We start from the raw sequence: 243,778 nt of genomic DNA on the forward strand, positions 1-243,778 counted from the left end.
GACACACAGGTAAACAAAGGGTACGCAACAGGTATTTGAGCCAAATTTGAGCTGGTCAAGTTAGATCAATCACACCAGTGACTGACCACATCCGTGAGAATTCCTGAAATGACACAGTGGCCTGGAGTCTATCCAGCCTCACTTGGGATATTTACCAAAGTACCTAAATTTAACATTGTCTCCTGGAGCTCCACCTACAGCCATTTATGAGAGAGCTACTCTGCATGCAGTTCTGGCTACCTACAGCCCTAAGGAAAACAGACTGAACAGGGAGTCTCAGTTATTGATCCCTGTCCCAAAAGGGAGTGCAGTCTGAAAAATTTCTGGGAGCTCAATTTCAAATCCTCCCATGAATACGTTAGTAGACACTGCTCTGCATGACCCCAGCTACTCAACTATTACAGCAGAGAGCTGTGATATGCAGACCCAGCTGCCGCTTCCTTGTCTCCACAGGGACCAGAAGGGTCATATCCTGGAACCATACAGAGTTTCCTACTGGACAGAAAGAGTAATAACTGGACTGTGCACTGGCTATGCCTATCAGCTACTCCTTATTACAGTTTGATGAGCCTTGACTAACTTTGGGTTCCTCACAAACTCACCTTCCTCAGGATATATCCCATGCACCTTCTTGAGAGCATAGACACCCCAGCCACCAAAAATAAAAATTTGAGATCCACTTCTGTCGGCTGATTTTTCCTAAACAAATTATGAATAACTCTTACTGACAATGGCCATTTAAGCCTGTTTCCAGAGTGATAACAGAGTTTCTTGAGCATATTGATCTATATTATATTGGATTGGAGTAAGAGAGTAAGTGGTTTTGCACTTTCTCTGTGTTTATGGAACAGAGCACAAAAGTATGTTATTACTGTCCAAAATTTTATAAATTCTTTATAAAAGAGTAACATCAATATATAGCAGGATACACTTGCCAAAGGCAACTTTGGGGGAGGGAGGGAAGGAGGGAGAGAAGGGCAAGATATTTATGGCATGCTTCCTGCATCTGGATTGCTGAACAGCAGAATTATATTCAAACTGCATTCAAGGGAAACTTATAATAAGAAGTACATATAGAAAGCAGAAATATTTCTACCAAACCTGGGAACAATGCTCATATATTTAGATATGTTTTTCTTTGCATGTATCAAATTCTCCAGGGACACGATTCAGCAAAATGCTTCAGCACAAGACTAGCTCTGTGCACTTTAATGGGGTTATTCATGTGCTTAAAGAGAAATACAAGCTTAAGTGCTGAACTTAAGAATTACAGATTTTAACAGCTTTAAAATTACAGTCTTCAAATAAAACATGAAAAAATATATTTTATAAAAATAGATCTTAGAAAAATATTCCCAACTCACCAGCAACTTTTCCCTATCAACTAAAATCTGCAGTTATCCTCACCTCATCCATTTCTAAAGAGAATCCTCACATCTGTCCCTTTGTTATACCCAGATAAATAACTAAAACAGAAATGTCCAAGACATCCTGATCTCTAGAGGAAGCACAGCAACTTTTTTTCAAAGTTCATCTGTTAACAATCCTAGAGGGAAAAAAAAGAGATTTGAAAAATATACCTAGAAAACTGTCAAGAAAGATAGTTTCTTGATCCAATAACTAAATCAAAGTGCATCTGCAAGAGGCTATCACTGTGATCCTGACTTATGGTCAGTAGCAGCAGCATCTTCCTGGCTTCTAGGAAGGACATGACATAAAAGACACAAGTCCAACAGATACATCACCCTAAGTGTGCTCTGGCAATGCTCCACCCCACCTAGATAGAAATCCTTGTAGGAAAATCTACCCATTTTTCTCATCTCATAGTCCCAGTTCTTTTGTCATGGATTCCATCCGATCAGAACCCAAGCAACACTATCTTCAAAAGAATCTGAAAACTCACAGCAAGAAATGCTTAACTCTGTTACTGTAGGCAAGTTCTTAGATTAACCATGTAGCTAAGCACCAAGAATGCTCCTGCTGATTATGATTTCATACGTACTCCTGAAGGCACGGGTATTTTTCTTTTCCCTCAACCAAAGGCATAGGATAAAAGTTTTGGTTGAAAAATATTTTTTACATTTCTCTAAAACGGAAGTAAAATCTTCCACAACTACCATCATAGTTTTTTTCTTTTCTGTCTCAGATACCACAATCGATTCTCTTGCAACACAACTGAAGTGCAGGAAATTTAGGTCTGTTTAGTATTAATGGTTTAAGAATAGAATTTCATCTCCCATCAGAAACATCTGTCAATCTGCACTATTCTTCTTCAGAGCCCTAAGAAACCTAGATTTTATTAGGTTTCAGGACAGACATTTAAAACAGAATATAAAAGGCAAAATACACTACCCCATCCCTTCAGTTCTTTTACTCTATGTGTAAATTCTGTTCATCAGCAGACACGACTTGGGTAGCTCCTTGTTCACAGTAAGATACCCTGCACTAGACCAAGAACATAAACATTGCAACAGAATAACTCTCTTCAGTTCTTTTCAATTTTCATTTTCCAATGAAGAGCAGTTTCTCCAGTCAATCTAAGGTCATTGGGAGTGAGTGCTTGGTAAACTCCTCATAGGCAGCCATTACAAGGGTCCACTGACCACACTGAAAACCATACACAGTGTTGTTACCAAAAGAACTGTTACAGCAGCGAGCAGTGATAGTGACTATATTCTTCCAGTGGGAAAAGGTTCTGCCACAGATAAGTTAGGCCTCAGAAACTATTTTTCAAAAAATTTAGAGTTGACTAGACCCGTGGGCAGAAATGCAGCACTTGTTTGCTCATGACATACATACAATGATGAGCTTGTTTTGAACACTTCCATCCCAACTCTGCTACCAGTGTATTATTTATAACTCCAGAGCATTTCCCAAGCCTTGCAGATGCCTGAAAATAAGGACGATGTAAGCATAGGCAAAGAGGCAATGCCAATTTAAATATTAATCTTTTCCTTGTTAACATAAAGCCTCTCCATGTTCAGTTTCTCAGTTAAACAGGAGGGAAAGTGGTTTACACAGCAGTGCTTTACTGAGATGGTATCTGATTGCACTTCATCTTCCAACACACAAAAGTGTGGCTTCCCAAGAGTTAATAAAAAGTGATGGTTAGAAATTACAAGAGCACTACTTCCAAAATGAACTTAAGATCAAGCACAAGAATTTCTAATTACCAAATTAAAAACCTGCATTGAGAGGTATTCACCTCTCAAGCATGAATGGGTGGAAAGCCATGATTATAGCTCTCATCCTTTAGCATAAGCATTTCTTACAGACCTACCTTGCAGTACTGCTTAGGAAGCTGATTATTCCTGCTTCCTTATCAAGAAATAGGGTGCCATAATGTTGGGTGTATGAGTAAAGGGATAATAGTACCATATGGAGGCAGAGGAGCTAAAATATTGACATTTCATTTTTTTCATCCGACTGGGGATCTGTCATTCTTTAGATTGTTGTAATATGTCAGAGAGAGAGAAAACTTTTTGCAATCACAAGTTTATATGAGTCAGGTTTGTACACCTAAAAGCACTCAGGGTTTGACCTTGTGTTTCTGAATTTTTAGGAGTCTCTATAGGACTCCAAAACAAAATTGTATTACATAAGTATATTGTATTATATTTGTATTATATATAAGCTGACAGACAGGGCTTATAATACTCTGGAGGACCTGGCTGATCTTCAGAAGCACATGCCATCCTCAAATAAAATAGAGAATTAAGTAAAAGATGGTCAGTCTTTGTAGTTAATATTCACAGCCTTTCTAGTTTCTAGCTGGGAGAACCACTGCTGACTTTTCATAACAATTTTCTCCCATCACATTAGAAGAAGCCACATACAACTTTTACTTGACAGTCCAGGTTAGGACAGTGCACATTAAGCTACAGGTCACAGTAGGGTGGCGCAACTGCAGAGAAATTCCACTGCATTTTTTCCAAGCCTGGCAGAATTATTCTACTGCTTTTGAAGGAGCATTTGAACACAGTCTTCTCCTTGTTGTTACCTACCATAATGAGCTAATTAAGAAAACAAGAAAGTCACAAATACAAGTCGCGTTCCTCTCCAGAAGAAGGATAATTGTTGCAGAAATAAGAAAATATTAGCATAATTCAATACTAATAATTCAAATGCCAGTAATTAATAGCCCAATAAAAATTGCCTAGGATTTCCACACAAATCTTACCATCTGCCTGCAATAAAAATCATGAAGTGTATCTGTTTCAAGTGGAAGTCAGATGAAGGAGATGTAGGTAGCACCTATTCAGCAAATTAAAGAACCTTGTAAGTCAAGATAATTGGGGTATTTTCTCTAAAAAGAGGCCCATCACCTTAGAAATTCCTGGATGTGTTCTCAGTATTAATAAATAGGATCCTCTCAAAAGTTGCGTGACTCCATAAATACATACAGTCTCCAAACATAATATTCAATATGTGACATTTTCTAAACAAGAACAGTATGTAACTAAAAGACCCTTGAGTAAAGTAAAAAAATGCCAGTAACCAGCAAAAAGATATCATGATGCACATTCCCTATCCAGCTTGCCCATATGGACTTGGAAACCTGCGGGAAGGGGTCAGGGACTGCCCTATGCCAGACACTAATGGTTCCAGGCAGCTTTACAATGGATCCACTGCAGGTCAAGGCTGAGCCCGACAGCCAAGTTGAAACATATCCAAGAAATACAAGAAGACATCAACTAGAGAGAGGAGGAGGAAGAGTTAGAAAAGAGTTAGAAACAAGAGAGGGAACACCAAGGTCCAAGGAGAAGGAAGGGGAAGAAGTCCTCCATGACAGATACCCCTGCAGCCCATGAAACACTATACCGTGCACTTGAAAGACTGAAACTACACTCACAAAAAACACCTCTCTCAAATTAAAGCTGGTAAGGTCTTTATGACATTGTGTTAGATGTGTCTGCTGGAGGACAGAGGATGAGAGCAAGCACGGAAGCTGCCACACAGTTTGGCTGCCAGTGCTGTCCTAGTGTGTCCACCCTTCCACCTCTACTCCTCCTTAACAGTGCCTATGTGAGACGGTAGGTCATGGGAGTGGAAAGGCTCTCAGGGTGAATCTTGAATACTGTACACAATGGTCTACACTTTAGGCATCTGTATAGGGAACAGTTGGAAGATTTGTCCAATCTCTCACCCTTATAATTTTGAATGTCAATAATTTGGCACAAAATCCATGGCACAAAGAAGCTAAAGCAACACTGAACAAAGTCCTTTGTGTAAAACCGAAGTGCATCTGTCCTAGCTCAGAAAGGAGAAATAGTGAGATTAGCATTATTATACCAGTGGATGGTATATATTTTGGGTGGCAATTTCGGATGATCTCAAGAAACACTGTCTCCATGTAAAAATTAAGCACAATATTAAACAAGGTGGAAGAAGGAAGAGGCCAGGGAGGCTGTATGCATGTGTCAGGGCAGTAGAGTTATTAAATCAGCATTTTTAAGGCAATTTTATAGCTTTGTGTTTAAGACAACTTCATGCAACCCCTACTCCCTCCCAAGTGTCTCTAAATGCAGAAATACAGAGAGCACAAGAGGAAAAACTAGGAAAAAAAAATTAGAGGACAGAATTCACACCAGAAAACAACACAGAGGCTTTTAAAAGTTATGACATGGCTTGTTACATTAAGGTTGTATTACTTGCTGATTGCCACATCAAAGAGGGCGAATGAAATGGTTGAATAACCTGTCCAATGCCTTGAACAGGCTTGGCTGCTTTGGCAGAAGAGCCTGTCCTCTGGTCCTGTTTTTACATCAACACTTCTGCTATAGTCAAATAAGAAAAGGATCTTCATTTTTGCATCAGTTTTATGTGGCTGCTTTCCTTTAGCAATTAGAAATTCATTTTAAAGAAATTAATTTGAAATACTAACTATGATTTTTACTTGTGGGAGCATGTATCAGTAATAAACTGGGAGGATGTATCAGTAAATGGCAGAGAGTATCAACAGGGATTACAGTGTTCTAAGATGTATAAAGTGGAACAAATATTTAAAAGAGGAAAGCATAAGAAGTGAGTTTAGCAGTAAGGATTAGATTAATTGCTGTGGGGTCCGTTTCCTCAGGACAGGATTTTAAACATTAAGATTCATTGTTTCAGAACACATATGATAAGGGAGGAAAAAAAAAAAAACTAATCCAGAAATTCGACTGGACAACAATAAATCTGGGATTCAGGCACTACAGCCATTTGCAAAAAGAGACTGCTGGGGTAAGAGCTGAACAGATTATATATCATAGAATATATGTTCAGTTCATATATGGACAGAAAGCAGTAAAAACCTCATCGTAACTTTACCTCAATACATCAGTTTTTCACTTCTGAAGCCTCTAATCATTTGATGCCACTGCAGAAGCCAAAAAAATTCAAGTCATATAAACTCAAAGTAGTCATTGCTGAGTTCTCCTCTTGACGATGATGGAGTCCTCACATCAGATCTACATGCAAGGATGGCTTGAAATTACACTATCCCAAAGCACATAAGCTCCTGTTTTGTATTGCATAGTGCATTTTGGTACAATTTATTCCACAACAATGTGACTTAAATTCTTTTGCAATTCTAATGCAGTTATTAATGCAGGAGTTGACCATAAAAATACCTACAAGTAGTCTAGAAAACAGCAAGGAGACAATTAGTCTGAATTGCTAGCAAGAGAAAAGCACTAGAAACAATCTTTTGTAAAGTTCTCTTTCCTCAAGGCTGTGCACATTTAGACTACAAACCCAATTATGGAAAAATACTGCGCAATACTTACAGTGAAATTTCCAGGTATGGGGAATTCTTTGCTGATATTTTACTACGCAATCTTTTTTTTAACCTACTGAATTAGTTAATGCACTGAAGTATTCCTTGATATTGCAGAAGAATTTTCCAACTTAACTTGCTCAAACTTATCAGCCAAACTAAAATCAGAAGAGTTAAGCTTTTATTAATTATGGCAACAGTTTACAATGTGCAAATAAAATCTTCTTCCCCTTCCCTTACATTCAATTGCTGCCAGAAACTACATGGAATGTTCTGGTGAGGAAGGCAATGAAGAAAAATTCAACTCAAGGATGATCAACATCCTATCAAGAAAACACTCCCACTGATTTCAACAGGCTTTAAACAACATAAAAATAATTTTGTTTCCTCTCTGCCCCTCTGTTCTTTGCTGTTTCCACACATCTTTTCCTGATGCTGTAACAGTAGCTGGTGTTACAGCAAACAGCAGACTGCCTCTTTCTTATACTCTGCTCTCCCCTCTCACTTCAACAAAGTTCACTTTAATTGCAACTAAGCAGTGAGAGATTTCATATACTTAAAATGAGTATAGCTTTCACTCCACTCCCTGGAGGTTGGCTTTACCCTCCAGCTGGTTCCCTGAGCATCTTTACTGTTCCAACAAAACATTTTAATAAGGCCCACTATTTGCACCTAGGTACCTAGCATCTACATGTTAAACATCACTCTTCAGATGGGCCATTTAGTGATGTCCCTGAAGAAAATGGCCTTTTTTAAAACTTAATTTTTGTTTTGTTGAGCATCCCCAAGGCCGTAGTTTCCATCTTACCACAAGAAATAAAATGAAAGTTTTGCAAAAACACTTGACTGCAGCATTTGCCAAGAACAACCAAATTCTGGTTAAGGTGCTTGCAAACACTACAGATGATAAAACATGTTTCAAGACAGGTACTTCAGAGGTCCAAAGGTTTTAAATGTTGCACAGCACTTACGTATGTGGTTGAGAAAATACACATGTAGAACGTCAAGTATGGCATTTTTTTTATTTATTTAAAGAAAGGCCCAGTGTGTGCCTCTCCCTCAGTTTTTTTAACAAGGGATGAAGATTTAGCAGGGCTGGCACCAGCCCAGCAGATGGAAAAGCCCCATTTTTTCACAAGAAGTAAAGGCAGGTTATGGTGGCAGAAAACTACATCAGGGTTGGCAAGGGAGAGCAAAAAGCAAGTCAGTGCATGCAGACTGGAGTGATTTTTACCACTGTACAGGTCATGCGAAAGGCAAATTAATCAGGCTAATTAAGACAGAAGAAGCAGAGGAGCGACGTCAACACATGTTTAAACTACCGGAAAGGAAGAGGAGGAATCACCAATAGAATGCTGTAAGATTTGAGTTTCTCCTGTTATAGAATTAAATGCCAAATGAAGGCCTTGTCTAAACACACCAGTTGTGCAATTTCTACTCAAATCAATTATAAACCTCATTATAGTTACACAGGTGCAAAACTCTTTGCAGACCATCTTGTATCACTGCTTAAGTGATTTACACATATCCACAAAGGGTCGCAGCTGCTGAATTAAACCCATTTTACAATTACAGTAAACTCATGTCATTTTTGTCTATATGAACGCTGATAGATGGTGATTTTTTTAAGTGTACTAAACTTCAGGTTCCCAAAGATAATTTCAGGCAATAGTGTTATGTTTTCTCTCATTTGAATATTTTTAAACAATGAACATCTGAGCACATAGCTGAAATGAAGCATCCTCCACCACATCAAATTATGCTTGACTGTGCTACTTTAATATTCTTCAGTTCCGGAAGTATTGTATCAATAATTTCTAAAGCCATCCTCAAAATATCTTAATACCAAGCTTAAAAACTTGTTCAGCTGCAGGAGCACAAAGCTGGAAAGACTGTTCAAGAGACTTGTTTATTCACTTCAAACCTGAACTGCTCTTCAAATAGCTTTCTAAACTAAGGTGTCTATTCTTGTTAAGAAACACTGCTGAATTGTTGCTAATGAACTTTGGTGAGAAATATGAACCCTGAGTTTGTACTTCTGATTAATAAATGATTTCCTGGATGTGTCCATGTGCAGTTTTTTCTGCAGAAATTTTGCTTGCCATTCTTTCAGCAGTACTGACACATGGTAGCTCTGTTGAGGAATGAAGAGCTCTCATTTGACATTTTCCTATATGCAGCTCCACAGCTTTCAAGATTTTCTTGTTTGTACAACCATAATATGAATTCTGCATTTGGCATTATCCCCTGAATAATTCCATTATTAAGGAAGCTTGGAAATGAAAGATTTTTTCTTTCCTTAAGGCATTTGGCCATTATTTTACATGCTCAGAATAGGAAACTGATTTTCTATACACAAAACTGTTCATAATCCCTATGCAAAGTCAAATCCTCAGTCACTAATGTGGACATTTTTGCAAGGTTTTGTGTTCAAAGAATGCACCACCACACACAGTGTAACAAATCAAACCAAATTACCTTGAAACAAATCAAAGACCATAAGAGAATGGGGAGGAAGTAAAAATAAAATAACATAAAATAAAATAAAATTTTAAAAAAGAGAGAAAGTCTTTCCCTATCAACCTATTAGTGCGGGTTGAATGCAGTTTCCAGCAGACACATTTTGCATCTCCTCTATAGAAATGTACTTTCCATTGCTCTCATGGCAGTATAGCACCAAACCCACTGAATCCTTCCATCTATCCATAGGAGTCTTTTAATTTCCATCTGTGTGCCTTTGTTTGATCAATTTTATCATAAGACTATTAAGCCTTATTTCAATTCAAACAATATATTTACAGAAATATTAATAAAAGCTTTTACTAGAACTGTGCTTTTGCTGCCACTGAATTTCATTGCCCAAGATCTGAGACATTCAAGAGTACAGCCTTTTGAACAGTTTGAAAATGAATAGGCAACAATATCATTTGTTACCAATGACAAAGAAACACTTTACCATTAGTCAGCATTCAAATAAATCACAAGTCTGGGCTTGTCTAAGCCAAAAAAAATTGTCTGATCTAACTCTGACAGTACAGTCAAAATGATATAACCTCCCTGTTGCAAGTAAAAGTTACAGCACTGAAGTTTAAAGTAAACACCATATAACCTTATCCACACCATGCTCTGCAATAATTTTGAAATAAATCAGATTCCAAATCAGGGGAAGTTAACATTGGTAGTAAATTATACATAAAAAAGAGCTCTGATATACACTTTTTTTTCCCCAGCTAATATGAATCATTGGTCCTTTTTGGCTCCTTAACATCTAGAAAAATGGTCGGGGAGGGAAGAAAATACAAAGGTATTCTCTCAGCGTACAACACTGCCATTTGAAACAGCTCCTCTGCTGCATCGTTAAGCCTGAACTGCTGTTATCAAAAAACAGGATGCCAACTGAGAGAATGGAAATTTAGAAGGGTAGACCAGGACTAAGCCTGTTGTAAAATCAGCCACTACCTTTTAGAAAACATTTGAGAGTTGCAAATTTCTGCTCGCGTTTGCTCTGTGTTCACAAGCCAATTAAAAAAAACCCTTCACTTGAAATGCCAGTAGGTCAGCTCATTAAAAAAGACTCACTGACAACACTAGAGAAGGGGAAAATGTCTAACTTAGTCTATCTTGAACATATTATTGGCCTATTTAAACAAGAATAAGAAAGAATACAGTATTTTTAAAAAGCAACAACAAACAAACCACAACCAACACAAAGAATAAATCCCCACCTAACAAAAACTTAGCCTTTTAAAAGCCAGATTCAGCAAAACTGAACCTCCAAATCTTCTGGAAGTTTTCCTAAGCCTCATTCTAAAAGTGTGTGTGAAATGAAGTCCTTCAGGAGCAACGGTGCATCAAAGCACTCAGATCAAACCATATACACACACCTGACGATACAGTTACTCTGCTTCAAACACAGCGACCAAGTCACAGCTGTTGGCTAATGCAGGGATTGAGGAAAATAGTTACATTCTCTGCAGATTGTTGAACAGAGCTTTCCACCAAAGGAGCAACTTCAATGGAGGGCTGCATACAGCTCAGGGGTCTACAGCAAAGGAGTGCCATGGACCTGTTGGAATGAGTCCAGAGGAGGGCCCCAGAAATCATCAGAGGGCTGGAGCACCTCTGCTATGGAGACAGGCTGAGAGAGTTGGGACTTTTCAGCCTGGAGAAGTCTCCAGGGAGACCTCAGAGCACCTTCCTGTACCTAAAGGGGCCCTAGAAGAGAGCTGGAGAGGGAGTTTTTACACAGGCAGGTAGTGACAGGACAAGAGGGAATTGCTTTAAACTGAGAAGGAGTATGTCTACACTGGATGTTAGGAAGAAATTCTTTACTGTGCGAGTGGTGAGCCACCGGAACAGGTTGCCCAGAGAAGTTGTGGATGCCCCATCCCTGGAAATGTTCAAGGCCAGGCTGGAAGGGGCTTTGAGTAACCTGGTCTAGTGGAAGATGCCTCTGTTCATAGAAAGGGGGTTGTAATTAGATGATCTTTAAGGTCCCTTCCAACCCAAAAGAGTCTATGATACTATAATAGAAAGGTTTCCACCATTAATAAAAAGAAACTCCTAAAAGACAAAAAAAAAAAAAAAAAAAAACTAAAAAACCAAAACAAAACAACCAACCAAACAAAAAAACCCCAACAAACCAGCCAATCCCACCCTCTTAAAAAAGCTAAGGTTTCCATTTGCTGATCTCTGTGCCTGATGGAGGTGGTGGAGTCATCATCCCTGGAGGTGTTTAAGGAAAGACTGGATGTGGTTCTTGGTGCCATGGTCGAATTGACATGGCGGCATTCGGCCACAGGTTGGACTCGATGACCTCAAAGGTCTCTTCCAACCTAACTGATGCACTGATGCTGTAAAAGAGCTCCCAGCTGAGGCAAGTGGCACACGCAAGGTTCTCCCTGACCTTGCCCCCAGATACCCCTTCCAACTGCATAAGGGCGAAGCTCTCCCACATCCTTCAGCGCAGCCAACGCAGTTTCCACCGGGACAAAGAAACATTCCTAACAAACGGAGTTACCAGCCACGCGCTCAGGAGCTCGCCGCGCCCCCGCAACGCGGACTACAACTCCCAAGAAACTCCGCGCCGCCCCAGAGCACGCCGGGAGCGGCACCACCCTCCGGCCCACACGTACCGCAGCGCTCTGGCACGGCGCCGGGGGGGGCACGTGACTCGCATGCCGCACTTCGATTGGCGCAAACCGCTGCCAGTCAACTGCCCCAACGGCTGGCAACGGGCGCGACGTTCCCCTGCGCGCGCTGCCGTGCGCTCCGATTGGCTACTCGGGGATGACCCCGCCCCTCGAAAATACCTGTCGCTCCGTGACAGGCCGTCACCGGAGTTCCTGTTAGGAGGGCGCTACCGGAGGGGATCGGTCCCTCCCCCTCTCCTTCTCCTGGGAGTCCCACCCTCCCCCCGTAGCTCCTCCCGCTCCGGAGGGGCGGCAATGTTAAACCGCCTCCTCGGGAGGAAGGGAGACGCGATCCGCCCCCTTCCCTCCCGCCTGGAGCCCGTCCGCAGCCGCCTCCCGGCAGAGCCCCCCTCCCCACTCCGGAACTGCCCCTCGGAGCCGCGCGCGCGCCTCGGGCCGTCTCGAGCCCCGCCCCTCCGGCTCCCTGGCTCCGCCCCCGTCCTGTTGATGGCCCCGCCCCCCGGGCTCGCGCGCGCCGCGCCGGGTCCCCCCCCGCCCCGGGGGACGGTGACGGCAGCGGTGGGAGGAGGAGGCAGCGGCAGAGCCCGGGCGCGCCAGGAGGCGGCGGGGAGTCAGCGAGGAGCGCCGAGCAAGAACGGGCGGGCTCCGCCCCGCCCCTTGCCGAGCCCCCCGCCCCCTGCCCTTCCTCCCTCCTCTCCTCCCCTCCTCCTCCCCGCACGCGCCGGGCGGAGGGAGAGGCTGCGAGGGAGCCTCGGGTACAACATGGCGGAGCACTCGGCCCCCGACCACAAGCACAGACCCGCCGCCAACTCCGCGGCGCCGCTCCACAGCCGCGCCGGGGCGGGCGGCGGCCTGTCAGGGGGCCTGTCGCAGCCGGCGGGCTGGCAGTCCCTGCTCTCCTTCACCATCCTCTTCCTGGCCTGGCTGGCTGGATTCAGCTCCCGGCTCTTCGCCGTCATCCGCTTCGAGAGCATCATCCACGAGTTCGACCCTTGGTCAGTCGGCGCCGCCGCCGGGCGGGACGGGGAGGCGGGAAAGCACCGCGCCATGAGCCGCGGCGGGGGAGACCCGCGGGTTCCCTCCGCCGTGGCCGCGGGGACGGCGGGAGGGCCCCGCCGCCTGCCCCTCGCTCCCCCACTCCGCGAAGTTGCGCCCCTGCCTGTTCCCCGGCGGGAGCCGGCAGCCGCGGCCGCCCCGGGAGCCTAGGAGGGAGGCAAGGAGAGAGGGAGGGAGGCGGTGCGGACGGGACACGCTGTGGCAGGTCGGAGGGAGCGTGAGGGGTCGCCACCGCGGCGCGGGAGAAGTGAAGTGCCGGGAGCGAGCGGCGGTGCTGGGCGCTGGGGTTGTCCCCCGCGCCGGAGACCTCGGGAATGGGGCGGGGGCAGTTCCCCCCGCATCCCTTGGAGTTGCGGCAGGACTCTCCGAGGGGCGCGGGGAAAGTTGTGGCGCTAGCAGGGAATCGGGAGTCGAGCAGGAATCGGGGGCTGGTAGGGAAACAGTTGTGCCGGGCGTGACCCGCGTCCCGGTCCGGATCCCGCTGTCGCGTCGCCGGTCCCGTGTGTGCGGTGCGGTTTCCCGAAGTGGTCTTTACTAGAGTCCTTGTCGGCCGGGGAGGGAGCAGGGTGCGGAATGCATTGCAGGAAGTAATCTTCATAAAAGTGACTTGAGGGATTACAGCGAAATGGGTGACATTGATTTACTGCCAGGTGTTTCGAAGCTGCGTTTCTTAGCCCAAGGACTTTTGCTGTTTCCCACACATCTTGATTTTTCCAAAGATTGCTTTCCCTCCTGTAGAAGCCGTCTGTTCTTCCCTGTTGGAGGGGACTGAAACCATTTTATGCATGAGATCAAGAACTGCTGCACTCGTTCTTTGCAGCAAGGCGAAGTGAAAGATGACAAGACTTGTGGGGCTGGATTTTTTTAATGCAAAAACGTGACAATTAATTTTTATACTACTGGTTACTTCATCCTGGGAATCCGTGAGGTTTTTAGAACTTTAAGTAGGGTAAACGGCAGATGACTTTAGAATAATGAATTGTCAGATTTTAATTTAAAATTTTATGTCTTGGATCCCACTCTTAATTGCACAAAGGAAGGAGATGCTTCGTTTTGAAATGCACGGTAGATGTTCTGTGTTAAGCTTCATCTGAAATTGTTGCTGAAATTGTACTTCTCTGCAAAGCATGCATTCCACTTTGATACTTTCAAAAGCACAACTTCCTCTTTTCTAGTTGGCTTTTCCCCCCTCACTTCTCTCCCCCCCCGCCCACAAATGTAATCCATTCACAAATCATGGCTCAGAATAGTGGATAGAGAACAAGGAATTGCTTTGTTTTTAAATGCTGTGTGAAGTAATAAACCTTTCTGATGCAAAAGCCAAGTATCTCAAAATATCTTCAAAATGTCAAGTAATTGCCCATGATTTAAGTGTTTTTCTGCAAACACAAATGAGTGGAAGAAGTACAAACTTGCAATTAATAAAGTTAAGAATGAGGAGGAGTGTAGTTTAAACACATCTGCAATGAGATTGTGAACCTGAGGTTGTATCCTGTGGAGTAGTTCTAATCTCAGTTTAAGCATAAAGGCTTTCCTTTATATTATGGAGGAAACTTTTAAGCATGCAACCTACATTTTTGTGCAAATTTTATCTGATTTTTATAATCAAGACTCATCCTTGTTGGATAAATGAAAATTTTACAGTGCTGAGTTGCGTAACTTATTATTAAGCCCTGAAGGACACTAAAATGGTGCTATGGGAGTTAAGTTCATAGTCATGATATGGCTGTAAAGATAAACTCCTGTTTAAAGCAATGTGTAGATTGATGCAAAGTCATCTTCCTGAGTACACTAACAGAAGGCATTGCTGCCTGTGCTGCTGGATGTACCCTTGTTAATTAGGAAATAGATGAAGTTGACAAAACTCATTGATTTTAATGCAGGTCTGTGAGAAGCAGTTGAAATGTCAAGAATCATGCCAGTGTCGTGTTGCTGCATGCCAGAAATGGTAGAGGAAAATGCACTTAAGTTAATTAGTAGGAAAGAGAACCTAAAATGGTAGAAACTGAGTGAAAACAAAGGGCTTTCTCTATTGCTGCAGCAAAAATGTTGGAAAGAGTAAAAAATGATGGTGCTCTCTCAAACAGTGTGGAATAGCTAGGTAGGAATGGTTTTTCATAGTTGCAAGGGTCTTACAAGTCTGAATGTAATATGATTCAGAAAAGGAAAGGAGCTTGTGAAAGAGACTAGTAACAGTGCACTGCTTTTAATCTTTTTTTTTAACCACTTCTTTAGCAGCTTCCCTTGGTAAACTGGAATTTTTTTTTTTTTTTCTTCAGGACAGTAGCTGTGGAGTTTGCTGTGGAACAGTTTGATATTTTTCTCAATTCTTTTGGCTTTTTCTGTCAAGCTTGCATAGGCTATCTTGCAGTGTGTTGATAAGTCAGTCACCTATTCTCTAGTATTTGTTTTGTGCTTCAGAGAGGAAGCTGAGGTATATCTGATAACATGATGAGCATTAGGCAAATCATTTATTCTTTTGAATGGAAAAATATTGTTGCCTCTAAGGTGTAGAAAGCTTTCCCATTTACTTTGGAATCCAGTTTACTACTATCAACATATGAAACCATCAAGGGTGGGAAGAAAGGCAGAATTGCTTTGGGTTTTCTACATATTAATTGAATCAAATACCTTTTTTTTCCTGATGTCTCTTTCAAGCTGCCTTTCTGACAGTAAAATTAGGTTTTGATTTGGGGTAGAAGGGAGATTTGCTCATTTTGTGAAATCAGCCACTGAGACTCACTTGTATTGGCATTTCTTCCAGAAGTGACCCAAATGTAGTACGATAGGCCCAGGTAGTAGAGAGAGAACAGTGTTTAGTTTTTGATCTCCATTGAAGTACAATGCCTGTGCAAGGTAAACCAAACTGGTATTTTGAGGTCACCATGCTGTCACTTAAGAACTTGTGACCTGTACATTATGAGTAGGGTTTTTTTCACACTGACTACCTGTTTTGTGCAGTATTTTCACTTTTTGGTTTATTTCTCATGTCATGTTTACTTTCCATACTTGAGCTGGTCCAGAGACTTTGAGATATACGTGTACTTCTTGGCAGCTTCTAAGTCAGGTGAGCTGATACATGAAGTCAGGCAGCACTGACATTAAGATGTGCCACTGGCAGGCCTCCAGCATTTAATTCCAGGATTTCATTGTAAGGCCAAGAACCTGAAACATAGATAGTGATGGTACATTGCAATGGACAGGTTTCATGTCCAACATTTGGTTCATGTGTTGGCTGGTTTGATGGCTGTGTGGACCAAGAGCTCCATTTTGGTGCTGTGTACAGACAAGTGCAGAGTGAAAGCTGTTCATGAAAGTACAACAGCAGGTTTAACTCTGTTGTTGAGTGAGAGCATTCTTACTGTCAGGTGTTGCCTTAAATACCAACATGGCTGCAGAACCAAGGCAACCAAAATCATGGAGCACTTGCACAGGGGCTAATTTCAATGCACTCATTTTCTAAAGTACAGCTCCAGCATGCCCATATGCTATTTCTTTTGGCTGCTTCCATCATATACATATATGCCTATGTATATATAAGTATATAAAATAATCTGTATGTGTGCATATGTATACATACAAGACAGATATATATATCTACCAAGACTGTTGCATTCTGATACTGCTACCAAGTGAAATGATAACAACTTTTGTTACATCAGTAGTCTTCAGGGAGTACTGTCAAAATAGTAGATTCATTCTGTTTGTACAGTTCTTACCATTAAGTCACACATGTGAGAACTGTATCTGAATCATTAATCATATTCCATAACATGAGATCAAACTTCTCTTTCCCCTGAGAATTTTAACATCTTGCTAAAAGCCAGATTAATATCAGTTACCTTACTGAAAGCTTTCTTAGGCTGGAATACCAAAGCTCGTATGTGTGAGCATGAAACCCTCTGTGTACCAATTTGCACGTGCAGGATGGTGCACCAGTGTAGGCTTTATTAGTTCCGTTTGCCTACCTTCTCCTGCCGGGAATGTTGTCTTCTACATCCGTGCCAGCTCTTGGTACTGAAGAGCCCTACCACAGTCTCATATACATCTTTGCCTCTTCCAAACCAGCAGCATTGATCGCTCAAACCATCTGCTTTTTACTGGCCATTAGCGGTGACCGTTGCTTACTGTACCTTGCTCTGAGGTAACATAATTGTCCTGGTAGCAAATATGGCTGGTAGGTATAACAGTGATACACTTCCTCATCACTGGTACCATCATCTAACGTTAGTGGGGTTTGGTGGCTGGGGATGAACGGGTGAAAATAAACCTAGGGTCAGTGCCATTGCTTGAGTTTCGAAGGTAGACAGGTTAAAGGAACTTGAGATTTTTATTTCAAGCACTGTCAAAAATGCAGGTTTTATTACGTTCAAATCATGTTTGCCAGATGGATTCTTGTGCTGTTATAAACTTGTTTCATTAATGAAATCATAATTTAGCATCTATAAGTGTGACATGAAAGCTTCCTTAAAATTCAAAATGTGACTGAAGTGAACATTAAAAGTGGTGTATGGAATTGATCGATCACTGGAGATTGTGGGTTTGTGTAGTTACCTGATCTGATAGCTGACTTCTGGAGTAGTTCTCCTCTGTCATCCACTGGGCAGTCCTGCTTTTTCTTCATGCTTGCTCTAAAGCAGTCATAGTAAGTTGATTCAATGAGGTAAATTGTTGAAATACGGCAACATTTTAGTTTCCTGAGCTAGTTTACCACCAGTTTTTATATTACAGTTTAGTCTCTTATTTTTGAGGAAGAATAGGGAATGTAAATAGTGACTGATGTTAGAGGATAAACTGGAGTTGAGTGACAGGGAAGGCATATACAAATAAATACAGAGCATGTTAAGACACTGGAGCAACAGGAGTGATGAAAGAAGAGGTGAATAAGAGCATGTTAAGCTGGTATTCATAAGGAGAGGGGGAAAAATTGTGTAAAGAGGATGATAGTGTCAATAATATCAATTAACAATACCCACCCAGGTAATTCATCTGGCCACTGCTTCCCTGCTGGTGCCTTTTGCTGGGCAAATAGACAGCAGACTGTGTAGTAAATGTGTTCTTGAGAGTTTACAGGCACTTTTGTCTCCAAACTGGATCTACCTTTCTAAAGCCTTTCAACTCACTACACAGTCCTATTCAAGTGAAGTGCATAAATGTGGATCTGTCTAGGAAACATTTCTCACTGACTTAAGGAATTTTCCCCAAAACAATTCCTTTTGTTTATAATCTTAGACAACTTCCAGACCTCAGGAAAGCATCTAATTCCAATTCAGTTTGAATATAATCACTTTGAATTAATTTTGAGATGTTGCAAATTTCATGAGATTCATATTAAAAACTTACTACACACTCTTCATTCACAGGTGCTTTGATTCTGTGAAGTGAAAATTACTCTATTTCTATTTTATTGAAATACATTTTTTAAGATTATATTTGCTGTTAACACTTGAATGTTTTTAATACTAATAATTTTAGCAGAATTTCAGGTAATTCAAACTCCTTTCTGCCATTTTATTATAGTAGGAAAAATATTCTAGCATAGAGTTCAGGTCTGATTCAGTGGTGCCTGTGTGTTTATGAAAGGAAAGGTTAGAGATTTTTTTTGTGACAGTAGTCTTCCAGACTTTGCCACCCCACCACCACCTTCCCTTTAATGAGGAGGATCCAAATCAGGCATCTTTTTTTTGATCACTTCTACTGCAGTATGACATGGGTTGAGAAGCTCTGTTAGCACAGGTTAGCCTGGCTTTTGGGGCTTCTCAGTTGTAAGGTACTGTTGACCTACTTGGAGGGAGCTGTTTTGAAGCCAAATAAATTTTTCTGTGAGGTTGATATGGTGGTAACAGTCAAGATGATGTGTACTTGACTGTACTGGACTTCTCTACTGCTTCTGAAATTGCAAAAATAGGTAAATATTAGACATGTAATGGAAGGAGGATAATTTGGAAAAAGACCATTGGACAGAGTTGAAGGCATAGCAGAAACTGCTTTGTGAGTGGGGAGACCTCAGGCTAGATTTGTTCAGTTGGAGTGATGAAGCTGAAAAGCAGTTCACTGTGTGGCCTCATAAAATAGCAGTCATGTAAGAATCAAATCCCTGCTCTGCATGTATTACTGTCTTCTACCATCTTACTTAGCAGGTAGTGCTTCTTTCCTCACTTGCACTACTTGTAATTGGGGTGAATGCCTAATCAGATTTCATGTGGGTTCAGTAATGGGGTTATGCATGATAGGTAGGAGGGGCAGTCTTCATAAAACATGTGCAGAATATGGTTGAGTACAGAGACTCCCTACAGACTTCTTTTGGAAAACGTATGAGGTGAGACAGAATGCTTGCAAAGTGTTGACCCTTTATTGATTTATGGATAGCAGAATGAAACATGAAAAGGAAAACATATCCAAATGTTTTATGTAGGCTGGGTCAGCTGAACCATCAAGTTTAGCTTTTAATGCCATGATTTTTTTTTTTAAATGGTCTTCAGCAAACACTCACAAACACTTGACTAACTAGAGCAAATGCTACAACGAAAATCCTTGAATGGACTTTTTTTTTTGGCTGATATCCTATTATTTGAACAGCTTAATATGTTTGGTTTTTAAAGCAGAAATTTGATTTGATTACATAGGGTTAGAGTGGTTTATGAAGGTTAGCTTTTGCTTCCTATCATAACTCTCTCTAATAGTCTCTAGTTTTGGCAGCCTGTAATCCTAATACTCATGTTTTTAAATCTGTCTCATGTTGAACTGGTGGGGAAAGGGGAGAATAAGAATTTTGGCCAGTATAGGTAGCAGGAAAATTCAAAATCCTGTAGGAACTAATAGATTTTAAATGGATTGAGGTTACACTGAGTTTAGGGAGGTGTCTCTGCTGTTCCACAAGAATCTCCTCTAATTTAGTCAGGTTATTTCCCATTTGATTTCTAACTGTGCATATGTTGCAGAGTTTCCTCTTGAATTTTTGAAAATTCCATTCTTGTGAGCCATTTGAGGTACATTTGTACTGACATTTAGGGCTGTTCCTCAGGGCTTTTTTCTACTTTTCTAAGAAAAGCCATTAAAGTTGCTACTTTTGGGGCCTGTGGAGCCTGCACCCTGTAGCAGGATGTGTAACAATGTTTTTATTATTATTAACTCCTTTAGCAAAACTTCTTGGAGCCATCAGTCTTACTACTTGCTTGGAGAACAAAGTGAACTTAGGACACGTATTGCTATAGTATGTCCAACACATAGACTTTATTTCCGGCCCCCTAGCTGAGCAGAGTTTGTGGTCTTCGTCTGAGCTGTTACTGGGAATCAAACTGAGATGTTTTTAATGTGGGTAGCTGCTAGGTCTGGGCTGGAGAGGTACTGTGAAATTGATCCTAATGCTGCACCACACCTTACATAAGTTGAAGCAGCCTGGGGAATGAATTTAAGGATATAGATACAAACAAAATAGATCAGCTTCTGTATTTCCCAACTTACTGCTACTTTCCTGGGGTAGAAGCTCCTTTGGCATATTAGAGAATGAAATGCTTCCTATCCTTCCAAAGTTCTTGCTATTATGTGAGGCAATATTCCTGTGCTTTAGAAAAAGAAATGGTCTGTTTTAAACAAGGAATAACTGAGTGTTTGTCCATGAGCGCTTTAAGAAGAAGGAACAATATTTAAAATGTCTGTCTGCTATGGGGGACCCAAGTCCAGTATCAAATGTTACTTTTTCAGAGCCCATCTAACATAAAAAGCTGTAAATGATAATTTCTTCTGGGTGTTACAATGCTTATCATATAATTTTCTGTGGCAGTCAGTTTTATGGGTTATATTAGTTTGTTAGGTAAAAGAGCATGTTCAGGTTCTCTTCAGATGATAATCCATGAAGAATTGCAAAACACCTTTTCAAAACTTCCCTCACTTAAACAAAATCCTTGGGTAACTACTTTGGAATGGAGGATGTGAGTTTGGCTTGCATATTGATTTTTGGTGGTGTTCTTAGTGGGATTGCTATTTTCTTCTAGACTGTTTTACACAGTATTATTTACATTTATTTAAAATAGTGGTTCACTGTATGTATGGGCACTCTGTATCCTGTTGGTTTAATTTGGATTTTACAGAAGGGAAAAATAACATGTAATGATGTAATTTTAAACTGTTCTAGCACACGTGGCTGGTCAGCCTACATTTTTTGAGCTCTTGGCTTTATTTTTTCGGTCTCTGAATTCTCTTTTTGCAATTATTATGTTACAAATGGTAGCCAACTTCTTTAAATTCAAGTAGTGTGATTTTACTTATTTTTATTCCTATCTTCACAATAGATTGAAATGTTAAGAAAGTCTAGGCATGGAAAGTACTTTTTTGAGGATGCAGCTGATTGAGAGGAACACGTTTAATAGAATATGTTGTGCTATAGCCAGAGGATTTGAAAATAGAGTGATGCAAAAGCAAAACCTAATAAAACAAGCCTTCCTTTCCTGGGTAGTTTTCTATGTTTATCCACCTTTTTATATATATGTATATATAGTCTATTGCATACATTGAATGTGCTTTCTCCTTATGCTAAACTTATCCCAAGCAGCATTTGGAAGTTCAGTTAAATAACTGAGAATTCCATAAATATTGTTTGAAACATTTATCTTGGAAAAAGGCGATTTAATCTTCATGGCTGAAATATTTGGTCATTTGGGTATTAACGGTCTTTAAAATGTCTTTAATTCTTTCTCTGGCAATAGACAAAATGCCTTGAAGTAGCAATTCTTCTAATTTAGAAATTCAGCAAAACAAAATTGGAACTTTGGCATTGTATCGATGGCAACAATAACAGTAAATGGACATCCCTTTGACTCACTGTTGTAGGAGAAAAGTCATGAAAGCCAATGCAGTGTTTGAGTTCTCCAAGAAGCTGTGTAATGCTACTGTGTTTTGACTGTTTTATCTTACTCAGGTGACTAGAATGATTCATCTATTGTCAGATGTCTGAAGTAACATTTGAAAAGCTATTGCATATGTCTCACAATTAATTTTACTCTGTAACAGTTTTAATCTTTCATTTGCCAAATAGAAAATGGATCTTGACACTGGAGAGACTACCTTAAACATTAGGAACAGTATCTTAATTTGTGATGTCTCAGGTCAGCTAGTAATGACAACTGTAATTATTCTCCTATGGCTAAACAGGAGCCAAGGAATTTTTTGTGCTTTAATTTTGTATTCCACCACTACTTCACCAATATGCTCCCCACCCTCCCACAGTAAAGCCCAGTTTTTGATTGGCACAAGATCGGATGATATGTTTTGTGTGAAATATGTCACGCTTGTAATTGTTCCATCACTGAATTTTATTTTCTGCCTTTTGCTTTTGTAAGTCAGCTTCAGGGTCCTTTTTTCCTTACGCTTCCATTGCGCTCTGGTTTCAACGAAACATTCTTAGATATGCAGATCATGGTTTTACTTTGTGAGAGTGTGTTCCACATGGTGCCATCTGCTGTCTTCTTTCAGGGCTACCTTCAAGAAGAGAAAGCCACAGAACAGCGCATTTGTGGAGAGAGAGTTGAGAGGTCTGGTGGGGATTGAAGCATGAAAAGTCCTGCAACAGACCAGTTTAATTCAAGTTTGGAGAGTAAGGAGAGAGAAGATTTAGGATTATGTGACCTAAGAGCTGTCCCTTGAGAACTTAGACCGAGTCCTTCCCAACAACTCTTACCCTGCAGGACACGAATTTTCAATCCCACCTGAATTGAAACTGAACCTCTTGCTTTAGTATCCTCCTTTCCCCACATTCATTTTATGTCACGGGAGAAAGCAGGGGAAGGATGTACTTTGATTTGGTGAAATGGCTTTAGAAATGAAACTTATCCTTTTACTGTTCTAAGGGGGGCTGTAGCTACCAAACTGTATATACCAGTGTAGCCAACTGAGGTGGTTTGCTTTTGAAAGGGCATGTCCCTGGACATAGGATAGAGGAGGCCATGGTGGGTGTAGTCTGTGAATATTTCTGTAAAAACATTTGTGACAACTTCAAAGCATATGCGTGTAATAGCAAGCCTAGCTCATCATAACACTGTTCCCCCACCTTCACATTTTAAGGTCACTTCTAAGCATTAATTGGATTTTACTAAAATGAGAGAGGAGCATGGTGAAATAGCTCAGTATCTATGGTACAGTAAGACTGAGCAATACTAGAAATTCTATCACATATTGAGAAAATAAACATGTAACTTCAATTCACATTGTACATGGCAGGAATTTAATATTAATTATAAATACTGTCTTAAATGCTAGCACTGCTGTCATCACAGTACACTTAATATTTAGCATTTCTGTGTAAATACCTAAAAGGCAAGTAATATTTTGTTATTACACTTGTGTTTCTTGTGCGTAGTCTTTAAAGGAACACTGGTAACCATTAAGTACAATTCTTAACAGGTTGAATTAATTTCAGTGAAAATTGAGGGTTTCTTCTTAGTTTAAACTTACTTAAAACAGTATGAAAGATATAAAAGTAGTTGATAACTGATTTTAAATTCTGCTTGCCATACATATTTGAGACTAAATCAGACACTCCAAGTGTCTGAATGCAAAATATGGTTAGAAAGATAAAGTCCACTGTATTGTGAGGAATGATGAAGGCCACTTTCTGCTTTCAGCTTCTTTGTTTATTTTATTGGTGACATTCTATTCCCACATTAATTTGCTCCAGTGTGAGGATATACAGTCACTTTGCAAACAGCTGGAAGTCTTTTTGCCCTTAGCTAGGGGCCATCATCCCTTCTGTTGGACTGTATTAATAGATCATGCGGATACTTTTAATCTGCTTCAGAATAAAATCAGTTAAAGTAGTTGAGGTCATAGAATAATATGGGTTGAAAAAGACCTCTTAGATCATTGAGTCCAACCGTTAACCCAGCACTAGCATGTCCCACCTCTTTTAAACACTTCAAGGGTGGGTGAGTCGACCACTTCTTGGGCAGCCCGTTCCAATGCTTAGCAACTCTATTAGTGAAGAAATTTTTCCAAAAACCTAATCTAAATCTCCTCTGGCGCAACTTGACGTTTCCTCTTGTTCTATTACTTGTAACCTGGGAGAAGAGGCTGAACCCCACCTACCCTAGCCCTAGAGGGCTACAGCCTCTTTTCAGGTGATTGCAGAAAGCGATAAGGTTCCCCATAGGCCTCTTTTTTTCCAGGCTGAACAACCCCAGCTCTTTCAGCTCCTCCTCATAGGATTTGTGCTCCAGGCTCTTTACCAGCTTTACTGTCCTTCTCTGGACTCACTCCAGCACCTCAGTGTTCTTTTTGCCCCAAAACTGAACACAGGATTTGAGGTGTGCCCTCACCAGTGGTGAGCACAGGGGGACAATCACTGCCCTGGTCCTGCTGGCCACATCATTGCTGATACAGGCCAGGATGCCATTGGCCTTCTTGGCCACACACTTGTTCACATTCAGCTGCTGTCAACCAGCACCCCCAGGTCCTTTTCCACCATTTAGCTTTCCAGCCACTCTTCTCCAAGCCTGCAGTGTTTAGGGGGGTTGTTGTGACCTGAGTCCAGGACCCACCCCTTCACCTTGTTGAACTTCATATAATTGGCCTTGGCCCATCATTCCCGTCTGTTCAGATCCCTCTGCAGAGCCTTCCTGCTATCCAGCAGATCAACACTCCTGCCCGACATCTGCAAACTGTCTGAGGGGGCACTCAATCCCCTCATCCGGATAATTGATAAAGGTATTAAACTGGCCCCAGCACCGATCCCTGAGGAACGCCACTTGTGACCAGTGGCCAACTGGATGCAACTCTATTCACCACCACTCTTCGGGCTTGGCCATCCAGACAGGATGTGCACCTGTCCAAGCCACGAGCAGCCAATTTCTCCAGAATGCTGTGGGAAATGGTGTCAAAGGCTGCAGTAAAGTCAACATAAACAATATCCACAGTCTTTCCCTTATCCACTAAGTGTATCACCTTGTCATAGGAGGAGATCAGGTTGGTGAAGAGGTACCTGCCTTTCATAAACCCATCCTGACTGGGCCTGCTGCCCTGGTTGTCTTGTATGTGCTGCATGATTGTGCTCAAGATGATCTGCTCCATAACCTTCCGTGGCACCAAGGTGAGTTTGACAGGCCTGGAGTTTCCTGGATCCTCCTTCACACCCATGTTGTAGGTGGGCATCACATTTGCTCGCTTCAGTCTATCGGGATTTCTCTGGTTAGTCAGGACTGCTGGGAAATGATTGAAAATGCTTGGTGAACACTTCTGCCAGCTCCCTTCAGTACCCTTGGGTGGTGGAGTGCACAGAGCTTTGCATGTGTTTGAGTGGTGCTATAGGTTGCTGACCATTTCCCCTTTGATTATGGGGGTTCGTTCTGCTCCTGATCCCAGTCTTCCACCTCAGGCAGCTGGATACCCAAACAACAGCTGGTCTTACTGTAAAAGACAGGCAAAGAGGCATTAGGCACCTCATCCTTTGTCACTGCTTCCTTCCACATCCAACAAAGGATAGAGGTTCTCTTTAGCCCTCCCTTTGTTGCTGATGTATTTATAGAAGCATTTTTTGTTGTCTGTTATGGCGTCTTTAGAGTGGTTTGCTTTTTAGCTGTGATTCAAGCTAATTTGTCCGATTTGCAGACAGCAGCGGATTAGAAGCGCTTCTGCACTCCTTTTAGCTAGCAAAGGTTAGTTGAAGGATAACTGCCACAGTTAAATCTGCATGTGTAATTCAGTACAAGGCATCCTAGAGTTGGGAATTTTTTTTTTCTCTTACCCTTTTGCACTTTGGGCTTTATTCATGCATTTTTCTTCTCAGCTTTATTTGTTTAGGGCGTAATTAGATCTGTCTCTAGGTTCCTGTAAACCCTGTGTTTATTGTTTGGTTTGTTCTGCAGGTAGTTCTATCTATATACATACATACCCACAGGTAAAAATTGATCGCTTCTGCAGTCCTTGTGACTGCAATGTTTGTGTCTATTTATGCCAGCTTACTGAAGGGTTAAGCAGAATTTGAGCAGACATACTTAAGTTAGATAAAATTAGGTTTTTAACCTGGTGTTAATTACGCGACAGAAATTGTTCAAGTTAGACTGTGTCTGTTCTGCTCTGATGGTGCTTTGTATTATCCACTCTGAAACAATTTTTATTTTCTCAGCAGTCATTGTATTAAAAAGTCAGTAAGTCGATATTGCAACAGATGGAGTTCAACAGGTGCACTGTGAGAGATCCAGATTCTTGTACTAAATATGATCTACCTACAGAGAGACCAGTGGAAAGAAAGTATAGTCAAAGAATTCAGGCAGGGGAGACCGACCTAAATGCAGGAGGAAGAATAGCAGGTGCATTAAGAAATGTACTAAACAGCAAATATATAAGGATTTTTGGATAAAAAGCTACGTTATTTTAACTTGCTAAACTGACTTAGACATGCAACCACAACACTGTAGATACTTTTAATTCCTATGTGCTGAAGAACCTTATGTTGCCTTAATTTGTACAGAGTGGTTCAATATCTAATGTCTGATTCTGGCTGGATTTACCCTTTGTCATGTTACACAGAAGTTCAAGTAACAGACTCTTGACTGTTGAGGGTTGTACAAAATAAAAGCTCTTCTATGGTGCTATAACAGTTTAAATGTTCTGCCAGAAATAAGATTGTCACTGCTTAAATATCATCTGTAACGTGGGGGATCTGGAGCCTTTCTAAGGGTCCTGTTTACTTTTTACTGTGTCTTGTATTTTACAGCGTAGAAGCAGTCTGCCAGGCCATCTTGCATCCACACTGATTACTTAAATTTCACTTAATGGGAAGTGAAGTTGGTTCAACTACATTTTGGTGTAGCTGGTACTTTCTCAATTGCCACTGCACTGTAGCATGTAGGTGACTTTATTATGTAACAGAGATGAAGGCTGTGCCACATACTCCCAAGTAGTTAAAATACAGTTAAAATACTTGCAATAAATAATAAATTTCCTTTATTGTACTCTGTATTTCAGACTATTACAAAAGTTAGTATTCTCTTCTGGGCACATATTAGATCTTGCTACAAGATAGCAGGTATTTTCGGGATCAGTTTAATAGGAGTCTGCTATAGTTGTTTAGATGTTACAGGTTGCTATTCCGTACTAGGAGACTGAAAAAAAGTGGCTTGGGAGCTAGTTGTCCTCTTTTGCCTCTGTTGCTTCTTGTGAAGCAGTCATGTTCACCTCACTGATTTTTAGTGTTTAATTTTTCACAGAAAGGATATTTTGCTCTTAAAATATATTGTTCAGCTAATGGCCTTTCAATTCCTTCCTGCCAAGCCGATCCTCGTTCCTTTAACTTAGAAGACCTTGGAGTTAAGCTGCCTCCATCATGTTAAAAACAAGTACAGCACAAATCTGATCTGTAAGAAACACCCTCTTGAACGTATTCTTGAATTCGGTGCAAAGCCTTCAGAGTTGCAGCATACAAGGTTTATTGTGCCATAGAGTAGTCCAAGAGCACTCAGAAAGAAGCAAACATAGCACTACAGGGGTTTTTGAGTTTGTGGTAGTTAATACTGTATTGAGCAGAGAATTGATGCCTCTCAAGAAGCCGATGCTGTCAAAAGATAGAGAACCTATACTGTCATCAATTTGGATGCCAGTTGCAGTGTAGTATCTGGGGTAAAGTGTATGTCCATAAAAAAGAAAACAAGCATTCAGTTTTTGCCTGTAGAAATATCAAATTATTCTTTTTCCATCTTAGCTTTGAAACCTCTTGGGAATTTTAACTGTCCCAAGAAAAATGTCATCATCACTTTCTTCTTAGGTCTAAAATGTTGTTACATGTTACGAATGGCAGAATTCACTGGCAAAGTATGCCTTTTAATATGGATAAAACCAATGCTTTTCATAATAATTTGCCTTGAGATATGGAGTAGTTCAAAAGCAAGACAGAGAAAAAGTAATGAAAAAGCCTAATAGACATCAGGGAAGTGTCTGAAGTTGTAGGCAGATATACACCCACTACAGTGGTGATAGGAAGCATATCGTGGTTTCAGATGGTGGTATATTGTGTGAAAAATACAAATTGTGATTATGGAGTGCTCTCAAAAGCTCAGTTTTTTAGCAAAAATAGTGGAGGTGCCCTGGGTTCTCTGAAGAAGCAGAGTGACTGTATGCTCCTTGTAGAATTTTACATCATTAAGCTACTGGCAGCATGCACTTCCCGATTTTAGCACTTGCGAAGCGTAACATCTTATTGCAGGGAGGGAGAATACCATGCCAAGTAGTGGCAGTAGGAATGCTGTAATCCTTCTTAAATACACTGGGGACATTCTGATATTCTTAATGGTAATTCTTAATGGATATTCTATAAACATTCTGGTATTCTTCAGGATTTCCATTGAGCTTAGTTGAATGTTGGCCCTGAAAAAATGGGTACCCTGCTGATTGTGTCACCCACCTTTTTTTCTGCCTTGGCTTTCTAATGGTTTACCCTTAGGGATTATTCTAAAGATACTACAAAATGGAGGAGTTTTGTTTCTCAGCTGGATTCCAGGAACAGAAATTTCTTCCTCCTTTGACTCAAAATTTCCATCATTTTTGAAGCTGAGTGGCCACATCACTGTAAAACTTCCTGCCATTTTGTTACATTATCATTCTTACTAATCTTAGTATAACAAGGGGGCCTTTCCCACATTTTTCTGAGTGGGTGGGTTTTTTCAGAGTTACGAAATCTGAAATCAGAAACAGGTCTATGACCAATTTTGAGCCTGAGGAAACTCAGAATGACAATACTGCTGCCAATTCTTTTATCAAACATTAGGCTTGTGATTGACAGTTGACTTGCAGGATCTGTATTTCTCTTTTCAAATGGCCCTACTTGCACCAAAACCCCTGCAGATCATTTGAGCTTCTCTAAATACAGAGCAGTCTCGGGAGCCATCACAAATACTTGGTACTATCTCAGAATGCTACGAGTAATTACATATCCCGATATCTTAATATAAAAACATAAAGACTGAACAATCAAAAATCGCATATTTAACCCTCTAAAACCATCAGAATTAAGATTATATTAAACTCCATATCAGTCAAAGCTTTTCTTTTTTCTTTCTGGTGGACTTGTCTTATTAATTATCTTTCAATCAAGTTTAGCAAGAACTGTGCAAGCCTGTTCTGTGTCTCTTGTGAAAAATGAAGTAGAGTTAATGTGCTCATGATTCCTTGCATGTTTGTTGTCCAGTGAGGTGCAGAAGCTTGAGTGTTCAAGGTGATAACAGCTTCCACGTAAAACCATGGTAGGTGCATATCCAGAGGAATTCCAGAATAAAAGATTTGTGGCTGTATAAGGACTTAAAATACATAAAAATGTGCTAATTAGGGACAATTCATGTAGTGTATGTTTGTATTAGAATTATAATAAAACCATTCCACTGACATGAATGTAAGTTAAGAAGAAAGGAGTGTGAGATTTTTCTGAAATAAAATTGCCTGGTTGTTCTTCCATTTTGCGGAGTTATGTCAGTTCTGGCTTGGGTAAACACAGGACCACCCTCTATCTTATGGGTTCTTACGCAGGTGGAGTATTCTTACCATGAGGTTTAACACCATAGGTTTGGGTTGTGGGCACTAGGAAAGACTCTTTACCTGTCATAAGTGCTTTTGACTATAGGTATTGCTGCTCCAAATTCTGATGGTGATTATTTGAAAATGGCTTAAATGTCCATACATACTTACCAAGGTTATAATTGCAACACAAGTAAAGATTTTCCTGATGAGGAAGACTTCCATAGTGCCTTGAATTAATTAGGTGATTGATGAGTGCTACACTTCCATTTTAAAAACCTTATGCAGAGCTCATTGTGCTAATTGCTTATTTGCAGATACAGAGCTCAGAATGAGACTTGCAGGATGTTGCACTTCTAGTGTAGTATGTGGGCAAGCAGGTGTTTTAAAATTTAATATGGATTACTGCATAGATGTTTCTTTGTTTCAATGGAAGTTACTTAAGTTTCTCATTAGATTTTCCATAGTGTTGCTGAATATATTCTTCCTTTGGATGCAAAGAATATGTCGGATATGGAGTCAATCTTCAACTATCTTTCTCAAGAATCTAGACTTGCCATCGCTAATTAGATGCTGTATGGCCGAATTGATTCTGTAATCTACATTTGCATTAAAAACTGACTCCTAGAATTACTCAGATAGCTTGTAATGTTCACAGTTTGTATCTTGTCATTTTTATGAGTGTGCAGATGTGAAAATTTTGTGCATCTGCAGCTGAAGACTTTTAGAGCACAGAAGCCTTTATAATTGAAGGCTTAGAAAATTTTCAACAGATTCTGTTTGTAAGGAGATTACATATTCTCAGATGGCTGTAAAGTGCTGGATAAAAAGTCTAGATGATGGGGCAATAATAGCATGAAATTGATTGGGGTTTAGACAGTCACCATTCCCACAAGAAGCAACACACTAATCTTGCACTCTGTTGGAATGGAGGGGTCAAATGAATTCCATCACCGTCAGTGTAATTTGCTTTAAGTGTTGTTTAGATCTGGATGAAGTAACTGTACATGTGCTCTTCTTTTCTATATGTTCTTATTTTCTCAGTAGGCTGAATTTTATTTTAATACTCACCTTAAATAGTACTTTGTCAAGGAAATACTAAACCTAGGAATGTCAAAGACGTCTCTTTATAAATATAGCAATAATTGTTGCTGTGAAGTGCTGGAGAATTCTGTAGCTCCTGGATAGAGAATGATTGCTGTGACTAGCATTAAGTAATCATCCTACAGTATTGCCTTGTGTCATCAAAAAGGCAGTTCATAGCAAGGAATAAAAATCAAACCTAAGCAGGAACAGATAGTTAAGATCATGTATTAACAGTGCATAATATATAAGTGAAAACTTTACAGGCTTTGCTTTGCAAGTTGCCTAGTTAAGCTTTCTAAATTAATGTTGATACTAAAAAAAAATATGCCTCTGTTTCAGTTATTCTGCTGTTGCTGCTTATACTCTGTTCTATGTTAAAATACGCTTTAAAAATGAGAACCATATCTTTATTAACTTATCGCCAGTTGTCTACTGAACCAGCTGTAATGTAGGTATCTGCAACAGTGCCACAAAATTAATGGTACCATACACAGAGCACTTAGGTGATCATTAGAGCATCCCCCCAAAGGTTCCAACTACAATACCAGCCTAGTTTCATGGTTGGGACTCTGAAACATACAAAGACTTAGGATTGTTTATTCCTTTAAAGCTTAACTTGGAGGATGAGACAGTTCAAACTACAGACCTGACAGAAAGAGGCAAGGAGAACAGCAGAGCATCACTTTTCCTCCTAGAATGTCAACTAAAATAAGAAGTCATCGTTTCCTGGTGTCAGGCCCTTAGCTGAATATTAGCAAGTGTGTATCTTCTTCGCAGCATGGACTGAGAACTTGAATATTTGTCTCAGTCGTTCTAGCTAAGTATTTAATTAACATGTACTTCACATAATTTTATTCTTTATTCTTCTCACGTCTGTTTCAAATCGACTTGCCTCAAGGGGGTGAAGGAGGATGAGAGGGAATCTTGGGAAGTGGGTAATCTGTTCTCATACCTCAAGATCAGATGGGTGTGAGGGTTGAGGGTGGCAGAAAAGAGATCCTTTGCTTCGCTCTGGTTCTGTCACCTGGTGCTGCATACTATTTAGTCAGTGCAACCAGCAGTGTACTTCAGTTCCAGTGTTTCCTTGGGTAAGGTGGAGTAGGTCAGAAGGAGGGCTGGATAGAAACCCTAAATATCACTTCTTGCTGCTGCTGCTGCAGCTGGAAGAACTGGGGCAAGCAGTGACCCCCAAACCTGAAATGCAACCCCTACCCAGCACTGGCTGTTCTTGCTTCTGTTATGATTCCTCCCTCAGCTGCAGCCCTTGAATCTCCCAGATGTGGGTGTAGGCAAAGGTCTCAGTTTTTCTAATATTTTCCAGGGCTGTTCTACAGCCCTGTGAAACCTACAGATAGTTGCAGATACTGTGATAGCATTTCAGTAGAAATACAATACCACTGTGCTGCATTTCAAGCACAGTATGAAAAGTACCAAGATAGTAAGAAGGTATGACTGCAGTTTGTGATGCTCGCTGTTTGTTAGCAGCTCTCTCCGTTCTAGCTGAAAGGGAAACAGTTTCACAAGGTTCAGGCTTATCCCTAGAGGAGAGCAGTGCTATGAAGGGCTAAGTGGTATCAGAGCATAATACTGGCATCATCATGATTGCCAGACTATACTTCTGTCTGGTGCACTGCCCATTGCTGCCAGTTTGTCCATGCCTGAAGCTGGCTCTGATATGCAACATCACAGCAACCTTTTCCTGATGTGTGCATATGTTTATGTTGACGTTTTAACTTATATTTGTTGGCAGGTTACCTAGTGGGAGGTGAAGTGGGCATTTTCTTTTTTTAAGTCGAAGCAAGGTGCTGAATTAAGCTTCTAAATTTGTTTGTTTTTTAGTTTTTGTATCTAGAAGGTTGTTTCTTGTTCTCACAGGTCTTCTCACAGTGAAAAATCAATGTACCTGTACTAGTGCCAGTAATTTCTGCTGTAAAGATATGCACAACTGTCACTGCATGCTTTCATTTGTGGCAAAAAAATCACTTTTTGAAAGAAGGGTTAATAGATTTGTGTCCGTCTAAGAGTATATAAGGAGGGAAGATTAAATTCTTACCTCTCAAGTGGTAGAAGTAAAATGCTGTTACCTTGCATTTCAATTTTGAGTGGTAATTCATTCTTATTAAAGGCTTAATGGGATGCTGCCAAATCACAAGACAGTTGTTCGCATCCTTCTGAAGTCAGTTACGAAGCTTTGCTGTTTGGAAACATGAGGAGAATGCCAATATGTATTCTTCTTGCCTATTTCATTTGTTAAACTGATCTTTTGATGCTGTAAAAGTAAACATTAGTCATACTTTTGTAGCCTCTGTGAGTTTGAGTCATCATTTAAAAATTCGAAAGTAATCCATGTTAGTAAACATCTTTCTTGTTCCCTTTCTAAAGTTCTAGGATAACAGTGTTGGCAGTTTTCAGTGATTTCAGTCCAGTCTGTAGCTGGATGGGTTCTGTGTGTCCTGTGCAATATGAAACTCCTGATAGGTTACATACCATACTGCAGGCACTTGGCACTAAACAAATTAACAACAGACCTTGCTATACTAAGATAAGAGGCTAATTTTGCAGGTACAGCATTTCATAAATCATGTTAGAGTTGACAGTTCAGAACTGGAGAATTAATTAATATTTAGAAATCTAGTCAAATGGGAATAGTTGTAGCCTTATTAAAAACCAATGTCACATTGCTGTTTGAATCAAAGATTTCTAGGTCAGAATGACTGATGTTCGTGTGAATTTTCTTACATAAACATGACTAATGACTTTTGAAAGTCCACAGTTTTATCAGTTAATGTATCCTATATAACTGCTTATTTAACAGATGTAAGAGACTGTTCTTGAAAGTACTTCACTTTGTTATTTACTTGTTTTTATTATCATTTGACTGATGCTGTGGTAGTTTAGTCATTTGAAACATGCAAATTTGTTGATGGATGAACATGAATTTCAGGTTTTTTTGTTCTTCTACTGTGTAGATGAAGAAATCTGCTCATGACCTCAGTGCGGCTGTATTTCAGATATTACTTGTACTGATTAAACAGTTAGGAGGTTGATGGGATTTGCAGTCTTAAATGACATTAGCTTAATTCTGTTGAAATGAAATAGTTCAAAGTAAACCTGTGATATTTTGGGATCCTAGAGATGCAAAAGAATTTTATTTAGTTTAAAAATCTTTGTTAGAAGGGATGCGTATTTCTGATACAAGGGGATATTTCCATAAAGTAGACAAAATGAAAAACACACAAGCTTTTCTAGGCTTGAATTCTAGCAGTGTCTTTGGAAGTCTTTCATGGTGGTTTGCCCATCTAACTTTTTGTCTGTTGTACTCCATTTACTTACCTGAACCTCTGCTTAGCTAATGAATAAAATCTTTAATACTTCTTTAACTAATGAATTTCACCTGGTTAACTGAATTTCAATTGGAATATGTGTTTAAAGGGTTGGCTTTGTGAATACTGCTTGTTTTAAAAGTTGTGTTCACCCAGGCTTTTCTCTACCTAAACTTTCTCTACAAAGCTTCATATTCTCAGTATTTGTAGCCTTTTTAGTTTGGCTTTTGAATGATCATTAAAGAGTTGCTGTTTTGGGATAACGTGCACTGTAGTTCTTCTCGCAGCCTGATACCTAATTTCAAGAATTAATGGACATTTTAATAGTTTAAAAATTTTGTTATCAGAAGTTTGAGATACTTTGGGCCAGGAAGGCGGAAGATGAATGCCTTAATAGCAGTCTGTTGATGTTTTTTAATGGTTTTTAGACAGTGTGGAAGACTGAACTGAAGGGGTGTGCATGGGAGACCCTTTGTTGTACTAGAAATTCTCTGCAGCAGAGAATGTACAAACTTTGAAGATTAAACTTCATCTGCAGAGGTTCTACATTGTGTAGATTCTTACTGATTGAAAGAAGGCTATTAGTTTGATAACGTGAACAAATAGACTGATTCCCGTTGCCTATTATTGCATGAGTCACCCATCAATTTTACATGAAGTAGGGCAGCAGCAAATGTGCCATGTAGCTGTCCTTGTCTCAGAGCGAGAGTCTTGCATTGACTGGATGTGATAGACTGTATTTGAAAACTAGTAGTTTTAGAAAGTTATTTTTAAAATAGCCAGAGTGTTTAGCAGAGTGAAAGAAAAGCTTTTAATGTTTACACACAAAAAAGAACCCACCAAAAACTGTAAACAATCATCTGTGTATATGCACTGGCTGTAGAAGTGAAGAAAATATAGTTGTTAGTAGCTGAGAACTTAGTAATTTACTTTAAAACTCTGCAGATATAGAGAGGGCCATTGTACTTACATAGTAAATGAGAGGCTAAAGTTCTTGATTTTTATCTTACCCTTCTGCTGTTTCTTTCTAGGTTTAACTATAGATCAACACATCATCTTGCATCTCATGGGTTTTATGAATTTTTAAATTGGTTTGATGAAAGAGCATGGTATCCACTAGGAAGAATAGTAGGTGGAACTGTAAGTATTGTAATAATAAATTTATTAAAATAAATTTAATAAATTTAATAAATTAAAAATAATTAAAGATTACTTTTCAGGAAGTTTTTTGAACTTTCAGTACAAATTTGACATTGATAAAAGAATCTTAATAAAATATGCTTTTATTTTCAAATTGCTGAAATTGCTGAAGAGGGAATATTGAGATGTTTTTAATTTTTATCTGCAGAAACTAAGTCAACATGCCTTAGTCTTTATCCAGTAGCATATTGTGACCAAGAAGTACAGAACTTCCCTACATATGAAATTCTAATAGTAACAAATAAGGGTATTATGACTCCTGTAATTCTGGTATACAAAACCAATAAAGGAAAAACATTTTTTTAAAAAATGAATTTTTTTTCAAAATTGTTACCTAAATCTCTTAAGCTACAAGTTTTAATCCAGTGATGTGTGCTGAGTAGACTTCATGTATGTATGGGAAAAAAGTTAGGACTTTCACTGGGAGAAGACCTTGTGAAATTAGATCACAAGGTATGAAGCATCAGGACTAGTTAAGATTGGTATCGGTGCAAGCTACCAGACAGGAAAGGTGTACAAAACAATGTTATCAAATCAGAATGCAAATATCATTCATTGGAATAGCTTTAGTAACACTAAGTAATGCAGCCGTGTGTTTCTTAATGTGTGAAGGCTCATTAAAGCTTTTTAATGATAGTATATAACACTTAAAGGCATTTACATGTTTTTTGTAACAGTTAGATAACCATTTTTTTTAGTATCTTAGAGATGCTGGAGACTTTTTTATGTAACATGTAGGTGCATGTTTTCCATACCTGTCTTACGCAAAATAAAACCTCTTGGAAAAAGAATTAAAATATATGCAGGGGAACATTCAGTCATCTGTTAATTTAATTTAGTACAATGCCCTTCTTAGTTTTTGAAAGAAACTAAGGCAGGTGAAGTACATTTTAATTTTTCTGGTATGTATTGATTTTTCTAATGTTGATAAATGTCGGAGGGTAGAATTCCTATTAAGAATATTCTGAAGTTCTCCAATGTTCTATGATGGGTTCAATAGATTTGTGTAAGTCTGTGCTACCTTTCTGGAGCACATCTTAATTTAATTTTACAGGACTTTATTTTAATCTTTCATATCCAAAGGTGTCTACTCATGTCTTGCAAATACATAGTATTCAATTGACTGACCATCAGCTTTTCAGCTTTAAAAAATTAAATCTTGTTGATGCACATTTTCTTTCCCTGTTGGTACCAAGAAGTGAAAGAATGGCATGGTATATTTTAAAGGAAAATGGCTTGGAGATTTTGGGTTTCTTCTTGAAGTATTAGACTTTTGGGGCTTGTTAAACTCGTAGCTGGCTTGAAATTCTCTTGCAAATTTTAGTTTCTGCTTCCATACCTTAATGACAAGTTCTTTTCATTGTATGATAAATGTCAAGCAAGATGGGATATTATCTGTATGCTGCTCTTTCATTTATGAAGTAGATTATATTTTATTGTTAGCATTTGGATAAAATTAAAAGAGCCTATGGTATTCAGTGGTGTTGTCAAAACATGATTAAAGGAGCACTAAAATAATTCTGTTAACTTATGCTAATACTCACTGCTTATATCAGCTTAAAAAATTATTGTTTCATTGCAAGTTATATGTAAACAAACCTACCATGATAGTTTTCTGTAATAACCTAGTGTTTTGGTTTGTCTTGTATCTTCGTGTAGGTATACCCAGGACTGATGGTGACAGCAGGCCTTATACATTGGATTTTAAATATGCTTAATGTGACAGTGCATATAAGAGACGTATGTGTGTTTCTAGCACCAGTTTTTAGCGGCCTTACAGCTATTTCTACTTTCCTGCTCACCAGAGAACTGTGGAACCAGGGAGCAGGGCTTTTAGCTGCCTGTTTTATTGCCATAGTTCCAGGTTACATATCCCGATCAGTAGCAGGATCGTTTGACAATGAAGGCATAGCTATTTTTGCACTGCAGTTCACATACTATTTATGGGTAAGTAATTGCTGAGTCTTTTGCTTTGGAAAGGTTTTTTGGTTCCTCCTCCAACCAAATGACTGATTTTTCTTAGAATCCATTGAATTCTTATTTTCCTCCCTCTCATCTTTCTTCCCCTTGGCTCTAGATTAGGCAAGTACTGAGAAGTCACATGATCTGAACAACTCCATAATCATGCTCTTTAGTTTGCTGTGTAAAAGCACTGTTCCACTGAAGTGTGTCCTATAGTAGTAATAAAAATGATGATGAGTCTATAAATCTAAAACAAACACAGGGATTGTTTTTCAGTTTTGAGGTATTAGTACTGTGTGCATCAAATTTTAGCCTCCTTATATAGCTGATGAAAAGCAGTAGACTAAAAAAGAAGTGCTTTGAATTGTCTTCTGGAAAAATTTTTGACTGTATGGAGGATCTGGGCTTTGACTTAAGTACCCAAATTAAATACTCAAAGCTGTCTACAGTCAGATATTAGTGTTACTTGTGTGCTTAAAGAAATAGTCTTATGTCTTTTAATTAGCCTGCTTGCAAAAGCAGCATGTCTGTCACTCCTTAATCTGTGTAGAGTTTCATCTGTAATGTAGTTTTACATGAAGGTGTTTAGGGAAGCTGGAGTTTTTCTGGGCTATTGAACCTACTTTGGAAATAACATAAATAGCCTAACTATATTGTTAATTCAGCACAGACACTGTAGGGTACTGTCCCTTGTGTATTCTGGAATGCCTGTACTTTTCATTTAGCGTGGCTCCACATAAGCACATTGTCACTACAGCTTTCTCCATAATTTTGTCAAAGAGTTCTGGTTTTCATAAGCAGATGCATATTCACGAATATTTTAGCTTTAGAATATTTCAAACTTGGGATATAGTTGATAGGAATATAATGGAAAGAGAATTCAATTTTTTCATGACCAAGTGACTGGTGTTACTTAAATGCAGTTTTTTATAATATGGTTTTAGAATAGCTGCAGCTGGAAAGGTGTACTGTGTTTGATAACAATGATTGAAACAACCTATGTTGTTACTTCAGAATAACTGAGATATCCTAGCAGTTATCTGTTCTCATGGAGTTCATGTTTAACTAAACTGCAGAGTGCAATAATGTTTGCATGAACTCTTATGGAATCAAATACATTATGTGGACAACTTCCTAGCTTTTCTTAATGTCTGTTCTTCATTCCTGTTTTTCCTCACCACAGTCACCCCCACCAGTTGCAGACAAATTCATGTTCCTGGGGCAATTTCTGGATCCTGCTAAACCTTTAGTAGTATCTGGATGCTCTCGTTAACCTTAAGTGAGTTTTTCAAAATTACAGAATAGCGCCTTTGTCTCTAATTGCAGATGAATTAAGGCATGGATGGTCTTCACTTAGCATTGTAAACTGCTCTAATATCTCAGAGAAAGTAGCACAGAGGCATTGCAACTACCTTTCTACAACAGATCATAAGGCAGAGTGTTGGGCTTTATGCCTTTGCTAGAGAAATAGATCTGACTTTTGTGTGTGAAAGAATTGCATTTGTGTTATGATTTTATGGACAACAGTTCAGAAGCATAAAATATAACTTGATGCGGGTTAAAGAAGTTCTCTTGACAATTGTTTTGGAATGAAACTTTTGAATATTGTCCAGGATTTGTCATTCATAATACTCGGTTATTTTTCCAGGTGAAGTCTGTGAAAACTGGGTCAGTCTTTTGGACAATCTGCTGCTGTCTATCCTACTTTTACATGGTAAGGCTTTTATATATATATATAATAGCTGAACTATTTGAGTAGGACTTACATAATCCATATGTTAATGAAGAGAAGAAGGATATTTTAATCTTTGTTGGAGCCATAATATAAAATTACTGCTTCGTATTGTTATTAAAACCTTAAATATATGACTAAACAACTTAACATGTAAGTGTCAAGTATTTGAATAAACATGATTAAAACAATTTTTGAAAAAAATTTGAAATACAGTAGTTTTACTTATAAGTTTTTCTCATACTGTGAATAGGTGCTCTGATTCAGTTGGATTTTTATTTTGGTACAGATAAATTAAAGTATAATTTTGATATTTGTGTCTGTGTGTCATTACTATAATGCAATAATAATCATATTACATTTTTATAACTTTGAAAGCTATTTCTATGGGTATAATTATGCCATAAAGTAAAGCTTAGCACCAGAACTGATGAATGATTACAGTGTCATAATAAATGATCATAAATTTTCATTCTTGATCTGTGAAAATGGAGGCTAGTGCAGAGATTTTCCTAAGGGCTAACAGAGGGGAGAAACAGCAGTAAAATTGAGGAGATAAAACTAGTAGAAAAATGAGGGGAATTGGTTTTCCCCCTTCTCTGTCTTCTGAAACCTTAGACTTGAAGAATTTTCCTCTTTGAATCAAACATCTTTTTTTTCCCCGGTAAACTTTTTGTGACTGTATGAAAAATAAATTATCCTTGAAATAGCCAGTGGTGAGACAGCCAGGCTAATTGCTTGGTGACAGTTAAGACTGAGGTCTCAAATACTGCTTTTCTACCATCAGGTAACTAGGTTTGCAAGAACAAGGAACTTCTGGATTGGTTTATGTGCCTTAAAGTACAAGGTTAATTCAAAGGTTGTCTGGTTGTTGTCTAATTTTCCTCTAGCTTTAATGTCCGTTTGGTTTCCTCGGAGACTTTTGCAGTTAATACAGGAAATAATAGCCCTTTGGTTGTCACCAAAGAGGCTAGGATAGCTATTTCTTTTTAAGAGTATATTTATTTCATTCCATTTCTCCTCCTTTTGCCACACTGCTAAATAGAGAGCCACTTCTTTATACGCAGCATTGTGGTTTATATAGTATTATAGTGAAAAGGTCCTGTAGCTTTGGTACATATTTAACTGCACAAAAGCTGCAAGTTTTTGAATTGTTATATTTATGTACCAGAGTATTTTTTTATATTGTGCCAATTTATTAGTAAGATTCTCTAAAAGTGCCTTCATAAGCATACAGATAACAAATTAAATACTTCCACACATTTACTGCTGAAAAATCACACAATAACAAGTTCTTACAATCTTGGTGTGTGGGATTGTATGAGAATATGTGATCTAGTGTATGTATGGTATCAGAACTTATGAATCAATGTCATCATGACAATCAGTGCTTGACTTTAAATGTGGGGGGGGGAGGGGTGGGCTGGTTTTTTCCTTTCAAGTGCTATCAGCTCATGAAAATTTCAGATTTGTCTGTAGGTTAGCTTCAGATCTCAGTGATTAGATGATAGAATTTTATTCCTTGTATCTACTTCATCCCACATAGGTGATGGCTTTCCCTATATTGTATTTCCCTTTTGGAAAGAATTTTGTTGAGTTGCCCATCTAGGTATTTTACTTAGGTAAATTTTTAGGACAAAGGATAATTGTACTATTTGTTATATTGTAATAATTCATCTTTCTCTGGTGGAATTAGTCATTTTCAGTGTAAGCTGGAAGTTAAATCACAATTTTGAGGTAGTAGGAGTCAGTCCTTAAATGGGAAGTTTGGGGAACAGCTTCTTGAAAGGCAGATGGATATTGCGTGAACTGACAAATCTTTCTTGATAACTAAATCTGCTTTATAATATATGCCTAACTCACTGTGGTAATTTGACTCGTAGCCTTCATTACATTCAATATAGAGAAGGTTGTTTTTTCCTTGGATTATATTTTTAGCCTTTATCTTATTTCATCAGCTTCTGCTTCATACAGCTTTTTATGACAAGGAGGTAAAATAAAAGGAAGTTTTAAATCGAAGCAATCCTGTAGGAGTAATAGCGTGTCTCCACTCTTTTTGCCAATCTACGAGAATGCCTCAGTCTTGTTTGAAAAGTTCCAAAGTGCATCTTTAGTATAATTTTCAGACCTTAGATTTGGTTTCATATTTTGATAGTTAGGGATGCAGGTCTCTGGTCCATGCAAACTGTTTGTGACCTGCTTCATTCAAACCTTTCCCTAGATGTGACAGTGTTCTAACTACATGTTTGAACTCTATTCTATCTTACTTGTCTTCATACAGTGTTTGCTTCCATTAAATAAACTTGCTTGTGTAAACCATGATACTCCATACTAGTAATTAGGTAATAAGATTTTGATAATCTGAAATGAGTTACTAGAAAACTTAGATTATTTTATTCTACTTGTTCCACATTGTCTGAATTGCTCACGTCAAATTTTGAAATGCTGGGTTTTGTAGTATTAGTGTCAAAAGACATAATACTTGGCCTCATGCTTTTTTTAGAATCTGTTCTATTGAACATAGTAATTTGGGTTTCTTTTTGGATTCTAGGGCTTCAAAAATATCTACATGAATCTAAACCCTAAAGTGCAATTAAAGTGAAAACCACATTAGCTACTGCACGCTAAAAATGAAGATCTGGGGTAGGCATGGTGCACATGGGAGAAGTCTAGACTGTAATTTGACAAGAGAACATGTTAAAATACAGATTGTCTAGTCAAAATGAGCCCTTCTAAATATGTTAGAAATTTAGATAACGCATTGTAATGATACCTCATTAAATCCTTACCTAAACCAGCAATCAGTGATCTGTTAATAACATTTGTAGTATTTCAGTTCTAAGTATACCATAACAGTCCTTCTCAACAGCTCGTTGCCACAGGTTTGCAATATCTATAATATTGTTGTATATCATTCCACAGTGCTCAGTCCTGCTTTCATGTGCATCCATACCCTTCCTTTTGTTTGTTTCCTTACATTGCAACCTGCGCTGGCTGTTCTGGTCCCGGAGTTCTGCTCCTGGAGGTGTACCTTGCTCCCTTTCTCCTCTCTGCCTGGAAATAGTATTCCCTGTCTCCAGCAAAAAGTGCAGAGCATGGTGCTAAGTTTGTCAAAATATTAGGTTTTGGATCCTACATGAGATCATAGAATATCCTGAGATGGAAGGGACCCATGAAGATCATCAAAGTCCAAGTCACGGTCCTACAGATCCTACTGCTGCCTTGTGTTGCAGCCTTCACTATTGGGAAAAGCCTCCAGCATCACATTCTTCTTTGGCAGTATGATCAGATTAACGTGGAAGGAGGAGATCCAGGAAGGGTAGCCTAGGAAATCCATCAGCCCATTTCAAACACTTTTAATATGTGCATTTTGTTGTGGTCTGTTTTTCTTTTATAATATATATTGAGTAGGATTTTGGTGGTAGTAGTAGTAGTTTTTGACTGCTCATGTAGATGGGCTTTGTGTTTTCTTGCTAGACCATCAAGTTGTCTAAATCCAGCATTGGCTGTCGTAAGAATTTGCAGATATTTTCAGATCTAATTTCCTGTTCTATTTGTTGTAGGTCTCTGCATGGGGTGGTTATGTTTTCATCATCAACCTTATTCCACTGCATGTGTTTGTTCTGTTGCTGATGCAGAGATACAGCAGGAGGGTCTACATTGGTAAGTTCTGTTCATTGCAAATTCATTCTCAAATACTTGAACATGAGATACAAAATTATTGTAGTGATGTGTTTTGTATCAAGCGAGTGTTAAGTAATTGCATATCAGATTTATTTGTCTTAATTTGGTTACTGAGTATAGTCAGTTATTTTCTACAACATGGAAATAAGGAGTTGAAACATAGTCACACTTCCAAAATTTCATATATGGTAGCTGCTAATTAATTTTCTCCTTTCTAGTGTGTGGGAAAGAAAAATGGGTGGTTTGATGTAAAAGAACCCTGTTAATATCTTTTAAATATGTATTACATGTGTGCCTTTAGTAATGTTTTATATTTTTGGTTTTTCCAGCTATGTAAAACAATTGGTGATTTTAAAAGTTGTACAGCAGATATTATGTAAACATATAGTAAAAGACGTAGGAAATTTTAAGCAGCCATGTAAGTTTTAGATCACTGAGACAAGGCGTGCACAGTAAGAGTCTGTCCACTCCATGGGAATCCTTAAAATTTTATTGGATTAATTGGTCAGCCTTCCTTTCAGTTTCAGGAATGTGTGAATAGGGATCCTAGGAGCCTAACTTTTAAATTGATTTTCTTACATTTAAATACTCTGTAATCTGTTTTTACAGACACTTTACCAATAAAATCAGTAAGCCATGATGTAGGTGTGTGAATGAAATAATTGGTAAGCAGTTCAGGTATTCAGAGATTTATAAGTTAGCTGGAACGTTTTTAATGTGAAGCCTTTGCAATAGGTAGTTGAAGAACATAATGTAAGCTGAAGCATAATCACAAGGCGTTTCTTATTTATAAATATATTTTCATTACTCATTTCAATACTGTTTTATCTTTGTATTTTTAATTATTTAATGCTTTTTTTAGTGCCTGCTAGAGAAATTACTTCATGTACCTATGTGTGAACCATTATATACCACAATAATTGCTAAATTTACTCAAGTTAAGTTTTGAATTTTTTTATCAAAACTATAAATATTGCTTCCATACTTTTTTGTTACTCTGAGAATTGAGAATTGGAAATTCATTAAAATTAAAAAAAGAGAGAAAGAAAAAGCTCTAGCCCATCTTTAATTTTTAATGTTAGTATTACTTAACTTCTTCATTAACTACTTCTTCCTCACTTAAGGGGAAAGTAATTTATCTTGTTTTGCTTTTAAAATTGTTTTATTGAATATTTTCATTTTCTGATTTCTATGAATTAGGCAAGAGAAAATTAAATCAACTACTTATGAAATCCTGAAGCAGTGTGGTAGCCAGAAACAGACTAAGTGCTCTTGCTTCTTCAGCTTTCAGTGAACTTGTCTTTGTACTCATGTGGAGAAAATAGTATTGCATGTTCATAGGAATTAAAGGGTTTGGCAGATGTTTGTTTTGCAAATAGCTACAGTGTTTTGAGATGTTATTGCCCTTGAGCAGTGAGGGATGTGTGCTGCCATGGAGTTGTCAGAATGAAAATGTGGTAACTGCTCTGCTGTTTCATTGCAACTGCTGTCTTAATTTAAGTTTTCATGGGAAGCCCTAGAGAAGTCTGTACCTCTCACATTACTATGTCATTTCTAGGTTTGTTTAACAGGATGTTTTTGTAACACAGGTAAGAATGTTCAAGCACTTCTGAGGGGGACTTCAAGTGTGCTTCGCCTCCAAATTATTCAGATAGGGAGAAGAGTTTACAAAAGCTCCTTGCAACAGGGAGAATAAGATATTTGGGGAGTTTCTGTGAGATGCAGTTGCTACTGTGCCTGCAGCAGTCTCATAATTCTTAAAAAACTACCCATGTGCAGCTAAAACTTTTGAAAAATATTGTCAGCTGACAATAGCTAGTAAAACTTATATTCTTTTTACTATTATGGAGAATTTTGGGGGTTTTAATCTCAAGATCAGTGGCTTAAATTTATTTTAAACTAGCATGAGCCATTTTATAAAGGCTGTGTTAAGTTTGATCCAACATAACATAAATGTATAGAACAGTATTTGGCAGAACCAAATTTTTAAAAATAGTAGTGGTTTCCTGGTATATATATTTTTATATGGGTGTTCATACACCAAGGAGAAGGTTAATGGGACATGATTGATGTATCTGGGAGTGTAATTTCAGAATCATGTAATGAGTAAAAATTTCCAGAATGTGAAGGTTTTGCCAATTTTAAAATATTTTAGGACTGGAAGGCAGATGACTTTATCAGCCAGATAGCTTCTGACCCATTAGGCATCAATAGTGATGATGCTACTTACATTTGAAAGCTCAAGCTGTGCTTTTATTTTTTCGTCTTGACAATGGCCAGTGCCTTTCATTCAGATCCTCTAGTTTAATCATTATGAACAAGTGCTTACAATTCCAGTGTATTAGCAGAGAGGGGAATAACCTCTTTATTCAGATACAGCAACCATTGATATTATTTTCTATTATTGTACTTGTAGTCTCTCTTTAGTTTCTCATATGATTTTACATTTGGAAGTGTATAGATTTGTCATGATTGCACACTTCAATTTTTTTTTCATACATTTTTTTCAGGTTCAGTATAATTATCAGAATATTTAATAAAACACTTGAGGATCTTCCAGAATTTAAAACTTAATTTCAATAATTGCTTGTTCTGTGTCTTGGGTTTTACCATTCAAATGGTGAACAGACATGTATTTATATCAACTACTTCAGTATTCTAAAATTTCAGATTGAGTGTTTATTTCTGGTGACTGTAATCCATTAATTGAAATTATGTGGCCAGTATACTCTCTGGAGAAGCTTTTCAGTAGGTCCTTCCTGTGTTTGTGTGGTGTATAGCAAATTAAATTCTTTGTAAGATGACTATGTCCACAATAGGTCAGAATGTTTTTGTTCTGGACTTGGTCAAAGTTAAAACAATAAGAACAGCATGCAGGAATCAAAATGACTTCTTGTTTTTGCAAAGACTATGCAAACTGTAGAATATAAAGGAGCATGAAAGTTTGTGATGATGTATCACCCTGATGTTTCTAAGTTCCTAGGAAAATTGTAGTATTGTGTAAATTGCCTTTTTTTAAAATCTTTTTAGTACCAGGCAATATGTAGCTTTTTGAAAGAAGTGGGAATAGAGGATTGGGGTGGGGGTGGGCAGTGCACATAGCAAGTGTAGCAGTTAAAAATGATGATTTACAGTGGCCTAACAAGTGTGAAATGTAGTGATTTATGCCAATCATTGAACTTCCACAGGATGGCAGTGTTGTAACAGTTGCTTGGTACAGTAAATGATTTATGTTGTAGTGAATTCTTCAAAAATTGAGCTTCCTTCAAGAAAAATGTATTTCAGTGGCTTAAGAGGGCATAGATCAGTAGCTAGGCCAAGCTGTGCAATACAGGTGCTTGAAATAATAAACCAAGTGCCTGGAAATACCATCCCTGTCACTTCTGACTGGTTTGGAACTCAGGCAGTGCACTGGGAGCATAATCCCTCAGCGAGACCACATAGGTGCTGTGGAAATGACACCACTTCTCAATGATGCACTCCCCAGAACTGATCTCATGGAGATTAGTAAGGGATTATAGGAGAACAGGGATGTCATCATAAGATCCAGGCTATAGCCTTAAAAATCTGAAATGTGGATTATTGCTGTTTGCCACTGAGGAACTTCATTTTGACTTGAAGTTGGCTGGTTACTTCAAATGTAATCAGCCTTATGGCTTTTCAGATTTAGTATTTCTATCTTCCCCTCCCATCTCTTCTTCACACTGTAATATTGAGGGCCAAAACCTCTTTCAAAATAATGTATATGAATGTTAATGCATATGCAATAAGAATTCATGTTATTAATACTAATGTTAATATTAATTATGCTCTTGACCTCTGTTTTCTGGGGGGATTATAAATCCCCAGAGTTGATACAGATCTATCAATAGATATGCTTAGTATTAATTGTTTATTCTATTGCTGTTCAGCGTCTTGCATTCCCTCTGCTCTTGTTAAAAAAAGAACAATGGTGCCTGTTTGCATTTTCTAAATAAGTAGCAGATTCTTAAATGTTTTGCTTTTTTGAGGTCTGGTCCCTTCAATTTCTCCTCATGAAGAAAGCTTCCCTTGTCACTTGTTATTTGAGAGCTCTTTACACATCCATGACTCTCAAAAACAACATGGGAAGAGAAAACTTTTTTCAAGCTGGAGAATCTTAGGTAAATGGCTTATTTTCCTAGGAGTAGAGAAAACAGTGCAATTAGAAAGAACAATAGTCTGCTACATCCACTAAAATTGGATGCAATAGACAGCTTTATTCCAGTCAAAGAAGAAAAAAGTAATTAGAATGGCTGAAATATTTAGCATAGTACAGTTCTGTTTTGGTGTCACTGCAGTTAGGGGAGAAGATGGACTTTGCTGTGGAGCCAATGCTTTTTCAAACTTGTATTAATTTTGTTCCCATCTTTTTCTTCCCCTCTCCTCACATATTTCTTTCCTAGCATATAGCACTTTCTACATTGTGGGGTTAATATTATCGATGCAGATACCTTTTGTGGGATTTCAGCCAATTAGAACAAGTGAACACATGGCAGCTGCAGGTAAGAAAATTAAACTTCTGCATCCAACAGCCTGCTTTAACACAGGAAAACCTCAAACTCTTGCGGCTTTGTTTCCTTGTGTTAAAAAGAACACAGGCTAACAAAGCAAATTGTTAAAGAAAGAGGTACAATTTAGTGTCTGTAGGGAAGTCTTCTTTCCAATTGACACATTATCCTCTTTTTGTGTGAGCTAATGGTGGTAAAATGCTTCCATAAGACTGGATCAGTTAGCATTCTGACAGGCACTTACTTTACACATGGATAATCTCTGCTGGTTTCCAATACAATGTTGCCGTCAAGCATTGTACAATTGAAACATTCCTTATTGGTAACACAGCTTTTAGTGAGCAATTTGGTTTCAGAGTTGATAGTCTTCTGTAATTTTTCAAAGCAGATTAAACTACTTAAATTACTAATCAGGAGGGTGGTTTTTAAATAACTGATTTCAGTCTTGTTTGGGTTTTTTTGATTACTTTAAATTGATTTTTCAGTAGTTGTTGGCAGTCAGACATCTTGATTTCTTGAAGCAGTAACCTCTGCTAACACTGAGTTTAATTGCATGTACTATCTGTGTGATATAGTTCAGTTTGTTAGCTTCCCCAGGTTTTTTCTTACTTTTAGTCACTTACCGAAATGTATTTGAGACAGTGATGGGACCATCATTAAAATTTAACTCAAAAATACTTTCAAAATGGAGACTTCTTTCCAACAAACTGAATGAACATAATGGAAAAAGAAAAAAATTACCAAGCCTTATTTGGATTCTGAAGAATTTTACATTTATTTAGTGAATAGAATTTTTGTCTTTCTCTAGGAGTTCAAAACTAGTGGATTTCATCGTGTACTTGAATTCTTTGTTAATTTGAAGAAAGACCATACACTTGTTTTGTTGTATTTCTCTGCCAGCTAGCATTGAATTTTCACTTTTGAAAGGATTCATCAGTGAATTGATCTGATTATATATCTTGAAATGAATAATAACTGAAATACCATGTCCAAGTTCTGGGTGTAATGTTAAACTCTGAACAGCGTTTTTGAGGGTGTCAGGTGCTTCACCAGTGAATTCTGATGTTTCAACACTAACTTTATATAATTCAGTTGACTTAATAGTTGTTGGCTTGGTTTTCTCTTTCATTAAGTCCTCCTGTGTTGTTCAGTAGCTTAGTTTCCATGTATTTCTATATTAGTATTGTGTGTTGCCTCAACTCTATCTCTTAATTTTTCACCGCATCTAGCTAGGTATGTTAATCTGTATTTTTGTCATAATCATTGCAATCTGGTTTTCAGGTGATTTTCTCCTTTAGAATATTTTCTCTCATTGGAAGCTTGTGTTTCTGCAAGAAAGTGTCATCCCTGTATTATGTATTAAAGATTATTTGTCAGAAAGTGATGTTATACTAGTTTCTGGATGTTAGGGTGTACCTTATGTTTATTTTTCCAATTCAAATATAGGCAAATATGCTGATTGCTTTAACAGCTGTTACTGCTTTTGAGCATTTAAACAAGAACTTTCCTCTTTCCATAGGTGTTTTTGCACTGCTGCAGGCTTATGCGTTTTTGCAGTATCTGAGAGACAGATTAACAAAGCAAGAATTTCAGACATTGTTCTTCTTGGGTGTCTCATTAGCTGCTGGTACTGTATTCCTGAGTGTCATCTATTTGACATACACAGGTAAATAAATGTGAAACTCATTTACCTTTAGAGCATGTAAGCCAGATGATCAACATTTGGTTTTGCCTAAAGTAGTTGTTTTAACGTTTTAGACTATTTAATAGCAGTTTTATTTTTGTTACTTATGATACCATTAGTCCAGAAGAATCCTTAGCAGCTCTGTTCAAAGTCTTCTAAAACATGATGGTTTGATTTGCTTTTCCATGCATATGAGCAAGTCCTTAGCAAAGTTTTCAGACTGGCATATCAAAACAAAAATTGGCTTCTAATCTCAGCATGCAGCCAAATATGTATTCTGTTGCAGTTCCTAGGAAGTGTTGATTTAATCTTCTGAATTCACTGATCGGTATCCCTGCTTCATCAGCTGGAACAGGCCTCGTTCCCTGAGCTTCTGATAGGCTGTGCGAATTGGGCTCCTGATCACCTCACAGCACTCTGATCTCTCTTGATTTTCTTAATAATCCTCCTTCAGCAGAGAGTGCCCACATCTGGACCTTGTATCGCAGGTGCAGCATCTGGAAGAATGGGGTTCAGATTTTGGACTGAAGTCCTGCCTGCCGCAGGGGATGTCAGCCACTCTTTTCAATGTAGCACAGTTCCTTTTGGCCTCTGGGATATTTTTACTTTTTATGAGCCACCAGTTGGACCCTGATCCACTGTGTACTACCTTGAGCTTGTCAGGACAGCCAGTTTTCAACCAGTCAAATAATGGACCATTTGTCGTGTCCATTCTCCTGCAGCAATAAATGAGAAATGAGGAAAATGGTTCAGAAAAACATTTATCGATATATTTCAGGAGGCTGTGCTCCGTGGTCTTTTCAGCAGCTCAGGTTACTGGCCTGCAGCTTCCTGCGTATAACTTCCTGCCTTGCCTAGAGGTGCAGCAGTAGCCAATTCCCAGGCATCAGGCACCCTTATCACCCAGGTGACGATGGTGGGTAGCTCTCATGTTAGCCAACTCTTCCAGCACCCTCAGGTGAATGGTGTCTACATCCAGAGAAGATCATAACCAGTAGTTCCCTGTGTGCTGACACCTCCTTCTCCATGTGCGTGCAGTGGATTGGGAGCAAGCTTTTCATCTGAGGACTGAAGGGAAAAATATGTCTCATACTAGAACATTAACCACAATATTTAAATGTCTAAATTAGACACTAAACTAAACCCTTCAGTCAGATTATACTAATTTTGCATGTAAGATAGATGGAAGACTTACTGAGTCATGCAAAAAAACTTGGGTAATAATAAAAGGATTTAACCTTCTCTTACTTCACCTTGTCTGTATCTGTCTTTAGGAGGAGCTGAAACACTTGCAAGGAAAGTGGAAATAAAAATTTAAGAATCATCTAATAACTTTTAGTAATAATTTTATCTTTCATCTAATAACTACGCTGTTTCTTTTCATCTTATCATATTCAAGTTACCTAAAAGCCTTGTTTTATAAAATAGTTTGTAAAGCTTATCAGCATGTCTAATAGCAGCTTTTATATTCCATGCCACGTGTAGATTCACCAGGAGAGAAATAAAAGGAAACCATAGTTTCATTTAGTGTTTGTGTTTTGGCTATAGAGTGTTCCCAGTTTCCTGCTCTGACATTTCAGAAAAATGAAATACCTTCTTATCAATTATGTTTTCTTTTTCTCATACTCCTTCACAGAATATAGTTTGCTATCTGTCATATTCTTTGAGAAATATTTAATATTGTATTGCTTTGACTTTTGGAAGTGTGCATGTCTTGATACTCAGATTGTACTTAACAAGTACAATGTGATCCTGTAAGTGTGTTTTAAACTAGCTTGCTTCATGGTTGGTAGATTTTATAGCCTGCCTAATGCAGTAGGTATGGTTCAAATATATTACAAGTTCAATGAAAATTTCTCTGGGTTTGTGTTATAACTGGAGGGAGTAGAAAAATTATTGCATTTAAAAACTTAGGCAGCAAAAAGGTTTTTCTTCCCCCTTCTCTTTTCAGGTTATATTGCTCCATGGAGTGGCAGATTTTATTCATTGTGGGACACTGGGTAAGTAAGGATATAAGATTTAGATATTGGTAGCATTTTACTGAAAACTAAGAACCACTTACCCTCCTCATCCCCAAATCCATTTAGTATTTCAGTCAAGGAGAATCAGTTATCTGAAGAAAGTATTTGTAGTTGCTGTTTCATGATCTTCACAACCATTTCACTAACTGGTCTATGAAATGTCTTGCTTCTTTGCAAGTCTTTGAATATGTAATGATATGTTTTTTTCTGTATGCGTATGTCAACATAAAACAACTGAAAGCTGTGCCGACACTTGAGTACACATTTAAAAATTACCAAGAGCCATAGAGTATTGTCACTGTGCAACATTGCACAAAATTACGAAATGTTGCACATATGATCTTGCATGTTGCCTTTATATTACATTCAAACATCTGTTTTGTGTATGTGGATGTCTACTCTGAAGATTCTGTTTTACTAATGTGTGTTTTCACAGGTAAAAATCTTGTTAATCTTTTGTTTTAGTTAACCTTTAAAAATACAATGTTGGATTCTTTAATTAGCCTAGAGAATAGGAATAAAATGGGAAGTATTTTTCTCAGATAAATATTTTAAGATGAAATTCAGTTGGTAGATTTTTTTTTTTTAAGATTAAGAGCAAGGATAGAAGAACTTCAAACTTTGTGCAGTTCAGGCTTTTTCAGGCTCCAAAACCCAGCTCATAGAGGATTCTGGCCCAGCTCTGTAATAAATGTAGCAGAACAGATGTCAGTAAAGAAGCCTCAGATTTACTTGAGGAATATATAGATGTTGTTCTTTGCCTGTCCATATATATATATATATATATATATATATATATATACATATATATATATATATGTGTATATATATATACACACACACACACATACACACACACACGTATATACAAAGCATTAAACTTTTGAGGGCTTGTCTACATTAGAAAAACATATTGTGTTAAAAGACACAGTTTTCAATGAGAACTAGATCTCAGTGGAGAAAAGGACATATGTTTGATACCTCACCATTCAATCATGGTAGCACCCTAGATTAGGTCCATATGTATTCTCGTCTGTAATAGAGAGCACACTTTTGTCCTTGCCTGCACTGAGTGTTTGACATGTTGTTTAGATTACATGTGTTTCCAAGTGTAGACAAGGCCTGATTTTTTTCAGCATCTGAAAGAATGTGGGTGCATCAGTAACTGATCTGGTATTTAATACTGTAACTTTCTTTACTAATTAAATGAAGGTATTCTGTGTAGAGTTTTTGAAATACATGTTGAAAATTTAGGACATTTACTGACATTGATGATTCTCTTCAAAAATGTAGTAAAGGTGCTTCCATAGCTGTGTATTTTCATTTTGGTGACTTTGGCTTCATATTTAGCCATAAACAAATAAAACATCTGTAGTTTTCCTTGTCTTAATTAGTATGGAAATAATCCTGTATATTGTTGTTTTGAATAACTATACACCAAATGCTTTGTAGATACAGTAAGGCCTGGGGACTTTTTTGGTATAACAGTTTCATCAGATTTTTTCTGATTAGAGCACTTGCCACTTAAAATTGAAATGCTTCCTTTGAAATGAATTTCAGAATTCCTAATGTTTACAAGTTTTAATAATTTTATCTTTTCAAAATAATTTGAACTGAATTTTTTTTAAAAAAGGTATGCGAAAATTCACATCCCGATCATTGCCTCTGTGTCTGAGCATCAGCCTACAACATGGGTTTCCTTCTTTTTTGATCTGCATATTCTCGTGTGTACTTTCCCAGCAGGGCTGTGGTTCTGTATCAAAAACATCAATGATGAAAGAGTCTTTGGTAAGAGAAAATATTTTAAAATAATTTTGAAAAATTTTGCCTTCAACTTTATTCTACTTTGGTTTTCTTTGCTCAAAGCTGATACATGGCATGTTCTAAAAAATGGTTTAAAAGTGATGTGTTTAAAGATGGTTATTAAGAGTTGCCTGCACTCAGCAGTATTTAAAACAGTTTATAAAAATGCAGAGGTTGGGGAAATGGTGATGGAGTGTAGTCCCAGGAGGTGGGATCCAGTCCTTTGCTGTGTTCAGTTCTGCAGCTGGAGTTTCATGTTCTGACATGGTACGGTTCCACTACAGGTCAGCCGGGAGAACAGCTCAGTGCAAAGGCAAGGTCCCACTCTAGGCGTCTGGCTCTCATCCCATCACAGATAATTCAAAATGTCTTTGCTTTCCAGGTTTTCTGCTATTTTAGTGAACAGAATCACTTGCTCTGGAACAAGTGCTAGATAAGGCACCAGCCAAAATGGAAGTGTGGAGTCTCCCTATGTCAGTGACAACAACTTTTTTTTTTGTACAAAGCTGTACTGTGAAAACCATCTTCTGAGTTTGAATGAGGCTTGTAAGGAGTTGTAACCCATATGGAGGAGTGAAGATCACTCAGGTCTTGGACTTTTACAGGGACAGAAGGCTCCAGGCTAATATAGCTGCCTCTTAGGCTACCTAAGAGGTGTGTGGGCAGTAGGAATGTTTACTCTGAGGTACTCTGTGCTATGTGCCTTACAATGAATGTTTGTCAAGACCAGTGGTGGGTAACTTGATTTCAGCCTCCTACTACTGCTGCACCTTCCATTTAACACAGCATAAAGAGACCTATGAGGGAGGATGGATACTGCCTCACCACAACATAGAAAATATTTACATGATGTAATCTGATAAATCAGTATCCCTTGACAATTTCTGTAGCAAATCTTTCACAAGAGGCTATTGTTAAAATGTAGCAGACAAGGAATCCACCACAAGGAAACATCTATTAGATGTTCCCAATCAGTGTATACAGGATCATTTGGGGTTTTCTTTTCTTTCCAAGGAATGTGTTTTCAATGTTCCATAGTATTCTGAAAATCTTGGTTTGTGTTTTGTGGAAGACAGAGTGGCGGTAATACTGTTCAGGAAAACTTCCTCCAGAATAGGGCTCACAATAGCATGTTATTCATCTGTATAGAATTGTAATGTAGACAAGCCCCCAATTTGTCCACAGACACCTCTAACTTAAATCAAAATTTAACATTTCCATGAAATTGTAACACTTCCTTTTGCAGTTCTAATAACTTGTTTAGTGTAGAACTGTTTGACTTTTTAAATCAAATTAAGTTACCTATTATTCCAGTAGTATTTTTGGTGTGTAATATTAAATATCACTAATAATGTATCTTCTGACACATTGTTAATGAATATTGAAAATGGGGTTGTGTTATTGTTAAAAGCTGTCAAGATGAATCAGGAAGGGTTTTAGGCTTCAAAGGGATAAACTTTAATTCAGCCATATGTCTGTAAATTAAAAAGCAATGAAATGCAAGACACACACTCAAGTCTTTATACACACAGATGCTCAACCCACTTCCAGAAGTAGTTTTATGGAGAGCATGTACGTGTGCAGTCAGAGTGAGTATTATTTTCTCAGTGTCACCATGAGATGTGTTTCCTTGCAGTTGCTCTGTATGCAATCAGTGCTGTTTACTTTGCTGGAGTGATGGTTCGCCTGATGCTCACTTTGACTCCAGTGGTCTGTATGCTGTCAGCAATTGCTTTCTCCAATGTCTTTGAGCGTTACTTGGGTGATGATATGAAGAGGGAAAATCCACCAATAGAGGACAGCAGTGATGAGGATGACAAAAGGAACCCTGGCAACCTGTACGATAAGGTGAGGGGAGGAAGCAAGAGTTAGAAAACTTGGGTTCCATTGTCAAGGATGATAGAAGTTGCCATAACAGATACATCTGTGTTTGTTTAGGCAGGCAAAGTGAGGAAGCATGTATCTGAGCAGGAAAAAACAGAAGAAGGGCTGGGTCCCAATATCAAAAACATTGTGACTATGCTGATGCTGATGTTGTTGATGATGTTTGCTGTTCACTGTACCTGGGTAACCAGCAATGCATACTCCAGCCCCAGTGTGGTTCTCGCCTCCTATAACCATGATGGGTAAGTAAGGTCTACAGTCTGAAGTGATTAAAGGGCAAAAGCCTTTTTACTGTCATTGCATTAGCAATTTGCTTTGCCTTCTTTAAATCACTCCTTATTATATAAAGGAATTGTGACCTGAATAAAAAAATCATTCATACTCTAATTTTCAAAAAGATAACATTTTCTGAAATATTTAATGAAGTATATAAAAATAATCCTACCCAAAGCCAATAAGGATGATGATTTAAAAAAAGCTTTGGAGTCAACTGGGAAAACTTGTTTAAGAATATATATTTGACTGGAAATGCATTTATCACATCTTCAAAAGCAGTCATGTCTTCAAAAGCAGTTCAGCTTCTGGACATTTCAGCTGTCGGAGGGTTCACACTTACGACTGCTGGTGACGAAATCCCTCAAAGGGAGCTGAACTCATAACAAAACCCTTATTTGTGAACCCAGGCTGTAGTGGGTTATCATGGTGCAGTTAATTTGTTGGTAGTATTTGTACTGATGCAAATAAAAGGAACTGTTTTCCAGCACTCGGAATATCCTGGATGACTTCAGAGAAGCCTATTACTGGCTCAGACAGAACACAGATGAGCACGCCAGAGTGATGTCCTGGTGGGATTATGGTTATCAGATAGCAGGAATGGCCAACCGGACAACCCTGGTTGATAACAACACTTGGAACAACAGCCACATCGCCTTGGTAAGGGTGGCCATTCTCTATGGAGCAGAAACACCAAAATGTTTACATTGCAGTCCAGCATGAAATTGCAGAGGTCTCTTAGACGGGGTGATTGATGTTAAGGAGAAATTGCATAGAGTAAGAAACACAAACATGAAGGAACATACTTTTTTTTATTTGTTAAAACTCAAGCATGGGGGTCGATTTTGCTTTGCAGTTTTCATTTTGTTTACTTCGGGCTTCCAAAACTTCACTTCCACTTCAGTTTCTCTTCTTTTCTTTGAGGGAGGATAGACAAAACCTAAGACTAACCGTTCCCTTGGGATTAGTGCTGTAACAGCTAGTACCACTGCTTTACTGGCCTATCAAAATAAGGATCCTTGCAGTTCAGCAGTGTCACTGCTGAGTGGATTTTTGAATAGCATGTGAAAACTGACCATGTGAATTGACAAATTTTCAGACATCTGGGAAATCGCAGAAAGTTATTATTTCTGACTAGCTGTGGAAGTGTAGCAGACTTAATGCAATTCTGTCATCTCAAATTTGCAGTTAGACAAGACATTCAATTTCTTTCACTTCTGAAGAGTAAGTTTAAGCTTTATGCGTGTGCTTAAGGCAAGGTGTTAGCATTGCCTGTGGTTACAGCGTACCACCTTGGGCAACTTGTGTTTATCATCAATCACATTTCTTCCCAGAGTGTTTTGCTACAAGGGCAGAATGGGGGAAGGGCTCAAGAAATTAGGATAGTTTCTTATGTTCTTTCTGTCTTGTGTCAGTAGTGAGTACAGCTGTTGTACTAGATCAACCAAAAAGCTGTGTACAAAGCCAACAAATGAACAAAGCTGTGCTTTGAGCAGAGTCCCAAAACAATGTGTATTGGGGGAAGGGGGGATTACGTCTGCACTTTTTACAGAGGAAGGAAACTCGCATTCAGCTGAAAGTAAGGTTGGGAAATTGTACTGATGGTAAGCTAATGGCAGTCAACAAGCATTGCCATGTACTCTGAGGCACTTCTGATTTGGGTGTTGACCTGACAGCATTGGTGTGTTGTAATGGACACTCAGCTCTGACAGCTCTGTGTGCATCCCTCTCCTGCAAGAGGTAGAAGTGCAGATGCTGCATCCAAACTCACAGCTTCTTGCAGGACAAGGTGCATCATGTGAATAGAGACTCTGGAAGTCATCTGTGTTGCATAAGCACAGTAACCACACACATTGCAGCAACTGGCAATGATGGCTTTCAATAAAGAATTCTCTCGAGTACGACTGCTGCATTGTCAAGTTCCGTTTTGGAATGAAGACTCCGTAAAGGGGGACCCAAGCAATAAATGTGTGTTGTGGCCAGTACCTGCACTTGTGCTTTAAACGAGGTGTGCCCTGGATATGTGTCCAGATGATTTCCTCCTGCACAGAGATGGAAATCTGGCAAATAACCTCATATTATTTGGGATAATGTCCAAGAAGCTGAGGTTCTTGGTCTTTTTGACAGCTTGCTCTGCCTAAGCTTAGTGCTCTGTAATTACATTCTTAGCTGAATGTTACCAATTCAGATGCAATATTATGTATATTGTAGTTACTGCCTTAGACTACAGCAATATGTTTCTATGCCTGAACTACAAGAGCTTCAAAAACAAAACTGCTGAACTGAATGCCAGTTGCTGACTGAATTCTTTAAGTGTTTGAAGTGACTAGGGTAGAAGAGGTGCTGGATACAGCTCTAAAAAGCTTTATTTTGACATTTTCTCTATGTTGATTTACCTTGAATTCAGTGTTAAGGGTGCCTGTGTGCTACTTAGTGCAATGCACAATGGCTGCTTCATTAATGAAGGACAGAGCTCAAGAAAAAGAAATCACCTTTCAAATAATTTTTACACTTTAGGCTGTGTATAAAGCTTTGAAAGTAATTTGTAATTAGGTATTTTCTGCAACACTTAAGTTTTTGGTAATACAGTTATGACTTGAAAACTATGGAGGTGCTACAAAAGGAAAACTCTTGTTGCTACATTTCATTCTCAAAACACTCCTTTCAACAGGCAGCACTCCTCTTACAGAGGAGAAAATATTTCAGTTTAGGTTGAGGTTTTGAGTTTCTAAATATTCACAATGGGTTTTCTTTAAGTAGAATGAAAATGTTGGCTTTTGTTGGTAAGCAGATATTAGAGACTCACAGAACCGCAGGCTGGAAGAGAACACAGTGAGTCAACTGGTCCAACCTCCCTGCTCAAGCAGGGCTATCCTAGAGCACGTCATAGGATTCCAGGGCTTTGGTCTGGCTGTATTGATCTGTGGAGCTGTTCAATAGGCAGCTATGCAGATATTTAAGATATTTTTGCAATGACACAGGTGGGAAAGGCAATGTCATCAAATGAGTCAGCAGCATACGAGATCATGAGAAGCCTGGATGTGGATTATGTTTTGATTATTTTTGGTGGTGTGATTGGCTACTCTGGTGATGATATTAATAAGTTCTTGTGGATGGTGAGAATAGCAGAGGGGGAACATCCCAAAGATATACGGGTAAGTGGAGCCTCTACTTCTTAATTTTTTCTAAAACCCTTTTATTTATGTTATCGCTTGTCAAGTAGTGGTCACTACAGTGGAGGGAAATCTCCACTGCTTATTGCTGTTTTATTTGAAAAATGTGCTGGGGTTGTTTTTCTAGAACATTAGGAGTGCTGTGGCCTGTAGCCCAGTCTCTTTCAATGTTTTTCATTCTGAAAGGTCAGTAACCTCAAGCTTCTCATGTGTTTGCATGATACCAAAAGTACAGGATTTTTTTAATAATTCTTATGTGCGTGTCTCTCTGTGCATCATCACGTGCTTGAAAAAGTGGAAGTGTTCAGACTTTTTAAATAGTCAGCATTACAAATTTCTTCAAACTGTGTAATAGTAGGAGACAAGTGAAAGTGTTAATATTGATTCATGTAGAGTTTAAGATGTTCAAACACCTCTGAGATTGCAGAAGTCTGTAGTAATATTTTCTTAAGCCTAACAAAAACTCCTAGATATTGAGCACAGGCTTAAAGGAGTAGCCTGTGTGCATACTTTCATGTTGTGCTTGAGATGAAAATGGCAAAATTTTTTTGTTTAAACACAGAGAACATATGAAGTTTAATAGTGACCCTGCAGATCTCGTATATTAACAATATAGTGCTTGTCACCCTTCTGAAGAATAGATGCCCAACTAACTTTTACAGTTCAGGATGACTTTTCCAGAACCACTTCCAGTGACATGACAAAACTTGTAGCAGCACAATAGTACAGATTTAGGAAAACTGATCCATTGGGGTCTGGGTTAGAAGCAGGTAGTTTGCAACTATTTCACCTTTAATGAGCACCATCTTTTTCATTTTAAGCTTTCCTTAAATCAGCTTTTAAACTGTGAAAGCCAGTTTCGATTCTTATGGGTCTTTTGGAGGAGAAGGGAATGAGAAATTCCCTTAAGTAAGATTTTAGTTTGCATTGACTCTTTGTATCTTCTTTTCTTTTTAAAGGAAAGTGATTACTTTACCCCTCAGGGAGAATTCCGGGTAGACAAGGCAGGTTCTCCAACTTTGCTGAACTGCCTCATGTATAAAATGTCCTATTACAGATTTGGAGAGATGCAGGTTAGTGCTACAACTTCTTCTGAATCTTAAATGTGAGAAAACGTTATTTTGATGTATTTTCTATCTGTCAGATTAAGCATTGCGTGTAGTAGCAGAATCTGCAGTAAGAATGAGCTTTACAAGTTAAAACACATCCAGTCATGGTCTGCTATTTATAACCTTTAGCATAAAGCATTTCTGCTGTTAACCTACACTTGTACTTCATTTTTTGGTGTCCTTCACATTGCCCCGATGAGTATCTTTATTGCACTGTGCTGTGTGCTCACTAAAGCATTAACTGTGACATTGTGGAGAGCTTTAGATTTGTTTGTTGTAATAGCAACACACAAGTGGAACTATTGACTGTTGAATGTCTGTCAGAAACTACATGATTTCCATCCAAGTCACGTCAGTGTATAAAACAACACTGCATTGTATAGTAAGGGCAGCAGTTGTCACTCTCCTTTGGGAGCATCAAGCACATGGATGGAGCTAAACCTGTTTGCTTTTTTCCTTTCCTTTTCTTCCTTTGTTGCCGCCACCAGGGGCCCATCCTTTTGTATTAGCACAAGAATCCTTTTTTCAGTGGATCTTACTTGTAACACAGCAGGGCCAAATTTAACTGATAATTGTGAACTACTTCTGGATTGTATGGAAAACCATGGAAGTGCAAATTATTGCAGTACAGACAAGAGCACAAGGGAGCAGCTCTGCTGAAAAGCCACTGCAGGCTGCTGCACCTCAGACTGTTCTTTGAGTTGTTTCTGAATGCAGACAAGATAGCTCTGCTGAGACATTAAGTACTGTCTCCTGCGACACCCGTCGGAGTAAAAATTAATTTGTCCCTTAGGATCTCAAAGTTTTTTCTGTGTAGTAGTAACCAATGCAAGAGAAATGTTGCCCTTTGACTTTGCCTCTACTGCCTTGTAGCATGAAGTTCCACAGTTTGCAGTGATTGGTGTTCTGGATTTTTGTCTCAAACTAACATGCAACTTTAATTTTTATAGCTGGATTTTCGGACACCACCAGGATTTGACCGTACACGCAATGCGGAGATAGGCAACAAAGACATTAAATTTAAACATCTGGAGGAAGCCTTTACCTCAGAGCACTGGCTTGTTAGAATATACAAGGTCAAACAACTAGACAACAGAGAGACATTGGATCATAAACCTAGAGTAACCAACATTGTACCGAAACAGAAGTATTTGTCAAAGAAGGTGGGTTCCCAGTGAAGTAACTGAAGGGGGTCAGGAGTTCATTTTTAACAGTGAATCACATAGCTGGTGAATTATATATTTCCACTAGCCAGAATGTTATGGATACTGTTCATGTTAGTGTCCAATATCAGACCTGCCTGCTGGTAATAATTGTTAATTTACTGTCAGCTTAACTTAAAAGCATGTGAAGACACAAGGCTAGATTTTTTTTTAGGCAGAATCTTAACTGGACATAGAGTGTGTCACTGGCTGTTACAACTCTTAAGTCTTCATGTAACTGGAAGTATAATAGCTAAAGTACATCAATTCATGTTTCAGTAACTATGGCTCACTAAGTAAATGTGGAAGTTGCTTTCTGACTTTGTTTGAAAGTAGTGATGCCTAGAAGTTTAAAAATGGCAATTTTGTATGAAATAAATTAAATATGAAACTTTTGTTGATGGAACTTTAGTGTCTGTCTGCTTACTGCCTGAAGTCATCTTCACGGTTCTAAAAGTGTTTGTTGTGCTGCCCTCCTTCAGCCTATTAAGAAAGGTGTGTTCCCAGGGGAGCTGGGGAGACTCTTAGCAGCCCTCTCTTTCACAACATCTGTTTTCTATATATTCAAATAGATGTTGCAAAAGGAACTCCAGAATCCTGTCTAACAAACTAAATTAGAATAGGCAGTAGACTTACACTGTGTCATGGAAATACAAGTATAGAACGTTCTCTGCAAGTAGAGAATGCTAAATGTAAAGATGCTTATTTCTGTTATTTGATGGAAGTACATAAAATAAGGCATTTGGTAGTTGCCACTGAAGCTAGACATATCTTGAAAGGAAATTATAAGCTTTATTGTGCCTATCATACAATTAACACTGCAAATTTTGATCTTAAGTGACAAGCAAGGCTGTATTTATCCATGATAGATGCACTGAGCCCACTCTAAGCCTTGGATGTGTATATTCTCTGTTTAAAGACCATAGAAGTTGATGCAGTTTCTGACCCCCCACCAACTGTTGCAGTACAAACAGGCTCTACTTCCCATTAAGAAATGAGAGAACCAGTGGAGAGCATGGGGCAAATGTCCAAGCTAGGATTTCTTAAATACATTCCGAGGGCTCCTTAGCAGCCACAGTTTTTCAGCAGTTGCTTCCTTACTATAAATTCAGTCCATCTGCTATCATGTTAGGAATGACATTGCTCAAGCTCAGAGATACAGTGTGTCTGAGTATTACATATTAGTTTGTATCTATCTCAATGTTGTTGGTATTATGTTGATTAAATACAATTTTTAGAAATAAGAATAGAGCCTGCTGCTAAGCACAGCAAAGTGCAGCAAGGGTGGGAGCTGCCTCCTGGCAGTTGTGTTGAATGTACAATTCTACCTGCCACAAACTATGTATGGTAATTTGAAGTTAATTTTACCTATGACCAACATTAAAGTTCTCCCCCCATTACTACCTTAAAGAAAATCTAAAACATGCTGATAAAGGAATGTGCAGGAAGTGCTAACTAAGCAGCCTACAGACCAACAGCAGAGTTTAGAAGACTAAAATGGGATTATTCAGGTTTTTTTCTTTTGAAAAATGCTGCTTTGAGCAAATATTTCTACCTAACTTTTAAGAGAATCAAATAGTGCAAAAGATGCAAGAAGGTATTTCCAAACAAAACTAACACAACAGTTGTGCTCTTTGGGCATATTAGAGTTTTATCATGTTGGTTAATTATTAATTCTGCTTCAGCAAGTGCTTTGAAAAGAATTCTCCAGCTCTGGTAGACAGGGCTTACAAAAGCACATCTTGTGCAAAAGAAAGTGCTGGGCAGGAATTAACAATCCCAATATAAAAAATAATAACTGGATAATGCCTAGTTGAGGGTTTAGCATTTAAGCTCTTTAAAATCAGTCTAAAGCTCAGGCACTGAAATGCACATCATTAAACCGCGGTCAAGACTAAATCATTAACTAATACCTGTTATTCTGTTTTTCTTTTTAGACCTCCAAAAGGAAGCGTGGCTACATTAAGAATAAACTAATTTTAAAGAAAGGCAAGAGACCCAACAGGAAGACAGTTTAAACACACTGTTCTGATTGCTAATACGAAGCAGTTGTCCTTGAGATAACCAGTCTTTGCCTTTAGCTCAAATCATGTTTCACAGCAACATGAGGGTACAGAACCATCATTGGTCCAGATTATTGTACAAAATTTTCAGGCAATGTCTGATTAAAAATATTGGCTTATTGAGAACAGCTGTTTTAGATTTGTAATGTGAAGCAAGACAGAGCTGCTATCCAAGTCTAGCAGCATTTTTTTTATTGGTACATATTATCCTTCAAATCTGTTGAGAATTTGGACTGACTTTACCAAAGAACCCTGTAATTTGGTCCTTGGCACATGCATACTTGTCAATCTGTTTTGGAGAACACTGTTCAGCTGAATAGCAGCAGTATGAAAACTGGAATGGTGACATCTGAAAATGACACTTTTTCAACGAGAAAGAGGTGGCAGAGCTCTCTCAAATTCAACTTTCAAAACAACTTACTCCCATGATTATTTTTCAATGGTTTCTTTCAATGTCCTTTTACTCCTGCTGCAGGCTGGTTTTGAGCTGGAGTGTAAGAAGCAAAGCTGCAGTTTTCACAAGAGGTGACAGGACAGATTAATTGGACAAGCTGCTTTTGTTCTACATAGGATTGCAGTATTGCTGCCTTACACTGTCATTTCACAAGGTAGACAAGGCAAATCTTGCACACCGTAGATACAAGGGCTAAATTTGTAACCTCCTGAAAGATCTGAAACGACAGTAATGAATGCTATAACATACAACTGAGCACCATGGTGCTTCAGAACAGAAATTAAACTATTTTAGGTGAATGTTTACATTGGTAAAACAAGTATAGCCTGGTTATCGGGGAAAAGAAGGTTGACAGGTATACAAAACCCCTTTTCTGTGGCTATCAGAGGTAGAAGATTTGCAAACCTCTTCACCCCTCACTGCCTTTCCGGCAAGGGTGGAAGTTTTTGTGGAAATCTGTTTCTCTGCATTTTTATTTAGAGTGCTTAAATCAATTGAAGAAATTCCTGCTCTAGTGCTATTTGCTTTGTCTGTCTTTTATACTGGTTTTGGTTTGGTTTTTTTTAAGTGGTGAAAACTGTCAGATTAAATGCACTAAAATATAAATGGAGATTGAACGTGTTCACTTTCCAGCTATAAGGAAACTTTATACAAACTTGAAATTTTTCTTTAATTACAATGGAAGGGTTTTTTTGCAGTTTGTTTTCCTGCCACAGGTTGTAACTTTTTATAGAAACAAAACTTGCATCAATAACTTGATGTAAATGCAGAATAGTATGTACCTTTCATGAAGAAAATGTAAATTTACAGTGTTCTGTGAGAATGTTACTGCTGACTTCTTTCCCAAGGTGTAGAATATTTTTTTGATTTATGAACTCATTTTTGACTCCAGTGGTTTATACAGACCAATACTACAGCTGCAGCATTTTCACAAAGGTAATTAAATCTGGATTTCTGGCCCCTGTCGTTTGGAGATTTCATTTTATTTTGTTGCTTTAAAGCTCAATGCAGACCAGTTGTCAACTGTAGGGGAAAATAAAGTTAATTCAAGTTTTGTGTTAAGGCTGTTGTGTCAGTTTTCTTGTGATTAACTCGATAACATCTTGCTTGGAGCCCTAGTCATAAATTACAAGACATAGAATTCTGTAATGCAAATCTCCTGACTTCACCAAGCTGCTGTAATGAAGCCACAGCATCTTCTTAACATCCCTCCAGCTTAAACTAAGCCAACTCTAGGGCCTCTGCTGTGATTAAATGAAGGTGGCTGTCATATTTCCAGGGAAGAGCAACCTTCCTTCCCAACCACACATGTTGCAGCAACTCCTTCCAGCATCTGGAGCTCCTCAAGCTGCTACAGCTGCTCACCCACCAGCAGAAGGGCTGATTGATTATGTGATGCATGATTTCTAGTGTCTTGCTGCTTCCAAGCCAATCTGCATCCTGACCACTGGTAAGAAATAAGGGATCTAACACTTGGAAGAACACCTGAAAGGCAGCAGGACAGATGCTGCCAGTCAGTCTGTGCTTGACAGTACCTCAGCTTTGTTTTCAAAAAGGAAATACAAGACTGCCTTCCCCTCTGTAGGTACCTTTGCAGTTGGACAGACTGTTTTCAGCCTTAGGTGACAGCGTTCTCTTTAACAGCAGAAATAACTGAATCTGAGGCATGTGAAATAAAAATAAGCCAACTGCAGGGATCCCAGCCACCCTGTGCCTAAAGCTGCCTACTACTTACCTGAGCTTTATTTTTTTTCTTAAATCTAACATGACTTCAAGGACTCTGCCAGTTAAAATGTTCTCCAGTTAAAATGAAATAAAAGTTGGAGTCACTGAGGCATCTACTTAGAAAAAGCAACATTACAAAGAAGAACTGGCATTGTCTCACCTTCCTTGGTTCCTCAGAAACCTGCACACCTGGATCCTAAAATCACACAGCTAATCTAACTCCTACCTCTTCTTTGGAAGACCTGAACAGCGCTTCTACCAGCATCTTCCATCTTCATCAAACATACCTCCCAGACTAGCTTCTTCCCTTCATTCCAGCCATCTTTTTGTTGTTCTACTGTGCCAAATTTTGAAGCATAATAGCCACAAAACAGAAAAAAAAAAAAAAAACAACACCACTACCACCAATAAAACAAAAAGCAAAACCACAGCAAGCAAACAAAACAAAAAAAAAAACTCATGAGCTAGGCTTAGGTCAGCAGTTGCTAAGGAACTAAAGCTGCAAGTGTCTAGAAGTCAGTACTGCATAGGTTCTGTATCTTAATCACTGCTGGTGGGAGCAGTGAGGCAGGCAGTGCTGTTGGTAATCCCAGAAGAAATATTTTGACTTGCAGAAGTAATTTCATAACAGCGAGAAAAGTCATTAATTACATATCTTGATAGATTTACTCTTGAAAAAGCAGCTGAATGTTTTGACAAAGCCCTTGGTACATACCAGTCTTACCATGAGTAAAAACTGAAATCATACCTGGCTGTGACTAAAACTCCCTCAGATCTTTAACCCAAGTGTATAAACTGCTCCAAGATGTGGCCTTGAAGCAATGCCACGGGAGGCAAGGAACAGGACTGGGTAGTGTTTCCTGCCCTATTTACAGGCAGTGTTGTTTTCCGTTGTGCATAAAAACAAAGTGTTCCAGCAAGATTGTTTCCAACACTGTGGATGAATGTTTAAAGAAAACCAGAAGGGCATTATCTAACACTTGAAAAATGCTGACCACGATCTCTTCCTCTATGAACATTTTTCCTCCTCATGCAAGTGTCCAAATGCTGCAATAATGCAGAGCTGCGTTTTAAAAGGTATTAAATCAAGAATCTCTGTTAGTCATAAAGATTAAATGAAATGGGATTTTCAGAAGCAAAGGGGACACCTTTACCTATTTCCTTTTTACTTGCCAAAATGAGGCAAATGTTCTCCAGCCTTTCCTAAAGTTCTGTTGCTGCCCAGCCCCATTTTCCCTCGGTAGAGCTGTCCAATTTAAACAAAAAACTTACCTCCAGAGTGTCTGGGAGAATAAGCAGGGCAGAAAAGCCCCACAACAAACCTGGCTTCAGCTGGCAAATCACTTCCATGGGACCCATGCAGGCAGCTCAGAGGTGCCCAGGTGTTGTACACAGCTCCTGGACAGTCAGGGACTGACACCACTGAACTAAGGCTTCCATGGAAAGAGAAAGGGCATCCCACTACTAAATGAAACAAATCTTTTATTCATGAGCATTCTCATTTTAAATTCACAAATTATGAAAGGAAGGCAAATCAGAAGAGACTGCCAGAGCATCTTTTAAATGATAAAGGTATAAATTTTCTTTCTGAGCATTTCTAATTTAAGAAAGAAAAAGGTTGCATAGGCTTTCTACAGGTGTGCACCAAAAAAAAAAAAAAGTGAAGTACATGGAAGTTTTTACATTACAATTCAGTGTACATCGGCTACTTGAAAAGGAAAGTATTTACTTGCAATTCCAAGACAGCTATTGGAATGACCTACAGAATAAGGCTTATGAATATTTACTTTTCAGTCCTGTAAAATATACTGAACACATACTATCAGAAAAATAAAATGACACTTGTGAATCTTGTTCTGGAATCTCACTGATGGGATCTTTTCTGAAAGGACTTTTACGTTTGTGTCTCCAAAGTTACTTCAGGAAAGAAGCAGTGGTAATGGCATCAGGGGATTCTTCATAGCATCAGAACAGAACTAAACATTGATCAGAGCACAAGTGGAATGTCCTCGGCATGCAGAAACAACCAACCATGCAGACAGAGAAATCTTCAATAAATTACAAGCAGAAAATTATTCAAATTTCTCCTTAAAAGAACAGCTACAGCATCTCTGTAGCCTCGACAGTCACACCATCCCAGCTGAAAGAGATCTACTCCTTCAGGGGCCCAGGCCTGCATGCCTGACACACAGAGGTTTGCAATGGCTATTTAGTGAGTGTCTTGTTCTTTGGTGTGTGAAAGAGTTCTGGGAGGACGTTCCATGTGTTTAAGTCAGCTTTTTCGATTGTTCTTTGTGATGATACTACAAACTGTAGGGAATACTTTTAGCTACTTATCAGACTAACCTCTAGAACAAGAGTGGGTCCGTTATAAAGTGAATTCTTGCAGATGATAAAGTACATGTGTTTCTGATGATACTTGGTAGCAGTTCAGTGATTACTACAACAGCATCATTTTGGTTTTGTTACAGAAAACTATTACATCAACTATTCCTAAAAAATAAGATTTTTTTTTTCCTCTTAAAAAAAAGTGTCAGTTACAAAACCAAGCTCATACAATCCACTTTTTTTAAAAAATAGGATTTAAATCATTTAGAACATGAATCTTTCTAATGTGCAAAAAAAGAAGACAAGAAGACTAAATAGCATTTAGGATGAAAAAGTAGCCACACCTTCATTAAATAGAGATCTGAAATTCAAATCCAAAGGAACAACTAATGGAATGTTTCCTTGTGCACACACCTCCTCTGCTCAGCCTTCCAAGCTGCTCAAGAGATTTTAGCATCTACCAAAAAAACAAAATGCAGGACGCACAAGGACAGATGTGAGCAGTGCTTTGACCTAGATATCTTCATGTAGTATCTATAAAGCATAAGTCAGTGTATTAACAAAGCAGACAAAAGGCACAAAATTACTCAGCTCTACAGACAGGCATCCATGCTACTGTGTGTTAGAAATGCAGTGGTTTCTTTACGGGGCACTGTGGAAAGAAGCACTGAGCACACTTTACATGTGCTTTTTGCTGCCACCTCTCTCAAAAACATCTTCACTTTCAGCAAATATAAACTAAAAAGCAACAAAGCCTTAACACACTTCTAGAATCCACTCTGCCAGTATCACAGTGGGTACCTTACAAAGCAAGATCAAGCTACAGGATTTTTAAATTTTTTTGTTTTTATGCTACAAAACAAATTGTATCCCATTTAATTTGTTTCATTCAAAAAGTTATTGTTTCAGTGGAATAATTTACTAAATCGTTACTTTTACATCAGAAAATCATACATCTGGGAAGGCTAGTTACATCATCTCTGCTCATCCAAAAGTTTTATCGGAAGCAATCCCATTTAGTGGAATATGTAAGCCAGAAGTGTTGGCATGACAGCAGCCAGAGAACATTACACAGCAAGATCAAAGTTACCAGAGCAGCTGGCTCAGGGGTGGTGACCAGAGACCGACTGAACAGCTGGAGCATGAACAGACAAAGCAGCAAGGACACAAGAGGTTAGTGTGAAGAACAATGTTCTGGAGAAGGTATTGCTACTTCTTACAGGGTGGCAGGAAATCACACTCATCAGTGACAGGAAACATGCCCTGAACTCAGCAACCCGGAGCGAGCACAGCTAGTGGATCATTCTTACGTCAAAGTGAGTTACTCGGTGACTGTTCAGACAGAACGACTGCCATTAAGAGACGCGTCACGTTTTAAGTGCAAAACATTTTTGGCAAAAGTGAAAAATAGAAAAACCTTAACCAGTACTAATAAAAAAGTATTTTCTTAAATACTAGCATAGGGCCTGATCCTGCAAGCACACAACTCAGGGAACCCCGGCCAAGTCCAGCCGGAGCTCTGTGCCCTAACACTTTAAGGAAAAGGTCTTTGAGTTGCTATTGGTGTTGGTACTGTTTACATGGAGTGTAAATAACACACAGAACACATGCACACCGTGTGTACTTAGGGACTTGTGCCTGTGTCTGTGGCTCTGCACACACAAAACGGCTCCTGAATAAACTCGAGCTCGTGGTTATTCTGAGATGCATCATTCACAGTACATAGCTTCACGTGGGGATCTTCTGGGATCAGGACCTATCCAAGGACATCCTGAAGTTACGTACTGTTATCATTTTAATGCCTTTCAGGTAAAGTTACGAGGCAACTGCTCTCTCCTGTCAATGGGTCTTCCAGAGAGGATTCACATACAGCCAACCATCGCCCTGCAAGAAAATTAAGCAGAGGTTACAAACAAGATTTATAAATATCGGATCTGTGTATGTCCACACAAAAGCTAAAATAAGACCAAGCAAGAAGGCATCCCTGTCACCTGAAAATTCTGTGTTTAATGAATTGACAAGTAATGTGAGTGGGAGGGGAAAAATTACAAGGGGGAAGAGAAGCAGAGGGAAGATGCAAATGATGCTGGTTTAAATAGCTGAACACTGGCTAACATAACAATTCCCTTCATCAGTCTCATTTCCCCTCCACCTTTCCTCCAAGAAAGGGCAAAGATGAACTTGGTAAAATCTGTTTCCTTTCACACAGATGAAACTCAAGACTGTGTTTAGGATGACAATGCTTACTTTACATTGGACAAATCTCCCTAGATTGTGCTCATTTTAGTATGCTAAGATTAATAGGGGATGTGAGAATGCAGCATTTGAAAAGGGCTGGATTTTACAGAAAAACACAACGCTTTATGTGCCTAACATTAGATACCAAAAATCCAGATCAAAATCAATCTAACTGAAGGAAAGTGAACAACATAGACATGGAAAAATCCACTGCTCTCATTCGAGAGCCAGACTCTGTCAAAAAGAATTTAAGCAATCAGTGGTACATAACAACAGTGGCCCACGACAAAATCCACAGACATTCACTCATCCCCTGTGCAGGAACTTGCTGAAAGGGTCTCTAAACCAAGAGACTCCGAGTACCTCTTTGGCAAAGTATTTGGGTTTCCAGGGAGTTGTGAGTGCCGTGCGCTGCCTCTCCTCTGCTCGCTGTCTCTCTTCCAGGCGGTGCTTGTGCTCCGTGGCAGCATCGATGTTCCCCTCCTTCAGAGAGTTGGTGACGTGCTGCCACAGGTGCCTGGCCAGGGAGAAGCACAAGAGAGAGTGAGAACAGCTTTGCCACAGCCCAGTGCTGCTGGACACCACTCTGGTGAGCAGCAGGCTGAGGCCATGCTATCCATGCTGGTTTTCCAAGTCCCACAGCTTGGGAATTATCACTCTCCTAGGATATTCATCAAGTTTGTAGACCAAATTTTCAGTTCACTCAGCTCCCAGTATTTGCCATGCAATTTTCTCAGCAGACTCTGTTTGTGTTTCTAACTCTTCACCACCTGAGTTTTCTTCTCAAAGCAGGTGGATTTATTTTTACCATTTCCAGTTCACATTCCTTACTGATGTTCCCCCACTCCCCAAATGACAGGCGTTTAATTCTGCATTTTTTTGCAGTTAAATTTTTGAATTAAAGGGAGTGTCAGCCAAAACCCAAGAGTGCATTGAACTGGGACTCTGACTGGTCCAATGAGGTCACTAACAGATGAACTGATTCGTGGGAGCCCCTCTAGGTGTGTGTTCTGTATTCCCAGTTACAATAATTACCACTACAGAGCTAAATATGTTTCTCACACAGCTGACCACACTCAGATGCAATGCCTTACATCAGCCTAGCAGAAACTTTGCCCAGAAAAGCACTGAGAAAAATCCTCATAGAATGGTTTGGGTTGGAAGAGACCTTAAAGATCCTCCCTGCCATGGGTAGGAACACCTCCCACTAACCCAGGTTGCTCAGAGCCCCATCCAACGCAGCCTTGAACACTGCCAGGGACAAGGCATCCACAGCTTCTGGGCACCCTGTTCCAGTGCCTCCCCACCCTCACAGTAAAGAATTTCTTCCTAATATCTAATCCAAAGTGCTCTCTGTCTGAAATCAACCACAGCTTTCACGTATGTCCAGGGGTATTTAAATGACTTTGTGTTTACAATCTGATAAACTGCAGATCCTGCAGAGGCACTGGATGGATGCAATTTGCTCACTAGTATCTAAAAAATACAATAAATACACTGAAGAGCTACTAGTTTTCTTATTTACTACAATCCTTATGTTCCACAATACACAAGAAAAATGAGTTTGTGGATAAGCAAGCAGTCTAGAAAGCAGACAAATTGTATCTGACCCTGCACAATGACTCAAGACACCCTTGTAAAATAAAAAGACATTTACAGATAATAAAATGTACTTTAACTCATATTTTTAAGTCCTCCAATAAAATGTTCCTAAATTCAATTAAAGTATTGATTTTTCTGAAGATAAGCATCAACAGTTATTGACAGTGAATACAGAATGGGTTTTTTTCTAATTTACGTAGTCAGTTAGGCAAATGATGTAGGTGCTGAGAACCTCAAAACTACCTGTATGTGTGTCTTTATATCTCCCAGTGCCTCACATTTTACATACTTTTATACAAATATATATTCTAAAATATATAAAACATGAAATACCTGTTTAAATTATAGGCAACATATTATATATATATATATATGCCAGTTTGAATTACTTGCAACAAATTGACTCATTTGCCTACCATGTTGCAATCACTCCAAAAAGCAGGTGAAAACACTACCATTTTCCAGACGCTCATTAGAACACAAACAGGCATTTTCCCTATCTACAAAATTTATGTACTCGTCACTACAGTGTAATTTATACTCCAAGGAACCAATACACAGCTCTATGTGCCCAGATTTCTGTGCTGTAGGAAGTGAGGCATTTTTGAACCACAGCACTGAGAACTGCAGTTGGCTTCCATGCTCTGTTACCACCCAAGGTTCAGAAGGAGAGTACTGCAAAGCCTGTGCCCTTACCTCGACTCCAGTGGCCCTTGGTTTGCTATGGGCCTGATCTTTTTCCTGATAACAGGCAGTTTGGTGGTGTCAATCACTTTGGTGTCTCCGTTGCTGTAAGTGAATTCCAGGGTCCCATTCCATTCTCCCTGTGCCTTGCACACAATGGTGTTCGTTGGATTGTGCTTCACTTCGGCTGTAACCCTGATTCAAGGGGCAAGGAAAAAAAGACCACAGAAATAACTGGTACCATTTATTATCAGTACACGAAAGCACTACCTTGCTAAGGGTACAAGCAGCTTTCTACCTCTACAAATCAATTATTCAAGCAAAGTAGTGATGCTGTCTCCAAAAAATACAGACTCATCCCAGGAAAGCTCTTCTAACACAGCAATAGCTTTGGGATGACATTCTAGTGAAGTACAGCAGTAAGCCAACTTAAAACTCTGATACTCCAACCCAGAGCCAAATGGTGACCTCAGCAGCCTGAAAAACAATCCCTGACATTCATGTGACATTTTCAATACATGACACTTTCACACCTGAACATAATGCTGTCAGAGACCCATGTCAAAGACTCGGGCTATCTTTGTTTTCTTCTTTAGCTCTGCAAGTTCACTTCTCAGCTGCTGAGAGGCAATGACTAAAGCCACCTCAGCAGTCAAAGAACTGAGTGAGCAAAACAGGCAGGTAGGACTGGAAAACCAAAATGCAGAGAGAAGTTTTGTGTGTATCTATGAGCATGCACAAGTGTGCTTTAGAAAGTAATCTGTAAACTCAATTAAGCTTTTTAATTACTAAAGTAATATAGCACAACTTCCCCAAATTTTCACTCAGCCTGATGGCGCCAATTTTTAATCCACAACTTTTAGAGAAAAACCCTGTCAAAACAGCCCCATGTGGACATGTGCCTGAACACAACATTGAAATGGGAAGAATAGTTACACCATCTGAAAACAGAGGTAACCATGCAAAAACACAGTCTCCTCTGAACAAGAAAGGGGTCTGATGTTAATGACTGGGACATCAACTTGATCATGGAAGCAAGACAGGAGGCTGTCTTGCACAGCACCTCTTTGCGCACTTGGTGAAGGGGAACCAAAGAAGGTAAATAACATTCCCACCATCTGGAATTTCAGTGCAGAGTTGGGAGTTCCCAGTAGGGAGCTACCGCTATGGGCAGGGACACTTTTGCTTCTCTCCTCTTTTCGGGAGCTCCACCTGGAACACCAGTTCATCTACAAGACTCACACAGAAGCAGCAGCTGGTATAGCAGAAATATTGCCTTTCCCACATGCATTTTTCTGATCCTGCACTTAACAGCAACTTCTACAAGCAACAAAGGCTGGAGAGATACACTCATTTTATTTTAATGAGAGAAATACATCCAATTTAGTTAAACAACATAATATGTATTGCTACAATAAACTGCCCTAAAGCTTTAAGTCATCTCCAGCACTAATAGGAAAAGAACTTCAGCTATCTGTCTATAGAATACTGCAACAGAAGAACTAAACAGATGCCCAAGAGTCCTTTCCCTGAAATCCAGCAGCAGGTAAAAGAGATTAAGACAGTAATTCCCATACCTGTGGACCTTCCCTCCATAGAAGGGCTTGGTGTGGAACGTGACTGTGGCAGAATAGCCTGTTCTGGCACAATTGATGTTGACTTTCCCTCCAAGCTCCACCCACGGGATGGTAAGGATTGAGCGAGCATAGGCACTGGGCAGGGTGAAGACATACTCTTCCTCATGTTCCAGCAAGTGAAGAACACCTACACAGGAAGAGGTGAAAGTGAGGTAATAAAAGGTTCACTGATAAGATCTGATGGTCACTGACCAATTACCACCATCAAAATGCACATCCACGGAGAGCACAATGTGCAGCTCTCCTTGAAGGAGGGCACTGTCTGCTAAGAAAGAAACTCTGCTCTCTGGAACAAGTTTCTTCCAACAAGCATTTTCAAAAGTACCCAATTTGACTGTGTAACCTGGGCTCCTGCATGGTACCAAACAACTTTTCAGAAAATCTGACTGGATTCCTTACTTTGTATTACTGTTAAAAGGTGGAAAAACATAAAATGCCCATGCAAAAACCCATACTGAAAATTCAGATGCTCCCTCAGTGTCGTATCATAATCTCCCTCCAGAAAAAATATGGGCATGGCCAAAGGACTCTTCACTTCTCCACTCAGTTAGAAACAGCCACATCCTCCACTAATTTCCTCTTGATGCCTTAGTTGGTAGGAGTGAAAGGCTCTGAGTCTCCATGGGTACAACTAGGAAACACAGCATCTAGAAATCTCCCATTAAATTTGCTCCTTAATTTCCAAATGCCTGGTTTCTCACACAGGCTCTGAAAAAACCTTGCATCATCAAAGAGGGGCCCAGCAGGGCCACTGCTCTACTACCACTGAGTCCAATGTCTCTACCAGGCAGCAAAAATTACTGATAATTCCATCTCATTCTGTAAAGGTTCCTCCACCCTCAGCAGTATGAGACTGTAACTAAAAACAACACACAACAGCAGCAGTTTTTCAACATTACTTGGAAGTTGCACAAAGAAAGTTGCTTTCCTGATCAAACCTTTGCAGCTTCCCCCTGGGGCTACAGATACAACTCTATCCCCATAAAAACTGTAGTTTGGTCTTCAGGATAACAGGACATAAGACCAGGAAAAGAGCACCATAAACCTTGCACGCAGAATTAGATCATGCCAAATGTCTGCAGTGTATTTTTTATCAGAGTTTTATAGTCTTTTGTGTCCCATTTACTAAATGCCTAAAGGCAAAAATGACAGCTTTGAAAATATTTTTTCACAACAGGGACTGAAAATAACCCATCACAGGAAGCATTCAGAACCCAGAAATATTTGAAAAAAAAAAAAAAGCAGGAAAGTTATTTTGACATAGTAATAGTATCTGTTTAGAAACAAGATGAGCTTGAGCCCATTTGCCTTCACCCTGGGGCAGGCAGGGGAAGAACACACTGTTAGTGGTATTGATTAATCTATCTGTTTAAGGGAATAATGACACTACTTTTTCAAAGTGATCTCAGATTTAATGATGAAAAAGCATTAAATAGGAACACAACACCACTGCTGCCAATATGAAAATATGCCTTTAATGCTGCATGAAAACACAAACTTAAAAACACACTCAAAATTTAAAAGCACAGAGCTGTAACAGAACCACGATCTTGAATTCTGGCTCAAGATAAGAAAACTAAAGGCAGGCACAGGAAGCTCTGCAATTTTACACTTCTGTCTTCTGAAACTATTTCACAGGAAAACATTGGCAAACCAGAACAGCTTCATGCAGTTGCTCTCAGAACTTCTGCAACCTCAGCCTGCCAGCAGTGACACAGCCAGCATCTCCACTCCAGCAAGTCTGACACAAGGAGCTGGGAGTGCAAAAGCACAGAGAAAAGTCATGTCTTTAAAAGGACTTTTAACCATTTCGTCTTGGCAAGTTACAAGTTCCCCGTGTCATGTGCTGAACCTTCACCAGCAGGGAAAGGCCAGGAGGACACAACTGGAACACACACACACATTTTGCCTCAAGCTTCCTCGGCTCCACACCTGCAGAGAAGTCCAAGCTGAACACACTGCAGGAATGCTGAACTACCCAACTCATCCTGGACATGCAGCCAGGAAGAACTTTTACTCAAAAAATGACTCTGGTTATCAAACTCATTAAATGGATGCTATACTAACATTAAGTTAATAAAGAACAATTGTAGAATCATAGAACAACCTGTGTTGAAAGGGACCTTAAAGACCAGCAAGTTCCAACCCCTCTGCCATAGGCAGGGACACCTTCCACTAGACCAGGCTGCTCAGAGCTCTATCCAGCCTGGCCTTGAACACTGCCGGGGATGGGGCATCCACAATTTCTCTGGGCAACCTGTTCCAGCGCCACACCACCCCCACAGTAAAGATTTTTTTACTAATACCTAACCTAAACCTACTCTCTTCCATTTTAAAGCCATTTCCCCTTTTCCTGTCGCTACATGCCCTTGTAAAAAGTCTCTCTCCATCTGCCATCCTCCTCTGACCATCACTGTATGTGCCCACGTGAGAGGAAACTGGTAAGATAAACACAATTTCCTTTTGGGTGAGTACAGGTTTGCTCTTGTCCCCCGATGGGATCAATAGCTTTTTTCTCCCTACTTGAGTGGGAGGGACTTGGAGCTGCAATGCTGCCAAGCACATTTAAAAAGGAGAGCAAACAGCAGCAGTGACCTTCAATGTAAATATTTAACCACTACAGCAGGTTAGATATTAAAAACTGAACCCGGCTCTCTTGGCAATATTTTTAGCACTTGGTAGAATATTTTCTGAATTCCTTGAACACCTGAATAAATACATTTTTTAATGAAATGCTATCTCACTCGAAGCATGACTCCAGCTCCATAATTATAGTCTAAAAGAGATTAAAGGGCAGATCTGAAATACCCACAACTTGGTAATACTTTTGGTATTAACCTGTTTTGCATTCCACCGTTTGCGGAGCCCACATGCAAAATCTCGTTTAAGTGAAGCACCACAAATATTGTGGCTGCACCACCACATCTGAACAGAGACCTGTGCTTCTTTAGGGGAGAGGAAGTCAAAAATTACACTGAGATTCAATATTTGTAACAGGTACCCCAATTTGAATTAACACCCTACCCTGCCAAGTGTCAATCTTGAGAAATTAAAAACCAATTAACTGAAAGCTAACACTTACTTTACAATTTAACATCTGCTTGAAAGTATCATTACATTGCAACTGATCTTTAAAAACAACTGCTGGAAAACACACAGACCATTTTTCTTCCCTTGCTTCCCTACTCTAAGGGATGATCCATGTTTAGTTTAAAAATGGCTATAAGTAAATACCCGTGAAAAGTTGTATTTTCCCATTTTAGTTTTTTCCTCTCACATTAAAGCATTCTTTCGAAAACTCCCAATTCCTTTAAAAAAAAAATCTGAAGTATTTATAGGCAACAATTACATATGGAAGAATGCACCAGACCAGTACTCTGGGAGGAACAGTGGATTTAGTAATCTAGTTTATTAGAAAAAAAGCTACACAGAAGGGTGAATTTTTTATAAACAAGTTCAGAATATTGAAATTCCTCCTTGAAATGTCCTCAACACCATTTACTCCTCCTTTTTACTACAGCAATATATTCAGAGTCACACCCCATCCACGACTCCTCAGCCTGCATTAAAGGAAGTGACAGTCCTGGCATATCGTTTGCCCAGTTTGACTCTTACATGTCCCTCACTGATGGTGCAGCTTTGTGAATTGATTTCCCAGTAATACATATTGACAAAAAACCCCAGAGGAGGCTCTGGATCAATAAGCTGCAGGAGAGGCATGTGGGATTTAATGCTTCCCACTGCCCGCACGGAGATCAATCTGAACAGCAAACGGCACGTGGGACACAGGGGGCCTAGGGCAGTTTCCTTGTTTAAGAAGCTCTTCACCCTGCCTGTGTTACTCCTAACACAGACAGAGGAGTAAGTTATGTGTGGGATGAGCCCCACACAGGTGTTGTGCATCACCAACTGCCCAGATCCGCACAGGAAAACAGGAGATGCCAGAACCGGGCTCTTATTATCTCAAACCTTCCAGCCAGCTGTGTTGCACTGCTCATTTTTCAAAGACTGGAGCCATTTGCTAAATTAAGTAATGAGTGCCATGCTACAGGAAAACTGTTCTAAAAACACTGGGCTAAAAAATATTAACACAAAAATGAGTACCTAGGGAAATATTTAGGTAGCTCTAATTGCATGGAGCAATCAAGCTTTGGGACTGGTAAATTGAAAAGTCACTAATTTCTCAGTACTAGAAATTATAGACCTGTACATCTGTTAATACCTCCACATACAGGTATTCTAACAGAAGGAAAAAAAAAAGAGAAGACAAAAACATTCCTTGCTTTCTTTTAAACTTACCCTAGAAAGAGCACTGAACCTTTTACCCACCCATCAAATCCCTTCAAGTTGATTTTCAATTTAGAAAAATAATTTTTGGAAGTCCACACCTCGCTACTTTTTAAAACATTTAAAATAGCAGAAGTGAAAACACCAGACATAACTAGCCACTTAACAATACAGAGCAATCCATTTAAATGCTCCCTACAAAATTAACCCATAAATCAAAGATGACACTTTTTGTTGGATTTTGCTGCTCTGGACCAAAATCCAAGAGCAGAAAAGGAACAGGCACAGCTGACACTGAGGTGTGCTCACCACAGCATCCTTACCCTATAACCAGTATCCGTTTGAAGATTCTATGGACCACATAAAAAAACATTAAATATTTACACTGGCTTTCCCATCCTTTGCAAATTTAAATCTTAATGTGATCCTATTCATTACAGCTTCATTTCCCCCCTCACTCTTTCATTAGTACATAATTAACACTAACCAGAATGAGGGGCTGCATATGAAACATAAGTTCTTTTATGCAAAATACTCTTTTCTATTCAGGGTGGCTTTCTCAAGAGGAAACTCAGTGCTGACTACTCTGAAGAATGGAGGTTTTGTTATACAGCAAAGAAAAAGTTGCAACATTTCATCAGCAAGCCAGATTTAGACCCCTCATAACCAGAGATAAAGAAAGGCTAGCACATAAAACAGCTCCTCACATGGATTCCCAGCAATGCTCTCCCATTTGTTCTGCATCTCTGCAACTGATTCTTACTTGGAATCAACAAACAAAAACCACCAACAGAAAAAAAAAATCTTAGTCACTTTGAGGTGCAACATACACAAAAAGTTACACCACTGAGATACTGAGCTGTACCCTTTGTGTGCCAAGACCATACCATCCTTAAATCCCCTAATTCTTTAAATTCCTTTATAAGCCTTTGTACTTCCATGACATTCTATGTCAGCTTCTAATAAAAAGCAACATGTTCTGTATATCTAAGGACTTTCTATAAAAATATGATTCAAAGCCCCCACGGACACATTACCATTACCATATTCCTTACACACCACAGCTCCAAAAATTCAGTACTACTTTATTTCTGCAAATAGACAACTGCAGTAGAAAAAGCTTCACTGAACTGTTGGAAGGACACACACAAAATTGCTCAGTAGAGAGCAACGTTTCAAAACGCACCACAGCTGCTTGTATTCAACATGAGGCCACAGTGAAGTTTCTGGTCATCATCACAGAATCATAACAACGGCCTGTGTTGGAAGGGACCTTAAAAATCATCTTGTTCCAAACCCTCTGCTGTGGGCAGGGACACTTTTCACTACACCAGGTTGCTCAGAGCCCCATCTGACCTGGCCTTGAAAACTTCCAGGGATGGGGCATCCACAGCTTCTCTGGGCAACCGGGTCAAACAGAGCTGTTCTGATGTATCTGACTTGAACAAGATGGTCACTCACTACCACTAAATTATCAAAAACATTACAGTTCTCTGATGCTCTGTTTGGAAGGATTCTTCTTCTCTCTTGTATATTGATACTAATCAATATACTGATTTAATCTGTAGTATAATGAAACTAATATTGAACCAACACCACGATTATTTAACACAAGTCTCCAAATGGACACAGGTATATCAGAGGTATCAAGAAAACTGTCTTTCAAGTAACATGATGCCACACATGTAAAATCAGTAAGGATTTTACAAAAAGCCAAAGGCCTCCCACATGTACGTAATTTAACTCCAGCAAGAGGCAAGAAAGGACTGAATGCTCATAATAAGGGGAAATCTAAAAAAATGCACAGTAGTAAAAAAACCCCACAACAATCAAAACCCAGAGATTTTGATGATCTATGAGATGTTACTTTGTCCCTCATCAAAAGCAGGATCACTGATACTTCATTCCCAAGAAACTCACTTAATCTGCTTTTAACAGTTTAAAGTAAGATTATACAACCTTACTAGCCAACCTTGGTGTGTGAAAGTTTCTCCAAGGAGCTAACTTTAGTTTCTACCTACCTTAAGTAGCTTCAGATGCCTTCTGACTAACAGCTCCTTTCCACAGCCTAACTCACTAACTCTGCCAGACTAATTCACCCCCAATGAAATGTTGCAACTCCAAAATGTCCCTAAACGCAAGGAAAAAATCTCCAAATTATATTTCACACTAAAAAATTGTTAGGCCCTGCATTACTGGGCATGTAAATATAGACTTAGGTTTCCCACACTTAGTCCAGCAGCTCCTTTTTTTCGGTTCAGCAATCTACTCCCTGGTACTCACGCTGACCTCAATCTACTACAGAATTTATACTTCTGCAGCACGTAAGAAAGAAGTATCTGCAGTAGATTCTAATTTTTCCACAGTTTGACAAATCCACACACCATCTTAATCAGGAAGACTTCCCTGGACCTAAAATAAATAAACAAAGAAATTAAAGAAAGTGCAGTTTCAAGTGGAGGCACTGCACTGCAAAGCCAGCATTTTAAACTGAGGCTGTCAGGCTTAAGCTGGCTGTTTTCAGATGATGGAAAAGCCTCAGTGGTACAACTTCTTGCTGCCATTGCCAGTCCTCAACAGGCAACAGAAATGCTTGGGCTGCACTGGAATGTCTCCATCACTTCCCAGAAATGCTGTCACCGTGAAGGTCCCTGCTTTTGCTCTGCTTACATGAACAAAAAATGAATGGTAACTATGAATGGGTGAACCCAGACCTCCTCCCAGGACGCCCATCATAAGGGCAGCAGAAAACCTTGGAATAAAAGAGTTTGCGACTGCAGATGTTCCCCAAAGCCTGCCTCCCCTCCTGGGATATCTTCAGGATCATGAAAAAAAGAAAGAGTATAGGGAAGAAATTATTCTCACAAGCACACATTAAACAATCCTTGGGGTGAGTAAGCAGTTAATTCTAAGACCCTTTCTCTCTCAAAACCAGGACACATCAGGACTTTGAAGTCTTAAATAATCCCCACAGTAGACACCCCCAATCCCAGGGAACTGTGTGCGCTAGCAGCAAAAGAAAGAAATTTCCCTACTCCTACATAATCATAAGTGACTTTGTGTTTAATTTTATTTCCATTAAATACTTCCCTTCACTGAGCAAAAGAGTACTAGAAATTAACATGTACCAGAAAAATGCAGAATGTTAAGCCAATGACTCAGGCTGGCAGTACTACAGGCAGGAGACAGACAGAAAGACCAATTTCCCTTCTGACACTCCCTTCCCAACTTCCTCAACTCTGTATTCAAAGAGAAACACCTAAGTCATAGGAAGAAGGAAACAGACGTGCTAAGATAGACTTTATCACAAGGACATCAAAACCAGCAGTAAGGAGGTTTCATATCTCTTCTACTAAAAAGGGAATATGTTGCCATCAGAGAAGGAGCTACTGTAGTCCTTTATGCTGGTCTTTAGTTTTAAATAGTGGAAATAGCAGAATACACCTGTATTTTTTCACCATCATTATTTTGTTGCTATTAATAAGCAAAACCAAATCACTGCATTTCCCACTCCACTTTTTCACTACCTTAAATATCATAGTATTTAACATAATGGTGACAAAAAGAAGCAAGCTGTCCTCATACTTCTGAGACTACAGTCTAAAAACTAGTTAAGGCAAAACACTAAAATCCATACATAGGATGTTACCCTCAAATGGCCACAGGGAGCAAATCGCTTTTTCTCACTGCATTGTGTCAGTGACAACACTGGTACAGGTGTGTTTATTAGTTCAGATAATCCATTAAGGATTTGTTATGATTCCCCATATTTCTGAACTCAAGTTGAGCCAATGACTTATCACAATGCAGATTGCATATATATGATACAGAAAACCAGGATTTATACCTCTATATGTGACTTTATAGAAAGCTTGTGAAAATACACTAACTTTGCAAACACTACAGAAATAATGTTTCTTTGCAGAAACTATGAAAAACAAATGTCAGGCTTATGTAAAAACGCAGTTTTCCTCATTGCTTTGTTCCAGTTGTGAACACCAAATCCCATATTACTTTAAAAGTGAACAACACAAACAAAAATATACTTACAGAATATACTATCATTTGTCATTTGTTATTGTACCTTAATTATATCTGAGCTCTGGCCATATATATTAACAGACTCTCATCAATATAAGCACACATTTATATATGCAATGTGCATTTCACATTGTCTGCACAGCAAAAGGTTATACGAACCCTACAGTTTTAATTTCAAACTTCACAAAAGCAAACAGTCATAAGGTTCAAATGAAAGGTCAGAGGGAGAGCAAGCAGGGAAACATTTGGATTTCCACTGACACCCAGAAATATTAGCTCAAAAAAAGCAGAATAAAAGCACATTTCTTACCTTCACCTACCATAGAAACACCTATTGACATGCCCATGAACTTGCTTTTCGTCCATACGTGAGCGTTCACACACATTTTCTTCTCTTTGCACTCACAGTAAAAGCAAGATACTGGTGGATGATGAGACACTTGCTCAGCTACAAACCTCAGCTTGTAGCACGTGGACTGGTCCTGGCCAAGCTCCTTGGCTGAGTCCTTAGAAACCGTGGAGGCACCGTTAGTTCTGAATGCTTTCACTTTATCTTTAGGCACATCCCACGAGCAATGAAACGTTTCACCAATTATAGGGTTATAGGGCTTCTTGGCAACTGCTCCCTTTCGGCCTTCGTGAAAAGCTGTTAGATAATACTCCACAAAGCAGATAATTCTTTCCTCGGGAGTGGCTCCAGCTGCAATTGACAAAAACAGGTCTGGATGGGCCATGAAATTTGCATACATCTCCAGCAGGGATCTTTTCTCCAAAATAAATGTTGGAAGCACTACCTGTATGCAAAGCAGACAAAGGCAGATATGATTTCCCTGTGATCACACTACGGGGGGGAAAGGAGGGAGAGAACAGTTAGGACAGCTATAATTCTGACCCTGCCAAATTTCCAGATAGCATATTTTTCTCCCATGCCACAACAATTTAATTTTCTTTGCAGTGTAAATAATGAGTGAAGGAAAAAGCAGTGGCCTTGATATCCATGCACGCTACTTCCTATGTCATTATGACTTTCAAGAGCAGCTCACAAAAGGATGGGCTGTTACACTCACATGGAAATCCACCTTTTCCTCTCCTCTCAGTTAACAAAACAGCCATTGTTTTCCTTGTTTACAGGACACAAAAACATACTTTGATATAAACTAATTTACATCAAAGATCAACAAACCAAACTAATCATAACCCTCAAAAATGGGAGTGGCACGCCCTCCCAAACCACTAGAAGATGAGTATTTTATATGAACATACATATCACCAACCTCTAAGTGGTGGAGAATGGAAGGGGGACATCTATCCCTTCTGTCAAACATCTGTGTTCCATATTTCACTCCTGGGCCCCTGACTACCCCTGTATAGTATACACGGATTAGATTCCTTCCAGCTTCTAACAAACCAACCCAAGGAGATCCAACCATAATCAAATCATAACCAAATCTCAGGTCTATTTCCAAGTATAAAACCATTCCAAGGACCCTTCCCAAGAGGCTACAGGCAAGAAAACACTCCCCATTTGCCCTAGAGTGTCATCCTTTGTCATGTCCCCCCACAACTCCCAAGTCAAATCCCACGCCATCCCTAAGATCTCCGGTCTCCCCCAAGCCCATGGCACATCCCCTCAGTTCTAGATGGTACCATGTTACGGTGGTGGGCCTCTGCATGGCTTTGCTTTATTTCACACAAGTTAAAATAAAAACTGCACAAACCATTATTTTCATATCCTGGGACTAGAGAGGCTCCTGTGGGCCCAGGAAAACCCTGGGGCTGAGCACTAGGCAGTCTGCCCTGGAGGGAGCCGGCCCCAAGTGATTTGGATACAGTCTCAAGTGCCTTCTCTAGCAGATGCTGCCAAAGTCACTCACTTCACAGTAACACTTTGTTAGAAGCTTCCAGTAAAACAGCCTGAAGGGCACTGCAAGACAAACAAGGGCTACAGACCATAATTTCTCTTCCTTCTTTCTCCCTCATGCTCCTCTCTTGTGCAGGACTGTCCCAGGGGAGCTCAAAGGTTGCTCTCGCATGACCAAAAGGAACTTCTGGCACACACAAATCTATCTTATGTGAATCCAAGTGGCTCAATGATGCCAGATGCAAACCAACAGCTGTCCTCTATTACAGCAATTCTTCTGCTTTCCTCTTTAATTCTTCATTGCATTTATTTTTTCCCTTTCCCAAAAGGGTTATTTACAGCAGGCAGGGAGCCACTATGTCACAAACACATTTGCTTTCCCCCTGCTGCCCCAGCTTGCTATTCTAACTGGGAACAAAGCACAGATCAGCCCTTTCGGGTCCCAGGGATAATGAAATAGAAGCTGTCAAACTTTTATTAATCATTCAGCCCTTCTCAAAGAGAACTTGTAAACATGAACAAGAATTCCAGTCACAGCAGCTCAAACAGAGCCTCTCCACAGCAAGTCACGGAACCTCCCTGCAAAAAGAGAGAACTGCTCTGTTTGGTAACTTATCTGCTTGTTTGCTCTCTCCTTCTGTATTTTATATTTACACACACATGGTCCTTTATAGGCTAATCATTTTTACAAGTTTAGATATAAATCAAGCAAAGCTCCATCTGGAATATTCCTCTGACTCTCCTCTCTAAGCCTTGAGAACTCCACATGGTTTCTGCTACCAACCTAGAGGCCCTGAATGATGGAGGACCTTAATTTTACACAGTGTGTCAGATTATTGAGTGCTTAAGGCAGCCTACAGTCCTTATGGTGGTGTAACAGTGATGGGCTGAGAAGACTGGTTTTCAAAAGTGAAATCAAAAATTTTGGGCGAAGTGGAAAGCCAGTAAATTTTCTTATTGTTAGCTCTTTAAATAATTCCATCTTACTTGCAGCATTCTCATTGTGACCAAATATTCATTATCCAATATAATCTTTAAAAAAATGCAATTCAGCAGTTGAGATCCTCAATTCGGGATCTCATTTTCATATAAATTGTACACTAAAAGATCAGGTTATCAGAGGGGAAAGTGACAGCAAAACATATTAAAAAATCTCTCATAACTTGTCTAGAAATACCAGCAGTGCCTATCGTGAGTTCACTGCAGAGACTTGAAAGGGCAAACTCATTTGAATAAACAGCACTCTGCATCTCGTTATGTTCAAGTGCCTGCCTCTAAACACAGTGACTTTTATTAGCACAAACAGAGGAGAAGAAAACTGCAGACCATACTTCAGATGATGCAGATTTTATGGTACAACACTGAGACTGCCGTGGTTTCATCCCACTGACGTGGTCATAGAGCCTTGGTATCTCCTCCTAGATGTGTGCTTTGCTTACAGCTTCACCAACACTGCCACTAAAGGAGATGTAACGAATCACTGGACTCTTATTATGGAGTTTCAAGAATCAATTAGAACTCTGAATAAGGCCTGAACTCCAGCTCAAGTGATCTTGCTTTAAAAGCCCAACTAAGCTAGAAACTACACCCTTAATTGTGGCAGGAAAGGATCCATTCAGTAACTTAATTGTTTCCACACAAGGAAGCAGAACTATGAAATAAAAATACTTGAGTTTCAAAGCTTACACAACTGCAGTATTAAAAAATATGCTTACAAAACACTGCCTTTTACTAAATAATCTCATAGCCTCAAAGTTTCAATATGCAACACCACCACACACTAACACAGCAAAAAAACAAACAAACAAACAAACAAAAAAAAACCAAACCCCATACAATCGATTTTTTTTTTAATTTGCCTTATCTTGATTTCTGCAGAAATAAGAAAAATAGAAATAAACAAATTTGGAAGTGTACAGCATTCTTCTTGCCAGCACTGGGCTGTCATGCACTTGTGCTAGCACTCTAGCTTTTAAAGAAATGAGGTTTTCAACTCTTCTGCAGCCAGACAGAATGAAGTGCCCAGAAAAATACACTTAGGACCTATGTTCTTTATACTGGCTTTGGACAGGACTATGAATTTTTTTTAATTGCATATGGAGTCAAAACTGACTAATTATTTCCTCTGAGAGAATGTCAGCATGACAACCAATTGGACAAAAGAAACTGTCTAGAATAAATACCAAGTTGCTGGAATCTGAAGCAAAAAGCCTCCTGACTGCATTCTAAAATGCTAGAACAATCTATTCTTATTCTTTCTCAGGCTTCAGATGAAAAGAAAGCAGTTTAAGAGGCATTCTTCCATTTTCATGGAGGTTAAAAAGAAAATACTGGCTCAAAACTTGATTATAACCTCCTAGGTTTGAATTCATTTAATTAGATCTGAATGCAACTGAGAAAAATGAGCACAACTCCTTAAGAACAGATATTTATCCCCACTACTACGTACTGTGAGGAAAAACATGGGTGTCAGCACCATTCCCTACTTTTTTCAGAAATCCAACCAAGGTACCTCATGTTGAGATACCCTTCTCTCCGAGGTGTAAAAGCTTTCTTTTCACTGTCATCGGTGTCATTGTGGAAATAAAACAAGCTATTTTCATGCCACTTATATTTTAAAATTACAAGGTAAAAGTATATTGGCAAGCAAAGTAAAAACTTATGACATCGTAAACACACCACAATGTTAATTTACAACAGGCTGACATTCTGCAGAATTACTGGCAGCCCTTTTACACAGAATGGCAACCCTTTATTTTTAGCACATATTAGAACTGTGTAAGGAAGGTGAGGGATTGCAGGGGAGTGATCACGCGTCTGTACAAACTGCTAACATTAACTACAATCCATTAAATGCCAATTGCCAGCAAAGGCTGTCAGTGGGTTTTGGCACTATTTTTCACTTTTTAAAAGTCTAAAGAACAAACAACTTAGAAATTTGGTTCTTTCTCCAGCAATTCTAGTTTTAAATGAGGTTGAAAGTCATATCCCAGTCTGAAGTATCAGTTCTGTACCACATGCTACTGCTGTGAACTGCTCCCCACCCAACTCTCTCTAGCAGCTGTTGAAGCCTATTTGGCCACCACAGAGTCTGCCCTGTTCTAGCAAATCCCCACACAGATTTGATACTTCACTGCAGGTGTCCTCCTGCACAATAATTTTTACTCTTTTAACTCCTCACTAAAAGGCACAGCAGTAGGACACATTCCAGAAGTGAAGCACCTCCACAACATTAAATGCGGCTATCTTCACTGTGGGAAACTGCTGTCAGCACAGCATGGCTGACATAAGGAAAGGCCATGGCTAACATAAGGGAAAGATGCTGTTTCCTCTGATATGGAATGTGAAGGTAATGCTCATGCATCCAGAACCCAAAGCCACCAAGGGCTCAGAAAAAGCTGTTTGTTCATGTGAGTATCATGCAGCAATCCATGGCTCATGGAATGAACCAAGGCACAGGAAAATGGAAATACGTAAAAGCATCCTCTCACATCAGCAACTACTATGCCACTTCCAGTAGAAGGTGATGAGCATCAAAGGTGCTCCAAAACCTTTCAGAGGAATAATGAAAAATGGGAAGAAGTGCAGCAAACAAACCCAGATTTACCGTCACATGTCAATGGCCCTAAGGGCCTCATGTCAGTAAGCAAAGTTGATAAAAAAAGCAGCCAGCTGTCCTGTATTTTTTTTTTTTAATCCTCAAAATGGGCAGAAAAGTGATGTGCACATGTGGCATGTCTCATTAATACTTATCATATGTGTATTCGTGCATCACAGACTATGGACAGATCTAACTCTGCCATATGCCTGTTTCTCTTCTCATTTCAACATTTACCATTATCTTCAGAAACTGTGCTCTAAGAACACTATGTAAGAAATAGGATATCATGTATGTATTTACCTTCATATTTTTCTTGTACACTTCTCTTATTCACAGGAATTTCTCTTATTCACATTAACTGTGTGTCTCTAGGTTTTGCCTACTCCACCATGACAAAAAGCTGACAGTGGAAATCAGGAAAGAAAAATCTTGTTCTTTTCCAAACACAAAATGTTTTGAAGACACAAGAACCATGGATAAGAAATCTTAGTCTAGTTTGAGTATTATAGACTCAAACAGCCTTAAAAAACCAACATAGAAAAGAGGAAGAGTTAAGAAAAAGCAAGAATGTAAGAAAAACAAAACCAAAAATGAACTGTATATAACCCCAGACATACTAAAAAGTGTCAGGTATAAATTATTCAAAATGAAATGATGAAACTTTTGTTCTATTTAGAATAAAAACATTAATTTCTGTGCAGCTACTCAGCAACAGAACACAGGATTGCTCAGTCTTAAAAATGTAATTATTTTAAAACTCTGTCAATTGTTCCAGAGGCAGCAGAAAAAAATTTATTGAGAAAAGCTTATTTTGTAAGAAAGTTACAGTTTTTGATTAATATGTAAGACCAAAAGAGAAGCAGATAAACTCCTCAGAATATCAAAATGCCCGTGAGAACAACTTCCTGCAAAGCTACTTCATGTGCCAGAGAAATTCTCTGGTCCTCCCAAACTTTGTATTATTTGTGGAGAGTGTCAGAATGAGCTCTTATTTGTGAAAAGTGGATTACAGTGCTTTTATTTGGGGGATTTTTAACTAGAAAACCATTGCAGAAGGAAAGGATATTCCATATATTAACAAAAATCTGCTTGATTATTTATTAAACCCCATGACAAGGTTTCTGGAATACAGACTATTCAAAAAGAAGCATTCCCTGTTTTCTTAACATCTACCTCATTTCCAAAACTCTAAGGGCTTACGGGAAAATTTCTCAGACACTGTAACTTCTTTGCTCATATCAGTTTGGATAAGCTCATGACAATACTGGTTCTAGGACTGGAAGAATGCACAGGTTAAACTGGTGAGCTGCTCAACACAGACAAGAACTGATTCACTGAAGACTGTAATTTCTTTACCATCATAGGTTTTTTTTTTGAAGCTGCCATGCAATTAAATTGAAACCAATCCACAAAGCAGTAATGTGAACATGTATGTCCTTCATCCATACAATTGCCATTACTGTTCCTCACACCCCCAGAGCACCATGAGATACTTGTGGGTTACATACACAACATATGGTTACTTTGAAAGATTTGCAAAAAAAATAAGCAAGAGTTTTGGAGGATTTTTCTTCTTTTTTCTTCCCCTCCCCCTCCATCTCTAAAATATTTAATGTGGTCACTTCATGTGAAAGCCTGCCTAGCAAGAGACAGCAGTCCACAGCTCTCTGGGACCACACTTCTATAAAGAGGAAAACTTCCCTGTCCACAGGGACAAAATGCACTCACAAGAACCAGGCGTGCACACACACACACAGAAAGATGAGAAGAAGAAACACTAATGAGCAAATATAAGAGAAATACCGTGTTCATACCCTGGTAAGGTCCATGCCAAGTTTGAGCTGAGAGATGAGATGGAGAATTACACTACGTTGATCATCCATGACTCCTAAATCCTCCTCTTCATTATCTTCAGTATCCGTCATTTCATCTTCAACTAGGATCAACTCAGAAGCTGAATGCTGAAATGAAAAGAAACGTCACCATCTGGACAAAAATATACAGAATAGGAATTTTTCCCCCACTGTATATGTTTAAAAATGGAGCTGTCTCAATGGAACTGAAGACAGCCTCTGTTAAAATCAAGAAAAGATACAAATTCAAAATAAATAAAAAATGCAGTGATGGGTTCATAAAGCATTTTGATCCTTTTCTCAGAATGAGAGTACTGAGTATGGGATGCTAATTTGCACATTCTCCTCTCATATTTATATTGCAGTGATGCCTGATAAAACTCACAGCATATTTAAGTAATAAGTCATCTTTTCATTAAATAGAAGTACACAGTTGAGAAGGAGTCTTCAAGTTTGTTTCACAAATCTCTCCAGCAAATATTCATGTCATACATAGATGCTGCATGACCCGATTTCACACAATTTTTTTTTTCCTTTCTCTATCCTATTTCAAAGTCAGATAGTTTGGAAAGTCAAGATATTAACTAAAGATAAAAAGATAACTATAATTAAAGAACACACCTCTGCAAAAAACCCAAAGACATTAGATTTTGGGAAATAGACCCAAGCCATAACTCTTTATGATTATTGCAACACTTCACCACCTCACAGCACAATGCCAGTGCTGCTGAGTTTCCAAAAATACAAGCTGAATATCAATAGACAGGCACCATGCCAGTCCCTTCAAGAGGAACTTTACAGCAAAAAGGATAATGACTTGTGATATTTTATTCTTCCTCAGGGTTTACAGTGTATTACTAACAATAATCCAAACAGGTGGTAGCTACTTTGTTCAATCCATTGAAACCACTCTGCAAGCCTTCCAGATATGCATTCAAGCAAGCTTTTTGTACTTCAAGGGTAAAAAAATTGGGTTATGTAGATGAAAAATTACAGCCCAGCATGTCATTATTGCCCAAAGATTCTGTGCTGTAAATGAGACAACACTCCCTGCAAAAGTTAGCATGCTTTCATGTTAAATTGCATTTCTGCAGAAACAGCTAGTTCATTACATAAAACAAGAAATTCTTCATCTCACTGTGGAAGCCTACGCAACTGAAAAGTTTCACTAAAACCAGCTGATATCCAGAATTAGGTTTCAAAGGAGTATTTCTGCATGATCACATTAGAGACCCCTCAGGTGAACTGCAGAAAGGGGAGTTTCTTTGAAATTCAGGTACTACAGAGGTTTCCAAGGTTTGAATAAAGTACTTTCTCTTTTTTTCTTAAATTACATAGATGTTTAGGTAGCTATTCCTAAAAGAATAGCTATTTGGTGAAACCCAAGGACATCAGCAAGACACTTTACAGTTGCTTTATTTAGAAAGTAGAATACGTAGATTACATAAAACAGGATCTGGTGAGCTGTAACCTCAACAGCTTGGAGCTTTTCAAAAGGACAAAACCACACTTTCTTCTTCCCACTCCCTCAGAAAATAAAAGGAGAGAATGATAAGCCCTTTTCTCCTAAAATGCACAGCATTATTATCCAACCAACGCTTCACTGACAAGTTCAATTAACATAAACCCTGACAACCTCACACAAAATTATCAGTCAGGGAGGCATAAAGCACCGAAGCCCAGCTCAGTTGTACAGGCTACGATTCTTTGGAGGGAGCACAGAAAGAGCAGTATCAGAACTTACAGGAGATGCTTCCACAGGAGGCTTCCCTTTGATCCAGCTTGACCTCATTGAGAGCACTGAGCTACAGAATAGGCTCTGCTGCTTCTGTTACTGCCATGAACCGAGCTTGCGGCAAACAAGCTCCAGCAGGAATTAAGAGCGCTACAAAAAAAGCAAGGGAACCTCCCCTCCTCACTCCCACCCCCTCTTTTTTTTTCCTTTTTTTTTTTTTTTTTCTTTTTTTTTTTTTTTTTTGCTATCTGAGGGCTTGGAGAGTGTGCACCGGATGGCAATCTGCTCCTTGCATTTCCAGTCACATGGCACTGAGATCAGTGAGCTTAACTGCACGCAGCTCCAACTGGGAAACGGTGCTGCTGTTCCCAGAGGACATCCTGATCGGCGCTCCTCCAGGAGGGAGGGGAAGGGGCACAAATGTGTGTGAGTGTGTACAAGCGTGAGACAGAGAGAGGACAGAAAGAGAACATGCTAGCAGGTAACGCCCTTTTACATGAACATATAACAGCTGCATAGCCTTAAGTTGTTAACAGCATCAGGAAACAAATTACCCATTACCAGTCTGCAGACTAAATCATACACTAAGAATTTTCTTTTTCTCCCAAAGATTGCGTGTTCACCCAGGGCCAAAAAATCCTTTCTTTCTTTCTTTCTTGATGAAATAGGTTTTCCTTGCCTCTTAATTGTTACTAACAAAATAGCAACCAACTCAGAATATTCTGTGAAACTGCGTCTCTGCTACCCTACAAAACATCCACGGTCAGAGCAAGCCACCCAATGGACACTTTGGGCGCTCAGGAAAGCAGCATTTGCATTGCTGTAAATGAAAGCCTTTCTGCTTATCAGGGAGGATGAGTACAATGTAACACTAGAATCAGTCGTGTTTAATAAGCACACTGTGCAGACTAAAATTTAATTAACTATCCCTATTCTAAGGACTTGTGCAAGGTCACCAAAAAAAACGCAACTCTGCTATTACAGTCATCAACATACTAGTGACCTTCAGTGAATGACATGCAGACAACCGCTCTTTTCTCACTTCCCAAGGAAAAGAATTTAAGGAAGCAGTTTACAATTTTTGTTACAGGAACTGAAGGACAGTCATCTTCAGCAAGCAATATCCTTTCTGTATTTCACTCTCTCCTCATTAGCTGTTCTAGGTAACTATTAAATAGCTGTTTAGGAGCACATAAACTAACTTTAACACATATTTCTGTAACTAACCCATATTTCTTTAACTAACACATATTTCTCTAACCAACCTGTAAGCACCACACAATGTGAGTGGACACACAGTCACAAAATACAAAGTTAGTATATCTTTAAAGTGTCATAGAAGTCCAGCCATCCTTTAATTCTTTTTCTTTCCATGAAAATAGCATGCAGTTTAGTAGTATCCAGTGTGTAAGCATTCAGCAGAATGCAAAAGATTATGTTGAGTGATTATCCTTTAACAGCAGCTTTTCTGAATTATCAGACACAAGACTTTTTTTTACCTCCTCCTGTAAAATGTAACTGCAAAACTGACCTAGGAAAGCAGCGACCTGCTCCACTCCTGTGTGGTCAGAGCATAATGTAAAAGCTATTGAGCTGTGCACTGCCCAGCCTGGGAACAAATACAGCTGTGCACAGCACAGCCTGGCTTACGTGCTGACCCTGAGAAATCCAATACTGAACCAGTTACAAACAACCACAAAAAAGGGGCGTATATTTAAAATCACTTTAATCAAAATCAGTTTCCAATACTGGGCTGAAGCACCAGCATTTTTCAGAAAAATCTGAAGAGAAAATAAAATATAACTTCTAAAAATCCCACAAAGAGATGCACTTCTAAGTTGAAATGCCAAAGACATGAAAATACACACCGGCAGAGAGCTATTTTAAACAGGTCACCTCATTAGAACTAGGATCGATTAATTTAGAGAGGTCATCTGCTGGGATACAAAACGGATGTTCTAGTCAGCAGTCTCCACCAGAAAACATGCTGATTCTTTTTTAACAGATGAAATCTGTAAGGGAAAGAAATTGCTTCTGAAGGAAACATTCTGCATTTTAAAAAAATGCCTTTAGGAAAAAGACACTTTGACGAGCCTGGGATAGAATCAGAGTCAAAAGCTACACTTCTGTGAAAGGGCAAATGTGCCTCCGTCCTTCTAAAGCTTCTTCCACAAGTTAATTTTTCAAATTAACTGCTGTGCTGGAAATTAACTGTTAGGTAATTAATACAGATACACAGCTCAGAGCTTCATTTTCCAACGTATTTCACAAACCATTTCATGCAACAACGCTGTCAAGAATGACCTGGGTCTCATCTTGTTTAATTTGTTGGAGGGGAAGAACGGAACATAGAGAATCACAGCCTCATTTAGGCTGGAACAGACCTCTTGAGGTCTTCTTGTCCCACACCCTGCTCAAGCAGGCACACGTAGAACCAGGTGCCCAGGACCATGTCCAGCTAAGTTTTGATTATCTCCAAGGATGGAGACTCCGCAACTTCTCTGGGCAACCCATGCCAGCGTTCAACTCTCTCTCCACGGCAAAAGTGCATTTTCTGATGTTCAGATTGACTTTCATGTGCCCACTGCCTCTTGTTCTGTCACTGGGCCTCGTACCACTGATCACAACCCTCTGGCCTGGATTGCTCAGGCTTAAATCCACCTCACTGCCCACTTACCTAATCCATACCCTGTCAGCTTGTCCGTAAGGATGTTAGGGAAGAAAGGGTCAAAAACCTTACCAACATTAAAGCAAACAACATCCACTGCTCTCTCCAAAAGCACCAAGCTAGTCACTTCGTTGTAGAGGGTTATCATGTTGGTTAAGCGTGATTTTCCCTTTGTAAATCCATTATGACTAGTCCTAATTTCCCTCTTGTCCTTTATATGTTTGGAGATACTTTCCAGGGTCAGTTGCTCCACCACCTTCCCAGGGACCAAGGAGAGGCTGACAAACCTGCAGCTCCCCAGATGCTACCAGAGCATCCAGAGATGTTCCTTCTTGCCCTTTTTAAAAAAATTAATGACATTCACTTTCCTCTAGTCTTCATGAACCTCTCCCAAACTCCATAACCTGTTAGAGACCCTGGAGCTATACATATATGCAGCTTAGGTGCTGCCTAACTTGTTCCCCTTCCACCAAGGGTCAGTCTCCCTCCAGACTTTCCCTCTGATCCCAAAAATCTGTTACCAGTAAAAGCCAAGGTAAAGAAGGCATAGCATAACTCAGTCTTTTCTCCACCACAGTAGTAAGCAGAGACCATGTATATCCTGACAGGGACGCACTGAGGACCTCATATTCTTCATATAATTACAAAAAAATACTCTAAGAACCTTCATTTAGGCATGAAAACATTTTTATGTACTATAAAGTGGACCGCAGTCAGGAGCAAGAGGATGAATCTTAGGAACTTTAAACATCCAGATAAAAATGTACCGTTCTGTAATATTCCAAGAGAAGTATTCTTTAAGTCCTTCTACATTAAAAAATGCAAAAGATTGAAAAAAGTGAAAAAAACCCCACTGTATAAAACATGTCTGCATCAAGAGAAAGAGAGAATATGTTAGAAGCAATATTAAACAGAATTAGCATTTTCAGACGAGACAAGGATTGTCATAGTTCCCACAGTCCTCTAATTATCATTGGTTCTAGTACTGCACATAAAAGTCAAAGGCCTCATTTTGATTTTCAGATTCTCTTCAATAATGACATAGGTTTGCAAGCATCATTTACACTTGCATTTGTGTAACTCAAGAGCTGGCAAGCAGGTTTTCCGTGGGTGTAAGATTAAATATAACTCTCTAAGGTCAGGGAGCTTTAGCACATTTACACTAATTTGAGAAATTGGCCCCACAAGATTTTCACCAGTTTCAATACTAAAGTTAGAATTCTTCTTGTAAAGCACATACAGTAAGAACACCCCAAAGTAGTAACATATAATGAGCTGTTAGTTTCTTGCAGGGCTTATCACTGCATCAGAAATGACAAAACTGCACTAACTTGCATGTTCCACTTGTCTTTTCTTCTTCCATTGGGCACAACACATTTAATTGCACTTACTAACCAGCTGTAGCATGCACCTGACAAAAAAGTACGCAAGCTCACTGCACCCATCCCTCATTAGTACTGATTTGAATCTCAAATGTAGCTTGTCCAGAAAGTTGTACTTATTAAAGCATTTTATATACGGACTAGCATATTGTTGTGCTGTTTTGGTGGGCTGACCTTGGCTAGGAGCCAGGTGCCCACCAAAACCACTCTTTCACTTCCCTTCTCGGCTGTACAAGAGAGAGAAAATACAATGTAGGGCTCATAGGTGGTTGAGTTAAGGACAGGGAGAAATCACTCACCCATTACCTCATGGCTAACACAGACTTGACTTAGGGAAATTAGTTCAATTTATTACCAATCAAATAAAAGCAGGGCAGTGAGAAAATAAAACCAAATCTTGAACATCATCCCCTCACCACTTCGTCCTAGTCTTAACTTTACTACCTTCTACCAGCTTCCCCACAGTGCTGCAGGGGAACAGGGAATGGGATTTGCAGTGAGTACTTCACAGCTTTTCTCAGGGCAACTCCAGTTCAGACTCTTCCCGGGCTCCAGCACAGACGCCCTCCTGTCAGGGACAGTCATCCATGAACTCTGCCAAAATGAGTCCTTCCCATGGGCTGCAGTTCTTCACAAACTGCTCTTCCATGGGTCCCTTCCACAGGGTACAGTCCTTCAGGTGCAGCCTGCTCCAGCATGGGTCCCCCAAAGGGTCACAAGCCCTGCAAGGAAACCATGCTCCAGCATGGACTCCTCTCTCCATGGATCCATACGTCCTACAAGGAGCCTATTCCACCATGAGCTTCCACAGGGTCATAGCCTTCTCTGGCATGGGGTCCTCTATGGGCTGCAGAGGGACAGCCTGACTCACCATGGGCTGCAGGAGAATGTCTGCTCCAGCAGCTGGACCATCTCCTGTCCTTGCTCTCTTTCCTCACTGACCTTGGTGTCTGCAGTTGCTTCTCTCACATTCTCACTCCTCTCTCTGCTATTGTTCTGCATGGCTCCCTTTTTTCTCCCTTCTTAAGTCTTTTATACCAGAGGCACCACAACCATCACTGATGGGCTCAGCCTCGGCCAGCAGCAGCTCCATCATGGAGCCAGGCTGGCACTGGTTCTGTCAAACACAGAGGAAGCTTCCAGTAGCTTCTCACAGAAACCGCCCCTGTAGCCCCCCCCGATACCAAAATCTTGCCACACAAACTCACTGTAAGCTTTGAAAGGAGGAACCATTCCCATATAGAAAACTAAAATTAACAGAAATTCTAGAAACTTTGTTTACTTCAACCTAAATCTTGAAATAAAACGAAGTCTGAAACACTGTGAGGACTGATTCCTGAAATCATCCTTATCCACTCACCACTTCTCTAACTTCCAAATGCATTGTTGTTTACAGATTATCAAACTTAATCTTAACTATAAGGCAATAAAACTTCTTAATATCCAACAAGCTCCTGTATCACTTTATATAAGCTTTTCTACTCTCAAAGAACAGTTCAAATAAAAAAAAAAAAAAATAGAAAATACTCTTCTCAACATTTACCACCACACAATGTAAGCAGAGGAAGGTGAAAAATGAGGTTGCAAAAGTGGTGGTGAAGTCAGGCCATTGCTTGAGCCCTGGCCTCCATCTTACCGCAGTCTTATTTATGCTTTGCATCAGGTGGCATCTGTGACCGATCACTGCAAAGAATGAGCAGATCAAAGATAAAACCTCAAACACACTGACATCCCATACGCCCACTGTAATCTTGGCACCTGGATACCAAAGTTACAGTGACTTTCAAAGAGACTTAAGGCTGCCCAGTGTTCAAGGTCTGGTGTTTTCAAAGCCACCTAACGAGCTCAGAAGCAAAGATCTTAAACGGAGAATTTAGAGAGCAAAACTTATTACTTGTGTACACCTTCATTTCATCCTGAAAAAGATTTCTTAAAGGCAGAAAAACAGACAGGCTCAGCATAGCTGCATTTTTCAAATTTACTCTGAGTATTTCATAGGAACTCTTTCCTCTAATGCAAAAAGTCTACCACCTCAAGGGGGAACCCACCCCTTTCAAACCCCAAAACACACACCCACAGTCACACTTCTCTCAGCATTCTGTCATTAGAGCTTAGCTCTAACAATGATGAACCAAAATTAAAGTTAACTTTTAAAGTATCGAAGCAAGAAATAGAGGATGAGAACCAAATGAGAAGGATTTTACAATGAAAAAGTGAACACCCCATAACTTACACACACCACCACCCTGGCAAGCAAGAATACCACTTGTTTTTTGTCATCTACATACAGAACTAATCAGCAAGACAGTTACTTTCTCCTTCATATAACAAAGGAAAAATGGCATAATAGGCAGATTTTCTATTTACCTTAAACTATGTATACTAAGAAAAATAATCCAGGCATATCTATCTGAATAGGTAAGTAACTGCTGTATCTGAGTTTGCGTTCTGACAGCGTGGGGTCAAAGCATCTATGTAACTGCAGATACATCATTCAGCACTAATAGGTCAAACCAGGTATTATTTGGTAGAAAAAGCTTACATCATGGAAGAATGTCTAGAGAGTGCCCAGAAATTAATTTCTTGCCAAATTTGTTATATGTGTTTGGCAATTCAAGTCTCCAGAGAAAATAAAATTCTTCTAACTTGGACCACCAATGATTAAAACATCTCTTTTTTGTGTGTACGGATAATTTGTATGTGTTTTGTGGTTTGTTGCTTGGGGTTGTTTTTCATTGAATATGCTAAACACACTTGATGTTCAGAAAATCTCTCCAGCTAGGGACAAGTGCAAGGATCAAAGTGTGGCAATGCAAGCAATCTGTCTATCACACAAGATCAATTGGATACAAGATGTAATAGCAGAGACATCTACTGAACCAAGAAATACCTATCCTTCTTCGGGAGATACCCCATCACTGCAAAGCAAGCAAGCAAAGCAGAAATGCATCTTGATATTAATACTGCATAGACAGGCTGACATGCAGACAATGCAAGCAAAAAAAATGATCACAAAACCTCTACCTGAGGTGACAAATAGGTCTGCAATCTTCTTCCTTCTCAACAAAAACAATCTGCCAGGCATCTGGAGACAAGCACATTATCCAGATACTCACCATTTAGAGAGCTTTACTAATGCCTTTTTGTTAATGTTTTGAAGGAGTATCTCTGGGAACAGAAGTCTTTTCATCAATAAAGAACAAGCTCAGAAAGCTTCCTTTTCCTACACTGCAGATGTGTTTCATTCTGACCTCTGACTATATTTAGGGCTGAACAGAACAATGTAGCAGTGATGAGGACCAGATAATACGAGATTTCAGAAGAAAAAGGACTGGTTTCTTGTTCAAACAATAGGAACAAACGCATGTAACATGAAACAAAGAGCATCTATGTTTACCTTGCAGTATAGCCTGTGCAAGCATTCAGAAAAAAATATTCAAAGCTAACTCTGAAAGTGATTATGCTTAAAAATAAAGAACCAATCAGTGACTAAACATCCTGTTATACAGAGATCCTCATCTGGATTACCTACAGCATTGTAATCGTGTACATATGCACCAAATAATGTTTGCTGGACAACTTTTTTCCCACATGCTCACGTTTTCTTCATAAGACAATTCCTCTTGCAAAAATCGATCTTTATAAACCTAAGGAAGTCAGTTCTGAAAACAGGCTAAAAAGCAGCTAATTGCCAAGCACAGACTCCATAGGGGAAGATTAAGTATCAGTACCAGCCCCCACATGCTTGTGAGCACCTTTCATGAAATGAGGGCTACTGAACTACAGGACCAAATCCTAAAATACAGGAGGACTTTGCAGTATTGCATAAATTCAGTAAGAAGTGGGAAAAAAATATATTTCATCACTGGCATCATCAGAAAGAAATAGTTACATGAGACTATAAAACAAAATGTGCAAGGAGAAAAGCCCCATGGACTTGTCCTAAATTAAAGCAAAAAAAAAACCTCGAAGGCTAGCATAAATCACAACCATAAGATAGAGAGTATCACACATCATAAACAATTTTAACAAAACCTATTCCTAATGCAATACAGATACTAGTGAAGAACAATTTCCTGAAACATATTCAGTTTTATTCTGTGAATTACATTCTTTAGAAGCAAGATGGCTTCAAACAGAGTATCTGACACTATCCAAAATAAGTGTACAAGCTTACAAAACCACAGAGCGCAGCAGGACAGATTCCAGTCACTGGCCAGGCAGCATTTCAGACACTACAAGGAGTCTGAAAGCCTCATGTTGATAACTTTTGGGGAGCTAAAGGCAAAAGACTGCACTGAGCTGCAGGTCAGTGCAGGGAAACGGGGGGAAAGGCTGGCAGAATGCTACACTTTAGACATCCCCCTGTATTACAAGGCATCCTCTCTAGAATGAGATCCTTGGGGAGAAACGAGAAAAAGAGGTTCTTCAGGCCTCATATTCCCATGAAGAGGGAGAGGACAAACACCTTCTGGTAAGGGTTCCAGAAGGCAGGTCCCTGTTAGCTGCTCACCAGACAGTACAGCACACTGAGTATGATGCCTTTCCTCATCAAACAACCCTTTGCTCCCATTGACAAAAGCCCTAGAGAAATGGCAAGATTTTGTGCAGAGAGGCTGTGGGACCTCCACTGTGGGAGGTGTCCAGGACTGGACTGGACAAGCTGACCTGATTAGCACTGCTTTCACAGTGCTGAGCTGCAGGACCTCCGGAGGTCCCTTTCAAGCCAGGATACTCTGCGATTCCATTATGATTCTGCCTGCAATGCCCAGTAACTGAAAAGTTAGGAATTAACAGAGCTGAAGTCATTTAGCAGCTGTAATTCTCTTTTATGTCGCTTTGTATGCTAGCTAAGCAAATTTATGGCAGAAAAATATGGCCACATTAGTCAATAATACACCACTCACATATGCAAAGAGGGCACAAAAAGATGGACAACTACAAATTTAACCATTACAATCATCTGTTCTTGCAATACCAATCTATATGTAAATCCAGTTCTCACAGTGCTATTTCTTGTATGCAGTATCACATGTCAGCATATTTTTAAGAGGACAGAAATGGTAAAGACATGTAAATACAAGCAGTATTAACAGTCTTGCCCCAGGACGACACATTTATTAAACCACCCTGACTCTTCCTGCAATTTCTTTGCTCATCCACTATACACATTCACATTGCTGATAAACACACAAAACTCAAAAAATCCCAAGCAAAAACCCTTAAGTATTTCAGAAGAAAACCAAATCATTATAAATCATACCAGGAGAACGTTCAATATGTGAAACAAATTAGGCCTAGAAGATTCTCTTCTTTTATATGTCTAACTCCTTGAGGCCAGTGGAACTCTCTGCTTGAAAAGCTTCTTAAGAATTGTTCAGTCTGATGAATCAATCGCTTGGTCCACCTCAGACTGAAGACTCTCTATAATGTGGAAGAGTTCTGCCTTTTTCACCTGCTTCTTCCAACTCCTCCTCTGAGACAAATTTTAGAATTAAATTCTGTTATCACAGCTGGGATTTGTTTCCACATTCTGGGCTTTTGAAATAAAGAACCACTACAGTTCATCACCACAAGCTGAAAACCCCGGGTTTTTTTTCTAGCAAGACCAGACAGAACAGCTGAAGCCAGTCTGGATGTTGTTTCACTAAGCAAGATAAAACAATGCCAACCTGAGACAAACTCTCCCTGGAGGAGAGTTCAGCTCAACTTAGTAAGGTCTAGGTAAGTAACTGAGAGCCTTAATGAGATGGATAAGATTTCTAATGGGCAGTATCACCAAACCCACATATCTACACATACTAAGAAATAAAACTGACAGCACAAAGCAAATTAACTGGCACATAACAAATCAGAAATCCTGAAATAAAATTAACGTTGACTTTAGAGTTCCTTTAGCAAGGGACAGAAGTTTTATACTGAATAGAGTATGCCATCGATCCACTTACGAGTTAATTTCTAAGCCTTATGGCAAGGAAACCCAAGTTCTTTATATTCCAATGATTAGTTTTCACTGACTTCCACTAGTAATTATGGAATTCCACATGAATCAGAACCTTGTGTTTATTCAAATTAGAAGCAGATTTGGTATTGAAGCTCTTTTTTTTTTTTTTTTTTTTATATGGCATATTACTCTCAATTACATAGATAGCAGCTGGAACACATGCATTTTGGAGGTGGAAGTGATTCAATAATATGCAGTGGGTTTGACTGGTGATAAAATTTTTATTAATTATTTGCATAAACAGTTTTACTAGAGGACTGTTTGCTGACACAGTAGCTATTCCAGAAAGTTAGCAAAAAAAACCAAATCAAAATTAGCTAGATTATCTTAGTCATTGTCAGTGCTGCTGTAGCAGGCTTAGGGTCATTTAATTCTACTTTTAGTCTAATTGTACATTTAATCCTTAAATATACATTCCCTTGATTATCCTTAAATATACCTTCAATTGATTACCTCAGATTTCATTTTTTAGATGGTCTGCATAGTGAATGGATTAACTGGTACCATCTTTGCCTAGAGATTAATTTAGCTAAATCATTACAGGCCATTCACTGTGCTCTTCAGCCTGAAAAGTACTTAATCGTGCAGAGGACAAAAAGCAGAGCACATTGAGAAATCCTGTAATGTCTATACTAAATAGTGAAAAGGGACTCTCTGTAATGCTGCAAACATTACTTGCCCATCCTGATCTGTTGTTCTTCCATTACTGCACTTGTGGCTAGAGCTCTCTATTCATGGCTAAGCTCATCTCCCAGCATCAATTATACACATTTCTGTCAAGTACAAAAAGGAATTAGGAAACACTAGAAACAAATTATACCAGGAAACAATCCACAGACCTGGGCACATCTGCTGAGACACAGATAAATAGAGGTAACATTGAAGTAGAAATAATTTCTTTTATCCAGCTTAGTTTCTAAAATTACATGAGCATTTTTAAATTATTTATTAGCATCTCTAATACACTCTGTAATAGCTCTAAAGTCCAAAATTCTGAAGTCATATTAGGATATATACTTACATACAGATAAAAAACAAATTACAGCTTGAAAGAAACTATCACCTGAAGAAATGAAAAAAAAAAAATACATAAACTTATAATATTAAGCAATTCAGTACCTCCTCTAAATAGAACAGTTCCCTCTTACAGTTGAAAACATCAAGGTTCAGATCATCCAGGGGACCAAAATATCTTTAATAACCTGGACTTGACTGCCCTTGCAATCACTATCACAATTAAAACCTGGTTTAGCAGTTAGATAATCAGAGCTAAAGGCTCAATCCTACAGAGCTCAAACTTCAATCCCATTAAAAAGACACTTCCATTTGGAGCATGCGTACAGCTGCTCATGCACACAGGCAAGGGAAAGCTAGGGACAGGAAAGCAGGGAGACTGCACAGAGACCAGATCCACAGGATGGGAAGAATCAGCTGGCATGGCATTTTAAGGCATAAAAATCACATGAAGAGGGCTATATTGCAGGTGTAGCTACAATTTTTAAATTAGAACAATTTTTAAAATAATTTTTAACTGAAGTATTAGATCCAAAGAAAATTATTCCTTCCCTTTCAGACCCCACATAAGAACAGCCTGTTACCATTTGTATTTGGCTGAATAATGTTTCGCTTCTACCAGAGAAGAAACTGCATTCCTGAAACCCTGACAGTGCAACAAACCAAAAAAAAGTTTTACTATAGTTACATGTGGCATCTAAATTCAGCTCCAGAATTTTCTACATCCCCCAAGAATGCTTAAGTATTCAAAGAAAATTGCATTAGATGGACCTTGTTATTCCAGAGATTCGTAAAGATCCACACTTCTTCATAAACATATAAAAACCAGTCACTGGTTTGTTAATGATCCCACTTAATGCACACCTGCAAAGTGTCTGAATGTTGTGCTGAGAATTAGCACAGTTATAACCAAACACACTGGCACAGTTATAACCAAACACACTCAGCCACTCAGTCACGTTGCCAGGAAACTGCTGCCACTGGCAGGCAGCTGTATGGGAAAGATTCCTCAGCAGTCACCCACACCCACCTCTGCCCCAACACAACATCTCTGTTTTCTTCTTAAAATCACTGCTGATCCACATACTTAAAACTATATTTTCCTTATAAATAACACTCTACAATATAAGCAGGTGAGTCTGCTGCTCCTCAAGGTTAGCCAGTTAATGGCATTTTCTATTTCAGACTAGAGGTCAATTCACAATTTGTTTGGTCAGTACATCTACTATATTACACTGAGAGTAAGCCAAAAAGCTCTCCCCCATTCCTTTGGGGTATAGTTTCTGACTAAGACATAGAGGTTATACCATAAAATTACAGTTTCTTTTAAATAAAAATCTAGACCCAGTCAAAGAAGAGATTGGAATTAATTTTGATAGTACTGATACAGGAATTAGCACTCTCATCTCATAACTTCTGTAAAAGCAAGGCTTATTTCTTCTGGCAGGTATATTTGGAAAGTTGAGCCCCATTAATACCCCGGTAGCTTCTTTAAGAAATGGAGATTATCTAGTGCCTAGTTGGGTTTTTTAAAAAGAAAATCATTAAGAGAAATAAGCTTCATTTGAATGACACTTGTGGATTCCTCTTTTCTTCTAAAAGAAGCTATCAGATAAATAAAAAAAGAAATCAGGGCATTCAGTGTCAACAAAATGTCAACTAATGACATCTAGAAGCATTTTCTCATTCTGTGCTGATATCATCACTGTTACTAACAAACAACAAACCACAAACAAGTGATGATTTGCATTTGCCTTTATATATTACTATACATACTAAGTAATTAGCACAGTCAGTGCTTTTATACCTTCGAAAATAAAGTGCTTACTCAGTGCCAGATCTAAGCTCTTGCCTTGGACACACAAGGCCACAATATATTTAAAAATATGACTACATCCTGCACAGAGAACTGTTAAATTGTGTCAAATCAAACATCTTTGATAACTATGGGCATGTCAGACATCGTCTCCTGGGTGCCTACCTGGCTCAGATAGCATTCTTACCAGGGTAACCTAAGTATCTCAAAAAAAGGTTCATCAAAATGATCAAAACTGAAAAATGTATCAGCTACATTTAAAGAAACACTTCAAATTCAGAGCCAACAGTATCAATCTCAGATAGCATCACACACGCAGACTCAGTGTAAGGGAAGATGCAGGTTTGTAAACAGCTTCCAGGAATGAATCCTGATTCAGGCAACTTCCTCAGGGCAAAACCAACTTTCTGCTCATTAAACTGTACTACTACATTACAAAAATTACCTGCCTGATTTCAGCTGCTTCTTGTTGCTCCACCAATCCACAAACTTCTATTTACTGTTTCTACCAAAAACACCACCTTGAGCTGACCTCTTTGTAACTTAAAAATCTTACTCCCTCTCTTCAACCTCTTTTTCTTCTTTTTTAGTGGCTAATGCCCCAGGGCCTCCAAATGCAGGCTCCTGATTTCAGGAAGACTGCCTACAAAGCACTGAGGATTCTGTACTATCAACAGTGCTACACTTCCTTGCATATATCCATCCCTTCTAGGGTACTTCCTTTTCAATAAATCATGAGTTCCACAAGCAAAGCAGTACCTCAAGCCACACATGCAACTCAATGTCTCTCATCAGCAAACAAACAGGAGGGGATTGGACTCATAAAAAAATTTGTCATTTAAAACATGTCATTAATGGCTCAACTCAACTGCAAAATGATACCTTAATGTGAGTAAAATCAGCTGCTGCTCTTTATGTTCTTGCTGCAAAGTTCATGATTGCACATCCCATTTGGCTTTAGTGGATAATAAAGAAGAAAAATCCCCAACAAAAACTAAAAAACTTTAATGAAACAGATTTCAGTGGTTCAATACATAGTAACTCCCAAAATATTCTTAAATAGCCTCTTGTCTTAAAAACACACTGGAAGAAGTACACTTGGCTTATCTGAAAAAAGGAATTACATTACTTCCTAATAAAAAGTAATTACAGTAAATTTAAACATTTTTGGTAAATGGACACCAGGAGTAACAGAAAACAAAATTCCTTTCTAAGGACAGAGGACCAAAGAAACATGTGAAAAAATTAAAAATCTGCTTTATCTGAGATTTGTTTTGAACTATGTACAATTGAACATACTACAAAAGAACTGGAAAAAACAGCTTTATTGATGTCTCCGGTCATTACATGTTTTATTAAAGGCGATGTAATTTAATTTAAGCCATTCCAATTGCCCAGAGCATTCACTTGTTTCTTCAGCTCTCTTGAAAACTTCTTCCCAGTTCTCCAGGTCTCACGTGTTCCAGGTGCCCTATAATCTCTAGGGTCTCAGGGTGAAGTGTTTTCCTGGTGGGCAGCACTGGTTACTGAAGCAGACAGTAGAAGCTGGAGAAGTTTGTCATGATGAGAGATTTTCAGTGCGTGAGATGTCTGATACGCAGCTGTGTGTCTCCTCAAAGAGTGGATGCTTCAGAACTGCCCTTTACCAAGTAAATGCCACAAAAGCACAAATCAGCTGGTTGATGCAGGATGATGTGGACAAGTTCTGCCCATTATCACTTAACAGGAAAAGGGATCAGGAAATAACATAGCTTTTCAACTCAAAGAATAGTCAGCTATACTCAAGAGATGCCCAAGAGCAAACAGCAACATGGAAGAACAAGTAGGAAGCAAGCAGTCTCCTGTCTATCTCAAACCAGAAAGAAAAATAAATAAATAGGGGTTTTTTTGCACCAGAAGATAGAAATGTGTATTGACAGTCTGTTGATTGCTTTTAAGATTAGAAAGAAATTGTACACTCGCCAAAGTTTGCTGACACAAGTACCCCAGAGAAGCAAAAGCACAGAACAATATCAACACATTTTTCAAGTTTTTGGAGTGCACTTTTGCATGAAACTTATCATTATCACAAGTAACTTCAAACAAAGAGTACACTATAAAGATAAAATACGATAATTAATCAGTGAAAGTATCCACCATCACACATGGTTTGCATCTCACCAACAACCTACAGGCACCAAGCAAGCTTACCTCAGTGTTTGGCTGTAGTGTCTGTGCATCCTGGGCTGCAGATGGAACTATTGCCCATGTAATGTTGGCACTAGCAGATGATAAGGAGCTGAGGGCACCATTTTTCAATTGTTCTGTGGAGTGTGACTTGGGCCCAGGCCATCCCAGGATACCTTCTGAAGCAGAAAATAGGTATCAGCTTACAAGAGAAAGATTACAGATTTCTTCCATTCACCTCATCATTCTACTGATCTAAATTAGATGTATCCCTTCTCTGCTTCCATGCACAGCTTTACTTGAGCAACAAATGATCTTGTACTTTCTGAACTATCTTATGCAGTATCTCAAATTATATCCCTGACTTTGGAAGCAAAAAACACCCTAAATAACCAAAGTAAGCATCTTATAGGCCAACTTATCAGTGGGTTTCTTAAGTCAATGAATGTTAGTTCTACCACCAGACTGTATAACCCTTACATATAATTCTATCTGGCATACCTTGGAAATTACACGAGTATTCTCTGCCCAGTATTTTCATAGTTATTAAGTTTTCCAAGTAAACCCTCTATTTCTTCTGCCTGAAATCAAAGTTTTAAGCCTAGCAGCTGAATTTTATCTCTGTCTGTACTACAAAAAGTTTTTTCTAGATTAAGTACTAAAATGCTGTACTGGTCCCAGGACCGCAGTTTAAAAGAGGTCTCATTAGAAAGATACACATTAAATATGAATCAACCAGAATCTGGCATCAGAACAACCCTTATTTCCGGGGGCACTTGATTTCCTGGGTGAGTCTATATTTAAGAATAATCAGCTAAGGCAAGTGCACACTTGTTCCTCCCTAACTACTCTAAAACACAGTCTCAACAGTCAAATCAGCAGCCCTCAGCACAGGACTTACACTTTCAGCTATTAATTACACGCTGCTATAAAATGTAGAGATATGGATAAGAAAATCACAGCACTTCAGTCATTACCACGATTTGTAAATGAATATACAATTAGTGCCACAGGGAGGATCTCCTCTCATCACTGAGAAGTTTTTAAGATGACGCAGAGCAACACAAAGCACATTAAAGAACATGCAATTTCTCCTCTCCGTATCACCAGGGTTACCAGAGATTGCCTCCTAAGTGAAGTAAATGGTTTGATCTGGAGAGGCTATGCTGTGTAGCGCTACATTAACGTTCCCATTATTAAAAAATGGGCCACAAATCCCATAGCTGAACTCTTACCAAATTCTAGAGACAAAACAGTTACAGAACATTCCCCTCATCTAAAATGGCACTAAGTTATGGAGACATGGCAGAAGTTCAGATCTACCTTGCTTAGGGTGTTTTTGTGGTGCCATCTTTTGCTGAAGAAAGCATGAGGAAAGCATAAGCAAATAGTTAAGCATAAAATTATTTTCAAAGAGTTGAGTAACCAACAGGGGAAAAAATTCCAGCTTTTTTTCATTTTTTAAAATGTCTATTTCATACAATTACACAAAATTCCCCTAGCCAAAGGAAGAACATGTCTGTGGCTCTGCTGTCAAATTATGCTTCTCACTCTTCATTATTCTGCAGTAACAGATCCCAATCTATTTTTCTGTTTTTCCCTGTCAAAAAAGCTGAATAATGGATTACTGCTGCTATTTTCCTATTACAGAGACACTAAAAAAAAAAAATTGAACTGACTTCTCTTTATGCCAATGTTCAAAAATATGTAATTCGATCATTTCCTTGGGCTATCCATTTTCTCTCTGCACGAACAATCTATTTGGCCTTCACTGTAAACAGGTTTGGTTTTTGGTTTTTTTTTTAAATCCAGTTTATGTAAATAAGCACAATAAAAAGCTCCCATGTGAAGAAATACCTCACTTCAGGGGAAATTTTTAAGTGTGAACATTTACCTCATCATCACAAACATATTTTTAAAAACACTACACTAGTTTTCCTCTTCAGTGCAAATACATTGTAAAAAGAGCTTTTCCTTTGTCTTTCTCTGCACATTTTAGAGTCTCTTAGAGAAATAGAAACTGTTAGAAGTAGGCAAGCATGTTTTCTCTCCTGTACTAAGGGCAATACTACCCTCACAAAACAACAAATATTGTCAGCTTAATCAAATTTTAAACAGATCTTAAAAACACATTATGACCTTGCCAACACCAACAGGATGCCAAGAGTTAAGGTCCAAATTATAATAAAGCACATGCATCTCCTCAACACTTCTGCATATGAGAAAAATTGTTTTGTTAAACTGTGCATCTGGAATTTGACTACTTTGCAGAAGAGAAACATGCAGGGAAAGACATTAAGTCATACAAGCACAGAAATATAAACAAATAAAAAGTCATCTCCCTGAACAAGTTGAGAAAAATTCACACCTAGTTTCAAAGTGCCATCAGGGAACCTGTGATGATCTTTACAAATCTTACTCTGAGATGTCAGCATTCTCATATCATCCCAAGGGACTTGCCATATATCTAATACAGCAGCTCACTTTTCAGGCAAAAGCAATGTCTGATGAGAGAACTCATTAGAAATTATCTTAAAAACAACAAAGACTAGAATAAAAATCTCCATGTAGAAAGTGAAAGGCCACAACAATATGGCTCCTACTTATCAGTTTTCTAAAAGTTTTCATCACAGTTTCTCACGATTTTTTTTTCCATTTTTTCAGTACACCCAAAATGTTCTCATCTGCACTAGTACAAATTATTTTTACCACAAAATAGTACAGGTACAGCTGTCGTCTGTGCCATATCTAATCCAGCTGTTTTACTGGAATTTACTCTCCACAGACTGAGCTGCTTTCTGTAAATAATTTGATCCTCTCTAACAGAGTTGCCATATTTGCCACTTTATGGGACTCAAAAACTTCTATCACTAGTTCAGTCCCTGTTCTTATAAATATTTAAGAAAACATATATAAAAACTAAACATAATATGAGAAACTTTATCTTCAGAGTTGGGTAAGAATAGGAAGAAATGGCTGTCATTGGTTTGGGCTTTTTTTTCTCTGTTCTCAGCCATAGCCAAAGACAGCTGACAGAACGGTAAATTCTAATCTATTTTGATACATTTCAGAGTTCTAAAGGAATTCTCCAGAAAGGCAGTCACAAATTATACAAAAGTATTCACAGCTACATAGCTACTTTACTACTTTAAGACTATGCAAAGCACTACGCTAATTAACACAAAGCATCTGTTTCTGCAGCAAACGATGCAAAGATTATAAAGAACGTACCAAATACACAACTAGTAAAATCAGCCAGATCTCTTCCACCTGCACAGTGTTGGTGCTGTAGCTCCAGGAGTGAAAACCCAAGTCTGATTCCTCTGAAAGTTCAGAGCATATGTATATACATAACAAGAGTTCTAATAGAAAATACCCAAAAATTAGCTTCTTTCCCCCTTCCTCTCAACACCAGTTTCCCCTGTGATGAACACACAGCCAGCAAGTACACCAAGGCACATGAGAATACCTGTACCTAAGCAAAGTACAGCATCCAGACACAACCTACTTATCCTTTCCCTATAGCAGTGTCACAGTTCACAAACATCTATTTCAGAGGGCACAAAAGGCTGTATCCCACACAAATGCCCTCAGGAGAAACGTCTTTCCCTTCTACAGGTGCACACAGTGGGCGAGGGGGAAGAGTTCTCTCCAAAGAGAAGGTTTACCAGGAGATTTTTCAGTTAAGCAATGCTGATAATTTTCTTTTGCTGGTTTTGATTTTCTGGGTACCTGATGTACTTTCAAACTCACTTTTTCATAATAATTGATTCATGAAATATGCTTAATATTTCACCTATCTCAATTTTGTAAGAAATGCATTCCTAATTTTAAGTCCTCTGGTCTTGGTTAGGAGACTACAAAAAAAAACCTACCTACATTTTTCCCTGGCATAGTCATAAACTAACACCTATTGATAACACTCTTATGACATATTTTCAGTATACTCTAACAAATATCCCTTTAACAATGCAATGGTAGGCCTTGAGGAGAAACCAATATTAGATCTGGATTCCTTCCCCTACCAGGGATGGATGCGACAGTTTTGTGTCTCTGCTGAATCCCTGCAGCACACTGAAACAGAAACAGCAAATGGCAGCTGCATCTCTGCCTTTCACATGAGACTGTCTTTGCTAGTGCTGTGTGGGGACTAGAAAATAATGCTATCTTCCAATCAAAGAAGAGCAGGTAAGGAATAACGTATCAGCCTTTAGATAGAACAGCAAATTGCTCTGGTTATTCTTGACAGAAGAAAGACTGGTGAGGGTGCAATTAAGGGAGAACTGACTTACTAAGCCAAATTTAGTAAAGTACACCAGTAACAAAGCATATGTACTCCCCTGTATTCTTTCCTCACCCTTCCCTGCCAACATGCATTTAAGCACAAACAAGGACTTACTTATCTGCTCATTTTTCTCTTTTGTCATCTCAGCTGCAAGAGAACTCCTAGCTGTCATTTGTCAACAAATTGAAAGCATCTAGATTTTGCCTTCCCTGTTCATTTATTTTCTCCAAAAAGGAGACAATAGAGAATAAAAAGCACAGCTATATCCCTTCCCCAACTCCAGAATCATCCCTGATCCGTTTACTTCCATGGGAGCCAAAATGAGCAGCTTTTGCTCATTAAAGTGAACTTCAGAAAATCCACAGTAAGGATGAGTTTGGCTTTTGTTTTTAAAAAGTCTTAAGAAAAATGAAACGTTTTACAGTTTGAAAGAGTGGACAAGGCAGAGACAAAAAAATATAGGAAGGAATTCCTATCAGGAAGATGCTTTATTCAGTAAATGAATGGCTAATGTGAAACACAGATTAAAAGAACGGATTGATCTGTGCAGGCTGCTACTCCAAGAGAGGATTCTGTCTGCCAAAACACTAAAATTAAAAAAAAACAGACCTAAAACACAACATACGCTGGTAGAGCTATATTAAAACAAACATTCAAGTTTGCTCTGTTCTCAGTCTGGGAGCGAAGAATGTTAACAATTGCAGTCAACAGACTCTGGAGATACCCTTCTGCCAAAGGCTTCAGAGCTGGAAAAAATAACACCAGAACTTCTAAAGTTAGAAATTAAGCTATAAGTTTCTTCGCCACATTTTTATTTTCAAAGGTACCTGCCCCTTGTCTGCATGCCAAATGAACTCAAGCTTGTCAGAAGGCACTTAATGCTGATCAGCAAATACTTCAGATGTACCTAAGTGGCGACATTGATAGCCAAAAAGAAAGGCCTTGACATTCTCCTCCATCTTACCAAAAAAATCATCATTCCCAAACCCAAAGAAGCTTGTAGAGATGCAATCCCTCATCCTCAACTCACACTATATGTAACCAACACTTTCAGCTAATAATACCCTTCTCCAGCATATTTTTCAATGAAAGAAAAAATATTACAAAGAATTTAGCCAATGATTAATGCACATACCTTTAATAATGACAGCTAGAAATTATTTTTGACATTATTTGACATTATTTTGACTCAAAAGTAGAAACACAGACAGGATTTTGCTTCACTGACTGTTCTTGTTCATTTACCTCCAATAAAGACAATCACACAAACCCTTCCATGAATCTTCAGAGCGGAAATAAAAAATGTATTGACTAGCCTTCAAGGCAAGACTGAAGACTTCAGTTTCATCTTCATGTCTGTTTGTAGGCTTGAGGTCTAAGACTGACAATTTGTGAGAAACATGAAATGGAGAAATCATGTCATCCTTAAACTATTCTATTAGAAAGCATGCCATAAAAATATTTTAAGTCATGACCTACATAATTGTAGAATCTGGACAAGATTCCACTAGAGTGAATGCCAAGCTGCTTGCTTTCTACTCTAACTACTGGAAAACAAAGCAACAAAAATATTTACATCAAAAGAAAGAAGACACTTTTTTTTTCTTGTTTAAAAACAATAAATGTCAGTAAATCAGTTTAAAATAGCTACTATTTAATTATAATCTTCATGAGAGCATTCCATAAGTACTAGGTCAGAAACTCTCAGCTACTTTTAAGTCCTTGCTTTAGAGGCAGTAAGACTGCAAGGCCTCCAGTGCACAGGGAAGTCAGCAAAACTTGCACAATTGGGTATAAAGACACCAAGGACACAAGGAAAGATACAGAGAAAGCATATTAAGTAGATTTTTATCTACTTTAAAGGCAGTCCTCACTCTTTATGACATAATAGTGAGAGGCTTGGATGCTGAAGGAAAGCAAACTCAAGGGTAGGTTCAAGTCACCCAAGCTAAGCAATTGAACATTTCTCACACTCCACACAAGGAAGACCATGTTGCCTGGATTGCTGGATTGCTTTCATGAACTGTAGGCCACAAGCAAGAAAATAAATTACCAAATTCCTGTCTTGTCTCCGTCTATGTGTTCTGCCCCACACTGCCCAGTAGCACAGCAGATAAGGAGACAGCACTGGGATGGAAGCACCTGGCAAGAAATTGCACAGGGCCATGACATCTCACAAGAAAGGTGTTTGAGAACTCCTATCACAGGAGCACATGGCTTCTAAACTAACAAGAGGCATTTTCACCTGACAGTGACAGTAAAGGTCATGTTCTACTGTACCTGCTGTGTATAAAATTTAAATAATTCACCTGGAGAACACAATCAAAATGAAAGAGATCATCTCTCAGAATGAGAGTTTGCTAGTGGATTACTTAAAGGCTTTAGTCTGAATAGGTATGAGCTTATGCAGCTTTGATGACTCTGAAACTCTACCGACTCAGCAGAAACGTTAAGTCTATCAAAGTACGCCTGGAAAAGATTAAGTGTGTAGGAAAATCAGTAATCAAGACTTGTAGGCCAGGTTCTTTCAGGCAACTGTATTGCATAATAAGGCCTAGGGAAAAAAAAAATTATTTCACAGACTTTCAGTCAGGGAGAAGAGACTAAATATTTCAGCAGCTTTTAGCTTCCTTCTTAGTTCTTTTTTTTCTTTACTTCCATACCACAGAATAAGCCCACGCACACACTGAAGAATTAACTGCTTGCATTCACGTTCTCACAGTTACACTAAAGATGCTGGTGTGAACCAGTGCTACAGAATTTTGATCCCTGAAAGGATTCTCGTGCAAGTTTACAGTCTTACAAAGAACAAACAAAAACACTTTTATTATTCAGTTTTTCATAGTCATGACTTTAAAAAAAAAAATTGGCGATTCCTTTTAAGAGATTACTAATGTTTTGCTTGCTTTTCTCTCTTCTTGTCCATAGATTCTCAAAAACCATTATCAAGTCAAAACACAGACACTGATTTAACATAGGATTACGTGGACACAGATTCAAGGACATGTACACCTCAAGTCATCTATCTCTTGACAGCTCACTTAGATCACATTGAGATGAAAAACAACCTTCAGGGACCTTGAAACTAGATAGTAACTTTTCTTTGAAGGATGCTTTTCATCTCTGTTTCAAACCATTCTTTCTGAAATAAAGTTATATCAAATAATTTAATTCAGTGCACTTTAACATTACTACTTAAGTTCAAGGGGGTTTTGCATTTTCAACAAGAAAACAGGAATTTTTTTAAAAATCATGTTCCTTTATGAAACCAATCAGAATCTGGATGTGGGAAAGCCAGCATGTACCACAGGACAGGTGTCAAAAGCTTTAATATTGTTTTTTCCAAGAACCACTTTCACATGATTTTCTTGCTTCTCAAGTAACCCTCTCATTTCTATTCTCCTCACAACGGGAATGCTTCAGAGGCTGTCCCACTGTGCCATCTCAGCAGCCTTGAGGGCATATCCTGCCCTGCAAGTAAGGACAGGTGGGGGGGATTGTTGTGGAAGCACCTGAAGAAAACACAAAAAGCCACCCCATATCCAGTTCTGCTGCTGCTGCTTCTCTCACATCTACTCTTGCCCTTGCGACTTGGCAGTGCAGTTTATGCATGGTAAAACACTCCACCCTTTCAGAAAGCTAAAGGTCCAACTTCCAACACTATGGACAGACCCAGAACTGGGTGAACTGGAAACACTGAGGTACGTGGGGTCTGAGAGGCTCATGCCCGCAGAGCTCAGTGCAGTATCACACTGACATTTTAGGCTCATAAAAACTTGCTGCAGATTTTCTATTTTTTTTTTTTTTTAAAGCATGGAGAACTCTTTCCAGACTCAAAGAAAACCACAGACTCAAATAAATCCACCTCAGCAGCATCCTTCCATGCAGAAAACTGGAAAAATTATTTTCACTCTAGCACTGCATAGTATTATTTTTATCAAACAAATCTGTATTGAGATTGAAATCTATTAAGAAAGAAAGGAGGGGGAGCACAACAAAACAACCAAGCTGGTTCAGCACCACCATTAAGAATGGAGGTTTATAGATACCTCTTCTCCATGCCGCATTTTTTTTTGTGTTGCTGTCTTCAGGACTGGATTTCTCTGAGAAGACTCAGGTCCACCTCTTTTCCTCCTCTCTTCTGATTGTAATACACTTCATGTCTTTTTTTAGGCAAAGAACTACAGTGCTTGAGGCTGCAGAAGCTCACAAACTGCTCATCCCAACTTGCCTCTCTAAGAAGGGTTAATTTTGCCTGCTTCAAATCATAACAACACCCCAAAGCACATGAACTAACACCCAAGGGAGCTCGTGCTCACCTGATGACAGTGTCCTGTTATGCTGTTGGCCCACTTGATGCATGCTTTGCTGTAGCAGACTCAGGCATTCTCCAAGGCAGCTCAGGGTGGCAGCAGAGGTAGCTTTTAAAAGTAGCAAGTCCTGATCCAAGGCAGTAAGGGGTCCAGAATTTGGGAGAGCTTCAATGGCTTGTACAAGATTCTTCTGTTGTCCTTCAGCTTGGCTCATGATCTGTAAAGGTTCAAAAACATCTGCTGTCATAGGAAATATCACTATGTAGCTGTGAAATTCTTATGGATTGAAATAGTGACTAAATGTGAAGAACTACCACAAATGGATGTTAATGTTCTGATCCAAACATACCATATACTCACCTACAAAAACGAAGGGCTTGAGACTACCAAAGTCCTGTAAAAATGTCAAGACTATGTTAGAGAAAATAGTCTCTTAAAATAGTAGGTTCACAGTAGGTTTAATAGTGACTCATAGTTTCTGAAAGTCTTTGTAAGGAAAAGCATGAAAATTCTACTTCCTTCTCTGTTATTAACTTAGGCTTAGATTTTCTTGCCTTTGTGATCTGAGACACTCAGAAGTTACACTGTCCTTCCTCCTTCCCTAAATAAAGTATCTAATCACAATTTAAGAACGGGCATTATCCATTTCTCAAGCATCACTAAGGAACTGTTTTTACAAAATGCAGTAATTTTTAAGTTTACAGACAGTAGCACAGGAAGCAACTTAGAGTACTTATTTCATATCCAATATGAACACCAGCTGTCAGGCAGACAGTTAACCTCTTTCTAGATTTGGGCCATCCAGATGAAGATAAAAGGGGTGCTTGTATAGCAGGTGAAAACAGTATTTGAGCAGGCTGCTCTTTAAGCAAATCGGCAAGCTTTCAAAATTCTAAAGCCAAAACAAAAAGGAGATGTTCAAAATTTCTCTCTCCATTCTTAAAGCCCGTAGGAAATGATATACCTAATGACAAGCCTCTTAGACTTACCTTGCAAAAAACTTACTGCAAAAACTTACAGGTTTACACTCGAGGTAGCCAAAGCTTTCAGAAAAATATATCTGAAAACATCATAATAAACAAAGATTCAAGCCCCACTTGTCCACGCTGCTCTCCTGTAAAAATGTATTATGAACTTCATGACTTTTTTATTTTCATTATTATATTTTCAAGTATTGTGAGCTTCCTGCAGCCTTCCTCCGCTACTGTGAATTGACTGATTGAAAAAATATGTTGAGTGCACTGAAAAGCTAGAAAGGAAACTGAACTCAGAGATGCAAATACCCATTCTTGCAAAAAAAGAGTAAAATCACACAAAAAGCTGTTGCTGCATCCCATAAATTTAGCCAAATGTCTTGCTGAAGGTTAACATGACATTTTAATAATCAACATTTAAAAGAGAGGCCAAAACTTCAGTAAAAGCCACAGACAATTTTAATTCCCTCTGACAGAGAACAAGACCTGTCAGAAGGTGACACAGACCCCTCCAATACGCAGCTTTAGGCAACCACAGAAATCTCAGGCAATGCTCGGCTTTCAGAAGTCACACACTGTGAACCTGAGCTCCACAGCACAGACAAGGTGGCTGCTTCAAAGGTAAACAAGAGCAGAAACACCACAGACACACTTATGCAAGTATTCCTCCTTCAGGGAAAGAGCACAAGGAGGCAAACTGAAGAAACAGCTAGGAGAAAAAAGATGACCATCTCCCTGGAAGACTAACCAATATAATTGTACGGAAAACTGCTTCTCTCCTTTTCCCACCCTGCATAAGAGTGTGAAATTGAAACCCTGACATTCTCATACTTCACAGTGACAGAAATGTTCTATTTTCATTTCCAAATGACTAGTTTTCCTACTTTTTTTTTTTTTTGGGTGGGAAAGAAGCTTACAATTCCAAGATTTGTTTCCATAAAAAATAAAATCAAAAATAAAACTCAAAGAACTTCAAACATTTCAATTTCCCCTCCCCCTTAATTAAGGGCAACTATACTCTTTTGCAGATAAGACAGGAGCATAAGATAAACTGATCAGGGATCTTAGAAGACATTTGAAAAATTAACTGAATGTTTGCAGCTATCACCCAGCCCAAAACTTTACAGACTTTTGTAGGCTGTATTCTTCCCAGATTAGGAGAAATTTCCATTAAAATCAATTATTTATTCTAGCTTTATCCACAACAAGGTGTTGGTCTGAGTCCTATTGCTTCCTAGCTGACCTAAGATAGCTTTAAAGCAGCCTTTTGATTCATCTTTTCCTTGCTACCTAGTTTCATGTTACAGTCGTGATACCAGTAGCTGTTCTACAAACCTGACACAGCAGAAGACATCTGGAACAGCAGCTTCTGTGTAGGACTCAAAGTATTAGGACTTGCTGAACACTTACTGCTCAAGCACTGATCAAAACCACACCGTTTAAGGTGCTGAATGACCAGAACAAAGATGAAGAACCTCTCCTATTCTAAAGTGACAGATCAACTCTATGGCATGACATATACTATTCAAATAACTTTTTTTACATGCTTGCCAATTTTTTTTAAAGACCTTGACAAAAGATTTCAGAAGAGCTGAAGTGTAGTTGTTCTACAGAGAGTAAATCAAGGAGGAGCTAACACAAAAACACCAAACCATACAAGATAAAATTCATTAAACACATTAACCCTTAACAGGAGAGCCACTAAGTCATGCAGTTATAGCATCATGCTCTTACTGGTGGATCTGGTTTTTGCTTTCTCCCAGGAGAGGCAAAATGCTTGACTTAAGAGCAGTCTAAGCTAGTTTCAAAATCAGAATGAAAAGCTTTGATTTTGAGAAAGGTAAGTTTTAACTTCCCTTTTCCAAAGTGAAATAACCTGCCTAATTTTGAATGACTTTGCCTTTACATGGGTTTATTTTAGCACCTTACAATTCTCCATCCTTCCCATTTGCAAATACAGACAGCTCAAAGTAGTAGTTCTTTACTTGTAACAACAACAAAGGCTATTTTTGCCCTATCTCCTCACCAAATCTCAACTCATTTCTCTTTCCACTCTTGTTTTGAATTTGACACCTCCTCTTCACCTATATATTCTTCTCATAATATCACAAAAAACCTGCACATTCTCAGAAATGCACTGAAACTTCAAAAATACAACTTTATAACAGATGTACAATAAAAAAACCTGAAAGTACCATCAGGACTACATGGATTAAAAGGAATTGTAAGTGTGACAATTTCTAGCATTAGTAGGCCTGCATTAACTTAACTGCCAAATGTTCAGTAAGAAGAAGCCTCGTCCTAGGAAGACACCAGTTCAAATGCATGGTTTGCTTCTTTCTCCATCTTCTGCCTGATGCAGGAGAACAAGCAGCTGACATGTGTTCCCTATTAACAGCTGCTCCTGAAGCTTGAAGGAGATTCAGACCTTTCAGCCTGTCAGAAATTCTCAGGTATTGCCTGTATTCTTGTGGTGGGTTGACTTTGGCTGGTCACCCAGTGCCCACCACTTCCCCTCCCTGGCTGAAAACCAAAAGGCTCATGGGTCAAGATAAGGACAGGGAGGTGACCCAATTACCATCACAGGTAAAACAGACTTGACTCAGGAAATTAGTTTAATTAGTACCAATCAGAGTAAAGTAACGAGAAAATAAAACCAAATCTTACTTTTCCCCCACCCCTCCCTTCCCAGGTTTAACTTCATTCCCAGTTTCACTACTTTCGCTCCTTCACCCCAGCAGCACAGGGGGACAGTTAGGAGGAGTTACAGCCTGTTCATGACACATTGTCTCTTCCACTCCATCCTCCTTGCTCTCTTCATCTGATCCAGCACAGGGTCACAAATCCTGTCAGCAAACCTGCTCTGGCAGGGGTTCCACCATGGGCTGCAGGTGCACCTCTGCTCACCATGGACCTCCATGGGCTGCAGAGGGACATCCTGCTTCACAACGGGCTGCAGGGAAATCCCTGCTCCAGTACCTGGAGCACCACCTTCCTCTCCTTCATCATCAGCCTTGGTGTCTGCAGTTGCTTCTCTCACATATTCTCACTCCTCTCTTCTCTGGCTGCTGTTGAACAGCAGTTTTTTCCCCCTTCTTAAATCTGTTATCACAGAGGCTCTGCCACCACGGCCGATGGGCTTGGGCTCGGCCAGCTTGCAGGTCCATCTTGGAGCCAGCTGGCCTTGGCTCTGTCGGACATGAGGAAGCTTCTGGCAGCTTCTCACAGAAGCTACATCTGTGGCCCTTCTCCAACAAAAACCTTGCCATGCAGAGCTAATACAATCATCCTGAATAACATTATACTCAAAGAAACCTGCCATCCAATGACCCCTCTCATGAATGTCAGAATGCAACAGGAAACATCTGTGATGTTTTCCTCTGTAGGTCCTCTCCTCCCTACCACTTGCTCCAATACAGACAATCCACAGCTTTTGCTGCTGCCGGCTTCCTCCTCTTCAGAACTGATCTTAACATCCTGTGTGATTGCTTTCCCTACTTAATCCCAGACACAGGAACTGCTAACTACTCCTTCACAGCTGGAACTGCACCTCCTGGATCTTCCTGTTGTGAACACATAGCCAAAACGATGTAAGACACAAACACTTATGTGATAAGAATCCAAACAAACAGTAAGTAGAAACGACTAATTCTCAGGGTTATCTCCGCAGTTATGTGGAAGATTAGCAAAAAAAGCCATGAGATACCCTAGGTTTCAAAGAAATTTATTTCAGACATAATAAGATGAAAGAACATTCTTTCATGCGGTAAATAAGCTAAAATTAGTTACTAAAAATTAATTTAGGAAATAATAATGAGAAATTGAAGTCCTATTTTCCATGCTAAAAGAAAAACATACAGGACTTCAGTATTTTGTTAGAATACCAGATGATACACTAATCTTTCCCACACAGAAAAACCATCCTACAAAACCTGAATTTATTTAACGCTTCCATTTGTTTCTAGAAAGAGAAAGGGATATATTCCAAATCATTAAGTATAACAACAAATAATCTTTATTTAAGATTTTTCCTCCCATCCTACAACAAAAATAAACAGAAACTTCAAAGGAAGAAAACTGAATAGCCACACCTGAATGTAAGAGCATATGATTGCTTCCTGACATCATTTTATTTTAAATACTTTTGTTATCCAGACTCCAGGACTAACAGGCATAAGTCTGTTTGTCTAGGACAGATGTGTATTATCAGAATATCTTTCTTTCTAGAATTATTGCTCCTACAGGATTTCACCCAATTAACACAGTGCCTCGCAACAACCTAAACCACACACCAGCTTTATGCCATCTGTAAAACTACTCAATCCACAGCTGCCGCAGGGGCACCTCCCAAGACAGTGACTTCAGGTTCCTCAAAGCAAAGGAAGAATGACATCAGCCATATTACCTCAGAGGGCAAGCAGACACTCTCCCTTTGTCACCCAGGCCATGTGGAGCTATCCAAGAAAATAAGTAGCATCACCAATCCTGTCTTTCTACATAATGATTTAAATACTTCAGATCATCCTACCCCTCTTTTAGAATATAAAACACAAGGGAGATTCTTCAGACTGCACCAGACACAATCTGGTACACATATGAGCAATTTCAATTTTAGCTTAAATTTAGTTTAGATGTTGTTTAAATGTAGTTTAAACAGTGTTGATCACACAATTGAGTCCTTTTATAGTCTGTATTAAGATATGCCTACCCATGCATGAGGAAAAATCCAAAACACTCCAGAGAAAAAAGAAAATGTTCTTTTAGTGCTGAAAACCCACAGGAATTCTGTATCATCAAGTTCCTCTGTGACATGCTAGAAATCATTCATGAAGGAAGCATTCTGCTCCATCAGTTAATAACTCTTTTTCTCTACGGTAGTAATCTCTGCGCACCATCACCAGCAGCACGTGGTCTGCAGACCTATCTGTAGGCAATTCCTCTGAAAGATTTAATGCAGTGATTTTTATTTTTCAATCCTTTCCATTATTGACTGCATGCAAGTTGAAAACCATTATTAAAAACATGGGGAAATAAACAACACAATAAAAAGTGCTTGTACGAAAAACAGAGCATCTGTAAAAGTAACTAGTTGTGTTGAAGAACCTTTAGACATTTAAATAATAAGAGAAATGCAACATGCATCACTTCCTTAAATCTGTAAGTCAAGCTGTCCTTGTGAGAAGTTTACTGCTTTTAAAGACTGGGAAATAGCCGGTTTTCTTCTTCACTATTTTTTGGCAGGATTTGGTTGGTTGGTGCTTCATTTGGGGTGGGTTTTCTTAATAAAGTGTAATATGAAAACACAGTCTCTCTCTCTCTGACACACACAAACACACACACAGACACTTTCTGGAAATACAAGTTTTTTGCTTTTTAGAAAATAGTACCAGAAAAATAACTTTCTAAGAAAACACTGGGAAAGGACAGGAGGTGAGACAAGCTTTTCAAACTACTCTAGAATAAGTCACAAGTGATACATGAGTCAGGACATTTAACCATTGTTAAACATGCATATTTCACAGGGGTTTGGATTTTTTTCTTTTATTTCATAGAAAACATGGATTTTCTTAAAAGTAAAAGCAGATGAAGAACAGGAAAGTCTGCACGCAAAAAATAAAAACCTTCTAAATCATTATAAACGTGATATATTGTGTTTCCACATGAACCTAATACAGCCATCAATTCTGACCTTGAGCAAGGATCCCTCTTGCTATCTTGACCTGTATTTCATCAACAACACAAATTGTCATATTGTAAAAATCAAAAGTTAAAACAGACAGCCAGTATAAGTAGAATATATGTGTATATGCATATGAGTATATATACACACATACATCTATCAGGAATATATCAAAATGTAAGATACTGATACCTGGAACTCTAATGTCACTAAAGCAATCACACCAGTCACTAACTGGAGACACTAGCTACCAATACAGCTCATATTCACAAATCCCATAGGATTTCCATTAAACCTGACCCCTTTCCACTATTTATTCTGAAAAAGAAAAGAGCATCAACACACATGCAGAAAGACTACTGTAAATACCGTTAACCATCACTTCAGAAAGTATACCTCACCAATCCAGATGTCTGACAAATGAAGGTAACTTCTACAAACGCAGTAAAAGTGATTTTTTTTTTTCCAAATTTAATGCTCTGTTGTTTTGAGTTAAGCATAACCACTGCAGAGGAAGTGAACTTTTGCCATGACTTAACTACTGGAAAAGAGTGCTCAGACTACTCAAGGCCACTTGTTGTGTGCATCTTACTACTTGACAAAAGAAATTTTCTGACGAGGATTTACAGACTTCACTCTTTTCTTCAGTGAAGTCACATAACAGATCTTTAAATGGGATTACAGCTATAGCATGCAAGCAAGGAAGACAAAATTACAGCTTAATTTATAACTAAGGTGAAATAAGTAAGAACAGAGCTTGCTGCTGGAAGTACTCCAATAGCTAACATAAATCTCTTATCAAGATGATTTTGCACTTCAGCTCTTAACGTGTCTAGTGTAGAAACACGCCCAAGACCAGATGACCACAGGTAACTTATCTGTACACTTTGCTTGCAATAAAACCTGACCTTCGGACCAAAAAGAACCTCCTTGAACTGTAAACAGGAAAGAATTCTACCCACAAAGCTTCAATCTGGGTTAAGACCCACAGCAGCCTCTGTGAACATTGCTATGTTAATGACAAAAAATGTTTTAAGGAAGGATCCTACAACACCAAGTGAGATACTCTGAAAATGTCTTGGAAAGATGAAACCAGATAATGACACCCGTATCAGCTGTCCTTTCCTGATTACTGCTTCCCTCCCATTACCGGGAATAAGCACGGAATTCTCCATTATCATCACCTCAGGACAGCAGCCAGCTTGACCTCAATTATTTTAATGAAGCAAACAATGAATGATAAAATTGGAATGACTTGTTATATAATAGTTATTAAGGCTTAGACACATACATCCTATCAACAAAGCTTCAAAGGAGCAAGTTAATTTTCATTTGGCACGTAATTTGCAGACAGAGACACAAAAAGTGATGGCATGAACAGAACTATCACCTCTGTCAGTCAGGATGGAAGCTAATCACCAGGGCACATTTCTTCTTCAGTCCTTGCCTCTGCTTTCACAATTCATTTTTTTCCCTCGAAGGAGAATGAAAATAAGCTCTCTCCACCCCATCTTTTATTTTGTTGTCTTTTCCCTAACCAGGAACCCACATAATCTCTGTTACGGAAAAAACTGAAAAGTCAGTTGCTACTTATCTTCATTGTCTCACCGAACAAAACATTATTTCCTTTGGGGTTTTGTTTTGGCTTTTCATGCTCAGACTCCTCCCCATGTGCTCCACAGGGTGGTTCCTTGTGAGGAAAACCTTACAGAACACACACCAAATGTCATCAGGACTGAGTCTAAAAGCCAAGTCTAAGACAACCAGAAAAACAGGGAGTGGAGGAGGCAGGCTGCCTCAATTGTTTCCTGTTCTTAGCTACTTTCACCAATCTGCTGCTCTCGAACTGGTCACCATCAGCACCTCCTGGGGCTATGAGCTCTCCACAGACCTCAGCCCAGGGTTTACTCTCCAGTGAGCAGCTCTTATTTACCTACTTCTGTCATGAACATTTTGAATTGGCTAGTTAATTTCTTCATATACTAAACGTGAAACTATGCTCCATTCTTTACATATTCAATCCCTATTTTATATCTTCAAATTCTGTAACTTGGAGACTTGCTGTATATCCTTACAACATAATATAATTCTATTTTGTTAAGACAACATTCATTAATCATTTGATGAACTACAGACATCTTCCATTTGGCCTACTATCCAATAGCTTATTAATCACACCTGCAAGCTCTCTTGCTATTAGTTGCACAGCTACAATACTAAGACTTTGTATTTTGTAGGTCTGCATGCTATTGTGCTTTAGTCCATAAAGTTGCCAGATTTGGGGGAGACAGGAAAAAGGGGATACAAGTCTTTTTTGCTGAATAGCCTGGAAGCCTTAAACATTCCTTGCAGTAGCAGAGGAAGAAAATTAATCTACCTTGCCAAGAAATTCTCAGTCTGGTGCAGCTCAGGTATATGAGAGGACACTCCTCCCTTCCTCTCTTTAAAATAGGTAGAAGCTCAGTAAGAAGGGGAGCTGACCTAACTAGCTGTTTTACAAAAGCATCTCTCTTCTCAGAAGAATGAAAGACAGGATATGTGTAACAGATCTATCTCCGAACACCAAAGAATGTATATGGTATCTGTAATTGTCAGTGATCTCTGGGACTTCATGAAGACACTTTATTTGGATGCAAAACACTCCCAAGGATAATCTGAGTGTTCTGAGTTTCTAAAGAAGTCTGCTTCTTACATCAGGGAAACAGAAAGACCCCAGAGAGAGTTTCACAGTCCTTGTAATACATATGGTTAGTAAAGAGGATTGAAGCAGTTCTGGCAGGATCCCTGAGAAAGCCTCCAGAAAACTCAACAAAACAGCCCACCTACTTCAGGCCAAAACAAATCAGATGCTTCCCTTTGCTACCTCCTTACCACATTCCCTTATGACAACCCCAGACAAGGTTAAATGCATGCTTTCTGTAGTCAATCCGTCCTCCTCACCTGAGAAATGAGCTTCTGAATGACAGAAAGGCAACTGAGGGCAGGGGTGAGGAAAAGATCTGGTGTCCATGCAGACAGACTAGGACAAAAAGTTCAGATTTTGCCAGAGAATATTTAAGTAGACAGACAATCTTGGATTTTCTAGAGGATGATTTGAGTCTTAATCAATACTCTGATGTATATATTCAGCTTTCCTTGAGTGGCTTCATATTATATAGGTGGGGGAAAAAGTGGGAGGGGAGGGAAGCTTTTCCTATCATCCTCCCAAAAAATTTTAATTATCCTGAGAATACCTTCTTGCTGCTTAAATCTGAAAGAGAATACTTCTCCCTCACAAAACAACACCAGCTTCATGTTTTTTTTCCCTGTGGAAGATTTACAAACAAGCCAAAGTACTAAAACACTAGAGATAAAAAAAATTCCTCTCACAGTGTCAGCTGTCTAAGAGTGTTTAATGGAGCTACTCCACAAGTCTTTAGGTGAGAAGTGAAATCTTTTTAGAAAGAGCTGGTTGCCATAATAAATATGCAAGTGAAAGTATGTGATTCAGACAAATCGTATCAATGAGCACTACATTTTCCTAAAAATCAGAGTGAGTAAGCTATTTTTCTCCAAAATTATCAACCTAGCACTGGTCACTTTGCCTCTGGAGGGAGGTGTCTGGGAATCAGGGCCTGTTGCAGGACACATGGCAGGTTTCCTCTTTCGCCTGTTGTGTTACAGCTCCCTGTGAACACTCCATGTATCCAGGTAACACACAACATTTTGCACAAAAACAACTAGTAAATGCTGTGTTTCCTCACTGTGCTCCCTTTTCTTGAGGAGTTTCTATTAACCACAGCCTACTAAGAGCCACCTATTGAGACTTAGCATTTACTGGCAAACACAACTCAAGTAGAGCAGAGTGTTGGGATCTTGAGGAAAAATCACAGGGAAGAGAAAAAGCAGTTCCCAATGTTGTTTCCCCCACCTCACATGCTTTCAGTGATCCAGAACCAAAAAATTAGACAAGCAGAAAGACAAGTCCACAAATTCAAGTAAATCTTGCATGGCAACTGGCTGCCATCTAGCCAAGCAGGAAGCACACTATTTATGTTCTATTTTAAACCACAGAATGCAGTATTGAGAGCAGTTTATAAAAAGCACTTTGTTGGAAATTATTCTTATGCAATTTTACTATAAAAATTACCTCACAAAGTCATTATTTTTAGTCATTAAATGTTACTCATAAGCAGATGTTATTCTGTGGGCTTTTCTGAGTAGCAGTTTTTCTTACACTTCAGAAGGATCACTTTGCTGAAGCTAACAGCTATAGTCCTGAGCTGGAAAGCATATTTTGATTATCAGGAATTTAGGCTCATTTGTGAATTTCAAGTATTCCAAAGGGCTCCTAAAATGTTGCTGCTAGCCATTAAGTCAACATTGGCAATCACAGGAAAATTCTATCAGTTTACTGCAATATAGGGCACAATTGATAAAAAGTGAGGTTTGGACTTTGAGTGAAATAGTCTTCAGAAGAGAAAAGGCCACATTGAACATAAATTACACACTTCAGCATGAGTAGCTTCAAGGATGCGGAGGTTTCTGTCAGAACATATGGTGCTGGAAAAAGTAACTTGGTAAACTTTTTAAATTTTTATTATTGTTCCGTTCTAGCTGGGAATATATAAACACACATACTGCCACTCAGAGAAGTCCAATATGCCATACAGTAGACAAACTTCTGATGGACAGTCCCAGTGCTTCTTCCCTTTCCCAAGACTGCTTATAGATCCTTTCACCCCTTTCCCTCAGTTAGCCACCTAACTTGTAGTGTCCAAGCATAAAACTGACTTTTGTTTCCGTCATTTAAAAAACTCTGAGATGTGCACAGATATTATTTCCCCATCTTACAGTCAATTCACTTCACGTTTTCTGAGAAGTCAGTGAGCTGTCCATATCAAGGCTATCTAACCTTGCCACTCCTGAGTCTTCCATAAAGTGCACCTCCGTAGGCTGCGACAAAGCATTCCTAATCCATCCCTTTGACTTCTCCCCATGTACAAAAGCTGACTGTCAACTGGTTTAAGTTGACATCATTAACTTCACCGCACTGAAGTGATTCACCATACACTACCATAATTTTGAGTACCTGACTTCTGACACGCTGTAAGGCTAAAGCACCCTTATATAGCAACTTTTCCACAAATCCATCTGTTTTGTGTCTGTCAGCCTAGACCTATCAATAAAACTGCAATTGGATAACTGGGGTTTTAGGAGAAAACCTGTAGCAGTTATCCCAGAACACAGTAGATACCACCAGAAAAACACACGAAGAAGTATGTGCAAGAACATATGACTGTGCTTCCTAGAAAGTGGCAAAGGGAAGAGACGAATGAACCATAATAAAAATTAAAAATAATTCATCAGTGACAGCCGTGTATCTAGTACCTATAATACAATGCTACTTTAAGGCATATTAGTCAGATTTGGGCAGATGTAGTTCTGGTTTGCTTGCTGGATGAGATGTTGCTAGCCATTGTCTTATTAACCATTTTTTAAAGCATATTGTCAGAAATCAGAATTGCAACCAATAAGCAGCTGCTGAAAAGCACCTATGTAGCACAGTTTCCAAAGCATTCAACACCTGCAATACAAGCACTACAATAAGAACATGCAGCAAAAGCTGTTAGAGATCAGGTCTTTAAGTAACTAAGAGCTACAGTGCTTACTATTCACATTTGTTGTAAACTCAAAATGTTCCCTGTGTTTCTTAGCTTAGCATTCAGTACTTTAGGTGTTACACAAGGAGCTGAAGATTATAGTAAGCCCTCAATAAAAGTGTATAATAATGTAAACTTAATGGTATGCTTAAAATATATGAGCCATTTCTATGGTTACTTTCTCCTTGAGAGCATTTACGTAAGTACCTTCTGTACTTAATATCTGAAACTTGGCCAGCCACCTAATATTACATTGTCATCTATTACCACTGAGAACATTCAAAAATATCTTCTACTTAATTTAATAAAAATAGCATGTAAGTGTGGGTTAACAAAATGGCCTGTGTATCTTGGAAGCAGTAATTTGCATTACAAACAGAGTTGCAGAAGGTGGCCCTTGTCACCCTTGTTCAGGGTTTGCTGTGAAAATCACTGCTGCACCAGCCAGCCACCCAGAAACCTGCACTGGAAACAAGACCATGAGATGTGATACCCTAATCTGAGGAAAGATTTACTGAGGTATGTTTTCTTTAAAGCTTCATTTTCAAACTGAGAACTTTGATTTTAAACTAGTGCAGTATTTGTGCTATAATTGTGAAAGAAAACAGCCCTGCAGTTTTCCAAAAATGCAGGTATGTGTATGATATGCGATGCTGTTTTACACATGCACATAGACCAGTTGAATTTTGTACGTACAGCAGAATTAAGTGGCAGTTTTGAAGGCACACAGAAACTGGAGACTGAATTCCCTTCAAATGTGACTTCTCTCAAGATCCCTTGGGAACCTACCATTTACTTGAAATGCAATTAAATGTTTTAATAACTGTAAAGAATAATTTTGGCTTCTCTGCAATTGCTTAAGAAAATGAATGCTGCAGCAATCTCTGAATGCAGTTATCATACATACTGTATTATCCCTAATTTATAAATTGCCATTTATTAAATGATGGAAAATTATCATCTTTGCACATGCTCAATTACTGTTCAACTACAGGCTGAAAAGAAATCATGAAAAGAAGCCATATTTGCACTACTCATATTTTTCAGGTTTGGGCGGGGGGGGGGCGGGGGCAGTAGGGGGAAATATCAGAAATAATGAGCCAGGTTCACTCTTGACATAACCCGTATGGACAAACAGTGTAATTTTAGTAGAACATTTGCTCTATGATTCCCATAGCAACCTTAATTCTCCCTGCCTGGGTATCTGAAACCCAGGATGACTCAACCTTCATATGAATACAAAATCAAATGCACAGAACAAAGTGTAGGTCAGGAAGATGCTACTTCAATGCACTCTTAGTGACCTCAAACATACTGCAAACACGAGGTAAAGGTTCAAAGATCAGAGAAGTATTCAGCTCATGTTTATGTAATAATAACAATTGGTTTATAGTATTAGAATAATTTCCATCTCCTCATGCCCAAAGTAAGACAGTTAATGCTACTAACAGAATAATTTTTATAAGCACATGTACATTTACTACTCCAGGAGGTACTAGACTGACACTGTCAGAGATTTAAGCATCCCATTTACTCCCCAAGGAGACATGTTTCTATTGCTCTTAGCAGCACTAACTTGAGATAGAATAAGCAGATACAGGAGATGAGAAATCTATAGACAAGTCAAACAGCCTCCAAAGAAACTGCCACAGAAGGCACCAAATAACTGCATCTGTTCTACATGCTCTCAGTCCTGGTTTTCTGTATAGGGAGATGAAGGGCAGGCAATCACACAAACATTGCTGTATAGCCAGAAGAACATTTCTGTGTGCTCACAATGGTATTTTCATACTGTACAAGGATCACATGTTTCTAGAACTGAGGCCAGCACCAATTCAGAAGAAAGTGCAGAGGTAACACCTGCAGCTGCCCCTTTTAGACCTCATGTTAGGTTTGAAACTGGTTTATACTGTTATAGATTTAATGCCTCTAAACAAATGATAATGGCTCCTGTTTAAAACCCAGCTGGGAGCAACCCTTTCAGTATAAGTGAGCTCAGGGGCAACTGAGCTGTTAAATATAGCTGTAACACGAATTTGTATTACAACACTTCTCAATTCAAAAAGCATGCCTAAGCACAGTTAAATAGTAGTAGCTGTAGTATAACTTACACTACTACCATGTTCTGTGCCAAATAAATATCAACTAATGAATTAAGGCTTAAGGCCTCATTCACTTTTAGTGTTGACTTCAATGGACACGAAACTCACACAAAGGTTTTCTGCTGTCTTTTCTTCTGCTTCACTTTTCTTCAAGCCAAGAAGTATCCATTGCTTTCTGAGAAACAGCTGGTTTTGGTTTGAGTTTTTTCCAAGCACTTTCACATTACCTGCTTTAGAGTGGAGACATTCTTCCCTGTTTTTCACACCCAGATAATTAAAATGAAAAACTTCTGACAGTGAGATTGCAGACAAATGGAAGTGTAATACCTACAATACATACAAAGTATAGATGCAATGTTATGAGGATGTAACCACTTCGGTAACATACCTCATTTTCCAACTAGCCTCCATACTTAAAGCATAATCCATTCAGCACCTATTGTTAAACACTACTTATCTTGTATATGATATGATACACTTGATGAAAGATGATCAATAGGATAAGCCTTTACTAATTTATTAGGTATAGTGGGGGGGGGTGCAGGAAGATATTTTAAATACAAGTCCAGGAAAAAATGGAGAGTTATAACTAACAAAGGCTACTCCTCTGTGTTCTTTCCCTCCCTTTTCCAAAATTGCCACTCACTGTACCACCGTATTATTTCCTCAAATGAACAGAAAACAGGATACTTGTATTTCAAAACAAACACCTCCTGCAGTATCTATGAGAGATGAAATGCCCTGGTCAGTCCAACTATGAAATCTCTCTAGAGTGTATTTACTACACTAATTCGGAAATGCAGGAAGACTCTAGTTAAAAGGATCAACCACGAACTGCCATGAAGAAAACATCAAAAAGCTACCTTTTATACTAAAACATGTTTAGAAAGAAAAATGGGCATGATATTAGTTAACTAGTTTTATACCTGACTAACAAAAGCACAGCAACACAGACTTCAGCAGTGCTATTGCAGCTGCACTCCACAGTTATCAGCTCTCCCCCTGATAAAGCACCCACATTACCAGGCCAGAAAGACTGAAGTTAGCACAGTTTAGCACCCCATCCTACCTCCATATCTTGGGTGAACATGAGATCACTTTCATCTCCTAAAAGCAAATATTTGATTTATAACTCATGCAAACGTAATGGTCATCTTTGTTACAAAGCTAGCTCTCATCTTCCTGCACTCCAAAACCAAGGTGAGAACCGCCAGTGAAAGCAATGATCTAGTATATAGCATTTCTCCCCACTTACACAAAGTAATTTTACACAAAATTAGGCACATACTGTCAAAAACACTTAAAATGTTAACAGGATTTTTAAATGTTCTTTGTGCATACTTTAAAATAAGCATGACGTCCTGCTCAAGGAGCTGAATTTTTTTCATGCACCCTTATTGCACAACCTCACAGAACCTCAATAGTATGCCAAAGATCTAGAGCTACAGCATTCTTTTTGCTAGGACTCACATTAGACCTTATCCGTTGACCTTTCCATGTACACACTTTCAGAGAAATGAAAGGAGGACAAAAAAAGTGAAATAAAAAGCAGAACTTGACTTTTTCAAAGCTGCAAAGTAAAATTTGGCATAGGTCAAAAACCATCAAGACTTCCCCCACTACCAGCATGAACACTGACTACAAAGCTTTAACATCAACACACAGCTTAGTGTTATGTCTTCACATAAAGTTCACATGCATGGAAGTCCTGCAAGTCTGAATGTTTCCCCATGTGGTTTAAGCACTGCATCTCCTCTTTCACCTACAACGCTGCCTGTGCAGTGCTATAATTCTGTGACACAACAAACACTTCTCCACGGACAACACCATCCGTTTTTGCTAACAGTAGCTAGTCACAGCTCCTAATTTTGCTATCCAAATATTACAGTGACCTGAAGACATTCACTTCTCACTTGAAAAATCCTCAGAAGTGTTTTAGAATCATCTCCTTCTCCTAGTAACCACATAAAATTGGACAACTGCAGCCTCACAAAACTGCTGGTAAAACTCACTCCATGAAGCCCTAGGTGTAAGTCCTAGATTTCCTGATACTGTAAGGGAGGAAGCAAAGAACTACCACTTAGCTGCATAATTCCTGCAGGAATCAAATGGTAACAGTGTTTATATATGGAAAAGGACATGCAAGAAGCAGTAGGACTGTCATCTTACCAAAAAGCAATCCTTTCCAAGTTCTGGGACTGCCCAGTGGCACATAAAAGAGATGTCACACTGGTAGAGGCCCTGTGAAATCTGGATCTCACTGTACCAAATGTTCAGAAACCCATGCAGATGACTAGTCAGGGTATCAAAAGTTGTAACAAACACCACATTTCAAAGGGATCAGAAAATCCTTCATTGAATTTTTTAAATTGTGGGAAGAAATATTTCTCTGGACTATAGTTTAATTTCTCTAAATGTCTGTAAATAATTAATATAAATTACTACAAAATCTTCACACACTTGGTTCTTTAACAACAATGGTAACACTGCCAGAGATTGTACAAGAGTCAGACACTCTCAGCCAACATAAACACCATTCTGACCATTCTGTCACTATTATTTAGTTCAGTGACAGCTAAAATTTAATATGAAGGGTGATGTGGCCACTTGGCTTAACCTTCCAGTTGATTTTAACCACCTACAGCAAAGAAATCTGAAAGCTTAACTCTTATAATAAATTTCTAAGAGGATAATAATATCCACAGTTCTAAAAACAGAATTAAATTTGAAGACCACGGAGACTTAGGTTACCATAAAATCACTTACTAAAAAATTAGCTCAAAGTACTCCTTTAATGCTAAGTTATGGTCCAAATAAAGAGGTAGGATCTCCAATAATTCTGCAAAAAGTGCAACACACTGCAGATCATTTCTCACAAAGTAATGGTTAAGCTTAGTTTTGATGTAACATCCCATAAATCAGTGTAGACTGGACTATTAACACCAAATTAATAAAAGCAAAAATCTGATTTAAGACAACAGTATTAAACAGCAGAAAAAATTACATTATGATGAATAGTAATGCGCCTGAGTTCCTTTTCTATTCAGCGCTATACAGAAGTAGGTCAAGTATTAAAACATAAATTTTTAATAGCAGTCAGAAGCTCCATACTCATGCTCAATTTTAACTTATCAAAATTTGGAAAAAAGGTGAAATTCTAATTTTACAACAGAAACATTTATTACATGTGTCATTTTGCAGACCTAGACAGTTGTATTTACTACATTTATACAATTTTGCATGTCAGTTAGGTGCTAAATAGACCTCTTTGCTACAATTAGTTTCATGCTAAAATTTGCTATGGGTTAAAAATAAAACTAAATCAGCCAGAACAAACCACAGAAGGAAACAATGTGTCTACTCTTACTATGAAGTCAAAAGAGAGGAAAAAAAACCAATCAAGTATTACCAAACATCTTGCATTATATAAAATATAGGAGTATATTTTTGCAACATGGAGAGACACTTCACTTCTCTACAAATAATATGGCCAGACCAAGAGAGTTCAGAATTGAGTACCAATTTCAAGTTCAACACTTTCTCGGAAACACTGTGCACGCTAGCAAAGACCACATGTCCCAAGGGAAGGATGCCCCTTTTTGCAGCATTACTGCTTTTCAAAGATCTCATATGCAGCATTACCATACCACAACATTGTTGTGAAATTTAAAACACACATGCTTCCTCTCATTTTCCAGCAGCAGATCAGCTTTTTTCATTGACTCAACTACTGTATTTTGTAAGGTGTAAAATTAGCTAATGCAGTCCTATTTACAGAACAATTTAAAAAAAACTTTTTTGCATGTCAAAGCTTCAATGACATCATTCAATAAGGGGAACACCAATATTGATCTATAATCCTTTTGCAGTCTCTTCCCTTCATCCAAATCATACCAAACAACTTTCAAATAAACAGCAAAGATTTGGGTGTTGAGGAAGGGATTAACTTTCTCTTACTGTACTTTTAACTCCTATTTTTCATTGTTTCAAAAGATTACAAAACAGGATTAGAACAGATTTAAGCAAACAGATTTAACACTTTTGTGAAGAGCTCTGGAGGTACCTCTTTACTGATAAAGTTAACAAGGGAGGATGGATCTAACAATCACCCATTGACTCATATACGGAACAAGGATACTCCCTGAAAACACAGGTATCATATACTCAAATTCTATTGGATTCACTCTGGAAAAAGGGGAAGAAGGACATGCACAGAGTATGCTGTTGAAAAAGAATCTGCTTTCTTAACCTGGAAAAAACAGACTTATCCTTTCACAAGATGGAAACAACACCAGTCAAGCAGCCACTTTTTACACAAGACTGGGATAGAGGGCAGAAAGTCCAATTTCTCCACTGTTATGCTCTTCTTTAAGAAGCAGCACACACACACACAAAATATCCAGTACATAAAAAAGGTAAACTTCACATATTGCCTTATAAAATTTGCTTATGCATCATTTATCTCAGAACCATTTTCCCTCCCTGAAAAGCACTCACTTCTTCTAACTGTTACTGTATCTTCAATATCTAAGGGGTTTTTTGCATTATTACTGCAGCCCTCTAAAACGAACTGGTGCTGCAGCTGAGGTACCACTCACATCAAACAGAACAAAATCATTACCTTCCATCATTACAGATTGAAGTCCTGTAATAGTTATCTGTTTTGGAATCACATTGCAAACAACTGAGTCAGCAATTCACTGGCCTTTTCTGCAGGGATGATACCTGACCTCTTACTCATTGTTTTTCTATAGGTTAGTATTTATTTCTTCCAAGTGTAGTTCTTTGCAAGGCATTTTCCCTTCCCAACTTACTGTGACCAGCACATACACTAATACTCTCTTTTAAATTGCTTTCAGCCTTACTCGGCTTCATTTGATAGAACTGCAACAGCTCCCACTGTTGATTTTATTAATAGGTTTAAAGTGCACTCTGAATTCAACCTATGAGAGCAAATACATTTAGTACACTAGAAACAACTCGGGGGAGATGATTGGTAGACAAAGACAGGATATTTTTGTAAAAAACAAACAGATATGTGTTTTCTATAATGTAAAGAAAATGTGGGTGACAGACAGTGAGCTCTTCATTTTTAATGTTAACTAGAATAAAAACAAGCATTCTTCATCAGGATGTGCAATTTAAGCCTTCACTGAGAGCACATCCCAAGAATTTATTCAAATTCTTAACATGAAAGACAAACCAAAACATAATAAGGGATGAAAGATGAAAGTGTGTTCTGTGAAAATCTGCCATACTATTTAAGCTTAAAGCTCAGTACTATTTTTGTTGTCTGGAAGACAGACTTAAATCAGTACAAGTTAAACTTCTAAACACTGGTACAAACAGGCTTTAAAAGAAACATGCTTTCTTCCTTGGTTTTCATGCCTTTGATACACACAAACCATTTTTCCATTGCAAGGCCAGTAATACAAACTTGACATAAAGGCAAGACTACAGCAGTACAGCAACAAACTGCTGAGTGTGGGGAGCAATGCCTCCATTCACACATTCATCAGACTTATTCAAGAAGTTTTTTCCAGCTATATTTAAATGTTTCAGGGCCCACTTTCCAATCGGAAAGGTTTTGCTGCACACAGCTTCAAAGAGATTTTTCCCCAGTAATGAAACACCACTGCAAAGTCTGGGAGCTGTAGCCAATCTAATTCATTTTTTAAGCATGTGCACACACCAATTTTAACATCAGCATAAAAATATCAGTATACACTTGACCTGAAGCTGAACCAGAACTAAAGCCCACCTCTTGCTCAGCAAGGGGATCAAAACAAAGCAGTCATAAAGTAGGAAACAAAGAAAATCTTTAACTTGTCAGACTCGATTGCTTATTCTAAAGCAAAGTAAGCACTTCCAAGTTACAGCAAAACAGCACATGTTTCTCTCTTACCTCTCTGACTTCATGGAGTTGACCAGATCGCTGGCTCTTCACTCTTCGAGCAGCTGCAGGTGATTTGTGATGTGTGATGGTTACAACAGTTGGCCCGCTTTGATTCATGTGTTTCTGGCCACTTGGAGATGCAGAATTAACTGTCCCAGGCGGCAGCAGAGATGAACTTCTACTTCGTGAGGATGAGATGCTCTAGAACAAGCAACAGGATTGCTGTATTAGCAACCTTTACATAAGTAATAATTTACAATTCAGGCTATACATTTGTATTGTTCAACTTTCTCCACAAACCTAAATCTGGAGGTGTAACTGATTTATTCCTTCTGAACCATATGCATTGCTCAGCAGAGATGTTCTTGGAAATATTAGAGCTATTGCCTTTGTTTCTTGGCTTGCCTGAAACTGGCCTTTGCAAAAATCTTCACAAATTCTTACATAATAACATGCTGCTTAGTTCTTACAATCCTACTTTTTAGGAAAGCTTAGGAAGGATTTTGCAGACAGAGTAACAACAATGCCAACACAAATCTTTTTTATGAAACCATTGACCTACAATTCACCAAACTGGTGTGAACAGCAAGGAAGAAAAAAATCTTAATGCTTTCATTCGATGAACTTCTGAAGCAGTGTAGTATTGTTTTCAACATCAGATGCAATTTTGGCAAGGCCAATCCATACACCAATTGAACATTAAGATAAAAGACAAAAAGAAATCAACACGTTTTGGAATAAGCTTGTGATAAACCCAATATACAAAAAAGGCCAGAAATAAATCTCCAACAGTGTCTGCAGTATGAATACTTCTAACATACAACCTATAAAATCAGTCAGGATGCTAAAGAACTTCTGTTTTTATCTGACCGTCTGTCAGTGTTGCTATCTCAGTTTGTTCTCTGCAGACCTCAAACACAAATCATCCTGGAGGAATACAGGACACCAATTCTCAATCAAGCTCAGATGAGCACCAGAGCACCATGGGACATTATATATAAAAGTGCAATATAAAAAAGCTTTTCCCTTCTATTTGAACTGTTGATTGCATCTGTAAGGTTAAAACAGAGTAACTTTTACCTCATGAAACACAAACCAATTCAGAGAGTAACATTTAGTAGCACTTTAAGACAGTGAAGTAAATACACAGCCCCATGGGTAAAACACTTTTTCACCTCTCCTACAAACCCTGCACAAATAACAATGGCAACCTACAGCATTGTTAAGACAGTCACCATCAACACGAGATACTTCTCCTGAGCCTGCTGGTGAGTGCACAGTAGTATTCCTCAGGTATAATCTCTCTTCTTATACCTTACAGGTCACTTTTGGCAATTCTGTGGTAATTTCATTAAAATACTTCAAACCAAGGTGGACAGGTTCCAACTAGCACTGGAAATAGTCAGGCCTCATGTTACCACCACACTGACTGTAAAGGACAAGGCAGATTATCTGGCACTACCAAGGAGAAGGAGGGAAAGAAATAACACAATCCCTCTGCCACCGCCACACAAAACTAGACTTCAGATTTTTGAAGGTTTAAAAAATGGATTATCACATTGCCCATGTGCAAAGAGCTGCTAATCTCATAGAAATAATTATTATTCCATTGGTCTAGACCTAACATTTACAAATGCTTCCAAGAATGATGGTCTGACTGTTTTTGAAATGAATATATTCTTTGCTACCATGGCCAATAAGATTACCAATAATAAGCATCTGTTCAAAAATTATCCACCCTGGCTGATAAATCACAATTGCATTAAAACTGGATTTGACTCTAAGGCAAAAAAGCAGCACGAGGTGTAATTTGTCAGAAGGGCACAGAAGGTTGCCAGGTTTATAATTCATCTTCCACTTGAAAGCATGGCTTAGACATAACTACAGTTAAAATAAGAGCCAGATGAAAAGGTATTTGGGAGAAAAAAGGGGATGAGGGAAACTGAATTTCCTTTTTTAAACGCATGTTCCACAGAAAAAGGGTATTCCTAGTATATAAGAGCAGAATATACTTCACTAATGTTTTTTTCAAACTGACTAGCATCAGAATACTTCTAAACTAAATTTAAGGTGTAGAGGAAAAACAAGATAATTTTAATTTTTAACTGTAAAATCAACTTATCTTCCAGGTTAATATGATTTTTTTTTGTTTCAGAATGAAATCCTTTGAGAATCACTGACATTTTAGTATTATACTACCACAATAATGAAAATACACAGCTGCTACTTTCATATAGCTGAACAAATCCTAAAATTCAGACAAACAGCAGCAATGTAAAACAGTGAGTTTTCCCATTAGTTTCACTTAAAACAAAAAAATATTCTGTGAGAGGTAGAGTTTTATTATGTTTTGATTTTCTTGATGGAGAGCTATAGATCTGCACATAACAAAAGTAACACAACATATATGGAAAAATCCATGCACAGGTTCTATACACAATCAAGAAGGTATTCTAGGAACAAGTCAGCTTTCAGGAAATAAAACACCTGCAAAAATAATCTTATTTAACCTGCACACTTTTGAGAAATATGTTCATAAATTGAAATGCACACACATTCTAAAGTCAGTATCCACACTATTTATATTATTTAGTAATACAATGCTATTTTTCCTCAAGATAGGGTTTCCAGCTGCAGTGAACCATCTGCAGCTGACCCATGGATCACAACAGACAACTGCTGACTGCACCTCCTGCCCTACACTTTCTCCCACGTCAACTAACATGATATGCTTTTCACCAAACCCCATTTACACTTGAGTCATAAATTTGATAGTGAACTATTACTACAAAAGTTGCTAGCTAGCTGCCATTTTTTTTAACTGGTTATGTAAGTAATGAACACACTTCTAAGAAACAGGCATGTCCATCATCTGAGTCTCTTAATCCAGATCAGCATTTTTTCCCCTGCAGCATTTGCTCTAGTTCGTATCAGAACTCACAGGGCTACATCACCTACACTCCTGAACCGTGACTAGAGACAGAAGAGACTGTGGGACCACAGTGCATTTAAGATGGCTTTTCCTAAGTTTTGCCAAGGTATGTACGTGGCAGCTTACAGCAACTTCTGGTGAACAGTCATTTAGGGTGCAGAGTTTGGGGATCAGTGGAGCGAGAGAGAAAAACAGCCCATCTCTAGTTTCAGTCGTGGGTGGTGCTCAAGAAGGCTGTCCTGCTATAGGGACACTAGGTAGACTCAAATCTCTACATACACAAGCACACAGCCTGGCAAAGGTTGCCTACAATCCACTGCCTGGTGTGTGTGACACTCAGCTCTGTTGTAGGGCAAGGCATGGAGCTATGGGATCTCCAGGGAGATATCACCTCTGCCAGCAAGTCTCCTAGAGTCCCCTGCTTCCCCTCGCAGCACAGAATAGTTACCAATCCTATGTAGCTCATCCAGTCAGAGAGACTGGATTCTGGAATTTGCACATACATAGTCTATGACAAGTATCAGAGCCAAATACATTGGTTCATGATCAGCTCCTACAGGTCTACAAGCAAGTTCTCCCCACCTCTTTGTTTTCTGTCCCTTTATACCCTTCATCCATCTATAGTGACCCAACGTTTCCAAACAATGTGCCAGAAAATTCCACCAGCCCACAACACAAATACTCCAGCACCTAAATTTGGTATTACTAGAGGGTATCTGTAACATACAAACCTTAAATGAGCTTAGCACCAGGACCTCTGGCTACCCATGAAGCTATCTCTAGGCAAGGCCTCAGACAAACATAAACATTTGCATCTTAAAACTTGCAAAATCAGTCACAGTCAGTATGCATGTGAATGTCTGCAGGAGGCAGCTGTTATAACCACTCAAAACCTTTTCAAGTTGGACTCCATTCCTCCACTGCCACAGAGAACAGCAGCAGACCACTGTGCCTGCTGCATCCAAGGAAATGGTGGAAGCATCCAATTCCTTCTGACAGCTTCTTCCTGTCACTGCCAGAAGAGAACTCCAGGAACTGCACACTCAGACCCTCAGGCACTTTTGAATTTTACAGCACATTGTCAACACCTATGTCCTAGCCAAATACTTGACTCCTCTTTTGCAGAATTTCTTGAGATTAAACACTGGGAATGACAAGCATCCCTTTCACATTGACACACAGCTGTGCAAAAATCAGAATTTTCCATTTTTGTTAAAACCTATGTGAAGTTTTCCACTGCTAAAAGCACTCTAACTATACATCATACCACAACAGTCATTAAAGTCACTCTCACAGGAAATCAAAGCAATGACAGTAACTGTATGCCTAATCCCCCCCTCTTCCCCCAGCACTGCTCGTATGACCAATCTGCCCCTCTAATTATTATCACATATGATTTTCTTTGGTCTCACTGCTTTCTGGCTCACAACTAAATAAATAAAAAGACAGCAAAAAGTCTGATGAAAGGAAGTCATAAGCTCTTCAACAATTAGTAATGCATAGTGCCAATAATGAATCAAGAAATCCACAAGCTGAAGCAACCCAAAAGGACTGCAAATTTTCTTTCCTGAGGCTACACTTTACCATTGCGCCAACATTTCGCCTGCTAATAAAATGAAACCAATAAAAGAATAATAAAGAAGCTAATAAAAGATTAATTTGTAACTTGCATTCATATGGGTTTTATGACCTAAAGCTAGCTAAAGTATGCTTAGCTAACACAGATTTGGGTTAAGATTTTTATTTCAGTAGACTGTCCATCCCCAAGACAAAAAAGATACTGCTTTTGATCCAAATGCTTCCATTTGGATATCAAAAATCCTAACAATTAAAATAATGGAATTACAGAACAGTAAGTTTGAACTATACTCCTTGTTTTCATGACTCATTCTCCCTGGAGATTGCCCTTCCTGCTCACAAAGAAGCTGAAGTGTTTTTCACCATTTACCAGAAGCAAACAGTTTTGTTTATTTTGGAAAGTAAATGCAATGTTCCAGAGATCAACAAAATAATTTCTGAAGTGAATTGTCATATCTGCTTATGGTTGATAATCATCATTTTCACAGGCACTGTGCCACAGATGTTTTTCTCAGAACACTAAATAACAAAACTACACTTCTTTACTCCTCTGCATATATACAGCATAGAAAACCAATCCCTGCATGCAGTTTTAGGGCTATGGGAAGTCACATACTGTTAGAAAGTAATTACAATTCTGAGACACCACTATTCAGTATTTTAATTCCCATCTACTTCTTTTCCAATGCATCCTAAGTAAACAAACACTAATAAAAGATAAATGTAGACACAGTTCTGCTTCATTTACATTATAATCATTCACAAATATTAAAATGCAAATGACAGAATCTACATAACATTCAAACTTCAGCACTGCAAAGGGACCAGCTTATGATGTTTTGCACATTTCTGTCAAGCACCACCTATGGTATTAACTTTTCTGATAGAATATCATAGTGCTTCATCATCTTCAGTAAGGCAATATGTCTTTTTCTTAAGCAAGAGCCTATGATAATCATTCCACCATAAAATCTTTTCTTCATCAAGAATCATTTGAGCTAGTTCACATTCAATCCTAAATGGATTTTCTTCTATTTCTGTAGAAAAATTCTGGAAGCAACTCTTCTTTTCATGAAGCTTCCAAAGGGAGGAAAAAAGATGTCAAACACACACCTATCAACAGCCAAGCACTGCTTCCTTCTCAGCCTCACTACTCTAAGGATTCCAGTGCATGTTTTAATTAGAAGTGCGATTCTTTAGTTGACTTCTATAGGTCAGGGATAAGACAAGGAAGCAGACAAGCATACCAATGGAGGGAACAGCAAAGCTCAAAAGGCAAAGCAATTTGATGTGCACAGAAGAACCAAAACAACACTGAGAAAGACTTGAAAATTTTCACTAATCTGGCTTTATGAAAACAGTTATCATGCAGATCTTAAAAACACACAGCCAATGATCCACTTAGAAATGTAAAGGTATCTCTGAGGCCATTCATTAATAAGGCAAGAAGAAACCCAATAAAAACGAAAGTTCTATGATAGCCATTCTTCCAGCTATGGAGAAAAATTACACATCTGCCTCAATGATTTGATAAAAGTGTTAAGTTTGAGGCATTACTGCAGGTGCTGTTTCACATTACAGCTAAACTGCTACTGCAGTTGACACTGAAAGGGGCAGGTTTGGCCTTCCCCCCCCCCATTACTCCAAAGAGGTAAGCAAGTAGAGAACCAGAGAGAGAGAGACCCATTCCTCAGAGAGCTGGTCAGAGAGCTAAGTCCTTCTTAGTAAGATGCCATTTTTTCTGTTTCTGATGCCCAAGTTAACACAGAACCAGAAACATCACAAAACCCACACAAAAGGTGGCAGCAGAAGGAAGAGAATTGGACTGCAATTTATAGCTGCACGGAATCAGCAAATGAGTTCAGCTTAAAGATGAATCCACACCATGCAGTTTTAAGTAGCTAGCTTACTGTGCAGCTCCAAACCAAAAGCTGAAGCAACAGAGAGTCTGTCTCCTTATTCTAACACAGATCTAAGCTGAAAGTTACCATCTGACCACAGAAGCTACTTCACAAGATAAAGGTTCTGTTCCCTGTCACATTCCTGATAAAGACACACTGACATATAGAAGGGTTATATGCAAATCCAGCAACCAGTCGACACACTGGCATTAAGAGCTGGTTTAAAAACCTGTGTGTTTGTTTTCAGTAGTACTTTTACAGCCACAATCACTAAACACTCAAGAAAAAAGGAGTATCAAATAGAAGAACTAAAAAGCTTGTTACAATTTCTGGATACAAAATTATTCTTGGAAGTTACCACAGAAATTATGCATAAGCCTACTCCTTGAAAGCATTTTATATCACTGAATTCAAATTTGACTAATGCTTAATTAAAGCTTGTACAAAATACTCACTTAGAATAGTCTAAAAGAACCAGCAATCCTATCCAGACATAGATTTCTTCCAATACAGTTGATTTGGCACTTGTGGAGGTTGAGCAATCTGTAATTAAGTGAAATGAAACTTGCATGGGAAGAACATTAAGACTATCTGACAGCATGGGAATTATTTGCCAGAGAACACTTTCCTTTTACTGTTTTTTTTTAGCATTACCATGTAAAATTTAATTAAAACAAAGTCAGAGACTTAGCTTGTGTTACATCCATTAACTGTATAGCCCACCTTTGGACCATTCATTAGCATACAACTAAGTTTAGTGTTTAGTGTACAATGTTTTCTTTCTTTTTTCAATCACTTCTCTATTTAATTTCTTTCACCACTCCAATCTCCAGCTGAAGCTTTAAAAACAGTCACGACAGCAAGTCATTCAGTAGCATTTTGAAGCAGGGAGTAGCCGTGAAAAAGAAAGGAAACCAGTGCTGATCTAGATCCAGTGCAGCAAGAAGGAATGCTCTTCTCTGAATATTTCACAGAAACAGTGACACAGCTTCAGCTTTGAAAAACATCCTCCAAATTATCATGTTTTTCTATGAATTCCCTTCCAATAATATCTATTCAAGATTTAAAAATGTGTTCTCTCTCCAGTATGAAAGACCTGTCACTAAGAGTTGCTTCACTGGTATTCTTGGGAACCTTCCCACTGCTTGCCTGGTTATCCCACTATTTTTTTCACATTTAAACTATATCCCACTTCCATAACATAAAATATACCCATCACTGCATATTTTTCACTTCACATTCTACCTCCTTCAAGTGTATGAATCCTAAAGAACAGCTCAAAATTTCTGCATCTCAGTATTCCTGTGAAAAAGGTGAATTTAATCTGTAGAAGAAGCTAGGCACAAACACTCAGGTTCCAACTTTCCAGATGCTGTTCCCAGCAGAGACAGATTCTGGATTCTGTTCAAACTCCAGAAGCTCAGAACACATGAGTATCTGCCTGTTCCTAACAGCACTATGAGAGACAGGTAACTTGCAGCTTTCACTTACCACAGCCCTTAAAGTACATGGAGAGGGAGGAATAAAGAGATCCGGCCCTGCTGCCAGCAGAATAACAAATAACACCATGACAGTCGTATCAATGGTAGAGCTATTTTAACAAAACCCAAACCCAAAGATTTTTGTGAAGTCCTCGATTATGCCAAAGTAAGTCCAACATATACCCTTCTCTGTGTCATTACAGACCTTTCTATGTAATTCCAGTCCCTTAGCTAAACACAAAAGAAACAGTTAGGTGGCTAAAAATAGCAGAATGCTATTTTATGTAAATTTAAAATATTTTATAGAGCATGTTTCCACTCCCATGCTAATAATCATTTAGTATAAACTACCATCACCTACAAGAGAAAGAAAGAAAAAAAAAAATCACAAAGAAATGAAGCAGTTCTTGCTTCTCTTACCTCCTACCAGGTAGTGGTTTTGAAGTAAGAAACTCTGAGAAAAAGAAAAAAAAAAAAAAGAAAAATAATAGAAATGCTTTTTTTTTCTAGTTTCTGGAATTTCTGTGAAGGATTACTACCTTACAAACAATATCTGACCTACAAAGTCTAATCATTGCAGCATTAAAGCTTTTGATTCCTTCCTTTTATAAAGAAAAGCAGAGAGAAGTTTTTAAACTTACTTGTAGATGAAATTCAAGTTAGCACTACATGCAATGCTAAAACCAGGTGTAATACTCTTCTCTGTTAATACTCTAATACTGAGAAGATAGGAGGGGGAAAGGAAACAAGCATATTAAAAACAAGAGATATATCTTGTCACAAGAAAGGTTTCTAGGAACAGGTAAGCACAAAATTGCTTCAAGTCCACTTCTGGAGTAAGAAGCAGAGTCATCAGTGATCTCATCTGAAGCACATAAATTCCCGACACTTTATTTTCTGGACTGTTAAGTTTAAACATACAGAAGATATATATACTCTATTTGCTCTGTGGCTTACAAAAGTAGAAAATTAAAAGTGCTTCACTGACAAAGCACTTTTCACATTTCAAGTGAAAAGTGACCTAGCCTGATTTGTAACACAGAACTAAGAAAAATAGTTTTCTTCAGCATTTCTATTTTCAAGGTTCAAGCTAATTAAAACATCTCTATTCCAAAGTGCATCCATACTCCAACCTCCTATGCCAAGTTTCTGTAACTCATCAGTCTTTAAGAAAAATGCAAGAACCCTCTTCCTATTATCTGAAATACTCTTTCATTTAGTTCCTCTGCTGCATATGTCCACCACCCCTCAGACAAGGAAATCCTTTTATATTCTTGCACAATGAGCATAGGAACCAGGAACAAATCACAGCATTGCTGGTCACCATGCAAGAATACAAATAGTCCAGTGAGATGCTCCCCATTCTAAACCCTTCCTGTTTCCAAAAGCTGTGCCTTAGATCTTCTGTGACAGAAACTCTCTGTATTTACCAGCTTCCCACTCATTTAGCCAAGACTTTCTAATAACATTTTGCTTTTCAAATACTTTTCAAAACCATAAACACTTTTGCCATCCAAAGCATCCCAAAATAATCTCCACTTTCTATTCATGTCCTTTTGCGTTTTTTTTTTTTTTTTTTTTTGGTTCTTTGTTTTGCCTGTTTTCAACTCCTTTTCTTTGAAGCTCTCCATACCAATATTATTATTAACAGCTAGCAAATACTTCCTATTAAGCCACTGCAGAGCACTTACTATACTGATTTGCCCTTTCCATTTTCATGGCCAGAAAAAAAGACTACAATGAAGTCAAATTTCATCACACAGAGTTCATCCTGTACAGAAGAATAACAAGTATGATGAAAAGTACTTCATTTTTCCCATTCCAATTTTTCACTTCAGAAATGGAAGGGGACTGATAAAAGTATTCATGACAAGTACTGACAGAGTTAGAGCAGTCTAAGTATTATCCCTTTTGTTTCCTGATAATTTCTAAAATTTTGTTTGCTTTCTTTGGAGCACTACTAACTGCTGTTTACTTTCACTGTTGTAACACCATGATTTTTCTCTTGACACACTAATTAATTCAGAGCAAATCAAAATACTACTACTACCAACTGAAGGAGTTCAACGTGGAAAGGTAGCCTGAACAGAAATTATTACTAATTATTACTAAATTATTACTAAGTGCAACAGTTTTTACCTACAGAGGAAATGTGATCCCAACTTCAGTTATACAAACATCAGCTTCAACTAAATTACTGCCATTCTAAATGAGATTTTGCTATTAAAATAGAATAATTTCTCACAAGCAGGCAAAAGAATAAAAACAAAGCCAGTATTAAGGAAATATTATAGAAATTAATAGAGTGTAGAAGCATAAGAATCCATATGCCATTGCACAAGTCTCCCATATCATATCACAGCAGTTTTACCTCCTCATCACAGTTACATTATAGATGCTCTAAACATTTAAATGCATTTAAGAAGTGAACAGAAAACATACTGAGGAATAACTCATTGATGAGAATTGAGTATAAAAAGTTTGTATCACTGGCATAGGAGCTGCAAATCAACAGCAACTGTTAGAGTACCCTGATCAAGTAGCATTGCATCTTTCTGAGTAGTACTGGGCCACATCTGTATAAAACCAATATTGAATTGCCATGCATAAGAACTTTAAAAGTACTGAAATACTCAAGCTACTTAATTCTCCTTCAAAAAGGGTTTTATTTGTACCACAGTTGCTTCATGGTAAGTCCATATCAGTCAAAAAGAACAACAAAAGGCTGGTTTTACTTCACTAATTTCAATAAATGGAAGTCTAAAACCACCATTCATCTTTTCAAAGCCCAACTTTTAAAGATACTCAGGATCACAACTTTGACTGCAGTTAACAGAGCACTGATATTCTCAACATCTCGGAACAGTGAGGAATCCTTTCAGCTTGCAGCTATATGCATTTTTTAATATAGCAAACAATTAGTCATGAGAAAAGCAATCTTTTTTTTCTTGTAAGGATATCAACAGAAATACTTCAAGGACTGAAGAGCAGTAATTTTTGTGTGCAAGGCTTAGCATTAACACCAAAACCATAAATTAAGACAAAAATTACTTATTTCTAATGGAGGATTTTGTTTATTTTTAATATCTTCCACTTTCAAAGTATATTAGAATTTAAACAGATTCATGCAATTTTTACTTAGAGGTAGGAGACAGCCTCAATCCATCATTTTGCTATTTTTCAAGTCTACATGGTTGGTTGTTTTACCTGTCCAAAATATTTAGCTATTTGAGGACAAAATTGTGGACAATTACTTCCAAAGAGATGTAAATAATATAAATCTTCATAAGATGAGCTCTTTCCAATTTTGTAACAAAGATGAAGACTGACTGCTGCTAACATCTATCTGAAGTTTCCTATAATAAAAGCCACTAAATTTTGTAAAATTAAATAAAACTAATATTAGTTAACACTTTTAAATACTAATCAGGACATCACACGGTACTCAACCATGCACTTCATTAATTTCTCATAAACAGGACAATGTTTATTTATTAAGATGATGTGTTCCAGTTAGTGACAAATGACAACTTGCTGCTTTTACTCAAAACCCTCTAAACATCCACCCACTAATTACAGCAGTCAATCTATCATCCAGATCATGCTGTTCTTCACCTACACCACTTAAAACTTGATAGCTACTTCTCACTCTTAATTATTTACCTTAGAATCAGTTTCCTTGTGATGTTTGGCACAGGATCGAAGCTGAGTTATCCAGTATTGTTTCTCCTTTGCATCAGCAGCTAGAACAGAAACAAGAAAATGCAGGGGATCCCACATAAATCAATACTCTTTTTTGCACAAGAGGTGACAGAGCAGGGTAGAGGGGGAAAGATTAATTATTGATTAGGATGCAGTATAAATCCTAACTTATGCTACATAAGTACGCTTAAGTTTTTCAGAACAACTAATCTAAACCTGTACTTAAACAGCTATGGCCAGTTGGAAGAGATAAGCTTATGAGTCATCTTCATAGTTCTCTCCTCCACATTAGTAAAAGCAGAACTACCTACCTCAAGATGACATTTTTGTTTAAAATTTTTCATCCACTTTTGTTTTACTTGTCTGTCTTTGTGACGGACAAGGGCCCCACCATAGTATTTGAATCCATAAAAGCTCTACACTCTGGTAGCTGTCAATCAGCTACCAGACAAGCCACCAGTTCCCCAGATACTTAAGTGCTGCTCCTTTAATGGAGTTCAACTAAATCTCTCCCTAAAACCCCTGTCATGCACACACAGAGACACAGGAATAAAAATCACTATTTCCCCCCCCACATCTTTAAAAACCAGCTTTAAAAATTATTGAAGAGTTTGTCTGCTCTTGTATAATGATGGCTCCTGTATAATATAGTAACTCTGTTTAGGAGAGAGGCTTTTTTTTTTTTTTTCTTAAACAAACAACTACTACAGGACTCCTCATTAAGAATGACAATGCAGAGTTGATAATTCCAGTAAATATTTTCTCTTACTTCCTCTGCTATTGAGTATCTTAACGGTTATTGACTCAGCATAAAAATTGTTTACTGATTTTAATCAAATTCACAGACATCATTAAATTTAAAGCAGCATATTGTAAGCATTTGATAATTTCAAGTGATTGGAAAAGCATAATGAAACAACAAGTGTTCATGATTTCTAGCTGGGCAACTTCCAAAGCATTTTAACAGAAATTCTGCCTGGTTGTTCATGAATTCAGTTCTGTGTATGAAAGAGCAACACACTGTACCACAGGGGACTTCTGCATACTCAGTCCTGCTGGACAACTGATACAGTATAAAACTGGTCAGTATAAAACTAAGAATACTTTTGTTACAGTGCATTACATGTCATTTTTTTAATAACAGTTTATTTTTTATATATTATTTTGATATGAAAGCATCATGATCAATCAACACCTTACAATCAGAACACTTTTTTTATTTATTTTCTTTCTTTTTTGTAAATATTCCAAAGTAACTTCTGTATACCATATATTGTCTGTCTTATACTTGGGAACAAGGGAAGGGAAAATTTCATGTTACAGGTGCATTCAATTACTCCAAGACTGATGAGAACATAACATCCTAGCAGCCTCCCACTGACATTTTTCCCTTCTCTGACCCATCATCAGATTCATTACTGCACATTATCTGCAGGATGGTGGCAGGGGAGAACAATACTAGAAAACAAATGCTATGCTGTGGACAGCAATGAAAGCTGCTTCTTCTTCCTTTGGAAGCAAGTAAGATATAGCATTCAATCAAAATGCCACAGTAACAGATTACAGAAGCCACCTTGAGGTACCTTCCAGCCCTGAAAGTCTATACATTGTAAAGTCACATGTACTAAACTCCAGGTCACTCCTCTACTGTGTTTTAAAAATATACAGTATAATAGAGCTGTATAGCCACTACTTTCTGACAGCACAGGGAAGTAAAAGAGAAATGAGACATGAGAGAAGAGATGCAGAAGTGGGAGTGGGAGAGGAGAACAACTGAGCTGGCACTGTGAGCAGCACTGTACCTCTTAACTTGTACATCTCTCCATTAGCAGAGTAGACCACCAACATGTGTGGCACTTCATCACTGGGCGATATTATAGCTCCAGCTAAAGACAAGGCTCCTCGTGGCTTCGGGCTCTGGTTTTTAGTTTGTTCATTCATGAAATACTGCAGAATCCCTGTCTCAAAGTCCAGCACAAAGTACCTGTTGAAAGAAATTACAAGCATATTGTATTTCTGCAGAAGTTTTTCATGCATTTACCCAAAGAAGGGCACACATTGATCTTAAATCAAGATCATAAATATACAAATGAGGGTAAAGTAACTTTTGTAGTCACAATTTTATAAGGTACTTTTATTTTGATCATTAGGCTAAGCTTTTCAGGGGTAGGTGATCTATTCTTTTATCCATAACACAAGCCATTGCACAATAAACCAACAGCTAGGACCGAAAGATCACACAAACAAAAAATAAACTAACTGGGTTGCCCAAGTGCACTAAATGAAAGTGAAGGTGTTTCAAAGTTGGTGGGTCAGCCCCAAGAAAACTTTTTTTTCCCCCCCACAAATATACCTATTTGTCACAACAGCACAGATCCTAAATTCCATTTCCCTCTGGCAATCTATGCTATTACACAGAACAATTATTTAACACTAACCCTTGACCAAGGGGAAACAGACAGCAACCTCCTGGCTCACATGGAGGTCAGTCTGCTATGACCCTCAACAGACTAGAGCAAAGATCACACAAATGCAGGCCACCCCCTTAGCTTCTTAAAAAAAACACCCCTAACAATCTGGCTAATCCCACTAATGTGAGCATTTGTAATACAGACTATTTGTGACTGTTACTCCAAGATAAGATTACCACAGGTCAATATTTTGGAAACTGATTATTCAGACTCTTGTAGCTTTGTATAGCCCAAATTTGCTCAGGTTACCCACTTTGTTTTGAAAGCAGCATTTTGTCTCAGCTCTTTCACAATATCCCCATATGCAGAATATCTCTAACCTTTCCCATCACAGAATATTTCCAGGATTGTCCTCACAGCCTGCAGTTATTGGTGCTGGTCTGCTTCTCTCTTTATTCACACTAAATAAGTCTGGACATTATGCAAGCAGTTACTGCCTACAATTTATAGAGTTTCAGACATTTTGCTTGGGACCCCTTTCCTTTGCCATGGTTATGTTTAACTCTACTGCCACTGCCTTCGCATCAGAGCAAAGATCAAATTCTCTTTCAATTCTTACAGATTAACAATCCTCTCCCAAAGAATTTTAAGCTAGGGCATCACTACACCCTTCACTTCTGCCCTGACTCCATCTCCCACAAGCACTTCTGCATCCTTTTCCTCAGGAAACAAATCGAAAGCCTCCCTTTTCTAATCATGTAGCACATCACCTTCCCTCTACAGGTAATCTTCACCACAAAGGACTAGAGGAATGGCAGGCTGAATGCCAACCACATTTTCATTAGCAGAGTTAAAAATAAGGATGCCCTAAAAGGAAACTGTCAACATTTCAGATTACCTTACTGACTTGTATTGTACCAGTTCATAACCTTCCTGTTGTGTTTGACTCTTAAATTATTTTAAAATACTACTCTCCCACTCACAAAGCATTTTTTTCTCTTCAGGTTGCTTAGCAGGAGAAAACAATGCACATAACTGCAGAGAAAAACAGTAGAATTGGAAAACTTTTTTTTTTTTTTTTAAAGTCAGACTTTTAAATTTAATAGTAAATTTTAATTTTGCTCATTCTCATTTTTCCTTGTCCATTTTGGGAATATTTGTTACATACTTAAGAGAAAAAGCAGAGCACTAAACAGAAGTGATGCCATGCCTCTGAGAAAATTACACAGTAGCTTGACCCTAGAGCTAATGCTTCTCCCCATCATCTCTGATCTCAGCAAACAAGTCTAGACTTTACATGCAGTGATGTTCATTCCGAACCTGTGCCATCCTCATTATAATTTCATTGTCCTTTTATTGTTCAGGTACAAATAATTTATTTCAGCCTTTGTTATTTGGCCATTTTTAATCCATTACTACCTCAGAAATCACCACTGTGGTTACTAAAGCACAGCTCTACAATTAACAAAAGGAGGAACAACAGCTAGAGGAGAAAAAAAAGGAAAGAAAAGGAGAGGCAAGAAAAAGTCTCTTTTTCTCCTATTAAGACCAAAGGATTTGGGGAAAAAAGTGCCTCTACTAGAACAGAATCTATTAAGTTACATAAACACTACAAGCACTTCAGCTCAGAAACTTTTGCATGCTAGACCAGCAAAGCACTCCCAGAACGACTGTAAGCTCCACAAAAATGGGCTTTGCATTGGCTTAAAGCTACCCCAGGGAAGGAAACCAGCCATTCGAGTACAGAATATACCTTTACCAGCATAATGACATCAGACAGCAGCAACTTCTGCAATTCCCAAACGCAGAGACAGCATCCTTCCACATCCTTGTTATCACAGCTACAGCAGCAGTGTTAACTGGACCTTCTAGCCAGCCACAACCTATTTTATGTACAGAACATCAGCACCAGCCTTATACCTTAGATTTTTTGTGATGATGTCTTAGAAGCCTGTAAAAGCAAGCAGTGTTTCCAGTAGAAATCAAGCAGTAATTTTAAGAAAGAAAAAGGTAACCAGTTCTCACGAGCCCTCACATCACCCTCAAGTATCCTGCCTTCTTTCTTATCCCAAAAGAACCAGGAACTTTTCGCAAGCATCTTGGCCACGACACTGTTCACATCACACGGAATCAAGCATTTCCTTTTCAAAGCTTATGGTTTGAAGTGTAACTCCCCTCTTCACCTTCCACAAAGTGGTATCACAGAAAAAGACAAGAATAAACTGCACAGACAACCATAGCCTCACAAAAGAAGAAGGGAGATAACACACTTAGAAAACTGCTAAAAGGATAAAAAAAGCCCAGAGAAGGAATAAGGAATTAAGTGTCAAATCAAACAGTGCAGGGCTTCATACAAAGGAGGTGGAGGAGGGAGGAACACAGAGATAGGAAAAACAGGAGCAGCTTTCAAAAACATTTTCTCGCATCACAGACCAAATGATGACCCAGTTCAAACCATCACAAAAACACAGAAGAAACGGAGGCCAGAGTCTTTCATTAACTGAGGAAGGAAAAGCATTACACATATACAGCTGAACAGAAGGATATGTGTCCCATTTCAGAAGCGCTGTGCAGCTGAATCAAAAGGACAGGGATCTCTTTTAACTTCTAAAAGTCATTTGTTCTGCCTACCAGGGAAACAACAGCACTAACCTCTCTACAGCTGATTCATCTTGCCACCTTACCATTATTTCTCGACTGGCCTTGCTCACATTTACCCATGATGTCATATTTCTGTAATTAAATCTCAGATACCACTGACAAAAACAAATGTACTCTTCAGACAACAGTCAGGCAGGAGGTAGCAGAGCCAAGTTATGTTGTACCTCTTGTACAAAAAAATTAGTGTGACAAAGAAATTGTGAAATAACTGTTACTGAAAGACATTTCCAAAAGACAGTTAAATTTTTCTGTTATTCCAAAACCAGAATAACTTTTTTTTTTTTTAATTAATAGTCATTAAAAGAGTCCATCTAGCGGTAAGGTAGAAAATCACCACTTAAGCATATTTTAAGCAGTTTTAACTTCTTAAGTACAGTTCAGAATAGACATGTAAAATTACAGGCAAGAAAATGCAGGCTACTTCACAAAAGAAAAGCCAATAGATTTCTCACTTCAGATTCAAATCCATTCAAAGACCAGAAGCTTCTTGATCCTCTGGCCCAGCTTCCCTCAAGTGCCTGAGATCCATCAGGATCCTCTGCCATTCCAACCAAATGCAGAGCCATTACCAACTGACATCAATTACAAGCGAAAACACTCACCCCACTCTGCAAAGCTGAAGTCTGACACTACCAGAATTGCTACATTTTAAGCCATCCAGGAGTTTGTCAATATGGCCTGACGACAGTTTAATTCTCTTTTACTTCCCATATGTCAAAATCAAATCCCTCTCTGCATAAATGCTAAGTATTATAAATTCTACAACTGTCTTAATTAAACACTCATTGTGTTTCACCATGCCCTTCATCCATTCACTCATTCATTCATAGTCATTTAAAAAATTTTTAAGATGTCAAGCTGAACACGCATGACAAGCTAGGAAGTGTAACTATGCTGCCTTCTGAACTCTTAGAAGGGAAGGGTCAAACACTGTACTAATAAACTGCTTCAACCAGGTTTGCTTCCACTAATATGAGCATTTATTATAGTAATAATCATAAGATGCTCATATAATTATATAGTATTACAATAATTCATTATTAGTTCCCTATTCAAGAAGACTTTAAGAAAAAGCAATGACTATGCTTTAAAGAGTGATAAAATGCTGGTAGTATAGCAGGAGATGGAAGTGCTCTACCACTAGAGCCTGTCAACAAAGAACATCAGCTAAACAGGTCTTCCATGAGAAAAACTGACATTTCAACAGTATACCAGATTTGAGGCAATAGAGAACTTTCTTTTTCAAATTTTAAAAGACACACATAAGTGTCAGAAGCACATCATACAAACATTTCCCATGTAATTTACTCACCTCACTGGATTGAAGAATTTTAATTTTCCCATTTCCAGTAAAATTAATAATTTCCATATTCTCCAGGGGAAATGAATACTTTGGTAAGTAAATAATAAAAAAATAAATCACATTTCTACGTATTTTATCATTCAATTACACATTAAAACATAGTGCACTGCTCCTTAAAGCTATCACTTGGATGCAAACCCGCAACACACCCTAAAGTATGCTCCCAACAGAAAAAATACCTCAAAATAAGTTTCTCCTTTTCTTCCCTTATTCTGAAAACATCCCAGAAACCAACCATCTGAACCCATGTTTTCACTACTCTGTAATCCCACGAAGTTTTCAATGTAGGATTGCTAAATCTTTCCACTGTGTCGTGCATTCCTAGTGATTTGAATACTCCTCACACCCTTCTTTCCCAGTCAAATCAGTTTTCTGGATCAGATTTTGTACAACTTCCAGTTTGAACCCATAACGTGTAGAGGTTTTTTATACAGATATTTTGCAGCTGGACAACTACAATTCAGTTTCTGACTCAGTCTTCTAGAACAACCTCAATTCTTTTGGAAAGCAGTATTGTATTAATTATGTCCTTGGGTTCACAGAGGCAGCCTACGCTGGAGTCCATGCTTCATAGTCGGACTCTGTCTAATCCCAGACTTCACATTTAAAACTGGTATGGATGTTCAAATACTGCACACTAGCACAGATAAATCCTTCTGACTAAAGACAAAAATCTTCCATTTTTCCATCATTTCCAAACAATAAAATTCTCTTCATTATATAATGACCTAACACAGCAAGTACTTTTGGATGGACAGGGATGCTGGGCTGTTTCTACAGCAGGCTAGCTTTGTTTTACCTTTTTGGAGATTTTTTCCCAGCTATTTAACTCACTGATGAATAGAGGAACTTTTCTTTCTAAAACACCACTTTAGGTCTTCCGCAGACATCTTTCCTCCTAAGCCAGTCTCACAATACCTACTTTACGATCTACTTTTTATTTTGTTTTAGCCATAAAAATGCAAATTGTTTAAATAAAATACATTTATTTGAAACAGGACAGTATTCACCCAGATTTAAAATCCTAATAGGCAGCATCACCTTCCCTACCACATTGGAAAAGTAACAATTCTTGTGTTTTCCTTTCTCAGGCTGCTAAACTCATCATTCCAGACAACATGACAAATATTATGCTCTACTCCATACTTCAGCACCAAATTAACTCAAGAACAGAAGCAGCCCACAATAGAAAAATTTCCCTACCTTCATCTTCAACCACTGTTCTTAACATTTCTGGGTTTCCAAACACATTTTCCTTTTGCTCCATTCCAATCTCCCCCCAGTCACTGCCAGCACATTTTCCAGTGATTCCATAACCCTCTAAATGAAGATTTTCAAGAATAAAGAATCAAACTATTCTGTAATTTTCTTCCTTTTTTTTAAAAGTAGTTTTAAAATAAGTAAGAACTGTGGGATAGAAAGTAAATTACTGTGTCAAAGAAAAGCAAAATTTATGGTGCCAGTAACTGAATGAAATGTTGCATAGAAATATCTCATTTTTAGGAAACTGTATCTTATTAGGACATCCTGAACACCACATTTAAACAACTGTTTCTTTTTTTCCCCTTTTACCTTGATCCATAAAATTAATGGAATTATTCAAGCCAAGAAAGATAAAGCATGGCACGCACACATTTGACAGCCAAGGACTTTATTATTAAAAATTATCTCCAAAGTTGTCATTTAAAGACTGATGATCAGGAGAACATGCTTACATTTCAGTAACTCTACCATCCTTTCTGCACTGAGGTTCCTCAATTTATCATTTTCTAACATAAGAAGGCATAAGAACCACAGTATTCATTAAAAGCTTTATTCACTTTGAGCATCTCTGTATGAAAACTGGATTTTTAGAACAGTAATTCTTCTGCATTATTGGAATTCAGTCAAGATGAACTACAATTTGCTGGATACTTTAAGAGATGTTCCACATCTAAAATGCCGTTAAGAAATGGAAGTATTATCCACAGCCAATAGATGAGCAGCTTGTTTTTGTTGATCATGCCTTTTATGATTTTAACATCCACAGAATTCTCGCACCAATAAAATATTAAGAGAAATCTCCTTTCCTGTTTTGTCAAGTCCCAGCAAGCTCTCTTTATGAGCCAGAATGTCACTTCTTTCTCAGTGAAGAAAGAATTGCTACTGACCAGCTCATCAGGTCATCAACTTCTGCTGACAGTGCCAATTATTTTCAACTGTCTGAACTTCTCTGTGTCAGGAACGGATATTTTGCCCAGATTTTACAGAAAAAAGAGACTACAGTAAGAATAAACACTGAGAATTGCTTAGGGGTTGCTTCTTAGAAAGGAGGGAGGAAGAATATGCCTAAAAATAATGCATCCATTTGTACCCATCAGGCTTTGAATTCATAGAGAATCGTGGAAAAGTACATTCATCTATGCTTCAGTACAACATGGCCATGCTGAGAGGTAACAGCTGCAATTTAGGGGCAAACATAAACAAAAGGTACACAGCTGAGTTTAAAGGTACACCATTAGCAGCATCTACTGCCCACAGCCCACCACACTGGCTGGCTACCCAATGCTACCTTGTGTCATTTAGCAGCCCTTGCCACCTTCCTTTTCCTTGCTCCAAATTCACTACTACTTAACAATTAAACAGACGCAAATTTTTGTACTGCAGGTCAAGAGAAAAGGGACATGACTGGGGGAATAAACGGGCTGCTGTAATTTGAATTCTGGAAATGTTATTATCCAGCTCGATTCAGGTCACAGATTAAAAACAGAGCTTCCAGGAAGGAAAATATGCTTTCCTTCATAAGAAAAACAACAAAGACCTAAAACAAAACAAGAACTGAGTAGGTACATGTCACTTCTAATGATCTGCATGTAATGAAAGGATGTTAACCTTTACAAAGACACAATTCTATGAGATTCTAAAACAAGATCAAGGAAACACACAGGAGACAACTAGCCAGACACACACCAATTTCATTCCCCATCTGAGGGGAAGGCAGTGCTCTGCATGACACAAGGCTCAGTAGCTAAATTGGTTCCCACTGAAGACAAGTCCACAGGAGTTATTTGCAGTCATCTGGACACCAAAAGGAAGGAAGCTGTCTGGTTCATCTTCTCCCAGTCCCCCCTCTCCACCTTACCCAGGAGCAAGGCTTTGCTCCTTTGAGAAAGTAAAATTACAGACACCTACTTTGCAGCCTGTATGGACAACTGCTTCTCTGTTCCAAGTCTATGTGCAATACTGTCCTATCCCAACTAGCAATAAAAATCCCACCAATAAACAAGGCAGCTATCAGAAATCAAGTGCTTCACTTTCTTCTGTTATCCCAAAATCTAGCTAATTTGGGCTTTACATTCAGATGTTTAGCTTTCACCTAGTCATGCTCAGGAGGATGCAAAGAAGTAGAATGCATGTAGTTAGTCAAGGAATATTCTAGTTGCAAAGTACCTTAAGAATACCCAGAGAAACAACTGTTAGAAGAACTTATTGCCAAAGTTGAGAGTCAGTAAGTAACTGACAAAAACTAACTTGCTTTCATTTTCATAACAAATCACCTACCAAGAAAATCCAAAACCGAAAACACACAAAAAGCCCTACAAACCTAAACACTGGGGGAAAGGGACACACACACTAAGAACTGGAAATTTAAAGAAAACATAAATATATATGTAATGAGACAATCAATTATGCCTAGCTTGTGAAAGAAGCTTTTACACACTAATATTTGCAAATCTCTCTACTCACATTAGCAGTTATCAAAACTGATAACTGAGCAAACAGCTGCATCACCACACAGCTTTAAACATCTCCCAAAATTACACCAGCTATGCCAGGAATCTTATTGCCTACTCTTTTCTGTAACACAAAACCCCACCAAAATTGCAAGCGATACAGAAATATTTGACCTTCTGAAAAAACATGTCACTTTTTTGCTTGACACTTTCTGTAATACGTTTCAAAAGATCTGACAGGTTTGGCAAGCACACTTCACATCAAAAACTGCCTGGTGCCTAGCATCAATTCATCTTTCACAAAGTACTTCTAAAAAATACAGAATAAAGGTTGGCCTAACATACCAAATAGAGGTTGGCCTAACATACCAAAACATACAACTCTCCAACAAACTAAACACCAAATTTGAAGGAAAGTAATCAAAAAGAAGGCAGCACTGAAGGCAGCCACTGTGAAGGCAGCTGCTCAGAGCACTAATGAGTCCAACAGTGACTGAAACTACTATGTATTATTCTCTCAACAGTCTCTCCTTTGAGTAGGAACATACACACACACACACAGAGAACACACTTCCAAGATGGTAATATATGAAGACAAATCAATAATGAAGTGAGATTTGACCAAGGGCAGTATTTTATGGAGGTTTCTGTCTGCTACTTGTCACATCCTGCAGGAGACTTCACAGATTGACTATAGAGGATGTGACCTTTTCTTGGTCTTTCTGCTACTTGCTATTACAACATCCACAAATGAATCAAATATATTCATTTGACAGCCTGGTTCCCATGAAACATAATGAGAGACTCGCAGCAAATTCAGTCACCTAATATAATGCCCCCACAACACACAGTCTCAGAGCCTGGAATTGCTGGTTTTGTATCAGCATTACCATGCAACAGAGTGGGAAGAAAACCACATCCCACCGAATTTGTGTGAGTCAGCCAGGTCTAAATCACAGTTTTATCTCAAAATACTACCATTTATAATCCAAATTCTCTACAATTTGCAGCTACTAAATTTTAGCAATCCCAAACATAAACACCCCTGAAAAAGGCTGTTGAACAAAAATCTTATGTTCAATTGAAATATCCCCACAACCCTCTCCTTCACCCCAGCAACTAGAGCTTGTCCTCTGAAGTACATTACTAGAATGTCATAAAATGTATGAAGGAAGCAGTAAACCCCCATGTAGTCACACACCCTGTGTCTAATACACACTATCTTCCACTGGCTGCATCCTAAGCTTTATTATCACTTCCCTTTCATGGTGTACCAGTGATGAATTGAACCCTTATCTGCAGAGGTAAAGCTGGTTTATGTTTCCCTGATTTATACATCCCAACTCTTCCCCTCTCTTCTCCAACAACTTGCATTCCTCACTGGTTAAGAATTAACCCAGCACTATTGTTATTCAATATTATGTCCCATCTAGGAGAAACACCTTCAGACATCTGTAGATTTTTGGAGCTCTCTTTTGCTCCCAAGAGTTACAGACTGTATACAGAAAAGCACTCAGCTATGAGAAAACCAGTATGACCCCAAGTTTTTATGTCAGACCTGATGTTAGTTAGGATTTCACCTGGAGATAAAACACTTGCAGGGACTGAAATATTAATGAAATAAACAACAAAGGCACAGGGAGTGACCCTGGACAACAGCACAAATGCTGAAGCTGAGAAGGAGACAAGCACTGGATGAGAAACCAAGAGATGGCTTAACACCTCCAGGCATGAATATCAGGCAAACTATTCAGGTAATCAGACCACAAAACAGACAGTAAAGAGACTGCAAATAGAAGTAGCTCAAATGACAAGACTACCTTCAATCAGAGTAGCTGTAGAGTAGTTCAGCTACTTTCAAGTAGTGCTTTTTGCTCAATTTAACAATGAGAGTACAGAAATTAGGAGTATCATTCAAGTCATATCTTAAGCCAATTACAGAGACAAAAGGAGTCTGTTATCTCAGCCCAAACTATTTGGCCTACGTGTCTCCATGTTAAAAACCAGGGAAATTATCTATGCAGGTAAAATCTAATGCTGCTCACGAGTGAATATGGTCCCACATTCAACACTAACAGCCTGCAGTGATAAGTCAGGGATCATCAGGGAGTTGACCTACACACAAACAAAAAGGAGTAAATGTCAGTGCCAGCAAAATGGCCATTGGAGTCCTTTCAAATTCATTTTTACTGCTTACTGGAAACCAAGGTTGCCTTAAGACACACTGTAAAAACCACAGTCACAGGAAAGACATGCAACTATCGTAAATTCTCTTCTAACAACTGCACTATTTTGTATATTGTAATTATTGAACTAAATAGCTAAATCACTGAACTATCTTCACTATTACTTCTCCCGTTTTTTTTATTTTTGAACATGAAACACGAAAGTTTAGATAGGATTCATAAACTCTCTTACTAAAAAGATGTCACCAACCTAAAAGTTTTCAATAGAAAGATGTTGCTGAAAATTAATTAGAACAGTCACACATCATTTTTTTTTGAGACAAACATCAGTTTTACTACAACCACTCTGCTGCCAACAAGCGAGAGACAATTTACAGAGGAAATGAAGTGGAGGGATGAAGGAGCAGACAAGCGGAACAGTTTGGCAACAGGATGTGCCAAAAGGTTTTCATCAAATCTACCTAAAACTAAATAAACACAAGTCTGAAGAATCATTTGACACTGCAGTCTAAAAAAGCACTTTAATAGCTAGACTTCCAACCACCATCCAGAACAAAACACTTTCCTGCACTGGATTATATGTACGTTAGGCTAATTATTAGGTTGGGGAAAATTGAGGGGTTTTGCTACTTCTCACAAATTTCAGAGATATTTAATTCTGTTCAAGTTACTGATATGAAATTCTGAAGAACATGACACTCCCCTGGAAACTAAAACCCTTTCAAAGTCTATATTTAATCTTATTTACATTTTATGTAATCTCCATGGATGAAGACTTAGGAAATCAGCACAGATATCTTAACATTGCTTGCATTCTATGTGAACAATTCCATTCCAAAACTACTGCATACATGAAAGTAGCTTTGGTATTTCTCAATATACATATATATCATTCCTTTATGATCAGTTAATTAAAATGAAGAGGAAAACAGAAGGTTAAACATTAAGATATGAGTCCAACTTAAATCTCCAAACTCCAACTACTTGATTTAGGCAGAAACATGTTCACACCACAGTCCACAGCAATGGTGCAAAATAAGCAGCTACTGTTCCCCCAAAATCTCAGTGTTAGATCGCACAGCTGGGCAAAGTGAAAAAAGCAGCCCTTAGAAAGCACAAATGAGTTCAACTGTAATTTCTCTCTCTCCCTCCTCAAGGACGAATTACTGACTTGCCCTTTAGAAACCTACCTCAGCTGAACTAGCCTTCCCCTATTTGATGTCACACAGAGCTACTGCTCTGTCACCATCCCTTCTCTGTCCCCATCACTGCCCAGTAGCAGCACACAGCAACACATCCCAGTACAGCCAATCCAGTAATGAAAGCTGGAGTCAGAATAACAGAGCCAGGTCAGTCTTTGGGTAGAAGGGGAACTTAGCAGAGTCATCGATACAGCAGGAAAACAATCAATTCCTCTGCAACGGCAAGCATCACATGGAAACCACTGGATTTCCAGGATTTTCAGTTGTAGGTCTGTGTGGATACAGTTGACTCCACGCCGTAATTTGGTTCAGGCTGACTAAGAAGCAACAAGTAGGTCTCATGCCCTGTGGTGAACCTGTGAGCTGGAAAGCTCCTGGCTCAGGTGCAAGAGAGTGAAGGAAATCAGGAAAAGTACTTCAAAAGGTGGTTTCAAAACCCAAAAATGCAAAATAACCAAAGTACATAACAAGATTACAGCTAAAATGAAGACAACCATCCAGTTTACACTACTGCCAAGCAGCCAACTACTTCACTGCATAAATATTCTATCAGGATGGCTCCAACTGGAGTGCTCCCTGAACTGCATGCCAGGTGACTCTCCCCTTGAGCAAGGATGCCTCTCAACGTTTAAGATTCCTTACCTGACCAAGAGAGCCTTCCTCACACAAAGCAGAGAGATCTCTTACCTGTGACAGGTTCTTGGACACCGACTGATAGCATGCTAAATTAACTCTAATGAAACATTGCTAATCCACAGAGCTGCTTAATATTATAATAAACATTGTATGGATAATTCCATTATACATAAACTTTTGTCCAAGTCTGAGACTAAGACTGGATCCAGCGCCACATACTCTCCACAAGGAGTTATGTAAGCAAGAGGGTCCCCTCTGAACCTCATGACTTAACATGAGGGTCCTCCTTACCCATTGCATCTCTGGTCTACATGGGAATCATTCTAACTTGATTCTAACTCAATTTTTCCTGAGTATGTTTCTTCCATTCAGCAATTAGTAAGGTGAACCTTGCCATCAAGCTCATTGAGCCTTGTCAAACCATTGCTAAACGTTTTTATATTCCACCAAATTTATTTAACTCTGTCAAATTATTATTTTGCCTCAGTAAAACGTATTGCTGCTTCTCTCTTTTGAATGAGGTGCATATTCTACTCATCCACAACAAGGTCACATGGATTTGTGACTGTACTTACCAGTCCTGACTTGACAGCCCAGAGAAGCTCACTTATTGCTCCACTACCAACTTCCAACTACCCCAAACTCCTGGGAAGTAAGCTTTTATGTAATTATGCACAACTACTTTCTCCCAGGCTGAAAACACAGCCTGCCCCACAACAACTACTTTACTAACAAGAATCTTAGACAGATGTTCAAAAAAGCCCAATAGTAAGAACAATTTGCACCATTCAGCAACAGCACTCCTGCCAAATTAGTCTCCACTGTGCTCACATTTTAAAATTAAAAAATTCCTTTTTCCAAGAGTCTCCTACATTACATTACATACATTTCTGTCAAATTCCCTGTTGTATCATACTGAATTACTGAGAAGAGTCATACTGGCTGATCAGCTGGCAGGTAAATACTTTCAAATAAAATTTGACATCATTCTTTAATACAAAAGTAATCAGTCTGCTCTACAGAAGTCAAACTCACCAGCAACTTTTTAAAGCCTAACAATTTCTGCTGTCATTCCTATGGTTACAGTCATGCTAGTATTAAAGACAATTTCGCAACTGCTGATCTAATCCACCCTCCCACACAAAAATAACTCCTTTGCCATAACTGAAACTATGAACTTTTGAGCTATGAACAGCTATGAACCAACAGCTTCAAAAGGAAAGCTTAATTTCTTCCCTTTTGCAATAAACTAGTACATGGGCATTAAAGAAATTAGGCCAATAATGGCAGTATTACAGCAAAATCAAATTCTTTTAAACATGCTGTCAATGTCTCTGCTTATCAATGACATAAAGCAGAATTACCTGTCCAGAAAAGATAAAACTATGGAACAATTAACTAACTTAATGAGACAAGTAAAACATCTCTTAGAGTCTGCTTCTAGTTCAGATTTTTATAGAGTGTCTCAGGTCAGGTTTGTGCTCTCCCCTTTAGGCAAAGGTAAAAACCAGCATCAAATATAGCAAAACAGCAGGCTTTTTTCCACATGACAGGAAGTAACGTCAAGTTGTGAGATATCTATTAGACTTGAAGTTTAATGGTTCTACTAACAACTGGAACCTCAAATCTTACTTTTAGTGCTTGAACATTTAGGCTACATTTCAAACTTCTTCATGAACCTCCACAGTCATAATAATGAAATGCTACAGGGAGATTTGGAAGAAGGAAAGTTGTTACACTTTAACCATTTCCTCAACTAGCAGTATGTTTTCCTTCAGTTACCAAAAGTCTACAGCTTTAAAAAACAGAAGCAAGAAAAATTACTCAACCACACTAAGTTCTCCTCAGTAATGACTTAGAATTTATTTCAATGTCTTTCCTGGAAGTGTAGTTTAAGGAGTTCTTCCATCTAGCTTTTTCCCTTGTCCCTAATTATGATTTAAAAAAATAAATGGTGTGTTAAGTACTTCTCTACTTCTCCACTTGTTTGTAGTCTTTTTTTAGTTTATTCTCAAATGTTATCAACTGTTTGCAATCAGTCTTAATAGATGCTGCTCCTTAGCTGATAGTTTCTCTTACCTGACACTACAAATAGACAACATATGATTCCATTATTTCCACTTCTTCCTTCCCCAGAAAAATAATTCCTCTTGGTTATTGTATCTGAGACATCCAGATTACAATCAGAAATGCTCAAGCAAAAAAACAGGGGGCGGGGAAAAGTCCAAAAAGAAATACTCCGACTGAAAATTTGAACTACGGAGAGATGCATTTTTTTTACAGCCATTTCAAAAAACTTACTATTTCTCAAATAAAATATTGTAAAGAAGTATTATTCATGCACTTCATGGAGCACAAACCCTTAAGTCTCTTTCCTAACAGAGATTTGACATTCGAAGGTCACTCCTCCTCTGCAGTGGTCTTTGGTATCCTACTACCTTGCCTTCACCACACCCCTCAGTACTCACACTGGTCCTGTCAAATTCACTGCAGCATTTGACAAGGTACCCTTCTCTGCTTTTCATTTCATTGTGAGCACTGAACAAGCAGACAGCATATAAAATAACAGTAAAAAAAAAAAAAAGACCCACAACTTACTTCAAGAAAAAACTTCTTAAGAACAGACTAAAACACCAGCAATAATTTTAGGCATACTTTTAGACTCCTCTAAGAGTAAACCTCACGCTTGCTGTTAGAACCTCACGCTTGCTGTTGTTGTTGCAGTAGCCAGCTTGCCTACTATGCAGTCTCTGAAAGAATGAAAGAGCAGATAACAATGCACAAAAAGAATTTCAGGGAAAAATTCAATAGCAGGAATTTCAGGAAACAGAACTTTTTTCATGTGAAGGGAAAGACAAAAGGTGGCTTCATTTTTTCCTTCAGCAGTATAAACATGACAATTTAAGTGAACCTTTGAACCCTCTCTTGGCAAATGTGTACAGAAAGAAGGTGCAAGGGGAGTGGAATAAACCAACTCACAAGTGTAAAATACTCTTCTAAACAGAAGAGATCCATCCAAGAGTCCAAGTACCTAACAGAAGACAATACCACAAACAAACCAAAAATGTAAGCACAGAACAAATGGAGGTAATTAATAAATTGCCAGAGCAGAAACAGTTTTCACATTTCCAGAACCAAGTTAATTTCATAATTCTTTTTCTGTTAAAAAGCAGGCAATTCAGCATTCTAATAATTAAATCCAGTCGAGGGAATTATTTAATGAAAGTTAAAACTCAACATGAGTACTCAGAGTAGGTATTTTCAGTCTCTCAGACATCTGTTCCTGATGTCCTGACACCATCTCAAGTAAAAAAATATCTGTGAGAAACTGCACTATATTTTTGCCTATACCAGCTGCTTTCTCTATTACCAGCGACAGTTTCACTAAGCTTTCCAGCTCCCTCAATTGAGACACCTATTCCCATCTCTTGGGCTCAATCTGTTCAAGTGCCACTTTTGAAAAATCAATTCTTAAGCTCAAGGGGAAGAAAACCTACAAATAGCATCATGTCATTAGCCTCCTCTCTGGAACCTGAGGTCACAGCTCATCTACCTCTAATTTTCAGCACTTGTAATATTTTCGTATCTGATCTCCTTACTTTCAAATGTTTTCTTCAGTCCATCTCCTACACTTGCTGTCACAGTATCAAAACACAAGACCAAATAAATGGGAAAGAGATAGATCCTTAGAACATGGAAAGGAGGACAGGTGGACTCGTATCATCAATCCTACAGAAAAGCTTAATATTCCACTGCCAACCTGTTTGTTCAGCTCAAGGAGCAAGACTACAGCTGGCAGCTGCTCAGCTCTTCTCAAGGCTTTAATTCTTCTATTTAAAAACTAGCATAGAGAAAAGATAAAAACCTAAGTGATGAGCAGTTGTAAGCTGCTACAGTCTGCTTAGACAGTCCAGCTATTTTCTGCAGCTCATCCCTCAACTCAGGGACTCCCACTAGAAACCCCGTGCCGAAAGAGCAGCCACCTAAGCCTCCCACCAGTTCTCACAGTCATCTGACCCCTCTACAAAAGGTCAAAGCACAGAGAGACACTTCTAATAATTTTTCTTCATGGACAGGAGTATAGTGTGCTACAGGAAGCCCTGAGCAAGATTTGAAGAGTCTGCCAGCCCTCTGGTTCACAGCAGAGCAAAATTACAGTATCTGTCACACGATTTCCTTTGGCCAACAGCATTTAAACCACTGAATGAAGTATGCTGTGCCATGCCCACAACCTATCCTTTGGGCCCAGGGCCTGTGAATCAGCTCAGTACAGCTCAACAACTCTCACCAGTGAGCTCACAGACACAGATGAACCCCAGGCCACGTAGTGCTGAGCTCACCAAAGCAGGGCTGTGGGCAGCCAGCACAAACCACCACAGCAAAACGCTCCCGAGTGTCACAGAACGAAGCCATCACCTGCCTACACCCCATAAGCTGCATAGGGTTTGCAAGGACATAAAGGCTGGAAAAGCACTGGAAATTACCAGAAAGCTTAAGAATCAAACTAGCAGTTTGAACCCCTGACCCCCTGGCAAGGACAGAGCAGCTGAACGGGGCTGTCACAACCCACAGGTTTATCAATTGCTCGCTGCAACCCGTTCTCACATTTGTGAGCTCTGCTCACATCTGAAAGCTCTGCTTTAAGATACTGGCTGTTCGCACAGCTTCTTGTGACTATCAAGTCTAAATTAGCATCTTAATTAGAAAAGGATAAGAGTGCCAGTGCTTTTCCCAGCATAATTACATTTTCACTAGGGTTTTTACTATCAAGATATAACGACTTGGGGGAAAACTAGAAGTCCTGTTAGCAAGTTATTTAACGACAGAATGAAAAACAAGGAATTAGAAGTTTCTAGTATTCCAGTCTCTGGGTGTGTTTTTCTCATCCAGGAGCAAAGAGACCCAGCTAGACAGAACTACTCCCAGATCAGGTGTCCCAGCTTTCACTTCTGGGGAAAATTACCAACTTTCCCCTAACCAGTGCAATTTGGGACTTGGGAGGAGAAGAGGTAGCTCTGAAATAAGCCTCAAAAGCATATTTAGATTAAAGTGTCATCCCACAGAGAAACAGAGAGAGAAAAGAAGGAATACAAAAGAAAAATATGAACCACACATTTTACCAGCAGCCTCCAGATCCTTTGCACCATCTCCCTGATGATGACTTCACTTGGCAGAGTAAACTGCATTCCTTACTGAGTGTGGAACAATTGCAGATATACAGTATGATGCCTGGTAAGTATTAAATGTATACATAGACTTAACTGGACAGGACTTGCATCAGCATCAATTATTAACTGTCATTTTTACAAACAGAATATGGAATTACAGAAATGCCTTAGGATGTTTCAAATAGCTTGAAAAAAATAAAAGAGAACAGAGGTACTGGCAACAGAAGGGTGGACAGGGAAGTATAGCATGATTACACAGCTAATTTAAAATAAATTAATTGGATTTTACATAGTGATCTTCTACAAAAGGATGCAACTGTATTAATAAAGATTGCCATACTATATAAGAATTTATTTTTTCTGAGTACATGTTATGTTAAGGACTGGTAAGCATTCCATTTATGTTTTTAAAATGGCAGAAAAAGTTTCAAGTATATTCAAGACTACTCCTAGTTTATTTTTAGATCCACTAGATTTCAAGCTGACATCTTTTCAATGTTCAGAAGCTACTTTGTTGAAGCCAACTTTTTAAGAACAAGAACCTGTCAAAGAAAGATACTGACCGTACTGTACTACAATAATGCAATCCAATGTGGTTCAAAGCATAACCACTTCACAGGATATTATTGCATAAATTTTCAATTAGCTGCCTTGAGTCAGCAGAGTTTTACTGAGGTTGTATCACAGTTCACCGACTTCTTTGCCAGACCTTCAGAGTTCATCCTTGTTTTGCAATGCCCTGTCCTCAGCAAGAATCATTGCCAGGAGATAGAAACTCTTCACTGTTACTTTCTAGTCTGCAGCTAAAAACATCAAGGAATAAAAGACCTCAAGTAATAACTTTCCTGTAAACTGAAAAATTAATGTTTAGATTTGAAAACCATCTTGTAATCAATCAATGAGAGTAATTTGTAGACCTCACCACTACACCAAGAAAAGAAAAACAATATATATATATTTAATCTAGCAATCATTTAATGAGGAAAGATGTGGTCAGTGAGATCCAGCACCTCTTACTCTAACCTCAGGAATGTTAAGCATCACATCTGATTCTTCAAATTTTGTGAAGTACAATGTTGTTTTCAGATAAAAAATAAAACTTAAAAAAAAAAAAACCTCTGGGCTTTTTTAAGAACACACTATCACCATGAAATACGGTGCTAAAAGCTTAAACAAATAGAACAGTTGTGCTACAACCCAGTTCTAATAAGTATTTTGTTTTTACTGAGTAATGCATTGCAATGCTGACAAGGACACAAGGTCATGGATGCAAGCCTTTTTTTCCCTTTAGCATTTCTAACAAAACAGAAAGTGAAATAGTTTGAAACACCTTTTATTGGAAGTGTGTTTATCTTCATCAATCGAGGTCATCAGAGTTATAATGCCTATACAAAGCTTCTGTATTCAAGAATCTGACTTTTTGATGCCTGCCTCACTGTCATTTAGCTATTTTTGGCTTGTGGACTTATTTACATTACTCATATAATTTATGTGGAAGAAACTAATAAGATCTGATTACCACCTGTGAAAGGAAAACAAAAATTTTAAAGCTCATTTCCAGGAAAAAAAGATATATATATGATGCCAGGAGACACCAGTCCTCAAACCAATTCTTCACTCCTCCATTCCACTCTGCCCTTCTCATATAATTAATTGAGGGTATACTCTTTACAGCTGTTCTAGACACAAAGTATTATGATATATTCTAAGTGAATACATGAACTGCCAATAGCATTTGCCTGCTAGAAGGTTTCTGAACACATCTACTTCAACAGTAATTTTTGTGCAAGTTGATGGAATAAAACATCTGGTTTTAAATTTGTTCTGTTTTTACTGCAGTGTTCATAGCAGCTGTTATTTTCACTTTCGAAATGCAGACAATTTATCATCTAAATTCTCAAACTTGAACCACATGAATGTTGGCATTTCTCCCAACTCTAAGTTTGATTTAAAATATTATTGCACTGGAAAAACCTGTTGAACAAGAAGTATTCATTTCATCATCACGTACAAGGGGCTGAGAACTCACCCATTACATTAATGCCATTTTTGTGAACTGCATATACTACCTATATGTAGGGAGAGACACACACAGAAGAAGAAAAACAAAAGAAGCAAAAGGCAAGTTAAGGCCTTACTTGGGGAATTTTTGAAGTTCTCAATTTTATGTCTTCCCTTCTGTTTGTTCTTCCTAGCATTTAAAATTTTTCTGTTTATCCACAGTCTAAAAAGTTTCCCGGTTGGGAAGAACGAACATATCCAATGTACTATTTTCTTTACACATCATATGGGAGAAAATATGATACACAAAGTAAGAATCTTGATAACAAGATCAGCATGCTGGTTTCCTTCCAGCTCTTCTGCACCCAGCTTGTTCAAACAAAGCTTTGCAGAAACCAGACCTTTCTTACATCATCTTGGGATAGTTGGAGTTTTTCAGCTTTCTGTGCCAATACTCTACAATCCAATAGTGTTTCCCTTGCCTTTACTATCAATTCATTGACTGAAAAAAGTTTAAGTTTCTGTGTTTGGTCTTTATATCCTGACAGCTGATGTGCAGCTGCCTTTACCATGTATCTTGTCAACACTGTCTCTTAGAAACATATGTACAGAGTCCACAGAATCCATTGGAGGGTGGTTACATCAATATATTGTGAGATAAGTAGAGCATTAGCCTTGATCCTTCTGAAGAAAGAGTATTTAGATTTGTGAGCAACCATTACTTCTGAAGACCTTTACGCATTAGGTTGCTGCTTTGCACACATATATTTTTCTATATAGAAATACTGTTCTACAAAAATCCAGATCATCACTGTTCTAATCAAAAATGAAGAAACAATACTTATAAACTAACAAGAAAACAGGTTCACCATCACAGATGCTTGAATTCCCACATAAAAAATACTGTGTTTAAAAGGGTAAAGGTAAGCCTGGCATGTTAATATACATCCAGGTGGACACTGTCAGTAGCTTCCTCTGGTTGCTATTTACATCAGTCCTCTACTTGCCTGAAATTAGCTCTGCTACAGAAGGTGGCAAAGGGAAGAAAGCACAACCAGAAAAATCCTCACTACGCATTCTGCAATTTAAAAAGTACTACCATCCTCACTACTTCTTGTGTGCTAATCTTAATGGCAGTATTAAAATTTATAAACAAGAGCAAATTCTCACTTGGCTTTCCAAGACTTCATTCTCAACTCATGTTATACAATTTCCAGATTTTTTTTTTTTTAAGAAGTAAAGGTCTAGCATTGTGCTGTCTTCAGTTGAGCATCTACTTCTGTCTCATCCCTATTTCTTCCCTTTCACAGAATCATCGAATGGCTTGGGTTGGAAGGGACCTTAAAGATCATCCAGTTCCAACCCCCCAGCATAGGGGGGAAACCTTTCACTAGACCAGGTTGTTCAAACCTCCATCCAACTTGGCCTTGAGCACTTCCAGGGATGAGGCATCCACAACTTCTCTGGGCACCTGTGCCAGTGCCTCGTCACTCTCACAGTAAAGGATTTCTTCCCAACATCTAATCTAAACCTACTCTCTCTCAGTGTGAAAACTATTCTCCCTTGTCCTGTCACTACATGTGCTTTGCATCCATCAGTCCATCCTCCAGAGGCTTTAACTCCTTTTCTAAAACTCTACAGCCGTTCTCTTTTCTTTCCTCCCTTGTTCTATTGCCAAATTACCCTTTCCTTGTACTTGGATAATAAAAATAGGATTAAGTTTGATACATGAACACAATGATCATAAAACAAAGCTCACTAAGCAGGTAAGATGAAACAGGAGAAAAGCAGAGGGGAGAAGAAAAGAGAGACAAAACATACTACACTTTATGGTGTAGAAGGCAAACCTTCCAGCAAAAAACAACCAAAATAAAAACCCCAAAACCAAACCAACCAACCAACCAACACCACCAAATGTTTGATGCTTGCAGCAGTGAATAACCTGTTTTGCTCCTCCACTGTGCTGGTTTGGGCTTGGAGAGAGTTTATTTGTCTGCACTTTGGTATCTTCTTCACGATTAAGTTCATTATTTTCCTCCTACCAGCATGATAAAAGCACTACACAGAAACTTGACACAACTCCAAATAATGGCAACAGACAGGAAACTGGCCATTTCCTCTCTTCCTCCCTCCTCTTTTTTTTTCATTTCATAAATTCAAACAAATAGCAGAATGTCTGGTCTTGCCTGCATTTGCTTAAACAAGTCTCCTTTTACTAGAAAGGTTTTCTCCATATTCCAAAACTGTAAAAACACACACACCCCTCTCCTGCTGAGGTTAAACACACTACCCTGACTGCAGTGTGCGTGCCCTACCTCAGTGAAAGATGTACCAACCAACGTAGCTGTAAGTGGAGTGTGGTTCACAGTTCTGTGTGTGAGGTAAACACTGAAGCTTTATCAACACACAGCCCCGACTTACTTACATTTATGTACTTCTTGTCTCACCACTACTCTTAAATGTGCTCCAAGTCCATTCACAAGCAAATCAAATAAACATCAACTTACTTTACAAAAAATCTTGTAAACCTGGCTAAATGCATACTATATAAGGCACAGCTTTTAACACTGAGACAAATAACCCCTGAAAGGCTGTGCAGTTGAAAAAAGCCATTTCCTCGGTCGCTGAAAAATATGTACTTGATACATGAACTTGTCGTAGTAACTTACTCAAAACACAGTAAAAATAGTAATTTTGGGATTTCAATTTAGAACCACCCAACTGATAGCCTAAGATCTTTTCAGTCAAGTACCTCTTAGGGCACCTGCAAATGCTGATACCCAACAGCAACCACATTAGCCTGCAGGAGGGTCCTAAATAAGCACCAAGCATACAGCAATTAGTACGACACATCATCGTATCCCTGCCTTTTATTTTGAAGGCTCACACTCCAAATTTCAAACTGCCATTTTAACAAAAAGATACCACCAACAAAATTGTTAGGTTACACCAAGCATATAGTGAATGACAAAAAAAAGGTTAAGGTTCATCAATAGTTGGTGCATCCAGCTCCTTTTCATCAAAAACAATGGGCAAGCACCCAAACCACAGAAAATTACACATTAAATACACTGAAAAACAGTCAAAAGATGGAGCTAGCCTCAAAATATAGCTAAATGAGGTTATTTGAGTGAATGTATTTCTAATAGGGTTTTTTGGCAATCGGTACTTGACTTTGGAGTGCTTAGCAATGACCTACATGGAAGGAAAAATTTCCATAAAGATTGCTGATGATATGAAAATAGGCTATCATCAGCCAACATCATGCTTTCCAATACTGTCAAAACAAAATTATATCTCTAGTGACAAAATAGACATAATTACAAGATAGAGGATTCACCTGGAAAAGAACTGACTCACAAAAATTCAGGGTAAGGAAAACCTACTGATTATTTTGGTCAAATAATTCTTCCAACTAATGATAACTTTCCTCAACTATATTTTAAAATTATTGTCTTCCTAAACAATTAACTGCCCTCAGAAAACAGGGCCTGCACGCACCATGAGAAAGCCCAAGAAAGATCACAGGGGGATATGCAGAAACATGCTAACTGTGGAGAGAGCAGTCTTCAGATTCACAGCTACCACAGTAATCCTTTCCAACACCTTCCCAGACAAAAAAAGGTTAGTGAAGTGCTTCCCTTCATTTTGACACTTCTGGCACTCACTTGGGTAGTACTATACCATATGTTCCTGGATCAAGAAGTATACCAGATACCAAGGGAAAATGGCATAACAAACACCAGGAATGTTGCAGCTTCAGTAAATAGGAAATAACAAGAGTGTGGGTGTGGAAACACCTGTCTGGAGAACCCAAGAAGCACCAGGGAACATAAGGTCTCCGTGTTGTCTATAATCAGACTAACAATTAAACTTATGAGGCAAATCTAACAACCTAATTTTTAAAAAATAACCAACAGAGACCTAAAAAGATGATGGTCTTTCAACTTTTTAAGCAGGGAATAAATACTGAGTTGGAGCAAACCAAACACATTATCTTTGTATTTGATCCGAAGTGCAACTACAAACGAAAGCGTACGCAGTTCTGGTGTCCCATGTAAATAAAAACTCTGAAACACTGAATAACCATCAGGACTATCATAAATTATTAAAGTTACTGGGAGAGCTGACTTGCAGCAAGAAAATTCCGTTGGTCTCCAAATACAGACAAAAGATAACCACTTGGCCTGCCCAAAAAGAATGAACATAGAGCTCAAATGTGATAAGAGGTGTCTTCAGTCCAGCATAATGAGATTCAGTGAAGAGTCAAAGACTCTTAAGGCACACTAAGTACAACAGGCAGTTTTTAAAGTAGTGATTAACTCTGGGCAAACTGTTCCCATGGCTATGGTGAAGAATCTTCTAATCACCAGAAGATAAATTCTCAGATCAATATCCGAAGAGAAACATAAGTCTAGACAGAACAGAAGCACGGCTTGTGCTATACAACTGAGTAGTTAAGAAACTCCATCCTTCAGTTTTAAATTATCTACTAATTAAATGCCATCTTGGAAAGTGAAGTGCATTTAGACAGCATTTACGGCAACATTTCTATATGCAACAGGTAAATACTAAGCAAACTTTGTCCCTCTGGATTATGTCCCAAAAAGTAATCAAACATCTCAGGAAGACATCCATGAAAGCCTCCAAGATCTAAAGCACAATGCCAAGATACCTGAAAATAAAGTTACATTAGTTTATTATATGAAAACAAATTCTGCATTTCTCAATGAACCAAATTCACTGCTTTTTATTTCATCATTCATTACAATACATATTTAACAAATATAGTTTTACATTAAAAAGCCATAGTTATGGTAATTTTTAGCAACCTTTTCACTTAGAAGGTTCAGCCTTTTAAACACATCATAAAGAACAAAGTAAGAGTATTAGGAGAAGCTAAAGCCCAAACAGATTCTTACTGAACAATTGGTTTTAAATATAATGACTGAGGAAAATTTTTGAATACTTATACACTCACAAAATTACTCCAGGCACATTACTTAGTTTAACAACCTACTGTCACTTCTCCTACATGAACAAAATCCATATTCATAAACTGGTGGGGCTTTATAAATGAGCCAGCAAGTGCATGTGTGCTCCCTCTAACCACATTTATCATTGCCTTGCTAAGCACAGAAATCACCATTCAAAAAGCTGGCAGCAAAATGAGCCAGTATTAACAAAACCCAGATCAGGGCAAGTGCCTGTTTCCATGCTAGTGCCAAGTGCCACTTCTTTGCACTGCCTGAGAGCTAAGTGTGACATCTGGGTGAAAGGAAGACCACACTCTATTTTGACTGTCACTTCATCCCCTCTGGTAGAAGACTGCTGCTCAGCTCTGAAGAGCACTTGCAAATGCCAAATATACTGCCTGAGTGAAAATGCCCGAGTCTCATCTGTTTCAAACAGATTTTTCCTGCATTATCATCAAGCATCTTCTGCATTAGGTTATTATCCATTATATGAATTTATCCTCTGCATAGGCATAAGCAGCCCTGACACCATGTGACACAAGCAGCTGAGGAACAAAGAGCTTGGGTTACCTGCCTGGGGACAAGAGAAATGTCCATTGGCAGTTCTCCAACCAGAATCCACACCCCTACAGTGCAAACCAATTCCTTAACTGCAAGACCATCTTTTTCAATTTCAGCCTGAGGTTCAAAGTTGTCTTCTTCCAAATGTTCCCTGCAAGCATCACTGAAGGGCAGAGAATGACGGATTTCTCAGCCTCTCTCTTACCTTGTTAAAATTCTTTATCTGACACTGCTGTTTGAAATACCTCCATTCTCTCAACAGAGCTGGTTTAGAGGCAACAGCAAAAGCTATTCAAATTAATCAACCAGTCTGTCATTAAACCAGTTAGGTTTAATCAGCCACTAACTAAACAAAGAGAAAGTACACCTTAACTTAAATTCTCCTATAAAGAAACTAGGGATATACATTTTAAAAGATTGATTTATTTCCTTTTACTTTCGTTTGTTTTTTAACTGAGCATTCATGATAGTTAAGGGAGAGAAGTTTCAACAGTAAAAAGTGAAGGAAGGCGAGGAAGAAAAAAGAAAGCTTACATTTCAATGTGATTATTTTTGCTACACAGATTTTAGGATTAAGAAAACAGATTAGTGCCTTAATCCAAAACAGAATTTACTAATAACTGACTTTTTGGCATTTTAAATTCCAAGTTTATTTAAGACTAATTACATACACCATGATTTCAGTAATGTAAAATATGCAGCTACCAAGTGTTTAGCACAGGAAACATCATTTGCTCCAAAGAACTAAAATAAGGTGGGTTTAAGTAGATTTCTTCCTTTTCACATTGCCTCTTACTATAAAGAGAGCCCACAAGTGAAAGGACAACACAGTCTCCAGTAAAATCTATTTTGCAAGTAAAATCTTTAATAGAATGTTAGCACCATATTATAAAAATGCCTTGAAATTTTAAGGTTTCCACAATTCCTAACAAATTATAAGCGAGGTTCCAAAATTCAAGTAGGAGATGTCCAGCAACAGAAGAAACAGAATATATTGCATCTCCAGTTTCTAAAAAAGGAGTCTCCCCATTCACAGACTCTGCAAATAAGTCCTGGAGGGTATTACAATACTACACAAATCCCTGGATAGACATGCCACAGAACCACACTAAGATGAAAAAATACGCAGTGGAGGAGCTGGTGTTAATCTAACTCCAGTAAGAACACAAAAAACTCCCATTTCAACAAACTTTGCAAACATTACGTGCATGGCTATTTTCTCCTTCTCAGACACTGTCTACTGGTAGAATCCTGACAGTGTGGTTTATTCTTATATTAAAAACAAAGCTTCTTTAAATTTAACTTCTCTAGGACAGACTTCCCTCTCCGCAGCTATATAGGTATACATAACAACAATAGTCATATAGTTTGCTCAGCAACCATCTACTAGTATTTTATACTGGAAAATGCCCCAATTCATTGCTCGAACAACTTGACTGGTACCACTGAAGAACTGGCAACTACCCCAAAAAATCCACAAGCAGATGTGTCAATCACAAAATTCTGTGAAAGACTAGTTAGCTAACTCAGAAAAACAGAGAGGGAGGTTATTACTGTATTTGAAGATAACTTCGTCAATTCTTCTATGAGGTCATAATCTGTTTCACAAAAATACATACATTTTTAAAAATAATAATAAAAAAGTTACACACAGATTTTTGTGCTACAGTACAATACAGTGTTGACATATTTTGTCAACATACATAGAAAACCCTCCCAAAATAGCTGCAGTCAGAGCAGCAAAAGCTCTGGGAGCCAGTGAAATCAGCCCCTAAAGTGGCACTAAAATCTGATTGCTCTTCTGGCAGTATCCTATCTGCTGCTTGGGACACTGGTAATAAGAAAGAGTCTTTCTGTTGTGGCAGGAGTCAGACTGCAACTGTTCTGTGCAGCTATACAAGAAAAGGGATTACACCATAGCACTGGAGAGCCTGATAAAGATCCTGAGTGCAAAAAATCCCCAGACTGCCCCAAAGCACACTTTTTGTTGACCTACAGGGAATGCAGCTAATCCCCAAAAGAAGTCTGGTGGTGCCTGACAAGAAGTCAGGCATGATTCATGCAGGCTGGTAACACAGTATGTTTCCCAGCTGAGAGAAGAAACAGGAGTAGGCCAAAATAATGCTTTAGAAAACACCTGGGCTAGAGAACAATTTACACAGAGCAGGTCAGCTCAGAAAAGAAACAACATCCATCAGCTAGGGCTCCATTTCTTGTTATTACAAACCCAAATTTAAGTCCCAACTCAAATGCACATGATCCGAGACCTTATACATGCCTGCAGGATACAACCCTACAAGTGTAAGTACTACATATTTTTAGGGAAAAAGCAGAGAGGGGAATGCAGATACCGTGAATTTCCCACTACCTTGGGCAAATGGGGGTTTTAAGATTTTTGACAACATTTTGCCAATCTACTCAAAAGACAGGATAGTAACATCACAGGCAGTAAGTATTTCAATAATTTCAAATTAATTAATGAACAAATAAGTCTTGCGTGACATGAGATGACACCACAGAGACATATTTGTCCATCAAATCCACAAAATTCCTGCTTAAAATACAAGCTCTATCCTCCGATACACACATAACAAGTAAATCCCAACAGAAATTATTTGTAACAGTACTTCAATTGAGAACACAATTACTTGTAGTTTCATAGTAAAGACAGCCAGATGCCCTGATCTCTCAGACCAGACACAAGTGTTGTTATGCCAAAGAGTCTGTTTCAGATTAAGCTCTGCTCTCTGCATCCATACCTGAATAAATCCACAGAAAGTTACAGACTTAAGTGGAGACGCTCCAAATGCCTAGGCCCCTTCACACCTTTATCGCACAACAAACTGCTTCAAAACAACCAAACAGAAAAACACAGTTTCCTTCTGCTTGTCATAAAGGTGAGGAATCACCTCATTTCCAGATCAGGTTGTTCCTGATCTGCTAGATCAGAACAAAGAGATTTCTTTACTAAGAAACAACAAACCCTCGGGAATTCTCAAAATAAGAAGTAATGCAGCTATGCAGACTGACTGATTTTAAGGCCTTCAATTACTTCCATTAATGCTTATAAATGAAGCATAATGCTTCAGTAATCATATTCAGTTGCCTCGTCCAAAATCAAACTATCTTGCATATGCCTGCTAAAGGAACATTTATTCAGAAGTGACACTACTTTATTATAATTCAAATTACAGTAATTGCTTCAGACTTGTATGGGCTGCTTTGCACGCTAAGTGTTGGATGACCTAGGAAAGCCTTTCAACTCCAATACCACACGGCAAGAGCTACATTAAATACATTTAAATTATTTAGGCTAATGGATAAGGAGCTTTAGAGAAGAACATTCCAAATCCATGATAAGTGAACTCTGTCAGTTTTTGCTTTATTTTTCTGTTTTGTTTATATTCGTGCCATCTGGTTGTATTGATCATGCAGTTAAACAATCTTGTGTTTTTTCAAATGAAGTAAATCCAAAACTAATTTGTCTGCTAACAAATACGCTGCAGGTGCCAGCTATGAAGTCACTTAGAGACTGTTACAGAATGAGCTCCAATGCACAGTAAACACATGCCATAACAAATATCCAGAAGGCCAAACGGAGAACCATGCTCAAACCCATGGATCACACTACTCATTTATTGAACATTATATAATAAGACCAACTTCTGTAAGCCTCAAGTTTCAACTGATCTGTTTAGAACCTTGTATCAGATTCCGCATCCCAAACCACAGCTGCACACATCAACAGAATGGAGTAAGTGAGCAAACTAAAAAAGTTACTTATCCTAAAAGCTATGTGTCACCATAAACCACTTGCTCAAAATGCCAGACTTACAGAAAATAAAATTGGCAACTGACAAAGCACAATAAAGCAGCATTTAAAAAGACTGCTAAAAGCAAACCAACATTAATTTCCAAGTGCTGTGGTAGAACTGTTTAAGTGACATTTGTCTTTTTTCCATAATGTTTTCAGGTAAAATTTCTTGGATATGCACAGACTATACACGCCATTTCCAGCTGCTAGCCTTATCAAAGATTTAATCTGTTTCCAAATGCAAAAAACAGGCAGCTTTAGACCCAAAGATTTATAAGCAATCACCTCTATTTTGTAATTTCAGATAACAACCCTTAAAATCACACGCAGAAAAGGAGCTACTGTCTCTACAAAACGAGATGGAGGTGTCAGGGAAAAAAAAGGGGAGAAGAGAGGCTTTTCATTTTTTGTCATGGATTTCAGTTCTACATTTTAGGTATCAAAATGTGTGTGGTTTTTAAACAAAACTACAGGAGGACTAAATACACCGACAAATAGATAAAAGTCTAATGTGCATCTAGAACAGAACTATGGTAACCAAATAACAGTAAAGGGCCTTCTCTATGTCTATGCTGAAGCAGTCAAGCTTTATAGAAATCAGTGTGTCTCCAGTTCACACCCAACTTTTTCATTGTAATTTAAAGCTGGCACACCTACGCATGGCCTCCAATGTATGCAATTAGACCAGCTCCTGAAATTCTTCAGGAAGTACTGCTACAGTAGTCCTAGCACCGATTTAGCCACACACGAGTCAGCATTAGAGCATCACTGGCATTTATGCAACTCTGTCACTTATAAATATTTTAAATTTACTGTCAGAACATCAAGATCTCAGCCATTCCCGCATTCTTATTGCTTGGGATCACCTAACATAAGTAACACCAGGTTTTGGTCGTTTTGTTTGGTTTTTTTAAAGGTCTGTGCAGAGGTTTGTAACTAGTCCTGTACTTGTTCTCTCTATAGCATTTTCTTCTCTTTAAAATCACCACAGTGATGCCTTATTTTTAAAAGTTGAGTTTTGGACACACATTTTCATCCATCCACTATGAAAACAAAGTTGAGTAACAACAAGTAAAACACTAATATGAAATTTTCTCTCTTGCTTTCAACAGATACCCAATACAGCACTATTAACTCCACAGTCGGGCTCCAAATCTGTAAAAATGTTGCACTACAACTTGACCAAAACCGGACCTTCCTAGGGACTTCCACAGATGCACGTCAGCCTGTCCACGCCCAACAAATTGCAGGACCTGGGCCTGTCACCCTATCAGCATAAATTAGGACTTGTCAAACAGGTAGGATACAGCAACCTAAGTTATTTTATTGAACACAAACGTAACTGTTTCCGCTGTCCCAATAACGAAAAAAATAACAGTAATAATCACAAGCATGGCATTTTCCCCCATTTATTTTGGGAGGCTCTCAGTTTTTCCTTCTTTAGTTATCCAAGCTAACTTCAGAGACGGAGACTAACGTGATAGAAAAACGCGCTTAAAAACGGAACCCTGTCAGGCAGGGACAAGCAGCATGTGCAGCCTCAGCCTTCCCCCCGCCCGCACCTGCGGCGGCCGCGCCGAGGGACACCGCTCCGACCCTGCGCCGGACCACCTCCCCGCCCGCCCTTATGCCAAACTCGGCTGGGAAAATAAACAAGTCAAACAAAAGGGAGGAGAGCGGGTGCAGAGAGCAATGGAGCCCGGCCTCGGGACGCGGCGGCCGGGAGGGCTGAGGTCGGGTCAGGCGGCAGCACCGGTTGCCCGGGCACCATCTTGGGGGCGGCCGGGGTCGAGGACGCGGCCCCGCAGCGCCGCCCGGGGCCGGCCCGGCGCTTTACCTGCTCTGCCAGCCCTGCAGGAGGTTGGTGTATTTGCTGAGCGTCCCTTCCAGCACCGGCTCCCGCCGCCTGCCGCCGCCTCCGGGCGCCTGCGCGCCCCCCGGGCTGGCCGCCGCCGAGCCGGGGCTGCTGCCACCGCCCCCGCCTCCATCCAGCCTGCCCGCGGCCGCCGCCCGGCCCGGGAGCCCGCGGCTGGCGGAGGAGGACGAGGGGGACGAGCCCGCCGACGTGGGGCGGCTGCTGCTGCGGCTGCTGCTGTTGCTGCCGCCGCCTTCGCCCGCCGCCGCTTTCTCCATGGAGCCCCGCGGCGGAGGCTGCCCGCCCGCTCCGGCCGCGGCTACCGCCCGTGCCCGGCAAAGCCCTGACTCACAGGCGGCGCGGAGAGGGGCGGCGCCCGCGGGAGAAGGGGCCGGGCCGCGCCGGGCGAGGGAACCGCCGCGCCGCCTCCTCCTCGCCAGGCGTTGCGGGGAGTAGGGCGGCGGTCGGTGCCCCACGGCTCCGCGGGGTCCCGCCCGCCGCCCCCCCGGGCGCCCCGCCCGCCCGAGCCAGGGGCAGGGCGCTGCTGCGGCGGCGGCAGGGGCTGCGCAGGGGCGGGGGCCGCACAGGCACACGCGGAGGCACAGGGCGAACGGGGAGAGGCACAGCACGCACACGGACTGCATGATGCCCGCGGCCGGCACACATACGCACACGCCGTGCGACACGGGGAGTGACCCCAAAGGACACGGTGCCCGGGCGTGGGGCGGGCGTGCAGACCCACGCGTGTGGCGGGGGCAGAGCGCACACCGAGACCGCCTCCGGCCCCGGCGGCCGCACCGCGCCTCCCGTGACGCGCCCGCCACATGACGCGCACTGACCCGGGCAGCGGCGGGATGTGCGCTGGGACACCGGCGGACAGCGGGCTGCCCGCGCCACAAAGCGTGTGGCTGACGCTCGCACAAGCTGTGCCCCGTCACCACCGAGCGTGCCACCGAGGAGGTGTCCGTCCGTGGTACAGTACACCAGCAGCACAGCTGTACTCGCACTCATGAGGTAGGTGGTGTGCCCTGCAGTCAGGAACACAATATTCTTGCTCAACCCACAGCAGGATGTGTATCAACATACCACATCAGCCATGTCATTCATCCAGACTTTTCAAAAAGATACCATTATAAGCCCACATCTCCTGAAAGCAAAGGATATAACCTCAAGACCACCATAACAAGCTAAGTAGATCCTGTACAGTCAGCCCAGATCCACGAATCAGTTCTGTTGCCACCCTTGCTGCCTTAGACAAGTGTCTCAGTTATGTTACCGTGTGTATCTTCCCAGTATACCAGAGATGTAACTATTCTTGTCATTTTATAATTGTAGACCTGAAATGTGGAGGGGACTCGGAGAGTCTTTGAAAAGTATAAACTGAGCCTTATTTCTTGTGCTTTAACCCTAGTTTCAACAGTCCTTTGTACTAGAGATTTTTTGAGTGTACTGAGTATCGTGTCTTCCCTTCGTTCTGCACCTCAGAAGCTACTCAAACTATCCAAATCCACACACAGTTAGATATGTACATTCCTCATATAAATCAGCACAGAGAGGAGGAATCCTAACTTAGATTCTCCCAGTTTTCTCTCTAGAAAATCTGACCATATGTGTTGTGGTTGGGTAGCTGAAATGTTGGGCAACCTGATCCCGAATTTTGTGTGGTTGAACTTCTCATGTTGTAGTTAAATACTAAGGCACCGCAGTCTGGAAACTTGAATTTTGATACTTTATTGGTGGGACATATAATGCACAACTCTTGCAGTACAAAGATTAAGAACTTCATCATTTTTAAAGACAAGTATTTTAGAGTAGCTATTTTAAGTCTGTTGCTTGAGATGTTCATGTAAAATTCCCCAATTTTTGTTTATTATGGAAAAAAACTCCATTACCACAACCTGAAAATCCTCATTCTTAGGCTCAACTCTACTTCTGATGACCACAGTTTTCAGGAAACATGGGAAGGAGCAAGGAATGCTCCTTCAGGAAGCTCAAATCCTGCTTGGTGGAGATAAGGATGTGGCCCCTTCATTTGTCCTCATAATGTTACAATGACAGGCCGAAATTGGGGAGCAATATGCTTTAATGAACAGTGTCAGCACATGAGCCACTTCAACACATTACATGTATGTTCTACATTATAGGTAATGAATCTAGTATTTTCTGCCTTCCACAGAATTCACTGGAAGATAATTCTGCCACCTTACACAAGAATAGAGAAGCCTCTCCATATCTTTCTGTACAATAAAACTCAAGTAACAATGGTGCACTCATCAGGAAGTTTCTGAAATAAAAGGGGTAGCAGGCTGTAAGTATGTTGTGCCCTAGGAGAGTTTTGCCAAGTCATAAAACATGCTTCATTGCTGCTGGAAGGATTGCTGTGATGTGGTAACATAAGAAGCCCTGTTGTATGTTATAAACTAGTTAGTAGATGGGAAACGAAACACAGCAATAAATGGTCACTTCTCAAATAGAGAGAAACCACTATGAGTTGGGTTCTGTGTTGTTTAGTATCTTCTTAAATCAGAATCCCTTCATTTGCCTGTAGTTAAAACTAGAACTAAATGTGAAAAAAGAGCAGCAGGATCTCACAGTAGTGACTAAATCACTAATGACACCTGAAATTTAGTCTTGCTAAAAACCAAAGCAAAGCACATGGGGAGAAAATAGCTCTTACTATGCAGGCATGATGATCTATAAATTAGCTATAGCCTCTCAGACAGGAGATCTTGAAGACATTTTAAATAGTCCTCTGAAAACTCCATCTCAGTCAGTGTTCAAGGGTAATCAAACAAAACAGCTGTGATAAGCTCATTAGGAAAAACAGAAATAACAGCTTGCTGCTATATAAATCCATAGTACAGCCAGTATCTATATAACCCTGCATTCATAATATTCCTTCAAAAAGGACAGAGTAGAAAGAGAAAAGTGTAAATCCCAGCTTTTACATGAAGAGAGAGTTCTCTGAGCAGGGTTTTCAGTTGAAAAAGAAACAATGAGTGTATAAAATGATATTCAGGTTAACAGGAGGCATTCTTCACTGTTTCTCATGAAACGAGACCTATAGGGTAACTGGTTTAAAACAAGCCCAAGAAACTATTTTCTCACATGATTTACACTCATAAAACTCATGGAGATGGTTTCAGATGCTAAACATCTAGAAGGATTAAAAAGCCAATTGTTCTTGAAGAACCTTTAAACAAGGTTGACCAAAGTATTTTGGGTGTATTTGAAGTTCAGAAAGCCTCTAAACTTCTGATCCTCAAAGACTGTTTTTACTTTATTGATTAACTAATCCCTGCCCTGTTCTTAGTCTTTCTCTAAACACCTACTTGTGAAAGGAATAAAGTGCTGGACTAGAAAGACCTTTGGTTTAACCTATGGTATAGCTTTTCATATACTGAGGATTCCTTCTTCTTGGTCAACCAATGGTGGCTTTGAGTCAGGCATTGTCACAAATGCCACTTTTATATTTTATTGAAGCAAAAGAACATGTTATTCTTCTCATCCTGTTTCCTTTCCTGGTTTGTACAATATTGCAACCTGGCAGAGCTGGACAGCCTTTCATAGCAATCTTGATATGAGAGAGCTCCTGACCTCATTTGTTTTAAGTTATTAATGCTCTTTGAAATGACTGAATCTGTATTTATTTTACTACCTAGTGGTTTGTCCCAGTAGAGCTAGAGTTCAGGGTAATACACACTTAGTGTGATGCAATACCACAGGATGTATGCTTTGTTGCAAGTACTCATAATTAGCTATTTATTAATGCAACCTGCCTGATAAAGGCTCACGCTGTTTCCAAGGTAACACAGCTGCTATGTTACAGTCCTCCTTTAGAATGTTATTTTCACTCTCTGACCAAACCAAAATTTTACTTATTTTATTAAGAATCCAAAAGAATCAAAATAACTCATTATTTATCCCACCTTTTAGAAAGCAAAACATCTGGTAAGAAAAAATCAGTACTCTTTGCTCTTATCCAGAAACAGAGACCTTTCTCTGTCCTTTGCTAAACTACGCAGTTTTAGCTTCTAGAACAAGATCAGCTCATAATCCATTTTCTAATTCATGTTTTCTGGTCATGTTGCTTTGGGTTTCTCTACCTTTTTAACACTCTGCTAGTAAACAGTTTTCTCAAATTACTTTCCAATTTCTTTTTATCTCCTTCCACCGCCAGATTTCTACACAACTTCTCACCATCATAATCATATGGAGAAATTTAAAGAAACTATTTCTGCCCAGCCCACATTTAAGTATATTCCATGGAAATGCCCCAAGATTTGCTCAGTTTTTCCATCTCTGCCTTCTTGCCCTGCAGAGTCCTTCTGAGACACTGCTTCATTTTGCATGAGCTTTGTAGACTAAGTCCATCAGTCACTAAACTGTAGGCAATACTTATGGCAAAAGCATACCACTTTATGCACTACTTTCCCCACTGTCTATAGGTGTCAGCACCGGAATGGACATTATTCCTAAAGTTCATGTCATGCCATGGTAAGACCTGCACCAAGCCTACTGTCCCTAAGGCTTCCCAGTTGTCCCCCTGCAGCTGGAAGAGAGTGAATGGAACAGGTGGAACTGTGCACAGCAGCTTCTCCTCCAGTCCTCCTTTAGATTCAGTGTAATAGGTTCCTGGACTCAAAGGTTTAAAAGAAGAGGTGACTCTCTAATCTGGCCTTTTAAATAACACAGTACAAGAATTGTAATATTGCCTCTTATATAATTTTTTTACTTAGAACTAACCAGCACATCATCCATGAGTAGCAGGCTTCTGACCTGAGGAGTTCAAGAACGTGGAGAAACAGCCACTAACTTTGCAGTCTGCCAACTTTAGCATTAGCTTTGCTGAGCCAGTATCCATCTTATCCCCCCTCCATGGTGCCTGTAAGCCTGCAGTGTATGCGAAACATGCTGCTATGCCACACTTCATCCTGTTGTCAAAAGCTTCTCATCCACCAGCATAACCACCTGTCTAAACCTCACTTAGCTCAAAGCTGGTGACAGGGAAACAGCCAAGAGAGACACGGCATATGGGAAAAAGTAACCAAACTACCTTTACTGCCAGAAACAATTGAGCCCAGGAGACAGACACTTGCCTGCAGGTTAATATACTCAACCACAAGGCATTGCATGTGGGCTGAGGCTTCTGCTGTCACAGCTAGACTCTCATAGCTTATTTACTCAGCTACAGTGCACTGCTCTGTAATTTGCAGGTTAGACTAGTTGAAACAAAACTTGATCAAAATGGCTGATCCTCTGGAATACAAACTTTGGGATTGGTAGCTGGATAAAATAGTAGTTCATATTATGCACATTGTGTATATATTTGCATTGGATGTCATTAAATGTGCATGAGGAAGTGATGTGTATGACAACCATGATGAAAGGTATTTTCTGCGTGGCTAGAATCAACCCTTTGAACTGCAATGGGAAACAAATAGGAAGCCAGTACATAAAAGAAACTAAGTGAGCATAAAAAGCTAAGTGAGCACAAATATCACTTACACTGTATATTGTGTATTTTAGCTAGTGAGAATAGCTTTATTCCATGCCGGCTCACCTTTGAACAGTATTTATGGGCAGTCACAAATACAGTTCTTTAAAATAAATTCATTCATACACTGAGGCCAGAAGAAAACACTGTGATAATCCAGCATAACCAGCTGGATAACAGAAACCCTTTTTGGTTTGATGTAGAATTACAGATAAATGTCGATATACCAAACCTTAACAGTCTGCAGGCATTTTTACTGCCCGTTTTTCTAGCTCTGTGGTTAAACATTTAGGGATTTGAAAAATATACCAGCCCACTAAAGGTCAAATTCAGATTCAAGACCAAACTGAGTTTACTCAGAGTCACTCATATCTCAAACCAGTGCTCAAGCTCTCTTTTATCCCCCTTTTTTGGAGAGCTGAGTGGTTTCCAGTGGAATTTGTCATATTTCAAAATTTATTATTCATATGGCATGAGGCCATGTATCAGTGTAGTAACACCCAGCTTGGTGTCCATCCACTTTCTAAATGAGACAAATATGCACTTGTAATCTTATGCCTAAACTACAATACCACTTGGACATCCAAAAAGTATTGCTATAGAGCATTTATGCTGCAGAGTGTGTATTTATTGATTAAATAATGCTAGTTTATGCTGCTTGGTCTCATCCTCCAGTACCAACAGCAATTTGTGTAGCTGTTTGATATCAGCCAGCAGTATCTTACAGACTAAAAACAAGTCTCATTCAAATTGGAATGGTCTCTAAGCCTGTTACTCACCTACAGCAGAGCTCTATTTTGCTCACACCATCTTTAAAAATACTATTCAGGTAATGTTAGAATTCACCACACAAGGGGATGGCAGTTAAAAAAAAATAAAACGAAAGAACTATGCACTAGAAATCAAAACCAAAAGACAAACATTTAAGATTTTTTGGCACTGAGAAAAGGATGAAAAGTTCAGTCAATAAAATTTTCTAACAAATACTTATGCAGAAACTACTTTTGATTACTAATTTCAGTCTCCATTCTGCAAGCAGATTCATTTGCAGAAACCTAATTAAAACAAATACAAGTTTCTAATGCAACATGACCGCCTCCTTTTTTACCTACAAATCTGCACTAAAACCACTCGTACGTATTTCAATATGTGGGATTAAAATATATAGACATGACAAAGGACAGAATATGTTTGAAACACTTCCTAAAGCTGCAGAACCTCATATTAAAACATGCATAATGTTCACTCCATTTTTCATGACAATGTTTTGGAAGCTGTGCAGACCATACAGATTTCCTACTTCTTTATGAGTACTGTAAACACATAAAAAAGGAAGACCTTTAGAGCAAGTCATGACACCTATATTTTAACTACTTTTTACTATCAAAATAAATCTCTTGTAAATTCAATAAACTACTGAAATATATTTTACCACTTGGTTCTAAATTTTAGCTCCTACCAATAAAAATCAGTCAATAAGCACGTAAAAGGGAGTAAAGGGCAGTAAAGCTTGGGGGGGTTTTTTATAATTTGGGGGTTTATAGTTTTGGGGGTCATACTTTAATTAACTCTAGAATATGTGAGGTGTGTAATTATCCCAAGCTGTGGATGACATCTTTTTTTGCCAGGGTTCACCACTGAGTGATTTTACATTTGGCTAATAACAGACAAATTATAATAGCTCGTGAAAAACACATGAACCAAAATTTTCTTACATACTACAATAACTAAGGTTAGGTTTTAAAAACCCAAACAAAACATAAAAGGAATGTGCTATTTCCCACCTCATGCAAATGTGGTCTATAAATGTAGGTTTATATCTGATAGATAGGCAACATTATGTTCAACAGGACCCCACAGCACAGACTGTTATCTTCCCTGATTCTGAAGAATGGTGTAAAGTGGGGTTTATAAAAGCCTGACAAGATCATTTATCCAATCCTCTTCAAGTTGCTGGACAGAAGAAGACAGGTGTAATTTTTTCTCCCTCTTCTCTGGTGAATTTGCTTGTAATGCTTACTGTCTCATACCATACTCAGCCTTGACAGAAGTATCCAGTGGAGATAACCTCAAATATGCAAAGAGCTGAATTATGATTCTGTCCCTCTGGTTTCTAAAACTCAGCTGTCAGCTTTGGTCTTTGACTTTTGAGAGCCTGTTCTGCAAAATAGAATGTGCATTCATAGATGGCTCGATATAAGAGTATTTGCCATGATTTCAAAGGTAGAAACAAATGCTAAGTTTTTAAAATAAGCATAGTATAAGTTCAGGAAGCAGCCATTTTTCAGTTTAACTTTTCCTGACCTTGGTCTTTTCCATAGAGGATGCCTGGAACAGGCACTCCTTAAAGGAAGTTCCACAAATCCAGACATTCTAAACTCTGAGCTCTGCCAGCTTCAGTCAGTCATAAAATTCTCCCTACTATACTGTGTTATAGCCTAAAAATAGGGCTATACTTTCAGAAAATGAAGTAGCATTAAAGTTATGAGAGTTGATAAAACAGATTTCAGGTGCTAGCAACCTGAAATGACAATGAGAGGAAGAATCTAAGGGTTTGCACACACAGACAACTTTCTTCCTACTTTATAAGCTACAAGGAGGCTGGAGAAATTTGTTCTATTTTTCTGACATCCCATTTGTATGAAATGAAGGACAAATGTTTAATCTTACTATCCTATTGGGGAAAAAATAGGAAACAATTCTGGGGGACCTTGAAATCCTGATCAGGAGAGGTCAACCCCTAACTGACAAGACAGGCACTGGATCTCTAAAATCATCTCGTAAGTATTTGAAACTGTCGTCAGAAATGAAAATTTAAACAAAAAATTTAGCAAAGCTTTGAATGATCTCAATAAAAACTTTCCCTGTCCAAATATGTTCTCCACAGACTTTTCAAAACACTTAATGAAAAACAAGTAGAAAGGATCTGAGGTTTTAGTATAAATATTGAACAGAACAGGAAAGGTCTTCAAAAGATTATGCACCACTTTTTTGGGGTTTTTTACACTCCTTGAACAAAATCATCATCTAAAAGCTATAAATAAGCTCATACACAGAATGTGCTTCATAAACTAGAATAGAGTCTTATTATGAGAAAACACAGCCCATACTAATTTAATCTGTTCCCAGATTGCTTCATGTCAGAAATAAAATTTGTTCCGCTTTTAGTAGAGAAGGGCATAGAATTGTATTGCTGACCAGGAAAAATGGGGTTTATAGGCAGAAACAAAGACAAGAATCAGTCAGTATGAAAGAGGTTTAGATATTCATATATTTTTGCTAACAACACTGAGGTCTGCCACCCCACATTTAGAACACCAGCAAGGTCTTTGGCAGTTGCTATTGCCTTATTTTTGCCAGCAAGTTCTGTTCTAACCAAGTTTAGACAACACTTCTGATAGCAACAAAAGCAGCTGGTCTACTGTAGAAATCCCAGTGGAGATGGAGCTGCTCCAGTGTCAGCCTAAGAGTGTAATGGGGAGTTTGCCAAAAAAGGATAGGTTAGATGAAGTCTTCAGAGGCTACGCATAAACCAAACGTGTCAAAATCCTGGCAGTTAACTGCCAGGAAGTTTATAACCCAGGGAGAAAAGGAAGGCAAGTCTCCTGACATAACCACAGCATTTTCTCACTTTCATAGAGTTTCAGAAGGAAAACTGATGTTGTTTGTTGATGCAGTGCACCAGAAATAAGTCAGAGGCCATCACCCACAGGCAAGCATTTCAGGGTAATTTGAATCTTAGGAAAATATTACAAAGGGAAACATATGTAAGCAAGCCAACCCAAGCCATCACACAAGAAAGAGAAGGTTTTAAGGGGAGAAAAGAGTATTCTCTGCATGAAAGTAAACTGATGAGGTGATGCCAAAGGTTTTAAGATTATTTTTCTTTCATTTAGTAGTTTTGAGGGCAAATACTACTCCTATCGACACAAATTGTATGTGTAGCAATTCTGACACATTCCTTGTGCTCAAGTAAATTTTCTTCACAGGGGATAGGAACCGTGTTTGTGCATTCAGAGGTACTAATGACCTTATTAATTAATAAATATAGGGGAAAAAAAATCTATGAAACAATTTCTTTCCACTTTGTTTTTTCCTAACAATTCCCTAGCATAAAACAAGCATAACTCTATGAAGTTGGCTTTAAATGCAGTACATATCCTTCAGGCTTGAGTATTGATGAAAGAAAAAAATAAAAGTGAAGGAAAGGTAGAAAAATACTCTTGTATCAGCTTCTTTCTCAGGAAAATTCTCCACCTTAGTTCAAGTCAAAGGTTACCAACTTCTTATTTGGCCAAGAGCAGTTTGCTTCAACCAAGACAGGGGCAATAGAAATAGACAGTGTAAATTTACAGAAAAGGGATGAATCTCCATTTGTAATGTAGAACCAAGGCAGTACATTTTTCATTTACAATCTGTAACACAATGCAGTTAATGCTTCTCCCTTGGAGAATAAAGTTCTATTTTTCTCATGAATGCTGCCCTTAGCTATCCAGGAATATACTCATGGAAGGACTGACCAGGAAGCACACAGCTTCCTGTGTCACTGGTTACTGAACTTCCTGTGCATCCCTGTACTGTTAGTGACACCCTTTGGGAAGAGCTGGGTCTCTGAAAAAATTGTGCTACATGATGCAGAAGATAAAGAAATTCAAACCCAACTAGAATCAAAGCAATCAAATCAAATGTAGTTGAGCTCTGTTATGCATCCTGTTTCCCAGAGTCTACTTAATGTCACATAACATCAGAAATAAAATCAAAATACATATTTTAAAGGTTTAATCACAGCTCTTACTCTCTAGAAATCCAGCAGACAATGGAAGGAAGTTCAAACACTGTTACACAGTTTACACAAAAGCAATAGGTATCCTTAAAAGTAAAAATGACATTGAGAAGGTCACCTTTTTACCGTGGCTGGTGCTGAAATAACATGGTGTGTTTAGGCATCTCTTGTTAACACAGATCAAAGGAGGCAGTGAAACTGCAGCATAGAAATGCAAAGTAAAACTAGGGGTTTATCTATGGTACAAGGTACATTAGGGTATCTGTGGCTGAATGAAAACTGCAGAATCAAATTTGTTTTCTCACAAAGGAAAAGAATATTGAAATGCAGGGCATAGTAAAAAAGCTTCAGAAAGGGCTTAAAAGACTGGCAGATTTAGAATTAAATCTGGGCACATTATTTAGACCTAGCTCAAGATCTACTCTAGTCCAGAGCAAGGCTTCTAGCAGATGGATGGCAATCTGACTCAGCAGACATGACTGAAAATTCAAAATGTCAGTAAAAAGGACAACTCGGGTATGAAGCTCAGCTCCGCAGGGGACTAAGGGGTATGCTTACAGAACTCAAAGTCAAAGTCAAGCAAAGTATCACATGAAGCCTTTACATTCTGTGATAGCCAGCACAATCTAGGAAAACATGTCACAAAATGCATGTAGGAAGAAGCAAAACATCTAATACATTATGGCATTTTGCAAGGGTGCACCAGCAGAGTGCATAACATCAAAAAGAAGACAATGAGGGCCTCATTAAATCTGATTAATTCCTCACAGGAGTTCTACCAGGAGACGAATGGACTGCCAGTTAGAAAGCAAATGGGAAACGTATTGCTTTGTGCACCAGTGTCCGGCTTAAAACTAATGTATTGCCAGAACTGCAGAGTTTCTAATAAAAAGCCACTAATCACAGAAGTTAAGCAATAGGACCTAGACTTCACAGTGGTTAGCTTTCCTCACAGACATAATACATTAATTAGGTTATATTTCTATGAATTATAACAGTGTCAAAGCCCCAACTTTTGGATTTAAAGTAATTAATAACCTTGGTCTTACTAAGGAGACCACACTCAGATGCAAAGGGAAAGCAAAATAATTCAGATTATTATGAAGACATCTTCCTGAATAAGTATAAAAGTCCTCACAGAGTATTGAAAAAAGCTGGAAAAGTTCAAGAACTTCAGATTTCATGCCTCCAGAAAAGTTCCCCTTGACCTACCATAGCATGAGAAGAGAACCTGAATGCATTATTTTGGGAGTCACAGAGCAAACAGAAGAACCCAAAGAGCAAACACATTTCAGCATCATAGGAAAAATATTCCACTTAGGCATGGTTTCCAAAGAATTCAGCAAATATTTTGAAAAGAAACATGCTCCATTTCCTCAAAAGGGAAGAACATTCAGGGAATGTGGCTGATGCCAAAGATTTTTCTTCACTTAATGCATTCTCAAAATTGCCTGTATGTATCTGCAATAGCCTATCCTACAAAGCTTATATATTTCACTCTTCCTTGTGAATGAAGACTAAATTATATTTTTCTTTAATCCAATATTCTAATTAAATTTCCAAGGTTTAAAGGTGCAAGAAAGTGCCCAGTTAATATGGTAATTAATGACTAGAAATCCAACTTTCCATTACATTTTAATTTGGACAGCTCACACACTTCAGAAGACTTCTAATTGTGTTATTCATGATGAATGTTCAATGGTCAAAGCTTGTGTGTGTTGTGCACATTTTACCATCCTCAAGGCCAGCACACTAAACAGTTTAAAACATTCAAATAAATACTCTTGCAAACTTAGAAGCTAAGCCATAAACTGCTAAGTTCACTGTTATTACAAAGTAGGATATTAATTCAACTCATTCATTAACTTTAGGAATCACAATAAAAAGTGACATGTTTACTGGCCATAAACTTCACTTCGTACCACATTTTGTTCAGAAACATTTGGTGTAATGTTTCCTCTGTCTTTATCTTGTCTTTTGCTCTGACAGTTTGCATACAAACTCTGTAAACCAATAAAGTCCCCATATGTTTGAACTTCAGCTGCATGGGACAGGTTTATTGCTGGGAAACAGCAACTCCCTCTAGTGCCAAAGGAGCTTCCTCTCTTACAGCACACTAAATTAATCTCCTGTGAAAGTCATTAATTGCTAATTAATGTTGCGTTCTCGTTATAAAGTAGCATTCAAAAGTCTTTTCTCCTATTAGTATGTTTTGTTGTATCTGCTGACACAAGTGTTAACAGGAACTAAAATTTAATAGAAACAAAAATAACTTCTGTGTCTGCAAATTAGGACACTGTTGGACATTGATGATATTTTTTTTTGAAACACATGATGTTAAGCACACTGAAAAGCTTTGGTTTACATACTCAAGCCCTATCAGACTGGCACTAAAGCTGGCTCACTGCCATCTTTGAAAACTGTTTCAGAGCCCTGTGGCTTTCACAATTTATGGTAAGTGTATGATTTCCAAGCAAACAACAACATTGAAATCAGTTACAGTTACTCTGGATGCTAAATATGTCCTAGATGTTGATACTCAGCAGGTTAATGTGCATAGAATCTACCATGGAATAACAAAGCAGAAAGTTGCAAGCCTTGTGGGAGTTTTTATCCTCTGAAGACAAGATAAATAAAAGTCCTATGCCCTTGAGTTACAAACTAGCTGCTGCAGATCAGTTCCACTCGGGGCATTCCATGCCGGCTTGGCGTGCTGATAAGCAGGTTTGGATGCTGCTGGTACTGTTAGACTGCACATACTGTACACAAAGGTTACTGGGGTTGTCACAGTGCACAGAGGCTTTGCGTACATTAGGACTGCAGAGCTTGCTTTGTTTTCTGATGCACAGCAATGGAACAGCACAAAACTAAGAGGTAAAGGCAGAAAACCAGCACAGTGCTGGGAAGAAATAAGGTTACATCTCTTTAAAGGTGACTAGAGGCAGCAGGGAAGCTGTCCTGCCTCCATCACAGAGGGGAGACTAGCCTGCAATGCTGGATCTGACCTCCATCCTTCGCTAAGTTGTATGGGTGGAAAAGAATAGGAGATGGTGTTTATAGAAAAGATCTCACTAGAAATTACATTCCCATTACAATGCTCCAAAATTAGATAATGACCTGATGTCCAAAAATATGCAGTTTTAAACGCTTACAGGATCACTTACTGTGACCTACTATCCAGAAAAAGATGAACACAGGAAACAAGCAGCTGCCCAGCTGTCTTTGGGTCAGAAGCGGAGGTACAAGCTGTCCCTCCTGTAGTGTATGTGGTGGCCAGTTACAAAGCACAATATCTATGCCCTGTACAGATCAAGAGCAGCAAGGTCTGTATCTGTATACTGCAGTGTGGCAGAGTTCTGTACAGTGAAGCAGCTAAAATAGCACAAAGTCAGCATTCAGAGCATTAGGGTCTCTACAGAGCAAATAGAAGGGATGCAGACAGTGGGGCCAAGAAATGACATGTCTATCCCAGTGCAACTGCCAAGTGCAAGTTGGCTTTCTTATTCCTGCAGCCTAATTTTTTTTTCCTCTGGGATCACTGACACCCTGTGAGTCCCACACATAGAACTAGAGCAGACTGTTTGGATTTACACAACCGATAGTTCACAACCTGGTGTTCATCAACCATCTTGGCTTGGTAGTCAGCTCAAAGGCTCACAAACTTCTTTCCTGCCATAAAAACCCACCCATTATGAGAAGGTTACCTGAGATTTAACTAAGTAACCAGGCTGACTGCCCAGGTGGAGCCATGGGATAAGATGATTCTCTTAAGTCTCCCAAGAATCTCTTAAGGCTATTGAAAATAGATTTCAATATCTATTAGGTACTTTGTGGCTAACAAAACACTGGCTGGAGTAGTTGCTGGAGTTTTTAGATTTTATATGAAAAGTAAGCAAGCTGCTTTTTTCTAAATACTATATACAACAGTATAGATATAGATTTTGTTTATCGTACCTGATTTATTTTCAATTTAATCTCACATAATAACAGTACAAGGGAATAAGAAGATATTTTCACTTCCAGTCTTAAATAGTTTTGTAATCAGGAATAATTTCCCCTTTTTACATACCTTCTTTGCATGAATGAGTCATGTATTCATTGTTACTTCATATGGTCCTAGTCCCTAATCCTGCATAATTGTACTCAAATAAACTGGCTCTGTGGTTGCTTAAACAAGTAAAGTCAGTTAGGAATACAAATAAACTGCCTTTTTGTGCAGCTGATCTTTGTCCTGTTGGTAGTCTCACTCCTCCCTTCAGTGAAGCAGGATCAGCACAGGTGCATCCACATAACAGCAAGGGCTGAGCTGAAATGCAGCTCCTGAGACAACAGGTGGAGTGTGCATGGATGAAAATGTGCATCCTGGTCCCATTTGAGGCTTCTCAGCTTTCTCCTGACCTAGCTGTTTACAGAGCAGCCTGATCCAACATTACACAGCTGTATCACACCATAGTTGCCTGTGAACAGAGGCAGCCAAAGCCTGGCACATAGGGAAGGTGTTCCAGAGAAGGCTCATGGAAAATGATGGTTACAGATTGGTCAAGATAACTAGAGTCTGTGGGCCCACTGAGGGCCTTGACAGCAGCTGAGTTAAAATGTTCTGTAAAGACTTTTCTAGCTACTTATTTCCATTTTAAAATGGAGTACCCTTCTTATATTTTTTTTCTCCTTGCTACATCAAATATTCACCAGTCCATGCACACTGAGGCTGTCATTTTGATTAAATGAACCCAGTTACTTTCTGATTTTAGTACTTTACATTGACTGTTTCATAGTGGATTCCTATTACTTATTGTTGCACAGCGTTTACATTCCATGGTTCTCAGTTCAGTTTCTCTTGATAGACATGACAGTTCACTAATTTGCTCCAAAAAATGACAATGGCATATAACCAGATTTGAATGCAACAAAAAAAAAAATCAATTTTGTAACTGCATACAGTTTCACATAGTCTATGTCAATAAAAGCTATTAAGCAGTAACAAACCAGCTTTCAGAGACAGCTATTGAGAGCATTAGCTAAGCATAGTATTGACTAGCAGGGACTGCTGGGCACAATTACTTCTAAAAAAATCAGTCAATACATCTTCCTACAATAACTTTATCTGAATGTTTTCTTCAGGCTGCATAAGGCTGAATATCTGATATATGAATAGAAATGAAGACACATATATAAGTCAACATTCCCTCTGTTAATGGAAGTGCCTTTACTATCTCGATAATTTTGGAAGTTCCAAACTTCACGTCTTGTGTTTCTAAAAACTTGGGAAGAACTGAGACTGTCTTATCAGAAACCTGAAAGTCTAGTTGCATGCCAGTTAAAATTCATTCAAGATGTACTAATAGTCATTGGAGCACAGGAGAGAGAGATTCTAAGTGATCTGTCCTGATGCCAGATCACTGCACAGCACATCAGATTCCATTTGGCTGAGAGAACTGTGCAGTCACTTATCTGTGCTTCCCATCTTGCGGATGGCGCTTACATCCATGAACTTATGATTCCATAATTCAACTGACCAGTCAGACACTTTACATCTGGACCAGCTAGAAGTAGTTTTCACTTCAAGTCCAGGTACTTCTTTACTCTCAGATCCTTCACTGCAACAACGCTCTGGTTCCAAGTGCCCCTCCAGAGCTGCCCAGAGTCAGCATGACGATAGTGCACAGCACTGTACCTAGCAGTCCAAGAAACCAGGAATAGTTAACCAGTGCTAAGACAATCCTGACTACTGCTTGTTAGGAGCTTGCAAGCCCACTTAGAACTCTTTTACATTAAAATGTGGAGGCAATGATGCCAATGATTGTGCAGCAGATCTGCAGCCATCTGTGGCACCACAGATGTACAAAACAAAAAAAACCAAAGAAGTACAGAACTTCCACTCAAGTTAAAGCAGAGTTTTCCTACTTGCAGCATTCTATGGATAATGATACACGAAGACAGATGAGAACATTTATGCTACATGGACATTAGCCAGTGCTGTCTACCTAAAGAATGAGATTTTAATTAATTTGGCACTGTTTTCCTCCTTCAATAATCCCTTTGCAGTTGGCAGGCCACAGGAAGAAAAATGCCACGTGATTAAAACCTTTTTTGACTAATAAAAGTGATAAACAGTAAATAATTTCAATTCTCTCCTCTTAAATCTCATTTATACTCTGTATGTGCTTGATAATAGCTCTGTGCAGTTACAGGAACACAGTTCCAAGGATTGAGGCTGCACAGTATTGGGAGGCTCATTTTAGAGTTCTGTAAGAGATCTTGTCACTGCACTATCTGTCACTGCACTATCTGGGAGGCAGAGAAACTACTGAGCAAGAGTTATCCACAAAGCAGAACCCAATGATGAGAGCAGGACATAGCTGAAATAAGCACCAGAGTAGAGGCTCTAGTTAATCTCTAGCAGCTGTAAGGGTCACATCAGAGATGCTGATTGATCTATGCATTGCAAATTTAAGACTTGTATTAAATCTGACTGTTTAGGCAGGGAACTAGTCCTACATTCCTACATCATCATTCCTACACCATTTTCCTAGCTTCCAAAGACATAGCTTGTTACTGTATGCTTTCCTGAGGAAAGATTAGAAAGAAAGCATTCCCTGCAAGCCATTGAGTGGTTCAGTGAGAAAGGTGAGATGAAGGCTAGTTCAGTTTCAAGAAGAATGGAAGACAGAAAAGAAAGGAATTGAGGTCATCTGCACTTCAACGAAAAAGGGATAAATCCACATCTCTAGAGCAAAACTTGCCTTTATTTTTTGTTTTTTAAGGAATACACTTTAATGCTGTTTATATATAGTACAGAGCAATGACAAGCAAATCTTCTAAAAATAGTTCTCCACTGCCTAATGATTGTAGGCAAGAAACACTTTCCTGGCAGAAACCCATATTTGCAAAGATCATTTTTGTGTATTGCCCTCAGCCCACATAATTCTGTCTCTGTTTTATATTTAGACTGTATTCCAGAACACAAATCTAATAGCACTAAATTGCTTAGTCAGATATTTAACTTCTCACTATGGGCTGAGACAGTCGTTCAACAGTTTAAGTTAGAAAAAGCAGATAAACACAGCTAATTCTCCTTTCTGATTTTCCGCATGGACAGCACAAATGACAACTTTTGTATCAGCACAAGGTGGGGGAAGAAAGTGTGGAAAGGGGAATGGGAAATTGAGGCAGGATGGCCTTTTTACTGACACAAAATGTTTATCATGCTATGACCTTAATTAATAAAGATGTTACATAGAAGTTTAATGGAATAACTTGCAAAAAATTAACTGAAAGAAATTGTGCAGGCAGAGGAAAAAATAGAACCAGTTCAATGTGTAAGATACTGGCAGAAGGTCTTTATGAAGCTAAAATCAGATATTTCTTTTCCAGATTTCTCCTTAGGTATTAAGCTTTATAATCTGTGCTTGACCTAGGTTCACAGCTAGATTAAAATTGTATTTGTCTTGTAAGGGCTGCCAAAATGCAATATGATAAAGTTGAAAACATTCTTTCTCCTTTCAGAACAGAGGAGTGATCTATTTTGAAGACAGAGTTATTTTGAAGGTGCTTGTCAAGCTTGCATGAGGTGGGTAGTTCTCTAAACATAAAGTAAGCACATTTCCCTCAGTGTAAGGAAAATCAAAATTAGCTGTTAACCCACAAATCACCTTCCTTTCCTCATTAACTTTTTATCCTCAAAAATGCAGATTAGTCAGTCAAAATAGAACAGGATTGGAAAGAGAAACATTTGAATAAAGTTGTGGACAGCTGACAAAATAAGCACAGATAAGAAGTGGGAAAACAGGTTATGTGAAGAAAGGATGAATAGGGAGTGGAGGTGAAGGGGAGAAAAGGTAAAATGTTTATTCTTCTTAACATTTCCTGGCTTCGTATACACTTCTTTTTGCAGGACTTCAAAGTTACCCAGCAGTCACTGGGAATAAAATCCCAAAAACTAAAAGTCAAACCTAACTCCTTCTAATCCTCTACACATTCAAAAGAGTCAAAGTCTGGGACTTTCTTAATTCTATTATTTAGTTGCATGTATGTTTGTTTAATTTAGGCAGTACCTCATCCTCATGTCTGTATTTGAGATGCTTTAGAAACTGAGGTGTCTTAAGAAAGTATTAATTATTATATCCTAATCTGCTTCCCCTTAAGGTCACCTACTCAGAGAGGCTGAGCTATGCTGCCTAATCCATATCCATAGACAGGAGTTTATAGTACTAAAGAAGTCACAGAATTTTATAAGTCCCACACTCTCACAACAGCACACAGGTAAAAGAAATTCCTAGAAAATCACCAGAATTTAGAATGACTCAAAATGTGTTTCAAGATGTTAATATGTTCTGGTGAAATAATTATCTATTTATTAGATAATTAGATAATTTTATATATATATATATTATCTATATATTATGTATAGATATATATGTATCATATAATTCAAATTCTTATCTTTTGTGGAGAACACTAAGAATAAACTAAAAGAAAACTGCTATTTAATGCATTTAATTGTATCCTAAGAAAACGTTTTTTATAATATATTCAACGAGAAAATCAGCCTATTAAGGGAAAAATTTCCAAGTAGGTAATCAGGACTTTTTTTCAGAAACATGCAATTGAAGCTAAATATTTTATATTGCTGTAGCTCTTCTGTATTTTGTAGTTGCCAGATGTTTCTGCTTTGTACAGGACTCTTTGCAGTTGTAGATTAGCACTGACGTATCTTATTATCTCTGGGTACTGAGTTTTGAAAGGAGCTTGTCAGGTTTCAATAAATGCTTGGATCATCAGACAAATAGAGAACTCCCTAGAAAAAAGAGGAACAAGCATCCCAGAAATATTTAGAATAGTTAAAATAGATCAATACATTAAGCTGTAAGCACAGTGACTCTGCCTATAAGTAATCTAGAACATGCAACTAGAGGGTATCAGAGCTGCAGGGCAGGGCATCAATACTGCCCTTTCATGAGTTGCTTTTTTTCTTCTTAGTGGTTGCTCAATCCCTGCTGGTTTTTTCATCGCCATGTGTAAGGTCAAATGAAGCACTGAAGAAAAGAAATAGATCTATTTCTATTGACATTGGACCTACAAACCACTTAGACACAGAGGAAAACTGGTAACAAGAACAGTGATGCAATTGTGTATTACTTTCTCCCCCATTCAAAAAGTATTTCTATGTTTATGAACTTCCTTTTTTTTTTTTTCCTGTAATGGAATTATGGGTATCAAACTAGCTGCTCTCTGATATACACCAAATAAAGTTAATATTGTCTTAGTCTTTTGGGGTGTTGACAGATTAAATCTGTCAAATCTTAGTGTTGGTTTAATCAACCCAGTTGCCTGCTTTACCTGTCAGAGGAGCTCATACTGTTGTCATAGCAAAGCTGGCATAAGGGAACGTGCTCCTGCTGCAGCTGCTTCACTTGGACTGTCACAGCTACACCATCAGCATGTGGTTTTTTATGAAAGATGATGCAAGTCTGATTTCCCTGAGATTACCTTTCAGATTGCTTTTGCTCCTAACCCTTCTCATTAGCAATTTAAGGTAAGGTGTCAGACTCTGAACTCAAGCCACTGACAGGTAATTTCTTCTGCCAGCCCTGAGAAAAAAAGATTAAAATCTCCAGCTGAGGTCGGTTTGGCCCACAAGGTTAGGAGGACAGCACCTTCAGTCAGTACAACTAGATTGCCTGAACACATCTGTCTGAGTCTACAGATGAGGCATAAAAGAAAATCTTGTATTCTTGCTAACATTTATGAACTGGCAGCACTTGTTTTAACAACAGAAAGATTCTTTCTTGCTCTTTCTTCTCCATTGTCTGCAATGTTTTTGTTTAAAGGATTGGCCGTTTCTTACTTCAGAAGCAGTTTAAATTAATCAGGCCTAAATTCATCAGGTAGTTGGACTAGATGGTTTGTTGTAGTTCCCTTCCAACTGAAATAGTCTATTTTGCTTTATCCTATTCTGTAACATTTAAAGTGGCATGGTAAACCTGCACAATGTACTTCTGTAATCTGCATATGAGGATTATTCAAGATGAATATGTGTTTACATTTTGGCTTTTTGTAAAGTTTATGTAAACTTGATCTGTTTAAGTAGAGTGCAGTTTAGTTCATGGCATAAATGTATGTTGAGCTTCAGGTTGCAGGCTGCCAGTGAGACAATGGCAATTCTATGTAAAACACAGAAGTACACACACAGCCTCACAATATGGTGTGGACTGATGGACCATAGCCTTCTAGACTGTTGAAGAACTGTCAGCTTTTTTGAGAAAATCTATAGAAATGATAATTTATCTGCAGGTTTTTTATATTTTAAATTTAGCCTAATAAAGACTTTAACTTTTCTGTCCAGACTGTCAAAATGATCCTGAAGTGCTCATATTCAGGATGTACATTTTGCATAATATTCAGTTCCCTATTTCATTAAGTATTTAGATTCCAGTCACTTACTCCTCCATTTTATAGGACTACCCCCTCCCCAATCCCTCAAAACCTAGGCTAGATATTATCAACCCTGGTCTCTGAATGCTTAAAGCAAGCGTAAGCAAAACACTCTCTCACTGGACTCAAACAATGAGATGAGGGCTTTCTCCACATTAGGAAGTGCTAGCAGTAGAAATAAAGATACTAATGCAAGCAGATTGGATTTGGGCATGTTTTGTTGGTTTTGGTTGTTGCTTTGCGGTTTTTTTTCTCTTCTGTTATAGTTCAATTTTATAGCAAACTGGCAGTGGTGTAAATGAAGTAAATGAAAACCCTGTTTTGAAACTGAAAGGAAAACACTAGATAGCAGTTCACACTGCTTCAGATACGATGACCCAAGAGGCATCAGAGCTGATCCAACTTTTCTTCTTATATAGCTTCTAACTGAAAGAGCATTTCATTGACAGCTAATACCTAGCAAGCCATCTGGAAGAGGTACAAGAGAAGAAATGTGCTGTAATGAAAAGCTCAAAAGGGTATTGTCTTGATACATGGTTGATTTTAATAAGAGAGGGGGGCACTGTCCTGGTACAGGGACAGAGCATTGTCAAAGAATCATAGAATATGCTGAGTTGAAAGGGACACACTACAATCATCGGAGTCCAGCTCCTGGCCCTGAACAGCACACCCCAAGAATCACACCCTGCACAAGAGCATTGTCCAAATGCTTTTTGAACTCTGTCAGGCTTGATGCTGTGACCACTTCCCTGGGAAGCCTGTTCCAATGCCCAACAACTCTCTGGGTGAAGAACCTCTTCCTAATATCCAACCTAACCCCCCACCACAGCTTCCTGCTGTTCCCCCTGGGTCCTGTCACTGGTCATCAGAGAAAAGAGATCAATGCTTGCCCCTCCACTTCCCCTCCTGAGGAAGTTGCAGACCATGATGAGATCGCGCCTCAGTCTTTCCTTAATAATTTATTATTAAATACAGCTAAAAGTGTCAGTAGAAGTACACATTTGATGGAAAAGTTTATCACAGATGATTCAAACCCATCTATCAGACCAACAACACATCCACTTTTCTTTTCCCCTGGAGAAGCATGTGGGATGGAGAGCAATATGGTTTTGGCTGAAGGCTGAAGGAAGAGTATTTGAAAACACTCATATTTCTGTTGCTAAGATTCCTCCAGGCCTAACCTGCTATTACCTGATACATCAGTTCCTCCACACCTGGGAGCCTTCAAAGACTTATTCCAAAGCTATATAGCACTAGGAGAGAGCAGAAGTTTTGTTGTTGTCACATGTATGACTGGAATGTATGGTATTAGTTCAGCAGATAATGTTGACAATAAGGATTCTTCCCCCGAACTCAGCACTGGTGAGGCCACAACTTGAGTGCTATGTCCAGTCCTGGACCCCTCAATTCAGGAAGGACATTTAGGTGCTGGAATGAGTCCAGAGAAGGGCAGCAGAGCTGGTGAGGGATCTGGAACACGAGTCCTATGCAGTGCGGCTGAGGGAGCTGGGATTGTTTAGCCTGGAAAAAGGAGGCTCGGGGTGACATTGATATCTAGAACTGCCTGAAAGGAGACTGTAGCCAGGTGGGGGCCAGCCTCTTCTCCCAAGTAACAAGTGACAGGACAAGAGGACATAGTCTTAAGCTGTGCCAGATGAGGTTCAGGTTGGACATTAGGAAGAATTTCTTCACAGAAAGGGTGATTAGATATTGGAATGGACTGTCCAGGGTGGTGGTGGAGTCACCGTCCCTGGAGGTGTTTAAGGAAAGACTGGACGTAGCCACTCAGTGCCATGGTCGAGTTGACGTGGTGGTGTTTGGCCATAAGTGGGACTCGATGATCTAAGAAGTCTTTTCGAACCTAAATGATTCTGCGATTCTGTGATACGGCACAGTGCCGGCGGGGTTGCCTGTTTTGTTCGAGGGCCCCTCGATTTAGGTTCGTGCTCCACAGGAGCCGTCGCGTCCTCCCCGGCTCCGGCGGGCGGGGGGTGGAACTACAGTTCCCGGCACGCCGCAGGGGCGGAGGGAGAAGCGGGCGATGCCCTGACGGCGGAGGCGGGAGAGGGGGGCGGTGGCCTCTCGCAGCTCTTCGCCGCGGCCGCTCTGGCGGGGCGCGGGCGGCGCTGCCATGGCGCTCTCCGCCGCCCCTCTCAAGGTCTGCGTCGTGGGCTCGGGCAACTGGTGAGTGCGGCGGCCCTTGGCAGGGCGGGCATCTGGGCGGCCGCCGCGGCCCGGCCTTCCCGGAGGCTGTGCCCGCCCGGGCCTTGCTGTCCGTTCCCGCCCGGCACCGTGGCCGCGCTCCCCTCAGGGGTGGCGGCCGTGAGGCCACCCGGTGCTGGCGGTGGAACACGGTGTCGCCGGGCTGTGGCGGGCTCTGGGTCGCGCTTGTTCCGTGCGGGAGGGCTCGTCCTGCCGTGCCGGGGGCTCGTCCTGCCCCCGGCTCCATCGGAGCGGAGGTGCTGCCCTGACGTACTCGGAGGAAGAAGCGGCAGAATCGAGCGCGCAGTTTTAGTGCTTGTAAACACCCGCATGTTCTGCGAAGAAGTTGTTCCAGGATATTTTTAACCTGGTATTTGTTGTGTGCTTTGTCCGCTATCAGATGACGTAGACACTAAAGATGCTGTACCTTTAAAAAAATTTTTTTTCAACTACTCCCTGCCTGTAGAGCTTCACTAACAACCTCACTTGTCTACAGAAGTGTTGTTCGGGGTTTTCTGTGTTCCTATGTGCCTATTTTCCAAGACAGTTCAAAGAAGAATTGCGAGACACTAGGTTATTTGAAATACCTTCTTTCTCCCCCGCCCCAGATTGATTATGCTGAGGCCCACTGAGAGCTTGAGACAAGTTTTTATTGCTGTCTCTATCTCTAGTTTATAATTAGACCTAAATAAACTTGCTTTTTCATCCAGTGAAAGCAATACACTTACTTGACGTCATTCTTCAAGGAGTATCGTGTTGATAACCCTTCGTCTTCTTTAGTTATTTCTTTGGCTTTACCCATTTTCCTACCGTTCCTGATCACTGTTCTTATGCCACGTCCCTCTTTACAGTGAATAAATTAAGTACAATGTGTTATAGAAATGTATCTTCACAGTCTGTCACTTCCAATTACTAATGCTAAGCACACTTTATTTGGGTAACATTGGGTTTTAAGACATTAAACTCAGAGGAGTTCCGTGTAGAACAAGGTACTATGTTTTATTAAAGCAAACTTGCCAGTCTTTTGTCAGGATGATCTTAGACTTGTTGCTCACCCCCTACCCACTCCATGCAGTTGCCTTTTGCTGCTGTTAAAAATATCAGCAGCTGCCAAGTTTTATTTTTCTTTGTGGTGTCTTCTTGAGGGAATGGGTGATGTTTCAGTGCCGCATCTCTTGCTTTCTTTGCACCAGCTTGTAAGATGAATAGGGAGATACTGTGCATTGCACTATATGTCACAAGGAAATTACACAGTTAGACCTCGTCTTTTAGGAGTGTTGTGGCTGTTGTTCCATACTTGAAATCTAGAAAAAGTTTTAGGAAGTTTGACTGCATTTATATTTGATTCACTGTGAAACACTCTTACAGAAGCGAAAGGATTTGTAGATACTGCCTACTAGCAGTAACCACATGCAAATATATTTTGTTTTCACCTCACTGGATCAGTTTAATACATAAGAAAAGCTGCCTAATAGGATGAGTTGGTGGCAAAATGCCCTTATCTCCTATGCTGAGAGAAAGAAAAACGCTGATGCCTGGTAGTAGCATTCTCTCTTTCTTTTGGGGATAAATGTATTTAAATAACTTATGGCTTCATTCATATGTAATGGCAGGGTTTTTTGTGTCAGGAAAGCAGAATCCAAAGTAACCAAAAATTGAAAATCGTAATTCTTGGAGAGGTAGGTGATTTCTTCCTCAAAATCCATGGGATGACAGACACCAAACCCTGACTGCAAAGAGCACTGTCAGTAATATGTGTAACCATCAAACTAAATTGGACTAAATTTGTGTACCATGTAAGTGCCTTTTATGAACTGGTGCCTGCAGTCCTAAAATATTTAATTAAAGTATTAGTATTTAATGCATTAAAGCAGGTAACTAGAAAGAAATTGAAGCATTTATAAACATCTGATCATTGATGTTTGGGGATTATATATTTTTGAAGCCCGAGTTATAGGAGTGTGTGACTGGTGGTGCCTAAATTGTATGCATGTAAGTAGTTGATCTGAGTGGGGTTTGGCATCTTGAGCAGTTTGGAGACAGTAGGTCTTGGGGTTCTGTGTGAGATGATTCCGTCAGACAAGTCTTTTCCTTCTCATAGCCCTTTAACCTATATCTGGGATGAAAAAAACCCCAAAGGAGCTTGGCAGGACAGTAGCTTTGGAAGGGTTAATCACCTTGGTTGATTAACTACTTCCAATCAGACTTGTTTGGTTGGTTTGCTACAGGAAGGTCACCTTAACAATGAAGTTGACTTGGCAGGGGTCACTTGACACCTGATGGAAGATCATGGGACAGGACAGATGGCTCAGCGAGGAAGGGCAGGAGCTGTGGTGTCTGCTGGCCTTGCCCTTTTAGGGTTGCTCAGCTGGTGGGTAAGTGATTGTGTTAGAATCTTTTGAGAGGGGATAAAGTAAGCTGTCTGGGATGTGGAGAGAGTACACCTTGGGAGTATGCCTTGAAGCCCTGGGATTCCAGGACAGTGCCCAGAGTCATTTAAAGCACTACAAGCTCTGCCTTAATCCTGTTCTTCTGATACACTTCCAGGGCAGGTTAATGAGGTGTGCACAGCCAGAATTTATCCCTCCCTGTTTTCTTGGGACCAGTTGTTAATTAACCTGATTGCCAAACTTGAACAGAAACTGTAAAATTTGGGAAGAGTTGGGAAGTTACTGGGCAGAGGGGTTTATGCAGCTAGGAACTTGCAGAAAACTGGGGGGAACTGTGGCTTAACTGAGGTGATTTTACAGGGACAGTGGTAGAGCTAGATAATTATATCATTTGCACTTGCATATTGTGACCTCCATGGCTGCTGTTATCAGGGCAAGTTAAGGAGTTTTTTGACTTTGTGCTTTAGTTAAAAAGTGATGAAGGGAAAGCAGACCAGCTGTGAAATGGTCCAAAAGAGTGGTTGCAGCATCATGGGAAATGAGAAACCGGAGAAGCCAGTCAGGAGAACCTTCTTGAATTAAGAAACTAATCTTCACTTTTTTTAATACTTCATTGAAAGGGTGGGGAAAAAAAAAAAAGACAGCTCAGGCATTTAAGTGTTAAATAGTAATGCAATTAATGTCGCACTTAAGTAGTCCACACTGCCAGACTTTTTGCTGGCAGACTGAAAATCCCAGTCAGAGAGTTGCTGAATCAGTTATTTCTGTCTTGCTCTGTCACCAGCAAGCACAGAGAATGTGTAGTGAAGTTCAAAACAGAAGGCAGTGGATTTGCCAGGATCCCAACTTCGTATATAAATCTGTAGGAGTAAAAATGCTTTTGTTCAAGGAGCTCAGAGCACTGTCTGAGGAAGACATACCCGTGTTGTGTTGAACGTGAGGTCTGCTGTTTGTATGGGTCTGTCATTTGGAGGCTGAGCTGGTGAGCTGTATACCAGTGCAGCAGAAACCATGCTGTATGAGCTTGATAAAAGATGGCTTGCAATTGTCTTCTGTATCACCTCCTGAACCCAGGGGCATTTTTAGTGTGTGAAGTGCTATTAGAGAAGTAAATTCCAGTCTTTTAAGACATACAGTTTTATGGTTTCACTATAAAAGGTCTGCTTAGGATACTAAATTTTTTTCTGCCGCTACTTAGAAAGTGATCTTAGCCATGTGCTAGCACACATCTTTAATACAGCACAATGAGTTGTGCCGTATCAAAAGCTCTTGAAGTAGAATGAATCCATTTTGTTTAGTTGCCAGCTATGGGTTTATTACAAGCAATGTCTGATATAAATTTAGGGGATTGTGTGAGTGTAACTAGATTGGAAAAGTTAGTGTTCTTACTTCCTAGTAAAGTGGGCAGTTTACACACACACACACGTAAGCCTCAGATCAATGACTCTGTATTTTTATCGCATCTCTTAAGATTTTTTTGTATCTCCTTAGTAGGTTATCACTAATTATGAACCTACCTTCTATCTCATGAAAGGAACTTAGGTTAACAGGTTTAATAGAATGATGAAAGGGAAGATTGTGTTTGTTCCTCCTCTCATAATTGTGATTAATTTCATTATTGCTTAGAGTTTTGGGAAGTAAAATTGATCACCATAATATAGCTCTCACTGTATGCTGTTCTTGGGGAGAATATGAGGGTAATAGTAATGGACTTGTCTGCCTGCAGTTTCAGAGGATGCTGTTGCAATAGTTAAGTTCTGTGAGGTTGGCTGCACAACCATAAAGCTTATAACTTCTGCAACATATAAATTACTCTTGGCTTTCAATGGCTATCAGTATTGTACAACAACTGATGAGTCAGTCATCTTAGAAAAGAAGCTTCCCATCTCCTAAAGGTGAAAATGACAATTTGAGCAAGTTTAGTATGTCACTTTTACCTCAGCTTTGAAGATACAATTTGATTTGGGGAAATACAGGAACCTAAATTCTCAGTGGATAGCCAATAAGAAAACAAAATAAATAAGGACGTTTCAGTAAATGCTTCAGTCCAACCTACTCTAGCTGTAGTTGAGAGAAAGCAGCAGGTGTGAATGACTAGTGTATTTTTCCACTTATTTTACTATATCAAAATGCTATATAGTAACAGATCAAATAATCTGTGAATTTGTAATTGTTTTAAAGACAATCTCTTTTTTTGTACAGCAAAATCATAATTTTTAAAGACTATTTTTGTTTTCTTTTGTGCAGGGGTTCTGCAGTTGCCAAAATAATAGGTAATAATGTAAAAAAATTGCAGAAGTTTGCTTCCACAGTGAAGATGTGGGTCTTCGAGGAGAATATTAATGGGAGAAAACTGACAGATATCATAAATCATGAACATGAAAATGTAAAGTATCTCCCTGGATACAAGCTGCCAGATAATGTGGTAAGGCTCAGAAGCTAAATTATAGTTATGGAGTAGAGGGAACATTGCTTGTGCTGTAAATGGAGCTAGAAATTTGTTTTGTTAACACCTCTAGGGTTTGTAATATTTCAGACTATGCTATTCTACTGATGACATCAGAGATTCAAACAAGTAAAATTATGTAATTATGTAGTTAAGTAAATCCAATGCACTCTTTCTTTTTTGGTCTTGCTATTGTCTTTATGTTACTTCAATTTCTGTATAAGAAAGCAAATGTGAAAACAAGAGCAAGATTAATAGCTTTGACTATACCCATCAAAAATAAAATTGGCCTCAACTTTGGATTGGAGCTGTTGGTCTGGGAAGTTTATGCTACTGTTTCTTTTCAGTGAGGAAAATGATGAAACTACTGCGGTAGTTTGTAGCATTCAGCATAAAACCAAACTACTGGTGTTCGAGATCAAACTGGGGAGGTTCAGGTTGGACATCAGGAGGAAATTCTTCACGGACAGAGTGACTAAAGATTAGAATGGGGTGCCCAGGGAAGTGGTGGAGTCACCGTCCCTGGAGGTGTTTAAGGAAAGACTGGACGTGGCACTCAGTGCCATGGTCTAGTGGACCGGGTGGTGTTCGTTCTAAGGTTGGACTCAATGATCTCAGACTCAGATTGATTCTGTGATTCTGCTTTTACTTTATCAGGTAACACTTGTGTGTAGTGTTAATTTTGAAAAGTTATGCAGCCTTTCTCTCCCATAACTACACAGGTTGCTATCCCAAACCTTAAGGAAGCGGTACAGGATGCAGACTTGCTGGTTTTTGTTATTCCTCATCAGTTCATTCATAAAGTCTGCGATGAAATCACAGGACGAGTACCCAGGAAAGCGCTTGGCATAACTCTCATAAAGGTACAATAAACACTGTGTGCTAATAACCGAGAATGTGTCATGGAATCTTCTAAGATAAGGTGACTTGATATTTTGATATGAAAAGTCTCCGTGCATTATTCACTTGATTGATCCATTAAACCTTTCTAGGTGTAAAATTAGAATTTCTCTCGGTCATTAGTGGATTGTTGTGCAGTGCTTGCAGGAAGAGGAAAATGGGGCTCTTCACAAGACTTTCAGAAAGAAAGAGGGAGTCAATATGTTTTGCACCACTAAACTTTCCAGTCTTTTATTTGTTGTTTCCAAAAGCATCATTAGATGAAGAACAGAGCACAAGCATAATGCTTTGATTGTTAATGCACATCCCACATGCTGAGTTGATAGTTTCAAGAACTGCTGAGAGAATTTCATGTGACTGAGAGGATAGTGTTCTTGTTCATGTCAAATACTATGTTGCAACAAGAGAGTCTGTTCAGCATTGCCGGGATAGTTTGAACATAGGAAATAGGAGAAGGCAGAAGTGCAGGAGGCATTTCATTGGAGTGTTTGTAGTTTTGCTGGCAGGAAAATTTAAAATTGTGGATTAGTTTATTCTTGGGATTGTTTTTGGGTGGGTGGGCTTTTTTCCTCTGTATATTTAGCTGGAAATAATGAGCTATTCCCATAAGGTTTGGAAGATTCTGGTTTGTTGTTGCTTTGTAGGCCATTTTCTCAGCACACATTCCCTTGTTTCCTGTCATTTCTGGAAAATGATACATTTATGGAACTGTGCTCAAAAAAGAACAAAAAAACCATATCACTGCTTACTGCAAGCTTGTCTCTTTAGTTTGGATAACAAAACCCATCAAATCTATTGTTTTGTCAGTGCTGACCTGGTGTATTGCTGAGATGTGTGAAAAAGTAATGCTTCCAAAATGTTCTTGCTGCAATTTGTAGGAAAACTCCTCATATTGTAGAAGGGTAAAATAAGGCACTGTTAAAAGTGCTCAAGATAAACTTTATTCTCCTTTAATTTGCTAAATGTGATTTATATTCTCTTAGTGACAGGAATAACTAATGAAATTGGTGGACTAAATGAGAATTTATGTCAGCATATGTGAAGTCAGGGTCCTGGGCCTATAATCCCTTGGAATCACTGTTCTGGGTACTAATTACCTGTGCTCTAATGGAGTGTTGATTAATGGCTATGTTTAACAAATAAAAGGGGGGGGGGAGGGGAATTAAATACTTACCTTTAAAAAAAAAAAAAGCCAAACTCCAGACAAACAAATACCCTAGCAAAACAAAAGGCTGTGCTTAGTGTAGTGGTGGAAGTGAAATTGTGGCACTTGCCATGCAGTGCAGAGTTGGTTACTATGCAGCTTCCCACTGTCACATTGCAACGCTGCCTCCATAGGCAGCCTTTCTAATGAAATGCCGTGAGGCCCCTTAATATTTTTTGGGAGAATGCAAAGCACATGTCAGTTTTTTATGAAAAGGCATAGCTGTGCATCATTAAAAGTACCATTTGAGAAGAAAGGGTAGAGATTTAACACAGCAATGAAACTTAAGTAGTAGAGGCAGGAATGCATTCTTTCCTCTACTTTTGCATATTCTTTAGGCATGCTGTTTTCATCAGTGTCATAGTTTTTGGGTCTCATGCTCAATGCTAATGCTGTTAAAGTGGCTTGTGTTAACTTTGGTAGTTAAAGTGCAGTTCTGCTCTGAAAAATATAACTCGTGGGACATTTAGTTCCTGTGCTTTCTAAATTACTTGTCAAGTTAGCAGTGTGTCATCTTTTAGTCTTTTTTCTTGGTTTTTCTTGTTTCTGACAGTCTAATCTTCAAGCAGAGCCTAAGGTCTGACAATAAAACGGAGTTTTTGGGAAATAAAGGCATTTGTATGCTGGTTAATATGCATTTCCATTGAAACATTTGCATCTGTGTTGCTTTACATTAGCTCTGAGCCTATGAAAACCTAACAAGTGACTGTGTGGCTGTGGGGGGAAGAATCATAAAACTTAGAGTGCAGTACAGCAGTGAGCACAGGAAGCAGGGTAGCTGAAAGTCATTCAAAATACTCTTCAGGCAACCTCTACATCAGTCTCATTTTCATTTCCCTATTACAGGCCCCAGGGATTGCTCTGGCAGGCATGTTAGGCTGCAAGCGATAAGGTCACAAAATTGGACTTGCATTGCCTGCAGACCATTGCTGCCCAGTGAAAATGCCGATGCTGGAGTCTTGGTTTTGCGGGGAGGAAGGGGTGTTTGGTTTTTATTCTGTCATTCAGTACTGGATTTAACTCTACAAGAAACAGGTACAGCTCTCTGTGACTTGCATCAGGAGTTGCATCTGTTTCACAGTGGAGCAGAATCTGGCACCTAAGCCTTTCTGGTCTCCTTTCACTTGCATGAATAATTGTTGTGCAGGTATTCACACTTTTGGAGTTGTTCCCAATGAGTGCATGCTTTTCAGTTTATTATTTGCCTGCTTAGGAAGAGGGGCCTTACAGTTATTTTGTGGGGACATTTTTGACACTATGAGGGAAAAATACAACATGTATTGTGTGCCTGCTTTCAGGTTGGTTCTGTATGGCTCATTAAAGATGAGAAAGCAGAGCTGTGCGTTAAGCGATACCAATTGAAAAATAATGCAGAAATGCAAGCACTAGTTTAGTTGGCAGGTTTTATACCATCATTTCTGCATGTCTCTTGATTGCACCATGTTATTTAAGGAGCAGCACCTTTAACCTGTGGAAGTGCAAATTACTGCCTGCCTGAAATGTCACTACTGGCAGCATACAAGTGTGTATGTATATGTATATCTGGAAGTAATAGAGGAACTCACTTTTTGCCTATAAATCATAATTCAAAATTACCAATTCCCAAAAGTATCAAATCCTCAACATTAAAAAAGAGTGATATACCGTGGGAAAGAATGACTATTTCAATAGCTGGTCTGCCATTACCCCCGTAATAAAAGCTCAAAAGAATTCTGCATTTAGCAGGCTGGGAGAAAAGGGTTTTATGGGAAGAAAGTGGTCTCATTTGCAGTTCTAGTTCAGGCAATTCAGGGTACCAGACTGTTCTTGTCTGCAGCATCAATATGTGGGGTGATCTTTTCTAAGGCCCTATTTCTGCATTTTTTTCACATTTTGTAAAGAGCCCATTATAAATACAGATTTAAAATATCCTTAGAAGTTAAATTATTCTCAGTTGTTCAGCTTTCTACTTATCTGTGAATGGCTGTTCTGTTTGTATTTCTACTAGTAAGCTGTTGTTGGTGTTAAACACTGGGGAATCTGACTCTGATATTTCAGTTCAGATATCTCTTCACAAAGCAAATTATTCGGATGCCATTTTGTGAGTTTTAGTGCAATTTCAAATCCAAGCTCAGGTTTAGTTCACAACTGATGGATTGGTTATGCTTCACTGATTAAGGATACACTGATTATAAGCACCTGATTTTTGAACTAACAAAGCAGAATGCTCAGCACTTCTTAGAATCAGGTCTTTGGGGATGGAATAACAACTGTTTTCATCATCTAGAGTTTAGTCCTAAATCTTAAGGTGCTACCTCTTATGATGCTAAGACATCTTGGAGAGGTCAAAATAGGACAAGTATCCATGGTAGTACATCTGTCATCTTTAGTCTCTGTCTGAATAGTGCTTGTTTCACTTCTCATCTGTGGACAAGACTAATTGTGTTCTGCTTGCATCTCTACTGTGCCTAATGAATGACTTTTTAGTAATTCCATTTAATGTTGGCTGCAGGGAATAGATGAAGGCCCGGAGGGACTCAAACTGATCTCTGACATTATTCGAGAGAAGATGGGAATAGACATCAGTGTGCTGATGGGAGCTAACATTGCCAGTGAGGTGGCAGCAGAGAAATTCTGTGAAACCACAATAGGTACTGTTCCAAGTTGTAAGAATATTTAAAACATGCTCCTGTCCTCACAGGTGCACACCAAATAGCTCAAATTTCACTGTTTTTGACATTAGCTGACTGTTACCAGAAGCTGTTCGTTGAATTTCCTAGAATGTTTACACTTCCAAAAATACTAGGACAATACTGGGAATAGAGGGAGAGACAAGAGCACAATTTTACCTATTCTTACTAGGGTTATAACCATAGCATGTGAAATACAAGCATGCTTTTTATCACCCTTCATATAACAAACTGCTTTATTTTATTACTGTGTGTAAGATTTTCTTGGGTCTGAATGGCTTTATATGGATAAACAGTTATAAATTCTGTATTCCAGCTCAGGTGCTATGGTCAAAGATGGTAGCTTCATGCATGTTTGTTTTGGTTTGACTTTTTTGGTGGTTTTTTCAAGGTATCTTGTTTTAATTTCTCAAAATATTTCATTCCCACAAAAGCTAGAAAATGTTTTGGTTCTGTGTTGATCTCTGCACACCTTTGCAGCGTGAAGATGTGCCTAGTCTTGGATTTTACAGTTTCTAGAAAGGCATATGTGTGTGTATTTGCATACAGGTACTCATACTTTATAGCACAGAGTTTGTGTTACGGGTTTTTTCAGTGTTAATTTTTACAGTTTTGTGCACTGCTAGCTTTGTAACATCTCATTCACAGCTTTTGCAATGAACTTAATTTTGAATGGTTGAACAACATGTTAGTGTTTAGAAACAATTGTCAGGGGCAGCATGCTTGATTAATAAAACAGCTTTGACATACCTTTATCAGTAAATATTTTTCTGGAATGCAGACTTCGAAATAATTACTAGAATTGCTCCTGCCATGTTCTTAATTCATCTCTGTTATATTATTAGCTGTTCTTTTTAAAGGGAATGATCAAAAAATGGAGAGTATATAGAGAATTCATGGAATTGTTATTTAGAACCTGTTGCTGAGCAGACAATAAATTATGAAAAAGTCCTGAGTAATGCAGTGCAGAGCTTTTAATGCAATGTCAACATGTGATTGGTCCCTTAGAACAGGTATGTTTAGGATTGAGATAGAACAACCTTATCTCTGCTTTTAGGCGTTTTGGCTTACACGGGAAAGGCTAAATAAGATGCAGATAAATTATTCATTTTTTTTTAGCTTTTCTTTCTCTTTCTCAACAGGCTGCAGAATCTTGGAAAATGGCCTTCTCTTCAAAGAACTCCTGCAGACTCCAAACTTCCGAATAACTGTAGTTGACGATGCAGATACAGTTGAGCTGTGTGGTGCTTTGAAGGTAAGATTAATAGGCTGCAGATGGTACACAGATGAAATATTGATCCTTGTAGAAAATAAAGAGGTTATTTCCATTTAAAAAAATAAGTTCACTGTATTTTATATAATATACAAAACTGCCACATAACATTTCCTGAAGAATCAGATGGGAAATGAGGGAGCAGCATTTTCTGAGAGCTGGCTTTTAGATCTGTGTCTCACCACCTGCCAGGTTCTCTTTCTACATCTTTCTACATCTTCCACTTAACTTCCACACAGTCATGAAGCAAGTATTGATTTCATCTAAGTGGCTGATATATTTCTAAATCTATTTCAGTTCCCTTTTTTGTTTTTGCAACTGTGTTCACCAAAAGAAAGGGAGAAAGAAGTTGGCATTAATGCCTTGTGTCTGTTGACAAAACTATCCCCCTCTTCATTGACTTAAGAAATGTGAGCACTTGTTTTATATTTTGTGGACATGTACTACATAAGGTTTGTGTGAATAACCACGTACAGAAATGAACTGAATAGGGAAGAAGTTATTTTGGACAGTTACTCATCCAACATTTTTTTCATAACAAAATTGATGCTGACAGAAAACAAAGGCTAACTTAATTGTTTAATGGCTATTTTTTCAGGCTAATTTACAAGCCATTTGTGAAGGGGAGGCATTAGTTGTTTGGCACCCTAGCAAACAGTACCGTAGTTCACATTATCTGATACCTGCCCACAATCATTTTGATGGGTGTAGTGGTTTAATAATTAATTTGGCTTACTTACTTATTTTTTGTGGTTTGGATAATTATTTTGTCTGCCTTTGGTTTTGCTGTTGAAATTTTGTGTAAACTAAATTAATTGGCTTGATAAACTACCACATTAAGCAATGATGTCTTAAGCTAAGGAATTCTGATTCCTGCTTAGTGAAAGTAGATGGATAGCTATAATAGCATATTTTTTGGCATATTAATTTCCTTAATTTCATCCTGACAGCTGTCATACTGGAAGGCCTGAGAAAGAGGAGGTTGTGGGTCTGTGCACTGATGGGATTAGGTGTTTTTATGCAACACGCTTTGGAGTTACTGTATATTTAGCAATTTATTGAGATTGTGGAGCTTGTAATTTGCCTCCACAGCCATTGCTTTAAAATGCTCTGGTGATGTGGGAGGTTACCAGAAATCCCTGTGTACAGACCCATGAAATTAGTTAAAAAATTTTGGAGATTTATTTTTCTTTGAAATCTGCTCAGCAGGATATTTTCTGACTAGCTTAAATTCTTGTCTGATAGAGGAATTCTGTCCCAGGAAATTTTTATTCAGAAAAATCTTGTGAAGGGATGAGCATGCCCGTCAAACTGGGCAGGTAGTCAGCAAACACTCAAAATTCCACTGTAAAGGTCTACGTCAGGCAAGATACCAATATTTCTTTGGAAGTGCAGTAGAATTTAAATAGAGTATTGTTCTTGACCTGGAAAGATACTAAGGTGAAACTTCTGGGGGTTTTTTGTAACCTTGTTTTATTGCTCTTGTCTGCTACATTATTCATCATGCATCCTGCAGACTGAACTGTCTAGTTGTATTTCTAAAAAGCTGTTTATATTCTGTGTGCTCTAGTCATTTGGTTTTGATTGCAGTATATTTTGTTAATTGAGTTGAGATTTCTAAAAAATGCGTGGTGTAAGGTCTAACCAGAAAGTGAAATAAGGATAGATTAATTGGTTTAAAAATACTGTGGATTTCTTGCATAATTAAAAGGCAAAAATGGTATAGTTTTATTTTATATATATATATTTATATATATATATTTATATATAGAAATGGCATAGATCTGTCATTCTAGTATAGGTGATATCTTTAAACATACAACTCCACCTAAATCTAAAAGAAAATATTAATAAAAACATATCTTTAAAAGTAATTTTTCACTTAAACCCCTTTCTAGTTATCCTAAATCTTGTGCTGGCAGCATATAAATAATGTCCTGAGCTGTTTTAAACTCAAAGATTGCAAAATTTTATTAATGCATTGGGAACATGTCTGGCTCAGAAAGAAAATAAAGAAGCTAAAATTAAACCTATGGATATGGATCAGATTTTATTGCCATAATGTAAAGCAAAATGCAAAACTCAGATGTGAATAGTGTTTTTTTCTTAGAAGCTGTACCTACTTTCTATTAGAAGAATTGTTTGCTAAGGGTATCAACGAGAACTTTACTTTTTTATCATTAGTCTGATAGTATTTGTAATAAAAATTTGAAAAGTAAACATCTTTTCTGTGGAGGGCTGGGAGCCCTTGGCACAAGAGCCCTCTGCTCTCCCTTAGAGAAGAGAGGCCTGAGGCCAAGATGATCTTCCCCAGAGATAAGCAACCTTCCACTGGGTCATGTCGAGAAAGTGAACCACCCCCAGCATGCCCTGTTTCTATATGGTAATACCCAGTACCCCGTTGGCTAGTTGGTTTCTACCCCACCCCCTGCCTACCCCATATAACCTCTGCCCCCTAGCCCTGATGCAGGGAGCCTTGTCCTTAGCCACCCCTTCACAGGGACTGCTGGACAATGAAGGCTTCCTCTGTGGAACTGCTATACAAGGCTCCTGTCGCTCTAACCCCGAGTTCGCCTTGGGTGATTTCACAAAGGGCTGAATCACAAGAACTGGAATCACTTGGAGCTGAGAAATTGCTACACTTGCTGAAATCACTTGTTGCCCAGGGATGCCAGCCACTGTCCCTGGAAGAGTTGTTCCTTGCAGGACACTCTTCCTAGGAAGGTCGTGGCACACTGGGTTGCCCAGCCCCTGGCCTCCTTTGGAAGCCAACACTTTTCATATGGTTTTTTTAGGGTAAAATCTAATGTGTAGCTTCAGTCAGCTGACAGTTTGTTAAACTTGGAAAGTTACTTCATAAAAAATAGTAAAAATTAGCATTTTTTAACTTCCTGGAAGGAGGAAATTCCAATTTCAGAAGGTGACAGTGTCATGTTGTGTGGAGACACAGGCAAAAAAGAGAGGCTCTACTCTCTTTCTGTAGCAGTGCCAATTCAAAATGTCAGTAGCAGCACTGCAAACTACAGCGAGGAGGACGGGGTAAACAGGCAAACATGTCACTCCAGACTGTCTTTCTGGATGTGGATATAGTAAAAGCAATTCCTGTATTGGTATTTAAAGGATGAGATATTTAAAGGATGAGAAACAATACACTATGGAAAACAGGATATTCTCCTAGCTTCTGCATTTTTCTGCAAATAGCAGCTTAGGAAAAGGAGACTTTCCTGGTATTACTGGCATAATGGCCTAGATGTTAAAAGCCTGTACTCTACCTCGCTTTTTATTTCTGCAAGCCTTTCTAAACAGGGAAGATTTTCAGTGTGGGTGGTTGCCTAAAGGTTGGGAAAAAATACAGAAGGGTAACAAAGAATGCTCTGAGCACAGCTTTCCCTTACAGTGATAATTACAGGTTTGAAATTTGTTTTTGGAAGCCTATTTGAGTTCAGACTGTAATAATAAGTAGTGCAGCTGGATGATCATAAGAGAACATGTGCTTGATTCCTATTTATATACGGATATATATATGGGTATGTACAGAATATCCACTTCATTCACTGTATTTAGATTTGTGATGGTGGGCTGCTGGAGATACAGTGAAGTGCAGAAATCAGTGCTGTGAAAATGCAGTCTTGTGTCAGCTTGGAGACTGGCTGAATAGACAGTGGCAGTGACTCTACAAAATCTGGTGGTACTGAGGACGAACAGCTTTCTACTGTAACCTGGCTGTTGGAACAAAATGTGCTTGGCATGTTCTTCTTTGTGAGGATTTTTTATTCTTTTGAGGACTGATGAACATTTCACATCTGTCTGTTGACCTTTTCTAAGGCTTGAGGACAGAAATTAACAAAGTTCAAATTTGGATAGTTGTTTCAAGGTGCCTGTTGGAAAAGGTCCGTGGACTCTGGCGGAGGGAGGAATTGCAGTCCAGCCAATATGGTTGATAAAAGCAAGCTCCGTTTGTTAGCAATCCAGAGGCACTTATATTGTATCCCAGCTTGTTAACTCTTAAGTGGCTTAAAACCTATCAAAGCGCATTTCTGCTTCTACGTAATTAGACTACATTGGCAAGCTTCTACTAGTTATGTTATGATTAAAAGAATTCAGAGTTCACCCTCCCTTCTCCGGGTCTTATCTGCACAGCTGCACATCCTCAAACTCCCTTTTTGTTCTCAGGCCTGTTTCTCACACAGGGATTTCCTCATGCAGGTTTTTGCTTGCAGGCCTTTTGCTTGTGCAGTTATTGATTTGTTCCCTTTATCAATGATCCATGTCTCTGATCCTCTAATCATTTTGCAACAGGTGCCCAGTTGGCTTTATAGGCAGCATGACTCAAGGCCACCTACAAGTACACCTGCCATTTGCCAGATGATGAATGAGGCTTCCTAGGAAATGCTTAAAGGTTGTGACACCTAAAAATAGTATGTGAAGCTATGCACACATATGGATGTGCTTTTGGATACTGATGGATGTGATACTGCCGAGCAGCACGGACCCAAGGTTATCACTTCGGAGGTGTCCTTACCGCCTGTGCCAGTGTGGTGTTACAAGCAGCACAGACGTAAGGCAAGACTGAGCTGGGGTATGAACCTGGCCACGTCCTTGAGAGGCCATGTAAACACTGATAGCTGCAATCTTGGGGGTAAATTGTACCCCACTGACTTACCCAGTGCAGCAGTGCCAGGGGTGGCTGAGAGGGGGAGGACTGAGAATCTAACCTCTGGATATGGCAAAATGCTCCAGCTGCCTGATGAATGGGATCTGGAGAGTTAAAAACCCTCAAGTGGCAGCAGCCAAGGACCAAGACAGATGTGATTTACTTTAGGAAGGAGAAGCAGCAGCAACTGTGGTTGCCTTTCAGGTTGCTTCAGGCTCCTCTCTAAGCCTTACAGCTCCACCTTAGCCTTAAGTAAAGAAGTAAAAAGTATAGTGATGATTTATTGTTTATGAGGTTATGTACCCAGCATTGTTACCCAGCAAAGTGTGTTTAGGGCAGTTACTGTTGGATAGTCAGTCTAGGTACTATAGAAGTTGATTGTGAGAGTTTTTTCCTTTTTCCTGAGATTAAGTGGAAATGAAATTCAAGTTTGCCAGGAGCAAGCAAACAGTTTATACTTAATCTCTCTGACAGTCCTGCTGATACTGTCTTTGATTTTTTGCGCCTTTCCATTAGACCTCTTCTCAGTCATTGTAGGAAGCAAGGAGCTTCTCCAAGTTCATGGGTAAACAGAGGGAAAGCAGGCTGTGCTGAGCTGTGACACTGCCTCAAGGATGGTGAAATAAAATTTCTGCTTAGTTCTCTTATTGATCCATTTAATTATGGAGAAGTAATTGTTGCCTCAGAAATGGCTGCTGAAACTGTCTTCATGAGCACTCCACAAACGTGCTGTACACTGGATATTGGATACTTCTGAGCACTGACTCTGTAAGAGAACAATCTGTCAGCAAAGTCTGCAGACTTGTTGTCCTTGTTTTGTTGGTCATCTCTTGGCCTTGCATTTGTGACCTCTTGCATGTTTGCAGCAGGTCATGTGCAAGTAAAGGACACTTTCTCTCATTTGTTCTGACACATACTGTGAGCACTGCCTGGCATCAGCATTTCTTTTCTGGAACAATGCTTTGCTATCCCGGTGATAAAATAAATAAATCCATTCCTTGCTCATGTTCTAGAATAACTAGGACTAGGACTAACACCAGCTTCAAGATACCAGACCAGCTCACCTGTTAGGGCAAAGTATTTTAGTAGCTTAAAACCATAAGCAATATAAAAACACATTGTGCATCGTGGTTACAGGATGTATGCTTTCATGTAAAAAGCTGTTAATGCCAAGATAGGGGAAGTGTGTTTTGTTAAGCATGTAGTGGTTTTGAGAGCTCTAAAAGCCTCAGGCCAAGATGAACATTGTGTTGCAGTCATTTTGGGGTTATTGTGGCAGTATCTTTTAACCTTTGGAACATGTTTGTCAGTAGGCCCTTCCTTATTGGGCTCTCATACTCCCATGTGTGCATACAAATACAGTCAGTTTTTAATCTCACAGAAACATGGACTCTCTCCTCTTGCACAAATACATACCGTCGCTGCATGTGCAGGAATTCCTGTAATTCATGTTGTGGTTTAATCCCAGCTGGCAAATACATACCATGCAGCTGCTCACTCACTAACCCCCTACCCATCAGGGATAGGAAGGAGAATCAGTGAAAAAAAAGTAAAACTCATGGGTTGAAATACAAACAGTTTAATAATTGAAATAAAGGAAAATACAATAACAACAAGAAGAATAGTAATTGTAATGAAGGACTGAGTGAAAACCCAAGAAGAGAAGTGATGCACACTGCAGTTGCTCACCACCCACTGACCTATGCCCAGTCTGTCCCCAAGCAGCAATTGATGGCTCCCAGCCAACTGTCTCCAGTTTATATACTGGGCATGGCATTCTGTCCTGGCTATGTTGCCTCCTCCCCATACTCTTGTTCACCTCCTCACTGGCAGAGCATGAGACACTAAAAAGCTCTTGACTTAAAGTAAGCACTACGTAGCAAATAACGAAAACATCAATGTGTTATCAACATTACTCTCATACTGAATTCAAACCACAGCACTGTACCAGCTACTAAGAAAGAAATTAACTGAAACCAGGACACTTCAGGTGTAGTCTTTGGCAGTGGCACCATTCAAAATCAACCATATGACATACAGAAAGATGTTTTTGCCAGGGCAATCACTCTTCCTGCGCCTCGTGTGCTTCTCAGAGGATCACAATAGTGATAGTGCCACTAGGCTCTTGTGCGTCAATTTGTGGTTTGCTTGTGCATCTTCCTGAAACAAACTGTTAGTGCCTGCAGCCAGAGATTTCAAGTAACAAACTGTATATTTTGGTCTTGTTTTGGACTGAAGGATAACTCAGTCCAAAGTAAGTTTTGTGAGATGTTATTTGTTTTGTTTTGTTTTGTTTTTTTTAAAGAGGTGGCTCGTCTTTGAGTAAGGTATAACTTTCAGTGTGGTCTAATTAATTCTCTGCAGTGTATTAGGCACAAGACAGTTGTCAGAGATTCTTCAAGGGTTTAAATAAAATCAGATGGTAGACCTTGTAAATTAATAGTTGTGGCCTGAGGGATATGTAGACCAGGATATAACAGTCTCCTAGGCATGGGGGTGTGTTCTAGAGCATAATGAGTTGTCTTATTTCCTCATTATTTGCAAACTGTGTAAGAACGTACAATGGGAACGTTGTACAAACAAGAACCTCAGTGTTTTAGAGTTGGACTCAAAACTTGCCTTGTTCTCTACCTTATTTCTTCAGACGTAACTAGTCTTGCTATGACTTACTTAAAAGAGTATTTCTGGTGCTCCAACAACAAACACTGCAAAAGGTACAAGTAGACAATGAAATACTATAGGCCAAATTGTATTGTAAGTTATGATCAAGTAGACTGCTTCAAAGTGGAAAGTCAAGCAGACAAAGCTGGAGGGAAGGAGAAGCTTCAGTATGGGAGTGTTCAAGAAGTATATGGAAAAAGCCCAATGGTTGCTCAGTCATGTTAATGTTTTTAGCTGAGTGCCAAATACTTACAGACTTCACATACATGGAAAATCCATTTGAATGGGTTATCCCATCAGAAAACTTCTTAAATATCTGTTTGACTTCCTCTTGCTTTGCCATCAAATGAACAAATATTATAGGTTACTCTGCAAGAGGTATCTGATGGAAATGTACCTTGACTGAATCACCCCAGCCAACATCTAAGCCAAGATGATTTAAACTACCAGCTTTATGAGATGACTGTCTTGGGCTGCTTCAGGTCTGATGTTGGGATATCTGTCTGCAATTTTTAGGGTCACCTTTACACCTCAGCTAGCTGCTAAAAAAGCAGTGACTGATCCTCTGGCTTCATTTGATTCAGAGTCACCTAGCCACGACTGGCCACACTGCTCTGCAGCTACCTGGCATTTGTGGTTCTTACAGTCCAAAACCCAAAACCAAACCAGCTGTTAATCAGTTGGTTGCTTTCATTAACAACTTCTGATTGTTATTCTTTCTTCATCAACAGTTAAAGTTGATTTGGACAATCTTTTAATTTTATATTTTTCCCTACATGAGGTGCTACACTGGGTGCCATAATGTTGGTGCTCCTGCACTTTCTGTTGAGGTCACTACTGTTGCTGTTGCATGCAGAAAGATATTAGCATTCATTACTTCCTTGTTTGCTTTATCAATATGTCAGAATGCCATCTTTTTTCGGAGGGTTTTGTTAGGGTTTGTTGTGTTAGTTGGGTTTTTTTGGTAGGGTCAGTGGAACCATGGCTAGTCTCTGCTCTGACTCCCAAGCCAGAAAATAGTTTTTGTAGTCACTTCACTCAAATGTGTCTCATCAAACATCTATGTTCTTTAACCAAAGAAGGGACCGTATAGCTGAATGTTCATGAAGAAACAGCACATTCTTTGTAGAAGGCTGTCACCAGGTCTAAGGAAAAAACAATTTTTTTTTTGCTAAGGGAGGTCTTCCTGTGTCATGAACCTTCTGGGAATCCTTGATTAACTATTACTGTTATAGAAAGTCTGCATACTTAAAGGGCTGGATACTATTGCCTTGGCTGAATTTGGTCCCTTAGCATGTCATCACAGAAGTCAATAAATGTTTTTTAGATGTACTATTGCTTTAATCTTAAAGAAAATCTGGATAAAAGGACTATAGGATGTCAGTCTAACTTCACGGCTACCTCAGAGCAGGAATAACTCAATCTAGCTAAAATCTTGTTTGGGTGTAGTGTAACCTGTTTGTTCTCAAAGATGGTCAATAAGAGTAGCTCCACAGCCTCAGGGGCAACTTGTGTTAGAGCTTTAACTATGCTTTTATCCTTGGAAATACTAATGTAAGGCTTGCCTTTTTTTATTTTTTTTTAAGGTTATTCCATAAACATTGTTGTGGTTTGACACTGGCCCAACGCCAGGCACCCGTAAGAGTCACTCACTCACCCTCCCCTGCCACTGCTGGGCAGAGGAGAGAAAGAAAAAAATAATTAACGAACACTTCATGAGTTGAGATAAGGACCAGGAGAAAACACTTCAAGGGCAAAACAGGCTTAACTTAAAGTTAAAAAGTGAATTTATTACTAAGAGACTCAGAGGAGGATAATGAGAAGTAAAATAAGCCCTTAAAACACCTTTTTCCCCAGCTCCTCCCTCCTTCCCACCGACAGCACAGGGGACAGGGCATGGGGGTTTGCTCAGTTCATCACCGAGATTTCCTTCCGCTGCTCAGGGAGAGGAGTCTTCCCCGTGAGGCCGTGGGTCCCTCCCACACAGGACAGTTCTCCTGAACTTCCCCGGTGTGGGCCCGCTCTCAGGAGCAGCAGCCGCACCGCCCCTGCTGCAGCGTGAGCCCCTCCCAGGGGCACACAGCCCTCCCAAACTGCTGCAGCGGGGCTCTCTCTTTCCACGGGGTGCAGCCCTCCAAGGACAGGCTGCTCCAGCCTGGAAGCAGGGCCCTCTCTCCACTGGGTCTCCCACTGGATCACAGCCTCCTCTGGCATGGGCACCTCTCCCATGGGCTGCAGGTGGATCTCTGCATCCCCCGTGGATCCCCATGGGCTGCAGGGGCACAGCTGCTTCACCATGGTCTGCACCACGGCCTGCAGAGGAACCTCGGCTCCGGCTCCTGGAGCACCTCCTGCGCCTCCTTCTGCACTGACCTTGGTGTCTCCATGTTGTTTTCCCTCACCTCCTCCTCTTCTCTGATTAGAAGCAAAACTGTGTGACTTTGTTTTGATTTTCTTCTTAAATATGTCATCACAGAAGTCTTACCAACCTCTCTCATTGGCCCAGTTTTGGCCAGCAGTATGTCCATCTTTCAGAGCCATCAGAGATTGGCTCTGCTGGACATGGTGGAAGTTTCCAAGAGCTTCTCACAGGAGCCATCTCTGCTACCAAAAACCAAGCCATGCAAAACCAATACAGAAATCAAAATCCCCAAACTGAAATAACCCAAACTAACAACCTAGTCTTTCAGTAGAAAAGTGTTTGCATTTCTCAAGGACATCTGTAAGCAGTAATTAACTCCTTTCCCATTTCTCTTCCTATTAGAATATAGTAGCAGTAGGAGCTGGTTTCTGTGATGGCCTTTGCTATGGTGACAATACCAAAGCTGCTGTTATTCGTCTTGGCCTAATGGAGATGATCGCCTTTGCCAAATTTTTTTGCAAAGGACAGGTTTCTACTGCCACTTTCCTGGAGAGCTGTGGCGTTGCTGATCTCATCACAACATGTTATGGTGGCCGGAATCGACGTGTAGCAGAAGCAGTCGTTAAAACTGGAAAGGTACCTTATTCACTGGGTGAAATCTATTCTTACAAGTACTGCCACTCCTCATTTGCTGGAGTAATGGTAGAGTTATCTGAGCCGTGCTACTGAGTGAGTGCCCTTCTCTTTCCTCTTGTTTTTTGAGTGTGTTACAAGGCTAGAATGAGTGTAAAGGTGCTAAAACATGGAGAGGGGGAGTGTGATTTAAAAAAAAGCTTGAGAGATAAGACATTGGGAGATGCAGATTTAAGAAGAATACTTAAAAACAAGAATATAGGAGAATATTATATATGCTCACTCAAGGTCACTTTTGAAAAAGAAAAAACTCTCAGTAACTTTTATTTTTTTTAATCCAGATGATGTTGTCAGGCTTCTGAAAACTTTATCATAGCTCTCCTTTGCTTTCTTTTTTTTTCCCCTCTGTTGCTTAGTCTATTGAAGAATTAGAGAAAGAAATGTTGAATGGTCAGAAACTGCAAGGACCACAGACTTCTGCAGAAGTGCATCGCATCTTGAAGCAGAAAGGAATGCTGGACAAGTGAGTAAGAACAGATTAAACAGCTTCCACATGCCACTTCTTTATCCCCATAACACCTTCTCCATATTTGGTTTTGATACATTCATAAAGGTAATAGCGAAAAAGAAAATCACTGTAATAACAGTAGATTAAAAGTTAAAATCAGAGAGAGAAGTGAGTAGAACCTCAAAAAAATATTGGTGTAGATAGAGCTATTACTGTTACATGAAATTTGTGAATGTCCTTCTGTTTGCAGAGTGTATTACTGCCTTCTGCTACTACAGAAAAGCACAGCAAATGTGTTTTAATATGTGAAAAGAAAAAAATGCATGAAAGTAGAGCTTCCTAAAGAGACTGTGAAGAATCTCTACATCTCATTTCACTGTAGGAAATTCATTACTTACCTCCAAGGAGAGGAGCTTGGTAATCATCTGAATATGGTGACTGCTTCCACCACATGGATTCTAGCTTAGATACTGCAGTTCTCCTTCCTAATGTGGCTTCCAGTTTGCTGTAGGCTACAACCTCCCATCTGCTTCTGTAGGTCAGGGGCTGTTTTTTTGTGGTATGAAAGTAAGCAGATTGTCCTGGCTTGGTTCACTTGTATTCGAGTCAGAACATGAATGATTCCTATAGCCACACACACAGTTATTTCCTTACAAGATTAAGGGATGCATTTATCTCTTCCTGTTTGTAAAAGAGGAAAAATCAGAAATTAAAAAACTCCCAGTCAAAAGACCAAGGCTTGTTACTTTTTTTTTTCAAAAGCATTTTTTAAAGTCTAGTTTTAATGGATCAGCTGCATTAAATGATTAATGTTTTAATATTATCTTTGGATGTAAGGTACCTAAGTCTGTCTCATCAGTGTACAGTAATTAAGCTAACTGCAGAAAAAATTAATTAAAATGTTGGCTTCATTCTTTGCTGTTTATGATTCCCTAAATGAAACAGGATGCTGTGTTTGAGGGTTGTTTTGTATCATGTTCTATCTTACAACAAATCGAGTGCATTATAGAGGATTGTGGGATGTGTTTTTATGAAAGACATGAAAACAGTGTTGCTAATTTATTTTTGGTATGCCAACATATATGTGTCAGTTCTTCATAAAAGGTCTTATTCAACAAGACTTTTGAAAGCAACTTTCAAAGTGTTTTTCAAAAACTACTGCTTTAAAACATAAAACACAGTGGAGCAGCCATGGTTTCAAAGTGAAGAGGTAAGAGTCTAGTAAGGGTAGAATTTAATATTCTGGTCCTACAAAATGAGTCCCAAGGCTAAGTAGAAGTGTGCAAAAGTCAGAGTTCAGCAGAAGAGCCTCGGTAGCAGGGTTGATGCCTATTGATACTCGTGATGGAATTACTTCTTTTCAACAGCTGTAGACTTTGCCCTCTTGATGTGCTCAGGCCTAAGATGCATTTGGAGTTTGCTGGCCCTGAGCCTGCAGCCAGCCTTGGTACAGGTTTATCCATGTGAAGTGTGGCAGACCTGTGCACGGTAATGTTCTCTGAGATAAGCAGCAGGACTTAGGTATCAGGTTGTGGTTTGTAGTAGTGGTGCTTCTTGACCGAGAAGTAAGTGCCAGTACTGCATCTAAACGTGTGGGAAACTTGCTTTTGCTTCAGAAGGTTCATCTCTTTTGTGGCCACTTCTCACACAGGCATAGCAAATTTTATTAGTGCCTACATGTAAGCTTTTATGGTAACAGCAGATTTAACCCCCCTTCAGCCCAGTACATCATACAAAGTGAGGGATAAGTGAGGTTTGTTAAGGAATGCGGAAGTCATTGTGTAATTTTTTTTTCTGCAGATTTCCTACTAAGGGTTTTGCAATCTAAGCAGTTTAGCATTGGATTTGAGAGAGCAGCTATGTGGCTATATGATAATTTTTTTCCACCAATGAAATAGAAACAGAACTCAAGTCAGTCTAGTTTGGGGCAAGGAACTGATACCAGGGTTACTGCAATGTAATACGTGACAGTGGAATGTATAGGCCATCATATATGGTGCTCATATATACTGAACACTGAAATGTGCATTACAGATAAAGCTTTAGAGTGACTGATGGGACAACTTTCTTAGGAGAAAGTCCTAGTCCAGATTCTGAATCACTCAGGAATCAACTATTTCACCATCTCCAATGACCGCTCTTTTTTATTTCCATTGGTCAAAATTCATCAATATAGAAGACCATGCTGAAACAGCATGTACTTGGTGAACAGATCAGCCCCTAAAATTCACCAGGCATTGTATGAAAATGGAACTTTTCTGGCTGTTACTGTCTGGGATGGACAGAAAGCAAATACAAATTTCTGTAAGGCATCTTGGCTTTGACAAACTTTCAGATTATCAGAAAAGCCTGAATAATTTGGAGGTTGTTAGAGACATGGCCAATTTAAAAAAAAGAAAAAGAAAGAAAAAAAAAGATAGGGAATTTTGTATTTCAAAATCCAGGTTTAATTTTGGATTCTTATTAAAAACTTGACCTTCAATGTCTTCTTGGGTCTCTTTCTGTCATATTCTGTATTACCAAATTATTGCTCAGAAGTACTGCATAATGGATGTGCCAGTCATCCTTTTTAACCACAGATGGGTACTGCTGTAAGAACAGCCAGGAAAAATGTTTTTAATTTATTTTTTAGATCACTTTATGGTTGTGCCATACATAATGTATGTCTCAGGCTCCATTATAGCTAGCTAGGCTTCTGAGAGCTACTCTATTTCAGAGTGCATGCAGGTTCTGTAGTTATCCCCTGCTTTTCAGCCCAGCATTTGCACCTGACAAATAGAAAAAAGAAATCATTTTTTCCACCTCTTCCTTTTCCCCCCCTCCCTTTCCCCACCCCTTTATCTTTCTTTCATTTTAGAAAATGTTACAGAATAAATTTATGCTGTGTTTGCTTTCCCCACCCTCTTTCCTCAGGTTTCCACTCTTCACGGCTGTGTATCAAATCTGCTATGAAGGGAGGCCTGTCAGAGAGATAATATCCTGCCTTCAAAGCCATCCAGAGCACAAGTAAATTCCATCAGGCTGTTGTACTAATGCAGCTTTTTGCCTTTCGAAGTCATGTCTGGGTTCAAGTGGCTGTAGCTATCATTAAGCTTTGTTCAAAGCTGCTCTCTAGGTAACAGGAACAACATGAATGTCTCTGAGCAGGTATTGGTGTTTGTTACCCAGCCTGCTTTGACACAGCATGTGGTGTTGGCTTGGTGATTGTCCTTTTACTGGCTAAAATGCAACTCTTTTGAGATACACAATACAACAGTTGCACACACAAGTGTACTTTGAGTTTGCTCCTACAACATAAAACACAATGCTTTTTTGTCTCTTATTAAAGCCTAGTCCAAAATCTGCTGGACACTATGGGAAGAATCCCACTGGTTTTGATCAGAGACTGAGTCAAGCCTATAACCTTGAAATATTAGGAATCTTTCTGTTAGAACTTTGTTTTATTCTGTATACACAATTAATTGTTAACATTTTGCATGCTTATGACTATATTAATTTAAGCAATGTTGGTGCAAAACAAATGGTAGCAGTTATTCAGGGGGCTACAGGGATATGTCAGTGAACTCTAGTGAAGAATATTTTGATTTTTGAAAGTCGTTAAAAATGTCAGGCTACCTTGAAACCAATTTCTAAGTGAAATTAAAGTTTTTAATTACACTGTTTTAAAGGGAATATTCTAGAGGGGATCGTTACTTCCCCTTCTGTTTTTTAATCCTTGCATTTTTGTATTTCTCCATTTCTCCCTTACTGTTCCTAGGTGTTAGGCTCTTTTAGAATCCCATTCCCCAAAGCAAGCCAGAGATGCTGACTTGGGGGTTCTGAACCCTGGAGCCAACAGTTCATTTTATTGTTTTACCTGTGGTTGTTCTTCACTGGTATTGTTGGTTGGGTGGGGAAGAATACCCTTGGGAACTGCTCCAAGTTGTTCTGCTGTGTTTCTAGCTTAGCTGCAAAGTGTTGCACTCCACACAGCTCTCCAAGGAATGTCAGGGGAATTCCCTGGTATAACACACGCTTGCGTCGTCAGAAGGATTGTGTGCCAGTACGATGACTGCATTCATTTCAGTGCCTGCCAGTGACTGGCACGTCCACCAGGCTCTAGTCTTGATCCAGCCTCCCCAGTTCTGGAGTTACTCTTTCACTGGACAAAACTTTTGTGGGTGCTGAATCAAATCCTTTACAATCAATCTCCCAGAAAGCTTCTGAAAGGCATCCATCTCTTTTATTCCCTGGATATCTCAACTAGGTTTTTTTCAGAAACCTTTGCTTTAACAGGGAGGTTAATTTTATTTGTTATTAGAAAATCTGTGATTTTATGGAGTTTAAGGGGTGGGCAGGGATTGGTTTGGTTGGTCTTTTTAGATTTTTTTTGAGATTGATGCAAGAGAAGATAAATAAGTAAAATCTGTTTTGCTTTTGTTGTATACTAAAGTGTGGGAGTTTTTTGGTGAAATATATGCTAGGTATACTAAGAGTGGACTCATTATTCCAACTGGGAGACAAGGGTTGGCATTAGAATTTCTAGAACAAGACTGCCCATCTGCTCTGAATATCCACGCCTAACATCTGAGCAGTATCAGAACTTCTGTTCACTGTTCTCAGTGGTGGTTTTAGACCAGAAATCACGAGCACACACCCATCCTGAAACTAAAAGTTGTCGTTCAAAATTTGATAAAACAAAGAGGATGCCTGGGAATAATCATCATACTTACATAGCCTGGATTACTCTGAAATAGGGAAGCATTGGGGCAGCTTTGTGTAGACAGGAAGACCCTTCAGCTCAGGAGTACCATTCTTTGTGCTCCTCTATTGTTTTGCATTAATATTTGGAAGCTCTCATGAATGTCCTCAGATATTCAGGGATGAGAAAAAGTTCTTTTGCCTTACTTCTGATTTAGTGCTAAATATAAGAGATGGCCAGAAGTTGAGTGACATCAGATGTTTGTGACAGTTGGGAACATCACTGGTAGAGCTGACTTGGAGCAAGCACTCTGCTTAGATGTTTAAGAGGATGTTTTAAGGTTGGAAGCACTGTTATGCTAACGCACACATGGAGCATACACTCCTCATTACTGCATAACTTTCAGTGTGTTTGCTTACGCTTTTTGTTCTGTTTTTTTAATACCAAATTGATGGCTTTTCCTTTGTATGTGTACATATACATTATATATATAATTTTTTTTTTACATGCAGTATGTAGGACAGTAGCATTTTGTAAGATACATAAAGGGCTATATGAGCTAAATGTGGTAAATTAATATATATTTTTAAATTATTTCTTTATTATTCCAATACTTCTTTTACCACTGAAACTCCCAAATCATAATTGTTCTTGTTTTGTAGAGAAGCCTATTCTAAGGCAAAACCAAAAGGTTTTTATTAAATTCTTGCCTCCAGTCTGTTACAATATTCTTGGTTTTTTCAGACAAAAAGTGAGGTTTCAGTAACTAAAATAACTAAAATAGTTTATTAAAATTTCTATTGATGGTTCACCATTTACATTTGCTTTTCAGCGCTGGAGAACACTCAACTTGGCACTAGATTTTTTTCCCCCACTAATACTTACTGCTCATTAAAAGACTGTGGCATGGTACTGAAACTGAAGGATTAGAAGCCTACTCTGCAAATACTCTGTTTTGCCTAGTACTGGGGTAGTCTTACTGAAAACATTAACCCCTGTGTAAGGGGGTCATAAATTTGTAACTAATTCTTGGTTTATGAACTTTAATTACTAAGGAAGGCATTACATTCTAATGATACTTACTCAACTTGCCCTTGTCATATGTACTGATTTTGTTTAGAGATGTTGAATGTATACCTGTTTGAAGAGTTAGTACAAATAAACATTTTTGTCTTGGGAATTGCTTTGGTTTCTGTTGTCTCATTTCACAAGGCTTGCAATTAATATTTTATTCACTTGGTGGCATGTAGGTTTTTCTGGCTGTGGTATGTAATGATAGCAGATATGAGGTTGCCATGAAAGAACATAAATTTTTAAAAGCTATTTGGCATCCAGATGTCAGCATTTTCTTTCTTTCCATTAGTGGTACAATTGTGGTGTCTTTGACCTCTGAAAACAGGTTCTTGTCTTCAGTTCCTTCAGTTGCTGTAGGAGCCACTGGAGGGCACTGGTCGGTAAGTGACTGATTCCACCCTCTCTGGAGTTAACTCTTCTGACCATTTCTGAATTTCCCGAGGTTCCTGTATTACTGCACCTGTCTTACAGTGTGTTCTTTGTATTTAGGAGATGGCTATAATTCAGCACCAAATGCATGTGTTGTAGATCCACTGGAATTGAGGGAAGGAGATTGATATAAAATGCCCAACATATTATTATCCACCCAAGGCATAAGATGCTCCCAGTACAGGGCAACAGCCACTACCTCAGCTCCTTGACAATATGGGCAGTGAGATCTTCCAGTATCACTGGGGTTCCTGTATTGTGTACCCACCAATGTTTGTTTCTGTCGGGTGTTGAAGTTGAAAGACCTTCGGAAATAACAAGAGCACATTGTGCTCGGTTTTGTGAGTTTGTACATCAGCCAAAGGGGTGGGAGGTGTCACAGGTGTTTAACCGGGGAAAGGAAGGTCTGCTACTTAGTGTGGGACACCATACTGCAAAACAAACAGGATTTTCTTGGTGAACAGAATAATGCATTGTCTACTGAAAACCTCAGAGCAGTTAATAAAATGAGAGTAATGTCCTAATCCATTATTTACACATAGGGATACTGAGAGGAGTAAAGGCAGTTGCCCAGCAAATCTGTGCCTGGATGCATTTTGTTCCTAATTTTAAGATGGAATTTTGGCCATTAGGTCATTTCTTGAGGTACTTTTACCTCAAAATTATATTTATTGTAAGAGTGCATGAAATCAACCAATAGAATAAATACGAAAGTATTTCAAGCATCCATCCAAAAGGGCTTAAATTCTACTTAGCCTGAGCCAACAGCAAAAAAACCATCACAAGAGAATTAGGATGGGCACCTTTGTTTTATGTATCTTCTGAATGGGTGGTGCCTTCTCACTAAATCAGTACAAACAGGCTAGGTGTCTCTCATTGTCTGACTGCAAATAACAGCCAGGCTGTACAAGAAAAATGGCAGACAAGAAGTCAGTGTCTAATGGCCTGTGCTGATGGTTCTTCATAAAGCTCCCAACCTGGACTTCATTGTAAGCCTGGAGTCATATGAATGAATTACATAGATTTCACAGCAGTGATATTGGATAATGCTGAAATAAAATGTCCTGGAACACATGGCACGTCATATTATTAGAAAGCATGAAACTATTTCTGCCTGTCTCCTGGCTGCATGGATTTTTCTCCTGTGACTTGCCATGAGCTGATAGAAATGTGAGCACTAAAAGGTAACACTTCCATTCTGAAAAATGGATGAGAAGGGCATCTGTCTTCAATCCCAACATGTGCAAAGGAGAGGTGTTCAGCATTCAGGTTAAATGAACCATGGTTCTCTCTCAATCTGTTCTAACTCAATTTTAGATCCTTGCTTTGGGAAAGGACTTTGAGATGCTCTTGATCTGTCAGCCTAATCCCACTCTTATGAAAAACAATTGCAGGACAAGATTTTAAGAGGAGAACAATAGGGTGACACCTAGCATAATGGTATATGTCAGAGTTCCCTTGTCTAAATTGAATTTACCTATTATATTTACCTGTTATCTACAGTATCTGCTTTAGATTTAGTGAAGGGTAGTTGTAGGGACATTGGGAACAATTTGTTGATTATTTCTGTAAGTTACTAGAAACAGTGTGACTTACTGACTATAAAAGTATGTTCTTCCTGTAACTTCTGCTAAGGAATCAGTGAATGATAAATAAAGTACTGCTCTGAACTGAACTGTGTGAGCAGTCCTGATTGTTTAGGTGGGTGTAGCTGCCAGAGTCTGCTCAGTATAATCCACATTGCACTCTGATGTTAGCGTTGCTGTCTGTTGCTACACTGCATGTTTCCTTTTCTCACATGGATGAGAGGCATTTAGTGTCTTTCACCCTACAGCTTTTCTTCGTGCCTGTTCCAGCTTCCTTCTCATCTTTGTGTAGCTACACCTGTACGTGCTGTTTTGTAATGAACCTTAAGAAGAGTTCATATCAGAAGGTGGACGTGTGTGCATGCTCACACATGCTCATCTACACAGGTAAACCCCTATTGACCTCGCTTTTGAATGTTTGTGCGCACAAATAAGCCTCATAAGGTGCTGGGAATTTTGCACAGGATTTTAGCAAGGTCACCAAGAGGATTAATGTTCAGCTGTCTTTGCACTAGCTAATGTCCATCTATGCATTTAAATCTGTCTGGCTGCAAAGCTAGTGCATAGATTTCTTCCAGCCTGTCCCCGGTGCCTGGGATGGCAATAAGTCAGGTTGGGATAATGGAAAACATTGCTGCTGTTGTAGGGGAACAGTATCGCATCCATGCTGCCAGTCCCTGATGCCACATTTGTAAAGAATAGTGCATATTTCATGTTCAGGTGAAAATAATAGTGACATTAACTGAACTAGTTTTCCCCTTCTTTCTCCAAATCTGGGTTTATTATAAACCCAATTCTTGTCATAGGAACATACTTCAGCTCTCAGTGTGATAGATTTTTTCTGGTTTGTGTTTTTGAGGACTTGGTGAGTATCTTTCCGTTTGATGATTGCTGAGCACAGGCATGTGGTAGGCTCAGAAAGTACAGCCTTGGGGATTTTTAGTTTGCTCTTTTGCTTTTTGAAGGCTGGAGAGAACTGGAAAGCTAGCCAAATCTTCTAGCAAGCACTGGCTGGGTTCCTGATCTACATCATTTTAAATACTAGTATTTGAAATGCAAAGTCAAACACAAGCACTTGCATCACAGCTGCTCAGGAACTGTGAGGCTTTTTTTTTTTAACATGCTGTTCTTTTTTTGTGGTACCCACTCCCTGTATTGTTGCATCAAGAGATAAACCTACATGTATTGTGACTCATGCTTTAGGAGGCTCTAAATACTTGAAAGCAAAGTGAGCACAAAGCAAGCTGCTCTGTACTGTGATAGCTGAGCAGAGCCAGCCTTGGCTGTGCTTGTGCTTTGGATTCAAGCCCAGGTTTTATAGAAGTATTTTTAGTGGTATTTTTAAACCAGATTTCTGTGGTTTTCTAATTCCCACTTAGTGTGCAGATTTGCAATGGAATGTGACAGAGACACTTTGGGTATTTTGTTGTTTCTTGGCTTTTTTTAAATTTAATGTAGATGTCATCAGCATCATTTTCTTCAAGCTAGGTGGTAATTGCAGTAGCACTTAGTTGTGCCAGTCTTACCTTGCCTTTATTTAGTCCTACCCTCCTGTTTTCTTTATCTGCATTTTTTTCAGGCTGTAGGGTATTATAGCTAAGGAGTACCTTTCATTACTCCCAGAGCTTTAGCCAGCATGGAAAAAAAATTATCAGTATACTGCCATGTGCATTTAACCTTGTCTTATGTTTGATGCCCAGCAGAGAGGTTAGGTGGAATCAAGTCTTCCAAGCTTTCATACTCTTGGGTTTAATCCTTATGCCACTCTCATCTTTTTTCATCTATTGACTGTTTTAAAATAGCAGAAGCTCGAGTTTTTATTAGTGGTGTTCCCTGGTGCAGTTGCTCAGGCTGCTTTAAGTCTATAGAGGAGGCGATCACACCAAGATCTTGGTTGCTAGGAATGATCTTTAACCCATCAGTGCTTAAGCTTTGTAACAAAAGCTGCTTATGTTGATTCTAATGTATTCCTGCTAGTATTGTATTCCTGAGACCTAGTATTCTACACTTAGGTGTAGTTACCATACTCAAATATTTTTTCCCCCTCAGAAATTTTATCTCCATCTTATGAATGATTATACGTTATTCACAGATGCATTTGAAAACTCGTAATTCAGCTCCTTGAAACCATTTGACAGAGGAATGTGCAGTTTCCAGGTATGACAATTTCCAGGTGTGGCTTTTCTTCCAGAATACAATGTGGTTGCCTTGACAAGGCTGGGCAAGGCTAGAGCAGCAGAGGTGTTTGCTAGCAGGCACAATTAGCTTTCTGAAAGCCATCAGATTAGAGTGGAATGGGGTTGTACTGCAAACCCTACAGGTAAATTGTTTTAAGTGTTAACTTGTATGTACTATGTGTGGAGAAGAGAGGAAACAGAATGCAAAGTATTGCATTTGTTGGAACATAAGGAATGAGCCTAAGTGAGTTTTAACCAGTGCAAGAGATGGTAATGCAAGAACATGCCCTGAAATACAGGAAGAGTGAAGACAAAGCTGTTGAGAGTTGATTGGAGCCCCTTTTTGCCTGTCAGTCTGTACCAGGCATGGCTTCATGGTAACAGCTTAGTGCAGCAGCATTCCTTTCAAAACTAAAACCTGGAAAATGTCTCCTCAGAGAACTTAGCAGTTGCTGAGGTGGAAGAGAGATTTCACAAGCACACTTGGTATTATCAAAATGCATAGAGATAAAACCATTGCTATTGAAGTTCCCTTTCCATTCCATGTATTGTTTCTACAAGCAAGAGATGGAAGACTGAGATGAGAAAAATATGCTGCTCATGCGTTCTAGACAACTTATACAGAAGAAATATGCACTTCACTCACTTTACTGTGGGATCATGAGAGTTCGTGAAAATGCGATGATGGTCATGAGAAAGGCTGGCAAGAGAAATAGCTGCAGCCTCCTTGGGGCTGCACATATTGTATTTAAGTGAGAAGTAATCAGAAGTGTTAGTTACCTCCTCATCCGTTTGTGATTTTTCTCACAGCTAAGATAAGCAGGATTAGGTCTGACTTAAGTAGTCAGAGACAAGCCCTCAAAGCAAAGCTCCTCAAAATAGTCTTCCTGAATTTCTGAGGGAATTATCTTCCTTCTCTTTTGCAATTACCGATTCAGAGCTACAAGTGGGAGCCCTAGGTAATGGCAAGGTAGCCATAGCTCAGGCTATTAAGGTTTTTGTGATCTTAAAACCAAATAATTATAATGCTGCCAGCAGCTCTGCCCTGTTGCCACCAAAGGTTGAGGTTAAATGAAACTAATTGAGCAAGAATACTCCAGGGACACTCCTGACTCCAGCTGTGATTTTATTCATCTAAAATAGGTGGGCTAGAAATCTTCCTGGTTGCTTCCATCTGAGAACTTGCATGTTGTACCCACAATCTCTTCCCTAGCACAAAGGGAATCTGGCTTTATTTTTAATTGCTACTATAATCAATCCTAAATTGAAGAGTAGTGGATGTGGTTACATTACTTATGAAGACGCACTCGTGTGAAATGACTGTGTTTAGATAGAACCTGCCATGTCAGCATGTGGGCTGGGTCAGGGGAGCATCCAAGGAGTGGTAAGCAAATATTGAGAGGTTTAAACATCTCTGTTCCTCTAATGTTGGGACAGTAATTAGGCCCAGAGTGCATGGACAGACAGATTTTAGGAAACAGAATGGGAACACTTGAGAAGCACAACTCGAGGTACCTTGTGCTAATTACTGAGTTGGACTAGACTGACTTAAAACTCATTATGTTATAATGACTGGGAACTCTGCACCAGGTAACCAGGCTTAACATGAGTCCTCCTTGAATGCATCACTAAAAATGACAATGTGGTTCACTGTCACAGAAGTTACATGGTGAATAAGCAGGGAACCTAAACTATTCAAGGCAGCCTGCTTGACTCAGGATAAAAACATTTCAACTGGACTGTTAGAAGGCAGCTCCTCAGATTGCTGACCCTGCTGGACATGCCTTAAGGACATCATTCGCTGGGACTGCTTGCTGTCTACCTGCTTCTGTGTGTTAAATTCACATTTTAAAAAGGGAAATGCATGCACAGACAACACTTTGAACAGGAAAAATGTTTAATTTTTATGTCTGCTCTCAGTTCTGAAGTATTAGTCTTAACATATGATTTAGCTCTATTCAATGCAGTTTTCTTGGGCATCCCTATTTCCAAGTCTTTGTGTAGCTAGACAGAGCTTTGGAAAGATTATTTTGCTTTCAGAGGAGTTACCTGGCTTGAGATGGTTAGTAAAATATATTGAAATACAATAGGCAAATCTCAAGAAATAGCTGACCTTCAGTTTAATACAGATTCAGAGTGTTTGGGGTTGGTGGTGGTTTGGGTCAGCAAATTTTTTATCTTCTGTGCTGCCTTTGAACGAACATGACTTACTGCCTCTGCTTTAGTCCAGCATTCTGGACTGATTATAAGGAATTGGTGGCTTTTTTAGAACAACTTATGTCAGGGGATTCACTACCACACACACAGGGTAAAGGTAGTTTCTCTGTGTAGTGATCATGGAGAGTCTATGCCTCTCTTTGTCACTCATCCTATAAAAATTATTTTCATTTACATTAATGAAGAAACTGGGAAGTAATGGGGTTTTTTTCAAGGCAGGGATATATATACACCAAGTATGTGGGGGTGCAGTGCTTCAAGTGCTACCTGCCTCTTCCCCAAATTTGGAGGTGGACTTGAACTGTATGACTCACACTCAGATGAGGGAGACTGAGGTATGCAACCCCTCCATTCCCCTCTCCTAGTGAGGCAGTTTTCATGCATCCTCATGGCTCCCTTTCTGTGCTCTTACAAAAACACATCATGGAAGACTTGTTTTTGTTGTAGAGGTATCTTCACCAGCATTTTTTATCCTTCGCTCTGTGTGTTTTTTTCTTACTGCTGGTTGCCTTTACATGGAGTTGCTTTACACAAGAGAGTATTTTGCAGGCTGGAGGATGTCACATATAAATTATCTGCTGATTAGATAGATACCTCGAAATACACATTGAGGTATCCCAGTGTTGTTCATTGCTATTGATGAAGATAATTCATTAAATCCTGCATTTCAGCACTGATGAACTGAAGTAACCCACTTACTCATATTTCCCTTACTTGTGAATTGCATCAAGAAGACCTTCACTAGTGATTTCAGACAGCCCATAACAGTATTCTAGCACAAGAAGGATGCTTGCATGCAAGAAATCATTTAGGTTGGAAAAGACCTCTAAGATCATTGAGTTCACCTGTTAACCCAGCACTGCCATCTTCACCACAAAACCATGTCCCCAAGTGCCATACCCACATGTTTTTTTGAACACTTCCAAGGATGGCGATTCTACCACTTCCCTGGGCACCTTATTCCAATGCCTGACCACCCTTTCAGTGAAGAAATGTTTTCTAAGATCAAACCTCAACCTCCCTTGGAGCAAATGAGATTTCATCAAAGTAATACCTGATTTAAATATATCATTGCTAACTTCAATATTTTTCCTTGCACTGCCTGCTGGAACAATGAATCATGAAATGATTACCTCCCTGATTCCTCCTTCACTGAAACAGCAATCATAGCACCACTTCAAAAGAAAACCCAGCAGTTTGATGCGTGACCTTCATTTGCACACAGTGATACATCTTGTTTCCTGGGCGTCTGACTGAATCTTTGTGAGGATGGCAAGTGGGTAATTATTTGATTGGTATATTCAGAGAATCACACTGCTCTTGTAATATCACAGATTTGATATATTTAGTGACCACTTTTTTTTTTTTACATAGTTGTCTGGATCTATGAGACATGCTTTTGTATGTCCCTGTGTGTGTATGTATATTTATATATATATATACACATATATAGAAATTCAGATTTCTGATGTGCTGAGGAGATGAAGGTTAAGCTATCACACTACCTATCCTCATCTTCATAGTCTTTTAACCAATCGGTCAATTCCAGGTGAACATGACAAAGAGGAAAATTACCAGAAGGTATCAAATTCTTGTAAATGCCAAGAACATGTGCTAACTGAGGATATGCTCTTAGTAGAAAAATCTGCATGGAACAGATTGCTCTTACAAATACCCCCACTGCAGCCAGCAAAACCAATGGAGTCTGAACTTTTCTTGAACATTAAGGTGAGCCAATCTCACAGTTCATAGGAAACAAAGCTTTTTCATTGTAAGGATGTATGGGAACATCTGTATAATTACAAATGTCACATCATAATTGTCTTATAGTTAGCATTAAGCCAGGTAGTTGCAAATATATGATGGACTTCATTCACCTCAATATCAGTAATTAGAGCCACATCCATCACAGAGCATCCTCTACTTACTCCAAATCCAGTACTGCAAGCCACAGGGCTGTGCCAATTCACATAATTTAAATACCTAGGATACACTCAGCAGAAAGACTATTTTAGCTGCACTATGAGCTGTTAGAAAAATCCTTCCTGGTATGATTTTCTCATTGTTCAAAGAGCTTAGATATCCTAACTCCTATCGGCTCTTCTCCCAGTCTCCTAAAATCCCCAAATGAAAACCTTCCTTTCTTCTGAAATTCTCTTTTCCCTCACTGATCTAGGGAAGAAGCATTATCCATGCTCAGTAGCTAGTTAGCAGGGTGATAAATGACTTGACAGGATAAGCTTTCTCAAGACATGGAATAAATGGAATAAGCCTTTGTTCTGAGGAAATCCCAATCCCTCCAAAAGGCAGCCCATCATCCACCCCCTGACTGTTCTATAGTCTCACACCATGCACCATTCTCACACAGCCCAAAGCCTGCAATTTTCATAGAAGACTAAGTGAATTGAGAAATTTAACTAAATTTGGCTTTCTGATTAATTTAAAAATCCCAGCAGGTTTTGCTAGGCCAGCAGCAGAAAGCACACTCTGTTCCCTGTAAATACATGCAGTCCTAACAGAAACATTCTCTCTCCTGTTTCATCAAACTCCTGTTTCTCTTGCAAAGGATGATTTTGGGAAACTAGAACTGGAGGATGCACTAAGAGCCTTGCATCACTGCAGCTATTTTTTCATGTGCTGACACAAGACCTACCTGTTACCAGGAGCTTTGCATGCTAGTTCTTTGCATATCTGTAATGCTAATGTTATGAAAGCATCCAATGATTTACAGTCATGAGCAGTATTCTATATATCCTAAAACACTGGTGCCTGCACATCTTTGTCCTGCTTTGACTTGAACTTAACTGTGTTTTGTACTAGAGAATTGTTTCTTTGGTTTTGTCTTGTTTCAGGGACAAGACTGCTCTGTGAATACCAACATCAGGGTCATTTTGCTCTTTGTTACACAGAAGTCTTTTGACACTTGTCTAGTTGCAAAGATAAACTGCTAAATTGAAAATACCAATACCATATTGCTCAGCTGCTTGGAGATTTCAGGCCACTGTGTGGTGTACTGTGGTCCTCCGCTGACATTTCCTCTCCTTCTCTTAAAGGGTAGATGTCAAATGTCCTTATTCCATACTAACAGAAAGGCTGTGCCAACCAGTTTGAGGAGCAATAAAACATAAGCCTGCACTTCTCTGTCTTCTCCTGCTGCTGTTGTGTTCCCCAAGACTTAAGTCAGTGCCCTGCCAGGCTCACAGTTCTCTTCTGCACTTCAGCCCCCTACGACAAGAGCATGTACACTCTGGCACCTCATCCCAGTCAGCTGGCACCTTTCTCAGCAGATCCTGCAATCAACCCACTGGCTTTTTAACTTTCTCTGCATGAGAATTTTTCTACCCTTAAACCTTGCAGCCCATCTGCATAAAATTGATTCTCCCTGTACAGCACTTTCATTACCAGTTTTCATTGTCCAGACATAGCGAGAATCATGAGATCCTTTATTCTGCTGCCACTCCAGGAGATGTGTCAGGCACTGGTACTGCATGTGTACTGTACAGCTGGGTGATTAGGGTGTTAACAAGACTGTCACTTCATGGAAATACTTGGAATTAATTTCTGTGGTTTCTCAAATCATTTGGGTCATCTCTTGTCATGTTCTGTATAATAAAGACCACAAAATTTGTCAGTGTAAGTCTGGCAAACAGTAAATCTTAAATAAACCTATAGCTTTGAATCATAGATTTTAAATGATGGAGAGTTTACTGTTTTATTTAATAAATCCTTCAAATAGCTCATCGTGCTGTGTTAAAACAATAAATTCAAAAAACCCCAGCAACAAAACCACTTTATTTCTTTTCAGTCTGAATTTGTCTAGTTTCAGCTTTTAGCCGTAGCATTTGGTTAGGTTTTTACCTGCCAGCCATGTCTTCTCTCAGTGTATATACACACAGCAAGCCCAAGTCACCTCCTCATAATTTGGGATAATATAAGGCACATTTTAAGTCTCAGGCCTGAGTCAGGGTATTCTACCAACATAGCTGACTGTTTATTATTTTATTTAAGCCTGCAAGCTAACTGAGTTGGCTGTGAATTCTCTCCTTAAACTTGGATGGTGCTGTGATGAAACCACGATAGGATTGTACAGTCTTTCATTAATTATCTAAAAACAAATATGGCATTGACAATTGTTGAAGGTTATATTTTCCTCCAGCTGTTTTGTGCTGGGCTTGGGTGCTGTGTAAACATTACCTGCTGCAATTTACATAAACACTTAGGCAAGCACCACCCTTAGCAAGTAGAAAATGTACATGTCTTCAGTGGAAATGTTTATATTCTCAAGGATGTAATCACCAGCACGTGTTTGTTCTATAATAATATTTAAAGGTCAATGGTGGACTGCTGACCCTAATGAAAGTATTTATGAGTGTGCCTCAGGGCTAGCCTGCCTGGACATGCTCAGGGGTAAATAAGCTCCTTCCTCACACAACATGACACCAGACGCTCTTGAGTATTCGGGTGGCCTCTGATTTGCAGGTGTGAGAAGGCACAGCCACCAGCTGTGCTTGGAGCTGTGCTTGCAGGCTCGCTGGAGAGCAGGACAGCTGAGGGCAGCTGGGATACAGCCTGGGAAATACAATGCAGACATGCTCTTGCAGGTGTGCTACAGAGCTGAGGTCCCCGACCCCTAAGTATGAAAACCACAACTCCCATTCTGAGAAGATTTTTAAATAGACTTCACACTAATCACTACAAACTCTTTCTATTTTGAGTACATGTGCTCTCTGCCCTGATATTCAGCATATATATTCAGCGTGCAGGGACAGTGTGTTCCAAGTACAAGTCAGCTCTGGAAGAAGTAAGCAATTTTTCCTCAGCACAGTATCTGTGACATAGTTGTGTTTCAGGGCTGGGAGGGATCTTTAGATTCCCAGAGCAGATAAAACAGCTGGTGAAAGCTTAATGCAATGAAAATACATGGCTTATATACTTTGTGATTTCTTTTCTTAGCACAGTCTCTATCACCACACAGTTTACTTAGTGTCATGGGTTTCAAAACTGAAAAATAAAATCTCAAAGTCAGTATATTACTGTTCCCAGCATAGAGTTAATTATCTGTATGGCAGAATATGTTCTAAGACAGCTTTTTGGCAGGTAAAAACTGTATGTTATGTATGACTGTGTGCCTACATTCAGGACTTTGTCCGTATAATTCAAGTAAAGTTCATGTAAAGAAAGAAATATTTGTGAGAAAAGCAGTACAGAACATAGCAGCTAAATCCTGCATTTTCCAGCATTAGGGTAGTAACAAGCATCTGATGATAAAATCCCATGCGCTGTTGTCATTACTTGGACTGTTGTTTGAATTGGTATTGATTTTATGTTCATTAATTTTGGGGTGCCCAAGTTGCAAAACCAAACAAGCCTTGTGTTCAGTAACTCCACGTACAAACATAGATCCTCTATAGATTTGCCAAATAATGGCCGTTTTGATAATATGGGCCTCTCATCTATTCTCTCTCTGTTGCAGCAACATTAGAGGATCCAAGTATCTCAGATATGAAAACCATCTTTACTTCGTAAAATACGGATTCCATCACAGAGACATTTTCCTTGACTGATCATGTGCCTATGACACATGTCACCACCAAAGTACAAATCAAGTATTTCTGGTTTGGGTTAAAATAAATCAGCTTTTCCATATGGTTGTAAGCTGCCGAAGAGTAAAATATGTTATTTATTATTTACTTGAATACACTTGTAGCTCAAAGCCTACACTTTGCTAATTCTGAAAAGCCATTAGGAAATTTCCAATCATTTCTTGATTTAATGCTAACTAAAAATATCTCATCCTCAGATTAGCACAGTAGGATGTCAAGGGTGAGAATATTTGTCCTGGACATCCGACATGAATCCCCGTTCCTTGTGTGAGACCTGGGTTTCACGGAAAGTACAGTTCCTTTCTTGCTCTCTTCAGAATAAGTACCCTTATCTTTCTTAGTTCACTTCTAGGTGGTTTAAATACAGTAAGTTTGTTGTTTGGACTGAAACCTGCTGATGACCACTGAAAAAACTCAATCATCTTTTATATGTTAATGTGTTTTAGTTACCTAAAAAAAGTCTGAATAAAGTTTGACATTCAAAAATTCTAGGATTTGGAAAGGAGGAGGCAAGCTGTATTTGAAAACCAGAAAAAGAGTTCAGGAAATTCCAGTGAGCTCCACTGCTTGGGCCTGTGAGTCTACTTTAATTAGCACTTCCAGCTGGCTAGATTGTTGCTGAGAAAGTAGTTCTAGAGAGCTCAATCAGTAATGTCAAAAATGTTGATACCTCAGGATTTGAGAACAAAACCAGCTTAAATGGAAGAATCTGTTAATTAGATACTGAGACGTTCAGGAATAATCCCTTTACTGAGAAACCTGATAATACTTGTATCCACTATTCTGCTTTTTCTAAAACATTTACATTGAAAGGCTTCACATGATTGCATATTTTTCCTAATCAGAATTTACTTCGTTATAGTAGTTGACAAACAAGAGGTTACAATCTTGACTGGTGTTTAAAAGCCTTGCCAATCCTTCCCTTGAAAGGTTAATTTAAAATACAGAAAATGGGCCACCTTATTCTCTCTTGGTAGTTCTGTAATAAAAGGTTGATTGTTCAAGCAGGAGCATTCAATTATTTTCTTTCTGATGCTATCTACGTGTAAAAAAATCTAGCTAGGCTCAGCTGGTCCCTGAAGGCTTTCCAGTTCTAGCCCTCAGTGCAAGGATGCAAAACAAAAAAATTAGAGCCTCATAATTAACATTCAAAATGTCAAGTATTATGTTGTCAAGTTAAAGAATGAAATTTCCTTCCAGGAATATCAGATACAGAAAAGCTTCTGGAGTGTTTACCCATTTTTTAGTGAAACTCATTCTTCGAACATGTTTGCTGGAGAAAAATATGCTAACTAGGGAAGTCAGAATGGCAGCCAGTGTACAGAGAAATTGCCCACAAGTGTAGCCCTCCAATTCTTGTTGAATTAATCATGATACTAGACCTCTAGAACAGACATTGAAAGCTGACAATATATTAATATAGTTGAAGCAGAAAACAATTGGTTCCCTGTGTTTTTATTTTACTTTTTCCCCTACAGGAGCTGGGATGCTCAAACGACAGATGTGCAGACCAAAAGCAATGGAATTTATTGCTCTTATTCTGATGGTTGACAGAAAACCAACACTGACCCTCAACAGTTTTGGGAGCAAAATAAATAAAGAGTTTTAGAATTATGCATGAACACTGAGACCACCGAATAACATCCTGGAAACATGGTGAGAATAAGCATCCAGTGTAAAATAAATCAGCTCTCAGAAGGGAAGTGATGTGAATGGCTCAAACAACTTTGAAATTAGTGTTAATTTTGCTAGCGGCATGAATTTTAGCCCCAGATTTCCTCACTTTTACTTACTGATCTTCTAGGTGGAAAACTGAAAAGACAGGAATCTCTCAGAGGGGAAAATCGATGCTGTTACAATGGGTCCTCATAAACAGCAACAGGGGCATGGCAAAGTAGCTCTGGCATTGGAAGAAACCTTGGCAGTGCTGAACAATCAGATAAAGCACTTTTTATTTGCAAGCCAGTTGAAGCAGGCCTCTAAACAGACCAGTGCACAGGTGTGTTCTGTTCCTTCAAAATGTCAACCCTTATTTAATAGAAAGGGATAAAACAGGAACACAAAAAATACAGAATGCTGTTAACGTCACCAAAAAAAATTATGGTTTTGTCAAAAAGTGTAAAATTCCTTGTTTCATGGTTAAGAAGTTGTGTTAAGCAGTTTGAGTGTGTGGTTTACTAATGGTCTTTTTTTCCTCACCGAAAAAAAAAAAAAAATGATGCTATCTGTATATCTTATCATCATGTCGAGTGGCTGGCATCATGTTCTGATGACCTGCAGTTCATGTTTGCAAAACTCTGCCACATTTCTGCTGCCATCTTAAATAAAAAAATCACCAGTGTCTAAAACATTTACACTGAAAGGCTTCACCAAATTATGTATCTTTTCCCTAATCAGAATTTACTTATTTTTCTAATCAGAGCTTAGAGGGCACAGAGGCTCCACAGAGCCTGAGCCAAGACACACATTCCAAGAAGCCCATGGAGCCTGTACTGTGACACACACTGTGAGGGGAGGCACAGTAATGCACAAGAACAGTTCCTTTGGGTAACTCATGTTTCCTGTATTTCTGGGAGAAACTCTCCCATCCTCCTCCTCCTCCCTCCCCAGCTGCTTCAATCCCTTGCTGAAAGGTAATACCACAAAATCCAGCCTTTGTTATCCAGTAGGAGAGCAGCAGTAAACAATTCAAGGACAATAGCTACCAGACATGTGGGAAACACTTCATTTTTACTGAACTGCCACATGCAAATCCTTTGCTAATTAGAGTTCCTGAACGTTGAAAATAACTATAACCTGCTCGCATATTGTTGAAACCCCATAGTTTTTGTGGGATGGAAGATCTTTTTGGAAGCTCTTAAATGATCCAGAAACGTTTGGGCTTTTTTAAAAATACGTCTTTTCAGACTGGAGTACTAAAAAATATAGCTTAAGGAACAGTTCAACATTGTCAGGTAGTAGGTCAACAATGACTTCATACTTTACATTTCCAGTGATTTTTATGGCTTTTAAAAGTATTTTGTATTGTTCAGTCTTTGGTTATTTGGCAGACCCCAGCAAAACCCCCATTTCCAGCTC

The 243,778-nt window shown here is 39.0% G+C and overlaps 3 protein-coding genes across 3 annotated transcripts; 2 read left to right on the forward strand and 1 right to left on the reverse strand.

The window, feature by feature from the left end:
• Positions 1-12,502: 12,502 nt before the first annotated feature.
• On the forward strand, positions 12,503-63,704 carry STT3B (STT3 oligosaccharyltransferase complex catalytic subunit B). The gene is made up of 16 exons (XM_069007379.1): positions 12,503-12,905; positions 34,901-35,009; positions 36,729-37,016; positions 38,680-38,745; positions 42,327-42,426; positions 46,872-46,970; positions 48,496-48,642; positions 50,612-50,660; positions 52,315-52,469; positions 54,121-54,332; positions 54,423-54,610; positions 55,130-55,301; positions 57,623-57,796; positions 58,774-58,887; positions 59,874-60,086; positions 62,063-63,704. Exons 1-16 carry the CDS (start codon positions 12,673-12,675, stop codon positions 62,141-62,143), a joined length of 2,400 nt encoding a protein of 799 aa, XP_068863480.1. The 5' UTR covers positions 12,503-12,672; the 3' UTR covers positions 62,144-63,704.
• A 2,128-nt stretch (positions 63,705-65,832) lies between these two features.
• On the reverse strand, positions 65,833-178,748 carry OSBPL10 (oxysterol binding protein like 10). The gene is made up of 12 exons (XM_069007381.1): positions 178,300-178,748; positions 147,573-147,754; positions 145,732-145,811; positions 134,186-134,377; positions 113,889-114,099; positions 105,309-105,463; positions 88,461-88,607; positions 81,495-81,978; positions 72,797-72,983; positions 71,232-71,414; positions 69,297-69,450; positions 65,833-68,579 (listed from the first exon to the last, which is right to left on the reverse strand). Exons 1-12 carry the CDS (start codon positions 178,593-178,595, stop codon positions 68,535-68,537), a joined length of 2,316 nt encoding a protein of 771 aa, XP_068863482.1. The 5' UTR covers positions 178,596-178,748; the 3' UTR covers positions 65,833-68,534.
• Positions 178,749-201,094: 22,346 nt separating this feature from the next.
• On the forward strand, positions 201,095-228,794 carry GPD1L (glycerol-3-phosphate dehydrogenase 1 like). The gene is made up of 8 exons (XM_069007382.1): positions 201,095-201,215; positions 205,871-206,048; positions 206,792-206,932; positions 210,665-210,803; positions 211,985-212,097; positions 222,195-222,428; positions 222,842-222,948; positions 225,847-228,794. The coding sequence occupies exons 1-8, from the start codon at positions 201,163-201,165 to the stop codon at positions 225,941-225,943; spliced, it is 1,062 nt and encodes a 353-aa protein (XP_068863483.1). The 5' UTR covers positions 201,095-201,162; the 3' UTR covers positions 225,944-228,794.
• The last annotated feature ends 14,984 nt before the right edge of the window (positions 228,795-243,778 follow it).

The sequence above is a fragment of the Aphelocoma coerulescens genome, chromosome 2 (genome assembly GCF_041296385.1).
Source record: "Aphelocoma coerulescens isolate FSJ_1873_10779 chromosome 2, UR_Acoe_1.0, whole genome shotgun sequence".
In the NCBI taxonomy this organism is placed as follows: Eukaryota; Metazoa; Chordata; class Aves; order Passeriformes; family Corvidae; genus Aphelocoma; species Aphelocoma coerulescens.

Bases quoted from the DNA above. Each gene is read 5' to 3' on its own strand.
- STT3B (XM_069007379.1), top strand. From the start codon at position 12,673: ATGGCGGAGCACTCGGCCCCCGACCACAAGCACAGACCCGCCGCCAAC. The intron at 12,906-34,900 runs GTCAGTCGGCGC...GTTTCTTTCTAG, and splicing joins ATCCACGAGTTCGACCCTTG to GTTTAACTATAGATCAACAC. The intron at 37,017-38,679 runs GTAAGTAATTGC...TTATTTTTCCAG, and splicing joins AGTTCACATACTATTTATGG to GTGAAGTCTGTGAAAACTGG.
- OSBPL10 (XM_069007381.1), bottom strand. From the start codon at position 178,595: ATGGAGAAAGCGGCGGCGGGCGAAGGCGGCGGCAGCAACAGCAGCAGC. The intron at 72,984-81,494 runs GTAAGAAATGTG...CTTCCTGTGTAG, and splicing joins TGTTTCTATGGTAGGTGAAG to GTGTTCTTCACTTGCTGGAA. The intron at 71,415-72,796 runs GTATGGGAATTA...CCCTTGAATCAG, and splicing joins TATGGAGGGAAGGTCCACAG to GGTTACAGCCGAAGTGAAGC.
- GPD1L (XM_069007382.1), top strand. From the start codon at position 201,163: ATGGCGCTCTCCGCCGCCCCTCTCAAGGTCTGCGTCGTGGGCTCGGGC. The intron at 201,216-205,870 runs GTGAGTGCGGCG...TCTTTTGTGCAG, and splicing joins GTCGTGGGCTCGGGCAACTG to GGGTTCTGCAGTTGCCAAAA. The intron at 222,949-225,846 runs GTGAGTAAGAAC...CTCTTTCCTCAG, and splicing joins CAGAAAGGAATGCTGGACAA to GTTTCCACTCTTCACGGCTG.